Source organism: Podarcis vaucheri (assembly GCF_965113315.1).
Source record: "Podarcis vaucheri genome assembly, chromosome: 2".
NCBI classification, from domain to species: Eukaryota; Metazoa; Chordata; class Lepidosauria; order Squamata; family Lacertidae; genus Podarcis; species Podarcis vaucheri.
In genome coordinates this window covers 125548836-125837193 of record NC_138760.1, presented here as the reverse complement: position 1 = coordinate 125837193, position 288358 = coordinate 125548836, and the positions used below count along the sequence as shown (strand labels likewise).

Sequence of the window (288358 nt, the reverse complement as noted above, 5' to 3'; positions counted from 1 at the left end):
CTCTCTGTAAAATCTCGACATTCTAAACTTCATCAAGTTTATAATAGTTCTTAAGATAAATCTTAAATTTCTTCCAGTCTTCTTCCGCAGTCTCCTTTCCCTGGTCACGAATTCTGCTCGTCATTTCCGCCAATGTCATATAGTCAATCACTTTCATCTGCCATTCTTCCAAGGTGGGTAAATCTTGTGTCTTCCAATACTTTGCGATCAGTATTCTCGCTGCTGTTGTTGCATACATGAAAAAAGTTCTATCCTTTTTTGGCACCAATTGGCCGACAATGCCCAAGAGAAAGGCCTCTGGTTTCTTAAGGAAGGTATATTTAAATACCTTTTTCATTTCATTATATATCATCTCCCAGAAAACCTTAATCTTCGGGCATGTCCACCAAAGATGATAAAAAGTACCTTCAGTTTCCTTACATTTCCAACATTTGTTATCAGGCAAATGGTAAATTTTTGCTAGCTTAACTGGGGTCATGTACCACCTATAGACCATTTTCATCACATTTTCCTTTAAAGCACTACATGCCGTAAATTTAATACCAGTGTTCCACAACCTTTCCCAGTCAGCAGACAAAATATTATGACCAATGTCCTGTGCCCACTTAATCATAACTGATTTAACTGTTTCGTCTTGTGTATTCCATTTCAACAGCAAGTTATACATTCTTGACAAATTCTTAGTATTGGGTTCTAACAATTCTGTCTCAAGTTTTGATTTTTCCACCTGGAAGCCAATTTTCCTGTCTTGTTTAAAAACCTCCATTATTTGATAGTAGTGGAGCCAATCTTGTACTTTGGGTTTTAATTTTTCATAGCTCTTTAATTTCAGTTTCTCTCCATCCTGTTCTAAGATCTCACAATACTTTGGCCATCCGACCTCCATATTAAGTTTCTTGTGGGCCTTAGCCTCTAAGGGTGACAACCATCTAGGGGTTTTATTTTCCAACAGATCTTTATATCTCATCCAAACATTAAACAACGCTTTCCTTACAATATGATTTTTAAAGGCACTATGCACTTTGATTTTGTCATACCATAGATATGCATGCCAGCCAAATGCATTATTGAAACCTTCTAAATCCAAGATATCTGTATTCTCGAGGAGCATCCACTCTTTCAGCCAGCAGAATGCTGCTGCTTCATAGTACAATTTTAAGTCCGGCAGGGCAAATCCCCCTCTTTCTTTTGCATCTGTTAAAATTTTATATTTTATTCTGGGCTTTTTGCCCTGCCAGACAAATTTCGCAATGTCTTTCTGCCACCTCTTGAAACAGTCCATCTTGTCAATAATCTGCAAAGTTTGAAATAAAAATAACATTCTAGGCAATACATTCATCTTGATCACTGCAATTCGGCCTAACATTGACAATCTCAAATTTGACCATATTTCTAAATCTTTTTTAATTTCTGACCAACATTTTTCATAATTGTCCTTATACAGATTCAAGTTTTTAGATGTTAAATTAACCCCTAGATATTTCACCTTCTTAACCACCGTCAGACCTGTCTCTTCTTGAAATTTATTCTTTTCCATATCTGTTAGGTTTTTCCCTAAGACTTTAGTTTTTTGTTTATTCAATTTAAATCCAGCTACCTGTCCAAATTGTTGGATTATTTCCAACACTCTTTTTGTACTAGTGTTTGGCTCCTGCAAGGTCAAAACAAGGTCATCTGCGAACGCTCTTAACTTATAGTGTTTGGTTCCGGCCTTTACACCTTTAACCTGCTGGTCGTCTCTAATCATGTTCAGCAAAACCTCCAGGACCGAAATAAAAAGCAATGGGGAAATTGGGCACCCCTGTCGTGTTCCTTTTTCTATCTTAAGTTCCTCAGTTATTACATTATTTACAATCAACTTAGCTTTTTGTTCAGAGTATATTGCACCCATACCATTCTCAAAACCTTGTCCTACCCCCATCCCATGAAGATTCTTTTTCATAAAACTCCACGAAATATTGTCAAAGGCTTTCTCCGCATCCACAAATATCAAAACTGCTTTAGTATTTATGTTCACCTCTAACTTTTCCAAAATGTCTATTATATTCCTAACATTGTCTGAGAGGTGTCTTTTTGGGAGAAAGCCTGCTTGGTCTCTATGAATCTTCTCCATCAATACTCTTTTAAATCTTTTTGCTAAAATGTCTGCAAAAATTTTGTAATCCACATTCAATAACGAAATTGGGCGGTAGTTCTTCAGTTGAGTCTTTTCAGTCTCTGTCTTTGGTATGAGTGAAATATATGCTTCTTTCCATGATTCGGGTGCCTTTTTTCCCTCTAAGATCTCGTTACAAACTTCCTTTAACGGTTGTATCAGCCATTCCTTTAAAGATTTGTAATATCTGGAAGTCAGTCCGTCTGGCCCTGGAGATTTGCCCAATTGCATGTCCTGAATGGCACCCTCTATCTCTTGTTCTGTTATTCTCTGGTTTAGATCCACCTTGCTATGATGAGAGATTTTTTGTAATCCATATTTATTAAGGAATTTATCTATGTCCTCTTCATTTTGTAATCCTTGGGAATAAAGTTTTTTAAAATAACTCACAAAACAATTTCTTATCTCGTTGGGTTTAGATATATTTTTTCCATCCACTTCTAGACTTGTGACTGTATTTAATTTCTGTCTTTTCTTAAGTTGCCATGCCAGAAGTTTACCACATTTGTCTGCCGACTCAAATGTCTTTTGTTTCATTTGCTTTATTTTCCATTCTATCTCTTGGTTCATCAATTCCATATATTGTGTTTGATACAACTTAATCTCCCTCAAAATCTCCTGGGACTTTGGTTTTGATCTTAGTTTTTTCTCTCCTTCTTTTATCTTTTCCAAAAATTTTTCCTTTTTCTCATTCTGTTTTCTCTTCTTTATTGAATTTTGTTGAATCAAAAATCCTCGCATCACAGCTTTACTTGCGTCCCAGATCACTCTTTTTTCCACATCACCCTTTAGGTTGATTTCGAAATAGTCCTTTAGAGTTTTTTGGGCCTTCATGTGGATCTCTCTATCTCGGAATAGGGTGTCATTCATTCTCCATCTAAACTGACCAGTTGTTGTAAATTTCATTTCCATCTTCACGGCGTTATGGTCGGAACAGGTTTTTGGGCAGATTTCTACCTTCTTAATCTTCGGAGCCATTCCACTAGTAACCCATATTTGGTCGATTCTGGTCCAGGTCATCTTTGCATGGGAGAAAAAGGTTCCCTCTCTTTCAAGAGGGTTCCTTGTTCTCCAAATGTCTATTAAGTCCATATTTTCAGTCATTTCGAAGAAAGTCTTCGGGAGTCTCCCTTCTTTAGTAAGTGTCAGTCTTTGTGTCTTGTCCATGTTTGTAGAGACTACACCATTCATATCTCCCATGATTATCATATTATATTCCAAATAATCCGTCAAAGTTACATGGAGTTTTTTGAAGAATTCTGCTTTACCTTCATTTGGTGCGTAGATCCCAATTATCAAAAATTTTTCTCCTTGTACCTGAATCTCCACCGCTAGATATCTTCCTTGTTCATCTTTGAACATCATTTTTGGAGCCCACTTCTCTTTTACATAAATCACAACTCCTCTTTTTTTCACTTTGTCCGACGAAATAAATTCTTGTCCCAATTTTTTATTCATAAGCAGTCTCCTGTGTGCTCTAGTTATATGGGTTTCCTGTAAGCAAATCAAGTCCAGTTGTTCTCTGTACAAAATATGGAATACTTGTCGTCTCTTCAAAGGACTGTTCATCCCATTACAATTCCAGCTAAGGAATTGCAGGGCCATCTTGTTATTTTTCTGGTATTCCTCCAACAGCTCCCAATTGTTGTTCCTCCTCCGTTGGTGGTGGAAGATTCTGTCCAAACGAAAGGTTCAGGATGTCTATTACACTCTTTTGCTCAGCAATTGGATCTACAGTTCCTTTCTGTAAATCTTCTTGATTTCTTTGTAGGAACCTGTCTTTATCCTGTATCGTCTTTATTTTCACCTTCTTCCCCCTATAGTCAAAAGACAGTCCCTGTGGAAATTCCCACCTGAAGAGAATGGTGTTCTTCTTCAACAGGTAAACCAAATCCTTATAAGAAGCTCTCAAGTCCAAAATATGTTTAGGAATGTCTTTAAAGATCTGTATCGGTGAGTTCCCAATTTGTAAGGCCTTTTCAAAGTGCAGTCTTAGAATTTTATCTCTTTCCTCCTTCGATCTCAAGGTAATCAGACAGTCTCTCGGCACCTTTCTGTTCTGTCTTCTGCCCAGTCTAAATGCTGTTGTAATTTTAAATTCGTCCTCCTGTAGATCTTCCCAGGAATCAGCAAACTCTTTCGTTAAAAAGTCCGTAAGATTGTCTCCTTCGTCCTCTGGAATTGATCGTAGTTTCAAATTCCTTTCTTTTCTTTGTAGTTCCCACAATGCCAGAGTTGCGTCGTGGTCATAAACCTTCCTGGCAATCGGTTCTAATTTTTCCTGGGTCTCTCCAGCAATAGTTCTGGCTTCCTCCGCAATTTGACGTGTGGCAGAATTTTCTTGCGTAAGCCTGTTTATAGATTCTGTATTCAGGTCAAGTCTTGTTGTTAAATCTATCAATTTCTGTGAGTTCTCTGTCAATTTCTTGGTGTTTTCAGCCGTCTGCTTTGTTAGATTCTCCAGAGACTGATTTATCTTAAAAAGGGCTTGCGACACTGCATCCATGGAGACTGCTGTGCCTTTTTCTTGTCCTGTTGTCACTGTAGAGGTTATGCCTGAGATCGAGCCTCTTTTCTTGTGTTGCTGTAGCTGTTGTTGATATTGCCTTGTCTTGGCTCTCGTGCTTATCTCGTCTGCTGGCCCACTCATATCCCAAGGTCGTTTCCCACGAGAGCCTTCTCCTAAAGGAAAATTCCACTGTCCCAAAGCGTAGCAACTTTTAATTTACCCTCTAGAGGGAGCAAATCAAAATGTCCGCAAACAAAGGCAAAGAGTATTTGAAAAGCAAATTTATCGGGAGGCTTCTATATATATATTGCAACACTTTCCCAATAGATAGAGTCCCAGCCTTCCCTGATATATTGTGTCCACAGAGTCCCAAAACTTTGTAACAAATAAGCAATGAGACTTCCACTTTGTTACTTTCACAGGAATCTAAAGTCAGTTCAGTGTTCCTTTGTTTTAATAGCAGTTTGTGCCAGGTTGAAGGCTGCAGAGAGTTCCCTTTCCTTTAAGTTGGTCATGCAGCTTATAAAATCACTTATTCTTCCCCTCTGCCCTGCAAGCTAGAGGGGATAGTCAAAGTCCAAATGTCGGATTCAAGCAGTTAAAGACAATATCCCATATGGATGCAGCTCAGTAACTTTCGTTGCTTTAATTGTCATGCAGTCGGGGGAAGGCAGACTTCCTTAATTTTCGCCTTTCCCGTTTTCAGCCTAATTTCAAGTAGTTTTGACACGAATAGAGGTTCAATCTTACTCACGGGTCTTTTTTGTCCAGATTATTCAGGAAGGGAATCGGCACTCTCCACTAATGGCAACGCGGCTTCACCCTGCGGGCTGGGTAGCGATTCTCAGCACCGCGCTCCCCGTTGTCGTTCCGGAGCCTTTAAAAAGGCTCTTTCTGCGGTAAAGGGGGGCGCTTCAGGTGCCCACCGAATCTCCTTGTTCACAGGCTCCGTTCCTGTGATTTTAGGGGTCCCCCGCTTGCCGTAGCGGGTCAGACCCAAACTCGCAGAGCCGTCCTCTCTCCGGAGCTCGGAGAGGGAGCAGCCATTAGCGCAGGCGCCGAACCGGAAGTCCCTGCCCTTGGGTATTTCCTCACCCTTCTGTTAATCAGAGACCAGAATTCCCTGGATCTATGTGATTTTGAAGCAGTAATCAAGGCCTGCCAGCGATTATGTTGCCACTCACGTTTGGCAATTTTCTGCGTGCGTTTGTAAACTTGCTTGGCTTGTGCATAACTAGCTGGCAGAGTAGATACATCGGAGGTCTTATATACATTATATATAGCACGAAGGCGCTGTCTTGCTTGTTTGCACTGAGAGTTATACCAGGGGGCACCGTAAGTATACTCGTTTCGATTTAATATTTTGGGTGGTAACCTGAAGAAGGACGTAAGATCAGTCGTATGATGGTGGAAGCGTTTCAACACTATGCTATGCTCGTCTGAGGCAGAGCCTATGTAGGGATGGGGCCCGAGGATTTCTTTTTGAAAGAATTCCTGATACCTTTGAGCCTGGGCTTCCCGCTATAAAGCGGTACCTATTTATCTACTTGCACTTTGACGTGCTTTCGAACTGCTAGGTGGGCAGGAGCTGGGACCGAAAGAAGGGAGCTCACCCCACCGAGGGGATTCAAACCGCCGACCATGCGATCGGCAAGCCCTAGGCACTGAAGTTTTACCCACAGCGCCACCCGCGTCCATATATATATATCTGTATCTGTGCCCTCTGTTAACTGTTCTTGAATCAAAAGATTTCACTACTGAATTCCACTTTTTTATTCTATTTGTTTTAGCAGCCCTAATCAATTTTCATATTAAATATATATGCCAAAGAGTATGAATTTTAAGAGAAAGGCATTCAACTTTCCAAGTTAAAATAGCACAATTAAAAATAAAATTTAAATATTTAGACACTTCTTAAAGGTTTGAAAAGTAACGATCAGAATGTCTTTTTCATGTCAGGCAGGAATGTCTTTTTCATCATTGCTGTACTGGACAACAGTTGTCAAAAATCAGTAATTAAAAACCAGCTTTTGTAGTCAGATGCTCCTTTGTGTTCAGATCAGGCCTGAGTACAATTATGTAGCACTTGGGAAAGAAAATGCAGCCCAGAAGCCCAGCACTGGAAGCCAAGATAGAGAAGACCTGCACGGCTACCATGTATTTCCCCTTTGTGCTCAGATAGGAGGGCACAAAGGAGACCCAAACACTGCAGAAGACCAGCATGCTGAAGGTGATCAGCTTGGCTTCATTAAAGGCCCCAGGCAGCTTCCTGGCCAGGAAAGCCACAGTGAAGCAGATGGAGGCCAGGAAGCCCATGTAGCCAAGGGCAGCGTAAAACATGGCAATAGACCCTTCATTGCACTGTAGAATGATATCTCCAGCCTGGGAGCTCATGTCAGACTCTGGGAAGGGAGGAGAGATTCCCAGCCAGATGGTGCAGATGGCAACTTGGACACTGGAACAGGAAATGACAATGGAGTTGGCCAGACTCTTCCCCAGCCATCTCCTCATTGTGTTTCCTGGCTTTGTGGCCAGGAAGGCCAGCACCACAGTGATGGTTTTTGCCAACACAGAAGAGATGGCAACTGAGAAGATGATGCTGAAGGCCATTTGTCGGAGAAGACAGGTGGCTTTCCTTGGCCTGCCAATGTAGAGGAAGGAGGACAGAAAGGAAAGCAGGAGGGAAACGAGGAGGATATAGGAGAGGTTCCGATTGTTGGCTTTGACTATGGGAGTTTCTCGGAATATAATGAATATTCCAAGCACAACACACGTTGTTAAGGATAAGATTAGGGCAAAGGAAGCTAGGAAGATCCCCAAAGGTTCTTCATAAGCTAGAAAAGTGATGATCTTGTAGAAACATTGATCTCTGGCCTTGTTTGGATGCTGATCTTCTGGACACCTGGTGCAACGCTCTGCATCTGGAAAGAACACAAGGAATATCAACTTTACTGTACTGCTTTTCATTAACAAAAAGTAATACCAAAGTGGTCTCCAATGAAAGAAATCATAACTATATTCAATAAAAATCATTACATATAACCAGGGAGAGCATTTATTGGTATTAATAATATTACGGGACAATGAAAACCTGAGGCAACTGGTATATCGTCAATTGGTGGTAAAAACAATGGGGTGGTAAAAATCAATAGGAGTATAGCATCTAGATCAAGGGAAGTAATAGTGCCACTGTATTCTGCTCTGGTCAGACCTCACCTGGAGTACTGTGTCCAGTTCTGGGCACCACAATTCAAGAAGGACACTGACAAACTGGAACGTGTCCAGAGGAGGGCAACCAAAATGGTCAAAGGTCTGGAAACGATGCCTTATGAGGAACGGCTAAGGGAGCTGGGCATGTTTAGCCTGGAGAAGAGAAGGTTAAGGGGTGATATGATATGATAGCCATGTTCAAATATATAAAAGGATGTCACATAGAGGAGGGAGAAAGGTTGTTTCCTGCTGCTCCAGAGAAGCGGACACGGAGCAATGGATCCAAACTACAAGATTCCACCTAAACATTAGGAAGAACTTCCTGACAGTAAGAGCTGTTCGACAGTGGAATTTGCTGCCAAGGAGTGTGGTGGAGTCTCCTACTTTGGAGGTCTTTAAGCAGAGGCTTGACAACCATATGTCAGGAGTGCTCTGATGGTGTTTCCTGCTTGGCAGGGGGTTGGACTCGATGGCCCTTGTGGTCTCTTCCAACTCTATGATTCTATTATTCTATTAGAGGATTCCACATACTAAGGGAACCACAATGCAGGAGGACCTCACTAATATTTCTGACAGGAATAAAATAATGATAAACCATGGCGACCCATTTCCTCAAAGGATGTCAATGTTAGGATTAGTGTCCTAAAATATTTGTGTCTGATAATCACCCCAGAGTTCATGGTGCCTCTTGTGCCAAGTTTGACTAACAGTAAAAGTGCTGTCAAATTCCCACATCTCAGGATTTTCTCCCACTCTGTGTAGGCTTCTAATTATCATTCAATGTGTCAATACAGCATATATGAACACCCAATGGGGAAAATGCCCAGTTGTAATGTAGCAGTGCATCAGTTCAAAAACCCCCCTTTAATAGACTCTGGACACAAGAAAGGTCCTTTGTCCTCTTCCCCAAGGGCAGCTCTTTCTGCTGGTGTCACCCACCTTCCTGAGTGGCCATTGTTCCTTCCGCACAGGGAACGCAGTCATAGCAGCAGAGAAGCATTCCTTCCTGAACGACCTTGAAGAATCCAGGCTGGCAACTTTCCACACACCTGGAAGTTGGCAGGGGCTATGCATAAAGGGGCATCAAAGAGAATGTGTTAAGGCTGATGTGTTAAGGATGGTAGCAATGTATTACTTACTTACTTACTTACTTACTTACTTACTTACTTACTTACTTAATTAATTATCTTTGGCCACATTTATATACTGCTTGATTGCAGGAAAACCTCTCATGAGAATGTTTCCCTGTTTGATCAAAACCCAAGATTCTTCCACTTCCCTTCCCCTGTTGCTCAGCTCTGTTTCAGCTTCCCCTCATAAAATGTCATGATCACTGTATTAATCAGAGGTAGCTGAACTGCTTTCTTTTTTTTAAATAAAATTTTTATTGGGTTTTCACAGTTTATATAAACATACACAACACATAACACAGACACACAAACACAAAGACAAACATGCATAGTTTCAAATCCTTAATTTCTTTACCACTTTCCCTGACTTCCCCACACCTCCCCTTCTTGCATCCTAATTCCAATAGTTAACTCAGCAAGTTCTTGTCTCCAACCTTTACCTTATTAATATTTTACTTAATTCTTCTTAATTAACCAAATTTAACTTATAAACCTCAATTAAACCACGATGCTCATCATTTACATCCTTTTCTAAGGTCGACCCACATTCCCTTCCACAAATTTCACAATTTTTAAACTAATTAAAGAAAAAAAACATAATAACATAAAACAACATATAATTATACACCCTTTGGATTCCAAAACTCTCACCCCCCCTTTCCCGGTTTCGATCCCCAGAGAATATTCATCAGTCTATCAATTCTCAGCCTGGATTCCTCATGTCTTCATGTCTCAGTCCCTCTCTGCCGGTTTTGTTGGTAGTCCTTTATGTTGGACATCGAGTCTCGGAGAAGCTCTGTCCCAGTGGGGTCTATGTTTCTTCCAACCAGACCTCCATATTCAAAATCGGAGCCCAAATCATGTTTCTTATTCCTTTTAAGTCCAAATGTCCCAAATGTCCCAAGAGCTCCAACTTTCGTCTTAATCAAATTTGTAATCCATAGGTCTTCCGATCTCCCCATAGGAAGATCTCTCCAATCTCCATCCTCAAATTCAAACCAAATTCTCATCATCCAGGTCTTGTTTTCTTTGTAATCCATTCTTACAGGCTTCTGGTTGTCCTTTTTCACCTGCGGCGTTTCAGCTCCTCCTTCCCACTCCTCCGAATCAACACATATCTCCTCCTGTTCAGCTGCAGAATTTTCTTGAGTCACGTCCTTGGTACAGTCCACAAATTTATTTACTTTAGAGTTCAAGGTCGTTACGTCTGTAGCCAAAGCTTTACTCTGATCCTGTAACTTTCCCAAGAGAAAGAACATTATATCCAGCTCAGCCTGTATTTTTCCATCTGCAGCCATTGTAATGTCTCAGAACCCCCTCTAGAGGGATTCTAGTTACTTAGTATTCTTTCTCCAACAGTCAGGTTACTTTATTTTTGTATCTTCTTTGTTTCAACGACTTAAAATCAAATAAATCAAAACTAGCCAGCAGAAATAGCAAAAAACCAATTTTTCAGACTTTGACAGCTCGTTTGACAGCTGTCAAACTCTTTATATATCCTCAACAGGCTCTCTCGCGGATCGCTCCCGGATCCCGGGGGGTTGCATGTCAGCTCCTAAAAATCAATTCTTATCCTCCAGCACAAAACTTCTAATGCCAAATCATGGAATTAGTAACTTTTGTCTCACACAAAGAGAAGTGGTCTCTCGACCTTAGTTATCCAATTCTTGCTTTGAATTGTCTGCAAGACGGGGGGGGGGACTTCCTTTTAACGCTTCCCCCGATCGTACCGAATTTTTAAGTCCGGTTTCCGTACTACTCACGGGTTGTTACTTTTTGCAGTCCAAATGTTCAAGAAAGAAGTCAGTGCTCTCTGGCCATGGCTTGCGGCTTCACTCCGTAGAAGAAGCGGTCTACTCACAGCACCATGCCACTCTCTGTCTCCCGCTCCGAAGCCTTTAAAAAGGCTTCTTCGCGGGTCGGGGGCGCGCAAATGGTGCCCACCGAGTCACCAAGTCCACAGGCTTCCGCACCTGTGGTTTCTGAGGGTCCCGCGTCGCCGCCGCGGCAGGACCTATCTTCCACGGAGCAGATTCCCTCCGGAGCTCGGAGGGAATCCGCCATTAGCCTTTCGCACTAACCCGGAAGTCTGAACTGTTTTCACTTGAGGGCCATAGCGACCCAAGTGGAACCTTCTGTTGGTTTGGCTAAAGTTTCAAAGTGGGCATGATTGAGAACCACAGCTTTCAAACCTACTGCCACCCAGTAGGTTGTCCCATCAGCTATTTTCCACTACATTATATTTCATAATACGATTGAGTTAAAAAAACCCCCATATTTATACAAACATATTTGATCAGGAGGGAGGCATCACAAATCCTTTTAGCATCACAGCATTATTGCAGAAGACATACAGGAGCACCGTAAAACCATTTTAGGAAATAATGCTTTTTTAAAAAAAGGGGTGGTAGGTGCAACATAGAATTTGGGGGAAGGAGGTCCTGATATTAGCTGCCCCTGGTAGAAAAAATAATTAACTGGTAAAGTGGTTCCTCTCCCTACAACCTGTGTTTGAACTGGAGCTGGGACAGTGTTTTCCAAAAATATTTTTTCTTTCACTAAAAGGGTTAGAAAAGGATCTAAGTGCAAAAGTTGAGGGATGGTTAAATTTCCTTGAAAGCGTTCAGATTTGGAGGCCATCTCTTCTAGCAAACAAATCTTTCAATGTTTTTCTGGAAGTTGTTCCATAGAACATGGATTTACAGGAGCATTTCAGGAAATATTGCCAGCACTGAGGCTGCTATAAGCCACATTCTCCTACATATTTTAGATTTCTTATGATTTAAATATGGCAGGGGATGGGGAAAACCAGTGGCTACGTCTTCTAGTTACCAAAATAAGCAACCACCTTGAAATTGCACTCGCATAGTAGCTGATTCACACATATACAGAATTTCACAGGGACCCACAGGGATCTTCAAGAAATGCAGACAGCATTTGAAGGCAGTACAACACAAAACATGGCAACATGATTGGAACTTATCAGATGGGAAATCTAATAAAATAAGTTATTTCCCCCACCTGGTTATGCCATTTGGGGGACACAGTGGCATTCTGGTCGATGTTGCACTTTAGGTCCAGGGATCTCTGTCTCTTGATGCTCCCAATCCTCTCTCTAAGGATGGACTGATTGGGAAACACCACCCAGTTCACAATGTCCAAGTCAGCTGTCAGGTCCCCCTTCTCATCCAAATACACTCCGTCCATTGAAGAATTATAAAATTGGGCGTCTCTCAGGAAAGGGTGGAGCTAGAATGGCAGAGAAAAGAGCCACATATAGAACAGGGGAAACAACACTGACTATTCAACTCTGAACATTTCATGCTTGGATGTGTTCTCATTTGGGATTGGCAACAGAGTGTCAGGGATTGGTTGGGCAGTCTGAGGAATTGTGGGAAGCTCCAGGCAGCGAACCCTCAAGGGAATCCCTATGGGAAGGCTCAGAGCCAGGGCATTGGTGATGGGATACTGAAGAAGATTTTGATGAGGGGCTGGAATGTGAAGGGTCAACAGGGTTTAGTGAGCAGGGGGAGTTGGTGACGGGAGCAGTTCAAACACTGAGACTGAAGCAGAAGAGAGGGGTCTGGAGGCTGATGGAGAATCCAAGGAACTTTTGGGAATGATAGGGACAGAGGTATCTAAATTGTACAGAAACTGATTTATGTCTGCAACTACAGCAGTTACTCTCCTAAAAAAGAAATGAAGCAGAAGTCCCTGCAAAGGAAGAATGGATACAAAATATAATGGAATATGCAGAAATGGCGAAAGTTACCAGACGAATAAGAAATCATGATAACAAACTTTTTATAAAAGAACTTTGAAATGGTTTATTGAATATTTTCAGATTAATTGCAAACATCTAAAAACATTGACAGGATTATTGTAATAACCTGCAGATTCATAAGAATATATATTTAAAGTAGATAATTAAATGAGCAAATTTAATGAATTTGGATATGCAGATGATATAAAAAAGTAAATTAAAGGAACCGGAGAAAGAGGGGGGAGGAAGTCCAACTTTGCAATATTAAAATGATTGTAAAACTAATGAAATGTATAAATTAGAAAAGTATAAATAAAACTATAAAAAAGAAGAAAAGACCATTTGGGAAGTGTTGCTGAGTCATATGCTGTTTTCTTGAATAAATAGTTAAGAACTGCCTGCCTCTGTGTTCTGAGCTGCATGTGACTCCAATCTGGCACCAAAAGATGTATAATGAAGGTGCCAGACAAACCTCCCTGGAGACAGCATTCTCCAAACTGGGAGCTACTGCAGAAAATGCACATTCTTGTGTTGCCACCCTCCAGACTCCTCATGAAGGAGGCACATGAAGAAAGTCCTCAGACGATGACTGCAGTTATTATTTGCTATGTCTAATTTTTTTTCAAGATACAGTATATAAAAAATTACTTTAATGTATATTAATGGGATCAGAAAACAAATACGCCACAAATATGACGAATGTCCCCATATATATATTGTAATGAGAATGGAACAAGAGGGAGATAGACTGAAATTGCAGAGTTTTGAGAAATTAAAAAACAAAGTGTGAGACTGGCTTCATTATTATCAGATAATGGAGGCATACAATTTGGACAAGAAAATTGGCTTCCAGGTGGAAAAATCAAAATTAGAAACAGAACTGCTAGAAGCCAAAACTAAGACTTTGTCAAGGATGTATAACTTGCTGTTGAAATGGAATACACAGGATGAAACGGTGAAATCTGCTATGATTAAATGGGCACAAGATGTTGGACATAACATAATGATGGCTGACTGGGAACAGTTATGGACCACAGGTATGAAGTTCACGGCATGTAATGCCTTAAGAGAGAATATTATGAAAATGATATACAGGTGGTGCATGACACCAGTCAAGCTTGCAAAAATCTATCATTTGCCCGATAATAAATGTTGGAAATGTAAAGAAACTGAAGGTACATTCTTTCACCTTTGGTGGACGTGCCCAAGGATTAAGGCTTTCTGGGAGATGATTTATAATGAAATGAAAAGGGTATTTAAATATACCTTTCTGAAGAAACCAGAGGCCTTTCTCCTGGGCATGGTCGGCCAAATGGTGCCAAAGAAGGACAGAACTTTTTTTTATGTATGCCACAACAGCAGCAAGAATACTTATTGCAAAGTATTGGAAGACACAAGATCTACCCACTCTGGGAGAGTGGCAGATGAAGGTGATGGACTACATGGAATTGGCGGAAATGACTGGCAGAATCCGAGACCAGGGAGAAGAGTCGGTGGAAGAAGATTGGAAGAAATTTAAAGACTATTTACAGAAATTAATGAATGTTAGAATGATGTCAGAATGAAGTTAAGTGGTTTAAGCAGCAATGTTATAAAGGTGTATGTAAAAATGGATTGTTAACAGGTGAGAATCCAAAGTTATAATATATTATGTTAAAGGACTAAGATAAAAACAAAGAGGGAAAGAAATTGCTGAATTAACTAACTGAATTGGAATACAAAAAAGGGAGGTGTGAGGAGGTCAGGGAAACAAGGAAATGAATGTAAGGTATGGAAAGACTGATGTATTTTTTAAAGTGTTTTTTATCTTTTTTGTATTTTGTATTTTTTCTTTTATTTTTACTTTTTTCTTTCTTTTTCTTCTTTTTCTAATTCATGTAATTCTTTTGAAACCTATATATATATATATATATATATATATATATATATATATATATGCAGGTTTTGGTGTCTTTGGGTGTCTTCCCGTGTAAGAGTCGGGGTGTCTGTGCGACGTTTCGACGAGGTCTCACTCGTCATCTTCAGGCTGGTGCTTTCGGCTTCTTGTTACAATATATATATATATTGTAATGAGAAGACTATTTACTCAGGCACTTAATACAGGCTACAGCAACACACTTCAAGGCAAAGAGGAGGTTCAGCCAGTGATGGGAACTGTTACCAGAGAAACTACCATCTGAGAGGAGGTAAATGGATCCAATTCAGGGCACTTCACAAAGGGGTTTTCAAAACTTCACCTCCCCAATACATTCCCAGACAATCTTCAAGGCAACCATTCAGGAATTGTACAACTGATTGTTGTGTTTGGCAGTGATGTCTGTGATGGGAAAGGAAATACCTGCCATGGCTGTAGCCTTTGAACTTCCAGACTGTCCTTCAACCTCCACTTAGATCTGGAGGAATACACAGCATTTAAGGAACGGGCCACAGCTTGGACAGTGTTGTAAATCCTGTAGCTGTTTAGAGATAAGAGTCTTTCCAGATGGTCTTGGGGCAGCATCTCCAGTTCCTCTCTTTCTCTGCATCTTGTCCAGCTTTTCACTGACAATGTATGCTCTGTATAGGAACAAGTAAAAGCTTCCTCCCAAAACTTCTGAAGTGCAAAGTAAAAGGCATCAATATTATCATATTTTGCCCATTTATTTGTCCCAATAGAGAATGAAAGAATACTGTGGAAATGACTGTGGGTTAATTCTACACTCAAATCCCACATAGATGTTGTGATCAAGACTTCCCCTGCAGTGGATTTGCCCTGCAATTCAAATATTAATTCTGCAAGTTTTATTCCCATCAAGAAATAAGTAGTTTCTACATAATAAAAAAATACATGGACTTGTCCCCACCTTTCAAATTGAGGAATTTTGAGTCTCAAACTTAATCCCTTCAATTGTGGAATGCTTAGTGAGATGGCAACACAAATGCCACTCTCTAATAGCACAGGTGTCAATGTCTTCATGAACTTCTCTCCATTTTCAGTGTCTGGAGCAATGAGACCAATGAACGTCCATCTGAAGTGATGGAGCAACTTGACAATCGCTGGGTAAACGGCCTCTTCTTTGGGGACCGTCCGATAGAAAAAGGGGAACTGCCTCTTGTCATTCAGAACATGGGAGCCAAAAGCATAGCTGACCTGGCAAGAAAAGAAGAACTGTTGGCTTGCAATGTTTGGGATCAAAGCTGAAATAATTCTTGCCCCCAATAACATATATCTGTTTTGTAAAGACACACTTTTTGCCCAAATTTTCCTTGGCACATAAGACTCGATCCCATTTTTATGTTTATGTATTCCCTCAGTTCCTGTTTTCATCTTTTTAAATATGCTTTTATCCTTCTAATTTAATCGTATTATACAATACATATGTTTCAACAATTTTGTTACTGTTTTATATTGTGGACTGCTAAAAGGTTTTTTTATTTATTGAGTGAGTTATAAATGTTTTCAATTAATAAACAAAATATCACGGTTTCTCTCAGGGGAAACTTAGCTGCTTTATCCCATTTTTATTGGCATGGCCACTAATACAAGTGAAGTTCCCTTCCTTCCCATTTTATATGCACACACACACACACACACACACACACAAACAAACACACACACACACCAACATTTGACACAAATGGAAGGGAGGAAAGACAGGTTGTATCAAGAAGAGCACAGCAATTCATCTGACCATTCCTTATCTCCTTTCTTCAATCCCTTGACTTCCTATGTCTTCCTCATTCTGAGTTGTTACTACCCAACACTTTCATGCCTGAGAACCTCAGGCAGATGATCCCACCATCTCCATTCCTACCTGTGGCATTTTATAGATGCTCAACATGCTTGAAATCTGGATGGAGTTCTCAGAGTCAGAGTCAGCCCCTTCCAGTACAACAATCAAGTTATTCTGTTTTCCACAGTTGTAGTTTGGAACATTCGCCTGTCTAGAAGAGACCAGGTCTACCAAAGCTTCATATGTTATCCTTCCATGAAAAAAGGTCTCATGGATATTGTAGCCCAGAGTGATGTTGGGCAAGAGCCTGGGATCCTGGTTGATCTCTTGAATGGCAAAGAAGAAAGACAGGGGCAGCCAGTACCTTGTTCTTCCTTTCCTGCAAAAATGCACATATCAGATCCTATCCTCCAGCATTCAGTGAATATACCACTTCCAACTCTTGCTTTTTTTGGACAAGCTTCTAAGGATAATATAAAGTCCTGGATCCAATTTCTAGAATTTAATCATGCCAACACTAATCCAGATTCAGAAGTTTTCACCAATCCCCACTTTATGATGCTTGATTGGTGGGAAAGCCTTGTTCAATCACTACCCATTATCCCTTGGAAAACAAAACTAAAGTAGAGGGATTTTTTCATGATGGAATTAGACATGCAGAGTTGCAGATAGGTAGCCGTGTTGGTCTGCCATAGTCAAAATAAAATAAATCCTTCCAGTAGCACCTTAAAGACCAACTAAGTTAGTTCTTGGTATGAGCTTTCGTGTGCATCTGTGTATCTGAAGAAGTGTGCATGCACACGAAAGCTCATACCAAGAACTAACTTAGTTGGTCTTTAAGGTGCTACTGGAAGGATTTTTTTTATTTAGACATGCAGAGACTTTCTAAGAACCATAGGAGATAAAAGGGTTTTAGGAAAAGAGGGTACCTTCTCTCATATGTGGTGGTCTGGTTGGGTGGTAAAAGCTTACTGTGAAATAATATAGAATGAGTTAAAGAAAATGTTTTAAAAAACCTTTGTTAAAAAACCAGAAGCTTTTCCGTTTGGTATAATAGGTGAAGAGATACTGTAAGTAAGAAGATAAAAGACTCTTTATGTCTGCAAGGACGGCAGCAAGAATGCTTCTAGCCCATAGATGGAAGGGGAGAGACGTGCTGACCAGAGAAGAATGCCATACTAAATTGATGGAGTACGCAGAAATGGCGAGACTGATGGGAAAGATCAGAAAGCAGGAAGATCAAGTATTTCTTAAAAGAATGGAATAAATTTTCAATAAAATTCAAAGACCACTGCAAGCAGTTAAAATCATTGGCAGGGATACAATGACACTGGTAATGTGAAACGAACTTTGGTAACTATGGATACATAACAGATAGATAATGGTAAAAGAGGCAGAAAGAGATAAAAGAATACATTTACTTTGACTATGGAACCCATGGGAGGAGGGACGAAGGTTTGAAAGAACCTTTTATTTTAATGTTTTGAAATGTTGTAAGTTAAAATGTATAAAATTATGTAAAACCAATAAAAATTCATTTTAAAAAGGAAAGGATTTTTAAAAGACTTATTAAATGACATGGAACATCTATTGCTCTCTCTTCCTCCCCTTGTGCTCTTGATGTTCTCTGGGGGGTCCTCTGAGTGTGTGGTTCTCTTCACGTGATTTGAAATCAGTGATAGCAACTGTTTATGCTGTAAATCCTAGGGTTCATCACAGCTTTAGACACAACTAATGCCACACTAGAATTTCTAGGTTGATAAAACAAAAACATTAAGTTTTAAAAATCAAAAATGAAAAGAAAAGTCACTTGTGTCTGTGTCTGAGTGATGTCCTATCACAGCAGCCTTGTCTTCTTAGCATTCATATTGTTGCTTAAGATGCACCCAAGTTTTCTTCAGTGAAAATTCCTGGAATTTTGCTACATTTTTTTGAACAAATTGTTTATTTCTATATATATATATATATATATATATATATATATATATATATATATATATATGAGAGGTTTAGTAGAAGTTTGACAGCATTAGCCCTCTGACTGATCCTGCTCCACCATTCATTTTTGGAGGTAGGGACCCAGGTCGTTCAACATCCCCTTTGAAATCCAAGAGCTCTCTGACCCTTTCCTCAAACTGTTTCCAGAACTACAATTTGCAGTTTCCTGACAGAAATTCTGTTGGTGGAGGAGCAGGAAATTCAGCTCCTTCCCCTTTGACAGGAGCCCATCTATGGACAGATCTCTGCTTAGCAAAAGTAGCAGAGGTGGGCAAGTCTGCCAGAGAAATGAAGGTGACCTTTCCGTAGTTTCCCCATTTCCATGGTTTCCTAGTTTTACTTTGCAGTGTCATAAGATTGGAGGGTTCCTTTGGAACATATCTTTTGAAACCTTCCCTACCTGTGGTTTGTTGCTGGATGCAAATAATCAGTACAAATGCGCAATAGAAAGTAAATAGAAAAATAATCAGACTGAATGCTCAGTATAGAGGAAATCTGGAAGATATTTACAATGGTTTCCTTCAGATATTTCAGGCTACCATGTTCCTGAAGTTTGTAGTAGATTTGGTCGCAATTTAGGGTTATGGACAGTGAAGAGCAGCAATGCAGAAGGTGCCCTGGCCTTTTCCACTTAGAATCATAGAATCATAGAGTTGGAAGAGACCACAAGGGCCATCGAGTCCAACCCCCTGCCAAGCAGGAAACACCATCAGAGCACTCCTGACATATGCTTGTCAAGCCTCTGCTTAAAGACCTCCAAAGTAGGAGACTCCACCACACTCCTTGGCAGCAAATTCCACTGTCGAACAGCTCTTACTGTCAGGAAGTTCTTCCTAATGTTTAGGTGGAATCTTCTTTCTTGTAGTTTGGATCCATTGCTCCGTGTCCGCTTCTCTGGAGCAGCAGAAAAGAACCTTTCTCCCTCCTCTATATGACATCCTTTTATATATTTGAACATGGCTATCATATCACCCCTTAACCTCCTCTTCTCCAGGCTAAACATGCCCAGCTCCCTTAGCCGTTCCTCATAAGGCATTGTTTCCAGGCCTTTGACCATTTTGGTTGCCCTCCTCTGGACACGTTCCAGTTTGTCAGTGTCCTTCTTGAATTGTGGTGCCCAGAACTGGACTTGCGAAGCCAAGAATGAAGCCCTTTAGCCACAGGCCTCTGAGTAGGAGAGAGCCTGGGGATTGGGACTCATGCATTTGGTAGCAAAAGGAACATCTCTAACCCCATTCCATAAAATGACTTACAGTTTAAAGCTGGTAGAAGGAGACTCCTTGAAAGCGTGCGGAATAAATATAGCCATTGTGGCAGAGATGACCCCACCAATGAGGTGGTCGCCTGGTCTGGAATAACTGAATGGGTCTAGCTCATCTCTCTCCAGAGTCAAGGGGCATTTCACCTTCACTCCACATTCCACATAAGGCAGAAGCAGCAGCAACAGCGGCAGCAGCAGTAGCAATCCCATTCTGGAACAGCTCCCTTCCTTGTGACTGCTCATCTCAGAGAATTACTTGATGAAGCCAAACTCTTTTGCTTTCCTAATGTGGATGGAGCTTCAGATTTGAAGGGAATAGAAGTCAACCTCACACCTTCATCGTCCAATTCACCTGACCTAAATTCCTACCCAAACTCTCATTGGAACAAAAAGGCATTTATACCCCCAGTCTTTTCCAAATGCAAGATGTTGCCTCATATTCTCATGTTTACTTCAGTGTACTCAACTGCGATTTGTGGAGAAGTCTCTGGAGCTCAGTTGAGAAGATAGAAGAAAATCACTATGATTTTGATAATTACAAAGGAAAGAAGCAGCAGCTCTACAACATCCTAAACAATTTATGAATATTCATGTGCAGGGGTAGTAGTTGGTGGGGAAAACATGTTTGTGAAAACTCTCAGATCTAGCTCACAATTCTGAGATGCCAGACCCTCCTAACTTGAACTGCTAGTCACTTTGGGGCAGGCCAGGCCTAACTGCCTTACACTTGACATGTTCTTGGAAGGAGGGCTGCCCACTCACAGGGAAGCTGGGGAAAAAAATTCATTGCATTTCAGTATGTCTTCTGAGCAGACAAGACAATGCTCCCATAACTTCACTTCCTTATTCTCACTCAGCTGAGCAGCTCTCCTCCGTGTAAATACTACCTGAGAAGCAGCTCATCAAAGGCAAGGAGGAGGAGGAGGAGGAGAGAGGGGTGTGGCTGGTTAAAGGAACCCCCTTCAGGAGTGCTGAATTAATTTTGTATTCCAAACATGACTGAAAGTGAAGCATGATATGGGGAATGTCACACTCCAAGTCTGTGCTCTGGAAAGGAAATGTGGAAACCAACACAAAGAACTTTTTTTTACAAGTAAAAAATTATCACATTACCAAATACATAACCATATAAAGAGATTTCTCTGAATCTTGAGACTCCCCCCCAACCCCTACATGGGTCCTATGGTCAACATTTACAGCTGCATATTATTCCATAATCTACCTTTTCTATCCTTCCATATTATCCATAGTGGTTGTTACAAGTCTGATTAAAATCCTGCTCCAACGCAAAAAAACCTTTTATTATTAACAAGGGAATGTATATCACTTCTCCAGTGCAAGATTTGCATGTTTATTGCATTTCTATACTAGTTCTCTGTCAAGGCAACCATCATTAAAACACTAAAAGAAATTCTTGACATAAGAGGCTTATCCATACTTATATTTGCCCCACACTTTCTAGGCACACGTCTGTCCTTTGAAGCAGGAGGAGGTCTGCATTGAATGACTGCTGAAATATCTAGTCACCTGAGATTTATGGTTGACTGGATTCACCTTGAATTGTGTATTGTGACCTGTCTACCCCACCATCAGATAACTCTAACACCCCCACAAAAAGGTTTTGAGTCTCAAACTTCCATATGGGTCCTGAAAGGGTGCGGAGAAAAAATCCTTTCCCTCCGAATCATGGATGATGGAATTGGATCATGGAAAGGTTACAATACATCCCAAAACACAACAACAACAACAATTTATACCACGCCCTGGCTGGGTTTCCCTAGCCACTCTGGGCAGCTCCCAACAGAATATTATTATTATTAATAAAAGAGCAATAAAACATCAAACATTTAAAACTTCCCGATACAGGGCTGCTTTCAGATGTCTTCTAAAAGTCATATAGCTGTTTATTTCCTTGACATCTGATGGGAGGGCTTTCCACAGGGTGGACACCACGACTGAGAAGGCCCTTGGAGCTGGACACCAGTGTCCAGGCTGAACAATGAGGGTGGAGATGTACCTTCAAGTATACTGGGCTGAGGCCATTTATTCATCATAGGGACCCCTCAGGTTACTACGGTCCCATCGACGACAGACATGAAACCTGTTGCTTAGGACCAAGGCAATAGACTGCGCTCATAGAGAAGTTACATGACACCCCAAAAATATTTCGTTTCACTGGGCCTTTATATCGAAAATGCATTTCAGGGCCCACATGTAAGGTTAGGAGGAAGCCCAAACCCATTACTTCAGATCAGTTATGATGAGTCACTTAAATGCATCACAACCCACCAAAACCAACCTTTACGTTAAACGAGATCTTGAATCAAAATGTGGGCACAGGGAGTGCATGAAAGATCAGTGAAAATCAAAACCCATTCTTTGTGTTCAGGATTAATGCAATGGTCACACAGAATGGTCACTACCAGCACAAGGTGATTGTGCCTCTATATGGAAAGGGAAGTAGAAGGGGCCACACAGAAGGCCAGGGAAACTCTGAACTTTATGATCAAGAACAATGAGAGGATGACATAGATGTATCGCACAACCTACCCCAAACACAATCTTCGCATTCATTGGACTGTTAAACAAAATAGGATTTCAGGGGTCACATGCGATGTTGGGGAAAATGTTAATCCGTTACTTAGGATTGCAGGGTTATCATAGAATAATAGAATTATAGAATTGGAAGGGACCCCAAGGAGCATCTAGTCCAACCCCCTGCAATGAAGGAATTTTAGCTAAAGCATCCATGAAAGGTGGCCACCCAACCTCTGCTTATAAACACCCAAGGAAGGAGAGGCCACAACCTCCTGAGGGAGAATGTTCCAGTTGCTTAGAGTGGCCACAATCTGACCCCCCAAATGTTTGTTGTGAGACTCTGACATAGTCAATTTGGGGAATCCTATAGATAAACATGATCCAAAGTGTGGGCAGGGCTTCCAGTGAAAATGAAGACAGGAACCAGTCACTCTCATTTGTGGTGTAGGGTGTGTATTCTATTCTTCTTACCAGCTGAAACTGTTTGGGCCAATTTGCAAGAAAGGTCTTAGAGGAAAAGTCATGACTTCTGTGCCACAGAACCTGGGCTTGTAGTAGAGAAAACCTAGATAAAACTTAGATAAAGGCTCGAGGGGAATCAGAAGGAGAATAAAGAAAATTTCTTGAAACAATAGACTTTGTTATTACATCAACAGAGAAGAGACATATGTAGATGTTCTAACAAATTTGACTCACCCAGAAACAACTGAAGAGGTATATTAAAAACTCAATGGCTGGCCCTCAGGTGCTGTTACAATCTCATGATTAACCCAAGCCCTGAGAATTGGACAAGAAAAGTGGTCCATAGCACAGGGTATATTTTATGCAAGAAACTTTTCAAGCACAGTGTAATAAATTACCTCACTTTAGCCTTTATTGTAATGTTTGGCTGATTTGTCTTTGTCTAAATCCCTGGTGATTTGGCAAGAATAAGAATAATTATAAGGGGGAGATGCATCACCTGAGTCTCTGTGTGGCTCAAGGGACAGGTGCAGACCTGGAGGAAAACATGAGAACAAGAATGCACAGAAATGGCTCCTTGGTTTTTACATGGGTCAGCTTGGGGTGTGTGTGTCAAAGGTCAGCTTGACCTTTAAATGACATACTATTTTAATGTTCCATAAATGGCAGCATAGTGTGAACCTTGTTTTCCATATCAGAATCATAGTGCTTTATTCTCCCCAGAACTCAAGTGGTATTTTTAATAATTGTCCAAACCTCTGAATAAATGGCAGCACAGTGTCATTCATTGCACTGTGCTGGGGCCCTGGGGAGAGAAATCTGGTGCACAGAAGATCCTGCGTCAGAGAAATGCTGACTCAAGATTAAGCCAGTAGTTCACTTCAAACTAAATAACTTTAACAACAGCAAGAAAATATATGCCTTCCAAAATATCATTAAAAAGCACTGGCAACTAATGCCCCAGTTGTAACACCAACATCCACTTCCTGAACATTCACCCTCCCTTCTCTACAAGTTCAGTTACTCAATGAATCTGGTTCTGCTAACCATAGAATAGATGTAAATCAGATACACTCTCTATTACACTTGCTGCCTTTATATCAGGCACTTACACTGAGCACAGAGGGGTAAAATGTATGCTGGAATTTGTGTTTAGATCACTGAGGAAGAGCCATCTTAGCTGCAGCCTGTTCTATGTGTGCTGGCCGGGGGGGGGGTTAGTTTACAGTGCGGCGAGGTCTGAGTCCGGTCCTGGGTCGAGGGTCTGGAGGCTGTCCGTCAAGGGCAAAGCGGGGTCCAAGGCAAGGAGCTGGGCATGGTCAGGAACTCCGGAAGAGCAGGTCAGGGGGCTGGCAGGAACAGGTTTCCAGCGATGTTGCTCCCGCAACCTGGGACTGGGCTGACTGGCCTTTATCTCCTCTGGGGCCTAGGGCGGTCCCGGCCCACAGGTGACGCGCCTCTCCTGGCCTTAAGGCGAGCACTCCTCCTGGGAGAAACCAGTTCCCTCCGCCTCTCTGCCCTGAGCGTCTGCAGCTCAGGAGAGGCTGGAGGGTTACTAGACCCAGAGGCAGCCTCATCTTCCCGTGACAGGGCTGGGAGAGGAGCACCTGTAGGCAATGGGTCCTCAGTCACCTCCGGAGCCAGAGTGGATTCATCTGGTGTCTGCTCCTGAGGTGGCTCCTGAAGGGCACAGGTGCGGGCCCTTCAGATTCAAGCCCCTGCCCTGCCTCAGCCGGCCCTGGAGGCAGGGACTCCTGTGCAGGCTGGGATTCCCCCGGTTCAGCCTCTGAATCAGATCCCCAGGCCATCACACTTTGGTAGAAATAATGCCAGAATCCCCCTAATTATGCAATCTTTTTGTAAACTGCTTTGAGCAGTATATAAATTTTGTGGAATAATCACTGTAGTTCCAAAGTCGTGAATTTAACCAGAAAACAAACATCATTGTTCTGTTTGGAGACAAGATGTGGCACACAAACACCATTTAGATGGCAATGGCCATCAACTTGGGTGGCGTCCCTCAAATATTTTTATACACACAGTCGAGGCTTGCACACTAGGGAGGTCACAGTAATAATGCAGTAAAAACAATGCAGGAGGCAGCAGGTATGTGTTATAACTGTTGGGAATCAAGCCTTTATCGGGAGAAGCTGGCAACTCTCCCAGGCACCCGGCTTGATCTCCGGTGACCTTCCTGGCTGCATCCCCCAGCAAACACAGGCTAGGTCTCTATAGGCGACCCTTCCCAGCGTGTGAAGAGCACACCCACTCTTTCCTGCTCCCCCGGCAGGGATAAGAGATAGTCAGAAACGTCTATTTACATGGTTTTATTTCTGACTCTTCAGCATTACAGAAAACATGTCTGCTCCCTTCAAACATCGGCAAACAAGTGAGTAAGACTTCCTGTACAATCACAAGAGGAAGGTCTCATATTACACTCTGAGCAAATTCCGGTGAACTGCCCTGTGAACTGACTGGAACGCTGTTTCCCACAGTCAGCTCCATCACATGATATCAACAAGCTAGATGTCTGCAGCTGCGATGAGCTCATATGCTGACATCAACATCATCCTGATCTTTTCCATGTTCACTTTGAACTCGAGCCTCTGGAGGCAACTCAGTGTTATTTCAATGTCTCTCTTCCACTTGTTTCTCACCAGTGTTCATACAAGAATGTCGTCTAAATAAGGATGGACCCATATTCCTTGGGTGTTCACTTTGTGAACACTTTCAGTGCTGAAATGCGGCCAAAAAGCAACACTCGGTACTGCAGGTGGAGGTATCCATAGCAGAACCTGAGGTCCTGCTATGTCTAATCAGTGGAGAGGAGCCATTCAAGCATAAGGGCTGTTGTTCAGTAGCCTTTGGAGAGACCTTTTGTTCATTTCTTGAGTGGGTCACTCATTGCACGCGACTCCATAACTGTACATTATTTAGATGATTATTTATTTATAGGATCACAGAATTGCTAGTGCCAACAGTTAACCGATACCTTCTCTGCCCTAACAAATTATTTGGGTGCCCCATTGACCCTGGAAAAGTCTGAAGGGCCAGCCACTAAACTAACCTTTTTAGGAATAGAATTCTATACAGTTGCCCAGTGCTCCAGGTTGCCAGTAGACAAGCTTTCTGATTTATGTACACTTCATCAGCTCAATGAGCTCATTGGTCATTATGTTTTTGCACTTACGGTCATCTCCCTGGATAGGGCATTTGTTCAATGCCTTTGGGATGCCGTGAAGGGTATAAGAAGCCATATCTATCATGTCCAGGTTAGAAGCTGGTATGCGAGCTGACATGGAAATGTGAATGGCCTTCCTATCTGAATTCATATCTGGAGGCAGGACTTGTTATTGGAACCACAGCTCTAGGTCATGTCTGATGTCTACTGGCCATTGGGGGGGGCAGATGACTCAAAAGTCGTATTTTCAATACAACCTTTTGGTTCCTGGCACCCAGGAATCTTCACTTGGTCGCAAGTGGCCAGTAGCTAAGTGCAAAATGTGCCTGGAGGCTGGCTAATTTTGAACATCGTAACACAAAACAAAGTTTGGACCACGGGACATCCAGAAAGTATGAAGCGATAAGAGCATGAATCACTCCCATGACCCTGAGCCCCCTCTTTCACTTCATGGAGCACACTTGGCTCCTTGGTATACTCCAGAGCTTAGGGTGAGGAAACCAAACTGAGAGACAGCTCAAATGTGAAAGCACGGAGACTCCAGTCAAATTCAACTGAACATGGGTGGAAGGAGGAGGCACCTGTGTAACTGGTTTTGGAAACCACATGTAGGGAAAGTTATGCTGTGCTCATCTCCTGCTTGTGGGCTTCCCTTTGGGGCCACTCGTTGGCCATTGTGATTACAGGATGCTGGACTTGAAGGGTTTTTGGCCTGACCAGCTCTAGGGCTCTTAAGCAGGAAACAAAGATCAGTTGAACTCATCTTTCTCCCTCCTTGATCCATGTCAGTCTATTCAGTAAACATGTTTTTCTCTTGCTCTGCATCTGCTCTTATAAAGTTTCAGAGGAATCCTCTCTTCCCTTTAGACTTCTCCGAACCACTGTGATCGCTTCTGATTATTTACAGAGTCCAAGGGATCCTCACACCCTCTGTCCTCAATTATTGCATTTGGGAACCATCAGGTAAACATCACAATTAAGGGCAGCTGGTGGTTTATTTATTCCACTGTGTCTGTTCCACTTATCCCATGTGCCACAGAGTCCTTGGGGCCAATATATAGGGCAGGTGAAGAGGGGAGCTAAGTTTGTGCGAAGCTTAATCAGAACATAGGAAGCTGCCTTTTTGATCTGTACTATTTGCTGACTGGTAGCAGCTTTCCAGGAAGGGGACATCCTCAGCCATACCTGAAGAGGTGAGTCAGGATTGCACTTCACACCTCCTGGGGCTTAAAACAGATGCTTGTCCATTGAATCTTTGGCCTTTCCCCTCAATCCCCCTTTGACCCTGAGGCCAGAGCCAGACACTTCCCTTTATTTGTAAATTAGCTGCAGCTTCAGATTTCCTAGAATGTGGAGCTTCTTCTGAACCGTGGCAAGTGTGGAAAGGAACAGTCACAAGCAAAGGGTAGCTGAGAGACCCAGAATGATAACACTGTTTCTGCTGATGTCTCTCGTAACCTACGGGATGCAGCAGAGTGAAAAGTGCCTACCGATTGTGATCAGCGATGCACTTTCTGCTGTGAATTTTTACCAGCCAGCAGACCACCTTATTGGTGGAATCATATCTCCAAGATTCTTTGAAAATCAACATTATTTCACCTTTTCCAGCAACCCCTTCAACAGAATTGAGCAGTAAGTAATGATGTATTGATGGGGTGTATTTTTGCTTCCTAGCTACTCTCCAGTTTGCTTGATGTACCTGAGTTAACCCTGTTTTCTGGTAGCCCTGATAAATCACTGGCCCCTCTATTTTGTTGAGGAAACACCTCATTCAGTGGGATTCAATACAATTGGGAAATCTGGCTAGCAATATGTTACACCAATGCAACAAACACCCTCTTTGCTTATAAACCTATAATATGTAACTAGCTGAAGCTGTCGTGGGTCTTTCCTGGGAGTCAAAACAAGAATGTCTGTTGCTTTACTTTACTTAATTTAAATATTTTCTTATGTTTTTTTGCTTGGTGAAAAACAGTGTTTCAAAGCATTTTATAATGCAATTTAAGTAACTGGTTGTAGTTTTGATGTGTGCTGCTCTCCAAAGAATAACTTGTTCTCTGAAGTGTATGAAATGCTGTTAGATGTGTTTGAGCTGCAGGTCTTCTGTGGTAAGCAACATTGGAACTACACAATTATTTCACCCATGCACAACAAAATCAATGGAGCTGCAAATTGGAAACGTCTACTGTGCTTAGTCACATGCAAAGCAGCCTGTGGGCTCAATTTGGCTCCAGAACCATTTTCTCTGGTGCCCAGCACAGCCCAACATAGCTAATACTTCTTGGCTGCTCTGTGGGGCTGCTCTCCCCATAACCCCACTAGAAATATGCAAACCATTATTTGGGAACGTGTTTTGTGAGGCATTGCCTGGGAGGTTGTTTGATACAGTGACAGTTGCTAACCATTGGACCGGGGGGGTGTTGGGGGGGGGGCAAGGTCACCAGACAAGGGGCAGATTTGTGTTCTGGTTTTGCCTCCTTTCTCCTCCTGGAGAGCTGGTGTGGTGTAGTGGTTAAGAGCAGTGGACTCGTAATCTGGTGAACCGAGTTTGATTCCCTGCTCCTCTACATGCAGCTGCTGGGTGATCTTGGGCTAGTCACACTTCTTTGAAGTCTCTCAGCCCCACTCACCTCACAGAGTGTTTGTTGTGGGGGAGGAAGGGAAAGGAGAATGTTAGCCGCTTTGAGACTCCTTAGGGTAGTGATAAAGCGGAATATGAAATTCTTCTTCTCCTTGCAAAGATACTGCATATAAAGATACTGGTACACCTCTGCCTTACTTTCCCCTGTCATCTGGCCTCCTTTCCTGTTTGCTTTGATTAATACAGAAAAAAGAATGTGACTTTCATTTTCACGGAATTGAGAGTAACTGTGTGACACACTATTTTTGCAGCTGGGTGGATGGGAGGAGCGCACATGTTCTTTCATTCGCCCTTGCTGTTCAGGATATCAATGACAATCCCAGGCTCTTACCAAATATCACCCTCGGCTACAGCATATATGATACCTGTTTTCAGGGAGGAATGACTTCTGATGCCCTGATAGACCTGTTTGCTGGTGGGGAAATCAGTATTCCAAACTACAGGTGTGGAAGACAGAAAAAGCTGTTGGCTGTTCTTGAAGGGGGTGAATCCGACATCTCCACACACATTGCAAGCATGTTGGGCATCTACAAGATCCCACAGGTAAGAACTGGGTTCAGGTCCAACACACCAGGCAACATGTGCCACCTAGTCAGACAGCAGGGAAAACTTAGGATGTTGTAATTACAGATAGGTAGCCGTGTTGGTCTGCCATAGTCAAAAGTAAAAAAATTCCTTCCAGTAGCACCTTAAAGACCAACTAAGTTAGTTCTTGGTATGAGCTTTCGTGTGCATGCACACTATCTGAAGAAGTGTGCATGCACACGAAAGCTCATACCAAGAACTAACTTAGTTGGTCTTTAAGGTGCTACTGGAAGGATTTTTTTTATTTTTAGGATGTTGTAACTGATTTTACACCAGTGTTCTGCCCAGACACTGAGGTCCAGTGCTGAGGGCCTTCTGGTGGTTCCCGCACTGCAAGAAGTGAAGTTACAGGCAACCAGGCAGAGAGCCTTCTCAATAGTGGCATGCCCTTCCATCAGATGTCAAAGAAATTAACAACTATCTGACTTTTAGAAGACATCTGAAAGCAGCCCTGTTTAGGGAAACTTTTAATATTTGATATATTATTGTATTGGAAGCTGCCCAGAGCGGCTGGGGAAACCCAGCCAGATGGGCGGGGTATGTATGTATGTATGTATGTATGTATGTATGTATGTATAAATAAATAAATAAATAAATATTATGGCTTTACATTGTACACAGCTTTGAAAAATTGTCTTTCATGAAGTGGAGAGCTGTATTTAGAGACGTAAGTTAAGAATTATAAAAAATGATTAAATTTAAAAGATAATATTATTAAATTTATTTTTAAAAACTCTGTGAGGTTTGCTCCAATTCAATTTGCCCTCCTCTTTCACATAGAAGTATCCACTCTTAGTCCTGAAATACAAACCACCAGTCTCTTTTTCTTTCCTCACCAGCTCAGTTATGGCTTTGTTCTTAATGATAAAGCCCAGTTCCCTTTTGTCTACTGGATGACTCCAAAGCAAGACACTCAGTACCAGGGGGTGGTCCAACTCCTCCTGCATTTCCGGTGGACGTGGGTCGGCCTCTTTGCTCCAGACAATGACAACGGAGAAAGGTCCCTGAGTACCTTGACGTCTCTGATGATCAAAAAGGAAATTTGTATTGCCTTCACAGAAAGAGTTGTACATAAGACTTGGCTCTGGATACCCCATGAACTACCTGCCATGTGGAGAGAAGTCAATGTATTTGTTTACTCTACAGACTCTCAATATGGACTATTTATCATCATAGAAGTGGAATCTTTACTTCAAAGGCTACAAAGTGAGGGGAAAGTCTGGATAATCACAGGTCTTCAGAACAAATTCTCATTATGTGATACTGACTGCTTCCCATTTGTGCATGGCTCTTTGTCCTTTGTAATGAAGACCAAAAAAAGGACGAACAAGGACTATTATGGGCCAGTGACCTCACTTAGTCTAAACTGCTCAGAAGAACTATTTGATTGTTCATATTCAATGCAGGACTTGTCTGTGAGGGGTTTGACAAAATGCAGGGAGCAGGAGAGTCTGAAGTTGCTGCCCCAAGAAGACATTGAGAGAATCCAGTCGCAAGACAGCTACGTCAATTACTTGAGTATCCAAACTGTGGCTCAGGCCTTAAATGCAGCATATTCATCCAGATCAAAGCGGATTTCAATTGTGGGAGGAGAAGGAGGCAAGTTGGAACTTCAAAGGCTAGGGGCATGGCAGGTACCGTATTTTTCTGTGTATAAGACTCCCCCATGTATTAGACGTCCCTATTTTTGGGGACTCTGATTTAAGCAAGTGGGGGAAAGATATCTGTGTATAAGGCGAATCCCGATTTTGAACATTATTTTAGAGTAGAAAAACATAGTCTTATACATTAAAAGTATGGTATGTCCATTCTCTCTTGCAAACTGTAGTCCATTGTCTCTGCTCTGGAATTACCATGGTAGGATCACAGGAATCTGCCTTGCACTGAGCCAGACCATTGGTCTAGTTAGCTTAGTATTGTCTACCTTGACAGAACAGCAGTGGTTCTCCACAGTTTTTGGAAGGGAAACTTTCCAAGCTCTGCCCAGAGATCCAACTGGGGATTGAATCTAGGACCTTCTGGGTGCAAGGAAAATGTTCCACCAACTGGGCCTCTTCCCCCATCATTCTGCATTCAGAGTCAAACATTGCAGCAATGACTTGTGTTGATTTATTTCTACAAATTCTTAAACCACCTTTCTTCATCTCATCACATCACATCAACATGATCCCAGGGTGGCTTCCATAAGAATGCAATGAACATAAATAGGAAAGAATGATAAAATAATCCAATCACATTGTTTTCACCTGCTGGCAGAAATCCATCCAGGGTCCCCATTGTGGTTTTATGTTCTCTTAATGCTGGAGTTTCCTGTTATTCTAGCTTCATCCTTTCTTGAAAGAAGTCTGCTTCTATACTAATAGTTCAGCTGATGGACAGTACTTGGATGAGGATGGGGCAGTGGCCGCCGACTTTAATATCGTGAATTGGGTACAGTTTCCTAACAACTCTCTTGGTAGAGTGAAGATTGGGAGAATAGAGAGAAAGGCATCCTCAAATATGAGGTTCACCATTAATCCAGAAGCAATTGTATGGCCCAATCTATTTAAGAAGGTAGGAGAAATTATATTTGTTATTTGATTCCCTATTACATCTGCTATGCTCTAACAACATTTTGAATAGTACATATAAGGCTTGGACTGCAATCTTATGGTCACTTCGCTGGAGCTAAGTCCTGCTGAGATTAACGGGACCTGCTTTTGAGTAAACATGGATAAAATTTCATCCAAAGGCAAAATGCTACTGACACTTTCTCCTTGGTGCTCAATCTCTCACTGAGAGCCAGTGTGGTGTAGTGGTTAAGAGTGGTAGTCATGTAATCTGGGAAACCGGGTTCGTGTCTCCGCTCCTCCACATGCAGCTGCTGGGTGACCTTGGGCCAGTCACACTTCTCTGAAGTTTCTCAGCCCCACTCACCTCACAGAGTGTTTGTTGTGGGGGAGGAAGGGAAAGGAGAATGTTAGCCGCTTTGAGACTCCTGAAGGGGAGTGAAAGGCGGGATATCAAATCCAAACAACAACTCCTCCTCCTCCTCCTCCTCCTCCTCCTCCTCCTCCTCTTCTTCTTCTTCTTCTTCTTCATGTCTAGATTCTGCCTCGTTCAAGATGCACAGAAAGTTGTCTCCCTGGATATGCCAAAAAGGTTCAAGAAGGGAAGCCGCCGTGCTGCTATGATTGTGCTCCCTGGTCAGAAGGGACCATCACTACTCAGGAAGGTAGGGGAGGATATCAGAGGAAAGGACCTTTGATAGGAGGGCTAATTTCTGAGCTACTCCAAACATGATGCTGCTAATGACACCTCATGAATGAAATACCCTCTCTTTTTCCCAACAAAACCATGTTCTTTCCTGATTTCTCCCATATGCCCACTTTTCCTCAGAATTAAAACAACGTAAGAACACTGTAGGTGTGTGACTGATATTAAGTTACTGAAGTGTGTTTTACTCTGCAGATGCTGATGAATGCACCAATTGTCAGGAAGATCAGCATCCAAGTGAGGACCGAGATCGATGTGTCCCCAAAGTGATCACCTTCCTGTCCTATGAGGAATATTTGGGGAGCCTTCTAGCTTCCCTTTCTCTCTTCTTATCCTTAACCACAGGCTTTGTGTCAGGAATCTTCATTAAATACAAAGAAACTCCCATAGTCAAAGCCAACAACAGGGACCTCTCCTACATCCTCCTCATCTCTCTCCTGCTTTCCTTTTTGTCCTCCTTCCTCTTCCTTGGAAGGCCAAGGAAATCCACCTGCCTTCTTCGACAAACAGCTTTCAGCATCATCTTCTCAGTTGCCATCTCTTCTGTGTTGGCAAAAACCATCACTGTGGTGCTGGCCTTCCTGGCCACAAAACCAGGAAACAGGGTGAAGAGATGGCTGGGGAAGAGTCTGACCAACTCCATTGTAATTGCCTGTTCCATTGTCCAAGTTGCCATCTGCACCATCTGGCTGGGAATCTCTCCTCCCTTCCCAGAGTCTGACATGAGCTCCCAGCCCAGAGAGATCATCCTACAGTGCAATGAAGGGTCTATTGCCATGTTTTATGCTGCCCTAGGATACATGGGCTTCCTGGCCTCCATCTGCTTCACGGTGGCTTTCCTGGCCAGGAAGCTGCCTGGGGCCTTCAATGAAGCCAAGCTGATCACCTTCAGCATGCTGGTCTTTTGCAGTGTTTGGGTCTCCTTTGTGCCCTCCTACCTGAGCACAAAGGGGAAATACATGGTAGCCGTGCAGGTCTTCTCTATCTTGGCTTCCAGTGCTGGGCTTCTGGGCTGCATCTTCTTTCCCAAGTGCTACATAATTGTAGTGAGGCCAGATCTGAACATGAGAGAGCATCTGACAAGAAAAAACTAAACATAACCTTTGACACTTAACTCTAAGGATATCATAGAATAAAGGAAATAGTTAAAAAGTCTGATGGGAATCTACACATTTATGAAGAGTTTGTAGAAGAGAAATGTTTTCCGCTAATGAGTCTTGGTGAGATGCAAAACTGCAACAAGAGAAGTTAGTACATGGAAGGACATTATTGGAAATTTTGGTTTTGTACAGGACAGGACAGTGACATTGATTTTAGGTAGTCAGGGAGGAGATGGGTGGTTTTTTGAGAAGTTAAGTTGTCAGACTCAGACATGAAGAAAGGGGAACTTTACCTCATGTAAGCAGGGCTTTTTTCATCTGGAACTCACAGGAACTCAGTTCTCGCACCTCTCAGGTGGGCACCATTGCTATTCTAAGAAACAGGGTGAGTTCCAGCACCTCTCTTTCTAGAAAAATAGCACTGCATGTAGACATGTCCTAGTATTTATGCTCACCAAAGGGGATGTGAACAATTTGACATCAGAAACAATGATTGGCAAAAGCAAAGGGAAAGTATAGGAGCTGGTGTTTTCATGCCAAGAGGTTGTCTCCTCCTCCGAAATAGCTACATCTGGACAGAACCAGCCTCTCTGAAAATGTATTTGATGTTTTGCATGTGTCAGTTTATATTATCTCTGTTGCTCTTACCTTCAGATTTCTTGTCTATATCAGGGATTCAGATTCCTGAAATAAAATCTCCTTCTATCACCTATTTCTGGTGTCTTCCTGTATGCTCCTAATAGCTGGCAAACCCCTCACCAGTCTACAGCCAGTTTAGAATCTTTATGATCAGTGGAAGAAACTGTTTGCATCCAGAAATCTCAGTTTGATTATGTGCCAACACAAACAACACTTCTTTTTTGCTAGTATGTATGTATGCATGCAGACACCGACACAGTCAAAGCATCAAATTCCCCCTTTGAACTGAATGCTTTTTTCCAATTTCCCTTAGTGGCAGTGGTTTTAAGTTATTCCATTAAATAAAAAATTGTATAGACCAGGCATGTCCAACTTCAAGTAGGCTGTGATCTACTATCAATTATCAAAAACTGGCAGTGATCTACCACACTGTCCCCTTGTCATTCAAACTTAAAAATATTATATTTGCCTGAGCTTATGACAAAAATAATAACAAATGATAGTCACTTCCATAAAACATGAAAAGTTCATCATAAATCAATATATTTTTAAAAATACATAATCAGAACATGATGCACCAATTGTTGTTTACAAAAGCTCATGCCATAATAAATGTGTTAAGTCTTTAAAGAACTCCAGGACTCTTGCTGTTTTTCAAATAAGTCAGGGGCACATGTCAACCACAGCAGTTTCCCCCATAGTTTGAAACAGAAATTGGGTAAACTGAGCTGCAGTTGACAGCCTTCAAGCACCACCTTAAGAACTGGATGAAACCTGTAGAAGCCCTTTCCCCTGGATCCAACCTACCCCTTCCATTTGAGTAAACCTAAACCAGCCCTTTCTCTCTCTGAGGAGCTAGTCTTTCTCTGCCTCTCTCTGTCTCTCACGGCATGCTGGGAATTGTAGTCCCACCTGGCCTCTCCTTCTGCATATGCCTTTGCCCTCTTCACCGCTCCTGCCTCCTGCCTTGCGCCAGCTCGCTTCTCCTTCTCCTTCTGTCATTGTTGCAGAGACTAAACTTTTACCACGCATAATTATCAAAATCATAGTGATTTATTCTCCAGAAAGCTCAAGAGATATTTCTGGACATGACCTAAGCATCAGAATCAACAAGAGCAAGATATTATTCATTGTACTCTGCCTGAAAAACAATTTGGTGCAGATAATATTTCCTGTGTTGGAGTCAGACGGAGCTGAGATTCAGAGCAGGTGAAGGATGGGACAGGAGCAGGAGATGGCTGCATGGCATTTAATTCTGCCTTAGCTGAACTCCACCCAGACTGGGAGAGCCATTGCAGCTTGGGTCTTGCAAGAGCTTTTGACTTCTGCTGTGCTGGCTCTGGAGGTGGGAGGAGCTACTGACAAGAGATGTAGAAGACAGAGGCAGAATGAGATCCCTGCTGCTTCTGTTGTTGCTTCTGCTGCTAATGATGCCCCATGGCGTCTATGGGAACCTGAAGGCCAAATGCCCCTTGAATCTCATCAGGGATCAGAATAAAGCACGCAGTTACTACCGGCCTGGAAACTTCCTTATTAGTGGGATCATACCTTCAAAATACATTATTGAGCAACTTCCATATGTTTCCAACCTCTGCTTACAAAACATCCAAGGAAGGAGAGTCCACAACCTCCTGAGGGAAATGGTTCGAGTTGCTTAGAGTGAAACAGTTGCTTAGAGTGGCCACAATCTGACCCCCCAAATGTTTGTTGTGAGACCCTAAAATATTCAGGTTGGGGAATCCTATAGATAAACATGATCCAAAGTGTGGGCAGGCTTCCAGTGAAAATGAACACAGGAACCAATCACTTCTCATTTGTGGTGCAAGGTGTATATTCTGTACTTCTTACCAGCTGAAACTGTAAGAAAGGTCTTCCAACTGACCAGGAAGCTGCCTGGGGCCTCCAGTGAAGGCAAGCCTATCACCTTCAGCATGCTGGTCTTCTGCAATGTTTGGGTCCTTTAGTCACATCCCTTGGAATATTCCCTTTCCAGTTCTCTTCCCAAGATGACCCCTACTCTCACCAGTCATCAAATGTGCATCTCTCTTGACCCACTTGCAGGGTACCCCAAATAGTGTGATGTTGTTTCTACCCTTCACAATGCAGGTTCCCCCCACCTGTTATCTATGGATTAAATGTCTCTGTGTGTTTATTTTAACAGTTTTGCCCTGCCCCTTATGTGCCAGAGGGCAGCTGGAGCTGAACTTGGGTGGATTCCCTTCCACTGTGACAAGTTCTGCCATATCTAAGAAGTCAGGAGACAGAGCTTCATCTACGGAGAATCTGAGCCAGCCCAGATGAAGGGGGAAGAATCCCTCCACTCATCATGGTAATGGAAAAGCAGTAGCAGGAAATTGAGCCAGAGTCAATTAGGAGCTCATGCTGGAGATAGTCTGCATTTTTTTTTTTGCAGAACATTTTTTATTAGTAATTATACATGTTATACATAAATACAAATAAACAAAATTCAATACTTAAGTTGCACAAAATCTAATCAATCCGTAAGTCAAGAATACATTCATTTTAGGCTCTGCCGAGCCTTGGATTTCCTTCTACAACTTTGGTAAGTATCAAATAAACTTTATACTCACGTATTTTATTTCTTTCACATACTAGCCATTTACTGTTAGAGTTGTTTCCAATCCCGCTAGTGTCATTTAAGATTTAATTCCAATATATGTCCAATACTTAACCCAATTGTCATGTAGTTTCTGTTCATCTTGGTCTCTTATTCTCACAGTTAATCTAGCGAGCTCGGCATAATTTGTTAATTTAATCTGCCAGTCGTATATATTGGGAATGACATCCATTTTCCAATTTTGCGCTAACATGATTCTTGCAGCTGTTGTGGCATATAGAAATAGTACCCTATCTTCCCTTTTAATTTCTTTACCTGTCATTCCTAGCAGAAAAGCTTCGGGTTTTTTGGGGAACGTATACTTGAAATTTTTTTAAAGCTCATTATAAATTAATTCCCAAAAGCCTTTCACTTTGCCGCATGACCACCACATATGGTAGAAGTCACCATCTGCTTCTCCACATTTCCAGCATCTTTTATTTTTTAACCTGTACATCTTAGCCAATTTCACTGGTGTAAGGTACCACCTATATATCATCTTCCATATATTTTCTTTTAGCGCCATACAAGTTGTAAATTTCATGTTAGTATTCCATAATTCTAACCATCTCTCTAAATCAATATTATAGCCGAAGTCTATTGCCCACTTAATCATGACCTCCTTCACCTCTTCGTCTTTTGTATACCACTCTAATAATATATCATATGTTCTGGACAATACTTTGTTCTTTCCTTCAACAACTTCCACATTAAATTTAGATTTTTTATCTTCAAATCCTGTTTTCTTTTTATCTTCTTTTAACAAGTCATTTACTTGGTGGTATTGCAGCCACCCGGTAAATGAATTTTTAATCTCTTCATATGGTCTAAGCTTTATACCTTGACCCGTTTTTCTTGTAAGTTCTTCATAAGTAGCATTCTTCCCCTCCATATTCACTTTTTTAACCGTTAACACCTCTACTGGAGAAATCCACCAGGGTGTCTTCCTTTCCAATATGTTTTTATTTCTTTCCCATACTTGAAGTAATGGACCTCTAAAGATATGGTTCCGAAAGCCTCTATGTAGTTTCACCTTTTCGTACCATAGGTACGCATGCCATCCGTACCTATTGTCAAAGCCTTCAAGGTCTAACAGATCTCTATTTTCTAGCGTTATCCAGTCTTTCAACCACGTTAAACATGCCGCCTCATAGTATATACATAAATCCGGAAGGGTGAAACCCCCTCTTTCTTTTCTGTCTACCAATATTTTCATTTTAATTCGCGGTCTTTTTTTCTGCCAGATGAATCTCCCTAAGGCTTTTTGCCATTCTTTACATTGCTTTAGACCTTTAATTACCGGGATGGTTTGAAATAGAAATATCATTCTGGGCAGTACGTTCATTTTAATAACCGCAATCCTCCCCAAAAAAGATAATCTCATTCTTTCCCAAATTTCTAAATCTTTCTTGATATTCTTCCAGGTAACCTCATAATTATCTTTGTATAGATTGATATTCTTGGCCATCATCCAAACTCCCAGGTATTTCACCTTTTTTGCCGTCATAATTCCAGTCTTTTGTTCTAGTTCTACAATATCTTCCTTAGACAAATTTTTGGTCAGTATTTTAGTCTTATTCTTATTGACTTTGAATCCTGCTACCGCTCCGAACTCTTCAATTTTTTGTAAGGCTTCTTTTACACTATGTATTGGGTTTTCTAATGTTAACACAATATCATCCGCAAAGGCTTTAATTTTGTGTTCCTTAATTCCTACCCTAACTCCTTTAACCTCTGCCGTTTCCCTCAGTTTCTTAGTAAGTACTTCCAATACTAGAATAAAAAGTAAGGGAGACAAGGGACACCCTTGTCTGGTCCCTTTCAAAATATCAAAAAATTCTGATGTGGAATTATTTATTATAAGTTTTGCCTTTTGCTCATAATAAATGGCCTCTATGCCCTTTCTGAATCTTTCTCCCATCCCCATCTTCTTCAGGTTTTCCATCATAAAGTGCCATGAGACATTATCAAATGCCTTTTCCGCATCTATGAATACCAAGGCTGCCTGTTTATCTATTCTAGTTTCCAGATATTCAATAATGTCTATCATATTTCTGATGTTATCTTTTAGTTGTCTTCCTGGTAGGAAGCCCGTTTGGTCTTTATGGATCCTATTTTTTAATACCCTTTTTAATCTTTCTGCCATTATATCCGCAAACAGTTTGTAGTCGTTATTTAATAACGAAATCGGCCTATAGTTCTTCACCTCTAAGGCATCCACATCTTTTTTAGGTATTAAAGTAATATATGCTTCCTTCCAGGTGTTTGGTATCCTTCCATCTTTTAAGATATTATTCATCACTTCACATAAAATTGGGCATAATTGTTCGCCTAATATTTTATAATATTTAGCTGGTAACCCATCCGGCCCCGGCGCATTCCCTATTTTCATCTTTTTTATTGCCTTCTTTATCTCATCTTCTGTAATCATCTGGTCTAATAGCTCTTTCTCTTCTTTGGTAATCTGTTGTAGGTGATGTTCATCCAAATATCTGTCTATTTCATGTTTTGTTTCATTTCCTCTTTTATATAATTCCTTATAGTAATTCTGAAATATCCTTTTTATTTCTTTTGGCTCTTCCACTAACTTTTCTCCCTCCCTTATCTTACAGATCGTGTTTTGTTTTTTCCTTTCTCTTATTTGCCACGCCAAAAGTTTTCCTACCTTATTAGCTGATTCAAAGCTCTTTTGTTTCAGCATTTTTATTTTCCACTCAATTTCCTGATTAACCATTGTAGAGAATTGGGCTTGTAATATTTTTATGTTTTGCTTTATTGTCTCCTCGTCTGGTTTAATAATTAATTGCCTTTCATTCTCCATAAGCTGCATTAGAATTTCTTCTTTCTTTTTCTCTTTTTCTTTTCTTAAATGGCTGTTTTTCGGAATCAGAAAGCCCCTCATAACGGCTTTCCCAGCATCCCAGACAGTTCTGTAGCTGTTTCTTTATGTAAATTCCACTTTAAAAATTCTTCGATTGTTTCTTTTGCCTTACTTACTATCTTTTGGTTATTAAACATTCCTTCATTCATTCTCCATCTGACTGCTCTGTTGTCCTTACCCTTTATTTCCATAAATACTGGATTATGGTCAGACAAAGTTTGTGGGAGTATTTCAGATTTAACTAAGTTTGGTGTTAACTCTTTCGAGATCTAAATGCTATCTATTCTCCCCCAACTTTGATTTGGGTTTGATAAAAAAGTATATTGTTTTATAGTAGGGTTTTTAAGTCTCCAAGCATCAATTAATCCCATATTATCCACCAGATCAAAGAACGATTGAGGTAACTTGCCCTCTTTTATCTCTTGCTTTTTTGTTGACAGAGATAGTCTGCATTTTTTTTAAAGGAGCTGACAGTGGCCTTGAGAGTAGAGAGGCTGTACTTCACATGTTACCTCTGCTCAAAGAAGTTTTAGAATATATGGCAAAGCCTGCAAAATAGATGCAAAGCAAATGGGATGAGTGGGAGTACAACAAGCAGTTATCTCAAGTCACTATCAAAGGGCTTTTGGCTCTCTGGTAAAAATAATCTTCCTTTCTTCTGCCTCAAAGCTTGCTGACATAGTTCCCAACAGAAATGAAGGGGGGAAACCTAGCACTTTTTCTTGTGGGATGTAATCCATTGGAGCAGTCAAATACAACATTCCTTGTTTCCCTAGAGTGGGCGCAGGCAGGAAGATGTTATTCCAGTCAGTATAACCTCCTGTTCCACTGGTCTGGAGCATCCTCCCCCTGCATGTGACCTGGGAGATGGGCGTGGCCCTGACTGACTCCACGAGCCAAATCATGCAGCCATTTTGTCTGTCTCCTGCTGCCATGCTGCTCTCCTGCAGCCATTTTGTTCTCTTAATGTATTTTTGCTATATCTTACTCCTCCGTTGGAGGAGGATGAGGAAGCTGATGCAGTCCTGCAACCACAGGTCAGACGCTCATCCAGAACCTACAGCCATTTTGTCTCTCTCTCGCTGCCATGCTGCTCTCCTGCAGCCATTTTTTTACATTAATGTATTTTTGCTGTCTGCTGGCTGTTAGCCAGCATCACATGAGCTCAATCTCCATATGAGATGAACTCACATTTGTTAACTACTAGCTAAAGCCTGCCTTTCAGCGATCAAACTGAACTGAATGTGAGTAATCTTTAAGGAAAGACTCATGTCCCTAGACAGCATCTTAAAAAGCAGAGACATCACCTTGCCAACAAAGGGCCGTATAGTTAAAGCCATGGTTTTCCCAGTAGTGATGTATGGAAGTGAGAGCTGGACCATAAAGAAGGCTGATCACCAAAGAATTGATGCTTTTGAATTATGGTGCTGGAGGAGACTCTTGAGAGTCCCATGGACTGCAAGAAGATCAAACCTATCCATTCTGAAGGAAATCAGCCCTGAGTGCTCACTGGAAGGACAGATCCTGAAGCTGAGGCTCCAATACTTTGGCCACCTCATGAGAAGAGACGACTCCCTGGAAAAGACCCTGATGTTGGGAAAGATGGAGGGCACAAGGAGAAGGGGACGACAGAGGACGAGATGGTTGAACAGTGTTCTTGAAGCTACCAGCATGAGTTTGACCAAACTGCGGGAGGCAGTGGAAGACAGGAGTGCCTGGCGTGCTCTGGTCCAGGGGGTCACAAAGAGTCGGACACTACTAAACAACAACATATCCCTTTATTCTTTTAAGTGGGATAAAAGGGGACACCAGGAATAATCCATTGGGGCAAGCGAGATTGGATTACTTAACTAAACAGATTCAAATGAATCTGGAAACTAGCTTCCTGCTATACTGAGGGGAATCTGCCCTCCTACAACACTCACTAGCATGAGTGAAGGAAGGATGATACTTATTCAATATATCCTTTCCTAATATCCATAACATTCTCGCATTTCTCACTAGCTCAAAAGGAACTAAGTCTTGAGGCACCTTGAAGAGCAACAGATTTATTAGGGCACAGTTTTCTCAGTATTTTAAACATAACGTTTGTGAAGACAAATACAGATATTAATTCTATCTACAATGAAGAGCAATCCATACCTCAAAGTTTAACAAGTTTTAAATGGCTCTTTGCAATAAGGAATAAATTATTCCTACCATGTTTATTCACCACTCCTAAGAATCCTCCCATTGTGGTCTATATATCTATATATCTGTAAATAATGTTTCCATGCCCTTTGTTAACTGTTCCTGAATCAAAAGATTTCACTCTGAAATCCACTTTTTTACTCTATTTGTTTTAGCAGTCCTAATCAATTTTCCTATTAAAGCAATATTTTAAAATGCATGAGCTGCCAAAGAGTATGAATTTTAAGATGAAGAACCTGAATTTTAAGAGAAAGACATTCAGCTTTCCAAGTAAAAATAGCACAATTAAAAATAAAATTTATACATTTAGACACTTCTTTTTTTTTTATAAAATTTTTATTAGTTTTACAGAAGTTTTTATAACAAACAAACATAAAAGAAAGACAAACAAACAAACAAATATAATTTCAAAATGTCCTTTCATAGACTTCTTTCCTCGGACTTCCCCATACCTCCCCTTTCTGCATCCTCATGTCCAAATTTTTATAGCAACTTATAAATGTTTTTTCCCATCCTGATTCATCATAGTCCTTTCTTAATCTGATCTTATATTACTGCAACCCTTTCTCTCTGTAAAATCTCGACATTCTAAACTTCATCAAGTTTATAATAGTTCTTAAGATAAATCTTAAATTTCTTCCAATCTTCTTCCGCAGTCTCCTTTCCCTGGTCACGAATTCTGCTTGTCATTTCCGCCAATGTCATATAGTCAATCACTTTCATCTGCCATTCTTCCAAGGTGGGTAAATCTTGTGTCTTCCAATACTTTGCGATCAGTATTCTTGCTGCTGTTGTTGCATACATGAAAAAGGTTCTATCCTTTTTTGGCACCAATTGGCCGACAATGCCCAAGAGAAAGGCCTCTGGTTTCTTAAGAAAGGTATATTTAAATACCTTTTTCATTTCATTATATATCATCTCCCAGAAGGCCTTAATCTTCGGGCATGTCCACCAAAGATGATAAAAAGTACCTTCAGTTTCCTTACATTTCCAACATTTGTTATCAGGCAAATGGTAAATTTTTGCTAGCTTAACTGGGGTCATGTACCACCTATAAACCATTTTCATCACATTTTCCTTTAAAGCACTACATGCCGTAAATTTAATACCAGTGTTCCACAACCTTTCCCAGTCAGCAGACATAATATTATGACCAATGTCCTGTGCCCACTTAATCATAACTGATTTAACTGTTTCGTCTTGTGTATTCCATTTCAACAGCAAGTTATACATTCTTGACAAATTCTTAGTATTGGGTTCTAACAATTCTGTCTCAAGTTTTGATTTTTCCATCTGGAAGCCAATTTTCCTGTCTTGTTTGAAAACCTCCATTATTTGATAATAGTGGAGCCAATCTTGTACTTTGGGTTTTAGTTTTTCATGGCTCTTTAATTTCAGTTTCTCTCCATCCTGTTCTAAGATCTCGCTATACTTTGGCCATCCGACCTCCATATTAACTTTCTTGTGGGCCTTAGCCTCTAAGGGTGACAACCATCTAGGGGTTTTGTTTTCCAACAGATCTTTATATCTCATCCAAACATTAAGCAATGCTTTCCTTACAATATGGTTTTTAAAGGCACTATGCACTTTGATTTTGTCATACCATAAATATGCATGCCAGCCAAATGCATTATTGAAACCTTCTAAGTCCAAGATATCTGTATTCTCGAGGAGCATCCACTCTTTCAGCCAGCAGAATGCTGCTGCTTCATAGTACAATTTTAAGTCCGGCAGGGCAAATCCCCCTCTTTCTTTTGCATCTGTTAATATTTTATATTTTATTCTGGGCTTTTTGCCCTGCCAGACAAATTTCGCAATGTCTTTCTGCCACCTCTTGAAACAGTCCATCTTGTCAATAATCTGCAAAGTTTGAAATAAAAATAACATTCTAGGCAATACATTCATCTTAATCACTGCAATTCGGCCTAACATTGACAATCTCAAATTTGACCATATTTCTAGATCTTTTTTAATTTCTGACCAACATTTTTCATAATTGTCCTTATACAGATTCAAGTTTTTAGATGTTAAATTAACCCCTAGATATTTCACCTTCTTGACCACCGTCAGACCTGTCTCTTCTTGAAACTTATTCTTTTCCATATCTGTTAGGTTTTTCCCTAAGACTTTAGTTTTTTGTTTATTCAATTTAAATCCGGCTACCTGCCCAAATTGTTGGATTATTTCCAACACTCTTTTTGTACTAGTGTTTGGCTCCTGCAAGGTCAATACAAGGTCATCTGCGAACGCTCTTAACTTATAGTGTTTGGTTCCGACCTTTACACCTTTAACTTGCTGGTCATCTCTAATCATGTTCAGCAACACCTCCAGGACCGAAATAAAAAGCAATGGGGAAATTGGGCACCCCTGTCGTGTTCCTTTTTCTATCTTAAGTTCCTCAGTTATTACATTGTTTACAATCAACTTAGCTTTTTGTTCGGAATATATTGCACCCATACCATTCTCAAATCCTTGTCCTACCCCCATCCCATGAAGATTCTTTTTCATAAAACTCCACGAAATATTGTCAAAGGCTTTCTCCGCACATTTAGACACTTCTTAAAGGTTTGAAACGTAACCATGAGAAATGGAGCCATAAACATGCCTTTAAATCTAAACCAACATTTGCAAGGCAAGTATGTCTTTTTCATCATTGCTGTGCTGGATAACAGTTGTCGAAAATGAGTCATTTAAGAACCAGCTTTTGTTGTCAGATGCTCCTTTGTGTTCAGATCAGGCCTGAGTACAATTATGTAGCACTTGGGAAAGAAGATGCAGCCCAGAAGCCCAGCACTGGAAGCCAAGATAGAGAAGATCTGCACAGCCACCATGTATTTCCCCTTTGTGCTCAGATAGGAGGGCACAAAGGAGATCCAAACACTGCAGAAGACCAGCATGCTGAAGGTGATCAGCTTGCCTTCATTGAAGGCCCCAGGCAACCTCCTAGCTAGGAAAGCCACTGTGAAGCAGATGGAGGCCAGGAAGCCCATGTAGCCGAGGGCAGCATAAAACATGGCAACAGACCCTTCATTGCATTGCAGGATGATCTCTCCAGCCTGGGAATACATGTCAGACTCTGGGAAGGGTGGAGAGATTCCCAGCCAGATGGTGCAGATGACAACTTGGACACAGGAACAGAAAATGACAATGGAGTTGGCCAGACTCTTCCCCAGCCATCTCCTCATTGTGTTTCCTGGTTTTGTGGCCAGGAAGGCCAGCACCACAGTGATGGTTTTTGCCAACACAGAAGAGATGGCAACTGAGAAGATGATGCTGAAGGCCATTTGTTGGAGAAGACAGGTCACTTTCCTTGGGTGGCCAATAAAAAGGAAGGAGGACAAAAAGGAAAGTAGGAGGGAGGTGAGGAGGATATAAGAGAGGTCCCTGTTATTGGCTTTGACTATGGGAGTTTCTCGGAATATAATGAATATTCCTAGCACAACACACGTGGTTAAGGATAAGAACAGCGCAAAGGAAGCTAGGAAGATCCCCAAAGGTTCTTTATAAGCCAGGAAGGTGATGATCTTGTAGAAACATTGATCTCTGGCCTTGTTTGGATGCTGATCTTCTGGACACCTGGTGCAACGCTCTGCATCTGGAAAGAACACAAGGAATGTCAACTTTATTGCCTTATGTACTGTTTTTCATTAACAAAAAGTAATACCAAAGTGGTCTCCACTAAAAGAAAACCTAACTATATTCAATAAAAATAATTACATATAACCAGGGAGAGCATTTATTGGTATTAATAATATTACGGGAGAGGAAAACCTGAGGCAATTGGAATGACTTCAATTGGTGGTAAAACACTGGGGAGAGTATTCCACATACTAAGGGAATCACAAGGCCCTCAATAATATTTCTGACAGGAATAAAAGAATTCTAAGCCATGGTAACCCTTTTCCAGAAAGGATGTCAATGTTAGGATAAGGGTCCCGAGGCCAAAAGCTTCTAAGATGACACTCAAAAGGGACCTTGTTTGACTCAACTGTATGAAACATTTGTGCCTGACAATCATCTGGGAGTTCATGGTGCCTCTTGCGCCAAGTTTGACTAACAGCCAAAGTGCTGTTATATTCCCATATCTCAGGATTTTCTCTCACTCTGTGTAGGCTTCCACTTATCATTGGATGTGTCAATACAGCATGTATGAACACCCAATGGGGAAAATGCCCAGTTGTGTTGTAGCAGTGCAGCAGTTCTAGAACTCCCCTTTAATAAACCTCGAACACCAAAAAGATCCTTTGTCCTCTTCCCCAAGGGCAGGTCTTTCTGCTGGTGTCACCCACCTTCCTGAGCGGCCATTGTTCCTTCCGCACAAGGAACACAGTCATAGCAGCAGAGCAGCATTCCTTCCTGAACTACCTTGAAGAATCCAGGCTGGCAACTTTCCACACACCTGGAAGTAGGCAGGGGCTGAGCATAAAGGGGCATCAAAGAGAATGTGTTAAGGCTGATGTATTAAGTATGATAGCAATGTATTACTTACTTACTTACTTACTTACTTACTTAATTATCTTTGGCCACATTTATATACTGCTTGATTGCAGCAAAAACTCTAATGACTCCCTATTTGATCAAACCCCAAGATTCTTCCACTTCCCTTCCCCTGTTGCTCAGCTCTGTTTCAGTTTCGCCTCTTGTGCATGATAAAGTTTCATGGTCACTGTATTAATCAGAGGAAGCTGAACTGTTTTCACTTGAGGGCCATAGTGACCCAAGTGGAACCTTCTGTTGGTTTGGCCAAAGTTTCAAAGTGGGCATGATTGAGAACCACAGCTTTCATACCTACTGCCACCCAGTAGGTTGTCCCATCAGCTATTTTCCACTACATTATATTTCATAATAAGATTTAGTTAAAAAAACCATATTTGCACAAACATATTTGATCAGGAGGGAGGCATCACAAAGCCTTTTAGCATCACAGTATTATTGCAGAAGACATACAGGAGCACTGTAAAACCATTTCCTGAAAATAATGCTTGTTTTTGTTTTGTTTTTTAAAGGGGTGGTAGGTGCCACATAGAATATGAGGGAAGGAGGTCCAGATAGTAGCTGCCCCTGGTAGGAAAAATAATTAACTGGTAAAGTGGTTCCTCTCCCTACAACCTGTGTTTGAACCGGAGCTGGGACAGTATTTTCTAAAAATATTTTTTCATTCATTAAAAGGGTTAGAAAAGGATCTAGGTGCAAAAGTTGAGGGATGGTTAAATTTCCTTGGAAGGATTCAGATTAGGAGGCCATCTCTTCTAGCAAACAAATCTTTTTTCAAACATTTTTCTGGAAGTTGTTCCATAGAACATGGATTTACAGGAGCATTTCAGGAAATATTGCCAGCACTGAGGCTGCTATAAGCCACATTCTCCTACAGATTTTAGATTTCTTATGATTTAAATATGGCAGGGGATGGGGAAAACCAGTGGCCACCTCTTCTAGTTACCAAAATAAGCAACCACCTTGAAATTGCACTCCCGTAGCAGCTGCCTAGCATGCTCTGGTCCATGGGGTCACGAAGAGCTTTATGTTTTTACTACTGCTGTGTTGATATTTGTGTACAGGCACGGTCCTCACAATAAATGGATTTGTTGTTGTTGTTGACTAAACAACAACAGCAGGTGATTCATGCATATACAGAATTTCACAGGGACCCACAAGGATCTTCAAGAAATGCAGAAGGCATTTGAAGGCAGTGCAACACAAAACATGGTGACATGATTTGAACTTATCGGATGGGAAATCTAATAAAATAAATTATTTTTCCCACCTGGTTGTGCCATTTGGGGGACACAGTGGCATTCTGGTCGATGTTGCACTTTAGGTCTAGGGATCTCTGTCTCTTGATGCTCCCAATCCTCTCTCTAAGGATGGAATGATTGGGAAACACCACCCAGTTCACAATGTCCAAGTCAGCTGCCAGTTCCCCGTTCTCATCCAAATACACTCCATCCATTGAAGAATTGTAAAACTGGGCGTCTCCCAGGAAAGAGTGGAGCTAGAATGGCAGAGAAAAGGGCCGCATATGGAACAGGGGAAACAACACTGACTATTCTACTCTGAGCATTTCATGCTTGGATCTGTTCTCATTTGGGATTGGCTACAGAGTGTCAGGGACTGGTTGGGCAGTCTGAGGAATTGTGGGAAGCACTAGCCAGGGAACCCCCAAGGGATGAAGGCTCAGAGCCAGGGGATTGGTGGTGGGACACTGAGGAGAGGCCAGAGGAAGAAGATCGTGATGAGGGACTGGATGCTGAAGGGGTAACAGGGTTTAGTGAACAGGGAGAGTTGGTGACGGGGAGCAGTTCAGACTGTGAGGCTGAAGTAGAGGAGAGGGGTCAAGAGGCTGCTGGAGAATCCAAGGACCTTTTGGGAATGATAGAGACAGAAGTATCTAAATTGTACAGAAACTGATTTATGTCTGCAACTACAGCAGGTACTCTCCTAAAAAAGGAATGAAGCAGAAGTCCCTGCAAAGGAAGAATGGATACAAAATCTAATGGAATATACAGAAATGGCAAAAGTTACTAGAAGAATAAGAAATCATGATAACAAACTTTCATAAAATAATTTTGAAATAGTTTATTGAATATTTTCAGATAAATTGCAAACATCTAAAAACATTGGCAGGATTATGGTAATAACCTGCAGTTTGGATATGCAGATGATATAAAAAAATAAATTTAAGGATCCTCAGAAAGAGGGGTGAGGAAGTCAAACTTTGAAATGCTAAAATCATTGTAAAACTAATGAAATCTATACATTTTAAAAGTATAAATAAAAACTTTAGAAAGACCGATTGGGAAGTGTTTCTGTGTTGCATGCCGTTTCCTTGAATGAATGAACAACTGACTGCCTCTGTGTTCTGAGCTGCATGTGACTCCAGTCTGGCACCAAAGATGTACAATGAAGGTGCCAGACAAACCTCCCTGGAGACAGCATTCTCCAAACGGGGAGCCACTGCAGAAAAGGCACATTCTCTCTCTCTTTTTAAAAATCATTTTTATTAATTTTCCAGTAAAAACAGCCAATTAACATATCCATCAAATCATAATCATAATCCAATTATGCTTCAATTAAAAACAATAAACTAATATAAAAAACAACCCAATTACAGTCCAAATTATTAATTCCCCCCCCCAGGCTTCCCATAGTCTGGACCTCTGAAGTATATCTCCAATATCTTCATTCCTGCCTTCTTCTTGTTTTTTTTTTTAAAAAATAATATTTATTAAAATTTCAGAAACAAAAAAAATTACATAGTTAAAAGTAAAAAAAACAAGGAAAAATATAGGAAGAAAAAGAGAAAAAACATACAAAATACAAAGTATAGAATTTTTAAAGAAAAAACACTTAAAAACAAATTAATCCTTCCGTATCTTACATTTCATTTCCTTGCTTTCCTGACCTCCTCTCACCTCCCTTTTTTGTATTCCAGTTCAATTGGTTAATTCAGCAATTCCTTTTCCTCTTTGTTTTTGTCTTAGTCCTTTAACTTAATATATTATAGCTTTAGATTCTCACCTATTAACCATCCATTTTTACATACACCTTTATGACATTGCTGCTAAAACCACTTAACTTCATTCTGACATAATTCTAACATTCATTAATTTTACAATATTTCTGTAAGTAGTCTTTAAATTTCTTCCAATCTTCTTCCACCGACTCTTCTCCCTGGTCTCGGATTCTTCCAGTCATTTCCGCCAATTCCATGTAGTCCATCACCTTCATCTGCCACTCTTCCAGAGTGGGTAGATCTTGTGTCTTCCAATACTTTGCAATAAGTATTCTTGCTGCTGTTGTAGCATACATAAAGAAAGTTCTGTCCTTCTTTGGCACCATTTGGCCGACCATGCCCAGGAGAAAGGCCTCTGGTTTCTTCAGAAAGGTATATTTAAATACCCTTTTCATTTCATTATAAATCATCTCCCAGAAAGCCTTAATCCTTGGGCACGTCCACCAAAGGTGAAAGAATGTACCTTCAGTTTCTTTACATTTCCAACATTTATTGTCGGGCAAATGATAGATTTTTGCAAGCTTGACCCGTGTCATGTACCACCTGTATATCATTTTCATAATATTATCTCTTAAGGCATTACATGCTGTGAACTTCATACCTGTGGTCCATAACTGTTCCCAGTCAGCCATCATTATGTTATGTCCAACATCTTGTGCCCATTTAATCATAGCAGATTTCACCGTTTCATCCTGTGTATTCCATTTCAACAGCAAGTTATACATCCTTGACAAAGTCTTAGTTTTGGGTTCTAACAGTTCTGTTTCTAATTTTGATTTTTCCACCTGGAAGCCAATTTTCTTGTCCAAATTGTATGCCTCCATTATCTGATAATAATGGAGCCAGTCTCGCACTTTGTTTTTTAATTTCTCAAAATTCTGCAATTTTAGTCTATCTCCCTCTTGTTCCAAAATTTCCCAATATTTCGGCCATTTGACCTCCATATTGAGCTTCTTGTTGTTCTCATATTTTCCACATTCCGATCTTAACGCTTTAAAGTTCTCCATCCCTGGCTATGTGATTCTCAGTCATGTCAGAAATCATATATCCATCCATCGAGTACAGCTTTGTTTGTGTATGTCTATATTTTCAACTGTCTATTTGCCAGCGCAGCTTTTCCAATCTGGGCTGTTGTCCAAGTCTATCATTTGAAGTTTAATGACGCAGCAACTCCCAAGTTGTTAAATCATTCCAATCTGGGCTGTTGTCCAAGTCTGTCGTTTGAAATTTAATGACGCAGTAACTTCCACGTTGTTAATTGTTAAATTGTTGAGCATACTGTTTGCAATGTTGCAATGTAAATGAACCGTATTCCACAGATATAAGTCATTTGAAGATCAATCAGCCTTCCCGGAGACCACACAATCCCTCCCCTCTGGGCCCTAGAAGGGGTGTTGCTAGACATTTGGATCTGCATCCAAATATGTCTTTAGAATCTTCACAGAAAGTGTCTGAATAATATGTTGCTCTATTCATATTCTCCCAACCAAATCCATTTCCTGTGGCGTCACCCACCTTCCTGTGTAGATATGGTCCCTTCCGCACACGGAACACAAGCGTAGCAGCAAACCGGCTTGTCTTCTTGCAGTCCATGGGACTTCTCATGAGGTGGCCAAAGTATTGGAGCCTCAGCTTCACGATTTGTCCTTCCAGTGAGCACTCAGGGCTGATTTCCTTAAGAATGGATAGGTTTTCTTGTAGTCCATGGGACTTCTCATGAGGTGGCCAAAGTATTGGAGCCTCAGCTTCACGATCTGTCCTTCCAGTGAGCACTCAGGGCTCCTCCAGCAGTGCAATTAAATACTTAATTATAAATGGAAGTCCATCTGTAATTTAAAAAAAAAAAGGTTTTCTGATGAGGCTTGGCATAGAAAACTAATTGTAGATATTGAGAAGAGAAAAAGGACATACCAATCACCTCCATAATCCAAATGCCATGATGAGAATCTCTTTGAAGTCCAAGCTTAAACACCAGGGACCGTACAGTTCTGCAGGTTTTTCTCAATCTTCTTCGGTCCAGACTATCTCTGTTTATTGTCCAAATTTGATTATTTTATCAAACAGATATTTCCGGCTTATGAGAATGACTTTGGAGAGTGCCAACCGTGTCTTGCTCTGGACCTAGCATCCTTGCACCTGGATGCAAGCTAGCAATCTTGGATGGTCTGCAGGTCTACGAGACAATCCTCCCCCACCCTCGGCTAATTACCCCCGTATTAACTCTGAATTACCGGCACGGCTGGAGTCCGATCGTGTGAGAGTCAGCCATTTCTCACTGCCGGAAACAGGAAGCCCCAGAAATGACACATAGTCGCTGTGCCACCCTCCAGACTTCTCATGAAGGAGGCACATGAAGAAGGGCCTCAGATTATGACTGCAGCTATTATCTGCTCTGTTCAAGATACTGTATATAAAATGTAAAATTTAGTTGAATGTATATTAATCTTTGGATAAAGGATAGAGCTTAGGGGAGCTCAGTAGGTGCCAAAGTATCACCCTAAACAGGAGGGAAGAAGGCTTTGGGAGAGAGAGCCAGTGCAATGCCATCTTCCCTGCCCAAGGGAATTCTTATGGAGGAGTGGGGGTCGAATGGGCCACTGCAAGGCAGAGAAGAGATTAGGCCAGTGGTAGGAACTGTTCCCAGAGGGACTATCATCTGAGAGGAGATAAAAAGGATCCAATTCAGGGCACTTCACAAAGAGGTTTGCAAAATCTCACCTCCCCACTAGATTCCTCAAGTTCTCCAAGACTACCATTCTGGAATTGTACAATTGATTGTCACGTTTGGCAGAGATGCCAGTGATGGGAAAGAAAATACCTGCCATGGCTGTAGCCTTTGAACTTCCAGACTGTCCTTCAACCTCCACTTTGATCTGGACAAGTACGCAGCATTTAAGGAACGGGCCACAGCTTGGACAGTGTTGTAAATCCTGTAGCTGTTTAGAGATAAGAGTCTTTCCAAATGGTCTTGGGGCAGCATCTCCAGTTCCTCTCTTTCTCTGCATCTTGTCCAGCTTTTCACTGACAATGTATTCTGTAAATAGGAACAATTAAAGGCTGTCTCCCAAAACTGCTTGCTTGCAAAGAAAAAGGCATCAAAATTATCATATTTTGTCCATTTATTTGCCCTAATAGAGAATGAAAGAATACTGTGGAAGTGCTGGAAATCAAAACCATGGTTGATGAAGCTGACAAAGTCTATACTCAAATCCCACATAGATGTTGTGATCAAGACTTTCCCTGCTGTGGGTTTGACCAGCTGGTCAAACATTATTTTTCCAAGTCGTATTCCCAGCAAGAAATAAGTAGTTTCTACATAATAAAGGAATACATGGACTTGTCTCCACTTTTCTAATGGAGGAACATTGACTGTCACATGGATTGTATTAATTTGTGGAATGCTTAGTGAGACAGCAACACAAATGCCACTCTCTACCAACATAGGTGTCAATTTCTTCATGAACCTCTCTCCGTTTTCAGTGTCTGGAGCAATGAGACCAATGAACATCCATCTAAAGTGATGGAGCAGCTTGACAATCGCTGGGTAAACGGCCTCTTCTTTGGGCACCGTCCGATAGAAAAAGGGGAACTGCCTCTTGTCATTCAGAACATGGGAGCCAAAGGCGTAGTTGACCTGGCAAGAAAAGATCGACTGTTGGCTTGCAATGTTTGGGATCAAAGCCGAAATAATTCTTACCCCCAATAACATATATCTGTTTTGTAAATACACACTTTTTTTGCCCAAACTTTCCTTGGCACATAAAACTCGATCCCATTTTTATGTTTATGTATTCCCTCAGTTCCTGTTTTCATCTTTTTAAATATGTTTTATGCTTCTAATTTAATCGTATCATACAATACATATGTTTCAACAATTTTGTTACTGTTTTATATTGTGCACTGCTAAAAGGTTTTTTATTTATTGAGTGGGTTATAAATGTTTTCATTTAATAAACAAAATATCACGGTTTCTCTCAGGGGAAACTTAGCTGCTTTATCCCATTTTTATTGGCATGGCCACTAATACCAGTGAAGATCCCTTCCTTCCCATTTTATATGCACAGCCACACACACACACACACACACACACACACACACACACACACACACACCAACATTTGACACAAATGGAAGGGAGGAAAGACAGGTTGTATCAACAAGATCACAGCAATTCATCTGACCATTCCTTATCTCCTTTCTTCAATCCCTTGACCTCCTATGTCTTCCTCATTCTGAGTTGTTACTACCCAACACTTTCATGCCTGAGAACCTCAGGCAGATGATCCCACCATCTCTATTCCTACCTGTGGCATTTTATAGATGCCCAACATGCTTGAAATCTGGATGGAGTTCTCAGAGTCAGAGTCAGCCCCTTCAAGAACAGCAATCAAGTTATTCTGTTCTCTGCAGTTGTAGTTTGGAACATTCGCCTGTCTAGAAGAGACCAGGTCAACCAAAACTTCATACGTCATCCTTCCATGAAAAAAGTTCTCATAGATATTGTAGCCCAGAGTGATGTTGGACAAGAGCCTGGGATTCTGGTTAATCTCTTGAATGGCAAAGAAGAAGGACAGGGGCAGCCAGTACCTTGCTCCTGCTTTCCTGCAAGAATGCACAAATCACGTCATATCCTCCAGCATTCAATGAATATATCACTTCCAACTCTTGCTTTTCTTGGACAAGCTTCTAAGTCTGGTTAAGTCTGGTTGTAGTATTATTGTGGGTCAGGAGTTGTTTAAGATTGGGTGGCTGTCTGTAGGCAATGAAAAGTCTTCCTCCCAGAGCTTGAGAAAGAGAACTGTCATTGTCCAGGAGAGGTTGTAGATCTCTGATGATGCGTTGTACTGTTTTAACTTGGGAGCTGTATGTGATGACTAGAGGTGTTCTGTTATTTTCTTTTTTGGGTCTGTCTTGCAGCAAGTTCTCTCAGTGTCTTAACACGGACACTGGCACCAGAGCCTGCAATAAACCCAGATGCCAACTTTGCTGCCACATACACCCGGACAACACCATTACTGGCCCCAACAACATCACACATACCATCTCGGGACTATTTAATTGCTCATCGTCTAACATTGTGTATGCCATCAAATGCCAACAGTGTCCTTCAGCTCTCTATATTGGACAAACAGGCCAAACCTTACGCCAAAGAATAAATGGACATAAATCTGACATCAAGAATCACAAAACAGAGAAACCAGTAGGAGAACACTTCAATCTCCCAGGACATTCTATACAAGATCTCAAAGTAGCTGTTTTACTACAAAGGAATTTCAGAAATAGACTGGAAAGAGAAGCTGCTGAATTGCAACTCATTACCAAACTTAAAACCATGGAGAGACCTGGTCTGAACAAAGACATTGGATTCTTATCTCATTATACATGACTAAGCCATTTTTCACCTTCTCACCCCTTGCCTTTTCCTGTAAGACCTATTGCAGTCGTTAAGAGTCGTCAACAGGCTCATCTCAGCTATCTGCCAATCTCCCATTCCCACCACCCTTCTGAGTAATACCCCTCCCCACCGTCTCACTATATAGAAGGATCTGGCAACTTCTGTTTCAGTGTATCTGAAGAAGTGTGCATGCACACGAAAGCTCATACCAAGAACTAACTTAGTTGGTCTTTAAGGTGCTACTGGAAGGAATTTTTTTATTTTAGTTAAAATCATTGGCAGGGATAAAATGACACTGGTAATGTTTTGAAATGTTGTAAGTTAAAATGTATAAAATTATGTAAAACCAATAAAAATCATTTTAAAAAGGAGAGAAAATATTTTTAAAAGGCTTATTAAATGACATAGAACATCTATTGCTCTCTCTTCCTCCCCTTGTGCTCTTGATGTTCTCTGTGGGGTCCTCTGAGTGTGTGGTTCTCTTCACTTGATTTGAAATCAGTGGTAACAACCGTTTGTGCTGTAAATCCTAGGGTTCATCACAGCTTTAGACACAACTAATGCCACCCTAGAATTTCCAGGTTAATAAAACAAAATCATTAAGTTTTAAAAAGCAAAAATGTGCCAAGTCTGTGTCTGAGCGATGTCCTTTCACAGCAGCCTTGTCCTTCTTTGCATTCATATTGTTGCTTAAGATGCACCCAAGTTTTCTTCACTGAAAGGAAGTTCCTGGAATTTTGCTACATTTTTTTTAAACAATTGTTTATTTCTATATATATATAAACAGGCTGAACTTTAGTAGAGGTTTGACGGCATTAGCCCTCTGGCTGATCTTGCTCCACCATTCATTTTTGGAGGTAGGGACCCCAGGTCCTTCAACATCCCCCTTGAAATCCAAGAGCTTTCTGACCCTTTCCTCAAACTGTTTCTAGAACTACGACTTCAGTTTCCTGACAAAATTCTGGTGGTGGAAGAGGAGGAAACTCAGCTCCTTCCCCTTCCACAGGAGCCCATCCATGGACAGAGCTCTGCTTAGCAAAAGCAGCAGAGGTGGGCAAGTCTGCCAGAGAAATGAAGGTGACCTTTCCGTAGTTTCCCCATTTCCATGGTTTCCTAGTTTTACTTTGCAGTGTCATAAGATTGGAGGGTTCCTTTGGAACATATCTTTTGAAACCTTCTCTACCTGTGGTTTGTTGTTGGATGCAAATAATCAGTACAAATGCGCAATAGAAAGTAAATAGAAAAATAATCAGACAGTGCTCAGTATAGAGGAAAACTAGAAGATATTTACAACGGTTTCCTTCAGATATTTCAGGCTACCATGTTGCTGAAGTTTGTAGTAGATTTGATTGCAATTTAGGGGGCTGGACAACGAAGAGCAGCAACGCAGAAGGTGCCCTGGTCATTTCCACTTACGAAGCCAGGAATGAAGCCCTTTCGCCACAGGCCTCTGAGTAGGAGAGAGCCTGGGAATTGGGACTCATGCATTTGGTAGCTAAAGGAATATCTCTAACCCCATTCCATAAAATGACTTACCGTCTAAAGCTGGTAGAGGGAGACTCCTTGAAAGTGTGTGGAATAAATATAGCCATTGTGGCAGAGATGACCCCACCAATGAGGTGGTCTCCTGGTCTGGAATAACTGAATGGGTCTAGCTCATCTCTCTCCAGAGTCAAGGGGCATTTCACCTTCACTCCACATTCCACAGAAGGCAGCAGCAGCAGCAGCAGCAGTAGCAATCCCATTCTGGAATAGCTCTCTTCCTTGTGACTGCTTATCTCAGAGAAGTACTTGATGAAACCAAACTTGCTTTCCTAATTTGGATGGAGCTTCAGATTTGAAGGGGATAGAAGTCAACCTCACACCTTCATTGTCCAATTCACTTGACCTAAATTCCTACCCAAACTCTCATTGGAACAAAAGGCATTTATACCCCAGTCTTTTCCAAATGCAAGATGTTGCCTCATATTGCTCTTGATTCTCATGTTTACTTCAGTGCACTCAACTGCGATTCGTGGAGAAGTCTCTGGAGCTCAGTTGAGAAGATAGAAGAAAATCACTATGATTTTGATAATTACAAAGGAAAGAAGCAGCAGCTCTACAACATCCTAAACAATTTATGAATATTCATGTGCAGGGGTAGTAGTTGGTGGGGAAAACATGTTTGTGAAAACTCTCAGATCTAGCTCCGAATTCTGAGATGCCAGACCCTCCTCACTTGAACTCAAGGGCACCAACTGCAGGGGATCCTGGGAGCCCAGGCAACCACATTTATTTTTTCTGTGGGTGTCCGGCCACGACCTCCTACTGCTGCGGTTGCACGACGGCCACTGCCAGGTTCTACCAGCTTACCACTGGCACTCCATTGCCCCATTAGAAACTGGGCTGCTTGATGTCATGATGTTGTGGCGTTGCACCCACAGTACAGGGCCCAAGTCGCCGCCACTGCTTGAACCGCTTGCCCAGACCAGGCCCACCCCGACTGCCCAACTCCCTTACACTTGAAATTTTCCTGCTGGGAGTGTTTCCTTCTCAGTATATCTTTTGAGCAGACGAGTATGCTTCTATGACTTCAGTCCCTTATTCTCTCTAACCAGAGCAGCTTTTCTCTGTGTAAACTCCACTCAGAAAGCAGCTCCTCAAGGCTTGGGCCAGAAGAAAAGGGGGAGGAAGAGCAAGAAGGGTAGCTGGTTGTCACGGTCCAGGTTACGGGCAGTCAGAGTCCTGGCTTGGTACATCAGGACGGGGTTGAGGTCAGGAAGCAGGAATCAGCAGTCCAGGGGTCAGGAAGCCAAGGGTCCATGAATCAGGAAACCAGGAGTCAGGAAGCCAAAGCACAGATCGGTGGGTAGCGTGTTGCTGTGGCAAAGAGCCAGAGGGAACTGCTGGTCTTATATACCCCTCCCGGCCCTTGCCACCAGGTGCTACAAGTCTTCTGTCAAGCCTCACCTGTGTTGCCGCGCCTTGCCCTTCCACGTCAAACTCAGGAAGGTCCCAATCCCGCGAGGCCCTACAAGTCACAGAGCCTGGCTCCTGCATGCACTCATGACACTGGCGAAAGCAAACAAGGTGGGAAAAGATTGCTGAATTAATTTTGAATTCCAAACATGGCTGAAAGTGAAGCATGTTGTGGGGAAGGTCACATTCCAAGTCTGCACACTGGAAAGTTTGGAAGTCAATGCATGCAACTTTTTGAAAAACAAGCTTTGGATATGTCCAACGGCTTACCCAAACTTACCTCTTGCCCCATGCTATCTGGGTACACATGTGTGCACTAAAGCTCAAGGTGCTTTTTGTTGTTGTTTATTGTTAAATATGCCTTTGCATTCAGATCAGACCTCAGCACAAGAATGTTGCACTTGGGAAAGAAGATGCAGCCCAGAAGCCCAGCACTGGAAGCCAAGATAGAGAAGATCTGCACAGCCACCGTGTATTTCCCCTTTGTGCTCAGGTAGGAGGGCACAAAGGAGACCCAAACGCTGCAGAAGACCAGCATGCCGAAGGTGATCAGCTTGGCTTCATTGAAGGCCCCAGGCAGCTTCCTTGCTAGGAAAGCCACCGTGAAGCAGATGGAGGCCAAGAAGCCCATGTAGCCGAGGACACCATAAAACATGGCAACAGACCCTTCATTGCATTGTAGGATAATCTCTCTAGGCTGGGAGCTCATGTCAGACTCTGTGAAGGGTGGAGAGATTCCCAGCCAGATAATGCAGGTGGCAACTTGGACAATGGAACAGGAAATGACAGTGGAGTCGGCCAGACTCTTCCCCAGCCATCTCTTCATTGTGTTTCCTGGCTTTGTGGCTACGAAGGCCAGCACCACAGTGATGGTTTTTGCCAACACAGTAGAGATGGCAACTGAGAAGATCTTACATCTATTCTATGGTAAGCAGAACCAGATCCATTGAGTAACTGAGCTTGTAGGGAAGGGAGGGTGAATGTTCGGATATGGTTGTTGGTGTTAGAACTGGTGTATTAGTTGCAAATGCTTTTTAATGATATTTTGGAGGGCATGTATTTTCTTGTTGTTGTTAAAGTTATTTAGTTTGATGTAAACAACTGGCTAAATCTTCACTCAACATTTTTCTGATGCAGGATCTTCTGTGCACCAGATTTCTCTCCCCAGGGCCCCAGCACAGTGCAATGAATGACTCTGTGCTGCTATTTATTCATAGGTTTGGACATTTATAAAAAATACCGCTTGAGTTTGGGGAGAATACATCACTACGATTCTGATAATTAAGGAAAACAAGGTTCACACTACTTTGGTGGCATTCGTGGAGCATTAAAAGAGTATGTTGCCATTTAAAGGTCAAGCTGACCCATGTAAAGACCAGGGAGCCATTTCTGTGAATAATAATAATAATAATAATAATAATAATAATAATAATAATAATTTATTATTTGTACCCCGCCCATCTGGCTGGGTTTCCCCAGCCACTCTGGGCGGCTTCCACAGAAACCAAAAACACTAAAATATCATACATTAAAAGCTTCCCTGAATAGGGCCGCCTTAAGATGTCTTCTGAATGTCAGGTAGTTGTCCATCACCTTGACATCCAATGGGAGGGCATTCCACAGGGCGGGCGCCACCACTGAAAAGGCCCTCTGCCTGGTTCCCTGTAGCTTCGCTTCTCGTAATGAGGGAACCGCCAGAAGGCCCTCGGCGCTGGACCTCAGTGTCCGGGCAGAACGATGGGGGTGGAGACGCTCCTTCAGGTATACTGGGCCGAAGCCGTTTAGGGCTTTAAAGGTCAACACCAGCACTTTGAATTGTGCTTGGAAACGTACTGAGCCAATGTAGGTCTTTCAAGACCGGTGTTATGTGGTCTCTGCGGCCGCCCCCAGTCACCAGTCTAGCTGCCGCATTCTGGATTAGCTGTAGTTTCCGAGTCACCTTCAAAGGTAGCCCCACGTAGAGCGCATTGCAGTAGTCCAAGCGGGAGATAACTAGAGCATGCACCACTCTGGCCAGACAGTCCGCGGGCAGGTAGGGTCTCAGCCTGCGTACCAGGTGGAGTTGGTAGACAGCTGCCCTGGATACAGAATTGACCTGCGCCTCCATGGACAGCTGTGAGTCCAAAATGACTCCCAGGCTACGCACCTGGTCCTTCAGGGGCACAGTTACCCTATTCAGGACCAGGGAGTCCTCCACACCATTCTTGTTCTCATGTTTTCCTCCAGGTCTGCACCTGTCCCTTGAGCCACACAGAGACTCAGGTGATGCATCTCCCCCTTATAATTATTTTTATTCTTGCCAAATCACCAGGGATTTAGACAAATCAACCAAACATCAGAATCAAGGCTAAAGTGAGGTAATTTATTACACTGTGCCTGAAAAATTTCTTGCAGACGAGCCACTTTTCTTGTCCAATTCTCAGGGCTCTGATTAATCATGAGATTGTAAGAGCATCTGAGGGCCAGCCATTGAGTTTTTAATATACTTCTTCAGGTGTTTCTGGGTGAGCCAACTTTTGTTAGTGTGTCAACAGATCTCTCTTCGCTGTTGATGCAATAACAAAGTCTATTGTTTCAAGGACTTTTCTTTATTCTCCTTCTGATTCCCCTGGAGCCTTTACCTGAGTTTTCTCTCCTACAAGCCCAACTTCCAGGCCCTGTGGCACAGTAGTCGTGGCTTTTGCCATAAGACCTTTCTTCCAAATTGGCCCCAACAGTTTCAGCTGGTAAGAAGTACAGAATATACACCCTAAACCACAAATGAGAAGTGATTGGTTCCTCTCTTCATTTTCACTGGAAGCCCTGACCATACTATCAGCCATTGAGTTTTTAATATACCTCTTCAGTTGTTTCTGGGTGAGTATAATTTGTTAGAACATCTACATATCTCTCTTCTCTTTTGATGCAATAACAAAGTCTATTGTTTCAAGAAATTTTCTTTATTCTCCTTCTGGTTCCCCTCGAGCCTTTATCCAAGTTTTCTCTCCTACAAGCCCAGCTTCAAGGGCCTGTGGCACAGAAGTCATGACTTTTGCCATAAGACCTTTCTTCCAAATTGGCCCAAACATTTTCAGCTGGTAAGAAGTACAGAATACACACCCTACACCACAAATGAGAGTGACTGGTTCCTGTCTTCATTTTCACTGGAAGCCCTGCCCACACTTTGGATCATGTTTATCTACAGGATTCCCCAAACTGAATATTTTAGGGTCTCACAACAAACATTTGGGGGAGCAGATTGTGGCCACTCTAAGCAACTGTTTCACTCAAAGCAACTAGAACCACCTCCCTCAGGAGGTTGTGGACCCTCCTTACTTGGATGTTTTGTAAGCAGAGGTTGGATGGCCATCTGTTGTGGATGATTTAGCTGAGATTCCTTCATTGCAGAGGTTGGATTCTATAATTCTATTACTGTATGATCCCCCTGCAAACCTAAGCAATGGATTAGAGTTTCCCCTAACATCAAATGTGACCCCATAACTCCTATTTTTGTTCAACTGCGCAATGAATGTGAAGATTGTATTTGGGGTAGGTTGTGTGATACCTCTCATTGTTCTTGATCATAAAGTTCAGAGTTTCCCTGGCCTTCTGTGTGGCCCCTTCTACTTCCCTTTCCATGTAGGGGCCCAATCACCCTGTTTTTAGTGCTGGTTGTGACCATTCTGTGTGACCATTGCATTAATCCTGAACACAAAGAATGGGTTTTGATTTTCACTGATCTTTCATGCACTCCCTGCACCCTCATTTTGATTCAAGATCTCGTTTAACATAAAGGTTGATTTTGGTGGGTTGTGATGCATTTAAGTGACTCATCATAACTGATCTGAAGTAATGGGTTTGGGCTTCCTCCTAACCTTACATGTGGGCCTTGAAATGCATTTTTGATATAAAGGCCCAGTGAAACTAAATATTTTTGGGGTGTCATGTAACTTCTCTATGAGCGCAGTCTATTGCCTTGGTCCTAAGCAACAGGTTTCATGTCTGTCGTCGATGGGACTGTAGTAACCTGAGTCAGCCCTGAGTGTTCACTGGAAGGACAGATCCTGATGCTGAGGCGCCAATACTTTGGCCACCTCATGAGAAGAGAAGATTCCCTGGAAAAGACCCTGATGTTGGGGAAAATGGAGGGCACAAGGAGTAGGGGACGACAGAGGACGAGATGGTGGGACAGTGTTCTTGAAGCTACCAGCATGAGTTTGACCAAACTGTGGGAGGCAGTGAAAGACAGGAGTGCCTGGCGTGTTCTGGTCCATGGGGTCACTAAGAGTCGGACACGACTAAACAGCTAAATGACGATGAACCTGAGGGGTCCCTATGATGAATAAACGGCCTCAGCCCAGTATACCTGAAGGTACAGCTCCACCCTCATTGTTCAGCCTGGCCACTGACATCCAGCTCTAAGGGCCTTCTCAGTAGTGGCATCCACCCTGTGGAAAGCTGTCCCATCAGATGTCAAGAAAATAAACAGTCATATGACTTTTAGAAGACATCTGAAGGCAGCCCTGTATCGGGAAGTTTTTAATGTTTGGTGTTTTATTGCTCTTTTATTATTAATAATAATATTCTGTTGGGAGCTGCCCAGAGTGGCTAGGGAAACCCAGCCAGGGCGTGGTATAAATTGTTGTTGTTGTTGTGTTTTGGGATGTATTGTAACCTCTTCATGATCCAATTCCATCATCCATGATTCTGAGGGAAAGGATTTTTTCTCCACACCCTTTCAGGACCCATATGGAAGTTTGAGACTCAAAACCTTTTTGTGGGGGTGTTACAGTTATCTGATGGTGGGGTAGACAGGTCACAATACACAATTCAAGGTGAATCCACTCAACCATAAATCTCAGAAGGTGACTAGATATTTCAGCAGTCATTCAATGCAGGCCTCCTCCTGCTTCAAAGGACAGACGTGTGCCTAGAAAGTGTGGGGCCAATATAAGTATGGATAAGCCTTTGGAAATGTCCTCTTCTGTCAAGAATTTCATTTAGTGGTTTAATGATGGTTGCCTTGACAGAGAAGTAGTATAGAAAGGCAGTAAACATACAAATCTTGTGCTGGAGAAGAGATATACCTTCCCTTCTTAATAATAATAGTTTTTTGTGTTGGAGCAGGATTTTAATCAGACTTGTAATAACCACTATGGATAATATGGAAGGATAGAAAATGTAGATTATGGAATAATATGCAGTTGTAAATGTTGACCATAGGACCCATGGAGGGGATGGGGGGAAGTCTCGACATTCAAAGAAATCTCTTTATATGGTTATGTATTTGGTAATGTGATAATTTTTTACTTGTAAAAAAAAGTTTTTTGTGTTGGTTTCCATATTCCCTTTCCAGAGCACAGACTTGGAGTGTGACATTCCCCATGTCATGCTTCACTTTCAGCCATGTTTGGAATTCAAAATTAATTCAGCACTCCTGGAGGGGGTTCCTTTAACCAGCCATACCCCTCTCTCCTCCTCCTCCTCCTCCTTGCCTTTGATGACCTGTTTCTCAGGTAGCATTTACACGGAGGAGAGCTGCTCAGCTGAGTGAGAATAAGGAAGTGAAGTTATGGGAGCATTGTATTGTCTGTTTCCCAGCTTCCCTGTGGGAGGGCAGCCCTCCTTCCAATAAAATGTTGAGTGTGAGGTAGTTAGGCCTGCCCTGCCCCAAAGTGACTAGCAGTTCAAGTGAGGAGGGTCTGGCATCTCAGAGTTGGGAGCTAGATCTGTGAGTTTTCACAAACATCCCCCCCCCTACTACACCTGCACATGAATATCCATAAATTCTTGAGGGTGTTATAGAGTTGCTGTTTGTTTTCTTTGTAATTATTACAATCACAGTGGTTTTCATACATCTTCTACTTTGATACTTGGGTCATAACCACTGAAGGTTCAACATGCGTTACTGTGGTCTTTTGTTTAAAAAAATGGTTAAACAGTTTATTGGCACAACATTTTACAGTGCAAAAGAGCAGAATTATGTGCTTTTGAGAGTTTACAAGCATGGAAGCAGTATCCTAAGAGGATTTATTACAATCAGGTAGTATCGGAATTTCTGTTAGGATATTTCTGTTCCACCTTAAACAGGGAACAGGCTGTTGTTTGAGTCACAGTCTGCACACTTCTGGCTCACAGGAAGTTTCTGTTTGTTTATAGCTTTTGTTCTCTCTGTGTGCCTGGTCATCGAAGCAGGCAGTCATGTTTTTTTCTTTGTTCTGACCAACGCTGAATAAAGTTGTAAATAATGCTCTCCTGGGTGCACCTTTCGTTGTGCGAACTCTGCTAATAGAGCGTGCACCAGACCTTGGAATGTGGAAAGCTATTTCTGAGGCTTGTGTCGCTAATTGACTGATACTGCGTTTCTACGGGAGATTGCTGGATCGTCCAGAGACAGCGTGGGGGCATGATGGCCTTTGTATCCCTGGCAGTATCCCAACAATTTCATCATAGCATTCAGTTTGTTAAAGCAATCAAGTAAATTCACCATTCACCTTCTCTGTTTTCCATGCTGTGTTACCTGGAAGGTTGATATTTGTGGTGCTGCAACACCGAACATCCTGTTTCACATCACCAGACAACATGATATGCTAGTCGACAGAAATATCCTGAAGATCTCAACATTCACGATGGCAGATATTGGGGGGAGGGAGTCCTCCTCTAAGAACTTAGGCTCTGATCCAAGTACCGACATACATCTTCTTCTACTTTGATACTTGGGCCATACCCACTGAAGGTTCAACATGGGTTTCGGTGGTTGTTCATTAAAAAAAATGGTTAGCCACCTCCTATTCAGCTGTGGTCTTTATTGGTGCAACATTTTACAGGGCAGAAGAGTAGAAGTATGTGCTTTCGAGAGTTTACAACCATGTAAGCAGTATCATAAGAGGATTTATTACAATCAGGTAGCACAGAAATCTTGTTAAAGCATTCAGTTTGTTAAAGCATTAAAGTAAATTCACCATTCACCTTCTCCGTTTTCCATGCTGTTGTACTTGGAAGGTTGATATTTGTGGTGCTACAACAGAGAACGCCCTATTCTTTCCCAAGTGCTACATAATTGTAGTCAGGCCTGAGCTGAACACAAAGGAGCATCTGACAACAAAGGCTGATTCTTAAATTACTCTTGTTGTCCAGCAGAGCAATGATGAAAAAGACATACTTGCCTTGCAAATGTAGCTTCTTAAATTTAAATCTTTCTTCCTGTCACATAAATCATGAATGTTGAAAATTAATTCATAATAGCTCTGCAATGGCTATACGTCCTTTGGGCATAACATTTTACATTGCTTCATCACAGGCTGATCCTGCTATATTATTAACCAACCATATTAGTCTTTATGCTTCCTCATATTTACCAGAGGTTCACAACGAATACTTTTACACAATCTTATTTTCTGACACATAATGTTTAATGGAGGCATGGCTGCAAATCCATATTTGGGTTTCAAAGAACCAGTCACACTTATTTGTGTGGTAGTTAGACTGTTGGTAGTCAGACTTTCACCCCTTCTTCTAAAAGGCCTTTCTTTTTATGTGCTGCTTAAGAGAAGAAGAGTTTGGATTTGATATCCTGCTTTATCACTACCCAAAGGAGTCTCAAAGCGGCCAACATTCTCCTTTCCCTTCCTCCCCCACAACAAACACTCTGTGAGGTGAGTGGGGCTGAGAGACTTCAGAGAAGTGTGACTGGCCCAAGGTCACTCAGCAGCTGCATGTGGAGGAGCGGAGACGCGAACCCAGTTCCCCAGATTACGAGACTACCGCTCTTAACTACTACACCACACTGCAGCAAGCCTATTAAAACTGATGTGCTTTGCTCTTCTCACTCTCAAAAGGGTTATTTGAAGAGAGAACCATTTTCTCTGCATTCATAGTTCCGATTTCCCCCTCACACACCGCATTGTGCTTTGAAACAGATTTTTCAGATTATCTCGTTATGCTACTCTGTTTGTGCCTTTTGCTGAGTATTTGCCTACTATCAGATATTCTTTTCTCTGCCCTGAAACACCTTGGAGCCCATCAGAATTGTTAAGAAAATTGTTAGTATTACTTTTATTGTTGATTAGATTTCTATGTTGCCCCCCCTCAAAAGGACCCCCATTTCCTTCCTTGTCATGTTGCAGCTTGGAATGTAACTGATTGTTCTGTGAATAATATTCCATGCATAAATTTCTCACAAGAAAATTCAGTTTATTTTTCTGCATCTGAGATGATCCTTATCCCGAGAAACTTTACAGTGCTGCTTGATTTAATGATATTTTCTTCTCATGTTCTAATTAAAATCCAGCCATTATAACTAAATTTTAAATAAAAAAAGTAAAAAATTGTCCAGTAGCACCTTAGAGACCAAATGAGTTTGTTCTTGGTATAAGCTTATGTGTGCATGCATGCTTCTTCAGATACACTGAAACAGAAGTCTGTTAACATAACGTTTGTGAAGGAAAATACAGATATTAATTCTATCTAAAATGAAGAGCAAACCATATCTCAAAGTTTAACATGTTTTAAATGGCATTTTGCAATAGGGAATAAATTATTCCTGCCATGTTTATTCCCCACTCCAATAGCCCTCCCATTGTGCTATATATATATCTGTAAATAATGTATCCGTGCCTCTGTTAACTGTTCTTGAATCAAAAGATTTCACTACTGAATTCCACTTTTTCAGTCTATTTGTTTTAGCAGTCCTAATCAATTTTCATATTAAATAAATGTGCCAAAGAGTATGAATTTTAAGAGGAAGACACTCAACTTTCCAAGTTAAAATAGCACAATTAAAAATAAAATGTAAACATTTAGACACTTCTTAAAGGTTTGAAAAGTAACAATCAGAAAAGGAGCCATGCCTTTAAATCTAAGAAGCTACATTTGAAAGGCAAGTATGTCTTTTTCATCATTGCTGTGCAGGACAACAGTTGTCAAAAATCAGTAATCTAAGAACCAGCTTTTGTTGTCAGATGCTCCTTTGTGTTCAGCTCAGGCCTGAGTACAATTATGTAGCACTTGGGAAAGAAGATGCAGCCCAGAAGCCCAACACTGGAAGCCAAGATAGAGAAGATCTGCACAGCCACCATGTATTTCCCCTTCGTGCTCAGATAGGAGGGCACAAAGGAGACCCAAACGCTGCAGAAGACTAGCATGCTGAAGGTGATCAGCTTGGCTTCATTGAAGGCCCCAGGCAACCTCCTAGCTAGGAAAGCCACTGTGAAGCAGATGGAGGCCAGGAAACCCATGTAGCCGAGGGCAGCATAAAACATGGCAACAGACCCTTCATTGCATTGCAGGATGATCTCTCCAGCCTGGGAGCTCATGTCAGACTCTGGGAATGGTGGAGAGATTCCCAGCCAGATAGTGCAGATGGCAACTTGGATGCTGGAACAGGAAATGACAATAGAGTTGGCCAGACTCTTCCCCAGCCATCTCCTCATCGTGTTTCCTGGCTTTGTGGCCAGGAAGGCTAGCACCACAGTGATGGTTTTTGCCAACACAGAAGAGATGGCAACTGAGAAGATGATGCTGAAGGCCATTTGTCGGAGAAGGCAGGTGGCTTTCCTTGGCTGGCCAATAAAAAGGAAGGAGGACAAAAAGCAAAGCAAGAGGGAAACAAGGAGGATATAAGAGAGGTCTCTGTTATTGGCTTTGACTATGGGAGTTTCATTATACTTAATGAAGATTCCTAACACAAAGCCTGCAGTTAGAGATAAAACGATGGTCAAGGAAGCCAGGAGAACCCCCAAATATTCTTCATAAGCCAGGAAGGTGGTAGTCTTGGGGAGACATTGATCTCTGGCCTTGTTTGGATGTTGATCTTCTGGACACCTGGTGCAATGTTCAGCATCTGGAAAGAACAAGCATAATATCAACCATATATCCTCTGTACTGCATTTGCAGACAGTGATACCAAAGCAGTTCCCACTAGAAGAACATATAAATATATCCAATAAAAATAATTGTATATGACTCAGGACATTAGGAATCAATATTAATAATGTCAATGATAATGGACTACTTGAGGCAACTTGTATGCCATCCATTGGTGGGGATGCCACAATAGGGGGAGCATGGCCTAAGGGTCATCTAATCCACCCCCTTGCAATGCAGGAATCTTAACTAAAGCATCCAGGGCAGAGGCCATCCAACATCTGCTTAATAACCTCCAAGGGAGGAGAGTCCATCATTTTCAGAGGGAGTTTTTCCTGATGTTTAGTCAGTATCTCCTTTCTTGTAACTTGAAGACATTGGCTCAGGTGCTACCCACTGGAACAGGAGAAAACAATGTGACAGCCCTTTAAATATTTGAAGATGGCTATAACAGGCTTCCTGTTTCTTGGGCGCCAGGGGATGGTTGTCTCTCCCAACACCACAGAGGAAGACAGATGGAGATAATCAGAGAATGATGGCTGAATTGCATTTTCTGCATTCCTCTTCAGTTGGAAGAGGAACCTGGCTCTCACCCGCAGTTTGCCTGGCAGTCTGGCACTCGCTTTCCCATGGAATGCAAGGACAGGCAAAGGCACTGGGTTTATGGAGCAACCTGGTTGCTGTGACCCCCCGATCCTGTCCCTGGAAGCACAGGTTATCCTGCTAATTGGCTTTTTTAATTGGAGGAAACTACAGGCATGTGCTAGAGATGATGAGATAAGAAACTGCAAAAATAAACTCAGCTACCAAGATTTAAAAGGTTTGGATTGAGAGGTGGTTTCATTCAGTCAAAGAGATGATGGGGGGAGGGGGACAAGACTTCTGCTGATGCAGCCTAGAAAAAATGAGCTGTTTTTGCTTATGCATCACACTGTTGACTCCTGTTAAGCTAGTGATCTACTAAAACCCCTAGATGCTTTTCCCGTGTACTAATGGCAAGCCAGGTGTTCCCCATCTTATAGCTGGTTATTCATGCCAAAGTCCAGAACTTTATATTCCCTCCATTGAAATTCATTTAGGTAATGTGGGCCCACTTCTCCAATCTGTAGTGGAGTTATCATCCGTTCTAAATTTTCCCCTGTATATTGGAATGAAGCGATTTCCTCTTCCCCAAGGGCAGCCCTTTCTGCTGGCGTCACCCACCTTCCTGAGTGGAGATGGTTCCTTCTGCACAGGGAACGCAATCATAGCAGCAGAGTGGCATTCCTTCCTGAACACGTTTGACCAGTCCAGGGCTGCAACTTTCCACACACTTGGAGGGAGGCAAGGTCTAAGCAGCAAGCAGCAAAGAAATTGTGTTAGGCCTATTTATTTTTCCCTATGGAAATGAGACAGAGGCTTGGGAAGGCCCAGGATTCTCACATGGACCTTGCAACTAAGCATAAGGCTGAAAAGACCATAGCAATTGCATAGTTGTTTGAGGTCCAGGTGGCCCAAGTGGAACTGAATGTGCATTTCTAGATTTGGCCGGTTGGCTAGCCTAGGATGTTCCTGGTTAGGATTAGGCTGCCTTCAGTTATCCATGCTCTGCTAACCTTCTGGTTCTACTATTGTGGGGCTACTCATGAAGAAAATCTGGAAGCTGCAGCTGGTGTGAAGTGAAGCAGCCAGGCTGTACAGTGTCAGGGCAGCCAAGTGGGATAGATGAAGAAATGTGGGAAATGGCTCACTATCGCAGTCTTTCATGCACACCAGGATGGAACGCAAACAGGATGCCCAGTTTTAGTTATTTTCTCACTAAGATGGGCAAGGTGAGAAATATGCAGGACTTCTTCATTTCAAAGCCCTTTCCCTTCTCTATGAAGAAGACTACTATTGAAACCCCCAAATTTCCCAGTAGGCAGTTGGCTCTGTTAGTAGTCAGTTGGCACTACAATCTCCAACAGAACTTATCCAGAATTCTCAAGGACCAACATACACACGCTTAAGGACAGTTATACTCTTCCAGTTCCATTGCTCCTTGCTCTTTAGTGTGGGTTTCGGTGAGGAAATTGGCAAGCTCACTTTCCTACAGGCTTTTTCAAAATCACTTGGTATTTCTGTTGCCATTTAGATCAAGGTGTTTATCTTTTCTGTGAGTTGCTGCCTGCTTAAAGTGTAATTTTGCTGCCTGAATCATTCAGAAATATCCACATATGTGGACAGAAGTGAATTCCTCTCACTTCTGTTCCATATAATAAACCCAACTTTGTTTATTCATTTGCTGCAAGAACTTCTTGTGGGCTTTAGGATAAAGGTGGACACGTATTCATAACAAGCCCATGTCAGGACTCCAGTGAAATACCCTAATACTCTCCTTAGTGTGTCCTAGACTGTCAAAATGTTGAATGTTGATGCTGACAGGCTAAACCTCTCTTTAGTGCGAGTATGAATGCATGTGAGTGCATGTGGGTTAATGACAATTTAAATATGGTAATGGCTGGGGAAAACCTTGGCCACCTCATCTAATTACTACAATAAGCAACCCCCTGGAAATTGCACTCCAGAACAGTTGACTCCTACATATGCGCAGCTTGACAGAGATTCCATGCTAGGTTGTTAAAATGTTCAAAGCTGATGTTGACAGGCATTTGACAGCAGCCCCACACGAAGCAGGAGGCCATGATTAGAGATTAGATAAAATGCAATAGACGGTATCGCCCACCTTGTTGAGCCTTTTGGGCAACACATCTGCATCAATGGTGCACTTTAGGTCTGAGGATCCCTGTCTCTTGATGCTCCCAAATCTCACTCTAAGGTTGGTCCAATTGGGAAACAGCACCCAGTTCACGATGTCCCAGTTGGCTCCCACTTCCCCGTTCTCATCCAAATACACTCCGTCCATGGAAGAATTGTAAAACTGGGCATTTCCCAGGAAAGGGTGGAGCTAGAATGGCAGAGAAAAGGGCAGTGTTCGGAATATGGAAAACAACAATGGCTATCCAACTCTGACCTTTCAATCCCTGGCTCTCCTCTGACTTTGATCTGGGTGCAGACTCAAGTAGCTTTGAGTGTGGGCTACACTGAAATTTATAGGGACGCAGGTGGCACTGTGGTCTAAACCACTGAGCCTCTTAGGCTTACCAGTTGGAAGGTTGGGCGTGTGACGGCCTGGGAATCCGATTCAGAGGCTGAACCAGAGGAATCCCAGCCTGCACAGGAGTCCCTGCCTCCAGGCCGGCTGAACTGGGGCAGGGCCTTGATTCTGAAGCGCCTGCACCTGTGCCGGATCCTCAGGAGCAGGCACCAGGTGAATCCACTCTGGCTCCGGAGGTGGTTGAGGACTCAGTGCCTACAGGTGAGTCTCCCCCTGGGTCCAGTAACCCTTCAGCCTCTCCTGAACTGCAGAGGCTCAGGGCAGAGAGGCGAAGGGAACTGGTTTCTCCCAGGAGGAGTGCTCGCCTTAAGGCCAGGAGAGGCGGGTCTCCTGGGGGCCAGGACCGCCCCCTGGCCTCAGAGAAGATAAAGGCCAGTCAGCCCGGTCCCAGGTTGCGGGAGCAACGTCATTGAGTACCTGCTCTTGCCCGGACCCAGACCTGACCTTCCAGTGATCCTGTCCCCGCCCGGCTTCCTGCTTCGGACCTCACCTCGCCTCGCTCCTTGTGAACTGTTTCCAGACCAGTGACCCAGGACCGGACTTTGACTACGCCAATGGTAACCTCCCCCCGGGACCAGCACAGGGCGGTTCAAATCCCCGCTGCTCTGTCCCAGCTCCTGCCAACCTAGCAGTTAGAAAGCACGCTGGTGCATGTAGATAAATAGGTACCACTGCGGTGGGAAAATAAACAGTGTTTCCGTGTGCTCTGGTTTCCATCACGGTGTCCCATTGCACCAGAAGTGGTTTAGTCCTGCTGGCCACATGACCTGGAAAGCTGTCTGTGGACAAACACCTGCTCCCTCAGCCCGAAAGCGAAAGGAGCACCACAACCATATAGTCGCCTTTGACTAGACTTAACTGTCCAGAGGTCTTTTACCTTCAGCTTTTTACATGGAAATTTATGCAGGTTAAATTTGTTTAGGGAAGCAGTTCGAAAGCACGTCAAAGTGCAAGTAGATAAATAGGTACTGCTCCGGCGGGAAGGTAAACGGTGTTTCCATGCGCTACTCTGGTTTGCCAGAAGCAGCTTAGTCATGTGGGCCACATGAAGCGGAAAAACTGTCTGCGGATAAATGCCGGCTCCCTTGGCCAGTAAAGCGAGATGAGCGCCGCAACCCCAGAGTCATTCACAACTGGACTTAACTGTCAGGGGTCCTTTACCTTTACCTAGAGACTAGGAGCTTGGAGGATGAGGAAATGGGGGGAACAAGCAGGTGCCCCAGCACAGAGCACAGACAGGAATCAGACATGGCAGCTTCACCACAGAGTCCATCAGCCCACCCCCCGTCCCAAAACAAGGTGTCTGATGCACATTACAGAGCAGGGAGCCAGGCAGAAACAGAAAGTGTCCCTAAGGGCTCCCCATAGACAGAGGGAGGGGCATGACACAGAGGGAATGTGGGGAAGTGGGAGGTGTAAGACAGTCTGAGCAACTGTTTGCTAAAGTGGAGCATCTCTCAGAAGTCTCTGCTTGTTTTCTGCTCTGCTTCCTTAATAAAACGACTGGTGTTGCCTGCAGCTCCCCTGACAACCATCCAAGGCACCCAAGGGAGCCACAGCTCACTGGTTGAAAACCGTTGCCATATGGGGAGAGGGAGCCTGCAACACCATCTCTCTTGCCAAATGGAATTCTTACATGGGGGGTTAGGAGTCGTGCTCCAAATGGGACACTGCAGCCAAAGGGGAGGGATTGGAGTCCATTACCAGAGGGGCAGTGCCCTCTGAGGGACTTTTGTGTATGGGGGGGGGGGCACAAAGAGGATCCAGTTCAGGGCACTTCAAAAAGCAGTTTGATAAATTTCACCCACTACATTCCCCAAGTTCTCAGACCTTCCCCAATATGATAATTCTGGACTGTCATATTTGGCAGAGATGTCAGTGATGGGAAGGGAAATACCTGCCATGGCTGTAGCCTTAGAACTTCCAGACTGTCCTTCAACCTCCACTTTGATCTGGAGGAATATGCAGCATGTAAGGAATGGGCCACAGCATGGACTGTGTTGTAAATCCTGTGACTGTCTGAAGAGAGGATTCTTTCCAGATCGTCTTGAGGAAGCATCTCCAGATCTTCTCTCTCTCTGCATCTTGTCTGGCCTTTCACTGACAATGCATGCTTTACATAGGAACAATGAAAGCTATCCTCCCAAAACTTCTTGATAAAGAAATAGCGACTAAAGTCATTATGTTGTGCCCAATTATTTTTCCCCACAAAAAAAGAAAAAATACCTGGGATGTGTTGGTAATCTAAACCACTGAATATTAAGTTCAAGGAGATGTCCCACATTGCTGTTGTGATCAAGACTTTTCCTGCAGTGGGTTTTTTAAAAGCATGGATCAACTTTTTCACAATTGTCAGCCCTGCTGTTAAATAAATATTTTCTACATAGTAAAGAAATACATTGACTTGTCCCCACTCCATGAATTGAGAACTACTGTATGTCAATGTGTTAATGCCTAGTTTTAGGATGAAGCCTTCTGAGAAGGCAACACAAATGCCGCTCTTTGTAAGCAGAGGCGTCAAGGTCTTCACGAATCTCTCTCCGTTGTTGGTGTCTTGAGTCAGAAGACCAATGAATGTCCAGTTGAAGTGAAGGAGCAGCTTGACAATTCCGGGGTACAGGGCATCTTCTTGGGGGACCATCCTGTAGAAAAAGGGAAACTCCCCCTTGTCATTCAGATCTCGGGAAACAAAAGCATAATTGACCTGGCAAGAAGAGGAAGATTGTTAGATTGTTTTTATTTTGGATCAAAGCTGAAATATTTGGATTAAACGAATAACAAATAATTTTATTGTGAAGATAAATATTTTCCCTGGGCTTTCCTTGACACATAACATTGGACTCTGTTTCTGTCTCTAGAAATATTTTAAAGTAGTTTTTCAAATTTGTTAATATACTACTGTTTTCCTCATTTTCTTTTGCATATCTTGCATCATTGATGTGTTATTGCTTTTGCTGTACACCACAACAAGATTTTTAAACTCTAAGGTGGGTTGTAAATGTTTTGAATTAATAAACAAAACACCAGTGTTTTGCTCACAAAAAAATGTTTCCACTTACTCGAATTTCTACCAGCATAGCTACCAGCACAATGGGCATGAAATGCATAGAATCACTATTTGACACACACGGAAGGAAAGTAAAGGTGGCATGAGAACAGGCTAGACCCCTCTCCATTCTTACCTGTGGGATTTTATAGATGCCCAACATGGTGGAAATCAGGATGGAGTTTTGAGAGTCAGAGTCAGCCCCTTCAAGAACAGCGAGCGGCTGATGCTGTTCCCCACAGCTGAAGTTTGGGACATTCACCTGCCCAGAAGAGAGCAGGTCAGCCAAAGCTTCATACGTCACCCTTCCATGAAAAAAATTATCATGGATGCTGTAACCTAGTGTGATGTTGGGCAAGAGCCTGGGATTCTGGTTGATCTGCCGAATGGCAAACAAAAAGGACAGTAACAGCCAGTAACTTGTTCCTGCTTTCCTGCAAAATGTACATAGCACACAATCATTATCCAGCATTCTACCAATATATCACATTCAGTTCTGACTTTTTGACAAGTTTTTAAAGTTAATAGTGTTTCACGCAAGATCCCAGGGGTTCCAAACACTTCAGTTTTATGACGTGTGGGTGGCTGGATAATCTTTTCAACCAACAGTTTTTATCTTTTGGAAAACAGAACAGATGCAGATGGTCATTCTAGTGATGAAATTAGTCATGCCCAGCCCTGCAATGAACAATGGCTGATAGAAAGATTTAATGGAAGCCAAATCCCAAAACTCAACAGCTGATCCTCATTTAAAGAACAAGAGCAGATATAATATTTTAAAGGTTCATTAAATGACAGGACACATTTACTGTTGTCTCCCTGCCCCCCCTTCTTTCATGAATTAGAGTGACTTCATTTGAATCACAGTGTCTGGTGCTCTTGATGTGATCTGGGGGGTCTTCTGAGTGTGTGGTTCTCTTCCCTTGATTTGAAATCAGTGATAACCGCTTATGTGGTAAATCCTAGGGTTCATCACAGCTTTAGACATAACTAACCCCACCCTAGAATTTCCAGGATAATAATAGAACAAAAATAGTTTTTAAAAATCAAAAAAGTTTTTAAAAGCAAAAGAGAAAAGTCACTTGTGCATTCATATTGTTGTTTAAGATGCACCCAGGTTTTCTTCACTGAAAGGAAGTTCCTGGAAGTTTGCAACATTTTTTTGGACAAATTGTATATTTCTATATACAGTTTTTATATACAGGCTGAACTTTAGTAGAGGTTTGACGGCATTAGCCCTCTGACTGATCCTGCTCCACCATTCATTTTTGGAGGTAGGGACCCCAGGTCCTTCAACATCCCCTTTGAAATCCAAGAGCTTTCTGACCCTTTCCTCAAACTGTTTCTAGAACTACGACTTCAGCTTCCTCACAAAATTCTGGTGGTGGTGGAGGAGGAAACTCAGCTCCTTCCCCTTCCACAGGAGCCCATCCATGGACAGAGCTCTGCTTAGCAAAAGCAGCAGAGGTGGGCAAGTCTGCCAGAGAAATGAAGGTGACCTTTCTGTAGTCTCCACATTTTCATGGTTTCCTATTTTTACTTTGCAGTGTCATAAGATTGGAGGGTTCCTTTGGAACATCTCTTTGATGTAAGCCTTAGGAACCCCCACCAGGATTGACCACACGTCACTTCTGGCAGGCAGGCCGGAAGTATTTAGATTGCCCCATGCCCAAGCCAAATCTCTTTCATCTGCATTCAATAAAGTTGTGACATGTTTTGACCCCAAACCAGTCTTGCTGGTCTCTTATTTATATGGGCTGGGGCATGGGGATCCCGATGCCTGGTCCTGCAATGCAAAAGGTGCCCCGGCCCTTTCCACTTGCCAAACCAAGAATGAACCCCTTTAGCCTGGGAATTGGGACTCGTGAATTTGGTAGCTAAAGGAACATCTCTAACCCCATTCCATGAAATGACTTACTGTCTAAAGCTGGTAGAGGGAGACTCCTTGAAAGTGTGTGGAAAAAAGGTAGCTATCGTGGCAGAGATGAGCCCACTCATGAGGCGGTCTCCTGGTCTGGAATAACTGAATGGGTCTAGCTCATCTCTCTCCAGAGTCAAGGGGCATTTCATCTTCACTCCACATTCCACATAAGGCAGAAGCAGCAGCAGCAACAACAACAGCAGTAGAAATCCCATTCTGGAACAGCTCCCTTCCTTGTGACTGCTCATCTCAGAGAATTATTTGATGAAGCCAAACTCTTTTTGCTTTCCTAATGTGGATGGAGTCCAACTACAATTTCAGTTTTGAAGGGGATGGAAGTCAACCTCACACCTTCATCATCCAACTCACCTAACCTGAACTCCTACCCAAATTCTCATTGGAACAAAAGGCATTTATATCCCAGTCTTTTCCAAATGCAAGATGTTGCCTCATATTGCTCTTGATTCTCATGTTTACTTCAGTGCACTCAACTGCGATCTGTGAAGTCTCTGGAGCTCAGTTGAGAAGATGAAAGAAAATCACTATGTTTTTGATCATTACAAAGGAAAGAAGCAGCAGCTCTACAACACCCTAAACAGTTAAATAATATTCAGGTGCAGGGGTAGTAGTTGGGAGAAAAACATGTTTGTGAAAACTCCCAGGTCTAGCTCCCATTTCTGTGACGCCAAACCCTCCTCACTTGAATTTAGGGACACCAACTTTAGGGGACCCAGGGAGCCCAGAAAACCACATCCCCCCCAGTGGATGCTCAACCTCCATCCCTTACAACTGTCGCCACGCGCCGTCCACTGCTGTCCACCGCCACTTAACTTCTGGCACTCTGATGCCCCTTAATTCATTCCGGAGGTCCGCTCTTAACCTGAAACTGTTCTTAACCTGAAACACCACTTTAGCTAATGGGGCTTCCCGCTGCCACTGCGCGATTTCTGTTCTCATCCTGAAGCAAAGTTCTTAACCCGAGGTACTATTTCGTGGTTAGTGGAGTCTGTAACCTGAAGCGTCTGTAACCCGAGGTACCACTGTACACACATGAATCTGATTCATGTTAACATGAAACTATTTTACTCTCAGATTCATTCCGGTTTACAGAACTGTACCTGAAGGCAGGCTAAGGTTACATAACAAGCAAATAAACTATACCAGAGGGAAGTTGGTCCTGAGGTGACTTCAACTGAGCAAAATAAAAAAATTCTGTCCAGTAGCACCTTAAAGACCAACTAAGTTAGTTCTTGGTATGAGCTTTCGTGTGCATGCACACTTCTTCAGATACACTTTCGTGCATGCACACGAAAGCTCATATCAAGAACTAACTTAGTTGGTCTTTAAGGTGCTACTGGAAGGAATTTTTTTATTTTGACTATGGCAGACCAACACGGCTACCTATCTGTAACATTTCCAGAAAATAATGCTTGTTTTTTAAATAAAGGGTGCTTCTAGGCCAAATAGAATTTGTGAGAGGGGGTTCCAGATATTAGCCAACCCTGATAGAAATAAATACTTAACTGGTGAAGTGGTTCATCTCCCTGCAATGTGTGTTTGAACTGGAGCTGGGACAGTGTTTCCCAAAAATAATTTTCATTCACTAAAAGGGTTGGGAGAGGAGCTAACTGGAAATGTTGAGGGATGGTTAAATTTCATTGAAGGGTTCAAGTTAGGAGGCCATCTCTTCTTGCAAATCTTTCAACACTTTTCTGGAAGTTGCTTCATTGAACATGGATTTAAAGGAGCATTTCAGGAAATATTGCCAGCACTGAGGCTGCTAAAAGCCACATTCTCCTACAGATTTTAGATTTCTTATGATTTAAATATGACAGGGAATGGGGGAAACCCTTGGCTACCTATTTAAGTTACTAAAATAAGCAACCACCTTGAAATTACACTCCCATAGCAGCTTATTCATGCATATCACAGTTTCACAGAGACCTACTGTTAGATCTACAAGAAATGCATGGTGACATGATTTGAGTTTATGGGATTGTAAATCCAATAAAATGAAATTATTTTCCCCACCTGGTTGAGCCATTTGGGGCACACAGTGGCATTCTGGTCAATAGCGCACTTCAGGTCCAGGGATTTGTGTCCCTTGATGCTCCCAATCCTCTCTCTAAGGATGGACTGATTGGGAAACACCACCCAGTTCACAATGTCCAAATCAGGTGCCAGTTCCCCATTCTCATCCAAATACATTGAAGAATTGTAAAATTGGGCACCTCCCAAGAAAGAGTGGAGCTAGAATGGCAGAGAAAAGAGCCACATATAGAACAAGGGAAACATTCAACTCTGCACATTTCATGCTTTGATCTGCTCTCATTTGGGATTGGCTACAGAATGTCAGGGATTGGTTGGGCAGTCTGAGGAATTATGGGAGGCACCGGCCAGGGAACTCCCAAGGGAAATACCAGGGAAGGAAAGCTCAGAGCCAGGGGATTGGTGTGGGAGAGGTCAGAGGAAGAAGATTGTGATGAGGGGCTGGATGCTGAAGGGGCAACAGGGTTTAGTGAGCAGGGAGAGTCAGTGACGGGGTGCAGTTCAGACTCTGAGGCTGAAGCAGAGGAGAGGGGTCAAGACGCTGCTGGAGAATCCATAGACTCTCCCTCTCCTGCTGAGACAAGCTCTCCTTGTCCCTGGTCTCAAAAAACATGCAGGATATTGTGAAGGGCAGAACAGAGACGAGAGGTGCACAAATGCAGTTTGAGATGTGTTGGTATTAAAGGGTTAAGAAGCTCTAATCAGGACACTCTAATCACTGAGCAGCTGGAGGTCGTTAGGCTTCCAGGAATGTGAGTTTGTATAAATAGTCAACTCACTCGTGTGTTTGCCCCTTTCCCCCTTCCTTTTCCTTTTGGGGCGTGTTTGCTGAAATGTGTGATTCTTCACCGGGGTTTTTTTGTTTTGTGTAAATAAACCTTTTATTTGAGTTCCAAACCGCTTGCTCCAAGATTCCTTTATTGAAAAGATGCTGACTCTCCAGCCCTTCTTGAGCCGCTGTGCGAAAAGCTCTGCTGTAATGGGACATTGTCGCATCGGAAGCGCACTCGACATATGATAAGCATTAAACTAATTAAAGTTTAATGGGACAAGATGCTTGGGAAACATTCAAGAGCGTTGGGGCCTTCGAATGGGTTGCAGGGCCGCTCAGTCCTGGCAACTGCTCTATAGGGGCAAGACCTTTTGGAATTATAAGGATAGAACAACCCAAATTGTAGAGAACAACCCAAATTGCGACTACAGTAGCAAGAATGCAACTTGCCTAAAAATGGAAAGAAGCAGAAATCCCAGCAAAGGAAGAATGGACACAAAAACTCATGGAATATGCAGAAATGGCGAAACCTACCAGAAGAATAAGAAATCAAGATAACAAACCTTTTTATAAAAGAATGGAAAAGGTTTATTGAATATTTACAGATATATTGCAAACAGATAAAAACATTGGTAGGGTTATTGTAATAATCTGCAGTTTCATAAGAATATATATTTAAAGTAGACAATTAAATGAGGAAATTAAATGAATTTGGATATGCAGAAGATATTGAAAAGCAAAGTTCAGGAACCGCAGAAAGAGGGGGAAGGAAGTCAAACTTTGAAATGTTAAAATGATTGTAAATAAAAGTATAAATAAAAGCTTAAAAAAGAACGATTGGGAAGTGTTGCTGAGTTAATGCCGGTTTTCTTGAATAAATAGTTAACAACTGCCTGCCTCTGTTTTCTGAGCTGCATGTGACTCCAGTCTGGCACTGAAAGATGTATAATGAAGGTGCCAGACAAACCTCCCTGGAGACAGCATTCTCCAAATGGGGAGCCACTGCAGAAAAGGCGCAGTCTCGTGTTGCCACCCTCCAGACTCCTCATGATGGCGGCACACGAAGAAAGGCCTCAGATGATGATTGCAGCTATTATTTGCTCCATATTATAATATTCAAGATTCTATATAAAATTGGAAAATTTAGTTCATTGCATATTAATGGAAACAAAATATAAATACACCAGAAATATGACCAATGTACACATATATTAAACTCTATTGTAATGAGAACATGAGTGGCTCAGGCATTTAATACAGGCTCCATCAACACGCACAATCTTTGGACAAAGGAGAGAGCTCAGTGGAGCTCAGTAGGTGCCAAAGTATCTCCCTAAACAGGAGAGAAGAAGGCTTTGGGAGAGAGATCCTGTTCTTCTCTGCCCAAGGGAATTCTTACGGAGGGGCTGGGGGTCAAATGGGCCACTGCAAGGCAAAGAAGAGGTTCGGTCAGTTGTGGGAAGTGTTACCAGAGAGACTATCATCTGAGAGGAGATAAATGGATCAAATTCAAGGCACTTCACAAAGGGGTTTGCAAAATCTCACCTGCCCACTACATTCCCCAAGTTCTCAGATAATCTCCAAGGCAACCATTCAGTAATTGTACAATTGATTGTCATGTTTGGCAGTGATGTCTGTGATGGGAAAGGAAATACCTGCCATGGCTGTAGCCTTTGAACTTCCAGACTGTCCTTCAACCTCCACTTAGATCTGGAGGAATATGCAGCATTTAAGGAACGGGCCACAGCTTTGACTGTGTTGTAAATCCTGTAGCTGTTTAGAGATAAGAGTCTTTCCAGATGGTCTTGGGGCAGCATCTCCAGTTCCTCTCTTTCTCTGCATCTTGTCCAGCTTTTCACTGACAATGGATGCTCTGTATAGGAACAAGTGAAAGCTTTCTCCCAAAACTGCTTAATTGAAAAGAAAAAGGCATCAAAATCACCATATTTTGCCCATTTTTTTGTCCCAATAGAGAAAGAAAGCATACTCCGGAACTGCTGGAAATTAAAACCTATCTTGATTAAGTTAATGAAGTCTACACTGAAATCCCACATAGATGTTGTGATCAAAACTTTCCCTGCAGTGGGTTTGACCATCATGTTAAACATCATATCTGCAATTTGCATTCCCACCAAGAAATAAGTCGTTTCTACATAATAAAGAAATACATGGACTTGTCCCCACTTTTCTAATGCAGGAACATTGAACGTCAAATGGAATCTATTCAAGTCTGGAATTCTTTGTGAGATGGCAACACAAATGCCACTCTCTATGAGCACAGGTGTCAGTGTCTTCATGAACCTGTCTCCATTGTCGGTGTCTGGAGCAATGAGACCAATGAACGTCCATCTGAAGTGATGGAGCAGCTTGACAATCGCTGGGTAAACGGCCTCTTCTTTGGGGACCATCCGATAGAAAAAAGGGAACTGCCTCTTGTCATTCAGAACATGGGAACCAAAGGCATAGTTGACTTGGCAAGAAAAGATCAACTGTTGGCTTGCATTGTTTGGGATCAAAGCTGAAATCATTTTTACCCCAAATAACAGATATTTTCTTTGTAAAGACACGTTGCTTTTTTTGCCCAGACTTTCCTTGGCACATAAGATTGCATCCCATCTTCAGTCCTTCAGTTCCTGTTTTCATCTTTTAAAATAAGCTTTTATCCTTCTAATTTACTGGTACAGTGGTGCCTCGCAAGACGAAATTAATTCGTCCCGCGAGTTTTTTCGTCTAGGGAATTTTTCGTCTTGCGAAGCACGGTGTCAGAAAAGTTTTGGAAAAGCTTCAAAAATCGCCAAAAACCTCAAAAAAGGCTACCACACCACGTTCTATGAGTTGCTCCTCGAAGTCAAGTCGCAACTGTATTAACGGTGTTAAGAAAAAGGAAACAAACTTGCAAAAAAAGCAAGATGTTTTCGTCTTGCGAAGCAAGCCCATCGGGAAATTCGTCTTGCGAAGCAGCTCAAAAACTGCAAAACCCTTTCGTCTAGTGAGTTTTTCGTCTTGCGAGGCATTCGTCTTGCAGGGCACCACTGTATTATACTGTACATCTGTTTCAACAATTTTGTTATTGTTTTATGTTGTGTACTACTAAAAGGTTTTTTTAACTGAGTGGGTTATAAATGTTTTCAGTTAATAAACAAAATATCACAGTTTCTCTCAGGGGAAACTTAGCTGCTTTATCCCATTTTTAGTGGCATGGCCACTAGTACGAGTGAAGTTCCCTTCCTTCCCGTTTTATATGCACAGGCATACAAACACACAAACACAGGAATCAGCATTTGAAACAACAGGAAAGGAGGAAGGACAGGTAATATCAACAAGAGCACAGCAATTCTTCTGACCATTCCTTTTTTTTAATGCATTTTTATTGAAGTTATACACAAAAAACAGACATATATGAAAATACAGAGAAAAAATTACAAAAAAAAGAAAAAAGAAAAAGAAAAACCACACATCCGAAAAAAGAAAAACACACAATCTGAACTTCCCTCCGTCCTTTTGATAAGTATCAAATATCTCCTTCCATTACGTATTTGATTTTCAATCTATAGTCTTAAATTCACTCGCTGGTCGTATTGTTCTAACCCCGTCAATTCACTTTAAGCATTTATTCCAATATATTTCCAAAATTTACTCCAATTTTTCAGAAATTTCTGTTCATCCTGGTCTCTTATTTTACCTGTTAGTTTGTCAAGCTCAGCATAGTTTACCATTCTAATCTGCCAGTCCTTTATGTTGGGGATGGTTTCCACTTTCCAATATTGTGCCAACATAATTCTCGCTGCTGTGGTGGCGTAGAGGAATATCGTCCTATCTTCCTTTTTAATTTCTTTATCCATCATTCCCAACAGGAAGGCTTCAGGCCTCTTGGGAAAGGTATACTTAAATATTTTTTTAAGTTCATTATAAATTAATTCCCAAAAGCCTTTCACCTTTTTACATGTCCACCATAAATGATATAGGTCACCCTCCACCTCGCCACATTTCCAGCATCTCTTATCCTTTAATCTATACATTTTGGCCAATTTCACAGGGGTGTGGTACCATCCATATAGCATCTTCCAGATATTTTCTCTCAATGCCATACATGCTGTGAACTTTATGTTACAATTCCAAACTTCTATCCACCTTTCAAAATCAATATTATAACCAAAGTCAATTGCCCATTTAATCATTGCCTCCTTCACCTCCTCATCTTTTGTGTACCACTCTAGTAATATATCATAAATTCTGGACAGGGTTTTATTATTGCCTTCTATTACTTCTATATTAAATTTTGATTTTTTATCATCAAAACCCGCCTTCCTCTTATCCTCTTTTAACAAATCATTCACCTGGTGGTATTGCAGCCAACCAGTGAATAAATTTTTTATTTCTTCATAAGGTCTGAGTTTGGGCCCTTGGTCAGTTTTTCTTAACATTTCTTCATAGGTGGCATTTATCTCCTCCATATTTATTTTCTTAATCGTTAAGGCCTCTATTGGTGAAATCCACCATGGGGTTTTTCTTTCAAGGAGGTTTTTGTTCCTTTCCCATGCTTGATATAATGGTCCCCTAAAAATATGGTCTAAGAAACTCTTGTGAACTTTCACTTTCCCATACCAAAGGTACGAATGCCATCCGTACCAATTATTAAAGCCTTCCAGGTCCAGTAGCTCTCTATTCTCCAGTTTTATCCAATCTTTTACCCAATATATACAAGCCGCTTCATAGTATAAGCTTAGGTCCAGGAGAGAAAAACCCCCTCTTTCTTTTTTGTCTATCAAAATTTTCATTTTTATCCGTGGCCTTTTCCCCTGCCAAATATACTTTGCCAAGGCTCTCTGCCACTCTTTACATTGTTTTAGGCCTTTAAGTATGGGGATGGTTTGGAATAAAAATAACATTCTAGGCAGAATGTTCATTTTAACAACAGCTATCCTCCCCAAAAAGGAGAGTTTCATCCTCCCCCAAATTTCCATGTCTTTCTTTATACTCCTCCAGGTGGCATTGTAATTATCCTTGTATAAATTTATGTTCTTAGCTGTAACCCAGATCCCAAGATATTTCACTTTCTTAGCTACCGCAATTTTGGTCTTTCTTTCTAGATCTATCACTTCTTCCTTTGTTAAATTTTTAACTAACATTTTGTTTTTGTTTTTATTTACCTTAAGTCCTGCCACGGCTCCAAATTCATCAATTTTTTGTAAAGCTTCTTTTACGCTGTTTTTTGGGTCTTCTAAGGTTAGTACAATGTAATCTGCGAAGGCCTTGATTTTGTATTCCCTCTTTCCTACCCTGACTCCTGTGACTTCTGTTGCCCCCCTCAGTCTCTCGTTTAATATTTCTAATACTATTATAAACAATAAAGGGGACAGGGGGCAGCCTTGTCTAGTTCCTTTATATATACTAAAATATTCTGTTGTGGTGTTGTTTATTACCAATTTTGCCTTCTGTTCCTTATATATAGCTTCTATGCCTTTTCTAAATTTCTCTCCCATTCCCATCATTTCCAAACTTTTCTTCAAGAAATCCCACGAGATGTTATCAAACGCTTTCTCAGCATCTATGAATACCAAGGCCGCTTGTCTATCTATGCTCATATCCAAATATTCAATAATGTCTATCAAGTTCCTTACATTGTCCCTTAGTTGTCTCCCTGGGAGGAAGCCCGTTTGATCTTTATGTATTCTGTTGTTCAACCGGGCTTCCTCCCAGGGAGACAACTAAGGGACAATGTAAGGAACTTGATAGACATTATTGAATATTTGGATATGAGCATAGATAGACAAGAGCACAGCAATTCATCTGACCATTCCTTATCACCTTTCTTCAATCCCTTGATGTCCCCATTCTGAGTTGACACTACCCAAAATTTTCATGCCTGAGAACCGCAGCCAGATAATCCCTCCATCTCTATTCCTACCTGTGGCATTTTATAGATGCCCAACATGCTTGAAATCTGGATGGAGTTCTCAGAGTCAGAGTCAGCCCCTTCCAGAACAGCAATCAAGTTATTCTGTCCTCCACAGTTGTAGTTTGGAACATTTGCCTGTCTAGAAGAGACCAGGTCTACCAAAGCTTCATATGTTATCCTTCCACGAAAAAAGGTCTCATGGATATTGTAGCCCAGAGTGATGTTGGGCAAGAGCCTGGGATCCTGGCTGATCTCTTGAATGGCAAAGAAGAAAGACAGGGGCAGCCAGTACCTTGTATCACTTCCAACTCTTATCTTCTAAGGATAATATAAAGTCCTGGATTCAATTTCTAGACTTTAATCAATCTAACACTGATCCTCATTCAGCCAATCCCCAAATAATAATGCATGAGTGTTGGGAAAGCCTTGTTGGGCATGTTTAGTCTGGAGAAGAGGAGGTTAAGGGGTGATATGATAGCCATGTTCAAATATATAAAAGGATGTCACATAGAGGAGGGAGAAAGGTTGTTTTCTGCTGCTCCAGAGAAGCGGACACGGAGCAATGGATTCAAACTACAAGAAAGAAGATTCCACCTAAACATTAGGAAGAACTTCCTGACAGTAAGAGCTGTTCGACAGTGGAATTTGCTGCCAAGGAGTGTGGTGGAGTCTCCTACTTTGGAGGTCATTAAGCAGAGGCTTGACAACCATATGTCAGGAGTGCTCTGATGGTGTTTCCTGCTTGGCAGGGGGTTGGACTCGATGGCCCTTGTGGTCTCTTCCAACTCTATGATTCTATGATTCTATGATTCTATGAATCGATACCCCTTATCCCTTGGAAAACAAAACTAAAGCAGAAGTAATTTTTCATGATGGAATTAGACGTGCACAGACTTCCAAAGAATAATAGGAGAGAAAAGGTTTTCAGACGCTCATTAAATGACATGGGAAATCTATTGCTCTCTCTTTCTCTCTCACTCTCTCCCCGCTGCCACTCCCTGTCCCTGCAAAGCCTGTTATTTTTTTAAATTTTGATCTACAATGAGTTTAAAAAGGTATTTAAGTATACCTTTCCCAAGAAACCAGAGGCCTTCCTCTTGGGCATTGTCGGCCAGAAAGTGTTAAAGAAGGATAGAACATTTTTTATGTATGCAACTACAGCAGCAAGAATACTCATTGCAAAATATTGGAAGACAAAAGATTTACCCACACTGGAAGACTGGCAGACGCAATTGATGGACTACATGGAACTGGCTGAAATGACTGGCAGAATCTGAGATTTGGGAGAAGAAACAATGGAGGAGGACTGGATAAAATTTAAGGACTATTTACAAAAATATTATAAGTTGTATGAATGTTAAGAATTTGCACGATTTGGAAATTCTAGCTTCAGCAATTAGATTTGGTGAAACAGGAATCTAAGTTATAAGTAAGAAAAGGTTGAAATTTAAAGTAATATTATGTTTAATTTTAAGGTATAAGTAAATTGATAAAAAATATTTTAAATTCAGAAATGCAATATTTGAAAGGTACAAAGTAAGACATGAAACAAGGTAATAATTTGCTGATATTTTTATTGGTAAAGAACGCAGGGTGAGGGAGACGTGGGGAAGTCCGGTTGGTTATGTAAAAAAAGTTTTAGAAAGTTGGATTTTTTCTTTTTTTCTTCCTTTTTTCTTTTCTTTTCTCATTCTTCTCCTTTCTTTTCTTTCGCTTTTTTCTTGTACTTCTTGTGTTTTGCATATATTTCTGATTTTGTATCTGAAAAATGTAATAAAAATATTTTAAAAAAATAAAAATAAATTTTTTATTGATTTGTTTTAAAAAAGAAATGAAAGCATTAAAAATGAAGTGAAATGATTTTAAAGTCCTTGTCTTCCTTATCTTCCTCTAGAGGCCAGAACTTGGAAAATTCTTTTGTCAAATAGTCAATTAAGTCCCCTTGTTAAAGTTCTGGAATTGCCCTCAGTCTGAGGTTGTTTTCCCTATTTCGTAATTCAATCATAGACAGGTAGGCCTGCTGTTCACCAATCTGCTTATGCAGTGGCTTTACTTCTTCCTTTAATGCTTCAGCTTTTTGATTAGCTTCCACAGCTAATTTACGATTTTCTGTGGTGGCTTCAATGAGGTTCCCAATTGCTTGTGCGTTTTGAGCAACTTGTTCAGTCAATTTATTGACACTGGCTGTGGTTTGATCAATTTTGGCCGAATGCTCGTCTGCCTTTTTATCCAAACTTTCCAATTTTTCCAAGATTTTGTCTAATACTGAGGCAGATCCTCCTGCAGCCATACCTTCTAGCAAAGTCTGCTCAGTTTCTTCCTCTTGTGCCCCCAAAATAGCAGGGACGGATGATCTACGCGGCTGTGGAGTCAAAGTTGTTTGCGTTAATTGTTTAGCTTTAGCTTTAGCCGATCTTATTTTCCCAAAGCCACTCATTCCACTCCTGTCTACGTGCGAAGGTGAAACCGTGTATGGTCCCATGGGAATCTACAAGTCCAGAGAGTAAACAACAAGACAGGAGAGAATAGAAACAAAAAGCAAGTCCCAGACAGCTGTAAATCCAAAGTCCTCTAGGGGGAGTTTAAAAGTATCTCGAGGAAAAGAATAAATTTGTTACTCCTAATAATGCCCAAACAGCCGTAAAAAAGACCTTCAGCTCTCTTGTAATAAGCAGAGTAAATCCTTAATATGAAACAATGTCTCTGAAGAGTGCGAGAAACAGTATTTCAATGTATCTAGTCCAATGACGCTCAAATGTAGCAGTTCCGATAGCCAAGCAAAGTCCGCAATTTGACAGTTCTATTTAATCTGACAGCCCGAGTATTTGGGCTTCTTAATGCATTTGTAAATCCACAGGGAAGAGGTAAAGCCAAGTCCAAAGCCAAAAAGAAAAAAGAATTTACATCCCTTAGTCTCTTTAAAGCAGCTCAAATGATGCACGCGTTAAAAACTTTTAATGCCACTTCAAAGGCTTCCAGCAGATAAAAGTATTTTGCTTTGAATCCTTAAGCAGAGCCGGGAGACGGACTTCCTGGTTGCGTCTCCCGCTTTGGCCGAATTTTATATCAATTTAGTCCCCAATTCCTCCAGTCCCTCTTACTCACGGGTTGGTAGTTTTCAAATCGGATGTTCCAGGAAAAAAGGTCAGCGCTCATTGGCAGCAGCTATGCGGCTTCACTCCACAGAAAGAGCGATCGACTCACAGCACCGCGCCAGCCCTTCCACGTTCCGGAGCCCCTTACGGGGTTCCTTCTTCGTTTCGGGGGGCGCTTCTGGTGCCCGCCGAGTCCCACGGCCACAGGCTCACTCTGCCTGTGGTTTTCCAGTGTGGGTCTCCGCTTCGCCGTAGCGGACGACCCGTTTCTGCGGAGCTTCCCTTTCACAGTGCGGAGGAGACCGCCATTGCCTTTTTGCGCCACCTCCGGAAGTCTGAAGAAGTAAAATTTTAAACCCTAAACCCATCAAATGTCAACTATCTGATGTTTAGATGACATCTGGAGGCAGCCGTATTTAGGGAAGTTTTAATGACTGTTTTAAATCTTTGTTGGAAGCCGCCCAGAGTGGCTGGGGAAACTCAGCCAGATGGGTGGCGTATGAATAAATGAATGAATGAATGAATAAATGAGCATCACAGCCTGGAAGGACCAAATACTCAGATACACTACAGCTCCAAAAGGATGATAAGTAAAAATCAATATTGCTTGGAGCAACAGTAACCCCATCCCCATAAATGGACTTACATGATAAAGCTGGTAGAGGGAGACACATTGAAGTGCTGGGGATTAAGTTCAGCACCTGTCACAGAGATGACTCCACTAATGAGGTGGTCTCCTGGCCTGTAATAATTGAATGGCTCTATCCAGTCTCTCTCCAAGGTCAAGGGGCATTTTGCCTTCCCTCCACAGTCTGCATAAGGCAGGAAGAGCAGGAGAAGCAGTACCATTCTGTGCCTGCTAGGAACACCTTCCTTTCCTGTCACTGCTCCCCTGAACTAGAAAATAATTAAATAATGTTGATGGGATGCCCCAAAGTGACTAGCAGTTCAAGTGTGGAGGGTCTGGCATCTCAGAGTTGGTATCTAGAAGATACTAGACTTGGTATCTAGAAGAGATAGAGGTCAGCCTTACAGCCTTGTATTGCAACTCGCCTCTCCTAAATCTGAACCCAAATTCTCAGTGGTACACAAGGTATTTATGCACCAGTCTCTGGAGAAATATATTAATAACCTCATGTTGTTGTCAATTCTGATATCTCCTTGAGTGGACTCCAAGGTGATCTTTGGACAGATCTCTGGAGCTTTGTTGAGAAGATGAAAGAAAAACCCCTCTATGATTTTGATAATTATAAAGGGAACAAGCATGGCCTCAGAAATGCCCTGAACTCTTTATGTGGCTCCAAGAACAGGTGCAGGCTGGAGAAAAACATGTTTGCAAAATCTCCGCCTGTCCTACGCTTGTCCAATTCCACCCTTGCTTTTTCATATTTGCTTGGAATCCTTAGCTTGTGCTATTAGACAACATTGGGATATCTATGGAGTAATTTGGTTGAATAAAAATTTATTTAATATGCAGATGATAGTCTTTCTAAACCTCATTTTTCAATTCCCATGTTTGTGCAGATGATAGATGTCTTTGTTAAAATATCACAATACTATATTAACTGGTGCAAATTAATGCCTATAGGTGAAAAATTACTTACCCAGTCATTTAAGGACTATCAGTTCCACATTTGTTACAAATCTATTAAATATTTAAGTATGGTAATACTAAGAGATATAACTCACTTTGTAACATGTAGTATGCGGGAGAGCGAGAGCGAGCGAGATTTTTTCAGACATTATTAGTTGGGTGCCATCAAGCCTTTGGGCAAGAACATAAATTATAGATCATAAACAGTTGATAAAGTCACATTCCCATATATCATTTTAGGTTATCTGATATTTAAAGGTTCTTGGGGACCTTTCCAGTTGTTATGGTAAATTATACGTCTTACCAGCTGAAACTGTTTGGGCCAATTTGGAAGAAAGGTCTTAGGGGAAAAGCCATGACTATTGTGCCACAGAACCTGGAAGTTGGGATTATAGGAGAGAAAATTCAGGTAAAGGCTCCAGGGGAATCAGAAGGAGAATAAAGAAAAGTCCTTGAAACAATAGACTTTGTTATTGCATCAACAGCGAAGAGAGATCTGCTGACACACTAACAAAAGTTGGCTCACCCAGAAACACCTGAAGAGGTATATTAAAAACTCAAGGGCCAGCCCTCAGGTGCTTTTAGAATCTCATGATTAATCAGAGCCCTGAGAATTGGACAAGAAAAGTGGTTCATGGCACAAGGTATATTTTCTGCAAGAAACATTTCAGGCACAGTATAATAAATTACCTCATTTTAGCCTTGATTCTGATGTTTGGTTGATTTGTCTAAATCCCTGGTGATTTGGCAAGAATAAGAATAATTGTAAGTGGGAGATGCATCACCCAAGTCTCTGTGTGGCTGAAGGCACAGGTGCAGACCTGGAGGAAAACATGAGAACAAGAACACACAGAAATGGCTCCCTGGTCTTTACATGGGTCACCTTGTCCTTTAAATGGCAACATATTCTTTGAATGTTCCATAAATGCCACCTTCAGCATTATGGTCTTCTGCAGTGTTTGGGTCCTTTAGTCACATCCCTTGGAATATTCCCTTTCCACTTCTCTTCCCAAGGTGACCCCTACTCTCACCAGTCATCAAATGTGCCTCTCTCTTGACCCACTTGCAGGAGGGTACCCCAAATAGTGTGATGTTGTTTCTACCCTTCACAATGCAGGTTCCCCCCACCTGTTATCTATGGATTGAATGTCTCTCTGTGTTTATTTTAACAGTTTTGCTCTGCCCCTTATGTGCCAGAGGGCAGCTGGAGCTGATCTTTGGTGGATTCCCTTCCACTGTGACAAGTTCTGCCATATCTAAGAAGTCAGGAGACAGAGCTTCATCTACAGAGAATCTGAGCCAGCCTGGATGAAGGGGAAAGAATCCCTCCACTCATCATGGTAATGGAGAAACAGTAGCAGGAAATTGAGCCAGAGTCAGTTAGGAGCTCATGCTGGAGATAGTCTGCATTTTTTTAAAAAGGAGCTGACAGTGGCCTTGAGAGTAGAGAGGCTGTACTTCCCATATTACCTCTGCTCAAAGAAGTTTTAGAATATATGGCAAAGCCTGCAAAATAGATGCAAAGCAAATGGGATGAGTGGATGTACCATAAGCAGTTATCTCAAGTCACTATCAAAGGGCTTTTCGCTCTCTGGTAGAAATAATCTTCCTTTTTTCTGCCTCAAAGCTTGCTGAGATCGTTCCAAACAGAAATGAAGGGGGGAAACCTAGCACTTTTTCTTGTGGGATGTAATCCATTGGAGCAGTCAAATACAACATTCCTTGTTTCCCTAGAATGGGCACAGGCAAGGAGATGTTACTGTTACGGAAAAGGAGCAATGTGGCAGCGAGCTGCAGCTGGCTGGAAAGCAAAACAGGATGTTGATGTTTGGGACAGTACCATGGGAAGAAAGGGACAGTCTATTCACTGTGCTGAGCACCGGATGTTAGCTCAGAGTGTCATTTGACCTGTACTGGAAGTACAGGGGTGGAGTTTGTCTCTCTGCTGTTGGTGTTTGGAGAGTGCAGACGCGTTTCTCTGTACTGCTGCAAAGACAGAAATAAAGACATGTAAATAGATTTCTGTCTGTCTCTTTCCCCTCCCTGGGGGAGGCAGGGAGGAGGGAAGAGTGGTGTGTTCTTCTCATGCTTGAGGAGGATCGCCAATAGTGACCTAACCTGTATCCTGCTGGGAGACGCAGACGGGGAGGTCAACAAGGAGCTCAAGCCGGGTGCCTGGAGAGTGGCCAGTTTCTCCTGATAAGGCTTGAGAATCCAACAGTTACTCCAGTCAGTATAACTTCCTGTTCCACTGGTGACCTGCATGTGACCTGGGAGATGGGCATGGCCCTGTCTGACTCCATGAGCTGAATCATGCAGCCATTTTGTCTCTCTCTCGCTGCCATGCTGCTCTCCTGCAGCCATTTTGTTCTCTTAATGTAATTTTGCTGTCTGCTGGCTCTCAGCCAGCATCACATAAACTCAATCTCCATATGAGATAAACTCACAGTTTGTTATGTAACTACTAGCTAAAGCCTGCCTTTCAGGGATCAAACTGAACTGAATGTGAGTAATCTTGTTACTTTTAAGGAAAGACTCATATGTCTTTATTCTTTTAAGAGGGATAAAAGCGGACACCAGGAATAATCCATCAGGGCAAGCCAGATTGGATTACTTAATTGAAGAGATTAAAACGAATCTGGAAACTAGCTTCCTGCTATCTTGAGGGGAATCTGTCCTCCTACAACACTCACTAGCATGAGTGAAGGAAGGATAATACTTAATCAATATATCCTTTCCTAATATCCATAACATTCTCGCGTTTCTCACTAGCTCAAAAGGAACTAAGTCTTGAGGCACCTTGAAGAGCAACAGATTTATTTTTATTTTTTAAAAAATTTTTTATTGGTTTTTCACCTTTTTTATAAACACATAAACACACAAAAAGACAAAAGACAAAAACATATATAATTTCAGAAGCTCTTATTTTCCTAACCCTGTTCCCTGACTTCCCCCACCCCCTCTCTTGCATCCTAATTCCCAAAATTATGTCAGCAAGTTGGTATTTCTCATCTTGACCATCTTAATATTACGCCTTTTATAAAAAAAAAAGATAGATTTTTTCTAAGTTGGACCCAAGTTCCCTTCCATCGATTTCCCATTTTATCTTAGATAAAGATCATATTTAACTAAACCCCATTGTCTTGAGTGTTTTTAAAAAACCATTCTTCCCTCCCTCCCATCCCCGGTTTTCGTCCCTTCCAAGTGCATGTCCAAAATAACAGTTCTTAGCCTGGGTTCCTCACGTCCGAGGCTTTCAAGTCTCTTTCAGTCCCTCTCCGCCGGTCTTGTTGATAATCCTCTTTGTCGGTCGTCGAATCTCGAAAGAGTTCTATCACCATCAACCCATAGTCTCTTCCCATAAGGGTATTTGGAAACAGCTGCTGGAAAACTTCCACAAAACCTGCATCTTCAAAATCAAAGTCAGAGTCACAGTGAAGGCCCCAATTATATTTCTTTATTTTCAGTTCCTGTATTCCATAAATTCCCAGGACCTCCACTTTCATCTTTTGCATCTTTCGCAGATTGGTGGTAAATTTACTCCAAAAGTTTCCTTGCCTGTTTCCCACAGATATCAATTTCTGGTCGGTACTTTCCAACTTTACTTTCTCTTTTTCTTGTTTAGACTCTTCCACTTCTTTAGATGTCATTTCCGATGCAGCTGTGGATACTTTCTCATTCAGGTCCTCATTACATTCAACAGAGCTGCTTGTTCCAGAAGTCAAGGTCATAAGTTGTTTATTCATAGCCAGACTCTGTTCTTGTAAGATTCCCACCAAATAAAACGTCCTTTTGATTTCCACTAGTAACTTTCCATCCACAGCCATTGTAATTTCACAGAATTCCCCCTAGAGGGAATCTGGTTACTTGGTATTCTTTCCCCCCCCCCAACAATCCTCTAACTTGTTGTTATTACTTTGTTTCCAACAATTTTAGTTCAATTGTAACTTTTTGGTCCAGAGGGATCTTAAATAAGAATTCTTCCACTCTAAACTGTCCGTTTGGCAGCTTTGACAGCTGTCAAACACTGCACCTCCTGCACAAGCTCCAAAACAGGACGCTCCCGAGCCCGGGAGGGGGGGTTGTTTACAGCAGAAAGAAAGCTTCCAAAACTCCACTCTCCAGCTCAAAATTTCTTTTTACCAAATCTTGGAAGTTAATGTCTTTTTAACTCACCCCTCAAAGGGTAGGCTCTCCAGCTTAGTTCTTATATCGTTGCTTTGGATCGTCTGCAAAGGAGGGGGTGCGGACTTCCTTTTAGCACACCCCCGGTCGTCTCCAATTCACGGGATAATGTTCTTAAAACCAAATTCCGTCTTACTCATGGGTTGTTCTTTTCAGTCCAAATTTCAAGGAAGGAAGTCAGCGCTCTCCAGTCATGGCTCGCGGCTTTGCTCAACCGAGGTAGCGATCGACTCTCAGTGCCACGCCACCCCCCGTATCCTCTCCGCAGCCTTTAAAAAGGCTCTTCGTGAATCGGGGGGGCGCTTAAGGCACCCGCCGAGTCTTCAGTCCGCAGGCTTCCGCGCCTGCGGTTTTTAAGGGTCCCCGCGTCGCCGGCGCGGCAAAGACCCGTCCTCAGTTGAGCCGATTCCCTCCGGAGCTCGGAGGGAATCCGCCATTTCCAGATCGCGCCAACCCGGAAGTCCAGTCGAAGAGCAACAGATTTATTAGGGCACAATTTTCTCAGTATTTTAAACATAAAGTTTGTGAAGGAAAATATAGATATTAATTCTATCTACAATGGAGAGCAATCCATACCTCAAAGTTTTAAATGGCTCTTTGCAATAAGGAATAAATTATACCTACCAGGTTTATTCAACACTCCTAAGAATCCTCCCATTGTGGTCTATATATCTATATATCTGTAAATAATGTTTCCATGCCCTCTGTTAACTGTTCCTGAAACAAAACATTTCACTACTTAATTCCACTTTTTTACTCTATTTGTTTTCGCAGTCCTAATCAATTTTCCTATTAAAGCAATATTTTGAAATGCAGGAAGTGCCAAAGAACCTGAATTTTAAGAGACATTCAGCTTTCCAAGTTAAAATAGCCCAATTAAAAATTAAATTTAAACATTTAGACACTTCTTAAAGGTTTGAAACGTAACCATCAGAAATGGAGCCATAAACACGCCTTTAAATCTAAAGCTACATTTGCAAGTCAAGTATGTCTTTTTCATCATTGCTGTGCTGGAAAACAGTTGTCAAAAATGAGTAAATTAAGAACCAGCTTTTGTTGTCAGATGCTCCTTTGTGTTCAGATCAGGCCTGAGTACAATTATGTGGCACTTGGGAAAGAAGATGCAGCCCAGAAGCCCAGCACTGGAGGCCAAGATAGAGAAGATCTGCACGGCCACCATGTATTTCCCCTTGGTGCTCAGGTAGGTGGGAACAAAGGACACCCAAACACTGCAGAAGACCAGCATGCTGAAGGTGATCAGCTTGGCTTCATTGAAGGCCCCAGGCAGCTTCCTGGCCAGGAAAGCCACCGTGAAGCAGATGGCAGCCAGGGAGCCCATGTAGCTAAGGGCAGCATAAAACATGGCAATAGACCCTTCATTGCATTGCAGGATGATCTCTCCGGGCTGGGAATGCATGTCAGACTCTGGGAAGGGTGGAGAGATTCCCAGCCAGATGATGCAGATGGCAACTTGAACAATGGAACAGGAAATGACAATGGAGTTGGTCAGACTCTTTCCCAGCCATCTCTTCACCCTGTTCCCTGGTTTTGTGGCCAGGAAGGCCAGCACCACAGTGATGGTTTTTGCCAACACAGAAGAGATGGCAACTGAGAAGATGATGCTGAAGGCCACTTGTTGGAGAAGGCAGGTGGCTTTCCTTGGCCTTCCAATGAAGAGGAAGGAGGACAAAAAGGAAAGCAGGAGGGAGATGAGGAGGATATAGGAGAGGTTCCGGTTGTTGGCTTTGACTATGGGAGTTTCTCGGAATATAATGAATATTCCCAGCACAACACATGTGGTTAAGGATAAGAATAGGGCAAAGGAAGCTAGGAAGATCCCCAAAGGTTCTTTATAAGCCAGGAAGGTGATGATTTTGTAGAAACATTGATCTTTGGCCTTGTTTGGATGCTGATCTTCTGGACACCTGGTGCAATGCTCTGCATCTGGAAAGAACACAAGGAATATCAACTTTATGGCTTTCTGTACTGCTTTTCATTAACAAAAAGTAATACCAAAGTGGTCTCCACTAAAAGAAAACATAACTATATTAAATAAAAATCATTGCATATAACCAGGGAGACTCTTCAATTGGTGGTGAAAACACTGGGGAGAGGATTCCACATACTAAGGGAATCACAATGCAGGAGGCCCTCAATAATATTTCTGATAGGAATAAAAGAATGTCAATGGTAGTATAAGGGTCCTGAGGCCAAAAGCTTCTAATATGAAGATCGTGGACAGAGTGGATTGTTTTGGAAAGTGGCAGAAGGATATTTCTAAATTTGTCTGGCAGGGCAAAAAGCCCCGAATAAAGTTTAAAATATTAACTGATGCAAAGGAGAGAGGGGGGTTTGCCCTGCCGGACTTAAGGTTATATTATGAAGCTGCGGCCTTCTGCTGGATGAAAGATTGGATTTTATTGGAAAATACTGATGTCCTAGATCTGGAAGGCTTTAACAATTCGCTAGGTTGGCATGCGTATTTGTGGTATGACAAGGGGAAAACACATGGAATGTTTAAAAACCATATTGTCAGAAAAGCAATATTTATGGTCTGGAAAAAATACAAAGACTTATTGGAAAGTAAAACTCCGAGGTGGATTTCACCAATAGAGGCCAAAGCTCGGAAAACATCCAATATGGAGGCATATTGGCCGAAATATTGGGAAATAATAGAAAACATTGGAGGTAATTGGAGGTTGCAGAGCTTTGAAAAATTAAAGGATAAGGTGCAAAATTGGTTACATTATGCCCAAATTAATGAGGTTTTTAAGCAAGACAAAAAAATAGGATTCCAGGTGGAAAAATCGAAACTTGAGACAGAGTTGTTAGAACCAAAGACCAAGGTAATTTCGAGAATGTACAACTTGCTGCTTAAATGGAACACTCAGGATGAAATAGTTAAAACAGCCATGATAAAATGGGCTCAAGACATTGGTTACAATATCATGTCAGAAGACTGGGAAAAGTTATGGACCACCGGTATGAAGTTTACGGCATGTAATGCCTTGAAAGAAAACATTATGAAAATGGTATACAGGTGGTACATGACCCCAGTCAAACTCGCTAAGATATACCATTTGTCTGATAATAAATGTTGGAAATGTAAGGAGGCTGAAGGGACATTCTTTCACCTCTGGTGGACGTGCCCAAGACTGAAGGCCTTTTGGGAAATGATCTATAATGAGTTAAAGAAGGTGTTTAAGTACACCTTTCCCAAGAAACCAGAGGCCTTCCTTCTGGGCATTGTCGGCCAGAAGGTGTTAAAAAAGGATAGAACTTTCTTTATGTATGCTACAACTGCAGCAAGAATTCTTATCGCCAAGTATTGGAAGACCCAAGATTTGCCCACACTGGAGGAGTGGCAGACGCAACTGATGAACTACATGGAACTGGCTGAGATGACTGCAAGAATCCGGGACCTGGGAGAAGAGGCAATGGAGGAGGATTGGAAAAAATTCAAAGACTATTTGCAAAAGTATTATAAGTTGTATGAAACATAAGATGTCGTATGATTTAGAACGTTAGCCCCAGCAATGAAGTTTAATTATTTAGGAAATTGTTAACATTCGGGAAAGAACCAAAGTTTAAATGGGTTAAATGATATCAGGTTATATTTTTAGAGTAAACGGAGAACAAGAGATTTAAACTTAAATTGCAATTGAAAATATAAAGAAAAACACGAAATAAGGGTATAATTTGCTGATGACTTTATTATCAAGAATGCACTATGCGGGAGACGTGGGGAAGTCCAATGGAAATTTGAAATAAGTTATTGAAATGGATGTTATTTTCTGTTCTTTTTTCTTTTCTTTTCTTTTATTCTGTTTTTTCTTATTTGTAATTTGGAAAAATGTAATAAAAATTATTATAAAAAAAAAACAAAAGCTTCTAATATGATACTCAAAAGGGACCTTGTTGGACTCAACTGTATGAAACATTTGTGCCTGATAACCATCCCAGAATTCATGGTGCCTCTTGTGCCAAGTTTGACTAACAGTCAAAATACTGTCAAATTCCCACATCTCAGGATTTTCTCCCAGTTTGTGTAGGCTTCCACTTGTCATTGGATGTGTCAATATAGCATGTATGAACACCCAATGGGGGAAATGCCCAGTTGTGTTGTAGCAGTGCATCAGTTCTAGAACTCCCCTTTAATAAACCCCGGACACCCGAAAGACCCTTTGTCCTCTTCCCCAAGGGCAGGTCTTTCTGCTGGTGTCACCCACCTTCCTGAGTGGCCATTGTTCCTTCCGCACAGGGAACGCAGTCATAGCAACAGAGCAGCATTCCTTCCTGAACTACCTTGAAGAATCCAGGCTGGCAACTTTCCACACACCTGGAAGTAGGCAGGGGCTAAGCATAAAGGGGCATCAAGGAAAATGTGTTAAGGCTGATGTGTTAAGGATGATAGCAATGTATTACCTAGTTAATTATCTTTGGCCAAATTTATATACTTCTTGATTGCAGCAAAACCTCTCATGAGAATGTTTCCCTGTTTGATCAAAACCCAAGATTATTCCACTTCCCTTCCCCTCTTGCTCAGCTGTTTTTCAGTTTGGTTTGTTAAAGCAGAGACTTGTACTTGATATAATGTCATGATCACTGTATTAATCAGAGGAAGCTAAACTTTATTCATCTGAGGTCCATAGTGACCCAAGTGGAATCTTCTGCTGGTTTGGCCAAAGTATCAATGTGGGCTTGATTGAGAACCACAGCTCTCAAGTCTGCCATCCAGTAGGTTTTCCCATCACCTCTTTTCCAGTACTTTCTATTTCATTGTAAGTTTCAGTTTTAAAAAAAACGTATTTGCACAAACATATTTGACCAGGAGGAAGGGGTTACAAAACCTTTTAGCATCACAGCATTACAGCCGCAGACATACAGGAGCGCAGTAAAACCATATTCAGAAAATAATGCTTGTTTTTTTAAAAGGGGTGCTAGGTGCCACATGTTGGGTGAGGAACTAACTGCAAAATTGAGGGGTTGTTAAATTTCCTTGAAGGGTTCAAGTTAGGAGTCCATCTCTTTTTGCAAACAAATTTATTGCACACTTTTCTGGAAGTTGTTCCATAGAACATGGATTTACACGAGCATTTCAGGAAATATTGCCAGCACTGAGGCTGCTAAAAGCCACACTCTCTTACAGATTCTAAATTTTAAATGGTTTAAATATGAGAGGAGAAGGGGGAAACCAGTGGCTGCATCCTCTAGTTACTAAAACACCCACCTTGAAATTACACTCCCATAGTAGCTGATTCATGCATATACAGAGTTTCACAGGGACCCACAGTTAGATTTTCAAGGAATACAAGAAGCATTTGAATGCAGTGTGACACAAAACATGATTTGAACTTATCGGATGGGAAATCTAATAAAACATATTATTTTCCCCACCTTGTTGAGCCATTTGGGACACACAGTGGCATTCTGGTCGATGGTGCACTTTAGGTCTAGGGATTTCTGCCTATTGATGATCCCAATGATCTCTCTAAGAAGGGACCGATTTGGAAACACCATCCAGTTCACAATGTCCAAGTCAGCTGCCAGTTCCCCGTTCTCATCCAAATACACTCCGTCCATTGAAGAATTGTAAAACTGGGCATCTCCCAGGAAAGAGTGGAGCTAGAATGGCAGAGAAAAGGGCCACATATAGAACAGGGGAAACAACACTGACTATTCAACTCTGCGCATTTCATGCTTGGATCTGCTCTCATTTGGGATTGGCTACAGAGTGTCAGGGACTGGTTGGGCAGTTTGGTGGGAAGCACCAGCCAGGGAACCCCCAGGGGAGGAAGGCTCAGAGCCAGGGGATTGGTGGTGGGACACTGAGGTGAGCTCAGAGGAAGAAGATTGCGATGAGGGGCTGGATGCTGAAGGGGCAACAGGGTTTAGTGAGCAGGGAGAGTCAGTGACTGGGAGCACAGGAGAGGGGTCAAGAGGCTGCTGGAGAATCCAAGGACTCTTTCTCTCCTGCTGAGACAGGCTCCCCTCCTTCCTGGTCACCAAGAACATGCAGGAGAATGAAGAGGTTGGAACAGAGTCAGAGGTGCCTTAGAAAGGGCAGAAGGCAGGTCCCTTCAGTTCTGGCAACTGCCCTATAGGGGGAGGTGTTGCTGAGTTGTATGCCGTTTTCTTGAATAAACTTCCTGCCTCTGCATATTAATGGAATCAGAATATAAATAAGCCAGAAATATGACAAATGTACACATGTATTAAACTCTATCGTAATGAGAACATGAGTTGCTCAGGCACTTAATACAGGCTCCAGCAACACACACAATCTTTGGACAAAGGATAGAGCGCAGTGGAGCTCAGTAGGTGTCAAAGTATCACCCTAAACAGGAGGGAAGAAGGCTTTGGGAGAGAGAGCCTGTGCAATGCCATCTTCCCTGCCCAAGGGAATACTTATGGAGGGGCTGGGGGTCAATGGGCCACTGCAAGGCAAAGAAGAGATTAGGCCAGTGGTAGGAACTGATACCAGAGAGACTATCGTCTGAGAGGAGATAAAAAGGATCCAATTCAGGGCACTTCACAAAGGGGTTTTCAAAACTTCTCCTCCCCAATACATCCCCCAAGTTCTCAGACAATCTCCAAGGCAACCATACAGAAACTGATTGTCATGTTTGGCAGAGATGTCATTGATAAGAAAGGCAATACCTGCCATGGCTGTAGCCTTTGAAATTCCAGATTGTCCTTCAACCTCCATTTAGATCTGGAGGAATATGCAACATTTAAGGAACGGGCCACAGCTTTGACTGTGTTGTAAATCCTGTAGCTGTTTAGAGATAAGAGTCTTTCCAGATGGTCTTGGGGCAGCATCTTCAGTTCCTCTCTTTCTCTGCATCTTGTCCATCTTTTCACTGACAATGGATGTTCTAAATAGGAACAATTAAAAGCTTCCAGCCAAAACTGCCGAAGTGCAAAGAAAAAAGCTTCCATATCATCATATTTTGCCCATTTATTCAGCCCAATAGAGAATGAAAGAATACTGTGGAAATGTTTGAAATCTAAACCACTGTTGATTAACTCAATTAAGTCCACACTCAAATCCCACATAGATGTTGTGATCAAGACTTTCCCTACAGTGGGTTTGACCAACTTGTCAAATATCATTTCAGTGACTTTTATTCCCATCCAGAAATAAATAGATTCTACATAATAAAGAAATACATGGACTTGTCCCAACTTTTCTGATGGAGGAACTTTGACTGTCAAATTTAATTTATTCAGTTGTGGAATGCTTAGTGAGATGGCAACACAAATTCCACTCTCTAATAGCAGGGGATGCAATGTCTTCATGAACATCTCTCCGTTTTCAGTGTCTGGAGCAATGAGACCAATGAACGTCCATCTGAAGTGATGGAGCAGCTTGACAATCGCTGGGTATATGGTGTCTTCTTTGGGGACCGTCCGATAGAAAAAGGGGAACAGCCTCTTGTTATTCAGAACATGGGAGCCAAAAGCATAGCTGACCTGGCAAGAAAAGATCGACTGTTGGCTTGCAATGTTTGGGATCAAAGCTGAAATAATTCTTACCCCCAATAACATATATCTGTTTTGTAAAGACACACTTTTTTTTGCCCAAACTTTCCTTGGCACATAAAACTCGATCCCATTTTTATGTATTCCCTCAGTTCCTGTTTTCATCTTTTAAAATATGCTTTTATCCTTCTAATTTACTGGCATTATACTGTACATATGTTTCAACAATTTTGTTACTGTTTTATGTTGTGCAATGCTAAAATGTTTTTTATTTATCGAATGCGTTATAACTGTTTTCAAATGAAAAACAAAATATCACAGTTTCACTCGGGGAAATCTTTTCGACTTTATCCCATTTTTAGTGGCATGGCCACTAGTAAGAGGGAAGTTCCCTTCCTTCCCATTTTATATGCACAGGCATACAAATACACACAGGAATCAGCATTTGACACAAACGAAAGGGACGAAGTACAGGTAGTATCAAAAAGAGAACAGCAATTCATCTGACCATTCCTTATCTCCTTTCTTCAATGCCTTGACCACCAATGTCTTCCTCATTCTGAGTTGATACTACCCAAGACTTTCATGCCTGAGAAGCACAGCCAGATAATCCCTCCATCTCCATTCCTACCTGTGGCATTTTATAGATGCTCAGCATGCTTGAAATCTGGATGGAGTTCTCAGAGTCAGAGTCAGCCCCTTCCAGAACTGCAATCAAGTTATTCTGTCCTCCACAGTTGTAGTTTGGAACATTTGCCTGTCTAGAAGAAACCAGGTCTACCAAAGCTTCATACGTCACCCTTCCATGAAAAAAGTTCTCATAGATATTGTAGCCCAGAGTGATGTTGGGCAAGAGCCTGGGATCCTGGTTGATCTCTTGAATGGCAAAGAAGAAAGACAGGGGCAGCCAGTACCTTGTTGCTGCTATCCTGAAAAAATGTACATATCACAGCCTATCCTCCAGCATTCAGTGACTATATCACTTCCAACTCTTGCTTCTTCTTTTTTTTGACAAGCTTCTAAGGATGATCTAAAGTCCTGGATTCAATTTCTAGAATTTAATCCTCCTAACACTGATCCAAATTCAGAAATTTGACAGCCAATCCCCACTTGATGATGCCTGACTGGTGGGAAAGCCTTGTTCAATCAATACCCATTATCCCTTGGAAAACAAAACTAAAATAGATTGAATTTTTCATGATGGAATTGGACGTGCACAGACTTTAAAATAACAATAAGAGACAAAAGGTTTTTAAAGGCTCATAAAATGAAATGGAACATCTATTGCTCTCTCTCTCCCTCCCCAGTCTTTTATTTTTATAATTATTTTTATTGATTTGTTTTTAAAAAGAAGTGCAGACAGTAAAAAAGAAATAAAATAAAGAATTAAAAATTTATAGCCTAAAACATCACAGCCTGGAAGGTCTAATGTACAAAGATACACCACAGCTCCAAAAGGATGATGAATAAAGATAAATATTGAATGAAGCAGCCATAACCAAATGGACTTACATGATAAAGCTGGTAGAGGGAGACTCATTGAAGTGCCGTGGATTAAATACAGCATCTGTGGCAGAGAAGATTGCACTAATGATGTGGTCTTCTGGCCTGTAATAATTGAATGGCTCTAGCCAATCTCTCTCCAAAGTCAAGGGGCATTTTGCCTTCGCTCCACAGTCTGCATGAGGCAGGAAGAGCAGGAGAAGCAGTACCATTCTTTGCCTGCTTGGAACACCTTCCTTTCCTGTGACTGCTCCTCTGAACTAGAAAATAATTAGATAATGTTGATGGAATGCAACCAAGACTTCACACCTAGAAGGGTTAGAAATCAGCCTTGCACTCTTGTATTGCAACTCGCCTGTCCTAAATCTGAACCCAAACTGTCAGTGGTACAGAAGGCCTTTATGCACCAAATCCTCTCTGCTCTGATGATATATTTTAATTACCTTACGTTGTTGACAATTCAGATATCTCCCTGAGTGGACTCAAAGGTGATCTTTGGACAAATCTCTGGAGCTTCGTTGAGAAGAAGATGAAAGGAAAACCCCTCTATGATTTTGATGATTTTGATAATTATAAAGGGAACAAGCATGGTCTCTGAAATGTCCTGAACTCTTTACGTGGCTTCATGCGCAGGTGCAGGCTGAAGAAAAACATGTTTGCATAAACTCTGTCTGTCCTACACTTGGATTCTGGGAGGAAATAAAGAAGTTGTAGCACCCCAACTTAGAGGAACTAGACAAGCATGCCCAAATTCACCCTTGCTTTTTCATATTTGCTTCTGCTATTAGACAACATAGAGAGATCCATGGAGTAGTCCTCAATTCAGTTAAATATAAATTGATTTCATATGCAGATGATATTCTTTTGATGATTTCTAAACCTCATTTTACTATTTCCATGTTTGTGCAGATGATAGATGTCTTCACAATACTCTATTAACTGGTACAAATTGGGTTTGTTGCCTACAGGTGAAAATTTACTTACCCAATCATTTAAGGACTATCAGTTCCACATTTGTTCCAAATCTATTAAATATTTAAGTATGGTAATACCAAGAGATTTACCTCTCACTTTGTAACACGTAACATATATATATATATAAAGAGAGAGAGAGAGAGAGAGATTTTTTCACATGTTATTAGCTGGGAGTCATTAAGCCTTACACTTTGGGCAAGAACATAAATTATACATCACAAACAGTTGATAAAGTCACATTCCCATATATCTTTTTAGGTTATCTGATATTTAAAGGACCTTAAGGACCTTTCCAGTTGTTGTGGTATTTTATATAATTTTGTAGCTACTGAGCTCAATTCAGCATGTCGGTACTTGGATCAGAGGCCAAGTTCTTAGAGGAGGACTCCCTCCCCCCAATCTCTGCCATGGTGAATGGTGAGATGTGCTGGATAGTTCAGTCAATTAGCATAGCACGTTGCAGCACCACAGATATGGAAATTCATTTATCAATCTTCCATGTAACACACCATGGAAAATAGAGAAGGTGAATGGTTAATTTACTTGTTTGCTTTAACAAACTGAAAGCTATGACGAAATTTCTGTACTACCTGATTGTAATAAATCCTCTTATGATTCTGCTTCCATGGTTGTAAACTCTCGAAAGCACATACTTCTACTCTTCTGCCCTGTAAAATGTTGCACCAATAAAGACCACAGCTGAATAGGAGGTGGCTAACCATTTTTTTTTTTAGCGAACGACCACAGAAACCCATGTTGAACCTTCAGTGGGTATGGTCCAAGTATCAAAGTAGAAGAAGATGTATGGAAACCACTGTGATTTTAATAATTACAAAGGAAACAAACAGCAACTGTACAACATCCTCAAGAATTTATGGATATTCATGTGCAGGGGTCGTAGTTGGGAGAAAAACATGTTTGTGAAAACTCCCAGATCTAGCTCCCAACTCTGAGATGCCAGACCCTCCTCACTTGAACTGCTAGTCACTTTGGGGCAGGGCAGGCCTAACTGCCTCACACTTGACATTTTCTTGGAGGGAGGGCTGCCCTCTCACAGGGAAGCAGGAACCAAAATTCATTGCAATTCAGTAGGTCTTCTGAGCAGACAAGACAATGCTCCCATAACTTCACTTCCTTATTCTCACTCAGCTGAGCAGCTCTCCTCCCTGAGAAGCAGCTCATCAAAGGCTTGGAGGAGGAGGAGGAGGAGGAGGAGGAGAGAGAGGGGTGTGGCTGGTTAAAGGAACCCCTTTCAGGAGTGCTGAATTAATTTTGAATTCAAAGCATGTCTGAAAGTGAAGCATGGCATGGGGAATGTCACACTCCAAGTCTGCGCTCTGGAAAGAGAATGTGGAAACCAACACAAACAACTTTTTCTAAAAAATAATTATTTGATTTTACAAGGAAGCAATATCTTTTCTCCAGCACAATATTTGCCTGCATTTCTATACTACTTCTCTGTCAAGGCAACCATTATTAAAATACTAAAATAAATTATTGACAGAAGAAATAAAAAGGCATTTCCAATGGCTATAATCTATACAGTGGTACCTCAGGTTACATACACTTCAAGTTACATACGCTTCAGGTTACAGACTCCGCTAACCCATAAATAGTACCTCGGGTTAAGAACTTTGCTTCAGGATGAGAACAGAAATCACGCAGCGGCAGCGTGGGAGCAGCAGTGGGAGGTTAAGAACGGACCTCCAGAACAAATTAAGTCCTTAACCTGAGGTAACACTGTACTTATATTTGCCCCCAACAGCTGAAAGAGTATCTTAAAAACTCAATGGATGGACTTTGGGTGCTCTTACAATCTCATGATTAATCTGAGCCCTGAAGATTGGACAAGAAAAGTGGTCCATGGTACAGGGTATATTTTCTGCAAGAAACTTTTCAGGCACAGTGTAATAAATTACCTCATTTAGCCTTGATTCTGATGTTTGGCTGATTTGTCTCAATCCCTGGTGATTTGGCAAGAATAAGAATAATTGTAAGGAGGATATGCATCACCTGAGTCTCTGTGTGGCTCAAGGGACAGGTGCAGACCTAGAGGAAAACACGAGAACAAGAACGCACAGAAATGGCTCCCTGGTTTTTACATGGGTTGGCTTGGGGGGGGATCAAAGGTTAGCTTGACCTTTAAATGGCAACATACTCTTTTAATGTTCCGTTAATACCAGCAAAGTAGTGTGAACTTTGTTTTCCACATAATTATCAGAATCATAATGATTTATTCTCCCCAGAACTCAAGCGATATTTTTCGTAATTGTCCATACATCTGAATAAATAGCAGCACAGTGTCATTCATTGCACTGTGCTGGGGCCCTGGGGAGAGAAATCTGGTGCACAGAAGATCCTGTGTCAGAGAAATATTGAGTCAAGATTTATTTTTTTTTAAATAATTTTTTTTATTTGCTTTTTTTCCAGGGTAAGATACATCATCAATAATACAACAAAAGCAGTTTTACAGAAAGAAAAAAGAGTTATAGAAAAAAGAGCTACAAAAAGAAAAAGAAAGAAAAATTCACTTTTTCAAATCAATTTTCACAATCAACTGGACTTCCCCACGTCCTCCATCCCCCGCTTTCTTCACAATAAAAATAAACAGCAAATTAATACCTTATTTTGTATGTTTTTGTGTTTTCATTTAGTTATAAATTCCGCAATTTATACTTTTCAAGACCATAACTTAATTTCCGTCATTCACCAATCTCAATACTGAAGCGTGTTTTTCCCGAAGTCTTAGCAAATTCTTAACATTCATATAACTTGAAATGTTTTTGTAAATAGTCCTTAAATTTTTTCCAGTCCTCTTCCACTGCCTCTTCTCCCAGATCTCGGATTCTGCCTGTCATTTCAGCTAATTCCATGTAGTCGATCAGCTGCGAGTGCCATTCTTCCAGCGTGGGTAGCTCCTGTGTCTTCCAATATTTAGCTATAAGAATTCTTGCTGCTGTAGTTGCATATAAAAAGAAAGTTCTATCTTTCTTTAACACTCTCTGGCCCACAATGCCCAGGAGGAAGGCCTCTGGTTTCTTACAGAAGGTGTACCTAAACACCTTTTTCAATTCATTATAAATCATTTCCCAAAAGGCCTTCACCCTCGGGCATGTCCACCAGAGGTGAAAAAAAGTTCCTTCAGCCTCCTTACATTTCCAACATTTGTTATCAGACAAATGATATATCTTTGCAAGTTTAACTGGGGTCATGTACCACCTGTATACCATTTTCATAATGTTTTCTTTTAAGGCAGTGCATGCCGTAAATTTCATACCGGTGGTCCATAACCTTTCCCAGTCTTCAAACATAATGTTGTACCCAATGTCCTGTGCCCATTTTATCATGGCTGATTTAACTGTCTCATCTTGTGTGTTCCATTTAAGCAACAAGTTATACATTCTTGAAAGCACTTTCGTCTTGGGTTCAAGTAATTCTGTCTCTAATTTGGATTTTTCCACCTGGAAACCATTTTTTTTGTCGTTTTTGAAAATCTCTAAAATTTGGGCATAATGAAACCAATCTCGCACCTTTCCTTTCAATTTTTCAAAACTCTGCAATCTCCAAGTATCACCATCTCTCTCTATTATCTCACAATATTTTACCCAGCCACTCTCCATGTTACGTAGTTTTATAGCCTTAGCCTCCGTCGGTGATAACCACCTCGGAGTCTTGCTTTCAAATAAGTCCTTGTATTTAGTCCAGACAATAAATAGAGCTTTCCTGACAATATGGTTTTTAAACAGTCTATGAAACCTTATCTTGTCGTACCAAAGATATGCATGCCACCCAAAAGCATTGTTGAACCCTTCCAGGTCTAGGACATCAGTGTTTTCTAGCAAAAACCAATCTTTCAACCAGCAGAGGGATGCAGCTTCATAATACAATCTTAAGTCCGGCAGGGCAAACCCCCCTCTTTCCTTTGCATCTGTTAGTATCTTAAATTTTATTCGGGGCTTTTTGCCCTGCCAGACAAACTTCGTGATGTCCCTCTGCCACTTTCCAAAACATTCCACTCTGTCCACGATCTGAAGGGTTTGAAACAAAAATAACATTCTTGGCAATACATTCATCTTAACTGCTGCAATTCTTCCTGACAAGGAAAGTTTCAATCTTGACCAAGTTTCTAGGTCCTTTTTAATCTCCGACCAGCATTTTTCATAATTGTCCTTAAATAAATTCAAGTTTCTCCCAGTCAGATTAACCCCTAGGTATTTCACCTTTGTAACCACATTTAATTCTGTTTCCTTCTGGAACCCATCTATTTCTGAAGATGTCAAGTTTTTTGCCAAAACCTTAGTTTTTTGTTTGTTCAACTTGAATCCCGCCACCCGACCAAACTCAGAAATTAGCTCTAAAACTCTTTTTGTACTAGTTTCTGGCTCCTGTAATGTCAAAACCAAATCGTCTGCAAAGGCCTTAAGTTTATATTGTTTTACTCCGACCTGTATTCCTTCCACCAGCTGGTCCCTCCTAATCAAATTCAGCAACACCTCCAGGACCGAAATAAATAACAAGGGTGATAGGGGGCACCCCTGTCGTGTCCCTTTTTCAATTTTAAACTCCTCTGACACCACACTATTTACTATCAATTTGGCCTTTTGCTCTGAATAGATTGCTTCGATACCATTTTGAAACGCCCTTCCCACTCCCATCCCTTCCAAATTTTTCTTCATAAAATTCCAAGATATATTGTCAAAGGCCTTCTCCGCATCTATAAAGATCAGAACTGCTTTCGTATTCATATTTGTCTGTAATAACTCCAAAACGTCAATAATGTTCCTAGTGTTATCAGACAAATGCCTGCCTGGGAGAAAGCCTGCTTGGTCCTTGTGAATTACTTCATTCAAAACTTTTTTCAGTCTATTTGCTAAAATATCAGCGAAAATTTTATAATCCACATTTAGGAGTGAGATGGGACGATAATTCTTAAGTTGAGTCTTTTCAGATTCCAATTTTGGTATCAGGGTAATAAATGCTTCTTTCCACGATTCTGGTGCCCCCTTCCCTTCCATAATCTGATTACATACCTCCATTAGTGGCTGTGTCAAATGTTCCTTCAATGTCTTGTAATATTTGGAGGTAAGTCCATCTGGGCCTGGAGATTTGCCTATTTGCATGTTCTGAATGGCTCTTTCAATTTCCTGTTGCGTTATTTTATAATTCAGGACTGTTTGTTTGTCTTGTGTTAATTTTTGCAGGCCATGATTTTTTAAAAAATTATTTATTTCAATCTCTGCTTGTGGTCCTTGGGTATACAATTTTTTAAAATATCTCTGGAAACACTTTCTAATTTCTTCTGGTTTCTGAATACATTCTCCTTCAACCTCCAGGTTGGTAACAAAGTTCAATTTTTGTCTCTTTTTCGGCTGCCATGCCAGCAGCTTCCCACATTTATTTGCCGATTCAAATGATCTTTGTTTCATTTGTTTAATTTTCCATTCAATTTCTTGATTTATCAATTTCGTGTATTGTGTTTGGTAAAGTTTTATTTCTCTTAAAACTTCTTTTGACTTTGGATTTAATCTCAGCTTTTTTTCTCCGTCTCTTATTTTGTCCAAAATCTTGTCCTTTTTACCATTCCAGAGTTTCTTCTTAATAGTGTTCTGTTGTATCAGGAACCCTCTCATAACCGCTTTGCTCGCGTCCCAGATTGTTTTCTTTTCCACTGAAGTGTTCAAATTTATTTCAAAGTAGTCTTTCAACGTTTTTTGTTTTTTGTTTTTTTTTTATAATAATTTTTTATTACATTTTTTCCAAATTACAAAGAGAACAAAAGGAAAGACAGAACAGAAGAAAAAAAGAGAAAAAAGAACAGAAAATCATACCCATTTCGACAACTCACTTCAAATCTCCATTGGACTTCCCCACATCTCCCACATAATGCATTCTTGATAATAAAGTTATCAGCAAATTATACCCTTATTTCGTATGTTTCTTTATATTTTCAATTGCAATTTAAGTTTAAATCTCTTATTCTCCAATTACTCTAAAGATATAACATAATATCCTTTTTACCCGTTTAAACTTTGATTCTTTCATAAGTGTTATCAATTTCATAAATAATTAAATTTCATTGCTGGGGCTAACGGTCCAAGATTGAAGGCCTTTTGGGAAATGATCTATAACGAGTTAAAAAAGGTGTTTAAGTACACCTTTCCCAAGAAACCCGAGGCCTTCCTTCTGGGCATTGTCGGCCAGAAGGTGTTAAAAAAGGATAGAACTTTTTTTATGTATGCTACAACTGCAGCAAGAATTCTTATCGCCAAGCATTGGAAGACCCAAGATTTGCCCACACTGGAGGAGTGGCAGACGCAATTGATGAACTACATGGAACTGGCCGAGATGACTGCAAGAATCCGAGACCTGGGAGAAGAGGCAATGGAGGAGGACTGGAAAAAATTTAAAGACTATTTGCAAAAGTATTATAAGTTGTATGAAACATAAGACGCCGTATGATTTGGAACGTTAGTCTTTCAACGTTTTTTGGGCCTTCTTTACAATCTCCTGATCTCTAAACAAATAGTCATTCATTCTCCATCTGAAGGTTCCAGCTGGTGTGAGTCTCAAGTCCATTTTCAAAGCGTTGTGATCGGAGCAAGTTTTGGTGCAGATCTCTATTTTTTTTGTCTTTGGTGCCAGTCCTCTAGATATCCAGATTTGGTCGATTCTTGTCCATGATAGGTGGGCCTCAGAAAAGAATGTTCCCTCCTTACCTAGAGGGTTCTTTGTCCTCCAAATGTCGATCAGATCCATATTGTCTGTAAGTTCAAAAAAGGTCTTTGGAAGTCTGCCATCTTTGTTCAAATTTTGGTTTTGTGACTTATCCATGTAAGTGGAGACAACCCCATTCATATCACCCATCAAGATGATGTTAGTATAATCAATATAGTCCAACATTATCTCGTGCAGCTTCTTATAGAATTCCGATTTACCATCATTTGGTGCATAGATTCCTACTATCAAAAGTTTTTCTCCTTGTGATTGGATTTCAATTGCCAAAATTCTTCCTTGTTCATCTTTAAAGACCAGCTTTGGTGCTAGGCTCTCCTTTGCGTAGATCACAACTCCTCTTTTTTTAACCTTGTCTGATGAAATAAAATCTTGACCTAGTCTCTTGTTGATTAACACTCTCCTATGAAGCCTAGTCACATGTGTTTCTTGAAGGCATATAACGTCTAATTGTTCTTTTCTCAATATATGAAAAATCTTTTTCCTTTTTTCGGGGGAATTTGCACCATGAATGTTCCAACTAAGGAGCTGCAGAGACATCTCGGGCCAATTTATTAACCTATGGGGGTGTCTCCTTTATCGTCTTTGTCTGGAGGTGGAACCGGATTCGAGCCAGGCAATGGGGGTGGCCAGGCTCCTGCAACTCCTTTCCGAAGATCTTCCCCGTAGTCGTTTAGGAACTTTTCTTGCTCCTCTGCTGTTCTAATTCTTACCTTCTTCCCTTTCAAGGTGAAGGATAATCCCTGAGGAAATTCCCACCTGTATGGGATTGTGTTAGTTCTCAGCAAGCTTGCCAGATCTTTGTATGTAGTTCTTAAGTCCAATAGCTGTTTTGGTATGTCTCTGAAGATTTCTGCCGTCTTTCCCTGAATCACCAATGAATTTTTAAAATGCAGGCCGAGTATGTTATCTTTTTCTTGCTTAGATCTCAAAATGATCAAGCAATCTCTTGGTCTGTCCTTCTTGGCCACTCCTCCTAATCTAAAAGCCGTGATGATTTTAAAGTCCTTCTCTTCTGCCAAACCCCAGAACTTGGATATTTCTGTTGTCAAAAAACCAATCAAGTCCTCCTTTTCTGATTCTGGGATATTTCGAAGCCTGAGGTTGCTTTCCCTGTTTTTCAGCTCCGCCAGGGACAGATACGCTTGCTGTTCAGTAACCTGTCTGCTCAGTGGTCTTACTTCCCCTCTTAGTTCCTCTATCTTCTTTTTATTTTCGTCTGCTTTTGTATTTACTTCCTCAACTAACTTTCGGTTTTCTATTGAGGTCTTTTCAATGTTACCTATTGCCTGTGTATTTTTGGTGACTTGGTCTGTCAGTTTATTAATTGAAGCTGTCACCTGGTCAAGTTTGGCAGCTTGTTCCTCAAATCTAGCTGCTTGTTCATCAGCTTTCTTGTTCAATGCTGCCAGCTGGTCCAATATTTCCTTAGAGACAGAGTCTAACCCTCCAGCAGCCATCTCCCCAAGGGGTGGCTGTATGGATTGACCTTCTTGCAGACCTGTCACAATTGGAACAGATGATCTACGTGGCTGCACAGGCAAAGTTGATTGTAAAAGTTCAGTTTGTTTTGCTTTCTTTCCAGCCCTTGTTTTTGCTGCGCCACTCATTCCACAGCTGTCCCTGTGTCAAGGTCAAATTGTAAATCCCATGGGAAAGACAATCCAAGAAAAAATAAACATCCGGACATACAAATCCCAAGTCAAACAGCAGTTCTCAGAGACTATTAATTCCACAATCCAGCAGGGGGAGCTTCCCCAAAAAATTAAGAAAAGGGATAGAAAGTTTCCACCATTAAGCTCCCACCAAAGAAGGATTAAATAAAAGTCCAAAACAGGGGGGGACCCCTCCACGTTCAGTTCTACTGCAGAGAATAAAGGTTCTTTACAAAGGTGCAACAGTTCCTTTTTATCACTCACAAAGTAGCCCAATATATCTTTATATTTTTGTATACAGTTACCGCAGTCCGATGTTACTTGTATCCAGGCAGACCGAGAGCCGGGTTTCGTAACTTTGTAATCCACAGGAAAATAGAAAGAGGAATCACAGTCCTTATTCACTTATAAAGTCATTATTTCTTTCCTTTAATTTTTAAACAAACAAAGCCGAATTTGCGAAGAAAATTCCAACTTCTTTTTAACTCCTTTCAGCGCTTCCGCTTTAAAGAGTCTTTGCTCGATACTTTAAACAGAGCCGGAAGACTGACTTCCTTTTTAGCGTCTCCCGCTTTCAGCCGAAATTCACCAAATTTAGGTTCAGATAGAGCCTCAGATTTCTTACTCACGAGTAAGTTGTTTCAGATCTGTTGTTCATAGAAGAAAGGTCAGCGCTGATCAGCAGCAGCCGCGCGGCTTCACTTCCGCGGAAAGAGCGATGGATTCACAGCACCGCTACCCCCTCCACGTTCCGAAACTCCTTACGGGGTCTCTTCTGCGTTTCCGAGGTCGCTTCTGGTGCCCGCCGAACCCCACGGCCACGGGCTCACTCTACCCGTGGTTTCTCTGAATGGGTCGTTGCCGTGCCGCAGCGAACGACCCTTTTCCGCGGAGCCCCTCTTCAGCAGCTGAAGAGGACCGCCATTGCTGAGCGCGCCGCCTCCGGAAGTCCCAATATTGAGTCAAGATTTAGAGCAGCTGAAGTAGTTAGTAGTTTACTTCAAACTAAAAAACTTTAACCCCCGAAAAATACACGCACTCCAAAATAACAGCAAAAAACACTTGCAACTAACACCCCAGTTGTAACACCAACACCCACGTCCTGAACATTCACCCTCCCTTCCCAACAAGCTCAGTTACTCAATGGATCTGGTTCTGCTAACCATAGAATAGATGTAAGATCTTTTCAGTTGCTGTCTCTTCTGTATTGGCAAAAACTATGACTGTGGTGCTGGCCTTCGTGGCCATAAAGCCAGGAAACACAATCAAGAGATGACTGGGGAAGAGTCTGGCCAACTTCATTGTCATTTCCTGTTCTCTTGTCCAAGTTGTCATCTGCACCATCTGGCTGGGAATCTCTCCCCCATTCCCAGAGTCTGACATGACCTCCCAGGCTGGAGAGATCACCTTGCAATACAATGTAGGGTCTATTGCCATGTTTTATGGTTCCCTCAGCTACATGGGCTTCCTGGCCTCCATCTGCTTCACAGTGGCTTTCCTGGCCAGGAAGCTGCCTGGGGCCTTCAGTGAGGCCAAGCTGATCACCTTCAGCATGCTGGTCTTCTGCAGTGTTTGGGTCTCCTTTGTGCCCTCCATGAGCACAAAGGGGAAATACATGGTGGCCGTGCAGATCTTCTCTATCTTGGCCTCCAGTGCTGGGCTTCTGGGCTGCATCTTCATTTCCAAGTGCTACATAATTGTAGTCTGGCCTGATCTGAATACATGGGAGGATCTTATGACCAAATCAAAGGATGGTATATGATCTTGTGCTATGCAACTAATTTGATGATTAACATCTAGTGTCTGACAACAAAAGCTGATTCTTAAATTACTCATTTTCGACTACTGTCATCCAGCACAGACATACTTGCAAATGTAGCTTCTTAGATTTAAATCTTTCTTCCTGTCAAATAAATCATGAATGTTGAAATTGAAGCCATAATAGCTTTGCAATGGCCATAGGTCCTTTGGGCATAAGCTTGTACATCGCTTCATCACAGGCTTATCCCGCGATATTATTGACCAACCATACTAGTCTTTATGCTGCTCATATTTACCTGGGGTTCACAAATAACCAGTCACACTTATTTGGCTATTCAAACTGTTGGTAGTCAGACTTTTTCTTCTTCTTCTTAAATGCCTTTCTTTTGTCCTGCATAAATTATTTGATCTACAGCAAGGTTGTTATTTGAAAAGAGAACCATTTTCTTTGCATTTGTAGCTTAAATTTCCCCCCTGACACACCACATTGTTATCCTTTTCTGTTTGTGCCTTTTGTTGTGTATTTGCCTACTATCAGATACTTTTTTCTCTGCCCTGAAACACCTTGGAGCACATCAGAATTGTTAGGAAATTATTAGGATTACTTTCATTGTTGATAATATTTCTGTGTTGCCCCTCCTCAAAAGGATCCCTGTCTCCTTCCTTGTCATGTTGCAGCTTGGAATGTAACTGATTGTTCTGTGATGAATATTTCATACATTAATTTCTAGGATAAAATTTAGTTTATTTTCCTACATTTGAGGTTATCCCAAGACAGCTTACTGTGTTGCTTGATTAATGGTATTTTCTTGTCTTGTCCTAATTAAAATCCAGCCATTATAACTCAATTTTACATATAACCCATTAATCTTTCTGGATCATTCCTGGATCAGCAGTACATTTATAGAAGCTTTTCAAGAGCAAATAAGGGATGAGCTGAAGGTACTCTGCACATGCTCATGAGCACTCTCAGTTGGTATTGCTTTCTGTGCCTATGGCACAGTGCTGACTCAAATGGAACTAGTCAGTCAGAAGTCTCAAACCCAGCCATTTTTCAGGGTTTCATAGGGTATTAACATCCCAACTCTGCTATGTGAACTAATTGGCTTTGCTGAATACATCATGGAACCTGAGTTAAAATCATGCACTCGGCTACCTAGTTCTAGCTTTTCCACTTTCTTATGAGGTGGCCAAAGTATTGGAGTCTCAGCTTCAGGATCTGTCCTTCCAGTGAGCACTCAGGGCTGATTTCCTTAAGAATGGATACATTTGATCTTCTTGCAGTCCATGGGACTCTCAAGAGTCTCCTCCAGCACCATAATTCAGAAGCATCAATTCTTCGGCGATCAGCCTTCTTTATGGTCCAGCTCTCACTTCCATTCATCAGTACTGGGAAAACCATAGCTTTAACTATATGGACCTTTGTTGGCAAGGTGATGTTTCTGCTTTTTAAGATGCTGTCTAGGTTTGTCATTGCTTTTCTCCCAAGAAGCAGGTGTCTTTTTAATTTCGTGGCTGCTGTCACCATCTGCAGTGATCATGGAGCCCAAGAAAGTAAAATATCTCACTGTCTCCATTTCTTCCCCTTCTATTTGCCAGGAGGTGATGGGCCCAGTGGCCATGATCTTCGTTTTTTTGATGTTGAAGGCTCTGTTTCCCACACACTGATAGTTACCAGGGTGGTAGTTGGTAGCGAGCCCATTATACAAGAACCATAAATTTGGATCCTTGATCATCCATCCAGAACAGATGGATCCCTGTCCGGTGAAATTGACTGTATATTGGAGAAAGTATGGATACAGATCTGAAGATGTGGTGTTTCCTTGATGGGTGGTATTGAAGGAACCCCACAACCAAAATCTATTGGTGCAATGTGTATAATTTCCCAGCCAACCTTTACGTTGGTGGCGTTGTAAATGGTGCCAATCTATCCATTTGGAGTTCCATGCCCCAGAGGCATAGCAGCAGAAACATAAGCCTTGGGTGGTTCTGGAGAACTGGAAAAACCGGTAGGAGGTGTCATTAATTTCAGAAGGAGGTGTAGCAAAAAAGCCACTTTGGTTATATAGTAAGTAGGCCTGCCAACACAATATCGGGGTCCTTGATTAGTCCTGGAATGAGGGACATGTCAGCTACCTTTCTAGGAAGCCCCCCCCCATGTCTTTGGAGGTTTAAACTCCTCTTGATATTGATGGGAGATTGTCTCTTCAGAACTTCTTAGGCTTGCCTATACATCTCTCATTGACCCTAGCAGATATTCTGACCAAGTTTTATCACCAAATACTTATCCATGCTGGCAGATGCGCTAGCAATGGACTCTTTCCAATTTGCCACGCTCCACTTGGAGTCCAAATGAGCATCTCTTTTGATCCCCTTGCAGGAGGGTGTCCAGGATAGTGTGACCTTGTCCCCACCCTCCACAATCTAGGTCTTCCCACCACCTGTTATCTATAGATTAAATGTGTCTGTGTGTGTTTATTTTAGCAGTTCTCCCCTGCCTCTTATGTGCCAGAGGGACAACTGGAGTTGATCTAGGGCGAATTTCCTTCAACTATGACAAGTTCTGCCATGTCTAAAGACATCAGGAGACAGAGCTTCAGCTACAGAGAATCTGAGACATCCCAGATGAAGCGGGGAGAATCCTTCCACTCATCATGGTAGTGGAAAAAGAGCAGCAGCAGCAGAAACTCCAGCCAGAGTCAAATAGTAACACATGCTGGATATGGTTTGCATTCCCACCCCCAAAGGAGCTGACAGTGGCTTTGAGACTAGAGAGGCTGCACTTCTCATATTGTTACCTCTGCTCAAATAAGTTTTAGAATATATAGCAAAGCCTGCAAAATACAGTGGTGCCTAGCAAGATGAAAAGAATCCGTTCTGTGATTCTCTTCGTCTAGCGGTTTTTTCGTCTTGCGAAGCAAGCCCATTGACAGATTAGCGGATTAGCGCTATTAGCGGCTTTTAGCGGCTTTTAGCGGCTTTTAGCGGCTTTTAGCGGCTTATCTGCTGATCGGATCAGCTGATAAGCGGCTTAGCGGCTTAGAAAAAGGGGGGGAGGAAAAAAAACCAGTAGGAACTCGCAATACATTGTTGTCTTGCGAAGCAAGCCCATAGGAAATTCATTTTCCGAAGCACCTCCAAAACGGAAAACTCTTTCATCTAGCGAGTTTTCCGTCTTGCGAGGCATTTGTCTTGCGGGGCACCATTGTAGATGCAAAGCAAATGGGATGAGTGGATGTACCATGAGCAGTTATCTCAAGTCACTATCAAAGGGCATTGGGCTCTCTGGAAGAAATGATCTTCCTTTCTCCATTACTTCCTTCATCTAACTATCATTGCCGTGATATTTCCCAACAGAAATGAAGAAGAAGGGGGAAAATCAGCACTCTTTCTCACCAGCTCAAAAGCAACTAAGTCCTGAGACACCGTGAAGAGCGACAGATTTATCAGGGCACAATTATCTCAGTATTTTTAACATAATGTTTGTGAAGGAAAATACAGATATTAATTGTATGTACAATGAAGAAATATACATATCTCGAAGTTCAGCATGCTTTAAATAATGTAAATAATCTGTAAATAATGTTTCTGTGCCCTCTGTTAACTGTTCCTGAAACAAAATATTTCACTACTGAATGACACTTGTCTCCTCTATTTGTTTTAGCAGTCCCAATCAATTTTCCTATTAAATCAATATATTGAAATGCAGGAAGTGCCAAAGAGCCTGAATTTTAAGAGAAAGACATTCAGCTTTCCAAGTTAAAATAGCACAATTGAAAATAAAATCTAAACATTTAGACAATTCTTAAAGGTTTGAAAAGTAACCATCAGAAAAGGAGCCGTAAACATGCTTTTAAATCTAAGAAGCTACATTTGCAAGGCAAGTATGCCTGTTCAACATTACTGTACTGGACAACAGTTGTCGAAAATGAGTCATTTAAGAACCAACTTTTGTTGTCAGATGCTCCTTTGTGTTCAGATCAGGCCTGAGTACAATTATGTAGCACTTGGGAAAGAAGATGCAGCCCAGAAGCCCAGCACTGGAAGCCAAGATGGAGAAGATCTGCACGGACACCATGTACTTCCCCTTTGTGCTCAGATAGGAGGGCACAAAGGAGACCCAAACACTGCAGAAGACCAGCATGCTGAAGGTGATCAGCTTGGCTTCATTGAAGGCTCCAGGCAGCTTCCTGGCCAGGAAAGCCACTGTGAAGCAGATGGAGGCCAGGAAGCCCATGTAGCCAAGGGCAGCGTAAAACATGGCAATAGACCCTTCATTGCATTGCAGGATGATCTCTCTGGGCTGGGAATGCATGTCAGACTCTGGGAAGGGTGGAGAGATTCCCAGCCAGAAGATGCAGATGGCAACTTGGACAATGGAACAGGAAATGACAATGGAGTTGGCCAGACTCTTTCCCAGCCATCTCTTCACCCTGTTTCCTGGTTTCGTGGCCAGGAAGGCCAGCACCACAGTGATGGTTTTGGCCAACACAGAGGAGACGGCAACTGAGAAGATGATGCTGAAGGCCATTTGTCGGAGAAGGCAGGTGGCTTTCCTTGGTCTTCCAATGAAGAGGAAGGAGGACAGAAAGGAAAGCAGGAGGGAGATGAGGAGGATATAGGAGAGCTTCCGGTTGTTGGCTTTGACTATGGGAGTTTCCTGGAATATAATGAATATTCCTAGCACAAGACATGTGGTTAGGGATAAGAATAGAGCAAAAGAAGCTTGGAAGATCCCCAAAGGTTCTTCATAAGCCAGAAAAGTGATGATCTTGTACAAACATTGATCTCTGGCCTTGTTTGGATGCTGATCTTCTGGACACCTGGTGCAACGCTCTGCATCTGGAAAGAACACAAGGAATAACAACTTTACTGCTTTTCCTTAACAAAAAGTATTTCCAAAGTGTTCCCCACTAAAAGGAAATATAAAAACCATTGTGTACAACCATGGAGAGCAATTATGGGTATTAATAATATTACGGGATAGGAAAATGACACTCAAAAGGGACCTTGTTGGACTCAACTATATGAAACATTTGTGCCTGACAATCATCTGGGAGTTCATGGTGTCTCTTGTGCCATGTTTGACTAACAGTCAAAAGAATGTCAAATTCCTGTATCTCAGGATTTTCTCCCTCTCTGTGTAGGCTTCTAATTGTCATTCAATGTAACAATACAGCATGTATGAACACCCAGTGGGGAAAATGCCCAGTTGTGTTGTAGCAGTACATCAGTTCTAGAACTCCCCTTTAATAAACCCCGGACACCCGAAAGGTCCTTTGTCCTCTTCCCCAAGGGCAGGTCTTTCTGCTGGTGTCACCCACCTTCCTGAGTGGCCATCGTTCCTTCCGCACAGGGAACACAGTCATAGCAGCAGAGCAGCATTCCTTTCTGAACAACCTTGAAGAATCCAGGCTGGCAACTTTCCACACACCTGGAAGTAGGCAGGGGCTAAGCATAAAGGGGCATCAAGGACAACGTGTTAAGGCTGATGTGTCAAGGATGATAACAATGTTTTGTTTAATTATCTTGAGCCATATTTATACACTACCTTATTGCAAAAAAAAAACCTCTCATGAGAATGTTTCCCTGTTTGATCCAAACCCTAGTTCCTTCTGCTTCTCTTTCCTTGTTGCTCAGCCCTGTTTCAGTTTCCCCTCTTGTACATGACAAAGTGTCATGATCACTGTATTAATCAGAGGTAGCTACACTTTATTCATTTGAGATCCATAGTTAGATTTCCTAGAAGGGTTCAAGTTAGGAGTCCATCTCTTTTTGCAAACAAATTTATTGCACACTTTTCTGGAAGTTGTTCCATAGAACATGGATTTACAGGAGCATTTCAGGAAATATTGCCAACACTGATGCTGCTAAAAGCCACACTCTCTTACAGATTTTAAGCTTTTAGTGGTTAAAATATGACAGGGGAAGGGGGAAACCAGTGGCCACATCATCTAGTTATTAAAACACCCACCTTGAAATTACACTCCCATAGCAGCTGATTCATGCATATACAGAGTTTCACAGGGACCCACTGTTAGATTTTCAAGGAATGCCGGAGGCATTTGAAGGCAGTGCAACACAAAACATGATGGCATGATTTGAACTTATCGGATGGGAAATCTAATAAAATGAAACAAATTATTTCCCCCACCTTGTTGAGCCATTTGAGACACACAGTGGCATTCTGGTCGATGGAGCACTTTAGGTCTAGGGATTTCTGCCTATTGATGATCCCAATGATCTCTCTAAGAAGGGACCGATTTGGAAACACCATCCAGTTCACAATGTCCAAGTCAGCTGCCAGTTCCCCGTTCTCATCCAAATACACTCCGTCCATTGAAGAATTGTAAAACTGGGCATCTCCCAGGAAAGAGTGGAGCTAGAATGGCAGAGAAAAGGGGCACATATAGAACAGGGGAAACAACACTGACTATTCAACTCTGCGCATTTCATGCTTGGATCTGCTCTCATTTGGGATTGGCTACAGAGTGTCAGGGACTGGTTGGGCAGTTTGGTGGGAAGCACCAGCCAGGGAACCCCCAGGGGAGGAAGGCTCAGAGCCAGGGGATTGGTGGTGGGACACTGAGGAGAGCTCAGAGGAAGAAGATTGCGATGAGGGGTTGGATGCTGAAGGGGCAACAGGGTTTAGTGAGCAGGGAGAGTCAGTGACTGGGAGCACAGGAGAGGGGTCAAGAGGCTGCTGGAGAATCCAAGGACTCTTTCTCTCCTGCTGAGACAGGCTCCCCTCCTCCCTGGTCTCCAAGAAAATGCAGGAGAATGAAGAGGGTGGAACAGAGGCCACAGGTGCCTTGGAAAGGGCAGAAGGCAGGTCCCTTCAGTTCTGGCAACTGACCTATAGGGGCCAGACTGATTGGGAGGTGCTGCTGAGTTGTCTGCCATTTTCTTGAATAAACTTCCTGCCTCTGCATATTAATGGAATCAGAATATAAATAAGCCAGAAATATGACAAATGTACGCATGTATTAAACTCTATCGTAATGGGAACATGAGTTGCTCAGGCACTTAATACAGGCTCCAGCAACATACATAATCTTTGGACAAAGGATAGAGCTTAGTGGAGCTCAGTTGGTGCTGAAATATCACAATAAACAGGAGGGAAGAAGGCTATGGGAGAGAGAGCGTGTGCAATGCCATCTTCTCTGCCCCAGAGAATTCTTATGTAGCAGGTGGGGGGTCAAATGGGCCACTGCAAGGCAGAGAAGAGGTTAAGCCAGTAGTAGGAACTGTTACCAGAGAGACTATCATCTGAGAGGAGATGAAAAGGATACGATTCAGGGCACTTCACAAAGGGGTTTGCAAAATCTCACCTCCCCACTAGATTCCTCAAGTTCTCCAAGACTACCATTCTGGAATTGTACAATTGATTGTCACGTTTGGCAGAGATGTCAGTGATGGGAAAGGAAATACCTGCCATGGCTGTAGCCTTTGAACTTCCAGACTGTCCTTCAACCTCCACTTAGATCTGGAGGAATATGCAGCATTTAAGGAACGCGCCACAGCTTGGAAAGTGTTGTAAATCCTGTAGCTGTTTAGAGATAAGAGTCTTTCCAGATATTCTTGGGGCAGCATCTCCAGTTCCTCTCTTTCTCTGCATCTTGTCCAGCTTTTCACTGACAATGTATTCTGTAAATGGGAACAATAAAAAGCTGTCTCCCAAAACTGCTTGCTTGCAAGGAAAACGGCATCAAAATCGTCATATTTTGTCCATTTACTTGCTCCAATAGAGAAAGAAAGAATACTGTGGAAATGCTGGAAATCATAACCATGGTTGATGACGCTGACAAAGTCTATACTCAAATCCCACATAGATGTTGTGATGAAGACTCTCCCTGCTGTGGGTTTGACCAGCTGGTCAAATATCATTTTTCCAAATCGTATTCCCAGCGAGAAATAAGTAGTTTCTACATAATAAAAAAATACATGGACTTGTCCCCACTTTTCAAATGGAGGAACACTGAACCTCAGACTGTATGTATTAAGTTGTGGGATGCTTAGTGAGATGGCAACGCAAATGCCACTCTCTAATAGCACAGGTGTCAATGTCTTCATGAACCTCTTTCCATTGTCGGTGTCTGGAGCAATGAGACCAATGAACGTCCATCTGAAGTGATGGAGCAGCTTGACAATCGCTGGGTATATGGCGTCTTCTTTGGGGACCGTCCGATAGAAAAAGGGGAACTGCCTCTTGTCATTCAGAACATGGGAGCCAAAGGCGTAGTTGACCTGGCAAGAAAAGACCGACTGTTGGCTTGCATTGTTTGGGATCAAAGACAAAATAATTCATACCCCAAACAACATATATTTGCTTTGTAAAAACACGTGTGTTGTTGGTTTTTTGCCCAGACTTTTCTTGACATCATAGAATCATAGAATAGAATCATAGAATCATAGAGTTGGCAGAGACCACAAGGGCCATCGAGTCCAACCCCCTGCCAAGCAGGAAACACCATCAGAGCACTCCTGACATATGGTTGTCAAGCCTCTGCTTAAAGACCTCCAAAGAAGGAGACTCCACCACACTCCTTGGCAGCAAATTCCACTGTCGAACAGCTCTTACTGTCAGGAAGTTCTTCCTAATGTTTAGGTGGAATCTTCTTTCTTGTAGTTTGAATCCATTGCTCTGTGTCCGCTTCTCTGGAGCAGCAGAAAACAGCCTTTCTCCCTCCTCTATGTGACATCCTTTTATATATTTGAACATGGCTATCATATCATATCACCCCTTAACCTCCTCTTCTCCAGGCTAAACATGCCAAGCTCCCTTAGCCGTTCCTCATAAGGCATCGTTTCCAGGCCTTTGACCATTTTGGTTGCCCTCCTCTGGACACGTTCCAGTTTGTCAGTGTCCTTCTTGAAGTGTGGTGCCCAGAACTGGACACAGTACTCCAGGTGAGGTCTGACCAGAGCAGAATACAGTGGCACTATTACTTCCCTTGATCTAGATGCTATACTCCTATTGATGCAGCCCAGAATTGCATTGGCTTTTTTAGCTGCCGTGTCACACTGTTGGCTCATGCCAAGTTTGTGGTCAACCAAGACTCCTAGATCCTTTTCACATGTACTGCTCTCAAGCCAGGTGTCATCCATCTTGTATTTGTGCCTCTCATTTTTTTTGCCCATATAAGACTGGACCCCATTTTTATGAATTCCCGCAGTTCCTGTATTCATCTTTTAAAATATGCTTTTATATTTCTAATTTACTGGTATTATACTGTACATTTGTTTCAACAATTTTGTTACTATTTTATGTTATGCAATGCTAAAATGTTTTTTATTTATTGAATGCGTTATAACTGTTTTCAATTGAAAAACAAAATATCAGTTTCACTCAGGGAAATCTTTTCTACTTTATTCCATTTTTAGTGGCATGGCCACTAGTATGAGGGAAGTTCCCTTCCTTCTCATTTTATATGCACAGGCATACACACACACACAGAGAGAGAGAGAGAGAGAGAGAGAGAGAGAGAGAGAGAGAGAAATCAGCATTTGACACAAATGGAAGGGAGGAAGGACAGGTAATATCCAAAAGAGCACAGCAATTCATCTGACCATTCCTTATCTCCTTTCGTCAATGCCTTGACCTCCAATGTCTTCCTCATTCTGAGTTGATACTACCCAACACTTTCATGGCTGAGAAGCACAGCCAGATAATCCCTCCATCTCCATTCCTACCTGTGGCATTTTATAGATGCTCAACATGCTTGAAATCTGGATGGAGTTCTCAGAGTCAGAGTCAGCCCCTTCAAGAACAGCAAGCAAGTTATTCTGTCCTCCGCAGTTGTAGTTTGGAACATTCTCCTGTCTCGAAGAGACCAGGTCTACCAAAGCTTCATACGTTATCCTTCCATGAAAAAAGTTCTCATAGATATTGTAGCCCAGAGTGATGTTGGGCAAGAGCCTGGGATCCTGGTTGATCTCTTGAATGGCAAAGAAGAAAGACAGGGGCAGCCAGTACCTTGTTCCTGCTTTCCTGAAAAAATGTACATATCATATCCTATCCTCCAGCATTCAGTGAGTATATCACTTCCAACTCTTTCTTTTTTTGGACAAGCTTCTAAGGATAATCTAAAGTCCTGGATTCAATTTCTAGAATTTAATCCTCCTAACACTGATCCAAGTTCAGATTTTGACAGCCAATCCCCACTTGATGATGCTTGACTGGTGGGAAAGCCTTGTTCAATCAAGACCCATTATCCCTTGGAAAACAAAACTAAAATAGAGTGAATTTTTCATGATGGAATTAGACGGGCACAGACTTTCAAATAAGAATAAGAGACAAAAGGTTTTTAAAGGCTCATAAAATGACACAGAACATCTATTGCTCTCTCTCTCCTCGGTCCCCCCAACCCTTTAATTTTTAAAATTATTTTTATTGATTTGTTTTTAAAAAGAAGTGCAAACAGTAAAAAAGAAAGAAAATAAAGATTTAAAAATTTATAGCCTAAAGCATCACAGCCTGGAAGGTCTAAAGTACTCAGATGCACCACAGTTCCAGAAGGATGATGGATAAAGTTAAATATTGAATGAAGCAGCAATAACCAAATCACCATAAATGGACTTACCTACTAAAGCTGGTAGAGGGACGCTCATTGAAGTGCCACGGATTTAATACAGCAGCTGTGGCAGAGAAGACTCCACTAATGAGGTGGTTTCCTGGCCTGTAATAATTGAATGGCTCAATCCAGTCTCTCTCCAAGGTCAAGGGGCATTTTGCCTTCACTCCACAGACTGCATGAGGCAGGAAGAGCAGGAGAAGCAGTAGCATTCTTTGCCTGCTTGGAACACCTTCCTTGTCTGTGACTGCTCCCCTGAACTAGAAGATAATTAGATAATGTTGATGGAATGCAACCAAGACTTCACACCTAGAAGGGTTAGAAATCAGCCTTGCACCCTTGTATTGCAACTCGCCTGTCCTAAATCTGAACCCAAACTGTCAGTGGTACAGAAGGCCTTTATGTACCAATTCCTCTCTGCTCTAATGATATATCTTAATTACCTTATGTTGTTGACAATTCAGATATCTCCCTGAGTGGACTCAAAGGTGATCTTTGGACAAATCTCTGGAGCTTTGTTGAGAAGAAGATGAAAGAAAAACCCCTCTATGATTTTGATGATTTTGATAATTATAAAGGGATCAAGCATGGCCTCTGAAATGTCCTGAACTCTTTATGTGGCTTCATGCGCAGGTGCAGGCTGAAGAAAAACATGTTTGCATAAACTCTGTATGTCCTACACTTGGATTCTGGGAGGAAACAAAGAAGTTGGAGCACCCCAACTTAGAGGAACTAGACAAGCATATCCAAATTCACCCTTGCTTTTTCATATTTGCTTCTGCTATTAGACAACATAGGGAGATCTATGGAGTAGTCCACAATTCAGTTAAATATAAATTGATTTCATATGCAGATGATATTCTTCTGATGATTTCTAAACCTCATTTTACTATTTCCATGTTTGTGCAGATGATAGATGTCTTCACAATACTCTATTAACTGGTACAAATTGGGTTTGTTGCCAAAGCCCAGAATAAAATTTAAAATACTTACAGATGCAAAAGAAAGAGGGGGATTTGCCCTGCCGGACTTAAAATTGTACTATGAAGCAGCAGCGTTTTGCTGGTTGAAAGAGTGGATGCTCCTCGAGAATACAGATATCTTGGACTTAGAAGGTTTTAACAATGCATTTGGCTGGCATGCATATTTATGGTATGACAAAATCAAAGTGCATAGTGCCTTTAAAAATCACATTGTTAGAAAAGCGTTGTTTAATGTTTGGATGAGATACAAAGATTTGCTGGAAAATAAAACCCCTAGATGGTTGTCACCTTTAGAGGCTAAGGCATATAAGAAAGTTAATATGGAGGTCGGATGGCCAAAGTATTGTGAGATTTTGGAACAGGATGGAGACAAATTGAAATTAAAGAGTCATGAAAAACTGAAACCAAAAGTACAAGACTGGCTCCATTATTATCAAATAATGGAGGTTTATAAACAAGACAGGAAAATAGGCTTCCAGGTGGAAAAATCAAAATTAGAGACTGAATTGTTAGAACCCAATACTAAGAATCTGTCAAGAATGTATAACTTGCTGTTGAAATGGAATACACAAGATGAAACGGTTAAGTCAGCCATGATTAAGTGGGCACAGGATATTGGCCATAACATTATGTTTGTGGAACACCGGGATTAAATTTACGGCATGTAATGCCTTAAGAGAAAATATTATGAAAATGATCTATAGGTGGTACATGACCCCAGTCAAGCTTGCAAAAATTTATCACATGCCTGATAATAAATGTTGGAAATGTAAAGAAACTGAAGGTACTTTCTACCACCTTTGGTGGACATGCCCGAAGATTAAGGCTTTCTGGGAAATGATATATAATGAAATGAAAAAAGTGCTTAAATGTACTTTCCCTAAGAAACCAGAGGCCTTTCTCTTGGGCATTGTCGGCCAAATGGTGGCAAAGAGGGATAGAACTTTCTTTATGTACGCAACAACAGCAGCAAGAATACTTATCGCAAAGTATTGGAAGACACAAGATCTACCCACCTTGGAAGAATGGCAGATGAAAGTGATGGACTATATGACTTTGGCTGAGATGACTGGCAGAATCCGTGATCAGGGGAAGGAGACGGCGGAGGAAGAATGGAAGAAATTTAAAATCTACTTAAAGGACTATTACAAACTTGACGAATGCTAAAATGTTAAGGTTTTTAGAAAGAAAGGGTTACAGTGATATAAGATTGGAGAAAAGAAAAGATTAAGATGACAGAGGTTTGAAAGAAATATATATAACTTGCTAAAAAACTTTGGACATGTGGATGCAGAAAGGGGAGGTATGGGGGAGTCTGAAGAAAGAGGTTTTTGGAAAAATATTATGAAATACTATATGTGTTTGTATGTCTTTTTATGTGTTTGTTTGTTATAAAAACTTTGTAAAACCAATAAAAAAAATTAAAAAAACAAAAAACAAATTGGGTTTGTTGCCTATAGGTGAAAATTTACTTACCCATTCATTTAAGGACTATCATTTCCATATTTGTTCCAAATCTATTAAATATTTAAGTATGGTAATATGAAGAGATTTAACTCTCACTTTGTAACAAGGAACATATATATATATATATATATATATATATATAGAGAGAGAGAGAGAGAGAGAGAGAGAGAGAGAGAGAGATTTTTTCAGACGTTATTAGCTGGGAGTCATTAAGCCTTACACTTTGGGCAAGAACATAAATTATACATCATAAACAGTTGATAAAGTCACATTCCCATATATCTTTTTAGGTTATCTGATATTAAATGACCACAGAAACCCATGTTGAATGTTCAGTGGGTATGGCCCAAGTATCAAAGTAGAAGAAGATGTATGGAAACCACTGTGGTTTTGATAATTGCAAAGGAAACAAACAGCAACTCTACAACATCCTCAAGAATTTATTGATATTCATGTGCAGGCGTAGTAGGGGGGGGGATGTTTGTGAAAACTCCCAGTTTTCTAGCTCCCAACTCTGAGATGCCAAATCCTCCTCACTTGAACTACTGGTCACTTTGGGGCAGGGCAGGCCTAACTGCCTCACACTTGATATTTTCTTGGAGGGAGGGCTACCCTTTCACAGGGAAGCTGGAACCAAAATTCATTGCAATTCAGTAGGTCTTCTGAGTAGACAAGACAATGCTCCCATAACTTCACTTCCTTATTCTCACTCAGCTGAGCAGCTCTCCTCCATGTAAATGCTACCTGAGAAGCAGCTCATCAAAGGCTTGGAGGAGGAGGAGGAGAGAGGGGTGCGGCTGGTTAAGGGGAGGGTGTGTGGGAGTGCTGAATTAATTTTGAACTCAAAGCATGTCTGAAAATGAAGCATGGCATGGGGAATGTCACACTCCAAGTCTGCGCACTGGAAAGGGAATGTGGAAAACAACACAAACAACTTTTTTTAAAAAAAAATATTATTTGATTTTACAAGTAGAAAGTTATCACATTACATAACCATATAAAGAGATTTCTCTGAATCTTGGGATTTCCCCTCATCCCCTCCATGGGTCCTATTCCCAACATTTACAACTGCATATTATTCCATAATAACATTTTGTATCCTTCCATATTATCCATAGTGTTTGTCACATTACAAGTGTGATTAAAATCCTGCTCCTACTGATAGTTAATAATGTGGTGACAGAAGAGTTCAGGATTGAGACAGGAACACGACAAGGTTGCCCTATTTCCCCATTGTTATTTATTTCGGTCCTGGAGGTGCTCTTGAACATGATTAGAGGGGACCGGCTGGTTGAAGGAATACAGGTCGGAGCCAAACAGTATAAACTCAAAGCTTTCGCAGATGACTTGGTTTTGACATTACAGGAGCCAGAATCTAGTACGAAAAGGGTGTTAGAACTGATTCAAGAGTTTGGTCGGGTGGCGGGATTTAAATTAAACAAGCAGAAAACTAAGGTTTTGGAAAAAAAATTGACAACTTTGGAAACAGAAAGGTTTCAGAAAGAGACAGACTTAAATGTGGTTAAAAAAGTGAAATACCTAGGGGTGAATATGACAGCTAAAAATTTGAATTTATTTAAGGATAACTATGAAAAGTGCTGGTCAGAAATCAAAAAGGACCTAGAAAGTTGGTCTAGATTGAAGCTTTCCTTGTTGGGTCGAATTGCTGCTATAAAGATGAATGTATTGCCAAAAATGCTGTTTTTGTTTCAGACCTTACAGATTGTGGACAAGGTGGAGTGTTTCAGGAAGTGGCAGAGAGACATTTCTAAATTTGTCTGGCAGGGCAAAAAGCCCAGAATAAAATTTAAAATATTAACTGATGCTAAGGAAAGAGGAGGGTTTGCCCTGCCAGACTTAAAGTTATATTATCAATCAGCAGCTTTCTGCTGGTTGAAAGACTGGCTACTTCTTGAGAACACTGATATTTTGGATTTGGAAGGGTTCAACAATGTATTTGGTTGGCATGCATATTTGTGGTATGACAAGGTAAAAGCTCACAGAGCTTTCAAGAACCATATTGTCAGGAAGGCAGTGTTTAATGTCTGGATAAAATATAAAGATCTATTAGAAAATAAGACCCCAAGGTGGCTGTCACCAATGGAAGCTAAGGCTCAAAAAAGACTCAATATGGAGGCCAAATGGCCGAAATATTGGGAAATATTAGAAAAGGATGGAGACACTTGGAGATTGCAGAGTTTTGAGAAATTAAAAGACAAAGTGCGAGATTGGTTACACTATGCTCAGTTCAGGGAGGCTTTCAATTTGGATAAAAAAACAGGCTTCCAGGTGGAAAAATCGAAATTAGAAACAGAACTGTTAGAACCTAAAACTAAGGTACTTACAAAAATGTATAACTTGCTGTTAAAATGGAATACACAGGATGAAACTGTTAAATCAGCTATGATAAAATGGGCGCAAGACATTGGCTACAACATTATGTTTGCTGACTGGGAACGATTGTGGACCACCGGTGTTAAATTTACGGCATGTAAAGCCCTGAAAGAAAATATTATGAAAATGATTTACAGGTGGTACATGACCCCAGTCAAGCTTGCAAAAATATATCACTGGCCAGACAATAAGTGTTGGAAATGTAAAGAAACTGAAGGAACATTCTTTCACCTTTGGTGGACGTGCCCAAGGATTAAGGCCTTCTGGGAAATGATCTATAATGAACTAAAAAAGGTATTTAAATATACCTTCCTTAAGAAACCAGAGGCTTTCCTTTTGGGCATTGTCGGCCAAATGGTGTTAAAGGGGGACAGAACTTTCTTTATGTATGCGACAACTGCAGCAAGAAAACTCATTGCAAAGTACTGGAAGACACAAGATTTGCCCACACTGGAAGAATGGCAGATGCAATTGATAGAATATATGGAACTGGCAGAAATGACTGGCAGAATCCGGGACCTGGGAGAAGAGATTGTGGAAGAGGACTGGAAGAAATTCAAGGACTATCTTCAAAAGCACTGTAAATTGTATAAATGTTAAGATGATGCAGGATAGAAAATAATCTGGCGCTAGCAATTCAGTGGAAAGGGGTATGAAAATAAGCGAACTATAAGAATAAGGTTGTGACCCTGATTAATATTATGTCAAATTTAATTATTTAAATATTTGATAAAAAAGCTTAAAATTGGAGACATAATAGTTGAAAACTACAAAATAAGATATTAAAGAAGGTGAAGCACTGCTGAATATAACACTATGACCAGGAACGCAGGAAAGGGAGATGTGAGGAATTCCGAAAGAAAGGTTATGGAAATTTGGTTTATTGAAATCTAATTAAGTTATATGTTATTTGTTTTGTGTTTATTTTTTTATTTTTATTTTTGTTTTTATGTTGGTGATGGTGTTTTTTGTGTTTGATGATGTATTGTTTAAAACCTTTAATAAATATCTTTAAAATAAATAAAATAAATAAAATAAAATCCTGCTCCTACACAAACAAAGAATCAATATCTCTTCTCCAGCACAATATTTGCCTGTTTACTGCATTTCTATACTACTACTCTGTCAAGGCAAACATTATTAAAATACTAAAATAAATTATTGACAGAAGAAATAAAAGGGCATTTCCAGTGGCTATAATCTATACAGTGGTACCTTGGGTTACATTCGCTTCAGGTTACTGTCTCCTCTAGCCCAGAAATAGTACCTCAGGTTAAGAACTTTGCTTCACGATGAGAACAGAAATCGTCCTCCGGCAGCGTGGCAGCAGCAGGAGGCCCCATTAGCTAAAGTGGTGCTTCAGGTTAAGAACAGTTTCAGGTTAAGAACTGACCTCCGGAACAAATGAAGTACTTAACTCAAGGTACCACTCAACTTATATTTGCCCCACACTTTCTAGGCACACGTCTGTCCTTTGAAGCAGGATGAGGCCTGCATTGAATGGCTGCAGAAATATCTAGTCACCTTCTGAGATTTATGGTTGAGTGGATTGCACTGAATTGTGTATTGTGACCTGTCTACCCCACCATCAGATACCTCCCAACACTCCCCAAAATGGTTTTGAGTCTCAAACTTCCATATGGGTCCTGAAAGGGTACAGAGAAAAAATCCTTTCCCTCAGAATCACGGATGATGGAATTGGATCATGGAGAGGTTACAACACACCCTAAAGCACTATATTCATCATAGGGGCCCCTCAGGTTTCCAGGGCCCCATAGATGACTTGACAGAAATGAAACCTGTTGTTTAGGACCAAGGCAATAGGCTGGGCTCATAGTTGCATGACACTCCAAAAATATTTAGTTTCACTGGGCCTTTATATTAAAAATGCATTTCAGGGCCCACATGTAAGGTTAGGAGGAAGCCCAAACCCATTACTTCAGACTAGTTATGATGAGTCACTTAAATGCAGCACAACCCACCAAAACTAACCTTTTTGTTAAATCTGCTCTTGAACCAAAAGGAGGGTGCAGGGCCTACATGAAAGATCAGTGAAAATCAAAACCCATTCTTTATGTTCAGAATTGTTGCAATGGTCACACAGAATGGTCACAACCAGCACTAAAAACAGGGTGATTGGGCCCCTACATGGAAAGGGAAGTAAAAGGGGCCACACAGAAGGCCAGGGAAACTCTGAAGTTTATGATTAAGAACAATGAGAGGGTGACATAGAGGTATCGCACAACCTACCCCAAACATAATCTTCACATTCATTGGACTGTTGAACAGAAATAGGAGTTATGGGGTCACATTTAATGTTGGGGGGAACTCTAACCCATTACTTAGGATTGCAGGGTTATCATAGAATCATAGAATTATAGAACTGGAAGGGACCCCAAGGGGCATCTAGTCCAACCCCCTGCAATGCAGGAATCTTAGCTAAAGCATCTATGAAAGATGGCCACCCAGACTCTGCTTATAAACACCCAAGGAAGGAGAGTCCACAACCTCCTGAGGGAGACTGTTCCAGTTGCTTAGAGTGGCCACAATCTGACAAACACACACACACACACACACACACACACACACACACACACACACACACACACACCATGTTTGTAGTGAGACCCTAAAATATTCAATTTGGGGGATTCTATAGCTAAACATGATCCAGAGTTTGGGCAGGGCTTCCAGTGAAAATGAAGACAGGAACCAGTCACTTCTCATTTGTGGTGTAGGGTGTGTATTCCATACTTCTTACCAGCTGAAACTGTTTGGGGCAATTTGGAATGAATACCTTATGGGAAAAGCCATGACTACTGTGCCACAGGGCGTGAAAGTTGGGCTTGTAGGAGAAAAAACTTAGATAAAGGCTCAAGGGGAATCAGAAGGAGAATAAAGAAAAGTCCTTGAAACAATAGACTTTGTTATTGCATCAACAGAGAAGAGAGATCTGTTGATGCAGTAACAAAAGTTGGCTCACCCAGAAACAGCTGAAAGGGTATCTTAAAAAATCAATGGATGGACTTTTTGGTGCTCTTACAATCTCATGATTAATCCGAGGCCTGAAGATTGGTGAAGAAAAGTGGTCCATGGCACAGGGTATATTTTCTGCAAGAAACATTTCAGGCACAGTGTAATAAATTACCTTACTTTAACCTTGATTCTGATGTTTGGCTGATTTGTCTCAATCCCTGGTGATTTGGCAAGAATAAGAATAATTATAAGGGGGAGATACATCACCTGAGTCTCTGTGTGGCTCAAGGCACAGGTGCAGACCTGGAGGAAAACATGAGAACAAGAATGCACAGAAATGGCTCCCTGGTCTTTACATGGGTTGGCCTGGGGGGGGGTCAAAGGTCAGCTTGACCTTTAAATGACAACATACTCTTTTAATGTTCCATAAATGCCAGCAAAGTAGTGTGAACGTTGTTTTCCACATAATTATCAGAATCATAGTGATTTATTCTTCCCAGAACTCAAGCGATATTTTTCGTAATTGTCCAGATGTCTGAATAAATAGCAGCACAGTGTCATTCATTGCACTGTGCTGGGGCCCTGGGGAGAGAAATCTGGTGCACAGAAGATCCTGTGTCAGAGAAATATTGAGTCAAGATTTAGAGCAGCTGAAGTAGTTAGTAGTTTACTTCAAACTAAAAAACTTTAACCCCTGAAAAATACATGCCCTCCAAAATATCAGCAAAAAACACTTGCAACTAATGCCCCAGTTGTAACACCAACACCCACGTCCTGAACATTCACCCTCCATTCCCTACAAGCTCAGTTACTCAATGGATCTGGTTCTGCTAACCATAGAATAGATGAGAGATCTTTTCAGTTGCTGTCTCTTCTGTATAGGCAAAACCTATCACTGTGGTGCTGGCCTTCATGGCCACAAAGCCAGGAAACACAATGAAGAGATGTCTGGGGAAGAGTCTGGCCAACTTCATTATCATTTCCTGTTCTCTTGTCCAAGTTGTCATCTGCATCATTTGGCTGGGAATCTCTTCACCAATCCCAGAGTCTGACATGACCTCTCAGGCTGGAGAGATCAACCTGCAATACAATGTAGGGTCTATTGCCATGTTTTTATGGCTCCCTCAGCTAGCAGCAGTTATCTGATGTAAATCCTCTATTTCAGATTGTAGCTGCCTGAGTATATAGGTTGTGGCGTTGATAGTTTTCTCCAGCCTACACATTAAGGCAAAAGGGGCTTCATGATTTTGTTCAGAAACAACTCCTGAAATATATTTAGTGTTAGCACAATAACAAAACCTCCAGCAACAGCACCTATAGAACGGGTCAGACAGATTTCATCACTGCACTCTTCCCCCTGGACTTCTCTCTGTTTCCTGCTTCTAGAGGCAAGAGGAGGATAAGCCTTTACAGTCACAGGGAAAGTGAAGGCTCTGTTTCCCACACACTAATAGCTACCAGGGTGGTAGTTAGTGTTACGATATAGAAGCAATGCGGCAGCGAGCTGGCAGCTGGAAAGCAAAACATAATGGGAATGTTGGGACTGTTTCCGTGGGAAACAGAGGGACAGTCTATTCACAGTGCGAAGCACCGGAATGATCTCAGAGTGTAATATGAGCTGTACAGGAAGTACAGGGTGGAGTTTGTCTCTCTGCTGTTGGAGTTTGAAGAGAGCAGACGTGTTTTCTGTAACGCTGCAAAAGACAGAAATAAAGACATGTAAATACGTTTCTGTCTATCTCTTTCCCCTCCCGGGGGGGGGGGGCAGGAAAGAGTGGTGTGTTCTTCTCACGTAGAGGAGGATCGCCGATCGTGACCTTGCCTGGATCTTGCCAGGAATGCAGACAGGGAGGTCAACCGGGAGATCAAGCCGGGTGCCTGGAGAGTGGCCAGTTTCTCCTGATAATGGCTTGAATCCTGACAGTTAGTAGCGAGCCCATTATACAAGAACCATAAATTTGGATCCTTGATCATCCATCCAGAACAGATGGATCCCTGTCTGGTGAAATTGACTGTATATTGGAGAAAGTATGGATACAGATCTGAAGATGTGGCGTTTCCTTGATAGGTGCTATTGAAGGAACCCCACAATCAAAATCTTTCGGTGCAATGTGTATAATTTCCCAGCCAACCTTTACGTTGGTGGCGTTGTCATGGTGCCAGTCTATCCATTTGGAGTTCCATGCCCCAGAGGCATAGCAGCAGAAACATGAGCCTTGGGTGGTTTTGAAGAACTGGAAAAACCGGTAGGAGGTGTCATTCATTTCAGAAGGAGGTCTAGCAAAAAGGCCATTTTGGTTATATAGTAAGTAGGCCTGCCAACACAATATCGGGGTCCTTGATTAGTCCTGGAATGAGGGACATGTCAGCTACCTTTCTAGGAAGCCCCCCCCCAATGTCTTTGGAGGTTTAAACTCCTCTTGATATTGATGGGAGATTGTCTCTTCAGAACTTCTTAGGCTTGCCTATACATCTCTCATTGACCCTAGCAGATATTCTGACCAAGTTTTATCACCAAATAATTATCCATGCTGGCAGATGAGCTAGCAATGGACTCTTTCCAGTTTGCCACGCTCCACTGGGAGTCCAAATGAGCATCTCTTTTGATCCCCTTGCAGGAGGGTGTCCAGGATAGTGTGACCTTGTCCCCACCCTCCACAATCTAGGTCTTCCCACCACCTGTTATCTATAGATTAAATGTGTCTGTGTGTTTATTTTAGCAGTTCTCCCCTGCCTCTTATGTGCCAGAGGGACAACTGGAGTTGATCTAGGGCGAATTTCCTTCAACTATGACAAGTTCTGCCATGTCTAAAGACGTCAGGAGACAGAGCTTCAGCTACAGAGAATCTGAGACATCCCAGATGAAGCGGGGAGAATCCTTCCACTCATCATGGTAGTGGAAAAAGAGCAGCAGCAGCAGAAACTCCAGCCAGAGTTAAATAGGAACACGTCTGGATATGGTTTGCATTCCTATCCCCAAAGGATCTGACAGTGGCTTTGAGACTAGAGAGGCTGCACTTCCCATATTGTTACCTCTGCTCAAAGAAGTTTTAGAATATATAGCAAAGCCTGCAAAATAGATGCAAAGCAAATGGGATGAGTGAGTGTACCATGAGCAGTTATCTCAAGTCACTATCAAAGGGCATTGGGCTTTCTGGAAGAAATGATCTTCCTTTCTCCATTACTTCCTTCATCTAACTATCATTGCCGTGATATTTCCCAACAGAAATGAAGAAGAAGGGGGGAAATCAGCACTCTTTCTTGCCAGCTCAAAAGCAACTAAGTCCTGAGACACCGTGAAGAGCAACAGATTTATCAGGGCACAATTATCTCAGTATTTTTAACATAATGTTTGTGAAGGAAAATACAGATATTAATTGTATGTACAATGAAGAACAATTCATATCTCAAAGTTCAGCATGCTTTACATAATTTAAATAATCTGTAAATAATGTTTCTGTGCCCTCTGTTAACTGTTCCTGAAACAAAATATTTCACTACTGAATGACACTTGTCTCCTCTATTTGTTTTAGCAGTCCCAATCAATTTTCCTATTAAATCAATATATTGAAATGCAGGAAGTGCCAAAGAGCCTGAATTTTAAGAGAAAGACATTCAGCTTTCCAAGTTAAAATAGGACAATTAAAAATAAAATGTAAACATTTAGACAATTCTTAAAGGTTTGAAAAGTAACCATCAGAAAAGGAGCCGTAAACATGCTTTTAAATCTAAGAAGCTACATTTGCAAGGTAAGTATGCCTTTTCAACATTACTGTACTGGACAGCAGTTGTCGAAAATGAGTCATTTAAGAACCAACTTTTGTTGTCAGATGCTCCTTTGTGTTCAGATCAGGCCTGAGTACAATTATGTAGCACTTGGGAAAGAAGATGCAGCCCAGAAGCCCAGCACTGGAAGCCAAGATAGAGAAGATCTGCACAGCCACCATGTATTTCCCTTTTGTGCTCAGATAGGAGGGCACAAAGGAGACCCAAACACTGCAGAAGACCAGCATGCTGAAGGTGATCAGCTTGGCTTCATTAAAGGCCCCAGGCAGCTTCCTGGCCAGAAAAGCCACTGTGAAGCAGATGGAGGCCAGGAAGCCCATGTAGCCGAGGGCAGCATAAAACATGGCAATAGACCCTTCATTGCATTGCAGGATGATCTTCCTAGGCTGGGAGTGCATGTCAGACTCTGGGAAGGGTGGAGAGATTCCCAGCCAGAAGATGCAGATGGCAACTTGGACAATGGAACAGGAAATGACAATGGAGTTGGCCAGACTCTTCCCCAGCCATCTCTTCACCCTGTTTCCTGGTTTCGTGGCCAGGAAGGCCAGCACCACAGTGATGGTTTTTGCCAACATAGAGGAGACAGCAACTGAAAAGATGATGCTGAAGGCCATTTGTCGGAGAAGGCAGGTGGCTTTCCTTGGTCTTCCAATGAAGAGCAAGGAGGACAGAAAGGAAAGCAGGAGGGAGATGAGGAGGATATAGGAGAGGTTCCGGTTGTTGGCTTTGACTATGGGAGTTTCCTGGAATATAATGAATATTCCTAGCACAAGACATGTGGTTAGGGATAAGATTAGAGCAAAAGAAGCTTGGAAGATCCCCAAAGGTTCTTCGTAAGCCAGAAAAGTGATGATCTTGTACAAACATTGATCTCTGTCCTTGTTTGGATGCTGATCTTCTGGACACCTGGTGCAACGCTCTGCATCTGGAAAGAACACAAGGAATAACAACTTTACTGCTTTTCCTTAACAAAAAGTAATTCCAAAGTGTTCCCCACTAAAAGGAAATATAAAAACCATTGTGTACAACCATGGAGAGCAATTACTGGTATTAATAATATTACGGGATAGGAAAATGACACTCAAAAGGGACCTTGTTGGACTCAACTATATGAAACATTTGTGCCTGACAATCATCTGGGAGTTCATGGTGTCTCTTGTGCCAAGTTTGACTAACAGTCAAAAGAATGTCAAATTCCCGTATCTCAGGATTTTCTCCCTCTCTGTGTAGGCTTCTAATTGTCATTCAATGTGTCAATACAGCATGTATGAACACCCAATAGGGGAAATGCCCAGTTGTGTTGTAGCAGTGCATCAGTTCTAGAACTCCCCTTTAATAAACCCCGGGCACCAGAAAGATCCTTTGTCCTCTTCCACAAGGGCAGCTCTTTCTGCTGCTGTCACCCACCTTCCTGAGTGGCCATTGTTCCTTCCGCACAGGGAACGCAGTCATAGCAGCAGAGCAGCATTCCTTCCTGAACTACCTTGAAGAATCCAGGCTGGCAACTTTCCACACACCTGGAAGTAGGCAGGGGCTAAGGATAAAGGGGCATCAAGGAAAACGTGTTAAGGCTGCTTTGTTAAGGATGATAGCAATGTATTACTTAACTGGTTATCTTTGACCACATTTATATACTGCTTGATTGCAGCAAAACCTCTCATGAGAATGTTTCCCTGTTTGATCAAAACCCAAGATTCTTCCACTTCCCTTCCCCTGTTGCTCAGCCCTGTTTCAGTTTCCCCTCTTGTACACTATAAAGTGGCATGATCACTGTATTAATCAGAGGTAGCTACACTTTATTAATTTGAGATCCATAGTTAAATTTCCTAGAAGGGTTCAAGTTAGGAGTCCATCTCTTTTAGCAAACAAATCTATTACACACTTTTCTGAAAGTTGTTCCATAGAACATGGATTTACAGGAGCAGTTCAGGAAATATTGCCAGCACTGAGGCTGCTAAAAGCCACACTCTCTCTTACATATTTTAAGTTTTTAGTGGTTTAAATATGAGAGGGGAAGGGGGAAACCAGTGGCCACATAATCTAGTTACTAAAAGACCCACCTTGAAATTACACTCCCAAAGCAGCTGATTCATGCATATACAGAGTTTCACAGGGACCCACTGTTAATAATAATAATAATAATAATAATAATAATAATAATAATAATAATAATAATTTATTATTTGTACCCCACCCATCTGGTTGGGTTTCCCCAGCTTCTATGGGCGGCTTCCACAGAAACCAAAAATACACTAAAATCATACATTAAAAAATTCCCTGAACAGGGCCTTAAGATGTCTTCTGAATGTCAGGTAGTTGTTTATCGCTTTGACATCTGATGGGAGGGTGTTCCACAGGGCGGGCGCCACTACTGAGAAGGCCCTCTGCCTGGCTCCCTGTAGCTTTGCTTCTCGCAATGAGGGAACCGCCAGAAGGCCCTCGCGCTGGATCTCAGCATCCGGGCAGAACGATGGGGGTGGAGATGCTCCTTCAGGTATACTGGGCCGAGGCCGTTTAGGGCTTTAAAGATCAACACCATCACTTTGAATTGTGCTCAGAAACGTACTGGGAGCCAATGTAGGTCTTTCAAGACCAGTGTTATGTGGTCTTGGCGGCCGCCCCCAGCCACCAGTCTAGCTGCCGCATTCTGGATTAGTTGTAGTTTCCGGGTCACCTTCAAAGGTAGCCCCACGTAGAGTGCATTGCAGTAGTCCAAGCGGGAGATAACCAAAGCATGCACCACTCTGGCGAGACAGTCCGTGGGCAGGTAGGGTCTCAGCCTGCGTACCAGGTGGAGTTGGTAGACAGCTGCCCTGGATACAGAATTGACCTGCGCCTCCATGGATAGCTGTGAGTCCAAAATGACTCCCAGGCTGCGCACCTGGTCCTTCAGGGGCACAGTTACCCCATTCAGGACCAGGGAGTCCTCCACACCAGCCCGCCCCTGTCCCCCAAAAACAGTACTTCTGTCTTGTCAGGATTCAACCTCAATCCATTAGCTGCTATCCATCCTCCAACCGCCTCCAGGCACTCACACAGGACCTTCACCGCCTTCACTGGTTCTGATCTGAAAGAGAGTTAGAGCTGGGTATCATCTGCATATTGATGAACACCCAGCCCAAACCCCCTGATGATCTCTCCCAGTGGCTTCATATAGATGTTAAAAAGCATGGGGGAGAGGACGGAACCCTGAGGCACCCCACAAGTGAGGGTCCAGGGGTCTGAACACACACCCCCCCCACCACTTTCTAAACACGGCCCAGGAGGAAGGAGCGAAACCACTGTATAACAGTGCCCCCAGCTCCCAGCCCCTCTAGACGGTCCAGAAGGATGTTATGGCTGATTGTATCAACGGCCGCTGAGAGATCCAGCAGAACTAGGAAACAGCTCTCACCTTTGTCCTTAGGTCGCCGGAGATCATCAACCAGCGCGACCAAGGTAGTTTCTGTTAGATTTTCAAGGAATGCAGGAGGCATTTGAAAGGCAGTGCAACACAAAACATGATGGCATGATTTGAACTTATCGGATGGGAAATTAATAAAATGAAACAAATTATTTTCCCCACCTTGATGAGCCATTTGGGGCACACAGTGGCATTCTGGTCGATGGAGCACTTTAGGTCTAGGGATTTCTGCCTATCGATGCTCCCAATGATCTCTCTAAGAAGGGACCGATTTGGAAACACCATCCAGTTCACAATGTCCAAGTCAGCTGCCAGTTCCCCGTTCTCATCCAAATACACTCCGTCCATTGAAGAATTGTAAAACTGGGCATCTCCCAGGAAAGAGTGGAGCTAGAATGGCAGAGAAAAGGGCTGCACATAGAATAGGGGAAACAACACTGACTATTCAACTCTGCGCATTTCATGCTTGGATCTGCTCTCATTTGGGATTGGCTACAGAGTGTCAGGGACTGGTTGGGCAGTTTGGTGGGAAGCACCAGCCAGGGAACCCCCAGGGGAGGAAGGCTCAGAGCCAGGGGATTGGTGGTGGGACACTGAGGAGAGCTCAGAGGAAGAAGATTGCAATGAGGGGCTGGATGCTGAAGAGGCAACAGGATATAATGAGCAGGGAGAGTCGGTGATGGGGAGCAGTTCAGACTCTGAGGCTGAAGCAGAGAAGGGTGAAGAGGCTGCTGGAGAAGCCAAGGACATTTTGGGAATGATAAGGACAGAAGTATCTAAATTGTACAAAAAATTATTTGTGTATGCAACTACAGCAGCTACTCTCCTAAAAAAGGAAAGAAGCAGAAGTCCCTGCAAATGAAAAATGGATACAAAATCTAATGCAATATGCAGAAATGGTAAAACTTACCGGAAGAATAAGAAACCATCATAACAAACTTTTTATAAAAGTATTTTGAAATGGTTTATTGAATATTTACAGATAAATTTCAAACATCTAAAAACATTGGCAGGATTATTGTAACATCCTGCAATTTCATAAGAATATATATTTAAAGTAGATAATTAAAAGAGGAAATTAAATGGATTTGGATATGCCGAAGATATTAAAAAGTAAATTTAAGGAACCATAGAAGGAGGGGGAAGGAAGTCAGTTTTTGAAAAATAAAAATGACTGTAAAACTTATGAAATGTATAAATTAGAAAAGTATAAATAAAACTATAAAAAAGAAGAAAAGACCATTCAGGAAATGTTGCTGAGTTGTATGCTGTTTTCTGGAATAACTAATCAAATGTATACATTTTAAAAGTACAAATAAAAACATTTAAAAAGATAAAAGACCGAATGGAAAGTGTTGCTGAGTCATATGCCGTTTTCTTGAATAAATAGTTTGGAACTGCCTGCCTCTTAGTTCTGAGCTGCATGTGACTCCAGTCTGGCAACAAAAGATGTACAATGAAGGTGCCAGACAAACCTTCCTGGAGACAGCATTCTCCAAATGGGGAGCCACTGCAGAAAAGGCGCAGTCTCGTGTTGCCACCCTCCAGACTCCTCATGATGGCGGCACACAAAGAAAGGCCTCAGATGATGATTGCAGCTATTATCTCCTCTGAATAAAAATATTCAAGATAAAAAATATTCAAGATACTCTATATGAAATGGAAAATTTAGTTCAAAGCATATTAATGGGATCGGAATAGAAATACGTCAGAAATATGACAAGTGTCCATATACAGTGGACGCTCGGGTTGCGAACGTGATCTGTGTGGGATGCATGTTCACAACCTGCAACGTTTGCAACCTGCAGCGGCGCGTCAGCGCACACACGGGTTGTGATTCAGCGCTTCTGCGCATTCGCAACACCCGAAACCCAGAAGTAACTCGGGTCTGTAACCTGAAAAAACGCAACCTGAAGCGTCTGTAACCCGGAGTATGACTGTGTATCAGACTCTATTGTAATGAGAAGATGAGTCACTCAGACACTTAATACAGGCTCCATCAACACGCACAATCTTTGGACAAAGGATAGAGCTTCTCACCTTCCCACCGCATTCCCCAAGTTCTCAAGCAATCTCCAAGGAATTGTACAATTGATTGCCATGTTTGGCTGAGATGTCCAAGATGGGAAATGAAATACCTGCCATGGTTGTAGCCTTTGAACTTCCAGACTGTCCTTCAACCTCCACTTGGATCTAGAGGAATACGCAGCATTTAAGGAACGGGCCACAGCTTGGACAGTGTTGTAAATCCTGTAGCTGTTTAGAGATAAGAGTCTTTCCAGATATTCTTGGGGCAGCATCTCCAGTTGCTCTCTTTCTCTGCATCTTGTCCAGCTTTTCACTGACAATGTATTCTGTGAATAGGAACAATTAAAAGCTTCCTCCCAAAACTGCTTGATTGCAAAGAAAAAGGCATAAAAATCATCATATTTTGTCCATTTATTTGCCCCAATAGAGAAAGAAAGAATACTGTGAAAGTGCTGGAAATCTAAAAGACTGTCGATGAAATCTACACTCAAATCCCACATAGATGTTGTGATCAAGACTTTCCCTGCAGTGGGTTTGACCAGCTGGTCAAATATTATTTTTCCAAGTCGTATTCCCAGCAAGAAATAAGTAGTTTCTACATAATAAAAAAATACATGGACTTGTCCCCACTTTTCTAATGGAGGAACATTGACTGTCACATGGTTTGTATAAACTTGTGGGATGCTTAGTGAGATGGCAACGCAAATGCCACTCTCTAATAGCACAGGTGTCAATTTCTTCATGAACTTCTCTCCATTGTCGGTGTCTGGAGCAATGAGACCAATGAATGTCCATCCGAAGTGATGGAGCAGCTTGACAATCACTGGGTAAACGGCATCTTCTTTGGGGACCGTCCGATAGAAAAAGGGGAACTGCCTCTTGTCATTCAGAACATGGGAGCCAAAAGCATAGCTGACCTGGCAAGAAAAGAAGGACTGTTGGCTTGCAGTGTTTGGGATCAAAGACGAAATAGTTCTTAGCCCCAATAACATATATTTTCTTTATAAAGACACGTTGCTTTTTTTGCCCAGACTTTCCTTGGCACATAAGATTGCATCCCATCTTTATCTTTATGAAGTCCTTCAGTTCCTGTTTTCCTCTTTTAAAATAAGCTTTTATCCTTCTATTTTACTGGTATTCTACTGTACATTTCAACAATTTTCTTACTGCTTTATGTGGTGAACTACTAAAAGGTTTTTAAATTATTGAGTGGGTTATGAAGGTTTTCAATTAATAAACAAAATTTCACAGTTTCACTCAGGGGAAACTTTTCTGCTTTATTCAATTTTTAGTGGTATGGTGACTAGTATGAGGGAAGTTCCCTTCCTTCTCATTTTATATGCACAGGCATACAAACACACACACACGCACGCACACACACACACACACACACACACACAAATCCACATTTGACACAAATGGAAGGGAGGAAGGACAGGTAATATCCAAAAGAGCACAGCAATTCATCTGACCATTCCTTATCTCCTTTCTTCAATTCCTTGACATCCTATGTCTTCCTCATTCTGAGTTGATACTAGCCAACACTTTCATGCCTGAGAAGCACAGCCAGATGATCCCACCATCTCCATTTCTACCTGTGGCATTTTATAGATGCTCAACATGCTTGAAATCTGGATGGAGTTTTGAGAGTCAGAGTCAGCCCCTTCAAGAACAGCGATCAAGTTATTCTGTCCTCCACAGTTGTAGTTTGGAACATTCGCCTGTCTAGAAGAGACCAGGTCTACCAAAGCTTCATATGTCACCCTTCCTTGAAAAAAGTTCTCATAGATATTGTAGCCCAGAGTGATGTTGGGCAAGAGCCTGGGATTCTGGTTGATATGCTGAATGGCAAAGAAGAAGGACAGGGGCAGCCAGTACTTTGTTCCTGTTTTCCTGAAAAAATGTACATATCACAGCCTATCCTCCAGCATTCAGTGAATATATCACTTCCAACTCTTGCTTTTTTGGACAAGCTTCTAAGGATAATATAAAGTCCTGGATTCTATTTCTAGAATTTAATCATACTAACACTGATCCAAGTTCAGATGTTTGACAGCCAATCCTCACTTAATGATGCCTGATTGTTGGGAAAGCCTTGTTCAGTCAATACTCATTATTCTATGGAAAACAAAACTAAAATAGAGTGAATTTTTCATGATGGAATTAGATGCGCACAGACTTTCTAAGAATAATAGGAGATAAAAGGTTTTTAGAGGCTCATTAAATAACACGGAACATCTATTTCCCCCCTCTCTCACACTCTCCTCCCTTCCCCTCGGGTCCCTTTCAAGCCTGTTATTTTTATAAGTAACTTTATTGATTTATTTTAAAAAAGAATGCAAACATTAAAAAAGAAGGAAAATAAAGAATTAAAAATATAGACCCCAAAGCACCACAACCTGGCAGGACCAAAGTACACAGATCAGTGGCATAGCGTGGGGGGTGCCAGGGGTGCCGGCCGCACCGGGCGCAACATTGGGGGGGGGCGCGTTTGGCTCGCCCTTCGCATGACAAAAGTCCATAGGGAAATATCCGGGACAGCGGGGAAGCGCAGTGCATCTTCCCCACTGTCCTCGGACCTCCTCCGAAGCCTGGCGGTGGGCAGAGAGACCTTCTCCCCGCGCCAGCCTTCGGATGGCTGTCCTGAAGACTTGTGTTGGGAGCAGTGGCGTAGCGTGGGGGGTGCGGGAGGCCTGCCGCACCTGGCGCAACATCTGGGGGGGGGGGCGGAAGAGACTCGAGTGCTAAAATCCACGGGTTAAGGGGCGCAAATTACTTGCCTTGCCCCGGGTGCTGAGAACCCACGCTACGCCACTGACACAGATACACTACAGCTCCAAAAGGATGATAAAAATCAATATTACACGGAGCAGCAGTAACCCCATTCCCCTAATTTGACTTACCTACTAAAGCTGGTAGAGGGACGCTCATTGAAGTGCCACGGATTTAATACAGCAGCTGTGGCAGAGAAGACTCCACTAATGAGGTGGTCTCCTGGCCTGTAATAATTGAATGGCTCAATCCAGTCTCTCTCCAAGGTCAAGGGGCATTTTGCCTTCACTCCACAGTCTGCATGAGGCAGGAAGAGCAGGAGAAGCAGTACCATTCTGTGCCTGCTTGGAACACCTTCCTTTCCTGTGACTGCTCCCCTGAACTAGAAAATATTTAGATAATGTTGATGGAATGCAACCAAGACTTCACACCTCGAAGGGATAGAAATCAGCCTTGCACCCTTGTATTGCAACTCGCCTGTCCTAAATCTGAACCCAAATTGTCAGTGATACAGAAGGCCTTTATGCACCAATTCCTCTCTGCTCTGATGATATATTTTAATTACCTTACGTTGTTGACAATTCAGATATCTCCCTGAGTGGACTCAAAGGTGATCTTTGGACAAATCTCTGGAGCTTTGTTGAGAAAAAGATGAAAGAAAAACCCCTCTATGATTTTGATGATTTTGATAATTATAAAGGGAACAAGCATGGCGTCTGAAATGTCTTGAACTCTGTACATGGCTTCATGCGCAGGTGCAGGCTGGAGAAAAACATGCTTTGCAAAAACTCTGTTTATCCTACACTTGGATTCTGGGAGGAAACAAAGAAGTTGGAGCACCCCAACTTAGAGGAACTAGACAAGCATGTCCAATTTCACCCTTGCTTTTTTCATATTTGCTTCTGCTATTAGACAGCATCGGGAGATCTATGGAGTAGGCCATAATTCAGTTAAATATAAATTGCTTTCATATGCAGATGATATTCTTCTGATGATTTCTAAACCTCATTTTACTATTTCCCTGTTTGTGCAGATGATAGATGTCTTCACAAAACTCTATAAACTGGTACAAATTGGGATTGGTGCCTATAGGTGAAAAATTACTTACCCATTCATTTAAGGACTATCAGTTCCACATTTGTTCCAAATCTATAAAATATTTAAGTATGGTAATACCATGAGTTTTAACTCTCACTTTGTAAAATGTAACAAACACCCACCCACCCACCCATGTATATATATATATATATATATGCTTTCGTAGATTTTCACGGGTACAGGAATGCAGGTTTTGGTGTCTTCGGGTGTCTTCCCGTGTAAGAGTTGGGGTGTCTGGGCGACGTTTCGACGAGGTCTCACTCGTCATCTTCAGGCTGGTGCTTTCGGCTTCTTGTTACTGGAACAGAGCTCTGTTCCAGTAACAAGAAGCCGAAAGCACCAGCCTGAAGATGACGAGTGAGACCTCGTCGAAACGTCGCCCAGACACCCCAACTCTTACACGGGAAGACACCCGAAGACACCAAAACCTGCATATATATATATATATATATAGAGAGAGAGAGAGAGAGAGAGAGAGAGATTTTCAGACGTTATTAGCTGGGAGTCATTAAGTCTTACACTTTGGGCAAGAACATACATTATACATAATAAACAGTTGATAAAGTCACATTCCCATATATCTTTTTAGATTATCTGATAGTTAAAGGTTCTTAAGGACCTTTCCAGTTGTTGTGGTATTTTATATAATTTTGTAGCTATTGAGCCCAATTCATCATACTTGGATCAGAGCCCAGTTCTTAGAGGACTCCCTCCCTCCAATCTCTGCCATGGTGAATGGTGAGATCTGCAGGATAGTTCAGTCGATTAGCATAGCATGTTGCAGCACCACAGATAGGGAAATTCATTTATCAATCTTCCATGTAACACACCATGGAAAATAGAGAAGGTGAATGGTTAATTTACTTGATTGCTTTAACAAACTGATAGCTATGACAAAATTTCTGTACTACCTGATTGTAATAAATCCTCTTATGATTCTGCTTCCATGGTTGTAAACTCTCGAAAGCACATACTTCTACTCTTCTGCCCTGTAAAATGTTGCACCAATAAAGACCACAGCTGAATAGGAGGTGGCTAACCATTTTTTTTTTAGCGAACGACCACAGAAACCCATGTTGAACCTTCAGTGGGTATGGCCTAAGTATCAAAGTAGAAGAAGATGTATGGAAAGCACTGTGATTTTAATAATTACAAAGGAAACAAACAGCAACTGTACAACATCCTCAAGAATTTATGGATATTCATGTGCAGGGGTCGTAGTTGGGAGAAAAAACATGTTTGTGAAAACTCCCAGATCTAGCTCCCAACTCTGAGATGCCAGACCCTCCTCACTTGAACTGCTAGTCACTTTGGGGCAGGGCAGGCCTAACTGCCTCACACTTGACATTTTCTTGGAGGGAGGGCTGCCCTCTCACAGGGAAGCAGGAACCAAAATTCATTGCAATTCAGTAGGTCTTCTGAGCAGACAAGACAATGCTCCCATAACTTCACTTCCTTATTCTCACTCAGCTGAGCAGCTCTCCTCCCTGAGAAGCAGCTCATCAAAGGCTTGGAGGAGGAGGAGGAGGAGAGAGAGGGATGTGGCTGGTTAAAGGAACCCCTTTCAGGAGTGCTGAATTAATTTTGAATTCAAAGCATGTCTGAAAGTGAAGCATGGCATGGGGAATGTCACACTCCAAGTCTGCGCTCTGGAAAGGGAATGTGGAAACCAACACAAACAACTTTTTTAAAAAAATAATTATTTGATTTTACAAGTAAAAAATTATCACATTACATAACCATATAAAGAGATTTCTCTGAATCTTGAGATTTTTCCCCATCCCCTCCATGGGTCCTATTGCCAACATTTACAACTGCATATTATTCCATAATAACATTTTGTATCCTTCCATATTATCCATAGTGTTTGTTGCAAGTGTGATTAAAATCCTGCTCCTACACAAACAACAAGGAAGGAACATCTCTTCTCTAGCACAATATTTGTCTGTTTACTACATTTCTATACTACTTCTATACTACTGTCATTATTAAAATACTAAAACAAATTATTGACAGAATAAGTAAAAGGGTATTTCCAATGGCTTATCCATACAGTGGTACCTCGGATTACAGGCGCTTCAGGTTACATACTGTCAGGGGTTCAGGAGCAGAGACGCAGGAAAGGGAGGAAACAGAGAGCGAGGGGGAGGAAGATGAAGGAAGGATGAGTGATGATGACGACCCGAGATCCCCGAGCCTTTCCAGTGAGTCAGAGGATTCCCAGAAAGGAGCCCCAGTGGTCAGAGCAAGGGGGGAAAGAAGGGGGACACCCCAGGAAGAAGGGGCCAGAGAGGAATCAGAGAGCAGCAGCTGGAAATCGGGACCAATGTGCCCAGCTGGGAGCAGCGGGGAGAAAGGGGACCAGGCATCAGGTTCCGGAGGCTTTCAGCAGGAGGGAGGCCATGAGTCAGGAGCAGTCACGCCCACATCAGGGAGCGAGGAAACGGTTAAGAGGAAGGTAGAGGGTTGGGCGCGCGCGCCAAGTTCAAATGCAGCGGAAGCTGGCGCAGTAAGCAGCCCGGAGAGTGAGCCAGGTCCCAAAGCCCGCCGCAAGGAGGCAGAAGGCTCCGGGGGGTCTTCAGCCTCGGAAGAGTCAAGGAGGGAGGAGACCCAGGGGGGCAGAGGGACCCAGAGACGTAAAGAGAGACGTAGGAGGTGGAGCAAGGCTAGGGTATTAAGCTGGTGTGCAAGAGGCGGAGACTCAGACGGGTCTTCGTCAGTCTAGCGTAGAAGACGTAGAGCTGCACGCTGCAGTTCGGAAATGAAACCTGTAACTCAATAAAGACTCTTATAAAGTGAACGCTGGCTAGCGTGGTCCTATGTGAGCTGGGATCTGGTAGCAGCTCTGACAGTAAGACCCGTCTCTTCAAAGCTTCGGACACCTGAAACCTCGCAGCGGGAGCAGACGCCGCTGGGGGGGAAGATTGGTGTCTGTAAGCAAGCTCACAAGAGTTAGCAAGATGACGGAAGAACAGAGAATTTCAGCGCTGCAAGAGGCAGTGACCCAGTTGAGCGCAGAGGTATTGGCTTCCAAGAAATGGGAGGAGGAAGCTGCAGCCGCCTACAGAGACCTCCACGCCAGGTTTGAAGCGCTTGTTAAGCACGGGCAACCGGGACCCAGACCGGAGGGCGTGGGGTTAGCACGGAGAGCAGGCGGTCTTGTGCCTCACTTCGATGGGAATTTACAACAGTACCCCAATTTTCGAGCAGACGTAATGTGCGCACTGCAACTGCTGGCAAAAGACTTTAGAGATGAGGAAGAGAAGGTGGGGTTCATACTGTCCCATTTGCATGGGGATGCTAAAGCGTGGCTGCGCAATTTGTGGAGGGATAAAGATCCGGCGCTTCAGAGTGCAGATGCCTTTATCAAGGCGATGGATGCGTGTTTTTTATCTACCATAGACGTGGATATTGCTCGAAGAGAGATACATGGACTGAAACAGGGGAGGGCGAGTGTACGGCAGTATCACGCCCGCTTTTTTGCACTGGTCAGTGCCTTGGAATGGGACAGAGATTCACCTCCAGTTCGAGATCTGTTCTGGGAAGGTCTGAGCAGTGCAGTTAAAGACGAAATTGCGAGGGGGGAGAGGCCCCGGAGCACGCAGGAGGTGGTCCAACGGGCGCTGACTGTGGGGGTGAGGCTGGAGGAACGCCCATGGTGCAGAGACGAAGGACGTGGAGGGCGCGAAGCAGCGAGAAGTTTCTCCTTCGTTCCCAGGGAAGCAGCGCGTGCGCAATCCACACCTCCACCAGGAGGGGGGGTGGAACCTATGGAGGTGGGAGGTGCCAGGGCTCAGTCAGCTACCAGAGCCCCTGCACCGGGAGCAGTCAAAACTAAGCCTCCTAGAGGGAACCGGAAGTGCTACATCTGTGAAAGCCCTCAACACATGGCGAAAGAGTGTCCCCAGAGGAACTCCAAGCACACTGCAGCCTCAGCAACAGTGACTGCAGCTACGCAACACAGAGAACCACATCAGGGAAACGAAGATGTCTGGCTGGAGACAGAGGCACTGGGGCCCAGCCAGACGAATCAGTGAAGCAGTCCCCAGAAATCTTGCAGCCCACAGACCCCCTCCCACCCAAACCAGTAGTGCAGCTCACCGCATCACTCCAGCTACCCAATGGCGTCACAGTAGACGTGCCACTTTCTGTAGACTCTGGAAGTAATGCTGACTTTATAGCGCAGGATTTTGTGGAGCAGCACGCTATACAGCTACTGCCTGCCACTCTGCCCCTGCAAGTCGTCACAGTGGATGGAAGAGAGTTGCTGGGGGGGCAGGTGGTGAAGCAGACACCGCCAATGGTGATGCGACTTGGTAACCACAGGGAAGTCATCAGTTTTAATGTCACCCAGCTGTCGGACACTCCCATTGTTTTGGGCATGAGTTGGCTGGACAGGCACAGTCCGACGCTGGCTTGGTACCAGCGACAGCTGATCTTCGGTTCTTCTTATTGCGCAGAACACTGCATCATGCCCACACGGGAGGGAGAAGAGGAAGAATCGCAGCTGCAGTTGGGAACGCTGCACACGGTTCCCCACAAATATGCAGACTTTTTGGAGGTCTTCTGCGAGAAGGAGGCGGACAAGCTACCCCCTCACCGACCATATGACTGCAAGATTGACCTCCTACCGGGGGCGACGCTGCCAAAGGGGAAACTGTATTCCATGTCTGAGGACGAACTGCAGGAGCTTAAGCAGTTCATCGATCACAATTTGGAGCGTGGCTTCATCCGAGAATCCAAAGCAGTGGGGGGCAGTCCTGTTTTCTTCGTGAAGAAGAAAGACACGCCCCAAAAAAGACTGGTAGTTGATTTTCGCCTCTTGAACAAGATGACCAAGCCCTCTGACTTCCCCATGCCCAGGATCGACGACCTCCTAGCGACGGTGCGCAAGGGACGCGTGTTCACCAAGTTGGACCTGCGAGGGGCGTACAACCTCATCCGCATGCGGGAGGGAGATGAGTGGAAGACAGCCATGTTCACGCCTCTGGGCACCTACGAGTACAGAGTTATGCCGTTCGGATTACAAAATGGTTCCCACTGTTTTCAAGCCTTCATGCATCACGTGTTGGCGGGGCTCCTCTACAAGAAGTGCGTCTGCTTCCTGGATGACATCCTGATTTTCTCTGAATCGCAGCAAGAGCACGACCAAGACGTTCGGGAGGTGCTGAGTAGGCTGAAGCAGCATAGACTGTACACCAAGCTGGAGAAGTGCCAGTTCGACACTACGGAGGTGGATTTCCTGGGATACAAGTTGTCGGACAAGGGGCTAGCCATGGACAGCGCCAAGGTTCGCGCGGTCTTGGATTGGAAGAGCCCGCGCAACCGGAAGGAAGTCCAGCGATTTGTCGGCTTTGCCAACTTCTATCGTAAATTTCTCAAGGGGTTCGCAACCCAGACGGCGGCCATTACGGACACGCTCAGCTCCAAGAAAAAGAAGTTCGTCTGGACGGAGCAGGCGGAGCAGTCCTTTCAAGCGCTCAAGCGTCTCTTCGCGTTGGAAGAGCAACTGCTACATATAGACCCCAGCAGACCGATGCGGGTGGAGACGGACGCGTCCGACAGAGCCGTGGGAGCTGTCCTGCTGCAGCGGGACCCGCAGGGGGTCTGGAGGCCGGGAGCGTTCTACTCCAGGAAGCTCAGCAAGTCGGAGCAGAACTACACCATCTGGGACAGGGAGTTGCTGGCCATTCATGCAGCGTTCAAGGCGTGGAGGCATTTCCTGATCGGCGCCAAACACACCGTGCAAGTCTGCACGGACCACAAGAATCTGGAGCACTGGCGCACGGCGAAGTTCCTGAACCAGAGGCAGATACGTTGGTCTGAGTTCTTTGCGGACTTCGACTTCCGAATAGAGTACGTCCCAGGCGACACCAACGTCATGGCGGATGCACTATCCCGAAAGCCGCAATACCTCGAAGAGACGACGCCAGCGGCGGCCATGCACATCTTCGCGCCAACAGCGTGGGCGTGCGCATCAGCTGCAGTAGACCTGGATGCAGTGCGGCGTGCGTTGCAGGACGACTCATTCGCGCAAGCGAAGATGGCAGAGGTGCAAAGGGGCACGGCGAAGAGCAACGAGTTCCAGGTACGAGACGGCTTGCTCATACGTAAAGGGGCCATCTACGTGCCGGGAGACGACCTTCGCGCCAAGGTACTGCAACAGTTGCACGACGCACCCACGGCCGGACACTTTGGCACTGAAAAGACGGTGGAATTAGTCGCAAGAGACTTCTGGTGGCCCAGACTGAGAGGGGAAGTCGCGGACTACGTCGCGAGGTGCGACACCTGCCAGAGGGCCAAGCCGGTGCACAAACCGCCGGCGGGACTGCTGGAACCGCTGCAAACACCGTTTGAACCATGGGAGAGGGTGGCCCTGGACTTTGTCACGGATCTACCCAGCTCGAGAGGCAAGACAGCTGTACTAGTGGTGGTGGACTTGTTCACCAAGATGGCACATTTCATTCCGTGTGCGAAGGTGGCCACGGCGGAACAGACCGCCAAACTGTTCATAGATCACGTGTTCAAAGTGCATGGTCTGCCACGGTCTATACTGTCCGACCGCGGGCGCCAGTTCATCTCAAATTTCTGGCAGAGGCTGATGGGTTTCCTGAACGTCAAGATCAACCTGGCCTCAGCGAGACACCCGCAGACCAACGGGCAAGCGGAGAGGGTCAATGCCATCATGCAGCAATACCTGAGATGCTACGCCAATCAACAGCCTGCGACGTGGGTGGATTACCTGCCGCTCGCCGAGTTCGCCTACAACAACACGAAGCACGTGTCCACAGGAGTGACGCCGTTCTTCGCCAACAACGGGAGACATCCCAGAACCTTCCCGGGACTGGAAAGAGTAGGGGAAGGGGAACCGCAGACGGCGGACGCTTTTGCGTCGGAGCTGCAGGAGGTCCACGATCAACTCCGACGGCAGCTGGAGCTAGCTAAGCACGCATACAAGGTGCAAGCTGACAAGCACAGGCGGGTTGGCGAAGAGGTACGAGTGGGAGACTGGGTCTGGTTGGCAGCCCACGCAGTGCCGACCAGATCGTTAGCCAAGAAGAAGTTGGGGCACAAGCAACTCGGTCCCTACCAAGTCGAAGCACAGATCAACCCGGTAGCTTTCAGGCTGGCGCTGCCGGAGGGTTCCAGAATGCATCCGGTGTTCCACAGGTCGGTGCTCACTCCCTACAGGGCACCTCACAGATTCCAGGAGCCAGGAACGGCACCGGGTCCATTCCGGGAGAGGACAGAGACGGGGGGTTTGACACCGCAGGACCCCATCAACGAAGTCACGGAGATTTTGGACTCCAGATGGGGAGAAGAAGGAGTAGAATATCTCCTAGCCAGAGAGGGCCCCCCCGTACAGTGCTAATAGCTGGGTGCCAGACTACGCTTTGGAGGAACCCCTGCTCAAGGACGAGTTTCATGCCCTTTTCCCACACAGACCCATGCCAGCAGGCTTTTTCGACGACTGGCTGTTCACGCCCACACTTTCCTCCAGCACGTTCCATGGATTTGACTCGGACGGGGAACCCGCACAGAGCACACGTTCCCCGGAAGGGCCACCCACGGGATCGGCATCGGACACCGCGGATTGGTGGGTCGATCAACCGGAGGAGCAGTGGCGCACGAAGTGGCTGAGGATGCCAGAGCGAGCCGCGGACCCAAGGGAGACCGCCGCAGAGACTGACAGGGACGTGTTCGGGGAGGAGCTTGGGTTCGAGCACGGCGGCACAGAAATGGAAGCGGAGCTGATCAGCGTCGACGAACACGAAGAGAGAGAACCGGAGGTCTTCAGTTGGCGGCCAACCACGGGGAGCGAACTGTATCCGGCATTCACTCCCATGACGATGGAGCACCCAGCACCCACACCGGAAAGCGGGGAGGGGGGAAGGGGGGGCTTCGAGGGGGGATGGATGTCAGGGGTTCAGGAGCAGAGACGCAGGAAAGGGAGGAAACAGAGAGCGAGGGGGAGGAAGATGAAGGAAGGATGAGTGATGATGACGACCCGAGATCCCCGAGCCTTTCCAGTGAGTCAGAGGATTCCCAGAAAGGAGCCCCAGTGGTCAGAGCAAGGGGGGAAAGAAGGGGGACACCCCAGGAAGAAGGGGCCAGAGAGGAATCAGAGAGCAGCAGCTGGAAATCGGGACCAACGTGCCCAGCTGGGAGCAGCGGGGAGAAAGGGGACCAGGCATCAGGTTCCGGAGGCTTTCAGCAGGAGGGAGGGCATGAGTCAGGAGCAGTCACGCCCACATCAGGGAGCGAGGAAACGGTTAAGAGGAAGGTAGAGGGTTGGGCGGGCGCGCCAAGTTCAAATGCAGCGGAAGCTGGCGCAGTAAGCAGCCCGGAGAGTGAGCCAGGTCCCAAAGCCCGCCGCAAGGAGGCAGAAGGCTCCGGGGGGTCTTCAGGCTCGGAAGAGTCAAGGAGGGAGGAGACCCAGGGGGGGCAGAGGGACCCAGAGACATAAAGAGAGACGTAGGAGGTGGAGCAAGGCTAGGGTATTAAGCTGGTGTGCAAGAGGCGGAGACTCAGACGGGTCTTCGTCGGTCTAGCGTAGAAGACGTAGAGCTGCACGCTGCAGTTCGGAAATGAAACCTGTAACTCAATAAAGACTCTTATAAAGTGAACGCTGGCTAGCGTGGTCCTATGTGAGCTGGGATCTGGTAGCAGCTCTGACACATACGCTTCAGGTTACAGACTCCGCTAACCCAGAAATAGTACCTCGGGTTAAGAACTTTGCTTCAGGATGAGAACAGAAATCGTACTCCGGCAGCGTGGCAGCAGCAGAAGGCCCCATTAGCTAAAGTGGTGCTTCAGGTTAAGAACAGTTTCAGGTTAAGAACGGACCTCCGGAACAAATGAAGTACTTAACCTGAGGTGCCACTGTACTTATATTTGCCCCACAATTTCTAGACACACTTCTGTCCTTTGAAGCAGGATGAGGCCTGCATTGAATGGCTGCAGAAATATCTAGTCACCTTCTGAGATTTATGGTTGAGTGGATTGCACTGAATTGTGTATTGTGACCTGTCTACCCCACCATCAGATACCTCCCAACACTCCCCAAAATGGTTTTGAGTCTCAAACCTCCATATGGGTCCTGAAAGGGTGCAGAGAAAAAATCCTTTCCCTCAAAATCATGGATGATGGAATTGGATCATGAAGAGGTTACAACACATCCCAAAGCACTATATTCATCAAAGGCACCCCTCAGGTTTCCAGGGCCCCATAGATGACTTGACAGAAATGAAACCTCTTGTTTAGGACCAAGGCAAATGTCTGGGCTCATAGAAAAGTTACATGACTCTCCAAAAATATTTAGTTTCACTGGGCCTTTAAATTGAAAAGGGAATTCAGGGCCCACATGTAAGGTTAGGAGGAAGCCCAAACCCATTACTTCAGATCAGTTATGGTGAGTCACTTAAATGCAGCACAACCCACCAAAACTAACCTTTATGTTAAACGAAATCTTGAATCAAAATGAGGGCACAGGGCCTACATGAAAGATCAGTGAAAATCAAAACCCATTCTTTGTGTTCAGGATTAATGCAATGGTCACACAGAATGGTCACAACCAGCACTAAAAACAGGGTGATTGGGCCCCTACATGGACAGGGAAGTAAAAGGGGCCACACAGAAGGCCAGGGAAACTCTGAAGTTTATGATTAAGAACAATGAGAGGTATCGCACAACCTACCCCAAATACAATCTTCACATTCATTGGACTGTTGAACAGAAATAGGAGTTATGGGGTCACATTTAATGTTGGGGGGAACTCTAATCCATTACTTAGGATTGCAGGGTTATCATAGAATCATAGAATTATAGAACTGGAAGGGACCCCAAGGGGCATCTAGTCCAACCCCCTGCAATGAAGGAATCTTAGCTAAAGCATCCATGAAAGGTGGCCACCCAACCTCTGCTTAGAAACACCCAAGGAAGGAGAGTCCACAACCTCCTGAAGGAGACTGTTCCAGTTGCTTAGAGTGGCCACAATCTGACACACACACACACACACACACACACACACACACACACAAACACCATGTTTGTAGTGAGACCCTAAAATATTCAATTTGGGGGATCCTATAGCTAAACATGGATCACTGCCTTGCTGTGGCGAAGGGGCTTGAATAACTCACAGAAGCTATGAGCTATGCCGTGCAGGGCTACCCAAGATGGACAGGTCATAGTGGAGAGTTTTGACCAAATGTAATCCACCTAGAGCAGGAACCGGCAAGCCACTCCAGTATCCCTGCCAAGAAAACTCCATGGACAAAGGCAACAGGCATATAAAAGTTATGACGCTGGAAGATGAGCCCCTCAGGTCGGAAGGCGCCCAACATGCTACTGAGGAAGAGCGGAGGACAAGTACAAGTAGATTCAGAGCTGATGAAGCGGTTGGGCCAAAGCTGAAAGGACGCTCAGTTGCGGATATGCCTGGAAGCGAAAGGAAAGTCCAATGCTGTAAAGAAAAAAATTGCATAGGAACCTGGAACCTGGAACCTTGGTAAGTTGGATGTGGTCAAAAATGAGATGGCAAGAATAAATATTGACATTCTGGGTATCAGTGAACTAAAATGGACGGGAATGGGCGAATTCAGTTCGGATGACCATCATATCTACTACTTTGGGCAAGAATCCCGTAAAGAAATGGAGTGACCCTCATAGTCAACAAAAGAGTGGCTAAAGCTGTACTGGGATGCAATCTCAAAAATGATAGAATGATCTTGATATGAATCCAAGGCAGACCTTTTAACATCACAGTAATCCAAGTTTATGCACCAACCACTGGTGCTGAAGAAACTGAAATTGATCAGTTCTATGAAGACTTACAACACCTTATAGAAATGACACCAAAGAAGGATGTTCTTCTCATTTTAGGGGATTGGAATGTTAAAGTAGGGAGTCAAGAGATAAAAGGAACAACTGGCAAGTTTGGCCTTGGAGTTCAAAGCGAAGCAGGGCAAAGGCTAATTAGAGTTCTGCCAAGAAAACAAGCTGGTCATCACAAACACTCTTTTCCAACAACACAAGAGACGACTCTACACATGGACATCACCAGATGGGCAGCATCAAAATCAGATTGATTATATTCTCTGTAGCCAAAGATGGAGAAACTCTATACAGTCAGCAAAAACAAGACCTGGAGCTGACTGTGGCTCAGATCATCAGCTTCTTATAGCAAAATTCAAGCTTAAACTGAAGAAACTAGGAAAAAACACTGGGCCGGTAAAATACAATCTAAGTCAAATCCCTTATGAATACACAGTGGAAGTGAGGAACAGGTTTAAGGATTTAGATTTGGTGGACAGAGTGCCTGAAGAACTATGGGTGGAGGCCCTTAACATTATACAGGAGGCAGCAACTAAAATCATCCCAATGAAAAGGAAATGCAAGAAAGCAAAGTGGCTGTCCAACGAGGCCTTAGAAATAGCGGGGGAGAGAAGGCAAGCAAAATGCGAGGGAGATAGTCAAAGATACAGGAAATTGAATGCAGATTTCCAAAAAATAGTAAGGAGAGACAGTGGCGTAGCGTGGGGGGTGCAGGGGGGGCCGGCCGCACCGGACGCAACATCTGGGGGTTAGGGTTAGGGGGCGCAAATCCACGGGTTAGGGGGCGCAAATTACTTGCCTTGCCCCGGGTGCTGACAACCCACGCTACGCCACTGAGGAGAGATAAGAAGGCCTTCTTAAATGAGCAACACAAAGAAATAGAGGAAAACAACAGAATGGGAAAAACCAGAGATCTGTTCAAGAAAATTGGAGATATGAAAGGAACATTTCGTACAAAGATTACCATAATAAAAGACAAAAGTGGAAAGGACCTAACAGAAGCAGAAGACATCAAGAAGAAGTGGCAAGAATACACAGAGGAATTATACCAGAAAGATATGGATGGCTCGTACACCCCAGGTAGTGTGGTTGCTGACCTCGAGCCAGACATCCTGGAGAGTGAAGTCAAATGGGCCTTAGAAAGCACTGCTAATAACAAGGCCAGTGGAAGTGATGATATTCCAGCTGAACTATTTAAAATTTTAAACGATGATGCTGTCAAGGTGCTACACTCAATATGCCAGCAAATTTGGAAAACTCAGCAGTGGCCAGAGGACTGGAGAAGATCAGTCTACATCCCAATCCCAAAGAAGGGAAGTGCCAAAGAATGCTCCAACTATCGCACAATTGCACTCATTTCACATACTAAAATTCTACAAGGCATGCTTAAGCAGTATGTGGATTGAGAATGCCCAGAAGTGCAAGCTGGATTTCGAAGGGGCAGAGGAACCAGAGACCAAATTGCAAACATGCGCTGGATTATGGAGAAAGCTAGAGAGTTCCAGAAAGACATCTACTTTTGCTTCATTGACTATGCAAAAGCCTTTGACTGTGTCGACCACAGCAAACTATGGCAAGTTCTTAAAGAAAAGGGAGTGCCTGATCACCTCATCTGTCTCCTGAGAAATCTCTATGTGGGACAAGAAGCTACAGTTAGAACTGGATATGGAACAACTGATTGGTTCATAATTGGGAAAGGAGTACGGCAAGGCTGTATATTGTCTCCCTGGTTATTTAACTTATATGCAGAATTCATCATGCAAAAGGCTGGGCTGGATGAATCCCTAGCCGGAATTAAGATTGCCGGAGGAAATATCAACAACCTCAGATATGCAGAAGACACAACCTTGATGGCAGAAAGTGAGGAGGAATTAAAGAACCTTTGAATGAGGGTGAAAGAGGAGAGCGCAACATATGGTCTGAAGCTCAACATCAAAAAAACGAAGATCATCACCACTGGTCCCATCACCTTCTGGCAAATAGAAGGGGAAGAAATGGAGACAGTGAGATATTTTCTTTCTTGGGCTCCATGATCACTGCAGATGGTGACAGCAGTCACGAAATTAAAAGACACTTGCTCCTTGGGAGAAAGGCGATGGCAAACCTAGACATCATCTTAATGGCTGGGTTTGAGACTTTTGACTGACTAGTTCCATTTGAGTCAGGACTGTGCCATAGGCACAGAAAGCAATACCAACTGAGAGTTCTGAAGAGCATGTGCAGAGTACCTTCAGCTCATCCCTTATTTGCTCTTGTAAAGCTTCTATAAATGTACTGCTGATCCAGGAATGATCCAGAAAGATTAATGGGTTATATGTAAAATTGAGTTATAATGGCTGGATTTTAATTTGACAAGACAAGAAAATATCAGTAAATCAAGCAACACAGTAAGCTGTCTTGGGATAACCTCAAATGTAGGAAAATAAACTAAATTTTATCCTAGAAATTCATGTATGAAATATTCATCACAGAACAATCAGTTACATTCCAAGCTGCAACATGACAAGGAAGGAGACGGGGATCCTTTTGAGGAGGGGCAACACAGAAATATTATCAACAATGAAAGTAATCCTAATAATTTCCTAACAATTCTGATGTGCTCCAAGGTGTTTCAGGGCAGAGAAAAGAATATCTGATAGTGGGCAAATACACAACAAAAGGCACAAACAGAAAAGGATAACAATGTGGTGTGTCAGGGGGAAATTTTAAGCTACAAATGCAGAGAAAATGGTTCTCTTTTCAAATAACAACCTTGCTGTAGATCAAATAATTTATGCAGGACAAAAGAAAGGCATTTAAGAAGAGGAAGAAAAAGTCTATGAAACATAAGCCTTGGGTGGTTCTGGAGAACTGAAAAAACTGGTAGGAGGGTTCATTCATTTCAGAAGGAGGTCTAGCAAAAAGGCCACTTTGGTTATATAGTAAGTAGGCCTGCCAACACAATATCGGGGTCCTTGATTAGTCCTGGAATGAGGGACATGTCAGCTACCTTTCTAGGAAGCCCCCCCCCAATGTCTTTGGAGGTTTAAACTCCTCTTGATATTGATGGGAGATTGTCTCTTCAGAACTTCTTAGGCTTGCCTATACATCTCTCCTTGACCCTAGCAGATATTCTGACCAAGTTTTATCACCAAATACTTATCCATGCTGGCAGATGAGCTAGCTATGGACTCTTTCCAGTTTGCCACGCTCCACTGGGAGTCCAAATGAGCATCTCTTTTGATCCCCTTGCAGGAGGGTGTCCAGAATAGTGTGACCTTGTCCCCACCCTCCACAATCTAGGTCTCCCCACCATTTGTTTATCTATAGATTAAATGTGTCTCTGTGTGTTTATTTTAGCAGTTCTCCCCTGCCTCTTATGTGCCAGAGGGACAACTGGAGTTGATCTAGGGCGAATTTCCTTCAACTATGACAAGTTCTGCCATGTCTAAAGACATCAGGAGACAGAGCTTCAGCTACAGAGAATCTGAGGCATCCCAGATGAAGCGGGGAGAATCCTTCCACTCATCATGGTAGTGGAAAAAGAGCAGCAGCAGCAGAAACTCCAGCCAGAGTCAAATAGTAACACATGCTGGATATGGTTTGCATTCCCATCCCCAAAGGATCTGACAGTGGCTTTGAGACTAGAGAGGCTGCACTTCTCATATTGTTACCTCTGCTCAAATAAGTTTTAGAATATATAGCAAAGCCTGCAAAATACAGTGGTGCCTCGCAAGACGAAAAGAATCCGTTCTGTGATTCTCTTCGTCTAGCGGTTTTTTCGTCTTGCGAAGCAAGCCCATTGACAGATTAGCGGATTAGCGCTATTAGCGCTATTAGCGGCTTTTAGCGGCTTTTAGCGGCTTATCTGCTGATCGGATCAGCTGATAAGCGGCTTAGCGGCTTAGAAAAATGGGGGGAGGAAAAAAAACTAGTAGGAACTCGCAAGACATTGTCGTCTTGCGAAGCAAGCCCATAGGAAATTCGTTTTCCGAAGCACCTCCAAAACGGAAAACTCTTTCATCTAGCGAGTTTTCTGTCTTGCGAGGCATTCGTCTTGCGGGGCACCATTGTAGATGCAAAGCAAATGGGATGAGTGGATGTACCATGAGCAGTTATCTCAAGTCACTATCAAAGGGCATTGGGCTTTCTGGAAGAAATGATCTTCCTTTCTCCATTAGTTCCTTCATCTAACTATCATTGCCGTGATATTTCCCAACAGAAATGAAGAAGAAGGGGGAAAATCAGCACTCTTTCTCACCAGCTCAAAAGCAACTAAGTCCCGAGACACCGTGAAGAGCAACAGATTTATCAGGGCACAATTATCTTAGTATTTTTAACATAATGTTTGTGAAGGAAAATACAGATATTAATTGTATCTACAATGAAGAACAATTCATATCTCAAAGTTCAGCATGCTTTACATAATTTAAATAATCTGTAAATAATGTTTCTGTGCCCTCTATTAACTGTTCCTGAAACAAAATATTTCACTACTGAATGACACTTGTCTCCTCTATTTGTTTTAGCAGTCCCAATCAATTTTCCTATTAAATCAATATATTGAATTGCAGGAAGTGCCAAAGAGCCTGAATTTTAAGAGAAAGACATTCAGCTTTCCAAGTTAAAATAGGACAATTAAAAAAAAATGTAAACATTTAGACAATTCTTAAAGGTTTGAAAAGTAACCATCAGAAAAGGAGCCGTAAACATGCTTTTAAATCTAAGAAGCTACATTTGCAAGGCAAGTATGCCTTTTCAACATTACTGTACTGGACAGCAGTTGTCGAAAATGAGTCATTTAAGAACCAACTTTTGTTGTCAGATGCTCCTTTGTGTTCAGATCAGGTCTGAGTACAATTATGTAGCACTTGGGAAAGAAGATGCAGCCCAGAAGCCCAGCACTGGAAGCCAAGATAGAGAAGATCTGCACAGCCACCATGTATTTCCCTTTTGTGCTCAGATAGGAGGGCACAAAGGAGACCCAAACACTGCAGAAGACCAGCATGCTGAAGGTGATCAGCTTGGCTTCATTAAAGGCCCCAGGCAGCTTCCTGGCCAGAAAAGCCACTGTGAAGCAGATGGAGGCCAGGAAGCCCATGTAAGCCAGGGCAGCATAAAACATGGCAACAGACCCTTCATTGCACTGCAGGATGATCTTCCTAGGCTGGGAGTGCATGTCAGACTCTGGGAAGGGTGGAGAGATTCCCAGCCAGGTGGTGCAGATGGCAACTTGGACAATGGAACAGGAAATGACAATGGAGTTGGCCAGACTCTTTCCCAGCCATCTCTTCACCCTGGTTCCTGGTTTTGTGGCCAGGAAGGCCAGCACCACAGTGATGGTTTTTGCCAACACAGAGGAGACGGCAACTGAAAAGATGATGCTGAAGGCCATTTGTCGGAGAAGACAGGTGGCTTTCCTTGGCCTTCCAATGAAGAGGAAGGAGGAAAGAAAGGAAAGCATGAGGGAGATGAGAAGGATATAGGAGAGCTTCCGGTTGTTGGCTTTGACTATGGGAGTTTCCTGGAATATAATGAATATTCCTAGCACAACACACGTGGTTAGGGATAAGAATAGAGCAAAAGAAGCTTGGAAGATCCCCAAAGGTTCTTCATAAGCCAGAAAAGTGATGATCTTGTACAAACATTGATCTCTGGCCTTGTTTGGATGCTGATCTTCTGGACACCTGGTGCAACGCTCTGCATCTGGAAAGAACACAAGGAATAACAACTTTACTGCTTTTCCTTAACAAAAAGTAATTCCAAAGTGTTCCCCACTAAAAGAAAATATAAAAACCATTGTGTACAACCATGGAGAGCAATTACTGGTATTAATAATATTACGGGATAGGAAAATGACACTCAAAAGGGACCTTGTTGGACTCAACTATATGAAACATTTGTGCCTGACAATCATCTGGGAGTTCATGGTGTCTCTTGTGCCAAGTTTGACTAACAGTCAAAAGAATGTCAAATTCCCGTATCTCAGGATTTTCTCCTTCTCTGTGTAGGCTTCTAATTGTCATTCAATGTGTCAATACAGCATGTGTGAACACCCAATAGGGAAAATGCCGAGTTGTGTTGTAGCAGTGCATCAGTTCTAGAACTCCCCTTTAATAAACCCCGGACACCCGAAAGGTCCTTTGTCCTCTTCCCCAAGGGCAGGTCTTTCTTCTGGTGTCACCCACCTTCCTGAGTGGCCATTGTTCCTTCCGCACAGGGAACGCAGTCATAGCAGCAGAGCAGCATTCCTTCCTGAACTACCTTGAAGAATCCAGGCTGGCAACTTTCCACACACCTGGAAGTAGGCAGGGGCTAAGCATAAAGGGGCATCAAGGACAACGTGTTAAGGCTGATGTGTCAAGGATGATAACAATGTTTTGTTTAATTATCTTGAGCCATATTCATACACTACTTGATTGCAAAAAAACCTCTCATGAGAATGTTTCCCTGTTTGATCCAAACCCTAGTTCCTTCTGCTTCTCTTTCCTTGTTGCTCAACTCAGTTTCAGTTTCCCCTCTTGTACATGACAAAGTGTCATGATCACTGTATTAATCAGAGGTAGCTACACTTTATTCATTTGAGATCCATAGTTAAATTTCCTAGAAGGGTTCAAGTTAGGAGTCCATCTCTTTTTGCAAACAAATCTATTGCACACTTTTCTGGAAGTTGTTCCATAGAACATGGATTTACAGGAGCATTTCAGGAAATATTGCCAGCACTGAGGCTGCTAAAAGCCACACTCTCTTACAGATTTTAAGTTTTTAGTGGTTAAAATATGACAGGGGAAGGGGGAAACCAGTGGCCACATCATCTAGTTATTAAAACACCCACCTTGAAATTACACTCCCATAGCAGCTGATTCATGCATATACAGAGTTTCACAGGGACCCACTGTTAGATTTTCAAGGAATGCCGGAGGCATTTGAAAGGCAGTGCAACACAAAACATGATGGCACGATTTGAACTTATCGGATGGGAAATCTAATAAAATGAAACAAATTATTTTCCCCACCTTGTTGAGCCATTTGAGACACACAGTGGCATTCTGGTCGATGGTGCACTTTAGGTCTAGGGATTTCTGCCTATTGATGCTCCCAATGATCTCTCTAAGAAGGGACCGATTTGGAAACACCATCCAGTTCACAATGTCCAATTCAGCTGCCAGTTCCCCGTTCTCATCCAAATACACTCCGTCCATTGAAGAATTGTAAAACTGGGCGTCTCCCAGGAAAGAGTGGAGCTAGAATGGCAGAGAAAAGGGCTGCATATAGAATAGGGGAAACAACACTGACTATTCAACTCTGCGCATTTCATGCTTGGATCTGCTCTCATTTGGGATTGGCTACAGAGTGTCAGGGACTGGTTGGGCAGTTTGGTGGGAAGCACCAGCCAGGGAACCCCCAGGGGAGGAAGGCTCAGAGCCAGGGCATTGGTGGTGGGACACTGAGGTGAGCTCAGAGGAAGAAGATTGCGATGAGGGGCTGGATGCTGAAGGGGCAACAGGGTTTAGTGAGTAGGGGGAGTCAGTGACTGGGAGCACAGGAGAGGGGTCAAGAGGCTGCTGGAGAATCCAAGGACTCTTTCTCTCCTGCTGAGACAGGCTCCCCTCCTCCCTGGTCACCAAGAACATGCAGGAGAATGAAGAGGTTGGAACAGAGACCAGAGGTGCCTTAGAAAAGGCAGAAGGCAGGTCCCTTCAGTTCTGGCAACTGCCCTATAGGGGTAGGTGTTGCTGAGTTGTATGCCGTTTTCTTGAATAAACTTCCTGCCTCTGCATATTAATGGAATCAGAATATAAATAAGCCAGAAATACGACAAATGTACACATGTATTAAACTCTATCGTAATGAGAACATGAGTTGCTCAGGCACTTAATACAGGCTCCAGCAACACACACAATCTTTGGACAAAGGATAGAGCTCAGTGGAGCTCAGTTGGTGCCGAAATATCACAATAAACAGGAGGGAAGAAGGCTATGGGAGAGAGAGCCTGTGCAATGCCATCTTCCTTGCCCAAGGGAATTCTCATGTAGGAGGTGGGGGGTCAAATGGGCCACTGCAAGGCAAAGAAGAGGTTCGGTCAGTTGTGGGAAGTGTTACCAGAGAGACTATCATCTGAGAGGAGATGAAAGGGATACAATTCAGGGCACTTCACAAAGGGGTTTGCAAAATCTCACCTCCCCACTAGATTCCTCAAGTTCTCCAAGACTACCATTCTGGAATTGTACAATTGATTGTCACGTTTGGCAGAGATGTCAGTGATGGGAAAGGAAATACCTGCCATGGCTGTAGCCTTTGAACTTCCAGACTGTCCTTCAACCTCCACTTAGATCTGGAGGAATATGCAGCATTTAAGGAACGGGACACAGCTTGGACAGTGTTGTAAATCCTGTAGCTGTTTAGAGATAAGAGTCTTTCCAGATATTCTTGGGGCAGCATCTCCAGTTCCTCTCTTTCTCTGCATCTTGTCCAGCTTTTCACTGACAATGTATTCTGTAAATGGGAACAATTAAAAGCTGTCTCCCAAAACTGCTTGCTTGCAAAGAAAAAGGCATCAAAATCGTCATATTTTGTCCATTTATTTGCCCCAATAGAGAAAGAAAGAATACTGTGAAAATGCTGGAAATCAAAACCATGGTTGATGACGCTGACGAAGTCTATACTCAAATCCCACATAGATGTTGTGATGAAGACTCTCCCTGCTGTGGGTTTGACCAGCTGGTCAAATATTATTTTTCCAAGTCGTATTCCCAGCGAGAAATAAGTAGTTTCTACATAATAAAAAAATACATGGACTTGTCCCCACTTTTCAAATGGAGGAACACTGAACCTCACACTGTATGCATTAAGTTGTGGGATGCTTAGTGAGATGGCAACGCAAATGCCACTCTCTAATAGCACAGGTGTCAATGTCTTCATGAACCTCTCTCCGTTTTCAGTGTCTGGAGCAATGAGACCAATGAACGTCCATCTGAAGTGATGGAGCAGCTTGACAATCGCTGGGTATATGGCGTCTTCTTTGGGGACCGTCCGATAGTAAAAGGGGAACTGCCTCTTGTCATTCAGAGCATGGGAGCCAAAGGCGTAGTTGACCTGGCAAGAAAAGATCGACTGTTGGCTTGCATTGTTTGGGATCAAAGCCGAAATAATTCATACCCCAAACAACATATATTTGCTTTGTAAAAACACATGTGTTGTTGGTTTTTTGCCCAGACTTTTCTTGACATATAAGACTGGACCCCATTTTTATCTTTATGAATTCCCTCAGTTCCTGTTTTCATCTTTTAAAATATGCTTTTATATTTCTAATTTACTGGTATTATACTGTACATTTGTTTCAAGAATTTTGTTACTATTTTATGTTATGCAATGCTAAAATGTTTTTTATTTATTGAATGCGTTATAACTGTTTTCAATTGAAAAAGCAAAATATCAGTTTCACTCAGGGAAATCTTTTCTACTTTATTCCATTTTTAGTGGCATGGCCACTAGTATGAGGGAAGTTCCCTTCCTCCTCATTTTATATGCACAGGCATACACACACAGAGAGAGAGAGAGAGAGAGAGAGAGAGAGAGAGAGAGAGAGAGAGAGAGAAATCAGTATTTGACACAAATGGAAGGGAGGAAGGACAGGTAATATCCAAAAGAGCACAGCAATTCATCTGACCATTCCTTATCTCCTTTCGTCAATGCCTTGACCTCCAATGTCTTCCTCATTGTGAGTTGATACTACCCAACACTTTCATTCCTGAGAAGCACAGCCAGATAATCCCTCCGTCTCCATTCCTACCTGTGGCATTTTATAGATGCTCAACATGCTGGAAATCTGGATGGAGTTCTCAGAGTCAGAGTCAGCCCCTTCCAGAACTGCAATCAAGTTATTCTGTCCTCCACAGTTGTAGTTTGGAACATTTGCCTGTTTAGAAGAGACCAGGTCTACCAAAGCTTCATACGTTATCCTTCCATGAAAAAAGTTCTCATAGATATTGTAGCCCAGAGTGATGTTGGGCAAGAGCCTGGGATCCTGGTTGATCTCTTGAATGGCAAAGAAGAAAGACAGGGGCAGCCAGTACCTTGTTCCTTCTTTCCTGAAAAAATGTACATATCAGATCCTCCAGCATTCAGTGAATATATCACTTCCAACTCTTTCTTTTTTTGGACAAGCTTCTAAGGAAAATCCAAAGTCCTGGATTCAATTTCTAGAATTTAATCCTCCTAACACTGATCCAAGTTCATATTTTAACAGCCAGTCCCCACTTGATGATGCCTGACTGGTGGGAAAGCCTTGTTCAATCAAGACCCATTATCCCTTGGAAAACAAAACTAAAATAGAGTGAATTTTTCATGATGGAATTAGACGGGCACAGACTTTCAAATAACAATAAGAGACAAAAGGTTTTGAAAGGCTCATAAAATGACACGGAACATCTATTGCTCTCTCTCTCCCCGGTTTCCCCCAACCCTTTAATTTTTAAAATTATTTTTATTGATTTGTTTTTAAAAAGAAGTGCAAACAGTAAAAAAAAAAAGAAAATAAAGATTTAAAAATTTATAGCCTAAAGCATCACAGCCTGGAAGGTCTAAAGTACTCAGATACACCACAGTTCCAGAAGGATGATGGATAAAGATAAATATTGAATGAAGCAGCAATAACCAAATCATCATAAATGGACTTACATGATAAAGTTGGTAGAGGGAGACTCATTGAAGTGCTGTGGATTAAATATCGCACCTGTGGCAGAGAAGACTCCACTAATGAGGTGGTTTCCTGGCCTGTAATAATTGAATGGCTCAATCCAGTCTCTCTCCAAGGTCAAGGGGCATTTTGCCTTCACTCCACAGTCTGCATGAGGCAGGAAGATCAGGAGAAGCAGTACCATTCTTTGCCTGCTTGGAACACCTTCCTTGTCTGTGACTGCTCCCCTGAACTAGAAGATAATTAGATAATGTTGATGGAATGCAACCAAGACTTCACACCTCGAAGGGATAGAAATCAGCCTTGCACCCTTGTATTGCAACTCGCCTGTCCTAAATCTGAACCCAAACTGTCAGTGGTACAGAAGGCCTTTATGCACCAATTCCTCTCTGCTCTAATGATATATCTTAATTACCTTATGTTGTTGACAATTCAGATATCTCCCTGAGTGGACTCAAAGGTGATCTTTCGACAAATCTCTGGAGCTTTGTTGAGAAGAAGATGAAAGGAAAACCCCTCTATGATTTTGATGATTTTGATAATTATAAAGGGATCAAGCATGGCCTCTGAAATGTCCTGAACTCTTTACGTGGCTTCATGCGCAGGTGCAGGCTGAAGAAAAACATGTTTGCATAAACTCTGTATGTCCTACACTTGGATTCTGGGAGGAAACAAAGAAGTTGGAGCACCCCAACTTAGAGGAACTAGACAAGCATATCCAAATTCACCCTTGCTTTTTCATATTTGCTTCTGCTATTAGACAACATAGGGAGATCTATGGAGTAGTCCACAATTCAGTTAAATATAAATTGATTTCATATGCAGATGATATTCTTCTGATGATTTCTAAACCTCATTTTACTATTTCCATGTTTGTGCAGATGATAGATGTCTTCACAATACTCTATTAACTGGTACAAATTGGGTTTGTTGCCTATAGGTGAAAATTTACTTACCCATTCATTTAAGGACTATCAGTTCCTTATTTGTTCCAAATCTATTAAATATTTAAGTTTGGTAATACGAAGAGATTTAACTCTCACTTTGTAACACGTAACATATATATATATATATATATATATATATATAGAGAGAGAGAGAGAGAGAGAGAGAGAGAGAGAGATTTTTTCAGACGTTATTAGATGGGAGTCATTAAGCCTTACACTTTGGGCAAGAACATAAATTATACATCATAAACAGTTGATAAAGTCACATTCCCATATATCTTTTTAGGTTATTTGATATTAAACGACCACAGAAACCCATGTTGAATGTTCAGTGGGTATGGCCCAAGTATCAAAGTAGAAGAAGATGTATGGAAACCACTGTGGTTTTGATAATTACAAAGGAAACAAACAGCAACTCTACAACATCCTCAAGAATTTATGGATATTCATGTGCAGGTGTAGTAGGCGGGGGGGGGGGTGTTTGTGAAAACTCCCAGTTTTCTAGCTCCCAACTCTGAGATGCCAGACCCTCCTCACTTGAACTGCTGGTCACTTTGGGGCAGGGCAGGCCTAACTGCCTCACACTTGACATTTTCTTGGAGGGAGGGCTGCCCTTTCACAGGGAAGCTGGAACCAAAATTCATTGCAATTCAGTAGGTCTTCTGAGCAGACAAGACAATGCTCCCATAACTTCACTTCCTTATTCTCACTCAGCTGAGCAGCTCTCCTCCATGTAAATGCTACCTGAGAAGCAGCTCATCAAAGGCTTGGAGGAGGAGGAGGAGAGAGGGGTGCGGCTGGTTAAGGGGAGGGAAGGGTGTGTGAGAGTGCTGAATTCAAAGCATGTCTGAAAATGAAGCATGGCATGGGGAATGTCACACTCCAAGTCTGCGCACTGGAAAGGGAATGTGGAAACCAACACAAACAACTTTTTTAAAAAAATAATTATTTGATTTTACAAGTAAAATGTATCACATTACATAACCATGTTGTCAGGGGTACAGGGACAGAGGCACAGGGAAGGCAGGAAATGGAGAGCGATGGAGAGGAATCCCAGGACAGCGAGGAAGAGGATAGCAATGATGCAAGGGATTCCATGAGTCTCTCCAGCGAATCAGAGGATTCCCAGAAGGGGGCGCCTGTGGTCAGGGCAAGGGGAGCCCCAGGGGGAAAGTGTCAGGGGCCAGCAGGGGACCCCAAAGCGGCAGCTGGGAATCAGGGCCAGCTTCCCCACCAGAGTGCAGCAAGGGGGGGGGGAGGTTCCAGTGTGTCAGGGGAAACAGCTCCGGCGACAGAGAAAGAGGAGGGATCAGAGCAAGCCATTCTCCCGGAAGGGGAGGAGGGCAGTGAGGGGAGTAGCATAACTGTCAAAAGGAAGGTTAGAGGTTGGGCGCGCGCGCCAAGTTCAAAAGAGGAGGCGCGCGGAAGAACAGGGAGCCCGGAGGAGGAGGGGCCAGGTCCCAAAGCCCGCAGGAGGGGGGAAGAGCAGTCTGGAGATTCCGCTTCAGGAGAATCCAGGAGGGGCGGAACCCCGGCGGGCAGAAAGACCCTGCGGAAAAGGAAAGAGAGAAAAAGGTGGAGCAGCGTTAGCTTATTAAACTGGTGTAGGGGAGGGACCGATTCAGAGGGGACTTCTACCGTCTAAGGTTAACAGACGTGGGGGCTGCGCGCCTCGGTTGTGGAACTTACTATGAACTGCAATAAACGTCCTCGTATATAAGGACTTGGCGTTGGTTTTTCGTGAGCTGAGACCTGAGGCAGCCCTGACACATATGAAAAGATTTCTCTGAATCTTGAGATTTCCCCCCATCCCCTCCATGGGTCCTATTCCCAACATTTACAACTGCATATTATTCCATAATAACATTTTGTATCCTTCCATATTATCCATAGTGTTTGTTACATTACAAGTGTGATTAAAATCCTGCTCCTACACAAACAAGGAAGCAATATCTCTTCTCCAGCACAATATTTGCCTGTTTACTGCATTTCTATACTACTACTCTGTCAAGGCAAACATTATTAAAATACTAAAATAAATTATTGACAGAAGAAGTAAAAGGGCATTTCCAATGGCTATAATCTATACAGTGGTACCTTGGGTTACATACGCTTCAGGTTACTGTCTCCGCTAGCCCAGAAATAGTACCTCAGGTTAAGAACTTTGCTCCACGATGAGAACAGAAATCGTGCAGCGGCAGCGGGAGGCCCCATTAGCTAAAGTGGTGCTTCAGGTTAAGAACAGTTTCAGGTTAGGACCAGACCTCCAGAATGAATTGAGTACTTAACTCGAGGTACCACTCTACTTATATTTGCCCCACACTTTCTAGGCACACGTCTGTCCTTTGAAGCAGGATGAGGCCTGCATTGAATGGCTGCAGAAATATCTAGTCACCTTCTGAGATTTATGGTTGAGTGGATTGTACTGAATTGTGTATTGTGACCTGTCTACCCCACCATCAGATACCTCCCAACACCCCCCAAAATGGTTTTGAGTCTCAAACTTCCATATGGGTCCTGAAAGGGTACCGAGAAAAAAATCCTTTTCCTCAAAATCATGGATGATGGAATTGGATCATGGAGAGGTTACAACACACCCTAAAGCACTATATTCATCATAGCGGCCCCTCAGGTTTCCAGGGCCCCATAGATGACTTGACAGAAATGAAACCTGTTGTTTAGGACCAAGGCAATAGGCTGGGCTCATAGTTGCATGACACTCCAAAAATATTTAGTTTCACTGGGCCTTTATATCAAAAATGCATTTCAGGGCCCACATGTATGGTTAGGAGGAAGCCCAAACCCATTACTTCAGACTAGTTATGATGAGTCACTTAAATGCAGCACAACCCACCAAAACCAACCTTTATGTTAAACGAGATCTTGAATCAAAATGAGGGTGCAGGGAGTGCATGAAAGATCAGTGAAAATCAAAACCCATTCTTTATGTTCAGGATTAATGCAATGGTCACACAGAATGGTCACAACCAGCACTAAAAACAAGGTGATTGGGCCCCTACATGGAAAGGGAAGTAGAAGGGGCCACACAGAAGGGCAGGGAAACTCTGAACTTTATGATCAAGAACAATGAGAGGGTGACATAGAGGAATCGCACAACCTACCCCAAACATAATCTTCACATTCATTGGACTGTTGAACAAAAATAGGGGTCACATTTAATGTTGGGGGGAACTCTAATCCATTACTTAGGATTGCAGGGTTATCATAGAATTATAGAACTGGAAGGGACCCCAAGGGGCATCTAGTCCAACCCCCTGCAATGAAGGAATCTTAGCTAAAGCATCCATGACAGATAGCCACCCATCCTCTGCTTAAAAACACCCAAGGAAGGAGAGTCCACAACCTGCTGAGGGAGACCGTTCTAGTTGCTTAGAGTGAAATAGTTGCTTAGAGTGGCCACAATCTGACCTCCCCCCCCAAAATGTTTGTTGTGTGACTCTGACATATTCAATTTGGGGAATCCTATAGATAAACATGATCCAGAGTTTGGGCAGGGCTTCCAGTGAAAATGAAGACAGGAACCAGTCACTTCTCATTTGTGATGTAGGGTGTGTATTCCGTACTTCTTACCAGCTGAAAGTGTTTAGGGCAATTTGGAAGAAAGATCTTATGGGAAAAGCCATGACTATTGTGCCGCAGGGCCTGAAAGTTGGGCTTGAAGGAGAGAAAACTTAGATAAAGGCTCCAGGGGAATCAGAAGGAGAATAAAGAAAAGTCCTTGAAACAATAGACTTTGTTATTGCATCAAGAGAGAAGAGAGATCTGTTGATGCACTAACAAAAGTTGGCTCACCCACAAACAGCTGAAAAGGTATACTTAAAAATTCAATGGATGGACTTTTTGGTGCTCTTACAATCTCATGATTAATCTGAGCCCTGAGAATTGGACAAGAAATGTGATTCATGGCACAGGGTATATTTTCTGCAAGAAACGTTTCAGGCACAGTGTAATAAATTACCTCATTTAGCCTTGATTCTGATGTTTGGCTGATTTGTCTCAATCCCTGGTGATTTGGCAAGAATAAGAATAATTATAAGGGGGAGATGCATCACCTGAGTCTCTGTGTGGCTCAAGGGACAGGTGCAGACCTGGAGGAAAACATGAGAACAAGAACGCACAGAAATGGCTCCCTGGTCTTTACCTGGGCCAGCTGGGGGGGTCAAAGGTCAGCTTGACCTTTAAATGACAACATACACTTTTAATATTCCATGAATACCACCAAAGTAGTGTGAACTTTGTTTTCCACATAATTATCAGAATCATAGTGATTTATTCTCCCCAGAACTCAAGCGATATTTTTCGTAATTGTCCATACATCTGAATAAATAGCAGCACAGTGTCATTCATTGCACTGTGCTGGGGCCCTGGGGAGAGAAATCTGGTGCACCGAAGATCCTGTGTCAGAGAAATACTGAGTCAAGATTTAGAGCAGCTGAAGTAGTTAGTAGTTTACTTCAAACTAAAAAACTTTAACCCCCGAAAAATACATGCACTCCAAAATAACAGCAAAAAACACTTGCAACTAACACCCCAGTTGTAACACCAACACCCACGTCCTGAACATTCACCCTCCCTTCCCTACAAGCTCAGTTACTCAATGGATCTGGTTCTGCTAACCATAGAATAGATGAGAGATCTTTTCAGTTGCTGTCTCTTCTGTATTGGCAAAAACTATCACTGTGGTGCTGGCCTTCGTGGCCACAAAGCCAGGAAACACAATGAAGAGATGGCTGGGGAAGAGTCTGGCCAACTTCATTGTCATTTTCTGTCCAAGTTGCCATCTGCATCATCTGGATGGGAATCTGTCCACAATTCCCAGAGTCTGACATGACCTCCCAGGCTGGAGAGATCACCTTGCAATACAATGTAGGGTCTATTGCCATGTTTTATGGCTCCCTCGGCTACATGGGCTTCCTGGCCTCCATCTGCTTCACAGTGGCTTTCCTGGCCAGGAAGCTGCCTGGGGCCTTCAGTGAGGCCAAGCTGATCACCTTCAGCATGCTGGTCTTCTGCAGTGTTTGGCTCTCCTTTGTGCCCTCCTATCTGAGCACAAAAGGGAAATACATGGTGGCCGTGCAGATCTTCTCTATCTTGGCCTCCAGTGCTGGGCTTCTGGGCTGCATCTTCTTTCCCAAGTGCTACATAATTGTAGTCTGGCCTGATCTGAATACAAAGGAGGATCTTATGACCAAATCAAAGGATGGTGTATGATCTTGTTCTATGCAACTAATTTGATGATTAACATCTAGTGTCTGACAACAAAAGCTGATTCTTAAATTACTCATTTTCGACTACTGTCATCTGGCACAGACATACTTGCAAATGTAGCTTCTTAGATTTAAATCTTTCTTCCTGTCAAATAAATCATGAATGTTGAAATTGAAGTCATAATAGCTTTGCAATGGCCATAGGTCCTTTGGGCATAAGCTTGTACATCGCTTCATCACAGGCTTATCCCACTATATTATTGACCAACCATACTAGTCTTTATGCTGCTCATATTTACCTGGGGTTCACAAATAACCAGTCACACTTATTTGCCTATTCAAACTGTTGGTAGTCAGACTTTTTCTTCTTCTTCTTAAATGCCTTTCTTTTGTCCTGCATAAATTATTTGATCTACAGCAAGGTTTTTATTTGAAAAGAGAACCATTTTCTCTGCATTTGTAGCTTAAATTTTCCCCCTGACACACCGCATTCTTATCCTTTTCTGTTTGTGCCTTTTGTTGTGTATTTGCCCACTATCAGATATTCTTTTCTCTGCCCTGAAACACCTTGGAGCACATCAGAATTGTTAGGAAATTATTAGGATTACTTTCATTGTTGATAATATTTCTGTGTTGCCCCTCCTCAAAAGGATCCCCGTCTCCTTCCTTGTCATGTTGCAGCTTGGAATGTAACTGATTGTTCTGTGATGAATATTTCATACATGAATTTCTAGGATAAAATTTAGTTTATTTTCCTACATTTGAGGTTATCCCAAGACAGCTTACTGTGTTGCTTGATTTACTGGTATTTTCTTGTCTTGTCCTAATTAAAATCCAGTCATTATAACTCAATTTTACATAACACCCATTAATCTTTCTGGATCATTCCTGGATCAGCAGTACATTTATAGAAGCTTTACAAGAGCAAATAAGGGATGAGCTGAAGGTACTCTGCACATGCTCTTGGGCACTCTCAGTTGGTATTGCTTTCTGTGCCTATGGCACAGTGCTGACTCAAATGGAACTAGTCAGTCAGAAGTCTCAAACCCAGCCATTTTTCAGGTTTTCATAGGGTATTAACATCCCAACTCTGCTATGTGAACTAATTGGCTTTGCTGAATACATCATGGAACCTGAGTTGTAATCATGCACTCGGCTACCTAGTTCTAGCTTTTCCACTTTCTTATGAGGTGGCCAAAGTATTGGAGTCTCAGCTTCAGGATCTGTACTTCCAGTGAGCACTCAGGGCTGATTTCCTTAAGAATGGATACATTTGATCTTCTTGCAGTCCATGGGACTCTCAAGTCTCCTCCAGCACCATAATTCAGAAGCATCAATTCTTTGGCGATCAGCCTTCTTTATGGTCCAGCTCTCACTTCCATACATCACTACTGGGAAAACCATAGCTTTAACTATACGGACCTTTGTTGGCAAGGTGATGTTTCTGCTTTTTAAGATGCTGTCTAGGTTTGTCATTGCTTTTCTCCCAAGGAGCAGGTGTCTTTTTAATTTTGTGACTGCTGTCACCATCGGCAGTGATCATGGAGCCCAAGAAAGTAAAATATCTCACTGTCTCCATTTCTTCCCCTTCTATTTGCCAGGAGGTGATGGGCCCAGTGGCGATGATCTTCGTTTTTTTGATGTTGAAGGCTCTGTTTCCCACACACTGATAGTTACCAGGGTGGTAGTTGGTAGCGAGCCCATTATACAAGAACCATAAATTTGGATCCTTGATCATCCATCCAGAACAGATGGATCCCTGTCTGGTGATGTTGACTGTATATTGGAGAAAGTATGGATACAGATCTGAAGATGTGGTGTTTCCTTGATGGGTGGTATTGAAGGAACCCCACAACCAAAATCTACTGGTGCAATGTGTATAATTTCCCAGCCAACCTTTACGTTGGTGGCGTTGTACATGGTGCCAATCTATCCATTTAGAGTTCCATGCCCCAGAGGCATAGCAGCAGAAACATAAGCCTTGGGTGGTTTTGAAGAACTGGAAAAACCGGTAGGAGGTGTCATTAATTTCAGAAGGAGGTGTAGCAAAAAGGCCACTTTGGTTATATAGTAAGTAGGCCTGCCAACACAATATCGGGGTCCTTGATTAGTCCTGGAATGAGGGACATGTCAGCTACCTTTCTAGGAAGCCCCCCCCCAATGTCTTTGGAGGTTTAAACTCCTCTTGATATTGATGGGAGATTGTCTCTTCAGAACTTCTTAGGCTTGCCTATACATCTCTCATTGACCCTAGCAGATATTCTGACCAAGTTTTATCACCAAATACTTATCCATGCTGGCAGATGAGCTAGCAGTGGACTCTTTCCAGTTTGCCACGCTCCACTGGGAGTCCAAATGAGCATCTCTTTTGATCCCCTTGCAGGAGGGTGTCCAGGATAGTGTGACCTTGTCCCCACCCTCCACAATCTAGGTCTCCCCACCATTTGTTTATCTATAGATTAAATGTGTCTGTGTGTGTTTATTTTAGCAGTTCTCCCCTGCCTCTTATGTGCCAGAGGGACAACTGGAGTTGATCTAGGGCGAATTTCCTTCAACTATGACAAGTTCTGCCATGTCTAAAGACATCAGGAGACAGAGCTTCAGCTACAGAGAATCTGAGGCATCCCAGATGAAGCGGGGAGAATCCTTCCACTCATCATGGTAGTGGAAAAAGAGCAGCAGCAGCAGAAACTCCAGCCAGAGTCAAATAGTAACACATGCTGGATATGGTTTGCATTCCCACCCCCAAAGGAGCTGACAGTGGCTTTGAGACTAGAGAGGCTGCACATCTCATATTGTTACCTCTGCTCAAATAAGTTTTAGAATATATAGCAAAGCCTGCAAAATACAGTGGTGCTTTGCAAGATGAAAAGAATCCGTTCTGTGATTCTCTTCTTCTAGCGGTTTTTTTTGTCTTGCAAAGCAAGCCCATTGACAGATTAGCGGATTAGCGCTATTAGCGGCTTTTAGCGGCTTTTAGCGGCTTATCTGCTGATCGGATCAGCTGATAAGCGGCTTAGCGGCTTAGAAAAAGGGGGGAGGAAAAAAAACCAGTAGGAACTCGCAATACATTGTTGTCTTGCGAAGCAAGCCCATAGGAAATTCGTTTTCCGAAGCACCTCCAAAACGGAAAACTCTTTCATCTAGCGAGTTTTCCGTCTTGCGAGGCATTCGTCTTGCGGGGCACCATTGTAGATGCAAAGCAAATGGGATGAGTGGATGTACCATGAGCAGTTATCTTAAGTCACTATCAAAGGGCATTGGGCTCTCTGGAAGAAATGATCTTCCTTTCTCCATTACTTCCTTCATCTAACTATCATTGCCGTGATATTTCCCAACAGAAATGAAGAAGAAGGGGGAAAATCAGCACTCTTTCTCACCAGCTCAAAAACAACTAAGTCCTGAGACACTGTGAAGAGCGACAGATTTATCAGGGCACAATTATCTCAGTATTTTTAACATATTGTTTGTGAAGGAAAATACAGATATTAATTGTATGTACAATGAAGAAATATACATATCTCGAAGTTCAGCATGCTTTAAATAATGTAAATAATCTGTAAATAATGTTTCTGTGCCCTCTGTTAACTGTTCCTGAAACAAAATATTTCACTACTGAATGACACTTGTCTCCTCTATTTGTTTTAGCAGTCCCAATCAATTTTCCTATTAAATCAATATATTGAAATGCAGGAAGTGCCAAAGAGCCTGAATTTTAAGAGAAAGACATTCAGCTTTCCAAGTTAAAATAGCACAATTAAAAATAAAATGTAAACATTTAGACAATTCTTAAAGGTTTGAAAAGTAACCATCAGAAAAGGAGCCGTAAACATGCTTTTAAATCTAAGAAGCTACATTTGCAAGGCAAGTATGCCTTTTCAACATTACTGTACTGGACAGCAGTTGTCGAAAATGAGTCATTTAAGAACCAACTTTTGTTGTCAGATGCTCCTTTGTGTTCAGATCAGGTCTGAGTACAATTATGTAGCACTTGGGAAAGAATATGCAGCCCAGAAGCCCAGCACTGGAAGCCAAGATAGAGAAGATCTGCACAGCCACCATGTACTTCCCTTTTGTGCTCAGATAGGAGGGCACAAAGGAGACCCAAACACTGCAGAAGACCAGCATGCTGAAGGTGATCAGCTTGGCTTCATTGAAGGCCCCAGGCAGCTTCCTGGCCAGGAAAGCCACTGTGAAGCAGATGGAGGCCAGGAAGCCCATGTAACCCAAGGCAGCATAAAACATGGCAACAGACCCTTCATTGCATTGCAGGATGATCTCTCTGGGCTGGGAGTGCATGTCAGACTCTGGGAAGGGTGGAGAGATTCCCAGCCAGAAGATGCAGATGGCAACTTGGACAATGGAACAGGAAATGACAATGGAGTTGGCCAGACTCTTCCCCAGCCATCTCTTCACCCTGTTTCCTGGTTTCGTGGCCAGGAAGGCCAGCACCACAGTGATGGTTTTTGCCAACAAAGAGGAGACAGCAACTGAAAAGATGATGCTGAAGGCCATTTGTCGGAGAAGGCAGGTGGCTTTCCTTGGCCTTCCAATGAAGAGCAAGGAGGACAGAAAGGAAAGCAGGAGGGAGATGAGGAGGATATAGGAGAGGTTCCGGTTGTTGGCTTTGACTATGGGAGTTTCCTGGAATATAATGAATATTCCTAGCACAACACATGTGGTTAGGGATAAGAATAGAGCAAAAGAAGCTTGGAAGATCCCCAAAGGTTCTTCGTAAGCCAGAAAAGTGATGATCTTGTAGAAACATTGATCTCTGGCCTTGTTTGGATGCTGATCTTCTGGACACCTGGTGCAACGCTCTGCATCTGGAAAGAACACAAGGAATAACAACTTTACTGCTTTTCCTTAACAAAAAGTAATTCCAAAGTGTTCCCCACTAAAAGGAAATATAAAAACCATTGTGTACAACCATGGAGAGCAATTACTGGTATTAATAATATTACGGGATAGGAAAATGACACTCAAAAGGGACCTTGTTGGACTCAACTATATGAAACATTTGTGCCTGACAATCATCTGGGAGTTCATGGTGTCTCTTGTGCCAAGTTTGACTAACAGTCAAAAGAATGTCAAATTCCCGTATCTCAGGATTTTCTCCCTCTCTGTGTAGGCTTCTAATTGTCATTCAATGTGTCAATACAGCATGTGTGAACACCCAATAGGGGAAATGCCCAGTTGTGTTGTAGCAGTGCATCAGTTCTAGAACTCCCCTTTAATAAACCCTGGACACCAGAAAGATCCTTTGTCCTCTTCCACAAGGGCAGCTCTTTCTGCTGGTGTCACCCACCTTCCTGAGTGGCCATCGTTCCTTCCGCACAGGGAACGCAGTCATAGCAGCAGAGCAGCATTCCTTCCTGAACTACCTTGAAGAATCCAGGCTGGCAACTTTCCACACACCTGGAAGTAGGCAGGGGCTAAGCATAAAGGGGCATCAAGGACAACGTGTTAAGGCTGATGTGTTAAGGATGATAACAATGTTTTGATTAATTGTTTTGAGCCATATTTATACACTGCTTCATTGCAGCAAAACCTCTCATGAGAATGTTTCCCTGTTTGATCCAAACCCTAGTTCCTTCTGCTTCTCTTTCCTTGTTGCTCAGCCCTGTTTCAGTTTCCCCTCTTGTACATGATAAAGTGTCATGATCACTGTATTAATCAGAGGGAGCTACACTTTATTAATTTGAGATCCATAGTTAAATTTCCTAGAAGGGTTCAAGTTAGGAGTCCATCTCTTTTAGCAAACAAATCTATTACACACTTTTCTGAAAGTTGTTCCATAGAACATGGATTTACAGGAGCAGTTCAGGAAATATTGCCAGCACTGAGGCTGCTAAAAGCCACACTCTCTCTTACAGATTTTAAGTTTTTAGTGGTTTAAATATGAGAGGGGAAGGGGGAAACCAGTGGCCACATAATCTAGTTACTAAAAGACCCACCTTGAAATTACACTCCCAAAGCAGCTGATTCATGCATATACAGAGTTTCACAGGGACCCACTGTTAATAATAATAATAATAATAATAATAATAATAATAATAATAATAATAATAATAATAATAATTTATTATTTGTACCCCACCCATCTGGCTGGGTTTCCCCAGCTTCTATGGACGGCTTCCACAGAAACCAAAAATACACTAAAATCATACATTAAAAACTTCCCTGAACAGGGCTGCCTTAAGATGTCTTCTGAATGTCAGGTAGTTGTTTATCACTTTGACATCTGATGGGAGGGTGTTCCACAGGGCGGGCGCCACTACCGAGAAGGCCCTCTGCCTGGCTCCCTGTAGCTTTGCTTCTCGCAATGAGGGAACCGCCAGAAGGCCCTCGCGCTGGATCTCAGCATCCGGGCAGTGTCAGCATCGCCCTAGAGCCAGTGCACCAACTGGACTCTTGCACCTCAACCCCGACTGGGCTAGGCGAGCTAGGTAGCACCGCCAGAGACCTCCTTCTCACAGGAACAGGTCACAGTGCTGTGGACTCACAGCTTAGAGCTGGGAGCACCGGATTCACTGTCTCAATAATACAGTCGTTGCGCAGCAGAGTTTTGCAGAGTATAAACCACTCGGAGAGCAGCTCTGTAAAATATCTTCCTTTTATTCTGTAACTACAACTATGATACAAAACTATATACAGAGCTGAATATTCTAAGCATAAATCAATGCTACACTGAGAGTCTGCAGCTGCTCTTAGCAGCAATCTTATCTCTAGGATCTCTAACACTCTCACTCTCTCTGATACACTGACTGACTGACTCTCTCTCTCACACACAGTGATATTGCTGGGCAGAATAAGTAGATAGGCAGGACACGCCTCCTCCTCTGTGGAGAGTCAGCAGAGACCATCAGGAGATGATCAGGAGATTCTTGGGTATGGGAGGGGTGAAATCTCCTCATCCTCCCCCATTTCATCTGACCATTTCAAGAATCTTTAACATAACTGCAATTTACACATACACTCCAAAAGTTGTTCTCTGCTTACAACCTTGGTTAACACATTTGCAGGTATCTCTTTCCCGGCATATAAAACACTTTTACAATACCATTGAATAAGCAGCTTCTGGAAAAATCTTCACACACATTTCTTCCTCTCAGATACAAATTGACATTTCTAATTAGGCAGATTTGAACAAACCAATTTTTTTCCAGAACTCAAATACACGCTTTCCTTCAAATATCCGGTAAGGAAATAAATAAAGCGTTTTGTGCTACTACTCTCAGCACACTTCATGCTTGGTTTAAAAACTCCACCAGAGTTGCTCGTGACCGCAGTCTTTGCAAACTCTTCAGAAAACCTTTTCGGTGGTACACCCTTGGTTGTTCTCTCGGACCTGCGCAGAACTCTTTGATCCTCTTGTTCTGGTGCTTCCTCCTCTTTGGGAGAATGGGGAGCTAAAGTATATGAAGCTGCTAAGTCTGAGTCAGCGTCAGACTCACCTGAGGCTTTTGGGCTCTGATAATCTGTGCCATCATCTGGAACTACATTGGCATCAGGATTATCACCACCAACAACACTTGACTCCCTCTTAACTTTCTTTGCCCCTTTTGCACCATCATCACAAATGGGATGATACTGAAAAACACCAATCCTGTCCCATTGTGGATTGTCACCAATACTCCTGGTCAGCCTTATGGTTTTTGTGTCTGTGATCAGAACACGATAAGACCCTTTCTCATATCCTAGGAAAACACCATGTTCTCCACGCTTGCTCAGTTTGTCACCCTGCGAGGTGTGCACCCAAACCTCCGAACCAAAAATTTTAAAATGCTTTACACATGGCTTTCTTCCGTGAAGCATCTCATATGGGGTGCAATTTACACTAGACTGGTACCTCCTGTTATACACGTGACAGAAAAACGAAAGAGCTTCGGCCCAATAAGGATTGGGTAGCCCCGAATCATGTAACAGCGTTCTGATTCCTTGCTGCAGGGTCTGGTTCACTCTCTCACATAAACCATTCTGCCAGGGTGATCTGGGCGTGGCCGTCCTATGCTCAATGCCCTGTTCAGAAAGAAAACTCTCAAACTCTTCTGAACAAAACTCTCCACCCTTATCTGTGAAAAGACAACGTACATTCTCATTATGTACATTTCTGAGCCATTTACAAAACTGGCGAAACTTGGTAAAGGCTTCAGACTTTTTCTGCAGCATATAGACCCAAACATATTTCGAATAGGAGTCTATCAGAACCATGAAAAACCTTGAATTGCCTCTAGAGAGCGCTAGAGGCCCCACTAAGTCTGCATGAATGACTTCATATGGTTTCTTGGCCTCTCTCCCAGACTCTGTACCTTTGGGAGCTTGCCTTGCCTTACTCTCAGCACAAGAAACACATTTCATGTGGTAGGGACATTCTTTCAACTTCATACCCTGAACCATATCAGGCATTTTTGCCACAGCCTGGAAATTAAGATGACCATAAACGCGATGGTAATAATGAATACATTGGTCATGCAACTTCTCATTCTTATCTACAGACAAATTGCAACACTCTTTCTCAGTTGCTTCTGCAGTGCCTGTACCTGAAACAAAAGGCAATTGATACAATCCATTTACACATTTTGCATACAAAATGAGCTTGCCATCTCTAAGAATTTCACAGCGAGATTTAGCAAACACCACCTTAAACCCTTGACGATCAAGCTGGGAAACACTCAACAAATTGTCCTGAATATCAGGTGCATACAGGCTCTTTAAGAACACAGTTCCCTGAGCCACACTCGTGAGAACTGTCCCATCTGCTTGATGAATTTCTTTCTCTTGCTTCTCAAGCTGAACAAAGAGATTCTTATCTTTGGCCATGTGGTCTGAACAGCCAGAGTCGACCACGAAGAAACTCCGCCCACGTTGACTGGAACAGTGAGAGATCAAGGCCTTTGAAGTAGCAGGTGCTTGGGGATTTCTTCCTCCTCCCCCTCTGCCTCTGAAGTTTCCCTTCTTCTTTGAAGACTTCTTGCACTGGAAACTCAAATGGCCTTGTGCTCCACACGAAAAGCACCGCTTCAATTCCAAAGCTTTAACAGCAGCAGTTTCACTTTCACTTTCCCCTGCTGAAGACTCAGGCACATTTTCAAGCATATTTTTAACAGCACAGTTTTCCCGGCTTTCTCTAACAGCCTGTCTGCGATCCCACTCATTCAGAAGCACGCTAGACACATAATCTTCTGTTAGCCGGTCAGAAGGCATTGTGGAAATCTGGGCAGCCACTCCACCATAAGACTCATCTAGGCTATTGATCATCAGCATTGCAAACACAGCCTCTGAAATAGCCAGGTCTCGCTGAACAAGGTCCTGTCTGAGACGCTTTAATTGAGATAGATGGCTAGGCAAATCACCACCTTTCTCCAACTGCAGCCTGCACAGCTTCTTAAAGAAAATCACACTGGAACCAGCATTTTGTCTCAGATGCATATCTCTCAACTTATGCCAAAAAGCTTGTGCAGTCTCTTGACCCTCTATGTTCACCAGCAAGTGGTCTGAAACACTCTAAACAATTGTCCCTCGGGCTTTCATATCTGCAGCATGCCACTCAGGCCAATCATCTGCATCCTCATCGGGAGGGTCATCTTCTATCGTGTGAAATAGCTTCTCCCTCTGTAAAAGTGCTTTCATCTTTACTTGCCAAACTGCATAGGTTTCAGGCGTGAGGAGAGGAAAGGACAGAGCCATCTGGCCAGAATGTGCACAGGCCATGTCTGCTATTACTTAGAGCAAGACACTTCCCTCGTGCAAAGCCTTGACTCCTTCAGCCACTCTCTCTCCCACTCAGAGCGCAATTAACAGGCAAACAGGGATGCTATCTTCTTCCTTTGGCAGTCAGCAACATACCTCCATAAATCAAGCAGCAGCAACAGCAACAGCGGCAGCTTGAACACTCTGCTCCAAAACAGCTCTGCTTCTGGGCACCGCAAATCAGTCCAGCATGCAGCGTCCGTTCCACCGTCCGGCAAACAGCAACAGAAACCTCTGGCGACTGGGACGACTGGGACGCCTGGGATGACTGGAACAACGTCAGGTCAGACGACTGGAACAACGACTGGGCCCATAACCGATGTCAGCATCGCCCTAGAGCCAGTGCACCAACTGGACTCTTGCACCTCAACCCCGACTGGGCTAGGCGAGCTGGGTAGCACCGCCAGAGACCTCCTTTCTCACAGGAACAGGTCACAGTGCTGTGGACTCACAGCTTAGAGCTGGGAGCACCGGATTCACTGTCTCAATAATACAGTCGTTGCGCAGCAGAGTTTTGCAGAGTCTTGCAGAGTATAAACCACTCGGAGAGCAGCTCTGTAAAATATCTTCCTTTTATTCTGTAACTACAACTATGATACAAAACTATATACAGAGCTGAATATTCTAAGCATAAATCAATGCTACACTGAGAGTCTGCAGCTGCTCTTAGCAGCAATCTTATCTCTAGGATCTCTAACACTCTCACTCTCTCCGATACACTGACTGACTGACTCTCTCTCACACACACAGTGATATTGCTGGGCAGAATAAGTAGATAGGCAGGGCACACCTCCTCCTCTGTGGAGAGTCAGCAGAGACCACCAGGAGATGATCAGGAGATTCTTGGGTATGGGAGGGTGAAATCTCCTCAGGCAGAACGATGGGGGTGGAGATGCTCCTTCAGGTATACTGGGCCGAGGCCGTTTAGGGCTTTAAAGATCAACACCATCACTTTGAATTGTGCTCGGAAACGTACTGGGAGCCAATGTAGGTCTTTCAAAACCAGTGTTATGTGGTCTTGGCGGCCGCCCCCAGCCACCAGTCTAGCTGCCGCATTCTGGATTAGTTGTAGTTTCCAGGTCACCTTCAAAGGTAGCCCCACGTAGAGCGCATTGCAGTAGTCCAAGCGGGAGATAACCAGAGCATGCACCACTCTGGCGAGACAGTCCGTGGGCAGGTAGGGTCTCAGCCTGTGTACCAGGTGGAGTTGGTAGACAGCTGCCCTGGATACAGAATTGACCTGCGCCTCCATGGATAGCTGTGAGTCCAAAATGACTCCCAGGCTGCGCACCTGGTCCTTCAGGGGCACAGTTACCCCATTCAGGACCAGGGAGTCCTCCACACCAGCCCGCCCCTGTCCCCCAAAAACAGTACTTCTGTCTTGTCAGGATTCAACCTCAATCCATTAGCTGCCATCCATCCTCCAACCACCTCCAGGCACTCACACAGGACCTTCACCGCCTTCACTGGTTCTGATCTGAAAGAGAGTTAGAGCTGGGTATCATCTGCATATTGATGAACACCCAGCCCAAACCCCCTGATGATCTCTCCCAGTGGCTTCATATAGATGTTAAAAAGCATGGGGGAGAGGACGGAACCCCGAGGCACCCCACAAGTGAGGGTCCAGGGGTCTGAACACACATCCCCACCACCACTTTCTAAACACGGCCCAGGAGGAAGGAGCGAAACCACTGTATAACAGTGCCCCCAGCTCCCAGCCTCTCTAGACGGTCCAGAAGGATGTTATGGTCGATTGTATCAACGGCCGCTGAGAGATCCAGCAGAACTAGGAAACAGCTCTCACCTTTGTCCCTAGCTCGCCGGAGATCATCAACCAGCGCTACCAAGGCAGTTTCTGTTAGATTTTCAAGGAATGCAGGAGGCATTTGAAAAGCAGTGCAACACAAAACATGGTGGCATGATTTGAACTTATCGGATGGGAAATTAATAAAATGAAACAAATTATTTTCCCCACCTTGATGAGCCATTTGGGGCACACAGTGGCATTCTGGTCGATGGAGCACTTTAGGTCTGGGGATTTCTGCCTATCGATGCTCCCAATGATCTCTCTAAGAAGGGACCGATTTGGAAACACCATCCAGTTCACAATGTCCAAGTCAGCTGCCAGTTCCCTGTTCTCATCCAAATACACTCCGTCCATTGAAGAATTGTAAAACTGGGCATCTCCCAGGAAAGAGTGGAGCTAGAATGGCAGAGAAAAGGGCCACATATAGAACAGGGGAAACAACACTGACTATTCAACTCTGCGCATTTCATGCTTGGATCTGCTCTCATTTGGGATTGGCTACAGAGTGTCAGGGACTGGTTGGGCAGTTTGGTGGGAAGCACCAGCCAGGGAACCCCCAGGGGAGGAAGGCTCAGAGCCAGGGGATTGGTGATGGGAGACTGAGGAGAGCTCAGAGGAAGAAGACTGCAATGAGGGGCTGGATGCTGAAGGGGCAACAGGGTTTAGTGAGCAGGGAGAGTCGGTGATGGGAAGCAGTTCAGATTCTGAGGCTGAAGCAGAGGAGAAGGGTGAAGAGGCTGCTGGAGAAGCCAAGGACATTTTGGGAATGATAAGGACAGAAGTATCTAAATTGTACAAAAAATTAAATTAAAATTAAAAAGGAATAAAGCAGAAGTCCCTGCAAATGAAAAATGGATACAAAATCTAATGCAATATGCAGAAATGGTAAAACTTACCAGAAGAATAAGAAACCATCATAACAATTTTTTTATAAACGAATTTTGAAATGGTTTATTGAATATTTACAGATAAATTCCAAACATCTAAAAACATTGGCAGGATTATTGTAAAAGGTAAAGGTACCACTGCCCGTGCGGGCCAGTCGTGTCCGACTCTGGGGTTGCGCGCCCATCTCGCTTAAGAGCCGGGGGCCAGCGCTGTCCAGAGACACTTCCGAGTCACATGGCCAGCGTGACGAAGCTGCTCTGGCGAGCCTGCACCAGCGCAGCACACGGAAACGCTGTTTACCTTCCCGCTATAAAGCGGTACCTATTCATCTACTTGCACTTTGACGTGCTTTCGAACTGCTAGGTGGGAAGGAGCTGGGACCGAACGATGGGAGCTCACCCCGCTGCGGGGATTCGAACCACCGACCATACAATCGGCAATTCCTAGGCACTGAGATTTTACCCACAGCGCCACCCGCGTCCCATGGATTATTGTAACATCCTGCAATTTCATAAGAATATATATTTAAATTAGATAATTTAAAGAGCAAATGAAATGAATTTGGATATGCAGAAGATATTAAAAAGTAAATTTAAGGAACCATAGAAAGAGGGGGAAGGAAGTCAGTCTTTGAAATATTAAAATGATTGCAAAACTAATGAAATGTATAAATTAGAAAAGTATAAATAAAACTATAAAGAAGAAGAAAAGACCATTTGGGAAATGTTGCTGAGTTGTATGCTGATTTCTGGACTAACTAATAAAATGTATATATTTTAAAAGTATAAACAAAAACTTTAAAAAAGATAAAAGACCGAATGGGAAGTTTTGCTGAGTCATATGCCATTTTCTTGAATAAATGGTTAAGAAGTGCCTGCCTCTGTGTTCTGAGCTGCATGTGACTCCAGTCTGGCACCAAAAGATGTACAATGAAGGTGCCAGACAAACCTTCCTGGAGACAGCATTCTGCAACCGGGGAGCCACTGCAGAAAAGGCGCATTCTTGTGTTGCCACCCTCCAGACTTCTCATGAAGGAAGGACACGAAGAAAGGCCTCAGATGATGACTGCAGCTATTATCTGCTCTGTATAAAAATATTCAAGATAAAAAATATTCAAGATACTCTATATGAAATGGAAAATTTAGTTCAAAGCATATTAATGGGGTCGGAATATAAATACGCCAGAAATATGACAAATGTCCGTATACATTGGATGCTCGGGTTGCGAACGTGATCTGTGCGGGATGCATGTTCGCAACCTGCAGCATTCGCAACTTGCAGCGGTGCGTCAGTGCACACGGGGGTTGCGATTCAGCGCTTCTGCACATGCACAACACCCGAAACCCAGAAGTAACCTGTTCCGGAACCCCCGGGTTTCAGCGGGTCTGTAACCTGAAAAACGCAACCTGAAACGTCCGTAACCCGAAGTATGACTGTGTATCAGACTCTATTGTAATGAGAAGATGAGTCACTCAGACACTTAATACAGGCTCCATCAACACGCACAATCTTTGGACAAAGCATAGAGCTCAGTGGAGCTCAGTAGGTGCCAACAGGAGGGAAGAAGGCTTTGGGAGAGAGAGCCTGTGCAATGCCATCTTCCCTGCCCAAGGGAATTCTTATGGAGGGGGTGGGGGTCAAATGGGCCACTGCAAGGCAGAGAAGAGATTAGGCCAGTGGTAGGAACTGTTCCCAGAGAGAGTATCGTCTTAGAGGAGATAAAAAGGGTCCAATTCAGGGCACTTCACAAAGCGGTTTTCACAATCTCACCTGCCCACCACATTCCCCAAGTTCTCAGACAATATCCAAGACAACCATTCAGGAATTGTACAATTGATTGTCATGTTTGGCAGAGATGACAGTGATGGGAAAGAAAATACCTGCCATGGCTGTAACCTTTGAACTTCCAGACTGTCCTTCAACCTCCACTTAGATCTGGAGGAATATGCAGCATTTAAGGAACGTGCCACAGCTTGGACAGTGTTGTAAATCCTGTAGCTGTTTAGAGATAAGAGTCTTTCCAGATGGTCTTGGGGCAGCATCTCCAGTTCCTCTCTTTCTCTGCATCTTGTCCATCGTTTCACTGACAATGTGTGCTCTAAATAGGAACAAGTAAAAGCTTCCAGCCAAAACTGCTTAATTGCAAAGTAAAAGGCATGAAAATCGCCATATTCGGCCCATTTATTTGCCCCAATAGGGAAAGAAAGAATACTGTGAAAGTTCTGGAAATGTAAACCATTGTTGATTAACCCAATTAAGTCCACACTCAAATCCCACATAGGTGTGAAGATCAAGACTTTCCCCACAGTGGGTTTGACGAGCTGGTCAAATATCATTTCTGCAAGTTTAATTCCTAGAAAGAAATAAGTAGATTCTACGTAATATAAGAATACATGGACTTGTTGCCACTTTTCTGATGGAGCAAGTTTGAAACTCATACGGTATGGATTAAGTGGTGGAATACTTTGTGAGACAGCAACACAAATGCCACTCTCTTCAAGCATAGGTTGCAATGTCTTCTTGAACATCTCTCCGTTTTCAGTGTCTGGAGCAATGAGACCAATGAATGTCCATCTGAAGTGATGGAGCAGCTTGACAATCGCTGGGTATATGGCGTCTTCTTTGGGGACCGTCCGATAGAAAAAAGGGAACTGCCTCTTGTCATTCAGAGCATGGGAACCAAAAGCATAGTTGACCTGGCAAGAAAAGATTGACCGTTGGCTTGCATTGTTTGGGATCAAAGCTGAAATCATTCTTACCCCAAATAACATATATTTTCTTTATAAAGACACGTTGCTTTTTTTGCTCAAAATTTCCTTGGCACATAAGATTGCATCCCATCTTTATCTTTATGAAGTCCTTCAGTTCCTGTTTTCATCTTTTAAAATAAGCTTTTATCCTTCTATTTTACTGGCATTCTACTGTACATTTCAACAATTTTCTTACTGCTTTATGTGGTGCACTACTAAAAGGTTTTTAAATTATTGAGTGGGTTATGAAAGTTTTCAATTAATAAACAAAATTTCACAGTTTCACTCAGGGGAAACTTTTCTGCTTTATTCAATTTTTAGTGGTATGGTGACTAGTATGAGGGAAGTTCCCTTCCTTCTCATTTTATATGCACGGGCATACAAACACACACACACACACACACACACACACACACACATCCACATTTGACACAAATGGAAGGGAGGAAGGACAGGTAATATCCAAAAGAGCACAGCAATTCATCTGACCATTCCTTATCTCCTTTCTTCAATCCCTTGACCTCCTATGTCTTCCTCATTCTGAGTTGACACTACCCAACACTTTCATGCCTGAGAAGCACAGCCAGATAATCCCTCCATCTCCATTCCTACCTGTGGCATTTTATAGATGCTCAACATGCTTGAAATCTGGATGGAGTTCTCAGAGTCAGAGTCAGCCCCTTCAAGAACAGCGATCAAGTTATTTTGTCCTCCGCAGTTGTAGTTTGGAACATTCGCCTGCCTAGAAGAGACCAGGTCTACCAAAGCTTCATACGTTACCCTTCCTTGAAAAAAGTTCTCATAGATATTGTAGCCCAGAGTGATGTTGGGCAAGAGCCTGGGATTCTGGTTGATCTCTTGAATGGCCAAGAAGAAGGACAGGGGCAACCAGTACTTTGTTCCTGCTTTCCTGAAAAAAATGTACATATCACAGCCTATCCTCCAGCATTCAGTGACTATATCACTTCCAACTCTTGCTTTTTTTTGACAAGCTTCTAAGGATAATCTAAAGTCCTGCATTCAATTTCTAGAATTTAATCATACTAACACTGATCCAAGTTCAGATGTTTGACAGCCAATCCTCACTTAATGATGCCTGATTGTTGGGAAAGCCTTGTTCAGTCAATACTCATTATTCTATGGAAAACAAAACTAAAATAGAGTGAATTTTTCATGATGGAATTAGACGGGCACAGACTTTCAAAGAATAATAGGAGAGAAAAGGTTTTTAGAGGCTTATTAAGTAACACAGAACATCTATTTTCCCCCTCTCTCACACTCTCCTCCCTTCCCCTCGGGTCCCTTCCAAGCCTGTTATTTTACAAGTAATTTTATTGATTTGTTTTAAAAAAGAATGCAAACATTAAAAAAGAAAATAAATAATTAAAAATATAGACCCCCATAGCACCACAACCTGGCAGGACCAAAGTACACAGAAACACTACAGCTCCAAAAGGATGATAAGTAAAAATCGATATTACACGGAGCAGCAGTAACCCCATTGCCCTAAATTGACTTACTTCCGAAAGCTGGTAGAGGGAGGCTCATTGAAGTGCCACGGATTTAATACAGCAGCTGTGGCAGAGAAGACTCCACTAATGAGGTGGTCTCCTGGCCTGTAATAATTGAATGGCTCAATCCAGTCTCTCTCCAAAGTCAAGGGGCATTTTGCCTTCGCTCCACAGTCTGCATGAGGCAGGAAGAGCAGGAGAAGCAGTACCATTCTGTGCCTGCTTGGAACACCTTCCTTTCCTGTGACTGCTCCTCTGACCTAGAAAATAATTAGATAATGTTGATGGGATGCAACCAAGACTTCACACCTAGAAGGAATAGAGGTCAGCCTTGCACCCTTGTATAGCAATTTGCCTGTCCTAAATCTGAACCCAAATTGTCAGTGGTACAGAAGGCCTTTATGCACCAATCCTTTTTACGGTCTTAATGACCGTATGTTGTTGTCAATTCAGATATCTCGTTAAGTGGACTCAAAGGTGATCTTTGGAGAAATCTCTGGAGCTTTGTTGAGAAGAAGATGAAAGAAAAACCCCTCTATGATTTTGATAATTATAAAGGGAAGAAGCATGGACTCTGAAATGCCCTCAGTTCTTTACATGGCTTCATGCGCAGGTGCAGGCTGGTGAAAAACATGTTTGCAAAAACTCCCACATGTGCCTTCAAACTCTGAGAGGCATAAGAGAATGGGCAGCTGAAAACGTCTAACTTTGGTGAAAGAAGCTCATTCCACACCCTCCAACATTCCTCTGATGTAAATTGGGGTGCACATATTTTGGTGCTGTGCTCTCGCGGGAGCCTGCTGACTTGCGCGAGATTGTGGCACCACTGCAAGCTTGAGCAAGGTCATGCCTGGGATATGGAAGGCTGAAGGTTTAGAAGGATCGTGCTTCTGTATCACAAGGGCTGACAGGGAAGTGCCGGGCCATTGCAGGTCAAGAAGAGGCTGGGGAGACAGCGAGGTCATCCTGGCTTGACTCCTTCAGCTCAAGAAGTTGCAGGAAACTTAGCTCCAGCCCCGCCTTTAGCTTCTCACTCTGGAGCCCTTCCCAACAGATGGAGACTGCAACATGGGGGTGAGCTCCTCCCCTGGGTCTGTCTGTCAACATGTAGGACTCTTCTAGATCAGGGTGTGAGAGGAGGAGAGCCAGCAGGACTGAGACTGTTCTGCTGTGGGATGGCAGGTGTACTCCCTGATTTCTCACTGTCTGCTCACATTGAGACACTCAGCCTCCGGCCTTGTCCTGGAAGGGCCTCCTCCTTCTGACAGCCACCTTGATTCCAGCACCTCCCAGCTCAACCCTTCCCCCTTGTCCCACCACTAGGACCCAGGGGTTCAGTCCTCATCTTCCCTGTCTTCCTTGAGGGGCTCTTGGATGGGAGGCTCCCCTGCTCCTCCTCATCCAGCCAGGCCGTGATACTTGAATATGGACCATGTTGAGACACAGGTCAACTGAGGTCTCCCACCCCCAGCCACTGCAGGAAGCTCTACCGTCCGCAGGCCCCACCCTTGGCTTCTGGAAGGAGACAAAGGTCTTGAGGGCTGCATGCAGCTCTTGGGACTGTGCATTGGAGCACCCCAACTTAGAGGAACTAGACAAGCATGTCTGATTTCACCCTTGCTTTTTCATATTTGCTTCTGCTATTAGACAACATAGGGAGATCTATGGAGTAGTCCACAATTCAGTTGAATATAAATTGAATTCATACGCAGATGATATTCTTTTGATTGTTTCTAAACCTCATTTTACAGTTCCCATGTTTATGCTGCTAGATGTTTTTGGTTAAATATCACAATACGCTGTTAACTGGGGTGTCCATGAAAATGTGCTCCAATCTTATCCCAATGTTTTAATTCCCAAGTCCCATCTGCAGGAAACCAGGGGCAATGCTCATCGATGGCCAGAATAAGCTGTAGCAAATCACCCTCAGGAACTTCCAATTTGTTGGAGGAGAGGAGAAATTTTAAGTCTTTTAAAAATTTCTGTTGGGGAATAGACAAAGAGCTGCCCATTTTTCAAAAATCAAGATAAAAGAGATCGAACTCACCGGAGATCCGAAGATGATTAGCGCTTGCAACCCTTGCCGGGTGTGGTGAGTCGATGATATCCGTTGCATGGATCGAAAAACCTCAGACGTATTCTTTTAGTCAGTCTCACACGGGGCACCACTTGACGGAAGCCAGCCGTCACAAATGGCGCTGTATAGCATTTGAAAAAAGACACAGAGAGCCAGCAATATTTTCAGGATGGTATGAGCAGCTCCTTCGACCACTCTCCTCTGATTTTATTCCCCTTTGTTCTCTTCTGTCGCATGGCCGTTTTTCAAGGTCTCACGTTACCTCATCCGGTCATGGCTTTTACCCACCCATCGCCATATAAGGTAATTACTGCCCAGAGGAAACACAACTCCATATAAGGTTATGCACTTAATACACTGCAAGGCATGGACATGCAGGTCACTGAGGTCAGCGAGGCACCAGGTGGCGCTACAAGCCTTTCCCATGACTTCATGGCTCCCACAGCAAACTACAAAATTTACTTAAGGAATAAATTTTACACAATTCATTTAAGGAGTATCATTTCCACATTTGTTCGAAATCTATTAATATGAGAGAGCGATAGCGATAGCGCTTTCTTCAGTAAAGCCTTCCTCTTTGGGCAAGAACATTAATAATACATCGTAAACAGTTGATAAAGTCACAGTCCGGTATATCTTTTTAAGTTAGCCGATATTTAAAGCTTCTTGAGGACATTTTTATGGCAACGGAGAGGCCAAAGTTGCCATGAGTGCCAAGAAAAACAATCATGGAGCCCGGCACGCTTCCTTGCGCAGCTCTGCTGCCTGTCCGTGCATATGCAAAAGTCCTTCCGGCCTCTGCCTCTTGCCGTTAGCAAAGTAAACACAGCGGTGAAGCAATGCAGCATGTGGGTAATAAATTCAGACACAAAGGCGTTCCTTATCTTCTTAGCCTTTAATCATAAAGTTTAACAGCATAACTTCAAACCTGGTGAAAGCTCACCCATCTTGCGCCCTCTCTCCGCAAAAGCGAAACCAGACTAAACTCTCAGAGTCAAACCACTCCCATAAGAGTTTCTAACCACGCCTCAGGGAAGAGACGTCACCAGAACTCCTTAACCCTGTGAGATCTGAAACCAATAACACCCCCTCTCGTCTCGAATCCTGAGGGAAACTGTGAACCCCTATTTACAGACCTCTTTGAGTTCAACTCACCTCCCATTGCCTTTTGCCTCCCACTGGCATCTATACCAGGCAATTGTTGAATCCCTTCCACACTCCCAGAATCACACTGTGCGAAACCAACCCACGCACTGGTGACCTGAAACCTCTCAGGTGGAATCCCCTTTGTGGTCCGAGTTGACCGCCGGAGCACAACCTCGGGCGCTCCTCCTGACCCACTGGGGTCAGCAAGTGTGTCTCCAGCAAGCTCAGAAGACTCCCCCTCTGACTTGCTGCGTCTTCGGGCCTCCTGCACTTGGCTAACAGGAGATGAAGGCTCGCTCTTGGGTTCTCTCTTAACCTGTGGAGAAACTCACCCCTGTGCTTGACCATCATCAGCAACCTGGTCTTCAGCAACAGGCTCCGCCTCTGGCTCTCCTTCCTCCCTTTCCTCCTCCCTTTCCTCCCCCTCAGAATCAGACAAGCATTCTGAGAGAAAATCAGAACCAACCTTAGGCCGTGACCAACCTCCCTGCTCAAAGAACTCAGCATGCTTGCTGACCAGCAGCTTGGTCTGATCACCCTCTGGGTATGCAAACTTCCACCCATTTGTTGCAGGATCATACCCACAGAAGATCATGTCCTGGCACCTAGGACCACCCTCCTTCCGTTGCGCTGTTGGTATCGGCACTGAAGCCCTCGAACCAAACGAACGGAAGAAATGCACCTGTGGCTTTTGCTTGTGCAACAGAAAATACGGTGTGTCACCTACATCGTGATTGTAGGACCTGTTAAAAACAAAGCTGGCAAATTTCCAAGCCTCACTCCAAAAGCTCTGAGGCAGCCCAGAGTCACACAGTAAAACCCTGACAGCTTCAGCCAGTGCTTCACTCCTGTGCTCTGCCACGCCTCTCTCTTGAGGAGACTTTGCACCCGTCACCTGGTGACGAATTCCCTTTTCCTTGAAGAATTCCTTCAGAGCAGACCCAGTGAACTGTGACCCACAGTCGCTTCTGAACTCTTGCACCTTGGTGGAGAACCTTAGTTCCACCTCCGCAACCCAATCCTGGATCAGTTGCATTGCCTCCCTCTGTGACCTGAGAGAGAAACACCATAAATTCTGAGAAAAATCATCTGCCATCGTTAGCAAAAACCTGGCCCCACCCAGACTCTCACACTTCATGGGTCCTGTAAGGTCTGTGTGAACCAACTCAAAAGGTTTTGTGGTTACCCTCTTTACCCCAGGAAACCTGCACCTTTAAACCTTGCTGCATGCCCTGCACACTAGGGATCCCTCACATGGCGTGATTTTACAACCTTTGGTGCAGCCTGGCAGCCTCTTAACATCTTCCAGACAAGCATGAGACATTCTCCTGTGCCATATATGAACACATGAATCATGGCTGGGAACACTAGCACACTGCGCCTGTGCTTTTCCTGCATTCCCCCCACCCTCCAGAGGAGTTTCCAGAACAAAGAGATTGTTCTTGCATTCCACGTTGACAAGTTGTCTCCCCCCTCTGAAAATGGAACAGGTATCATTTTCAAAACAAATTTTGTACCCCTGCTTCGCCAGAGCAGGTATCGATAACAGGCAACACTTCATCCCTGGTACAATGAAACACTCCAGCTCCGCCTGCAAAACAGAAACATATACATTTGCAGCTTTAGAAACTTTCCGTTTTGTGCCGTCAGCTAATGTCACCACAGTTCCAGTTAAAACAGCCCTGCAATCCCGCAGCTCCCCAGTAGATGGCGTCCCAATGAGGTGATGACTGGCTCCCGAATCCAACACCCACTTCACATCTGTGTCCCTGTTGGCATTGTTTTGTAGCGTTGCCATGCCAACAAACGTCCCGCTGCCTCTGCTGTCCTTGGCAGCGTCCGAAACCACAACATCCTGCGTTGCTCTGAAGACTGGACTTATCTCAGAGCTCCCAGACAACTCTGCAGCCGTTATCTCCCTCTGCAGCAGATGGCTGACCTTGAAGCATCTAGCTCTGTCTTGTTTCCCAGGCTTCGACTTTCGACGCAAACAACTCTTGGCAGCCTTTGGAAAAAGAGGCTTTTCTGTGCTTTTACTCCTCACCGCCCCCCCACTGCTCACAGGGCTCCCAGGACGCTTTCCTGCACCCCCAGTGATGGGTAAAGGGCCCCCAGCAGCTTGCCTCTCTCCAAGCTCCTCACGCAGACACGTTGCATCACCCATGCAGCTTTTAAACTCTGCAAAACTGGCAGCAACAGCAGCAGTGGTGATAGTCCCTTCGCCCCCCTCAGGGGTCCCACAGCCTTTCCCAGCTGTGCACTGGCTTCCACGAAGGTGGTTAGTCCCCTCTTGCCTTCCCTGTTCTGATGCAGCCATTTCCCGGCCCTTGCTGCCGCCCACAGCTTCACACACTTCCTGTAGAGCTAGCCACGCGGCCCCCGGCCTCCTTGCATCCAGAACTATGGGCCTTAAATCAGCACTTACATTATCAGCCAGAAACGTAAGCACACGCTCCTCAGCTTCACGTTGGCTTGTAACAGCTGCCCCAGCTGACCCGGACATCGGCTTGATCAATTCCCAGAGCTTGGCTCCAACTAGGGACAACTCTGCTAAATAACTCCACTCCAACCATGTTTGAGTGGTTAACTTTTCACATGGCAGCTTAAGCTCAAAGCCATGTTCCTGGGACTGAGCCATCTCCTCCTCCCCCGGGGTAAGCTTACTCACGAGGGCAACAGCTTCCTCCGGTCTCCGGCAGATCGGCTCAGGCAGACCGCTTCTCCCCAGCGAGCTCCTTCCAGCTTCAAAGCCACAGCTCCAGAGCTCCAGCTGGCCCCAGCAACCTTCCTGCTGGCTCCCCCACATGTGGGACGTTCCAATGCTTCAAAGCGTTGGCAAGCACCCATAACCTATGGCAACGGAGAGGCCAAAGTTGCCATGAGTGCCAAGAAAAACAATCATGGAGCCCGGCACGCTTCCTTGCGCAGCTCTGCTGCCTGTCCGTGCATATGCAAAAGTCCTTCCGGCCTCTGCCTCTTGCCGTTAGCAAAGTAAACACAGCGGTGAAGCAATGCAGCATGTGGGTAATAAATTCAGACACAAAGGCGTTCCTTATCTTCTTAGCCTTTAATCATAAAGTTTAACAGCATAACTTCAAACCTGGTGAAAGCTCACCCATCTTGCGCCCTCTCTCCGCAAAAGCGAAACCAGACTGAAACTCTCAGAGTCAAACCACTCCCATAAGAGTTTCTAACCACGCCTCAGGGAAGAGACGTCACCAGAACTCCTTAACCCTGTGAGTTCTGAAACCAATAACAATTTTTACCCTGTTATGATTTTTTATATTATTTTGTAGCCCTTAGCAACTACTGTCCCTGGGTGCTGTTTAATGGGCAAATAGGGAGCCCAGTGAACTTTTCTTTCCAATTTTTTTTAAAAGCCAAAGAATAATGATGTAAACTTGAATCCCTAATTGAAGGACAATTATTCAGTGTATGAGCTGCTGTAACCCCATGCTCTGAACTAACCCCTCCCCCTATGTCTTCGGAGGTTTAATCTTCATCTTGATAATGATGGACGAGTGTCTTTCCAGAACTTCTGAGGCCTGCCTATTAATCTCTCATTGACCCTAGGAGAGAAATTCTTGGCAGTCAGATATTCTGACCACCTTTTATCACCAAATAATTATCCATGCTGGCAGATGAGCAAGCAATGGACTCTTTCCAGTTTGCCATGGTCCACTGGGAGTCCAAATGAGCAACTTTTTAATAATAATAATAATAATAATAATAATAATAATAATAATAATAATAATATCTTTATTGTCATTGCCCCCTTCGGGGACAACGAAATTACTTGACTGCTCCATAAAAACACTAATTAAAACAATACAGTTTAATACAGCAAGGGAGATTAAATGACTTTCAAAGTCCGGGCTTCCCATTCAGGGCCAAGTTCGCTCTGGAGAAGAAGCTGTTCTTAAGACGGCTCGTTCTTGTCTTCATCGTCCTGTATCTCCGTCCCGACGGCAGGAGCTCGAAGAGACAGTGACCAGGATGCGATGGATCTTTTACTATGTCCAGTGCCTTCCTATGGCACCTTGTGGCATAAATCTGCTCTAAGGTGGAGAGTGGGCAGCCAACAATGCTCTCTGCTGCTTTAACAACCCTGCACAACCCCATCCTGTCCTGGGTAGTACAGCTTCCGTACCACACACATAAGCCATAAGTGAGCACGCTCTCAATGGCACAGTGATAGAAGGCAAGCAGCAGTTTCTGCGGAAGATGGTTTTTCCTTAGTATTTTCAAAAAGTACAGTCTCAAAGTTTTGATCCCTTGCAGGAGGGTGCCCTGGCTAGTGTGACCTTGTCCCCACCCTCCACAATCTAGGTCTTCCCACCACCTGTTATCTATGGATTAAATGTGTCTCTGTGTGTTTATTTTAGCAGTTCTGCCCTGCCTCTTATGTGCCAGAGGGACAACTGGAGTTGATCTTGGACGGATTGATTTCCATTATGACAAGTTCTGCCATGTCTAAAGACGTCAGGAGACAGAGCTTCAGCTACAGAGAATCAGAGATAGCCCAGATGAAAGAGGGAGAATCTCTCCACTCATCATGGTAGTGGAAAAACAGCAGCAGCAACCGCAACTCCATTCAGAGTTAAATAGGAGCTCATGGTAGAGATACTCAAGCAATTTTTATTTCAAGGAGCTGACCTTGGCTTTGAGACTAGAGAGACTGCATGTTGGCACCTCTGCTCAAAGATGTTTTGGAAGCAGTCCTAGTCCATTTTCTTTTAAATTAGTATTTTAATAACTGCCAAAGAGTATGATTTTTAAGAAGACAACACTCAAATGATGTCATGTTTTCCAAGTTAAAACAGCACAATTAAAAGTAAAGCTTAGTCATTTAGACATATTTTAAATCCATCCGACAAGGAGTCATACACATTGTTTTCTGCAAGTTGAACCTAGGTGTGCACTAGCTGCATAGAAAGTAGTATTCTTTCGCTGAAATATGGTGGATTCGCCATTTGCCAGATTCAGAATCTGATAGAACACTAGCTCTAAATCATCAAACCATTTCCATAGAACAAGATCAAATACCATCTTTTGATTTTGCCATTAGATCCTCTTTTGTATTCAAATCAGGCCTGAGTACAATTATGTAGCACTTGGGAAAGAAGATGCAGCCCAGAAGCCCAGCACTGGAAGCCAAAATAGAGAAGATCTGCACAGCCACCATGTATTTCCCCTTTGTGCTCAGATAGGAGGGCACAAAGGAGACCCAAACATTGCAGAAGACCAGCATGCTGAAGGTGATCAGCTTGGCTTCATTGAAGGCCCCAGGCAGCTTCCTAGCTAAGAAAGCCACTGTGAAGCAGATGGAGACCAGGAAGCCCATGTAGCCAAGGACACCATAAAACATGGCAATAGACCCTTCATTGCATTGCAGGATGATCTCTCTGGGCTGGGAGCTCATGTCAGACTCTGGGAAGGGTGGAGAGATTCCCAGCCAGATGGTGCAGATGACAACTTGGACAATGGAACAGGAAATGACAATGGAGTTGGCCAGACTCTTCCCCAGCCATCTCTTCACTCTGTTTCCTGGTTTTGTGGCCAGGAAGGCCAGCACCACAGTGATGGTTTTGGCCAACACGGAAGAGACGGCAACTGAGAAGATGATGCTGAAGGCCATTTGTCGGAGAAGACAGGTCACTTTCCTTGGCCTTCCAATGAAGAGGAAGGAGGACAAAAAGGAAAGCAAGAGGGAAACAAGGAGGATATAAGAGAGGTCCCTGTTATTGGCTTTGACTATGGGAGTTTCATTATACTTAATGCATATTCCTAGCACAAAGGCTGCACTTAGGGTTAAAACGATGGTCAAGGAAGCCAGGAGAACCCCCAAATATTCTTCATAAGCCAGGAAGTTGAAGCTCTTGCGGAGACACTGATCTCTGGCCTCATTTGGATGTTGATCTTCTGGACACTTGGTGCAATGTTCAGCATCTGGAAAGAACAAGACCAACTTTATATCCTTCTGTATTGCTTTTAATGTGCAGACTGTGCCCCAAGGCAAAAGCCAGCTCCAGATTGCTGGAATGCAAAACAGGATGTTGTGTTTTGCAGATGTACTGTTGGAGAAAAGGTGGAGCCTATTCTCTGTACTGAGCACCGGATGTTAGCTCAGAGTGTCATGTGACCTGTGCTGGAAGTACAGGGGCGGAGTGAGAGTCTCTTCTGATGGAGTCTGAAGGGAACAGACGTATTTCTTTGTGCTGATGAGTGACAGGAATAAACATGTAAAAAGGACTCCTGTCTGTCTCATTTCTCCTTCCTGGGAGAATGCAGGGAGGGAGAGAAGAAGAGAGTAGCAGAGGGTGTGCTCCCCACGTCTGATTGATGTGGAGAATCGCCGGAGTTATGACCTTGCCTGCCGGGAGACGCAGCAGAGAGGTCATCAAGTGTCCAGCTTAATTGCCTCGGGGGAGGCCAGTTACCTCTGACTGTAAGCTGAGATACTAACATATGGCAGCCTTCGGATGGTTGCGATTCATCGGACATCTGCATGAGAGGCTGGTGGAATGTCCTCCTCTGCTTCAAGGGAGAAAGCAAGCGTCTGAGAGAAGCCAGAGGCTCAACAGACGGCTGGTGGAAAGAGGAAAGTGTTTCCAAGCAACGGAGTTCCAGGTATGCTGCATTTTCGGGCTAAAAGTGTGAACGCAGGTTGATTAATTCCCTGGTTCACGGGAGCTGCGTATTGAAAAAATACAGCTCCGGGAGGAAAGGCCTGCAGCTCAGAAGCTGAAGCCTGCATTCCACAAATTTTTGTGGTTTTGGAGATAAGAATTCCTGAATGCACAGTTGCTAAGCAACGCCCGTCAGAGACGTGGAAATTTACTGGCTACGCAGATGGATTGTGAGGCTGGGAAAGCGAAACTAAGCCATGGATTGTTTTGGCTAGAAGTTTACCGTGCTCTTGGAAGGGACTTTCCAAAGCAGCCAGCGTTTTGCTGCTAAGATGCAAAAGGTAAACAACTTGCAGTTTGCCTGCTAGAGAAGAAAAAAACAACTGTTGGATTTTACAGTTTGTTTGAGGTTGTGAGCCAGAGGCTTGGCTTCAAGATGGATGCCAAGAAAGGGGGAGCCCTGCCCTGTTCATCTCCCCTGACCAGAGACAGTTATTCATCAGGGTCTGGATGGATAACTACCCCAGAAGGGGTGAGCCAAGATGATGCTGGCCAAGTTCCTAAGAGCTCATCGAAAGCTGAGGAGAGCTTTGACCCCAGAGGGGAGAGTGCAGGAACTGTGGCTGTTGGAACTGTTGGTGTTCCTGAACAAGGTGCAATGGGTGTTGCTGACAGGGGGAGGGAAGAACAGAGTTCAAATCTCCCCACTGATGGTGCTACTGGAAAGCATGGAGTAGCATTGAGTGCTGTCCGATGCCACAATTGTGGACAGACTGGGCATCTACAGCGAAACTGTAAGAAGCCACGACAGTCAAGAGGAGCAAAGAGCAGCTCTACGAAGCCTGAGGCGTCAGACAAAAGCCGTACCAAGTACCAGGTGAAACCTGCAAAGGCTATGATGGCGAAAGGAACCACGCCAGATGTTGGGAACGCGTTCATCATCGACACGGGATGCACGAAGCATTTATGCCCAAACAGAGGACTGTTTTCGACGTTAAAGAAGCAAAGCTTCACTGTGAAACAGGCCAACGGTCAGGAGTTGGAAGCGACCAGAATTGGGACTGTGTATCTTGAGAGTTTGAACTTGACTATAAGTGATGTTTACCTGGTTCCAGAACTGAAATTTAATCTGCTGAGTGTGTCGCAGATTGCAAAGAAAGGACTGAAACTGTCCTATGATGCTAAAAGCTGCAAGATCTACAAAGATGGAGAACTGTTTCTTACTGCCAAAGAGAAAGATGGACTGTATTTGTTGACTTTTGATCAAAGTGATTACATGAAATGTAATTCTTCTGATTCTAACGTAATCTCTCTTGCAGGTGTGACCAAGAGCGCCCGGAAGGTGCCGAAGGTCGACAGAGCATTTCAGCGGGTGTATGCTGATGTGATTGGTCCTCTAGAACCATCTAGGGGCAATGCACGATATTACCTTTTGTGTGTGGATTGTTTCACTAATTATTCTTGGGTTTATATGATGGAGAAACCACAAGAAACTTTAGAAAAGTTTCAGGAGTTTTGTGACAAGGTTAAGAATATGCATGATGCTAACATTGATTGTCTTTTCACAGATGAGAAGCAAGTTTTTCTGTTACAGAAGTTTCAGAAGTTCCTGGATGGAAAAGGGATAGACCACAAAGTTGCTGTTTCGACCGAAGCGTGGAACAGGGGGGTCTGTGTGAGGGTGAACAAAGAATTGCAAAAGGGGATGCATGCGCAATTGCTGAGTTCACGTTTGTCACATGAATATTGGGCCGAATCGCTAGCGTCCTATCTTCATGTGTGGTTGAGAAAAGTCTCAACAGAGTTGGGATGTTCTCCTTTTGAGAAGCTGTTTAATAGAAAACCTTCTGTTGCCTATTTCAAGGTTTTCGGGTCTCATGTGAGAACAGAAGCTCCAGGTGGAGTAAAGAATGCCAGAGGCATTTTTGTGGGTTATGAAAAAGGTCTCTACAGAGTAATTTTGTCTGAATCTGGTCAGGTGATTCTCACAAAGTTCCTAGAGAGTGCTCCGAAGCAAGAGCGGGTTGTAGAACACACATTTCCCACAGGTGACGATTCAGATGATGATGATTTTTCTGATGTCACAGATTACAGTGGTACTGATGATGATGACACTGATAGCTCAGAGAGTTCAGTCGTAACAGTCATTGAGAGGAAATTTCAAACAATGGATAGACCTTCACAGGTGAAGGAAGAACCACTGATTGCTACTGGTTCTCAACAGAGTCCAGAGGTTGAACCAGTGAGCAGAGAGGATCAGAACCTCATACGCAGGTCTGAGAGAGCTACAAAGGGTGTACCACCAAAGAGGTACTCAAAAGAGTTTGCTAACTTAGCTGTTGCATGTGTTGCTATTGTTAACAACTCAAAGCAGGTTAAAGCAGTGTCTAAGTCAGAGACAAAGACACAACAGAGAGTAGCTAGCCAAGGTAATGCAGAAGCACTCATTCCTTGGAAGCCAGACAACCAGAGAGGTACACTGGTGAAACCAGTGGTGGGGAGTTCCAAGGGTGGAACTGAAACAACAGGGGACTGTTATGTGTATAACAACTGTTTGTTTTCTTCTCTGGATCATGTTTTGCCAATTGATGCTTTTGGGGGAATATGTTGGGAAAAAGCCCCAAGGCAAAAGCCAGCTCCAGATTGCTGGAATGCAAAACAGGATGTTGTGTTTTGCAGATGTACTGTTGGAGAAAAGGTGGAGCCTATTCTCTGTACTGAGCACCGGATGTTAGCTCAGAGTGTCATGTGACCTGTGCTGGAAGTACAGGGGCGGAGTGAGAGTCTCTTCTGATGGAGTCTGAAGGGAACAGACGTATTTCTTTGTGCTGATGAGTGACAGGAATAAACATGTAAAAAGGACTCCTGTCTGTCTCATTTCTCCTTCCTGGGAGAATGCAGGGAGGGAGAGAAGAAGAGAGTAGCGGAGGGTGTGCTCCCCACGTCTGATTGATGTGGAGAATCGCCGGAGTTATGACCTTGCCTGCCGGGAGACGCAGCAGAGAGGTCATCAAGTGTCCAGCTTAATTGCCTCGGGGGAGGCCAGTTACCTCTGACTGTAAGCTGAGATACTAACAGTTCCCACTAGAAGACACATAACTATATCCAGTAAAAAATAAGTGCATATGACCCAGGAAATCAGGAATCAGTATCAATAAAATCAAGGATGATGGACTGCTTGAGGCAACAGGTATGCCATCCATTGGAGGTGAAAACAATGGGTAGCATGACCTAAGGCTCATCTAGTCCACCCCCTTGAATCTCAATGAAAGCTTCCATGACAGGTGGCTGTCCAACCACTGCTTAACAACCTCCAAGGAAGGAGAGTATATCCCTTTCTGAGGGAGACTTGCCATCAAGCCTTACTATCAAAACGTTCCTCCTGATGTTTAGTCGGAATCTCCTTTCTTGTAATGTTAAGACAGTTTTCCAGGTCCTACTCATTGGGGCAGGAGAAAACAATGTGACGGCCCTTTAGGTATTTGAAGATGGCTAAAGTATGTCCTTTCAGTTCCCTCTTATCCAGGCCAAACATACCCAACTCCTTCAACTATTGCTCCTAAGGCTTAGTTTCCAGATCCTTTATCGTCTTGGTCAGCCTCCTCTGCACACGTTCCAGCTTGTCCATATCTTCTTATATTTTGACCCACAGAACTGGACACAATATTCCAGGTGGGGTCTGACCAAGGCAGAATGAAGCAGTGCTATGGTTTTCCTTGATCTGGACACTAGACCTCTGTTGATGCAGCTTAGAACAGCATGAGCTGTTTTTGCTTATGCATCACACTATTGACTCCTGTTAAACTTGTGGTCTACTAATTCCCTAGATCCTTTTCATGGGTACTAATGGCAAGCCAGGCGTTCCCCATCTTACATTTGTACAGCTGGTTATTCATGCCAAAGCGCAGATCCTTAAATCCCCCCCCTTATTGAAATTTATTTGGTTAATGTGGGCCCACTTCTCCGATCTGTATTGGAGTTATCATCAGTTCAAAATTTCCCTCTGTATATCGGAAAGAGGTGATTTCCTCTTCCTTTCTGCTGGCATTACCCACCTTCCTGAGTGGAGATGGTCCCTTCTGCACAGGGAACGCAATCATAGCAGCAGAGTGGCATTCCTTCCTGAACACGTTTGACTAATCCAGGGCTGCAACTTTCCACACACTTGGAAGAAGGGAAGGTCTAAGCAGGAAAGAAATTGTGTTAGGCCTATTTATTCTTCCCTATGGAAATGAGACATCGGTTTGGGAAGGCCCAGGATTCTCACGTGAACCTTGCAACTAAGGCTTAGTGGCATTGTGTGTGTATTCCCACCTTGGGCAGGTTCACTAGCCATGGATCTTCCTGGTTGGGGTTAGGCTGGCCTCAGTTCTACATGCTACGCTAACCTTCTGGCTCTCCTATTGTGGGGCTACACATGAAGAAACCTGCAAGCTGCAAATAGTGTGAAGTGAAACAGCCAGGCTGCTCAGTGTGGGAGCAGCCAAGTGGGCTAGAGGTAGAAGTGTGGAAAACAGAACAAGAGATTACTAGAACCACACTGGCTGTGTGTTTGCTACTGAGCCCAATTCAGCATGTTGCTACTTGGATCAGAGCCCAAGTTCTTAGAGGAGGACACCCTCCCCCCAATCTATGCCATGGTGAATGTTGAGATCTGCAAGATAGTTCACTCAATTAGCACTGCATGTTGCAGATGGAAATTCATTTACAGTGGTACCTCGCAAGACGAATGCCTCGCAAGACAAAAAACTCGCTAGACGAAAGGTTTTTCCGTTTTCGAGTTGCCTCGCAAGACGAATTTCCCTATGGGCTTGCTTCGCAAGACGAAAACGTCTCGCGACTTTGTTTCCTTTTTCTTAAAACCGTTAAAACAAAGGGTGCTTAGCTTGAACAGCTGCAGTTGCGACTTGACTTCGAGGAGCAACTGTTAGCACGTGGTTTTGTAGCCTTTTCTCAGACTTTGCTCACTTTTGAAGCTTTTCCAAAACTTTTCCAGAACTTCTCCTGCATCCATTTGGTAAGTTAAACTTTTAAAACTTTTTTTTGGGGGGGTTGGATTTTGGGTTGGGGTGTTTGGGATTCAAGGACTTGGTGTTGTGGGGGGGTGCGATAATCTGGGAGCTTGTGGGGCTTTTTGGGGAATTTTTATGATTTTCTGTGACCATTGGGCCAGGTGGTTTTTTTTCAAAAAAATTTTCCTGAGTTTGAATTTCTGAGTGCTGGCTGGCTGGGGGAACAGTTGGAGAGGTTTCTGCAGGAATCTGGGACAATTGAGCCATGTTGTTATTTTTTGAATTTTTTTTCTGGGTGGGGGAACAGTTGGGGAGGGGTTTGCAGCAGTTGGGGAGGGGCTGGGGGAGCAGTTGGGGAGGGGTTTGCAATTTCTGTGTGGTGGGTGGGTGTCTGTGGGAACAGTTGAGGTTTTTGAAGGCATTGGTGATTTTTGAAGCTTTTCCAAAACTTATTTTGCAGCCATTTGAGGTTTCTGAAGACTTCGGTGATTGATTGTTGAAGCTTTTCCAGAACTTCTCTTGCATCCATTTGGTAAGTTAAACTTTTAAAACTTTTTTGGGGGGTTTTGGATTTTGGATTTTGGGTTGGGGTTTTTGGGATTCAAGGACTTGGTTCTGGGTTTTAATTTCTGTGTGGTGGGTGGCTGGGTGCTTTTGAACATCACTGATTTCTTTTTCTTTTTCTGAGTTTACGAAGGTAAGAGCTGTGCTGCCATGGGACCCAAGAAGACTGCTGCTGCGGTGGCCGGTGAGAGGAAGAAGGAGAAGGTGACGCTGGAAATGAAGAAGGAGATCATCCGGACGCACGACGGCGGAATGCGTGTGACGGACATCGCCAGGGAGTACGGGAGGAATCCATCAACCATCGGGACCATCCTGAAGATGAGGGAGAAGATCCTGGCGACTGATGCAGCCAAGGGAGTCACCAGGATCGTGAAGAACTGCCCAGCTGTTCTGGAGGAGGTCGAGAAGTTGCTGCTCATCTGGATAGAAGAGAAGCAGCGTGCAAGGGACACAGTGACTGAGGCCGTCATTTGTGAGAAGGCCAAGGCCTTGCACGCAGACCTCGTCCGGCAACAGCCAGGAACCTCAGGCGAGCCAGAAGTCTTCAAGGCAAGCAGAGGTTGGTTTGAACGGTTCAAGACAAGATCTGGCATCCACAGCGTGGTCAGGCATGGAGAGGTCACGGAGGAGGACGTCTGCGAGCTGGTGGAGGAGCACGACGACGAGCTGACCACCGTGGAGCTGGTCGAACTGCAGGCAGAGGCTGCGCAGGAGCAGGCCTCACAGGAAGAGGAGGAAGCAACTGAGGAACGGCTGTCCTCCGAAAAACTGAGGGACATTTGCCTGAAGTGGAAGGAGGTGCAGACTTTTGCAGAGCACCACCACCCTGAGAAGCACGTGGCACATGACGTTGGGAACATTTTTGATACGAGGGTCATGTCGCCTTTCAGGGAGGTGCTGAAAAGGCGGATGAAGCAGCAGACTATGGACAGGTTCTTGAGCAAGAAGCAAAGAGTGGAAGAGGAGCCTTCTTCGAGTGGTCCCCCAGAGTCTTAGAAAATGTACTGTACACTTTGTTGATTTTTAAATGTTTTTCTGTCATGTTTATAAAGTTAATTTATTTTCCCTTCAATTTTTGAACTGCTCTTTACAGTATGTGTGACTTTAAAGAGCGCTTAATAAACTCTTTTTGTACCAAATTTGGCTTTGTTTGGACTTTTTTTGACCATAGGAACGCATTAATTGATTTTCAATGCATTCCTATGGGAAACCGTGCTTCGCAAGACGAAAAATTCGCTAGACGACAAAACTTGCGGAACGAATTAATTTCGTCTTGCGGAGCACCACTGTATCAATCTTCCATGTAACACACCATGGAAAATGGAGAAGGCGATTGGTGAATTTACTTGATTGTTTTAACAAACTCAAAGCTATGACGAAATTTCTGTACTACCTGATTGTAATAAATCATCTTATGAAATTGCTTCCATGGTTGTAAACTCTTGAAAGCACATACTTCTACTCTTCTGCCCTGTAAAATGTTGCACCAATAAAGACCACTGTTTAATCGGAGGTGGCTAACCATATTTTTTAAAGAAGGACTACAGAAACCTTCAATGGGTGATGCACAAGCATCACAAGCATCAAAGCAGACATGGAGACAACTGTAGTTCTCAAGGCTGCCATCCAATGGGCTTTTCCACCAGCTATTCTCCAGTGCTTTCGATCATTTTTATAACTGATTTTAAAATAGAGTTTTTAAAAGAATAAATATATTTGATAGGTGGGCAGTCATTTGGGGGGATGTATCACAGTATCACAGCAGAGACATATGGGAGCAGGTAGTAAAAACATATTTAAAAATAATTTAATTAAATTTTGCCATAGATAGTCTATTCAAACTCCTGAATGGTTGTGGGGGGGGGCATCAAGGTGATGGTGGGACAATGGTCGGGTTCAGTTAATGGCTCAACATCACAGTCTTTCACACACACTAGGGTGGGAAGGAAATAGGATGGCCTGCTTTAGCCATTTCCTCACTCAGAAGGGCAAGGAGAGAAATGGGCAAGACTTGTTCATTTCAAAGCCCTTTCCCTTTCCTAAGAGGAAGATCACAATTTAAAACCCCTGATTTTCCAGTAGGCATTTGGCTTTGCTAGTAGTCAGTTGGCTCTGCGATGTCAATAGAACTCATCCACAGTTCTCAAGAACCAACATACAGATGCTTAAGGACAGTTATACTCTTTCTTCCCTTTGCATTTCTGCCTTTTTATTAAGAGTGGGTTTCTGTGGGGAAATGACCAAGCTCACTTTTCTACAAGTTGTTTGCATGCGGGTGTGAACTTCTGTTGGACATTAGGATAAGGTAAACACATATTCATAACAGGCACATGTCAGAACTCCAGCAAAAGATCCTAAACCTCCCTTTAGTGTGTGTATGAATACAGATGAGTGCTAACTCACATGTAGACTCATGACATAGTAGCACACCTCTGGGTTTTGAGTTGATTTCTTTTACAGTTTAAATATGGCAGGGGTTGCGGTAAACCTTGACCACCTCTTCTAATTGCTAAAATAAACAACCCCCTGGAAATTGCACTCCAAAACAGTTGAATCCTACATATACAGTTTGCTAGATTGTAAAAAAATCTTGAATGTTGATGTTGACAGGCAAGTGAAAGTAGCCTCACCCTAAGCAGGAAACCATAATTAGAGCTGCAACAGGATGGGAAATGCAATAAAATGAAAGGGATGATTTTGCCCACCTGGTTAAACCATTTGGGCCATGCAGAGGCATCTTGGGCTAACGTGAACTTTAGGTCTGGGGACCCCTGTTGCTTGATGGTGCCAAAATACACTCTAAGGACACTCTTGTTGGGGAATCTCACCCAGTTCATAACATCCAAGACAGCTCCCCCTTCTCCATTCTCATCCAAATACACTCCATCCATGGAAGAATTGTGAAACCGGGCATTTCCCAGGAAAGGGTGGAGCTGGAATGGCAGAGAAAAGGGCAGTGTTTAGAATATGGGAAACAACCATGACTACCCAACTCTGACCTTTTCCAGCTTGAATTTCCTTTGATTTGAAGCTGGGTGCAGACTCAAGTTGCTGAGAGGCCTCCCAAATGTGGGCTACATGTAAGTTCGCTGTCAGGATCTGATTCATTACTCGGCATAATTAGGCAGCCAGTTGACTCTTCCAGTGTTAAAGAAATTTATTATGTACAACAAGTCACGTTCAGAGCCGTTAACAGCCACCGGTTCCTATCAAGACATTGCAGCGCCTGGGCTGGGACTCCTCCTCCACTAGGATCGCTCAGGGGAGCAATGTCTCTGACATTGGCCCAGCCTGTCAACCCATACACTTATTTGGGGGGCATGCCTCATTCAATTTAATAAAAGAAAGTTTGGGGCTGACTTTTAAAGCCCTAAATGGCCTTGATCCAGTATATCTGCAGGAGTGTATCCACCTCCATCGTTCAGACCAGACACTGAGGTCCAGCTCCGAGGGCCTTCTGGCAGTTCCCTCCCTGCGAGAAGTGAGGTTACAGGGAACCAGGCAGAGGGCCTCCTCAGTAGTGGCGCCCACCCTGTGGAACGCCCTCTCATCAGATGTCAAAGAAATAAACAACTATTTTAGAAGACATCTGAAGGCAACCCTGTTTAGGGAAGTTTTTAATGTTGGATGTTTTATCATGTTTTTAACATTCTGTTAAACATCCCCCAGAGTGGCTGGGGAAACCCCGCCAGAATATATCCACCTCTCTCCTAAGAAGTAAATGAGACACTCAAACAATACAGGTTCCAGTCCCTTGGAAAAAGGCTGGAGTTTTGTGGAGCTCAGTTGGTTCTGACATCTGGGCATGTTTAGCCTGGAGAAGAGGAGGTTAAGGGGTGATATGATAGCCATGTTCAAATATATAAAAGGATGTCACATAGAGGAGGGAGAAAGGTCGTTTTCTGCTGCTCCAGAGAAGCGGACACGGAGCAATGGATCCAAACTACAAGAAAGAAGATTCCACCTAAACATTAGGAAGAACTTCCTGACAGTAAGAGCTGTTCGACAGTGGAATTTGCTGCCAAGGAGTGCGGTGGAGTCTCCTACTTTGGAGGTCTTTAAGCAGAGGCTTGACAACCATATGTCAGGAGTGCTCTGATGGTGTTTCCTGCTTGGCAGGGGGTTGGACTCGATGGCCCTTGTGGTCTCTTCCAACTCTATGATTCTATGATTCTATGATAGCACCCCAGTCAGGAGGGAAGAAGCCTTAGGGAAAGAGATCTTGTGCAAAACCATTTCACTTGCCCAAGGGAATTCTTACGTAGGGAGGGTGTTTACTCAGCTGAATAGGAGGGAGTTAAGCCAGTGTGGGGTGCATTACCAGAGAAGCTGTGTCGTCTGAGGCCCGGGTATGAGGGCCTAAAAAGGAACCCATTTAGTTCACGGCACAAAGCGGTCTGCAAAATTTCATCTCCCCACTACATTCCACAATTTCTTAGACAATCTCCAAGACAGTTATTCTGGAATAGTACGATTGAAGGTCATGTAAGAGATGTCAGTGATGGGGAAGGAAATACCTGCCATGGTTGTAGCCTTTGAACTTCCAGACCATTTGTCACCTTCCGCTTAGATCTAGAGGAATATGCAGCGTTTAAGGCATGCGCCACAGCTTGGACCGTGTTGTAAATCCTGCGACTGTCCAGAGAGAGGGTTCTTTCCAAATCATCTTGGGGCAGCATCTCCAGATCTTCTCTCTCTCTGCATCTTGTCTGGCCTTTCACTGACAATGCATGTTCTAAATAGGAACAATTAAAGCTATCCTCCCAAAACTTCTTGATAGCAGAGTAATACTGTGGAAAACCATCATATTTTGCCAATTCACTTTTCCCAACAAAGAAAGAAAAAAGAACATGGATATGTTGTAAATCTAAAGCACTATACATGAATTCTAAGGAGATGTCCCACATCACTGTTGTGATCAAGATTTTCCTTGCAGTGGGTTTTATAAACATATCCATTAAATATTCCATAATTGTTATTCCAATTTCGAAATAAATGGTTTCTACATAGTAGATAAATACATTGACTTGTCTCCACTCAATGAATTGAAAAGGACTGAATGTCACTAATTCATTGAATAGTTGTCGGGGGAAGCTTTTTGAGATGGCAACACAAATGCCACTCTCTAGGAGCACAGGCGGCAAAGTCCTCATGAACCTCTCTCCGTTTTCGGTGTGTGGAGCAATGAGGCCAATGAATGTCCACTTGAAGTGGTGGAGCAGCTTGACAATCGCTGGGTACAGGGCATCTTCTTTGGGGACCGTCCGATAAAAAAAGGGGAACTGCCTCTTGTCATTCAGAAGACTTGAGCCAAAAGCATAGCTGAGCTGGCAAAAAATGGAAGACTGTTGGCTTGTTTTGTATCAAAGCTGTAATATTTCTTTCAGTGCATAACAAATAATTATACAATAAATATGTCCCACCCCCAAGGCTTTCCTTGGCACCTAACATTGGGCTCAATTTTAATCTCCACACTTGTAAATAACTTAAACCAGTTTTTATTTGTTTATAATTTAGATTGTATACGTGGGTTGTAAATGTTTTAAATTAATAAACACACCAACACTGTTTCACTCGGGCTAAACTTTTCTACTTTCCTCTTTTTTTATTGACATGGCCACTGGCAATATGGACATTCTTTTCCATTCCTCATTTACACACACACACACACACACAGAGAGAGAGAGAGAGAGAGAGAGAGAGAGAGAGAGAGAGAGAGAGAGATTAGAATCACCATTTGACACATTTCCTGACCATTTCTGATCCACTTTATTCAGTGTGTTGATGTCCAAAGTCTTTTTCATTTTGATGAGGATAACATTCTGCCACCCTCTTGAGTTCTCCAGAATTAAGCCCAGCCAGAAAATGACACACCCCTCACCATTCCTACCTGTGGGATTTTATAGAGGCCCAACATAGTAGAAATCTGGATGGAGTTTTGAGAGTTAGAGTCAGTCCCTTCAAGAACAGCGAGCAGCTTCTGTTCCCCGCAGTTGAAGTTTGGAACAGTCACCTGCCCAGCAGAGAGCAGGTCTGCCAAAGCTTCATACATCACCCTTCCATGATAAAAGTTATCATGGATGCTGTAACCTAGTGAGATGTTGGGCAGGAGTCTGGGATTCTGGTTGATATGCTGAATGGCCAACAGAAAGGACAGAAATAGCCAGTACCTTGATTTACATTTCCTGCAAAAATATACACAGTACATTATCATTCTCCAGCATTCCATCAATATTTTAGATTCAATACTGCTTTTCTTAGCAGGTTTTTAAAGCTAATAGTGTTGCATGCAAGATTCCAGGGGTTCCAAACACTTAACCATAGTTCAGTTTACTTGGAATGAGGCAAATCGGACACTGTGGTGTCTTTATGATACATAATTTATTTACACATACAGTAAATAAATTATACATCATAAAGGGACACCGGTGATGCTGTGGGTTAAACCACAGAGCCTAGGACTTGCCCATCAGAAGGTCGGGTGCTCGAATCCCCGCAACGGGGTGAGCTTCTGTTGCTTGGTCCCTGCTCCTGCCCACCTAGCAGTTCGAAAGCACGTCAAAGTGGAAGTAGATAAATAGGTACCACTCTGGCGGGAAGGTAAACAGCGTTTCCGTGCGCTGCTCTGGTTCGCCAGAAGCGGCTTAGTCATGCTGGCCACATGACCTGGAAGCTGCACGCCGGCACCCTCGGCCAATAAAGCGAGATGAGCACCGCAACCCCAGAGTTGGCCACGACTGGACCTAATGGTCAGGGGTCCCCTTTACCTTTACAGTGCAACCCAAGCCTACAATGCAGGAGCTCACAGCATTAACACCCCAGAAAGTCTTCTTTCTCCCATAGCTACATACAAGCTTGCAAGCAAGCAGAAATCCAGCATTACCAAGAAGCTGGCCTGGCTACTTCAGCAATGGGTTCCCCCAAACTCACAACAATATAAACTTCTGAATTCAGTATCTAGAACTTTTAATTATGCTTATCTTGATCCAGAGCAAAAACTGGAAGCTCAACAACCAATCCTCATTTCATGATTTGCAGGTGGCTGAATAGTGTTGTTTTCCTTTCGAAAACAAAAGCGATGCAGATGATAATTCGAGTGATGGAATTAGTCATGCACAGCCCTTCAAAGAATAATGACAGATAGAAAGATTTAAGGGAAGCTAAAGCCTAAAACTCAACAGCTGAACCTCAATTAAAGAACAATAGCAGATAAAATTCTTTAAAGGTTCATTAAATGGTAGGACACATTTACTGTTTGACAGCATTAGCCCCTGACTGTGGTTGCTCCGCAATTCATTTGTGGAGGGAGGGTGCCCTGGACTTTTCCACTTGCAAAACCAAGAACAGACCCCTTTAGCCACAAGCTTGTAAGAAGGAGAGAACCTGGAATTGGGACTCATGAATTTTGTAGCTAAAGGAGCATCTGTAACCCTAGAAATTTACTTACTGGCTGAAGTTGGTAGAGGGAGACTTCTTGAAAGTGTGTGGAATAAATATAGCCATTGTGGCAGAGATGACCTCACCAATGAGGTGGTCTCCTGGTCTGGAATAACAGGATGGGTCTATCTCATCTCTCTCCAGAGTCAAGGGGCATTTCACCTTCACTCCACATTCCACATAAGGCAGAAGCAGCAGCAGCAACAACAACAACAGCAGTAGCAGTCCCATTCTGGAACAGCTCCCTTCCTTGTGACTGCTCCTCTCAACTAGAGAATTATTAGAGGAAGCCAAATGCTTTTTGCGACATTCAGTGGCTTTCCTAATGTTGATGGAGCCCAGCCACGGCTTCACTTTTAAAGGGGATGGAAGTCAACCTCACACCGTCATTGTCCAACTTACCTGTCCCAAATTCCAGCCCAAAGTCTCATTGAAACAAAAGGCATTTATACACCTGTCTTTCCCACCTCACATGCAAGATTCTCTCTCAATTCTCATGTTTACTTCAGAGCACTCAAATGTGATGTTTGGGCAAGTCTCTGGAGCTCTCTTGAGCAGAAGATGTGTGGAAACCACTGTGATTTTGATAATTACAAAGGAAATATCCTCAAGAATTTATGGATGTCCATGTGTGTGGGTAGTAGTAGGGGATGGGGAATATTTGTGAAAACTCCCAGATCTAGCTTCCAACTCTGAGCTGCCACACCCTCCTCACTTGAACTGCTAGTCACTTTGGGGCAGCCCAGGCCTAACTGCCTTACAATTGACATTTTCTTGGACGGAGGGCTGGCCTTTCACAGGGAAGCTGGGGAAAAATTTCAATTCAAAATAAAAAAATTTATTCCAGTAGCACCTTAGAGACCAATTAGTTTGTTATTGGTATGAGCTTTCATGTGCACGCACACTTCTTCAGATATGCACACAGATATGCAAGCTCATACCAATAGCAAACTTAGTTGGTCTCTAAGGTGCTACTGGAAGGATTTTTTTTACAGTGGTACCTCGGGTGAAGAACTTAATTTGTTCTGGAGGTCCGTTCTTAACCTGAAACTGTTCTTAACCTGAAGCACCACTTTAGCTAATAGGGCCTCATGCTGCTGCCATGCCACCGCCGCACGATTTCTGTTCTCATCTTGAAGCAAAGTTCTTAACCTGAAGTACTACTTCCAGGTTACCGGAGTCTGTAACCTGAAGCGTTTGTAACCTGAAGTATCTGTAATCTGAGGTACCACTGTATTTTGTTTCGACTATGGCAGACCAACATGGCTACCTACCTGTAATTTCAATTCAGTATGCCTTCTGAGAAGACAAGACAATGCTCCCATAACTTCACTTCCTTATTCTCACTCAGCTGAGCAGCTCTCCTCCGTGTAAATGCCTCTCAAGAAGCAGCTCCTCACAGGCTTGGAGGAGGAGGAGGAGAGAGGGGTGCAGCTGGTTAAAGGAAGGGTGTGTGTGAGTGCTGAATTAATTTTGAATTCAAAGCATGTCTGAAAATGAAGCATGGCATGGGGAATGTCCCACTCCGAGCCTGCACTCTGCAAAGGGAATGTGGAAACCAACAGAAACAACCTTTATTATCAACAAGGGAAGGAATATCTCTTCTCCAACTCAAGATTTGCATGTTTCCTGCCTTTCTATACTACTTCTCTGTCAAGGCAACCATTTTTAAAATACAGAAAGAAATGATTGATAGAAGAACCAAAGGACATTTCCAGGGCTTATCCATACTTATATTTGCCCCACACTTTCTAGGCACACGTCTGTCCTTTGAAGCAGGAGGAGGCCTGCATTGAATGGCTGCAGAAATATCTATTCACCTTCTGAGATTTATGGTTGAGTGGATTCACCTTGAATTGTGTATTGCAACCTGTCTACCCCACCATTATGGGGTAGACCACCAATTCTAACACCCCCACAAAAAAGGTTTTGAGTCTGAAACTTCCATATGGGTCCTAAAAAGGTACAGAGAAAAAAATCCTTTTCCTCAGAATTATGGATGATGGAATTGGATCACTGTCAGAGCTGCTTCCAGATCCCAGCTCACATAGGATCACGCTAGCCAGTGTTCACTTTATAAAAGTCTTTATTGAGTTACAAATTCCATTTCCGAACTGCAGCGTGCAGCTCTACGTCTTCTACCCTAGACCGACGAAGCTCCGTCTGATTCTCCGCCCCCTGTACACCAACTTAATACCCTAGCCTTGCTCCACCTCTTGCGTCTTTCCTTTCTCCTCTGGGTCCCTCTGCCCCCCGAGGTCCCCTCCTTCCTAGACTCTTCCGACGCTGACGACCCCCCGGACCCTTCTGCCTCCTTGCGGCGGGCTTTGGGACCTGGCTCCCTTTCCGGGCTACTTACTGTGCCGCCTTACTGTGTATTTGAACTTGGCGCGCGCGCCCAACCTTCCACCTTCCGCTTAACCGTTTCTTCGCTCCCCGATGGAGGTGTGGCCACTCCTGACTCATGCCCTCCCTCCTGCTGAGAGCCTCCGGCACCCGATACCTGGCCCCCTTCCTCCCCGCTACGCTCAGCCGGGGACGCTGGCCCCGATTTCCAACTGCTGCTCTCTGAGTCCCCTCTGGTCCCTTCCTCCTGGGGTGTCCCCCTGGGTCCCCCCTAGCTCTGACCACTGGCGCCCCTTTCTGTGAATCTTCCGATTCACTGGAAAGACTCGGAGATCTCGGGTCGTCATCATCACTCATCCTTCCTTCGGATTCCTCCCCCTCGCTCTCTGTTTCCTCCCTTTCCTGCGTCTCTGCTCCCGAACCCCTGACATTCACGAAGAGGTTACAACACACCCTAAAGCACTATATTCATCAAAGGTGCCCCTCAGGATTCCAGGGCCCCATAGATGACTTGGCAGACATGAAACCTCTTGTTTAGGACCAAGGCAATAGGCTGGGCTCATAGAAAAGTTACATGACACTCCAAAAATATTTAGTTTCACTGCGCCTTTAAATCAAAAGGGCAATTCAGGGTCGACATGTAAGGTTAGGAGGAAGCCCAAACCCATTACTTCAGATCAGTTAAGATGAGTCACTTAAATGCACCACAACCCACCAAAACCAATCTTTATGTTAAACAGGCTCTTGAAACAAAATGAGGGCGCAGGGCCTGCATGAAAGATCAGTGAAAATCAAAACCCATTCTTTGTGTTCAGGATTGATGCAACGGTCACACAGAATGGTCACAACCAGCACTAAAAACAGGGTGATTGGGCCCCTACATGGAAAGGGAAGTAGAAGGGGCCACACAGAAGGCCAGGGAAACTCTGAAGTTTATACTCAAGAACAATGAGACAGTGACAGAGGCATCACATAACGTACCCCAAATACAATCTTCACATTCATTGGGCAGTTGAACAAAAATAGGAGTTATGGGGTCTCATTTAATGTTGGTGGGAACACCAATCCATTACTTAGGACTGCAGGTGAATCATAGAATCATAGAACTGGAAGGGACCCCAAGGGGCATCCAGTCCAACACCCTGCAATGCAGGAATTTTAGCTAAAGCATCCATGAAAGGTGGCCACCCAACCTCTGCTTATAAACACCCAAGGAGGAGAGTCCACAACCTCCTGAGGGAGATCGTTCCAGTTGCTTAGAGTGGCCACAATCTGACACACACACACACACACACACACACACACACACCATGTTTGTAGTGAGACTCTAAAATATTCAATTTGGGGGATCCTATAGCTAAACATGATCCAGAGTTTGGGCAGGGCTTCCAGTGAAAATGAAGACAGGAACCAGTCACTTCTCATTTGTGATGTAGGGTGTGTATTCTGTACTTCTTACCAGCTGAAACTGTTTAGGGCAATTTGGAAGAAAGATCTTATGGGAAAAGCCATGACTACTGTGCCACAGGGCCTGAAAGTTGGGCTTGTAGGAGAGAAAACTTAGATAAAGGCTCCAGGGGAATCAGAAGGAGAATAAAGAAAAGTCCTTGAAACAATAGACTTTGTTATTGCATCAACAGAGAAGAGAGATCTGTTGATGCACTAACAAAAGTTGGCTCACCCAGAAACAGCTGAAAAGGTATACTTAAAAAATCAATGGATGGACTTTTTGGTGCTCTTACAATCTCATGATTAATCCAAGCCCTGAGGATTGGACAAGAAAAGTGGTCCATGGCACAGGGTATATTTTCTGCAAGAAACGTTTCAGGCACAGTGTAATAAATTACCTCACTTTAGCCTTGATTCTGATGTTTGGCTGATTTGTCTCAATCCCTGGTGATTTGGCAAGAGTAAGAATAATTATAAGGGAGAGATACATCACCTGAGTCTCTGTGTGGCTCAAGGGACAGGTGCAGACCTGGAGGAAAACACGAGAACAAGAATGCACAGAAATGGCTCCCTGGTCTTTACATGGGTTGGCTGGGGGGGTCAAAGGTCAGCTTGACCTTTAAATGACAACATACACTTTTAATGTTCCATGAATGCCACCAAAGTAGGGTGAACCTTGTTTTCCTTAATTATCAGAATCGTAGTGATTTATTCTTCCCAGAACTCAAGCGATATTTTTCGTAATTGTCAGACGTCCGAATAAATAGCAGCACTGCGTCATTCATTGCACTGTGCTGGGGCCCTGGGGAGAGAAATCTGGTGCACAGAAGATCCTGTGTCAGAGAAATATTGAGTCAAGGTTTAGAGCAGCTGAAATATTGAGTGAAGATTTAGAGCAGCTGCATCACCTGAGTCTCTGTGTGGCTCAAGGCACAGGTGCAGACCTGCACAGAAATGGCTCCCTGGTCTTTACCTGGGCCAGCTTGTGGGGGGGTCAAAGGTCAGCTTGACATTTAAATGGCAACATACTCTTTGAATGTTCCACAAATGCCACCAAAGTACTGTGAACCTTATGATTATCAGAATCATAGTGATTTATTCTCCCCAGAACTCAAGCGATATTTTTCGTATTGTCCAGACGTCTGAATAAATAGCAGCACAGTGTCATTCATTGCACTGTGCTGGGGCCCTGGGGAGAGAAATCTGGTGCACAGAAGATCCTGTGTCAGAGAAATACAAGAAAGAAGATTCCACCTAAACATTAGGAAGAACTTCCTGACAGTAAGAGCTGTTTGACAGTAGAATTTGCTGCCAAGGAGTGTGGTGGAGTCTCCTTCTTTGGAGGTCTTTAAGCAGAGGCTTGACAACCATATGTCAGGAGTGCTCTGATGGTGTTTCCTGCTTGGCAGGGGGTTGGACTCGATGGCCCTTGTGGTCTCTTCCAACTCTATGATTCTATGATTCTATGAATATTGAGTCAAGATTTAGCCAGTAGTTCACTTCAAGCTAAATAACTTTAACAAAAAAGAATACTTGCCCTCCAAAATATCAGCAAAAAAGCACTTGCAACTAACACCCATAGCTGTCAACATTTCCTTTTTTTAAGGGAAATTTCCTTATTCCGAATAGGATTCCTCGCAAGAAAAGGGAAAATTTGACAGCTATGCTAACACCCCAGTTCTAACACCAACATCCACGTCCTGAACATTCATTCACCCCCCCTTCCTTATAACCTCAGTTACTCAATGGATCTGGTTTTGCTAACCATAGAATAGATGTAATTCAAATACATTCTGAATTACACTTGCTGCCTTTATGTCAGGCACTTACACTGAGCACAGAGGGGTTAAATGTGTGCTGAAATTTGTGTTTAAATCACCAAGGAAGACCCATCTTAGCTGCAGCCTTTGCATATGGAAAAAGGATTTTGTTCCAGTGGAAATAATTCTGGAATCCCCCTAGTTATATTATCTTTTTGTAAACGGCTTTGAGCAGTATATAAATTATATGAAATCATCTCTGTAGTTCCAAAGTTGTGAATTAACCAGAAAGCAAGCATCATTGTTCTGTTTGGAGACAAAATTATGATTTAAACTTACTGATAACCAGATTGTTCCTGGCCAGGGGTGTGAATTTGAATAAAATATTGGTAGGGGGAAGTAAGGCTCGCGCCACATAATCAATCACAACATGTGACACATGCACTATATTTAGATGGTAATGCCCATCAACTTGGGGGGGGGGGGGTCCCCTCAAATATTTTTATACACACTGCCAAGGCTTGTACCCCAGGGATGTCACTAAAAAAAGGCCGCAAAAACAACGCGGGAGGCAGCAGCTACATGTTATAAGATCATCCTGTTTGTCATAAGGTACAAGAGCTATGGGTGCCTCCATTGGTGGGAGAGATCATTGTATCTAGCTGGTCAGCTACTGCCTGCCTTAAGCAGGGCACCCCGGGGTCAGCAAAGTTAAGTGCTGACCCACCATGGTCCACCTGCTTCAATGGATGCGTGGAACTCAGAGTATCACTCAACAAGTGGACTGAACTTCTGAACTTCTCACAGTCCTTTTTTATTTCAATCGTTACAGAGAGAAGCTATAGAACCCAGCCTCTTGGATAATGGCGTTGTCCCGGGTGAATCTCCACCCCCATCTCTCCCATGTTCTCATTTGTCATGCTCATTGTCTCCTATAGGGGTGCTGTTACATGCCCTCTATCTTTGAGCCCTTTGCTCTCCTACTTTTAAGGCTCTCTGGGTTCTGGGAGATGGAGGATCTGGAATGTTTTCTAATGACAATGTGTCATCTGGGTGTTGCTCCAGATGTGCCATGATTCCCCAGCTTTTCTCCTCATCTACCTCTGAGCTGCTACCCCCCTCAAACCCCTGTTTTAAATCTGTACGGCCTTCCTTTTCCTCCTCCTTGGAAGGGTCAGGAAGGGTTGGCTGTCTCCACGATTCCTCTTCTGTGTAGTCCCTGATAGTAGTAGTGGTAGTAGTAGAAGAAGAAGAGGAGGAGGAGGAGTTTGGATTTGATATCTTGCCTTTCACTTCCTTTAAGGAGTCTCAAAGCAGCTAACAATCTCCTTTCCCTTCCTCCCCCACAACAAACACTGTGTGAGGTGAGTGGGGCTGAGAGACTTCAGAGAAGTGTGACTGGCCCAAGGTCACCCAGCAGCTGCATGTGGAGGAGCGGAGACGTGAACCCGGTTCCCCAGATTATGAGACTACCGCTCTTAACCACTACACCACACTAGTAGGTGTGCCACCAGGGCAACTAGGACTTTGCTGAACACTCTCAGTGCAGAAATGAGGCCAAAAGGCAACACTTGGTATTGCAGGTGGAGGTGTCCATAGCAGAACCTGAGGTCCTGCTATGTCCAGTCAGTGGAGAGGAGCCATTCAAGCATAAGGGCTGTTGTTCAGTAGCCTTTGGGGAAAGCTTTCGTTCATTTCTTGAGTGGGTCACTCATTGCAGGCCACTCCATAACTACATTATTAAGATGATTATTTATTTCTTGGATCACTGGGGACTTGTTACTGCCAACAGTCAATCGACACCTTCTCTGCCCTAACAAACTATTTGGTTGCCCCATTGACCTTGGCCAGTAGCTAAGTGCAAAATGTGCCTGGAGCCTGGCTAATTTTGAACACTGTAACACAGAACAAAGCTAAGACCATGGGACATTCAGAAAGTATGAAGCAATTCAGCTACATAAGAGCATGAATCACTCCCATGACCCTGAGCCCCCTCTTTCGCTTTGTGGAACGCACTGGGCTCCTTGGTATACTCCAGAGCTTAGGGCGAGGAAACTAAACTGGGAGACAGCTCAAATGTGAGTGGAGGGAAACGCCAGTAAATGCAACTGAGCGTGGGTGGAAGGAGATGGCACCTGTGTGATGGGTTTTGGAAATCACATGTAGGGAAAGTTCTGCTGCACTCATCTTCAGCTTGTGGGCTTCCCTTTGGGGCAACTCATTGGCCATTGTGATTACAGGATGCTGGACGTGATGAGCCTTTGGCCTGATCAGCTCCAAGCCTCTTAAGAGGGCAATAAAGATCAGTCAAACTTGTTTCTCTCTCTCTTAGAACCACGTCAGTCTATTCAGTAAACATGTTTTTCTCTTGCTCTGCACCTGCTCTTCTGAGGTTCCAGAGGAATCCTCTCTTCTCTTTACACTTCTCTGAGCCACCATGATTTCTTCTGATCCTCTAAGGGATCCACACACCCTCCGCTCTCAAATATTGCATTTGGGAACAATGAAGTAACATCACAATTAAGGGCAGTTGGTGGTTTACTTATTCCACTGCGTCTGTTCCACTTATCCCATGTGCCACAGAGTCCTTGGGGCCAATATATAGGGCAGGTGAAGAGGGGAGCTAAGTTTGTGCGAAGCTTAATCAGAACATAGGAAGCTGCCTTTTTGATCTGTACTATTTGCTGACTGGTAGTAGCTTTCCAGGAAGGGGACATCCTCAGCCATACCTGAAGAGGTGAGTCAGGATTGCACTTCTCACCTTCTGGGTGCAAAACAGATGCTTGTCCATTGAATTTTTGGCGCTTCCCCTCAACCCCCCCTTTGACATACAAATACACTTCCCTGTATTTGTAAAGTCGCTGCAGCTTCTGATTTGCAAGAATGTGGAGCTTCTTCTGAACAGCAGTTAGTGGGAGGAGGAACAGGCACAAGCAAAGTGTAGCCAAGAGACCCAGAATGTTAACATTATTTCTGGTGATGTCTCTCGCAAACTATGGGCTGCAGCAGAGGATAAAGTGCCCACCAACTGAGATCACCGATATACTTTCTGCTGTGAATTTTTACCAGCCAGCAGACCACCTCATTAGTGGAATCATATCTCCAAGATTCTTTGAAAAGCCACATTACTTCACCTTTTCCAGAAACCCCTTCATCAGAATTCATAGGTAAGTAATGATGTATTATATGCCTGTTGTTTGTGTCCATGGAGTTTTCTTGGCAGGGATACTGGAGTAGCTTGCTGGTTCCTGCTCCAGGTGGATCACGTTTGGTCAAAGCTCTCCACTATGATCTGTCCATCTTGGGTGGCCCTGCATGGCATAGCTCATAGCTTCTCTGAGTTATTCAAGCCCCTTTGCCACGGCAAGGCAGTGATCCATGAAGGGTGTTCTTGAAGCTACCAGCATGAGTTTGACCAAACTGTGGGAGACAGTGGAAGACAGGAGTGCCTGGCGTACTCTGGTCCATGGGGTCACAAAGAGCCGGACACGACTAAACAACCAAACAACAATGATGATGTAAATTATTTCCGCTTCCTTCCCACTCTCCAATTCTCTTGAAGTACCTGGGTCACCCCTGTTTTCTGGTAGCCCTGATAAATCATTGGTTCCTCTTTTTTTGTTGAGGAAGCATCTCATTCAGTGGGATGCAATACAACTGGGAGATCTGGGTAGGAAGATAATGTTACACAAAAGCACCTTTTGCTTATAAACCTATAATATGTAAATAGCTGAAGCTGTCATGGGTCCTTCCTACGGGTGGAAACAAGCATGGTTGTTAATATACTTTACTGTATTTTTTTTTTTTAAAAAAATAATATTTATTAAAGTTTCATAAACAATCAAAAGCTTCAAAATTTAAACATAGAATACAAAAACCAAAAAAGCTACAAAAATGAGAAAATACAAAACAAAACACATAGAGGTACACAATAAAGAACAGTTAACAGAATAGAAAAAAAGAAAAGAAGAAAAAACACCAAAAATCAAAACAGAAAAAAGATTAGTATTTTCATATCTTATACTTCATTCACTAGTTTCTTGACCTCCTCACACCTCCCTTTTTGTATTCCAGCTCAGATATTTAGATCAGCAAATCCTTACCCTCTATCACTTATCCTTACTCAGCATCTTAACCTAATAATAAATATATATTTTCCACCATTATCAATCCATATTTACATATTCTTATTAATCTTTTAACCAACACCGCTTGTTTTCAATCCAACATCCCTTTAACATTCATTAATTTTACAGTATTTCTGTAGATAGTCTTTAAATTCTTCTTCCACTGCCTCTTCTCCCTGGTCTCGGATTCTGCCAGTCATTTCTGCCAATTCCATGTACTCTATCACCTTCATCTACCATTCTTCCAGGGTAGGTAGATCTTGTGTCTTCCAATACTTTGCGATGAGTATTCTTGCTGCTGTTGTTGCATACATAAAAAAAATCCTGTCCTTCTTTGGCACCAATTGGCCGACTATGCCCAAGAGGAAGGCCTCTGGTTTCTTCCGGAAGGTATATTTAAATACCTTTTTCATTTCATTATAGATCATCTCCCAGAAAGCCTTAATCTTTGGGCACGTCCACCAAAGGTGAAAGAATGTACCTTCGGTCTCTTTACATTTCCAACATTTATTTTCAGGCACATGATAGATTTTTGCAAGCTTGACTGGGGTCATGTACCACCTATAGATCATTTTCATAATATTCTCTCTTAGGGCATTGCATGCCGTAAATTTTATACCTGTGGTCCACAACTGTTCCCAGTCAGCAAACATAATGTTATGTCCAACATCTTGTGCCCATTTAATCATAGCAGATTTAACCGTCTCATCCTGAGTGTTCCATTTTAACAGCAAGTTATACATTCTTGAAAGTATCTTTGTTTTAGGATCTAACAGTTCTGTTTCCAACTTTGATTTTTCCACCTGGAAGCCAATTTTTTTAATCTAAATTAAAGGTCTCTCTTATTTGGTAATAGTGAAGCCAGTCTCGCACTTTATCTTTTAGTTTCTCAAAACTCTGCAATTTCAATTTGTTTTATTTAAATATTTTTGTATGTCTGTTCACTTGGTGAAAAGCAGTGCTTCAAAGTATTTTATAATGCAATTTAAGTAATTGGTAGTAGTTTTGATGTGTGCTGCTCTCCAAAGAATAACTTGTTCTCTGAAATGTAGGAAATGCTGTGCAATGTGTTTGAGCTGCAGGTCTTCTGTAGTAAGTGATGTTGGAACTGCACAATTATTTCACCCACGCACAACAAAATGTATGCAGCTGCAAATTGTAAATGACTACTGTGCTTCGTCATGTGCAAAGCAGCCTGTGGGCTCAGTTTGGCTCCAGGACCATTTTCTCTGGCTCCCAGCACAGCCCAACATAGCTAAGACTTATTGGCTGCTCTGTGGGGCTGCTCTTCCCATGTCCCCATTAGAAATATGCAGATCATTATTTGGGAACCCGTTGTGAGACATTGCCTGGGAGGTCGTTTGATACAGTGATGGCTGCTAACCACTGGACCTGGAGGGCATCTGAGATCAACAGAAAAGGCGCTGATTTGTGTTCCGGTTTCCCCTCCTCTCTCCCCCTTACTTTGATTATTACAAAAAGAATGTGACTTTCATTTTCACGGAATTGATGGTAACTGTGTGACACACCATTTTTGCAGCTGGGTGGATGGGAGGAGCGCACATGTTCTTTCATTCTCCCTTGCTATTCAGGAAATAAATAATAACCCCAGGCTCTTACCAAACATCACACTTGGCTATAGCATTTATGATACCAGTTTTCAGGGAGGAATGACTTCCGATGCCCTGATAGACCTGTTTGCTGGTGGGGAAATCAATATTCCAAACTACAGGTGTGGAAGACAGAAAAAGCTGTTGGCTGTTCTTGAAGCGGGTGAATCCGACATCTCCACACACATTGCAAGCATGTTGGGCATCTACAAGATCCCACAGGTAAGAACTGGGTGCAGGTCCTCCTCAGATGCCAACCCTGCTATAACATACATTGTTGCCAGGTTCTGCATAGCAGTGTTCCATATTCGATGGATGGTGACCTGTGCCATAAACTAGATTTAATGAACACCCATATTGGCCTCATTGAGGGGCAGTATTTCAATATGAGTAGGAAAATGAGAGTACCCCTAGACATTTTTTTTAAAAAAAGCACTGGCCATTTCTGTTTATATACTAACCTTTTATGCTCTTCCATTTTTTAAAATACTCCCAACCCTTCTTTTAGATTCTTATAGTCTTCTGTTTTAATAATTTTAGCTTTCCAAAATGTTTTACAGGTTTTAAATGATTGTTCCCCACCCTACTTATGCTGGTCTATGACTGTAATAAAGATTGGATTGGGTTTAGGTCCAACACACCTGGCAACGTATGCCACAGTAGGGAAAACTTGGGATGATGTAACAGATTTTACATTGTAAAGGTAAAGGGACCCCTGACCATTAGGTCCAGTCGTGGCCGACTCTGGGGTTGCGGCGCTCATCTCGCTTTATTGGTCGAGGGAGCTGGCGTACAGCTTCCGAGTCCTGTGGCCAGCATGACTAAGCCGCTTCTGGCGAACCAGAGCAGCACAGGGAAACGCCGTTTACCTTCCCGCCGGAGTGGTACCTATTTATCTACTTGCACTTTGATGTGCTTTCAAACTGCTAGGTGGGCAGGAGCAGGGACTGAGTAATGGGAGCTCACCCCGTCATGGGGATTCAAACTGCCGACCTTCTGATTGGCAAGTCCTAGGCTCTGTGGTTTAACCCACAGTGCCACCCGCGTCCCACTTTACATTGTACGATGCTTTAAATCATTGTCTTTCATGAAGTGAGGAACCATATTTAGAGATTATTGCAATTAAGAGTTATAAAAATTGATTATTATTTTTTAAAAATTACTATATTAAAAACACAGACACCATGTAAGGTTTGCTCCAATTAAATTTGCCCTCCTCTTTCACATAGAAGTATCCACTCTTAGTCCTGAAAATCAAATCACCAGTCTCTTTCTTTCCTCACCAGCTCAGTTATGGCTTTGTTCTTAATGATAAAGCCCAGTTCCCTTTTGTCTACTGGATGACTCCAAAGCAAGAAACTCAGTACCAGGGGGTGGTCCAACTCCTCCTGCATTTCCGGTGGACGTGGGTCGGCCTCTTTGCTCCAGACAATGACAACGGAGAAAGGTCCCTGAGTACCTTGACGCCTCTGATGATCAAAAAGGAAATTTGTATTGCCTTTACCGAAAGAGTAGAACATAAGACTTGGCTCTGGATACCCCATGAACTACCTGCCATATGGAGAGAAGTCAATGTATTTGTTTACACTGCAGATTCTCAGTATGGACTTTTTATCATCATAGAGGTGGAATCCTTACTTCAAAGGGGACAGTGTGGAGGAGGGAAAGTCTGGATAACCACAGGTCTTCAGAACAAACTTGGATCATGCAGTACCGACTGCTTCCGATATGCCCATGGCTCTTTGTCCTTTGTAATGAAGACCAAAAAAAAGACGAACAAGGACTATTATGGGCCAGTGACCTCGCTTAGTTTAAGCTGCTCAGAAAAAATATTTGATTGTTCATATTCAATGCCGGACTTGTCTGTGAGGGGTTTGACAAAATGCAGGGAGCAGGAGAGTCTGAGGTTGCTGCCCCAAGAAGACATTGAGAGAATCCAGTCGCAAGACAGCTACGTCAATTACTTGAGTATCCAAACTGTGGTTCGGGCCTTGAACGCAGCATATTCATCCAGATCCAAGTGGATTTCAATTAGGGGAGGAAAAGGCAGGTTGGAACTTCAAAGGCTATGGTCATGGCAGGTATGTTCATTCAATATTACAAAATGCAGTTCATTGTCCCAGCTCTGGAATCACTATGCTAGGACCACAGGAAGCGGCCTTTAACAGCCATACCATTGTTCTACCTAGCTGAGTATTGTCTACCTTGACACACCAGCAGTTGTTCTGCACAGTTTTTGGAAGGGAAACTTTTCCAGCTCTGCCTGGAGATGAAATAGGAGATTGAATTTGGGACCTTCTGAGAGCAAAGCAGATGCTCTTCATATAGCAAATTTATAAGCCACCTTTCATCACATCAATGTATCCCTGGGTGGTTTCCATAAGAATGCAATGAAGAAAAAATAGGAATGAAATTAAAATTAATCCAATCACATTGTTTTCACCTGCTGGCAGAAATCCATCCAGAGTCCCAGTTGTGGTTTTATGTTCTCTCAATGCTGGAGTTTCCTCTGTCATTCCAGCTTCATCCTTTCTTGAAAGAAGTCCGCTTCTATACTAATACTTCAGCTGATGGACAGTACTTGGATGAGGATGGGGCAGTGGCTGCTGACTTCGATATTGTGAATCTGGTGCTGTTTCCCAACAGTTCTCTTGCTAGAGTGAAGATTGGGAGAATAAATAGACAGGGGTCCTCAAATATGAAGTTCACTATTAATCCGGAAGCAATTGTATGGCCCAATCTATTTAAGAAGGTAGGGGAAATTATATCTGTCATTTTATTAACTATGGCATCTGCCATGCTCTAACAACATTTTGAATAATACATATGATGCTTGGACTGCAATCTTGTGCTCACTTCTCTGCAGCTAAGCCCCAATGAGAATAATGGGACCTGCTCTTGAGTAAACAGGTATAAACTTTAATCCAAAAGCACAATTGCTACTGACACTTTCTCCTTGGCGTTCAATCTCTTTACGTCTAGATAGTTCCTTGTTCAAGATGCACAGAAAGCTGTCTCCCAGGATTTGCCAAAAAGGTTCAGGAAGGGAAGCCGCCATGCTGCTATGATTGTGCTCCCTGCTCAGAAGGAACCATCTCCACTCAGGAAGGTAGGGGTAAGGACCTTGGATAGGAGGATGGGGCTAATTTCTGAGTCACTCCAAACATGTTGTTAGTAATGGCATCTCATGAATGAAATACCATCTTCAGGGAGGGCTCCCCTGTTCCCACCCCCAGCACCAGGAAATTTTATTTGCCCATGTGGTCAAGCATGTAGAATTGAAACAGCATAAGACCATTGTAGGTGTGTGACTGATATTAAGTTACTGAAGTGTCTTTTCCTCTATGCAGATGCTGATGAATGCACCAGTTGTCCAGAAGATCAGCATCCAAGTGAGGACCGAGATCAATGTATCCCCAAAGCGATCACCTTCCTGTCCTATGAGGAATATTTGGGGAGCCTCCTAGCTTTCCTTTCTCTCTTCTTATCCTTAACCACAGGCTTTGTGTTAGGAATCTTCATTAAATACAAAGAAACTCCCATAGTCAAAGCCAACAACAGGGACCTTTCCTACATCCTCCTCATCTCTCTTCTGCTTTCCTTTTTGTCCTCCTTCCTCTTCATTGGAAGGCCAAGAAAAGCCACCTGCCTTCTCCGTCAAACAGCATTCAGCAATATCTTCTCAGTTGCTGTCTCTTCTGTGCTAGCAAAAACCATCACTGTGGTGCTGGCCTTCCTGGCCACTAAGCCAGGGAACAGGGTAAGGAGATGGCTGGGGAAGAGTCTGGCCAACTCCATTGTCATTTCCTGTTCCAGTGTCCAAGTTCTCATCTGCACCATCTGGCTGGGGGCCTCTCCTCCATTTCCAGACTCTGACATGCATTCCCAGCTTGGAGAGATCATCCTGCAATGCAATGAAGGGTCTGTGCTCATGTTTTATGGCTCCCTCAGCTACATGGGCTTCCTGGCTGCCATCTGCTTCATGGTGGCTTTCCTGGCCAGGAAGCTGCCTGGAAATTTCAATGAAGCCAAGCTGATCACCTTCAGCATGCTAGTATTCTGCAGTGTTTGGCTCTCCTTTGTGCCCACCTACCTGAGCACAAAGGGGAAATACATGGTAGCCGTGCAGAACTTCTCTATTTTGGCCTCTAGTGCTGGGCTTCTAGGCTGCATCTTCATTCCCAAGTGCTACATTATTATACTGAGGCCAGATCTGAACATGAGAGAGCATCTGACAAGAAAAAACTGAGCATGATATTTGATTCTCAGCTCTAAGGGTATCGTAGAATTGTAGCATTTGAAGTTCACACCGGAATCTCGACTGGGACCACATCTTGTTGTTGGGATTAAGGATTGTTGTTGTTAAGGATGTAATAGAATCAAGAAAATAGTTAAAAAGTCTCATGGGAATCTACACATTTATGAATAGTTTGGAGAAGAGAAATATTTTCTGCTAATGAGTCTTGATGAGGGGCAAAAGCACTACAAGAAAATTTAGTACATGGAAGAACATTACTTGAAGTTTTGGTTTGGGTCATTGAGTTTTGGTAGTCAGGAAGGAGATGGGTGGTCTTTGGAGAAGTAAAGTTGTCAGACTCAGACAGGACGAAATGGGAACAGTTGGATACATGTGATGACCTCAATAAGGCAGGGCTTTTTTTTAGCTGGAACTCACAGGAACTGAGTTCTGGCACCTCTCAGGTGGGCACCATTGGCATTATAAGAGAAAGAAGGGTGAGTTCCAGCATTAATCTTTCTAGAAAAATAGCACTGCATGTAGACATGCCCTGGTATTTATGCTAACCAAAGGGAACGTGAACAATTTGACATCAGAAACAATGCTTGGCAAAAGCAAATGGAAAGTACAGAAGCTGGTGTTTTTATGCCAAGAGGTTGTCTCCTCCTCCGAAATAGCTACATCTGACAGAATCGGCCTCTCTGGAAATGTATTTGCTGTTTTGCATGTGTCAGTTTATATTGCTCTCTGTTGCTCTTACCTTCAGATTTCTTGTCTGTATTAGGGATTCAGATTCCCGAAATAAAATCTCCTTTTATCACCTATTTCTGGTGTCTTCCTGTATGGTCCTAATTCACCAGTCTAGAACCAGTTTAGAATCTTTGTGATCAGTGGAAGAAACTGTCTGCAGTCAGACATCTCAGTTTGATTATGTGCCAATACAAATAACACCCTTTTTTTGCTAGGATGTATGTATGTGAGTATGTGGGTGCGGGTGGTGCTGTGGGTTAAACCACAGAGCCTAGGACTTTTCAATCAGAAGGTTGGCGGTTCAAATCCCCACAACGAGGTGAGCTTCCGTTGCTCGGTCCCAGCTCCTGCCAACCTAGCAGTTCGAAAGCACGTCAGAGTGCAAGTAGATAAATAGGTACCGCTCCGGCGGGAAGGTAAACGGCGTTTCCAGAAGTGGCTTAGTCATGCTGGCCACATGACCCAGAAGCTGTACGCCGGCTCCCTCGGCCAGTAAAGCGAGATGAGCACCACAACCCCAGAGTCAGCCACGACTGGACCTAATGGTCAGGGGTCCCTTTACCTGTATGTATGTATGTATGTATGTAGACACAGACACAGTCAAAGGATCATATTCCCCCTTTGAACTAAATGTTTTAAAAAAAATATTCCTCAGTGGTTTTAAGTTCTTCCATTAAATAAAATAAATTGTATAGACCATTAAAAAAACACCTCTAAGTTGTTTACATGAAATAAACAATTTGTTTACAAGTTCTGCCCTGCCTGTGACCTTCCCAGAAGTGTCTGATACACCAATGGGAGGTAAAGGTAAAGGTAAAGGGACCCCCGACCATTAGGTCCAGTCGTGGCCGACTCTGGGGTTGCGGTGCTCATCTCGCTTTATTGGCTGAGGGAGCCGGTGTACAGCTTCCGGGTCACGTGGCCAGCATGACTAAGCCACTTCTGGCAAACCAGAGCAGCGCACAAAAACACTGCTTACCTTCCCGCCTGGAGTGGTACCTATTTATCTACTTGCACTTTGACGTGCTTTCGAACTGCTAGGTGGGCAGGAGCTGTGACCGAGCAACGGGAGCTCACTCCATCATGGGGAGTCGAACCGCCGACCTTCTGATCGGCACGTCCTATGCTCTGTGGTTTAACCCACAGCGCCACCCGCTGGATGCTTAAATAGATGGTCTAATCCACTTGCAGGGCTCTCCTTAGGTTCTTGTGGGCAAAGTTCAGGCCCAACTCCCCACCCTTTGACTCCTGTCAAACTTTGAAAATGCACACAGCAAACATGTATGAGCCATGCAAAGATTGCAGGAAGTTGCAGAGACTAATCTTCTACCACGTATAATTATCAAAATCATAGTGATTTATTCTCCAGAAAGCTCAAGAGATATTTTTGGAGATGACCTAAGCATGAGAATCAACAAGAGCAAGATGTTATTCATTGTACTCTGCCTGAAAAACAGTTTGGTGCAGATAATATTTCCTGTGTTGGAGTCAGACAGAGCTGAGATTCAGAGCAGGTGAAGGATGGGACGGGAGCAGGAGATGGCTGCATGACATTTAATTCTGCCTTAGCTGAACCCCACCCAGACTGGGAGAGCCACTGCAGCTTGGGTCTTGCAAGAGCTTTTGACTTCTGCTGTGCTGGCTCTGGAGGTGAGAGGAGCTACTGACAAGAGATGTAGAAGGCAGAGGCAGAATGAGATCCCTGCTGCTTCTGTTGCTGCTTCTGCTGCTAATGATGCCCCATGGAGTCTATGGGAACCTGAAGGCCAAATGCCCCTTGAATCTCATCAGGGATCAGAATAAAGCACGCAGTTACTACCGGCCTGGAAACTTCTTTATTAGTGGGATCATACCTTCAAAATATATTCTTGAGCAACTTCCATATGTTTTTTCCCAGACCCCCTCCACCAAGATTGAGAGGTAAGTAATTAAATGCAGGTGGTTGTCATGTTTGTCCACCTCCACCCCAATAGCTCCTCAGGGCAATAGCCCCAGTTACAGGGGTTTGGAGCCTGTAGCAACACACTAGAATGGAAATGAACCTAACCAGATATCCTAACGTGGCATTAAATTATTTCACGTGTAGGAAGGGTGTGAGGATGTAGTGAGATCCAGGTGGTTTCCAAGATGCTGTGATTTTATTTTATTTTTATTTGCACAATTTATATACAGCTTAATTAAAATCATCTCTAAGGTATGCAGCAGTAAACCAACAGCAGTTCATGTTGAAACTTCTCTTAGGTATATTAAAGTTTTCCTCCTCCATTCCAATCCACTTCCCTTTTGTGCCGTGTCTTCTTCAATTACAAGCCTGAGGCTAGAGACTGTCTTAAAAAAGAAATGCTAAATTGCTCTGGGTGATTTAGATAAAATAAAACAGGTCAGAGGACTTCCTGATTAGTGGGTTCAGGTCTCCAAAATATTCAACTCTCTCTCTTTCTCTCTTTCTCTCTCACACACCTTCAACCCACCAGGATTTTTTCTTAAGTGATCATGACGCCAGTGGTCAGTCTGGGAGAAAGACTCTCCCACCTTGAACCCTGTATTGCCTTTTGAAAAATAGTTGAACAATTTACACAGACCTTCCTTTGAAGCAACCCTTCGGAAGCTGCCATGACCACTGAAGGAAATGCAGCCTTTCCTGCAATTTCCCAGCATTTCACAAACTTTTCAGATGAAATTGTTTTTACTAATACTTATTTGAAGATGACCTGGCCACATGACCCGGAAGCTGTACGCCGGCTCCCTCAGCCAGTAAAGCGAGATGAGCGCCGCAACCCCAGAGTCGGCCACGACTGGACCTGATGGTCAGGGGTCCCTTTTCCTTTTTATTTGAAGATGAAGTGCTTCTATACTCCTGAAATGGAGCATAAACCTCCCAATATTTATATACATGTAATAATTTGTGGATCAAATAATGTTTTTGTTCATTTGTTAACAAATTGTGAATAGCAGTTTAATTTTTTTTAATTGGTATATTTTTTTGCAGTGTCTCACCTATGTTCTACTGGCACATATTGTCCTACTTGTTCACCATCCAGGAGATAAACCAAGATCTCAGGCTCTTACCTAACATCACCCTGGGCTACAATATTTTTGAGAACCACTTTGATGCAAGGTTGACTTCTGACGCCATGCTAGACCTTCTTGCAGGTGGGGGAAGCAATGTCCCAAACTATAACTGCAGGAAATGGAATAAGCTGCTGGCTGTTCTTGAACAAGCCAATTCTGTCATCTCAAAGGAGATTTCAGCTATGTCAAGAATCTACAAAATCCCACAGGTAGGAACGGTGGCTCCATGGAGGGACAGAGGAGAATTTCAACCCCAGTGCAGTTGGGAAGGGGCAATAAAACATGAGAAAATCCTGAGCTGTAACGGCTCCTTTTTCAAAATTTAGCTTTAACCAACCTGTCACCCTCCCCTCGGATGTTTCAGACTGCAACTTCCATCAGCCACAGCTAGCATAAATCTTGTTAGATATTTATCATTTCAGGTTAATAAAAATCTGTTCCTGAGAGCAAAGCACACCACTTTTTCTTTTCTCAATAGGTCAGTTATGCCTTCATTGCCCAGGTTCTTGAAGATAAAATCCAGTTCCCTTTTGTCTACCGGATGGTCCCCAAAGAAGAAGCTCAGCGCCAGGGCATTCTCAAGTTGCTCCTGCAATTTGGATGGACATGGATTGGCCTCCTTGCTCCAGACAATGACGGCGCAGAAAGATTTGTGAGTGCCTTGACACCTCTGCTGATCAGCAGTGGAATTTGCATTGCCTTGTCAAAAAGATTTCCAGAAAAGGATGTATTTAAAATGTTCAGCCCAAATGAGCCTTTTGCCATCTGGAGACAAGCCAGAGTATTTGTTTGCTACATAACAACTCAAACGGGACTTGGTATAATCTTTTCAGTACAAGAAGCACTTGAGAAACAAATTGGGCCAAAAGTCTGGATCACAACGGCTTTTCAAGACATCAACTTTATCTTTTCTTTACATCCTTTTTTCTTCAAGTACATCCATGGTTCTTTGTCCTTTGTAATGAAGACTAAAATAAAGAGCACGAAACATATCTACTATGAACCAAGGTCCCATTTCCTTAACCAGTTTTGGGAGGAAGCTTTCCATTGTTCCTATTCAAAGCATGTGTTGTCTATGAAAGGCCGGACAAGATGCAGAGAGGAGGAGAAACTGGAGCCTTTGCCCAGAGAAGAGCTGGAAAGAGTCCTGTCTCAAGACAGCTACGGCACTTACTTCAATGTCCAAGCTGTGGCATATGCCTTAAATGCTGCATATTCATCTAGATCAAGGTGGATTATGATGGCAGGTGGAAAAAAGGAAGAGGAATTTCTGAGGCTGCAATCATGGCAGGTATTATCTTTCCTTGCAATCCATCGACCCAGCTGTAGAATCCAATTTAGTAGCAAAAAATGTTGCAGTGAATGTAATTGTTCATTCCTTCCAGAACTAACTGTTTACTGGAACTTCAGCAGATGAACAATGTACAGTGGTACCTTGGTACTTGAACGGCTTGGCTCCTGAACAAATCGGCTCCCAAACTCCGCAAACCCAGAAGTGAGTGTTCCGGTTTGCGAATGTTTTTCGGAAGCCGAACGTCCAACACAGCTACCGCTTGAGTGCAGGAAGCTCCTGCAGCCAATCGGAAGCCACGCCTTGGTTTTCGAACGGTTTTGGGAGTCGAATGGACTCCCAGAATGGATTAAGTTTAAGAACCAAGGTACCAATGGAAACAGTTAAGCTTTTACAACCTGACAGTAACACTGTCTGTACTTAATTGCCTCTGTGAGTTATTGCCTTCATTGTCTGGGTCAGAGCTCCTGAACCGCTTTGATGTTGAGTGTTGCTCTGCTGTTTTACTGGCACCAAGGAAGTGTGCTGGGCACCACAGAGTGCACTCAAGAAGCTTGGCAAAGTGGCATGTCCCAAACACACGCTGGTGCTCACTATGGATAGCCACGTCAAGGGCTTAACTGGATTGGCCCCCAGAATTGTAGAATAATCTTCACTAGAGATAGTGTGGATCCCTTCCAACTCCAAGATTCTATTATTTTAAGGGCATTCCTGGGCACTGATTTTTAGGACTACCTTGGTTAAACACTTTGGATACCTATAGTCCTCGTGGGTTAAAAAAAATATTTTATTGCCTTTGTATTGCTCTTATTCTGCTCAGCAGCTAGCTGTTTTATATGAAAGGTGGTCTATAAATGTTTTAATCGATAACATATCAAGAGGGCTTATGGTCTACACAAGATGTTCACTGTCCACAATTCATAAGAGCTCAATGGGAATAAGACTGAGATCTCCAACATGGTTCCATGCTTCCTTAATGCTGCTGGTTTCTCCTGTCATTCCAGCTTCACCCTTTCTTGAAAGAAGTCCAATGCTTAAATACTTCTCTGGGCACACTGTGTTTGGATAAGAATGGGGAGCTGCCAACTGACATTCATATTGAGAACTGGGTGTTGTTTCCTAATCAGTCTCGTGTTAGAGTGAAGATTGGGAGTCTAGAGAGAGAGGTGTCGACTGGCATAAAGTTTAGCATTAACCCAGAAACCATTGAGTGGCCCAAGCCATTTAAGAAGGTAGGGGATATAACAAAGGGGGGGGGGCTAGGAAAGCGTGCTTAACACTTGTCCTTGTGAGAATGACCGCCCCCCACATCAAATGGGGGGCGCCTTTTGCGTGGCCATGAGCAGCCCTCCGGGTCCCAGTGCTGCTCACAGTAGTACGGGCTGGCTTCGCCCTCCCCAGGCTGCATACCTGGAGGTCTCCACCTACCTCAGTCAATCGCCCAATCCTGCCTGGGGAGGCGTTGCCAGGGGATCGGCCAGGTAGGGGGAGGGACCGCCCTGCCCACACAATGGAAGGTGAAACTTACCTGCGAAGTGAGAATGCTGCAAAACAGCAAGATCCTGAAACTAGAAACAATGTGTTTCCCAGACACTTTCCCCCAGCTACTGCTACAGTTTTCTTATTGCTGTTATTATGTTTTGGGGTGTGTGTGTGTGTGTGTGCATCCTTTCTTTGCTGTTTCCAAGTGCTCCCCATAAAATAGTGGGTGGAATCAGCTGGACTAGGGATGCTGTTGCGTCCTTACCAGATTCTCTGAGTGAATTCCATTGTCAAAAATGCTACTAACACTCTTTCCTTAATGTACCTTCTTTTCTTAATGGTTAGACTGTGCCTCGCTCCAGGTGCACCAAAAGCTGCCACCCTGGGTATGCCAAGGTGGTTCAAGAAGGAAAGGTGGTTTGCTGTTATGCTTGCGCTCCCTGTGCAGAAGGGACGATCTCCGCTCAGAGAGGTAGGTGACTCAAAGGGAGAGGAGATTCCTTGGGAGAATAAGGACAGTGAGTTCATTTAGTTATTTTATAATGTGCTCTCAGTTATCAAAGAACAAGAACAATGCCTGTCAGGGGCTGGACTTAGGAGGAATGGTGGGGACCACCCCCCCTTCCCCAGAACCTTCCAGAGAAGAGGAGAGAGTATAGATTTAGAACAGTGGCTTGCGGAAGGCCATAGTTCAGAAGCTGCAGAGAGGCGAGGCTGGGACATATTGGAAGAGGAACAGCAGGAAGAAGCAGCACCAGGGGAGAGACAGCTGACAGACTCAGTGTCTTTGGAAAGCATTAATGACTCCCCCCCCCGGACCAGACATGCATTAAAGGTAGTAGAACAGAAAGCTCTGAGGCAGAAAGCTCAGATTAACCAACACAAGGGTGACGTAGAATAGGAGAGACGGAAGGGGTGGGACTTTACTTGGAACAACACCGTTATCCTAGATAGAAGGCATTCCTTCATCTCTCTCTCTGTGCGTAGTGAATAAATTACTTGGTAAGAAATGTTTTTTGGTTTATCTGCTTCTTGGCTGCCACCATGGGAGGGATGGAATTCCCTGAAGCCTGACAACGCCCAAAAGAAACAATTTTTTTATTTAAAAAAAATGTTTAGAAAACCCTGACAAAATAGTGAAGAATAACAAATTTTAAAGACAATGAAAGCACAATATGAAATAAAGAATGCATAATAGGAAAATGATTACAATATGAATAATTTTGAGGGAAATAATATGAGCATTTCATGGAAGAAATTTGAAAGTATTTGGATTAGCTACTGTATTAAAGGTATAATAAGAAATCATATGTAAAAAGTGAAGCATGAGAAGGCAATTTTTAACACTCTTCCACCAGTCCAGCTTACATAAAATTTATCCAAGATGAAGGAGAAATACAGTATACACCTCACAGGTTTGCTGTGAGGATGAAAAGGGAAGGAGAGAACCACGCATGCCATCTGCAGCTCCTTGGCAGAAAGGCGGGAGGGAAATGGAGGAAATAAATAATCAAATAAAAAACAAACTGTTAAAGGTCAAGTTGAAGAGAAGCATCTTCAGCATCAGCCAAAACTGTACAACGCAAGACGAAGATGCCAGAAATGCTTCTGTGGGGAGGTTGTTGCCCCTCAGCTTTAACCTACAAGATTGTCTTGGCAATAAAAAGTGGGGGGAAACCCATGTGTGCCACCTCCATCTCCTTGCAGGAAAGACAGGATGCAAGTGTAAACATCAAATAAGCAAATGAAAAATTGTTTGCCTCTCTTTCCCTACTCCACATTCTTATTCATTCAGTTCAATTGTATTGTTTTTATTATTGCTTGTTAGCCGCCCTGAGCCCAGCCTTTGCTGGGGAGGGCAGGGTATAAATAAATTATTATTATTATTATTATTATTATTATTATTATTATTATTATTATTATTATTATTATTATTATTTCCTGACCTCTCTCATATTGGTATCTTTCTCCAAAACGCAATAGAACAAAAGTGGCTGATGGAATTAAGTAGTGCTGAAGCCACTCTTTTTCTCCTCCTCAGATGCAGAACATTGCACCAAATGTCCAGAAGACCAATATCCAAACAAGGACCGAGATCACTGCATTGCCAAGATTATTACTTTCCTATCATATAAAGAACATTTGGGGATCCTCCTGACTTCCTTGGCTCTCTTTCTGTCCTTAACCACAGGCTTTGTGTTAGGAATCTTCATTAAATACAAGGAAACTCCCATAGTCAAAGCCAACAACAGGGACCTCTCCTACATCCTCCTTGTCTCCCTCCTGCTGTCCTTTTTGTCCTCCTTCCTCTTCATTGGCTGTCCCACAAAAGTCACCTGCCTCCTTCAACAAGCAGCCTTCAGCACCATCTTCTCAGTTGCTGTCTCTTCTGTGTTGGCTAAAACCATTATGGTGGTACTGGCCTTCTTGGCCACAAAGCCAGGAAACAGGGTGAGGAGATGGCTTGGGAAGAGTCTGGCCAATTCCATTGTCATTTCTTGTTCCAGTGTCCAAATGGTCATTTGCATCATCTGGCTAGGGATCTCTCCCCCATTTCCAGACTCTGACAAGCACTCCCAGGCTGGAGAGATCATCCTGCAGTGCAATGAAGGGTCTGTGTTCATGTTTTATGGTTCCCTTAGCTACATGGGCTTCTTGTCTACCATCTGCTTCATGGTGGCTTTCCTGGCAAGGAAGCTGCCTGGAGCCTTCAATGAAGCCAAGCTGATCACCTTCAGCATGCTGGTCTTCTGCAGTGTTTGGGTGTCCTTTGTGCCCACCTATCTAAGCACAAAGGGAAAATACATGGTAGCCGTGCAGATCTTCTCTATCTTGGCCTCTAGTTCTGGGCTTCTGGGCTGCATCTTCATGCCCAAGTGCTACATTATTGTGCTGAGGCCTGTTCTGAATACAAAAGAGCACCTGACAACAAAAACTAATAATGGTATCTGATTCTTAAATTAATCAATGTTGACAATGGCCTGCCCTGTAGAAATTAAACACACATAACTGTTTCTGGATTAAAGCTTCATAAACTCTGACTCTCTCTCTTCATTCTGCATAAATTTTGAATAATGGAAAGGAATGTCTCGACTTAATGTTTTATATTATTTCTTTATCAGAGCCTGATTCCCACTAGAGACCTTCCAGCCACTTTGGTCTTTATACTGCTCAGGTTCACCTGGCTCACCCTAGTTTTGCACAGTCTTGTTTTCTAAATAATATTGTGCATTGTTGGCATGTTTACGTCATCATTATAGCATCTTCCAGTTATGCTATTGGCAAAACCTATTTGGTGTTTCGCAACTTTCTGACTAGTTGCAGGACCTTAGCCAGACCTAGCAGAGTACACGCAGAATCCATGGAAGCAATTGGCAACTTGGCAACTTGGCTGCAGACAGGATAGACAAAGCAGGAACTAGGAACTTGTAGTTAGGTGTTATATACAGTGGAGTATTTACAGGAACAGAACACGTATCTTATGCTAGCTCTCTCTGACACGACTCACAACTCCCACACTGACATACACTGAACCACTGAACTCACGGACTCTGAACTACCAGTTAGTAGGCCATTGGTTATCACTCCCTTGAGAGAGCTTGACCAATCAGGGAGCAGTCTCCATGTCTCTGTTATCACCAGGCAGACTTACTCCTTCAGATTGCCTTCTGACTGTCTGCCAAACCTTAATTGACTCTGTGTGAGTAGCTGCACGTACACAGTTTCCCAACATATACCATGATTCCCACTCCAAAGCTTGCAAGCCAAGGCTCTTACTTGTAAGAACGAAATAGATCTTTATCCTGGCAGATGGTGGTACAGGCTCAGCAGCAAAACCAATGCTCAGGTGCCACGGTTTAGGAACTCAAGAGCAGAGTGAGAAGTTCAGAACTGTATAGAAGCAATGAAGATGTCCCCATAAGTTTCTATGCTTTCACCTTCAAGCTTTTCAAGATAAGGCATTGGACACTCACTCAGTTGGAAATGGGAGATCACTCCTTCTCTAACTCTGGCTTCTAGCCTTGAGGCCCCCAAAATCAAAAATAAAACTAGATGGGCAAATAAAAATAAACTGAACAGCTTTTGATAATAAGCCCTAAATTGCATGCTCCTAACGCTTTCACCAGTCTAAACTAGTGGAAAGCTTAGTAAACGCAGGTGGTGGTGTGGGTTAAACCACAAAGCCTAGGACTTGCCGATCAGAAGGTCAGCGGTTCGAATCCCCGTTGCTCAGTCCCTGCTCCTACCAACCAACCTAGTAGTTCGAAAGCACGTCAAAGTGCAAGTAGAGAAATAGGTACTGCTCTGGCGGGAAGGTAAACGGCTTTTCCGTGTGCTGCTCTGGTTTGCCAGAAGCGGCTTAGTCATGCTGGCCACATGACCCGGAAGCTGTACGCTGGCTCCCTCGGCCAGTAAAGCGAGATGAGCACCGCAACCCCAGAGTCGGTCACGACTGGACCTAATGGTCAGGGGTCCCTTTACCTTTACCTTTAATGCTTTCACCAGTCTAAAGTAGTGGAAAGCTTAGTAAATTCCCTGCACCACATTTTACCTAATGATTTTACCTAATGATTTACAGTGGTGCCTCAGGTTAAGTACTTAATTCGTTCATGAGGTCCGTTCTTAACCTGAAACTCTTCTTAACCTGAAGCACCACTTTAGCTAATGGGGCCTCCCGCTGCCGCTGCGCCGCCGGAGCACGATTTCTGTTCTCATCCTGAAGCAAAGTTCTTAAGCTGAGGTACTATTTCTGGGTTAGCGGAGTCTGTAACCTGAAGCGTATGTAACCTGAAGCGTATGTAACCCGAGGTACCACTGTATTGGTGTAGGAGAGATTTGCACTTCTAGCAGGACACGAGCACAACAGCACCCCATCCTGCAGAGCATAGCCATCATAACTCATAGTCATTGATAGCTTTAACACACACAAACCAAATTCCTTGAGAAAGTGTGACCGGCTCCATCGGGAACCTCCAGCCCTGCTTGTGAACTTCCCAGAGCCACCTGATTCACCACTGTGTGATATAGTGGGGTGGACTGGATGGGACTTTGGTTTCACCCAGTTGCATGGCTCTACCTAAGTTCTTGTGAGCAAAGTTCAAGCCAAACTCTCCTACTCATGTAGGCGATGCTTATCACAAACATGTTTTTCTCCTTCTCTGCCCCTGCCCCTTGAGCCATTCATTCCAGACTCCAATAAGCCTCAGAGACAAAACCTCTTCCACTTGTAATTATCAAAATCATAGTGATTTATTACTGTCAGAGCTCAAGAGGTATTTCTGGAGACGGCCTAAACATCAGAATCAAAAACAGCACGACGTTATTCATTGCACTGTGCCTGGAAAGCAAAGTTGGTGCAGAGAGTATTTTTATTGTGTCTGACACAGACTGAGTCAAGATTTACAGCAGGTGAAAAGCTGGCCAGAGGAGGGAGAGATATGCCTGTGTAAGGTTAGCAGCTCTGAAGCTACAGCTGAACACCTCCCAGATCAGTAAAGCCACTGCCGCTTCAGCCTTGGAAGAGATTTCCTGTTCTTCTGATCTCCTGACACTGGAGGTGAGAAGAGCCAACTGGGGCATGTAGAAGGCAGAGTCAGAATGATCTTACTGCTCCTTTCACTACTCTTGCTGCTAATCATTCCCCATGAAGTCTGGGGGAGCCTGGAGGCAAAATGCCCCTTGAATCTGATCAAGGATCAAAATGATGCAAACAACTACCACCGGTCTGGAGACTTCCTCATTAGTGGGATTATATCTCCAAACGTTTTTAAAGAGCAGCATCCTTATGTCTTTTCCCAAACCCCAGTGTTCAGGATTAACGAGTAAGTAATTATCTGCAGGTGTCTGTCTTGTTCCTCCACCCCCATTCCAGTGGTTCCTATTTACCCACACATTTCTGAACTACAGCGTCCATCATTCATGATCCTTGCTGGTTGGAGCTGATGGGATTGAGAGTCCAGCAAAAGGTTCTCAAGCACACTTGTCCTATTTGCAGCTTCCCTGGGTTCTTGCCTGTAAAATTATCTGTTCTTATTCATATGTGGCTGGGTAACCCCAGACACCCTGGGCAGCTTCCAACATATTAAAACACATTAGGACACCAAACATTAAAAATCTATACAGGCCTCATTGGTGGAGTCAGATGTCCAAAATATGAACAAGTTCTCCCTCTATCTTCCTCCCCCATCTCTCTCTCTCTCTCTCTCTCTCTCTCTCTCTCTCTCTCTCTCGTCACACACACACACACACACACACACTCCGTCAACCTGCTAGGCTTCATACATAAGTAAAGATTTATTGTTGCACTTGGAACTTCCCAATCTGTGCTCAAGCTGCTCCCAATTACCATGGAGATACTCTGTTTTCTTCTCCCCAGTCCAGTGGTCATCCTTCGCAATACACTTCCCCTACTTAGAATCATAGAAGTTTCGAGTTGGAAGGGACCATGCCGGTCATCTAGTCCAACCCCCTGCAATACAGGAATCTTTTGCCCAATGATGGGCTCTCACCCATGACCCTGGGATTAAGCGTCTCATGCTTTAGCAAGTGAGCTATCATGCTTAACCCAAACTTTGGAGAGAATTTTTTTTTTACTCAGTTTTGTCCTTTGAAGACAGTGTGCTTCTACACTCCTGCATTGCAGGAGCATGCATGGCCCCATTTTTTATTTTATTTTATTTGTATAATAGGCATGCACCCCATTATTTGTGGATGTTCAATTTTGTTGCATGGTGAATACCGGTTTGACACTTTTTTATTCTATTTATTTCTTGCAGGTTTAGTGTGAGGTACAGCTGGCACATCATGTCCTTCTTGTTGACCATCCAGGAGATTAACCAGGATCCCTGGCTCATACCCAACATCACCCTGGGCTACAACCTCTATGAGAACTATCATGATGCGAGGATGACTTCCGATGCCATGCTAGACCTGCTTGCAGGAGGGGAAGGCAACGTTCCAAACTACCAATGTGGGAAACAGAGTCACATGCTGTTTGTTCTTGAACATGAAAATTCTGCTATCTCAAAAGAGATTTCAGCCATGTCAGGCATCTACAAAATCCCACAGGTATGAAGGGTGGCAGCATAGAGGGACAGAGGAGAATGCCAGCTACATCAAATGCCTTTTTGTCTCCAAGGCAGTTAAGAAGGGACATTAAAAAATGAGAAAATCCTGAGCTATGGATCTGAGGCTCTTTTTCCAAAACTCAGGAACTCCCACCAGCCTCAACTAGCAGATATTTTGTTACATATTAATCAGTTCAGGTAAATAAATAATCTGTTTCTCATCCTGAAAGCAAAACAAAACACCAACCTCTTCCTTTCCTTGCTAGATCAGTTATGGCTTTATGACCCAGGTTCTTGAAGATAAAACCCAGTTCCCTTTCGTCTACCGGATGATCCCCAAAGAAGAAACTCTGTACCAGGGGATTATCAAGCTGCTCCTGCATTTTGGTTGGACGTGGATTGGCCTCCTTGCTCCAAGCAATGATGATGGAGAAAGATTTGTGAGTGCCTTGACACCTCTGATGATCAGCAGTGGGATTTGCATTGCCATATCAAAAAGAATACCAGAAAAAAACGCATACGAAATATTAGGATCAGATGAATATGTCAGCTGGAATCAAGTGTGTGTGTTTGTTTCCTTTGTAACCAATCAAGTGGGATGGGCTATCATCTTTTCGCTACAGAGTGAGAAACAGATTGGTCCCAAAGTCTGGATCACAACAGCTTTTCAGGACATCGACTTGAGTTTGTTTTATCCTCCTTATATATTCCAGCACTTCCATGGTTCCTTCTCCTTTGTAATGAAGACAAAATTAAGGAGCACCAGAAATATCTCCTCCACACCAGGCTCCCATTTCCTTCAGCAATTTTGGCGCGAAGCATTTCATTGTTCATATGTAAAACATGTGCTGTCTGTGAGGGGCTGGACAAGGTGTGCAGAGGAGGAGAAACTGCAGGATCTGCCCCAGGAGGAGCTGGAGATAACCTTGTCGCAAGACAACTACATCACTTACTTCAGCATCCAAGCCATGGCTCAAGCCTTGAATGCTGCCTATTCAGCAAGATCAAAGCAGCGGTTTAGGGTTGGTGGAGGTGACAACTTGGAATTTCAAAGGCTGCATCCATGGCAGGTATTTCCTTTCTTGGTGTGTGTGTGTGTGTGTGTGTTTGTTTGTTTGTTTGTTTGTTTGTTTGTTTGAAATGCTATCCATTGTAGCAACTATAGAATATTGCATTTTTGATAAGACATTTTTGACGCCTATGGCCTCTGAGGATTCCTAGAAGTCTTTTCTTTTCTTTTCTTTTCTTTTCTTTCCTTTCCTTTCCTTTCCTTTCCTTTCCTTTCCTTTCCTTTCCTTTCCTTTCCTTTCCTTTCCTTTCCTTTCCTTTCCTTTCCTTTCCTTTCCTTTCCTTTCCTTTCCTTTCCTTTCCTTTCCTTTCCTTTCCTTTCCTTTCCTTTCCTTTCCTTTCCTTTCCTTTCCTTTCCTTTCCTTTCCTTTCCTTTCCTTTTGCTCTTATTCTGCAAGGCACCTTGTTATTTTATAACATGAAAGGTGGGCTAGCTTTTTAATAATAAAATAGAATGCCTGAAATGTGCAACAGCCCCAGTTCATAAGAGCTTAAAGTAAACAAGACCAAGATATCCAACATGGTTTCCTGCTTTCTTAATGCTGGTGTTTCCCATGTCATTCCAGCTTCACCATTTTTTAAAAGAAATCCAGTGCTCAAATACTTCCATAGGAGGACTGTGTTTGGATGAGAATGGAGAGCTGCCCATTGACTTTTCTATTGAGAACTGGGTGATGTTTCCTAATAAGTCTCGTGTTAGAGTGAAGATTGGGAGCTTGGAAAAAGAGGCACCCACTGGTGTAAAGTTCTCTATTAACTCAGAGGCCATTGAGTGGCCCAAGCAGTTTAACAAGGTATGGGAAAAAGAAACTGTGCCAACAAAAATGCAATGGCAAGACAAACTGTTAGAGTATATTGAACTGGCTAGATTAACAGAGGCAATTAGAGATCACACTAGACAAGAGTTTCAAAAAGAATGGGAAAATCAGCGAATACTTCACTAAAGAATTACCAAAGGAGGGGGTCAGACTGTGCCTTGGCCAAAGGCCTGGTGGAACAGCTCTGTCTTTTTTTTTTTAATGATATTTATTGAATCAAAAGAATTTTTTTTAAAAAAATACACAAAGAAGACAAAGTTACAAAAAAGAAAAAAAGGAAGAAAGATAGAAGCACAAAAAGAAAAAGAAAAAATAAAACCATTTTTTCCAAATTCTTCAAATTTCATTACCTTCTTTCCCTGACCTCCTCCCCCTCCCCCTCCCATCTCTTGTTTCTTGATTAGTAATTGTCCCAGCAAATCCTTTCCATAGTTCATAATATTTTATCATTGTGTTATCTTACTCTATTCTCATTTTCTCTTATAAAAACAACCTTAAAGTTTAAAACTCAAATCTTTTTTTTTCCAATTTCTCAAAACCAACCCCTTTAACCAGATTCTTTAAATATTTCAGCCAGAGCCAATTAATTTCATTTCAGCATTTTCCCAACATTCATAAAACTTTTCTAATAATAGTAATGTCAGCGGCTGCCTCAGGTCTCAGCTCACAAAAGACCAACGCCAAGCTCTTCTTATATACAAGGATGTTTATTGCAGTTCATTATTGGTTCCACAACCGAGGCGCGCAGCCCCTAGTCTCTAACGTCAGAGATTTGAAGTCCCCTCTGAATCAGTCCCGCCTCTACACCAACTTAAGAGGCTTGTGCTAGACCACCTCTTCCTGTCTTTCCTTTTCCGCAAGGTCTTTCTGCCCCCCTGGGTTCCTTCCCTCCTGCTCTCTCCTGAAGCGGATCCCTCAGATGCCTGTTCCCCCCTCCTTCGTGCTTTGGGGCTGGGCTCCTCCTCCGGGCTTTCTCCATTTCCGCGCGCCTCCACATTTGAACTTGGCGCGCGCTCGCTACCCCTGACCTTCCTTTTGACACTTACACTACTCCCTGTACTACTCTCCGCCTCTTCCGGCAGGACGTTCTCCCCCGATCTCCTTCCCCTGTCTCTTTCCTGCTCCGCTCCGTGTGTCACACTGGGAACCCCCCTCTCTTCCCTTCGTTCCTGCTGGGAAGCCGGCCCCGATCTCCCACTCCCGCTCGGGGCTTCCCTGCTGCTTCCCTGCTCCTGGCAGGTCCCCCCTGTGACCCCCCTTGTCCTGACTAGGGGCGCCCCCTCCTGAGAATCCTCCGATTCACTTGAGAGACTCATGGAAGATCTCAAGTCATTGTCATCCTCTTCCTCACTGTCCTGGGATTCTTCCTCGTCGCTCTCCGTCTCCTCCCTCACCTGTGCCTCTGTCTCTGAACCCCTGACAAGTAATAATAATATAAAAAAGTTCAATTCAATCTTCTTCCAGCGTCCCCCCCCCCCCAGTTCCGGGGTTGTCAGCCTTTCCCCCCCATTAGTCTAGCACATTAACCTGGTGCCCTTATATCCGAGGCCTTCAAATCTCTTCCATGTCCCTTTCGCAGCTCTTCTTCATTTCTTCCTTCAGTCACAGGAACTCCAGCCTTGTAGTATTTTTGACCCTTTTCGACAAATCAGCCCCTTTCACATAATCCAGACTAAGCTCCATGTGATGTTTTGCGGCATGCTTCAAATTCACTCCAAACTTGAAAAACCAAACAGCTCCAAATTTCTGACGGCCCATTTCCAAACTCTGAAAGTCTAAACATCCCAGCATAGGGGGTTCAACCCAACCCCCCATTTCTAATCCAATCGAGACTTTATCTTTCCAGGTCTGCTTTTTCCCAAATTCATTTATCACATCCAAAGACTCATTTTCCTGCTGGGCCAAAAGTCCCTCCATCTCTGGCTCCCAAGATTCAACAAAACCCTCCTCTTTTCGTTGTTCTGTCTTGGCACACTCCTGTTTTAATTCCTGAATGGGCTCCTTATGATTTTCCACTGCCTGATCAAGAGCACTGGCAGCTTTTGTCATAAAATCCATCTTCTGACTTAATTGGTCCAATAGGGCACTTATGTTGCAGAGAGCACCCAACAGTGCTTCTGAAGGCATTGTCTTACAAGGTCACAGAACTCTTCCCACAATCAAAATCAGCAAACAGTTGCAGTTCCCAGGTTACAGTTTCATAGCTCCCCTCTAGGGAGAGAAGCTTCTGATTGTTCTTTACCTCGAGTACCCAAGGAACAAAGTATCTTCCTCAAAAGATTCTGTCCATTTTCTTTTTTTTTCTTTTTTGGAAAGCGAAAAGAAACAATGGAGTCACAATGTTTCCCTCCTTTTAACTATCTGTCAAAGTATTTATTTCTGGCCAATGAGCTTCAAACGTCAAATCTGACCCCCCGCTCCAGGGTCAGGACGGTGGAAAATTACTTTACTTTCACTTTGTTTCCGCAGGTTTCAACAAGTCAATAAAAAGACCCCCTTCTTCTCCTGCCTCCGAAGGGGGGTTCCACTGTTTTAGATGGTGAAAGACGATATTTTAAAAGAGGTTTTCAAGGCTCTAGTTTGCAATGTCTTTGCTTTGTTATAACACAAGGGAATGGAAAGGCGACTTCCTGTTTAGCTCTTTCCGTTTCAGTACCAAATTGGGGTAAATTTTAAAGTCCAGATTCCTTTAACTTCGCCAATACTTGTTTAAAATCCAGATATTTAACGTTCCAGTACTCACGGTTGGTTATTTCAGTACCAAATTGCCCCAGGAAAAAGGCAGCGCTCTCCGGTGACAGCTATGCGGCTTCGCTCCGCAGAAAAAGCAGTCGACTCACAGCACAGCGCCACTTCCCCCTCTTTACTTTGGAACCCATTTCTGGGTTCCTTGGTGGGTTGGGGGGCGCTAAAGGTGCCCGCCGAGTCCCACGGTCACAGGCTTCATCCGCCTGTGATTTCCAGAAGGGTCTCTGCTACGCCGCAGCGGTAAAGACCCATTTCATGCGGAGCTTGTCCCTCCTGTTCAGAGGGAGTCCGCCATCACCGGAGGCGCCACCCCGGAAGTCCTGGAACAGCTCTGTCTTGCAGGCCCTGCGGAAAGATGTCAAGTCCAGCAGGGTCCTAGTCTCTTGTGGCAGAGCGTTCCACCAGATTGGAGCCACAGCCAAAAAAGCCCTGGCTCTGGTTGAGGCCAGCCTAACCGCTCTGTGGCGTGGGACCTCCAAGATGTTTTTGTTTGAAGATCGTAAGTTCCTCTGTGGGACATACCAGGAGAGGCGGTCTTGTAGGTACAAGGGTCCTAGGCCGTATAGGGCTTTAAAGGTTAAAACCAGCACTGTAAACCTGATCCTGTACTCCACCAGGAGCCAGTGAAGCTGGTATAGCACTGGGTGAATGTGATCCCGCAGCGAGGACCCCGTAAGGAGTCTCGCCGCAGCATTCTGCACCCGCTGGTGTTTCTGGGTCAGTCTCAAGAGCAGCCCCATGTAGAGCGAGTTACAATAATCCAGTCTGGAGGTGACAAATGTGCATCCAAGATGTGCCCTTTTTGACCTCTATGCATGAATTCCATAGCCAGAAATACTCCTAGTGGTTTCCTTCTGATGCACCTTCTCTTTATGGTTAGACCGTGCCTCGCTCGAGATGTACGGAAAGATGTCGACCAGGATATGCCAAAAGGGTTCAGGAAGGAAAGCCAGTTTGCTGTTGTTTGTGTGTTCTGTGTGCGGAAGGGACAATCTCCACTCAGGAAGGTGAGTGACTCCAAGGGTTCATTGGGAGAATAAAAACAGAGCAGAGATTCACTCAGCGACACTTTCTGTGAAGATTCCAAAGACATTTTTGAATGTGGATCCTTTCTCATCTTTGCTATTTTTACTCACCTTCACCACTTCCAGGAAGTGAGTTGAATTATTATTATTAGTAGTAGTAGTAGTAGTAGTAGCAGTAGTAGTATTAGTATTATTATATCTGTATGACACCCATCCGACTGGCTTTCCCCAGTCACTCTGAGCAGCTCCTAACAGAATATTACAAACACAATAAAACACCAAACATTAAAAACTTCCCTGATGTCTTCAAAAGGCCAGATAGTTGTTTGCATCCTTGACATTTGTTGGGAGGGCATTCCACAGGGTGGGGGCCACTATCGAGAAAGCCCTCTGCCTGGTTCCCTGTAACCTCATTTCTCAGTAGAAGGAAGCAATCTCTGGGGTACAAAGTGGGGAGTAGGGAGAGCCTCAGCATACATTGCACATAGTCAGTTATTCAGGTATTTTGTACCATGCTTTCAATGAACCAAATCTGAGAACCAACAACAAAAAGATAGTTTTAAAAATCATTTTGAATAACTGAGAAATTGCCAAAAAAGTAAACACTTAATGCAGTGAAAGCACAATATAAAGTGAACCATATGTTATGTTAATATGATTACAATACAACAGCCAATAAAAAGGTTATCTTTACAATAGGGAAAAACCACACAATGAAGATGCCAGATGTATATATCTGGGGTGGCCAGAGGTCTCTCAGCTTTGTCCAGTATTGTATGGTTATTTCAGTGATTGAAAAGTAAGAAAAACTTTGTGCAACACCTCTGTCATCTTGGAGTAAGGGCAGAATGCAAGTGTAAGGTTTAAAGAAGCAAATGAGCCAATTCTGCCTATCTTTTGCTACTGCACATTCCAATTTTTTCACCTACACAACATCAGCATCCGTCTTCAAAATTACAAGAATGCAGAGGGTTCTGGATGTAAATGGTGTTGAAACCATTCTTTTTCTCCTCCTCAGATGCAGAACGTTGTACAAAATGCTCAGAAGATCAGCATCCGAATAAGGAACGAGATCAGTGTGTCCCCAAAATTATTACTTTCTTGTCTTATGAAGAACATTTGGGGATGATCATACTCTCCATTTCCCTATTCTTGTCCTTAACAACAGGAATCATGTTAGGAATCTTCATTAAATATAAAGAAACCCCCATAGCCAAAGCCAACAACAGGAACCTCTCCTATATGCTCCTTGTCTCCCTCCTGCTGTCCTTCTTGTCCTCCTTCCTCTTCATCGGCCGTCCCAGGAAGATCACTTGCCTTCTTCAACAAGCAACCTTCTTCATCATCTTCTCTGTTGCCATCTCCTCTGTGTTAGCAAAAACCATCATGGTGGTGCTGGCATTCCTGGCCACAAAACCAGGGAACAGGGTGAGGAGATGGCTGGGGAAGAGTCTGGCCAACTCCATTGTCATTTCCTGCTCCAGTGTCCAAATGGTCATTTGCACCATCTGGCTGGGCATCTCTCCCCCATTCCCAGACTCAGACAAGCATTCCCAGGCTGGAGAGATCATCCTGCAGTGCAATGAAGGGTCTGTGGCCATGTTTTATGCTGCCCTCGGTTACATGGGCTTCCTGGCTGCCATCTGCTTCACAGTGGCTTTTCTGGCCAGGAAGCTGCCTGGGGCCTTCAATGAAGCCAAGCTGATCACCTTCAGCATGCTGGTCTTCTGCAGCGTTTGGGTCTCCTTTGTGCCCACCTACCTGAGCACAAAGGGGAAATACATGGTAGCCGTGCAGATCTTCTCTATCTTGGCTTCTAGTGCTGGGCTTCTGGGCTGCATCTTCATTCCCAAATGCTACATTATTGTGCTGAGGCCTGATCTGAACACAAAGGAACACTTGGCCACAAAAACTAAAGTTGTTGCCTGATTCTTAACATATTTATAACCGTTTCCCACCACAGTAGTAATGAAACACACAGAGTTGCCTTGGGAATTAATGCATCTCTTTAGATAAAGTTTGCTCATTTTTCATTCATCTTGAATGATGAAAGGGAATCATTGAATCACATGCCTGGAGAGTGTCTGCACTTTCAACTTTTAGGGATAACCCTACCTGTAGAGTCTCCTGGAGTGCAGCCTCCCTCTTCAAACATAATTATCGTTCTCTACCATATCCAGTTTGTACTTTGACATGACCCACCTTCCTTTCTTCCTGAGTTCATAACCTAAGCCTAAATAATAACTTAGTGTAACTTGAAATTCTGCTTCTAGTATTAAAAACAGCAACTGAAAAACAGAATCTCACTTGAGTGTATTAATGCTGGAATGAACCTTCTTAAGGCCCTTGGAGCTGGACCTCAGTATCTGGTCTGGACGATGGGTGTGGAGAAGCTCCTTTAGATATACAGGGCCAATGTCATTTAGGGTTTTCAAGGTCAGCATCAACAAATGAATGTGACAGTTGTCTGTTTGGTGGGAGTGAGAGGGGCACCATGATAGCTGGAGCCAGAGACAATGATGGAGAAGAACCACCGCTTGTCAGTAAGAAGGCAGGGGAGTGGTGGTGGCATGAAGGCAGGTTGAGATTGGTGGGGTAGTCCCCACTCACCCCCATGGACCAGACCTCTTACTTATTTGAGCTGAGCTTCTGGAGAAGGGCAGGATCCACCCTTTTTGTTTCCCTCTCTTATATAGCACCAGCACTCATAGACATCCAATGAATCAGAAGGTTGGGAGATTGAGAGCAAACAAAATATTGAATCATGCAGTGCATAGTTACTCCCCCCAAATGCCAGTTGCTGGTGACCAATGCCTGGCAAGTCCCATTGCTTTCATGCCCTGCTTGTGATCTTCTCAGCAATGTCTGATTGGCCACTGTGTTGCAGGACTAGATGGGAGTTTGGACTAACCCAGCAGGGCTGTTCTTAGCAAAGTTCAAGCCAAACTCATGCCCAAAATGCAACTGACTCATGTTGCAGTTTGAAGCCACATCTGTGATTTGGTGTAAACATATTTCCCCCCAGCTCTGTCCCTGCCCCTTGAACCATGTAGAGATCCCAAGAACTTTCTTCCCCTTTTGATTATAAAAATGATAGTGAATTATTATTCCCAAAGCTAAAGAGAGATCTCTGGCAATTGCCCAGACATCAGAAGCCAAGGAAGCCTGAGGTTATACATATCACACTGTGCTGGAGGGCGTTGACTTCTTCTGATTACCTGGCTGTGGGGGAGAAAGGAGAGGTCAAAATGGAACTGTAGGAGGCCAAGCCAGAATGACCTCCTTGTTGCGGCTTCTGCTGCTACCTCTGCTTCTAATGCACCATCAAGTCTTGACGCGCAGTGTAAATTAATAATGCAGAGTTTTAAAGAATAAAAGCTTTACTAAGTTAAAATAAACTTCTTCATAAACTACATGGTTCCAAACAGTTTGACACTCAGATTACATACTAACTCTGCTCACAACCATAGCAGAGAGATTCTAATTTCTTACAGAGAGCACAAAAGAGAAACTGGCTACTTTGTCACATGACAGAGTGACCCAACAGTTAGCAGTTAGGACTGAATAACTTTAGGAGGCCCAAATGACTGTGCAGTCCCAGCACTTCCCAGCCTGCTTTGCTGACTCTGCTCTCATGTGCCTTTGTCACATGACAAGTCTGTGAGAAGCTGAAAGCAAAGGGCTCCTTAAATTTGATGAGGGAAGAAAATGAAGCGGCAGAGGGAAGAATACTCGCGGCCTGGAGACTTCCTCATTAGCAGAATCATATCTCCAAGAAGCTTTGCTGAGCAACTTCCATATAACTTTTCCCAGCCCCCAGTAACCAAGCTTAAAGTGTAAATAATTAAATACATCATGGATATCATGCTTCTCCACCACACCTTCAATGGTTCCCTTTACAGTGGTGCCCCGCAAGACGAATGCCTCGCAATACAAAAACTCGCTAGACAAAAGTTTTTTCCGTTCGCGATTTGCCTCGCAAGACGAATTTCCCCTATGGGCTTGCTTCGCAAGACGAAAACGTCTCGCAACTTTTTTTCTTTGACTAAAAACAAAGACATGTTTTGTTTATAAAGTTAATTTATTTTCCCTTAAATTTTTGAACTGCTCTTTACAGTATGTGTGACTTTAAAGAGCAGTTAATAAACTGTTGTTGTACCAAATTTGGCTTTGTTTGGACTTTTTTTGACCATAGGAACACATTAATTGATTTTCAATGCATTCCTATGGGATTTCGTGCTTCGCAAGACGAAAAATTCGCTAGATGACAAAAATTGCGGAACGAATTAATTTCGTCTTGCGGGGCACCACTGTAACTGGGAAATAGTTCTTATTTCAGGGATAGGGAGACAGTGGCCCTTCAGGCGCTGCTGGACTCCGGCTCCTATCATCCTGACCACTGTTTGTGGAGGCCGATTCTTCTTGGAGATCCCGGGCCACAGGGAGGTTAGACTGCCCTCAACCAGAGCCAGGGCTTTTTGGGCTGTGGCCCCAAACTGGTGGAACGCTCTGTCCCAAGAGACTAGGGCCCTGCGGGACTTGACACCAGGCCTTTGGCCAAGGCACAGTCTGACCTTCAGCAATCCTCACAGAACTCTAGCCCAATGGTTGCCATTAATTTCATTTGAATTGATTTTAAAATGAAATGATTTTAGAATGCTGTGCTATCTTTATTGTTGTTAGCCGCTCTGAGCCCGGCTTCGGCTGGGGAGGGCGGGATATAAATAAATTATTATTATTATTATTATTATTATTATTATTATTATTATTATCCATGTCTTTTAAAATTATAAGCTTGAGGACATAGGCAGTTTTAGGAATGATATTTGTAAGCTACAGTGGGAGTTTGGCCAAAGAGCAAGATCAGGACGCTATAAATAAACTGAGGCCTTTGTCCAGTTGTAGAATTGTAGAGTGGAATGTCCCCACCCCTCTGAATCTTGAGTGGAACCACAGGTTGCTGTTGGAATTAAAAAAATAATCTGGATCCCAGATAGTGTTTTCCTGAGGGCTGCAGTAAACTCCAGAAATATTATTATTATCCTTATGTACTCAATTTATATACCACCCTATACTGGGAGGTCTTAGGGCGGTTCACAGAACAAAATCAAAGTATAACTATGAAACCACAAAATTTATAATCAAAAAACAATGCCCCAATAATCCTCCCCCCTTGCACAGACAAGCAGTTTCCTCTCACTGCAATTCCAGCTAACCATGCCTAGGGTGAGAAAAAGGTCCGAAAGCATCCTTGTCAAAGTTCCCTTAGCTCACTTGTGATGCGGAGGAGATAGATAATTGACAGTAGACCTCTTAAAGCTTCTGATTCCCGATTCTTCACTAATAGCAATTGTGGAGTTGCCTATTGTTGCTTAAAATTATTCCTCTTCGATCTTGAGTTAGACTGCATATTTGTCATAGCTGAATTTCCTAAGCTGCTTAAGACATTGTCAACTGTTGGAATGAAATTACTTGGCTTTAGTAAAGATAAGATTAAAACAGTTTAAGGTAATGTAATGAAAGAATATTATGAAATATGGAAAGGATTTGCTGGGATAATTAATAACTAGGATACAAAGAAATGGAGGAGGAGGAGGAGGTCAAAGAAAGAAGGTAATGACAGTTGAGGATTTGAGAATAATGAATTTGTTTTTAAATGTTCTTAAATATTTTATGCGTATTTTTGTTTTTTTCTGTTTCTTTTTCTTATTTTTGTATTTGTATTTGTATTGTTGGAAGGGGTTTTTTTTCTTTTTCTACTTTGTTAACTATTTTTATTTTGTACTTTCTTCTTTTTTATTTTTATTTTGTAAAATTTTGAAAATTTCAATAAATATCTTATAAAAAAAAGACATTGTCAACTGAATTGCTATAGTACAAAATGAACTTAGCTAAATTAGAAGAAAATGGACATTATACTAGGTACATGAAGGACATAGATAAAAGGTCATATGGAAATCTGCAACTTTCATATGGAAATATTTCTGGCACATGAGTTTTGATGAGAATCAAAAGTACAAGACTAGGAGAAAACTTAGTACATGGAAGGACATGACTGAAACTTGATATCAGGTATTCTGAAACGAGCTAAGCCAGACACCTCAGTTTGATTAATTATTATTATTAATACTAAGTAAATTTCTATAGCGCCCATTGGCCATAGATGTCAGGGTGGTTCACAACATAAAAAGACAATGTAAAAAAGACAAAATACATAATAAAAAAGAACACAAACTAACCAATAATGCCTCCACCAGAAGACATTTAAAAGGGCCTTGGATGTCAATCAGCCAAAGGCCTGTTTAAAAAGGAACATTTCGCTTGGCAGCTAAAGGTGTACAATGAAGGTACCAGCCGTACCTCCCTGGAAAGCATTCCACAAATTGTGTCCTTGAGGAATCCCCTGGAATCTTTGTGAATCCTCTAAGCCCCTCACCCTTGTCCACTCGGTTATGAGGTAGTGAGGGCGATCACCTTTAATCCCTTGAAAATAACATGGAACTGAAGAAGGAGGTTGGAAAGAATGATGCTCTTTCCCACTTCCTATTACATCTTCGAACTATAAAATACCCAGTTGTTTTTAGGGGCCTAAAAAGGTTGGTAGACCCTGGTTAAGGAATGAAGACTGTAAAAGTGGGACTTAAAAGAGATGCATAAAATCATGGAGAAAGCGAAAATGAATAGGTTTTTCCTGAAAAATTATTACTCAAAGAGGCATCCATGGAACAATCCACTTGGAGAATCTAGATAGAAAATAGGAAGCAATTTTTTGGATAGTGTAGCTCAATGGAGAAATTCACTGACCCAGGAAATAGTGAAGAAGTATGCATGCACGGGACACGGGTGGCGCTGTGGGTTAAACCTCAGAGCCTAGGACTTTTATGATCAGAAGGCTGGCGGTTCAAATCCCAGCGACGGGGTGAGCTCCCGTTGCTGGGTCCCTGCTTCTGCCAACCTAGCAGTTCGAAAATACGTAAAAGTGCAAGTAGATAAATAGGTACCACTCAGGCGGGAAGGTAAACGGCGTTTCCGTGCTCTGCTCTGGTTCGCCAGAAGTGGCTTAGTCATGCTGGCCACATGACCCCGAAGAAGTATGCCGGCTCCCTCGGCCAGTAAAGCGAGATGAGCGCCGCGACCCCAGAGTCGGCCACGACTGGACCTAATGGTCAGGGGGCCCTTTACCTTTACCTATGCATGAACACAAAAGCTCATACCAATAACAAACTTAGTTGGTCTCTAAGGTGCTACTGGAAGGAATTTTTAAAATATTGTTTCAGCTGCTAACTGAGACACTTTTAAAAGACACATAACTTCCAGGATCAGAAGCTGCATATCTCTGAATGTCAGTTGCTGGGATCAACTCTACTGCCATCAGCTTGGATGGATCCCAGAAATGTCTGATTGGTCACTGGGGGCAACAGGATACTGGACTGGATTAAGCTTTGATTTGAACCAGCAGCAGGACTCTTCTAATGCTCTTGTCAGCAGCAAAGTTCATGCTAAACTCTCACTCACCACGTGACCCATGTCAAACTTTGGAGCAGCAACTTTGTTTCCTCCCAAACATGTTTATCTCCAACTCTGCTCCTGCCCCTCAGGCCACACAGAGACTTCAGGTTGTTGCAAAGATGAACTTCCTTCCCCTTATAATTATCAAGATCATAGTGATTTATTCTGCCTTGTTCCTGAGGGAAAAGTTGATGCACAGAAGATCACCTGTGTCAGAGACAGACTGAATGACAATGGAGAGTAAGAGGGGTGGGATAGATCTGTGTGAGGTTTAATGGCTCTGAGCACTACCCATATTGGATAAATAAGAGTTTTGGGGGGTTTTCTGATGTAGCTGGCTGTGGGGGAGAGAGGAACACTCACAAAAGAGGTGTAGCAGTCAGTCAGAATGAGATCCCATATGCTGATGCTGCTCATTTTGCTTGAATCCTGTGGAAACCTGAAGGCAAAATGCCCCTTGAATCCAATCCGGGAAGGAATCAAAGCACAGAATTATTTCCAGACTGGCGACTTCCTCATTGGTGGGATAATATCACCAAATTTGTTTGGTCTACAACTTCCATATAACTTCTCGGAGCCCCCATTAACCAGGTTTCAGGACGAGTAAGTAATTATATGCAGAAGGACGTCACATTTTTCTACTGCACCCCAATGGCTCCTATTTCACCCCAATAGGGAAATAGTCTACATTTTAGGGTGAGGACTCTGTGGTCTTTTAGATGTTGCGGGACTGCAGCTCCCATCACCCCTGATCACTGGCCATGCTGGCAGGGGCTGAAGGGAACTTGAGTTTTGCAGCAGCTAGTAGGTTGCATGTTCCCAGACGTGCTCTGTTTTTACCTTCTGTGCTGCTGTGTTGCTTGCTGAAGAACACAAGTGTATAAATGAACCTGATCAGGCATCAAAATGATTCACTGAATGATCACAGCTGCATTCATGAGATGAGTGGGACACTGGAGAAAATCCTACTTTGTGTTCCTGGTATGCAGGTGTATGGGAAATAGCACTTTCTGAACACTTGACCCAATGCAGCAGAGTTTTTAATGGACTGGTAAATAAAGCCAATTTTTTAAGCATGTGCTTGTTCTTTACAGAGCACATTAAGAAGTCAGCACAGTTATTGCAACCCCCTATAACACATATATCTCTATGGAGAGGGCTAATTAACCTGTGAGCCTATTATGTATGTACCTTAAGGTTACTTCCAATGACATACACTCCAAGTGTTGTGTTTGCTGTTCATGTTAAGTTTATGGTGTTACTGTTGAAAACCAAAAGAAAACATATTTAAACAGACAAAACAGAGGTCTTTTATGCTGATATTTGGGAAGGCATTTGATTCCATCCCTTCCCTGTCTGAAATAACCTCCAAGAAGATATCAGCAGAATTAGGGTCTGCGACTGCCATTGCAATGAGATTGAACAGTTCCCAGAGGGAGAAATATGAATGACAAGGAAACTATCCTTTTGGATGAAATGTTAGTTTAAGTGGACATTATTTCAACCTGGAACTACACAAGAAGCCTTGCTTGAAGCAGAATAAGACACTCAATTGCAAGCTTAGCCAGGTTTAGTGCTTCTGGGGAATTAATTTGGCTCCAGGGACTTTTTCCTGCTTAACTCCCCCAGCAGCAATCCACATTCCTAAGATTTCCCCCTCACTACTGCGCCAGACACCTGAATACACTTGCACAGGAGAGACGGAAGAAGATACATCCTTCTGATGGTTTCTCTCACAGAAAGACTGGTGGGAACTGACCTTTATCAAATAACAGCCCAATCCGAATCATGCCTATTGAAAATAAGCCATACTAATCAAATAGAGCTTCTAAACAGACTTAGCTCTTCATTGCAGTTGGCTCTTTATGCAACTCCTTTGAAGCAGCCAATACGAGCCTTAGCAGCCATGTCCCCATATTTCTCACACATTCGGAAAGGAGAATGTTTTCTTCATTTTCCTTCATTGAAGATGTGTGCTTCTCCTCTTGAGAAATTCTTATATTTTAATTCTTAGGTGGCAAATGGATTTTCATCTTGTAAGAAGGATATGTCTCTTCTCACCCTTCAAACAAACATAGAGACTAGAGTCCGCATATTGTGACAAGTGAAAATCCAGACAAAAACATTTATTGGCAAAGTTTTTGAGTTATTTTAAGGGAAATTCCAGCGATTTCTACCCGGACACTGTTTCCAACTGCTGTCTTACTGCTATGTCTGTATGGCAGCCCTAATGCAGACCATGATTTTGGGAATCAAATATTATTTATTTTCATTAAGTGGTGAATGGTTTGACATTTTTTATTTGATTTATTTCATACAGAGCACCATTTAGGTTCCACTGGCATATCTTGTCCTTCTTGTTCACCATCCAAGAGATCAACCAGAATCCCAGGCTCTTACCCAACATCACCCTGGGCTACAGCCTCTATGAGAACTATGACAATGCAAGGATCACTTCTGATGCCATGCTAGACCTGCTTGCAGGGGGGGAAAGCAATATTCCAAACTATCGCTGTGGAAAATGGAATAATATCTTGGCTGTTCTTGAAGGAGCCAATTCCATCATCTCCAAAGTGATTTCAACCACGTCAGGCCTGTACAAAATCCCACAGGTATGAAGGGTGGGGCATGGAGGGACACAAAAGAGGTTCAGCAGCAAAATAAATTCACTGTATCGTCAGCAGAGTCAAATGAAAGGCATCAAAGAGGGAGAAAATCCTGAGCTATGTTAAGCTAGATAACTCAGATGGTTGGAGTGTGGTGCTGCCAACGTCAAGGTTGCAGGCTTGATCCCCGTATGGGACAGCAGCATTGCAGGGGGGAAGACAACACGAACCTCAGGGTCGCTTCCAACTCTACGATTCCATGATTCTTCAATACAGAGACTTTGCTAGGTTTGCAACTGCCCAAAGTTTCAAAATCAGTCCTGGTCAGCAAAATATTTGTTAGGTTTTAAATATTTCAGGCTAATCATGTACTTTGCTCTGAAAATGAAACACTATACTTTTTCTTCCCCACTCCAGTTCAGTTACGGCTTTGTATCTGGGGTTGTTGATGAGAACACCAAAGTCCCTTTTGTCTACCGTACGGTCCCCAATGAAGAAGTTCAGTACACGGGGATTGTAAAGTTCCTCCAGCATTTCGGATGGACGTGGATCGGCCTCTTTGCTCCAGACAGTGAGAATGGAGAAAAGTTCTTGAGTGCCATGACATCTCTGATGGCCAGCAATGGAATTTGTGTTGACTTTTCAGTAAGAATATCAGAAAAGAATGAACCTGAGAGGTTCACACGAAGTGAATTAATTGCCCTACGGAGACAGACCAATGTATTCCTTTACTATGAAAGTAATTATTTGGGATTGGCTTTCATCATAGTAATACTACAAAAACTTGGGAACCATATTGGGCCAAAAGTATGGCTCACAACAGCTTTTCAAGACATTGACATGAATTTTTCTTTCGGTCCCAACTACTTGAAGTATATCCATGGTTCATTCTCCTTTGTAATGAAGACCAAAATAAGGAGCAAATGTGACGTCTGTAGACCAGAGTCCCATAATCCTAATCTTGTGCGGCAAAAAGTATTTAGCTGTTCATACTCAAAGCACGTCCTCGCTGTGAGAGGTTGGACAAGATGCCGAGATGTGGAGAATCTGGAGGTGCCGTCTGAAGAGGCGCTGCAGAGTGTTCTGTCTCAAGACAGCCACAGAACATACTTCAGTGTCCAAATCATGGCACATGCTTTAAATGTTGCCTGTTCATCCAGATCAAAGCAGATGTTGATGGCGAGTGGAGGAGACCAGTTGGCATGTCAAAGGCTACAGCCATGGCAGGTATTTCCTTTCTTTCTACCAACTCTACAATAATCATTCTCATTGATTTAGACACGAATGCAACAGTGAGGAAAAGGTTTTTGTTTTATTTATTTAGATTCTTTTTTTAGGCTCCTGCTGGAAGATAAATATACATTGTGTATTTCATAAAATATCAAGGTGGTCTACTGCAACAAAAAACATAAGAGCACATAATAAAACCATAAGAAGCCAAAACAAGGTAAAAGCAGACGTCCCTCCACCTGGTGGCTGTCTGTTTAGTCTTGCCAGTAGGAGAAGTTGGCCGTACTCCGTATGAGAAGATATTTGGTAAGAAACCTTACGTCAAGCACATGAGAATCTTTGGTTCTGACATGGGGGTACACACCCCACAGAGCAGCAAGCTTGGAAAGCGTGGGGCACATGGTTTGTTCATGGGGTACGAAAAAGGTGCATACAGGGTATGGATGACTGACTCTAAGACCATTAGGTTCACAAAGAGTGTTGAGTACAATCCTAAGGGTGGGGGGAATGTGGGAATTTTCCAGAGTTAACCAGAGGAAGATGAAGATGATGTGAAAAAAGCAGATAATGTTGAGGAAGAAGAGGAAGCTGAGGATGATGGTGATGATGATCAGAGTTCGGATTCCAGCTCAGTGGGCAGCGCTGCTGCTGGTGTCAGCAACAGTGATGACACAGCAGACTGTTGTTGTTGTTTAGTCGTTTAGTCGTGTCCGACTCTTCGTGACCCCATGGACCAGAGCACGCCAGGCACTTCCACTGCCTCCCGCAGTCTGGTTAGACTCATGTTTGTAGCTTCGAGAACACTGTCCAACCATCTCGTCCTCTGTCGTCCCCTTCTCCTTGTGCCCTCCATCTTTCCCAACATCAGGGTCTTTTCCAGGGAGTCTTCTCTTCTCATGAGGTGGCCAAAGTATTGGAGCCTCAGCTTCACAATCTGTCCTTCCAGTGAGCACTCAGGGCTGATTTCCTTCAGAATGGAGAGGTTTGATCTTCTTGCAGTCCATGGGACTCTCAAGAGTCTCCTCCAGCACCAGAATTCAAAAGCATCAATTCTTCGGCGATCAGCCTTCTTTATGGTCCAGCTCTCACTTCCATACATCACTACTGGGAAAACCATGGCTTTAACTATACAGACCTTTATTGGCAAGGTGATGTCTCTGCTTTTTAAGATGCTGTCTAGGTTTGCCATCACCTTTCTCCCAAGGAGCAGGTGTCTTTTAATTTCATGACTGCTGTCACCATCTGCAGTGATCATGGAGCCCAAGAAGGTAAAATCTCTCACTGCCTCCATTTCTTCCCCTTCTATTTGCCAGGAGGTGATGGGCCCAGTGGCCATGATCTTCGTTTTTTTGATGTTGAGCTTCAGACCGTATTTTGCACTCTCCTCTTTCACCCTCATTAAAAGGTTCTTTAATTCCTCCTCACTTTCTGCCATCAAGGTTGTGTCATCTGCATATCTTAGGTTGTTGATATTTCTTCCAGAAATCTTAATTCTGGCTTGGGATTCATCCAGCCCAGCCTTTCGCATGATGAATTCTGCATATAAGTTAAATAAGCAGGGAGACAATATACAGCCTTGCCGTACTCCTTTCCCAATTTTGAACCAATCAGTTGTTCCATATCCAGTTCTAACTGTAGCTTCTTGTCCCACATAGAGATTTCTCAGGAGACAGATGAGGTGATCAGGCACTCCCATTTCTTTAAGAACTTGCCATAGTTTGCTGTGGTCGACACAGTCAAAAGCTTTTGCATAGTCAATGAAGCAAAAGTAGATGTCTTTCTGGAACTCTCTAGCTTTCTCCATAATCCAGCGCATGTTTGCAATTTGGTCTCTGGTTCCTCTGCCCCTTCGAAATCCAGCTTGCACTTCTGGGAGTTCTCGGTCCACATACTGCTTAAGCCTGCCTTGTAGAATTTTAAGCATAAGCTTGCTAGCGTGTGAAATGAGTGCAATTGTGCGGTAGTTGGAGCAGTCTTTGGCACTGCCCTTCTTTGGGATTGGGATGTAGACTGATCTTCTCCAATCCTCTGGCCACTGCTGAGTTTTCCAAATTTGCTGGCATATTGAGTGTAGCACCTTAACAGCATCATCTTTTAAGATTTTAAACAGTTCAGCTGGAATATCATCAGTTCCACTGGCCTTGTTATTAGCAGTGCTTTCTAAGGCCCATTTGACTTCACTCTCCAGGATGTCTGGCTCAAGGTCAGCAACCACACTACCTGGGGTATACGAGAAATCCATTTCTTTCTGGTATAGTTCCTCTGTGTATTCTTGCCACCTCTTCTTTATGTCTTCTGCTTCTGTTAGGTCCTTTCCATTTTTGTCTTTTATTATGGAAATCTTTGTACGAAATGTTCCTTTCATATCTCCAATTTTCTTGAAGAGATCTCTGGTTTTTCCCATTCTATTATTTTCCTCTATTTCTTTGCATTGCTCATTTAAGAAGGCCTTCTTGTCTCTCCTTGCTGTTTTTTGGAAATCTGCATTCAATTTCCTGTATCTTTCACTATCTCCCTCGCATTTTGCTTGCCTTCTCTCCCCTGCTATTTGTAAGGCCTCGCCGGACAGCCACTTTGCTTTGACAACTCAGAGAATAACTTGAATAACTCAGAGAAGCTATGAGCTATGCCGTGCAGGGCCACCCAAGATGGACAGGTCATAGTGGAGAGTTTTGACCAAACGTGATCCACCTGGAGCAGGAACCGGCAAGCCACTCCAGTATCCCTGCCAAGAAAACTCCATGGACAAAGACAACAAACACAGCAGACTACAAGAGCGCAAAGGCCTCAGTCAGACCATCTGATGCGTCTGACAATGAACTGGAAGAACCACTGTTCACCATTGGCCACTTTTCTCCAAAGAAGGAGGAGATGAGTGAAGAAGACTTGCATCTAGTACGCAGATCTGAAAGGGCCACAAAAGGCAAATCTCCAAAGAGATTTGCTGATGAGTTTGCTAAGACAGCAACTGCTGTTCTTAGTAGCTCAGAGAAGGTGTGGGAACCTTCAAGCTTCAAAGAGGTTCAGGAGTTAACCTCTAAAGATGCTGAGCCTTGGCTTAATGCCATGAAGGCTGAAGTTGATTCCTTGAATAGGAACCAAACTTGGAAGCTGGTACCGGTAGTCCCAGGAATGAGACTGGTTGGCAGCAAATGGGTCTTCAAGGCCAAGACAGAACAGAATGGCAAGGTTGTCAGACACAAAGCCAGATTGGTTGCCAGAGGTTTTTCACAGGTACCAGGACAGGTGTGATGGCCTGGGAAACCGATTCAGAGGCTGAACCGGAGGAATCCCAGCCTGCACAGGAGTCCCCGCCTCCAGGGCCGGCTGAACTGGGGCAGGGCCTTGATTCTGATGGGCCTGCACCTGTGCCGGATCCTCAGGAGCAGGCACCAGGTGAATCCACTCTGGCTCCGGAGGTGGTTGAGGACTCAGTGCCTACAGGTGAGTCTCCCCCTGGGTCTAGTAACCCTTCGGCCTCTCCTGAACTACAGAGGCTCAGGGAAGAGAGGCGAAGGGAACTGGTTTCTCCCAGGAGTGCTCGCCTTAAGGCCAGGAGGGGCGGGTCTCCTGGGGGCTGGGACCGCCCCTGGCCTCAGAGAAGATAAAGGCCAGTCAGCCCGATCCCAGGATGCGGGAGCAATGTCATCGATGAGTTGTTTCGGCCAGCATCCAGTCCTGTTTCCCCCAGTGTTCCTGTCCCTGCCCGGCTTCCTGCTTCGGACCTCACCTCGCTCCTTGTGAACTGTTTCCAGCCCAGTGACCCAGGACCGGACTTTGACTACGCCAACGGTAACCTTCCCTCCGGGACCAGCACAACAGGATTACCACGAGACCTACTCACCCACCGTCAAGTATGAGAGCATTCGGCTAATGCTCAAGATTGCTGCAGAGGAGAAACTGCACATTTCCCATCACAACGTTAATACAGCTTTTTTGTAAGGGGATTTGGGGGAGGAGCTGTATGTGCTTCCACCTGACGGGATGCAGATACAGAAGGGAATGGTCTGTAAACTACGGAAGTCCTTATATGGTCTCAAGCAGAGTGCCAGGTGTTGGAACACAAAACTCACCGAGACATTGCTTTCTCTACGTTTTCACCAAGGCAAAGCTGATCCATGTGTGTTTGTCAAGGAGGAGGGGCAAAACAAACTGTATTGTTTATGTTTTGTTGATGATCTTCTGAAGTTTTGGAAGAATCAGGCTTTGTACCAAAGCACCCTAGCTCAGCTGAAGGAGCACTTTGACATGAAGGATCTTGGTGAGGTATCCAACTATCTTTCTCTGCAGGTGGAGAGGGACCAAGCAGGTAATTTTCTGGTACACCAAACACAGAAAATTGCTGATGTATTAACCAGGTTGAATTTGGTGATGCAAACCCACCAGACACAGGTGACAGGTTACCAGGTAGATAGTACTGCTGAAGCATTTTCTGACACTACACTGTACAGATGCATTCTAGGCAAGCTGCATTTTATTGCTAGATGTTCAAGACCTGACATAGCTGTAAGCACTAACCTGCTTAGTAGACATGCCAACAATCCTACGGTTCAGGATTGGAAAGCTCTGAAGCGCATAGCCCGCTATTTGAAAGGGACTTTGCACTACAGGCTGAGGTTCACCAGTCAGAAGAGTGGAGATCTTGAAATCTTTGCAGATGCAAGTTTTGAAAGTGACACCACGGATGGTACAAGCACTTCTGGAGTATGCTACATGTACAACCACTGTCTGTTTGACTGGCTGTGCAAGAAGCAGACAACAGTAAGCCTACGTTCCTGTGAAGCAGAACTCAATGCTCTGTCATTTTCACTCATGGATTGTGAATGGTTGATGCAACTGTTTCAGGACATCAGAGTTTCTGTGAAGTGTCCTATACAAGTATATCAAGACAATAGATCCTGTTTGGCTTTGCTGAACTCAGAGAGTTGCAAGCAAAGAACCAAGTACTTGCAGATTAAGCTACATCGTGCGAGAGAGTGTATTCAGAAAGGACTCATTCAGATGTCCTACATGGCAGGAAATGAAATTCCTGCTGATCTGTTGTCTAAGGTTGTTAACAGAGAACAACTTAAGGTTTATGTACAGAGGTTGCAATTGGGTTGAACCACAGGTACTACAAGTTACACGGAAAGGGGGAGGATGTTAGGATATTTCCGTTCCACCTTAAAAAGGGAGCAGGCTGTTGTTTGAGTCACAGCCTGTGTACGTCCGGCTCACAGGAAGTTTCTGTTTTTCTATATAGCTTTCGTTTTCTCTCTGTGCCTCGACACGCAGGCTGGCAGTCATGTTTTTCCTTTGTTCTGATACCGTCCACCTGGACTATTTAGTCTTGCCAGTAGGAGACGTTGTGGCAGAACAGGAGTTTTGAGTTCCAAGGAAGCAGGGATGAGGCATCTAAAATGCTTTCTAAGTTTGGGTGTTTAGTCCTCCGTAGATTCCAACAAGGCCAGGTATGCCAGGACTTTGGAGATCAAAGGAGAAGGGATGAGATGTCCAAAATGATTTTAAATGCTTTGAAATGCTGGTGCTTTCCCTGTCATTCCAGCTTCACACTTTCTTAAAAGAAACCCGGTTGTTGAACACTTCCATGGGCGGACTGTATTTGGGTGAGAATGGGGAGCTGCCAATCATGTTTGATATTGAGAATTGGGTGGTGCTTCCCAATGAGTCTTGTGTTAGAGTGAAAATTGGGAGTATAGAGAGAGAGGCATCCACTGACTTCAAGCTCACCATTAACCCAGAAGCTATTGTGTGGCCCAAGAGGTTTAACCAGGTAAGAGCCCCTTTATTCCACATGATACACATTAAGATCTAGTAATCTGTTGAATCTTTCCAAGAGGAATTCAAGTATAATCTTTTGGAAGTTTGGCTGATGCTTTCATTATAATTAATTAAGTAAATTATTAAATGTGTATCATGCTCGTCATGTGCAAATACACACACACATGTATGTATGTATGTAGGTTGGTATGTATGTATGTATGTATGTATGTATGTCTGCATGTATGTATGTTTGTATGTATGTATTTTTTTCATTTATTGTGGGAGCCTTTCTTCTGGAACCTGATTGAGCTGCACAATATGGTCCATGGTAAATCCAGCAACAGAAAAAATCCTGTGGTCCCCGCCTTCCCTGGATGCCCTAAGCACGTTCTTATTTTACTAAATGGCTAATCCAGCCCGGCCCTGCGAGATCTCATTATTATTATTAGACTGTGCCTCAGTCCAGTTGTTCAAAGACCTATGTATTGATACTCTTTTCAGTACATTTTCGAGCACAATTCAAAGTGTTGGCGCTGACCTTTAAAGCCCTAAACCGCCTCAGCCCAGTATATCTGAAGGAGCGTCTCCACCCCCATCGTTCAGCCCAGAAACTGGGGTCCAGCTCTGAGGGCCTTCTGGCGGTTCCCTCACTGCAAGAAGTGAGGTTACAGGGAACAAGGCAGAGGGCCTTCTTGGTAGTGGTGCCTGCCCAGTGGAACGCCCTCCCATCAGATGTTAAGGAAATAAACAACTACCTGACTTTTATAAGACATCTGAAGGTAGCCCTGTTTAGGGAAGCTCTTAATGATTGATATTTTAATGTATTTCTAATGTATATCTATTGTTGGAAGATGCCCAGAGTGGCTGGGGAAAGCCAGCCAGATGGGTGGGGTATAAATAAATTATTATTATTGTTATTTTTTAAAAAGCAAACACAGTAGGGAGGCTTCCGTTCTACATCAAGCATAGGAGCCAACTCCTAGGAACTGTGGGGGCTTTGGCCCCCACAGTAAATTATTAGAGGGGACTGGGGACCCATAAAGTTGATGGGCATCGATTATGTGTTATGCGGCTTACCTGGGTCCCCACAATATTTTATTCAAGTTGGCACCCCTGACATCAAGGGTGCTTTCTTGTGGGACTGGAGTCCTGCTGGGTTCTTTCCAGACTCTCTGAGTGAGTTCCATATGCACAAATATTGCTGACACTTCCCCTTTAATGTGCCATCTTTTCTTTATGGCTAGACTGTGCCTCACTCCAGGTGTACCAAAAGGTGTCGCCCGGGATATGCCAAGGTGGTTCAAGAAGGAAAGCCGGTTTGCTGCTATGCTTGTGTTCCATGTGCGGAAGGGACCATATCTACACAGGAAGGTGGGTGAAGCCACAGGAGATGGAATTGGTTGGGAAAATATCAATGGGGCAACCTATTAGCCAGAAACATTCTGTGAAGATTCTAAAGACATATTTGGATGCAGATCCTTTATTGATTTCTTCATTTTTAACTCCCTTCCATGAAGTAATTTGAAAGAAACGACTTGCAGGAAGCAATCTCTGGGATGCAAATTGGGTTCAGCCTGCCCTGCCCATAAGGCACAGCTTTGGCTATTTTATACCATGCCTTCTAGGATCAGAGAACCAGGACCACCCTCACAAAAGTGAATTAAAAATGTCTTCAAAATAAACGAGAAATAGTGAAAATAACAAATATTTATTTAAAAGAGAGAAAGCATGGTGCACAATAATCAAAAAAATTATGTGAACATTACATTAGATTGCATTATAGAACAATTAAATATTATGGGATTTCAGCAGGAAGTTATTGGATATCCCAGGCAAGGAGTTTGAGAACAGCTGTAGCAGCTTGGAAGAGAGGAGTTCAAGGATATTAAAAATAAATAAATCATAATTTGTGTGTCTTTGTTTCTCAGTTTGATCCTTTTACATGGTTTGTATGTTTTGTGGTATTTTATTCATTGTGACTTGCTATTTTTTATTGATTATAGATTAATAATTCTTTATTGTACATGATAAGTGTAAGCTGTTAATCATTTGCTGATATGAAATATTACTGTTTACTATTCCTTAGTATTAATATTGAATATTTTTGAATTTTGCTTTATTTGATATGTTGTTTATTTTAAAGTTATGCTTTTATTATGACTTTTTGTTTGTGTGTATTACGCTTGTGATCTTTGCTGTCTATTTTGTCTATTTCTTCAGCTTGTAACCCTCCTTCTGCATAGCAATATAGAAAGTCAGTATACAAATTAAAAGTGAAATGAAATATGGAAATGAAGTAGTCTTACTGCCCGAAAACTATCGCATAAGGAAATGCACCAAAAAGCTTCCCTTTCTTACAATACATTCTCATTTTCTGATATCTCCCATATGAGTGCATTTCTCGACATGTAACAGAATATGTCTGTAAGCAAAGCCAAAGCCATTCCTTTTCTCCTCCTCAGATGCAGAGCATTGCACCAAATGTCCAGAAGAACAATATCCAAACAAGGACCGAGATCACTGCATTCCGAGGATTATCTCCTTCCTATCATATAAACAATATTTGGGGATTCTCCTGACGTCTTTGGCTCTCTTCCTGTCCTTAACCACAGGCTTTGTTGTAGGGATATTCATTAAATACAAGGAAACTCCCATAGTCAAAGCCAACAACAGGGACCTCTCCTACATCCTCCTTGTCTCCCTCCTGCTGTCCTTCTTGTCCTCCTTCCTCTTCCTTGGCCGTCCCAGGAAAGTCACCTGCCTCCTTCGACAAATGGCCTTCAGCACCATCTTCTCAGTTGCTGTATCCTCTTTGCTGTCCAAAACCATCATGGTGGTGCTGGCCTTCCTGGCCACAAAGCCAGGGAACAGGGTGAAGAGATGGTTAGGGAAAAGTCTGGCCACCTCCATTGTCCTTTCCTGCTCCAGTATCCAAATGGTCATTTGCATCGTTTGGCTGGGCATCTCTCCACCCTTCCCAGAGTCTGACATGCATTCCCAGGCTGGAGAGATCACCCTGCAATGCAATGAAGGGTCTGTTGCCATGTTTTATGCTGCCCTGGGTTACATGGGCTTCCTGGCTGCCATCTGCTTCACGGTGGCTTTCCTGGCCAGGAAGCTGCCTGGGGCCTTCAATGAAGCCAAGCTGATCACCTTCAGTATGCTGGTCTTCTGCAGCGTTTGGATCACCTTTGTGCCCACCTACCTAAGCACAAAGGGGAAATACATGGTAGCTGTGCAGATCTTCTCTATCTTGGCTTCTAGTGCTGGGCTTCTGGGCTGCATCTTCATTCCCAAATGCTACATTCTTGTGCTGAGGCCTGATCTGAACACAAAGGAACACCTGGCCACAAAACCTAAAGTTGTTGTCTGATTCTTATCATATTTATAACTGTATTCCACGACACTAGTAGTGAAACACGCAGAGTTGCCTTGGGAATGAATTTATCTCCTTAGATAAAATTTGCTCTTCATTTTTCATTCCTCTTGAGTGATGAAAGGGAATCATTGAATCACATGCCTGGAGAGTTTCTGGGCATACAACTTTTAGGGATAGCCCTACCTGTAGAGTTACACGGAGTGCAGCCTCCCTCTTCATACATAATTATCTTTCTCTACCATATCCAGTTTGTTGTTTTTTTTAATAAAATTTTTATTGGTTTTTCACCTTTTATAAAGACAAAACACACACAAAAAAGACAAAAGACAAAAACATGTATAATTTCAGAAAATCCTACTTTCCTAACCCTGTTCCCTGACTTCCCCCCACCCCCCCTCGTGCATCCCAATTCCCAAAATTGTGTCAGCAAATTGGTATTTCTCCTCTTAGCCATCTTAATATTACCTCTTTTATAAAGAAATATAAATTTTTCCTAAGTTGGACTCAAATTCCCTTCCATCGATTTATCATTTTGTCTTAGTTAAAGGTCATATTAACTAAACCCAAAGGTCTTGAGTGTTTTTTAAATTCTATTCTTCCTTCCCTCCCATCCCCGGTTTTCGTCCCTTCCCAATAGATGTCCAGAATAGCAGTTCTTAGCCTGGGTTCCTCACGTCCGAGGCTTTCAAGTCTCTTTCAGTCCCTCTCCGCCGGTCTTGTTGGTAGTCCTTTATGTCGGTCGTCACATCTGAAAAGAGTTCTATTACCATCAAACCATATTCTCTTCCCACAAGGACATTTGAAAACAGCTGCTGGAAAATTTCCACAAAGCCTGCATCTTCAGAGTCAGAGTCAGAGTGGAGGCCCCAATCATATTTCTTTATTTTAAGTTCCTGTATTCCATAAACTCCCGGGACCTCCTCCTTCGTCTTTTGCATCTTTCGCAGATTTGTGGTAGATATAATCCAAAAGTCTTCTTGCTTGTATTCCACAGATGTCAGCTTCTGGTTGGTACTTTCCAACTTTACTTTCTCTTTTTCTTGTTTAGTCTCTTCCACTTCTTTAGATATCATTTCCGATTCAGCTGTGGATTCTTTCTCATTCAAGTCCTCAATACATTCAGCAGAGCTGCTTATTCCAGAAGTCAAGGTCATGAGTTGTTTGTTCATAGCCAGACTCTGCTCTTGTAAGATTCCCACCAAATGAAACATTCTTTCGATTTCCACTAGTAACTTTCCATCCACAGCCATTGTAGTTTCACAGAGTTCCCCCTAGAGGGAATCTGGTTACTTATTAGTCTTTTCTCCAACAATCCTCTAACTCATTGTTATTACTTTGTTTCCAACAATTTTAGTTCAATTATAACTCATCTTAGTCCAGAGGGATCTTAAATGACAATTTTTCCGCTCTAAACTGTCCGTTTGACAGCTTTGACAGCTGTCAAACTCCGCACTTCTTACACAAGCTCAAAAACAGGACGCTCCCGGGCCCGGGAGGGGGGGTTGTTTGCAACAAAAAGAAAGCTTCCAAGACTCCACTCTCCAGCTCAAAATTTCTTTTTGCCAAATCTTGGAAGTTAATGTCTTTTTTAACTCACCCCTCAAGGGGTAGGCTCTCCAGCTTAGCTCTTATATCGTTGCTTTAAATCGTCTGCAAGGGGGGGGGTGAGGACTTCCTTTTAGCACACACCCCGGTCGTCTCAAATTCACAGGATAATATTCTTAAAGTCCAATTCCGTCTTACTCACGGGTTATTCTTTTCAGTCCAAATTTCAAAGAAGGAAGTCAGCGCTCTCCAGTCATGGCTCGCGGCTTCGCTCCACCGAGGTAGCGATCGACTCTCAGTGCCACGCCACCCTCCGTATCCTCTCCGCAGCCTTTAAAAAGGCTCTTCGTGGATCAGGGGGGGCGCTTAAGGCACCCGCCGAGTCTTCAGTCCACAGGCTTCAGCGCCTGCGGTTTTTAAGGGTCCCCGCGTCACCGGCGCGGCAAGACCCGTCCTCGGTTGAGCCGATTCCCTCCGCAGCTCGGAGGGAATCCGCCATTTCCAGATCGCACCAACCCGGAAGTCTACCATATCCAGTTTGTACTTTGACATGACCCACCTTCCTTTCTTCCTGAATTCATAACCGAAGCCCAAATAATAACTTAGTTTAACTTGAAATTCTGCTTCTAATGAAGGAGGTGAGGACAGGTGACCCCACCTAGGACCAAAATCTACAGCTTCAGCTTTTCTCTGCTCCTCTGCTTTCTCACAAGATGCTGCTGCATAGGCAAAACGTTATTTTTATCAGCACGAGAGAGCTTCAAGAAGCTATTTAATAGATTCTATCAATGCCAAGAATAAGCAGGCCTGGTATCTGAGTCTTATCTCATCCAGTTGCAACACATCTTGGACACGCTGAAAACCAAGGCTCCTCAACCCCCTTGGCTTCTCATCCCCCTTTCCTGGGAAGGGCGCCAAGAGTCCCAAGACAGGAGCTTTCTGTTCATGCTCAGGGAAACTCATGAGGCAAGACTCCTGAGGAGGGGGGAAAGGGGGAGGGAACTGGAGTGGAATATATGCTTTGTGCAAATGGCTGTGAACTTGTGCTAAGCTTGTGAGTTATCACGCTTGCTCCTTCTACCAAGCCCGGATGGTAGTAATAAAGCTCTTTCTCTGGATCAACCCTTGAGTGTCTGCTTGACTCCCACTTTCCTATCTCAGGAGGAATGCTCTTCCCACCTGAGGGTAAAGCCTGAAAAGGCTACACTAGTATTAAAAACAGCAACTGAAAAATGGAATCTCAATGGAGTGTATTAATGCTTGAGGGAACCTCCAGAAGGCCCTTGGAGCTGGACCTCAGTATCTGGTCTGGACGATGCGTGTGGAGACACTCCTTTAGATATACAGGACCAATGTCATTTAGGGTTTTCAAGGTCAGCATCAACAAATCAATGTGACAGCTGTCTGTTTGGTGGGAGTGAGAGGGGCACCACGATAGCTGGAACATAGACAATGATGGAGAAGAACCACCATTTGTCAGTAAGAAGGCAGGGGAGTGGTGGTGGCATGAAGGCCGGTTGAGATTGGTGGGGTAGTCCCCACTCACCCCCATGGACCAGACCTCTCACTTATTTGCCCTGAGCTGCTGGAGAAGGGCAGGGTGCATCCTTGTGGTCTCCCTCTCTTGTATAGCACCAGCACTCATAGACATCCAATAAATCGGAAGGTTGGGAGATTGAGAGCAAACAAAACATTTATTTTGCAGTACATAGTTACTTCCCCCAATGCCAGTGGCTGGTGACCAGTGCCTGGCAAGGCCCATTGCTTTCATGCCCTGTTAGTGAGCTTCTTAGCAATGTCTGATAGGCCACTGTGTTGCAGGACTAGATGGGAGTTTGGACTAACCCAGCAGGGCTGTTCTTAGCAAAGGTCAAGCAAACTCATGCCCAAAATGCAAGTGACTCATGTTGCAGTTTGAAGCCACATCTGTGATTTGATGTAAATATATTTTCCCCCAGCTATGCCCCTGCCCCTTGAACCATGTAGAAATCCCTAGATCTTTCTTCCCCTTTTTATTATAAAAATGATAGTGGTTTATTCTTCCCAAAGCTCAAGAGAGAGCTCTGGCAATTGCCCAAACATCAGAAGCCAAGGAAGCACGTATCACACTGTGCTGTATGGTGTTGACTTCTTTTGATTCCCTGGCTGTGGGGGAGAAAGGAGAAGTCAAAATGGAGGTGTAGGAGGCCAAGCCAGAATGACCTCCCTGCTGCGGCTTCTGCTGCTGCCTCTGCTTCTAATGCCCCATCAAGTCTTGACGCGCAGCGTAAATTAATAATGCAGAGTTTTAAAGAATAAAAGCTTTACTAAGTTAAAATAAACTTCTTCATAAACAACATGGTTCCAAACACTTTGACTGAGATTACACACTGACTCTGCTCACAACCGAAGCAGACAGACTCTGATTTCTTACAGAGGGCACAGAAGAGAAACTGGCTACTTTGTCACATGTCAGAGTTACCCAACAGTTAGCAGTTAGCCCTGAATATCTTTAGGAGGCCCAAATGACTGTGCAGTCCCAGCACTTCCCAGCCTGCTTTGCTGCTTCTGCTCTCATGTGTCTTTGTCACATAACAAGTCTGTGGGAAGCTGAAAGCAAAGAAAATGAAGCGCAGAGTTACTCGCGTCCTGGAGACTTCCTCATTAGCGGAATCATATCTCCAAGAAGCCTTGCTGAGCAACTTCCATATAACTTTTCCCAGCCCCCAGGAACCAAGCTTATAGTGTAAATAATTAAATACATCATGGATATCATGCTTCTCCACCACCGCTTCAATGGTTCCCTTTCACAGGGAAATAGTCCTTATTTCAGGGATAGGGAGACAGTGGCCCTTCAGGCGCTGCTGGACTCCGGCTCCTATCATCCTGACCACTGTTTGTGGAGGCTGAGGGGAGTTTCCAATCTCTTTTCCTTTTGCTCCTTACGGTCTTCAAATAAAAACATCTTGGAAGTCCTGGGCCACAGGGAGGCTAGGCTGGCCTCAACCAGAGCCAGGAATTTTTCGGCTGTGGCCCCGATCTGGTGGAACACCCTGTCCCAAGAGACTAGGGCCCTGTGGGACTTGACATCTTTCTGCAGGGCCTGCAAGACAGAGCTGTTCCAGCAGGCCTTTGGCCAGGGCACAGTCTGACCCCCTCCTTTGGTAATCCTCACAGGACTCTAGCCCAATGGTTGCCATTAATTTGATTTGAATTGATTTTTAAATGAATTGATTTTAGAATGCTGTGCTACTTTTATTGTTGTTAGCCTCTCTGAGCCTGGCTTCGGCTAGGGAAGGTGGGATATAAACAAAAATTATTTATTATTATTATTATTATTATTATTATTATTATCATCCATGTCTTTTAAAATTATATGCTTGAGGACATGGACTGTTTTAGGAATGATATTTGTAAGCTACAGTGGGAAATTTGCCAAAGAGCAAAATAAAGATGCTATAAATAAACTGAGGCCTTTGTACAGTTGTAGAATTGTAGACTTGAATGTCCCCACCCCTCTGAATCTTGAGCGGAACCACAGGTTGTTGTTGGGATTAAAGAATAATCTGGATTCCAGATAGTATTTTCCTGAGGGCTGCAGTAAACTCCACAGATATTACTATTTTCATTATTTACTCAATTTATATACCACCCTATACCAGAGGTCTCAGGGCAGTTCACAGAAGAAAATCAAAGTATAACTATGAAACCACAAAATACTTATTCAAAAAACAGTGCCCCAATAGCCCCCCTGCCACACCGCATAGAGAAGCAGTTTCCTCTCACTGCAATTCCAGCTAACCATGTGTATGGTGAAAAAAAGGTCCAAAAGCATCGTTGTTAAAGTTCCCTTAGTTCACTTGTAATGCGGAAGAGATAGATAATTGACAGTAGACCTCTTAAAGTTTCTGATTCCCGATTCTTCACATTTAAAAGGGCATTGGATGCTGTCAATCAGGATGTCAAACATTCCTTTTAATTGACAGGTTAAAAAGGAATGTTTCGCTCGGCACCTAAAGGTGTACAATGAAGGTACCAGCCGAACCTCCCTGGATAACATTCCATAAATTGTGTCCTTGAGGAATCCATTGAAATCTTTGTGAATCCTCTAAGCCCCTCACCCTTGTCCACTCGGTTATGAGATAGTGAGGGCGATCACCATTGAAAATAACATGGAACTGAAGAAGAAAGTTGGAAAGAATGATGCTTTTTCCCACTTCCTCTTACAGCTTCGGACTATAAAATATCCAGTTGTTTTTAGGGGCTTAAAAAGGTTGGTAGACCCTGGTTAAGGAACGAAGACTGTAAAAGTGGAACGTAATAGAGATGCATAAAACCATGGAGAAAGCGAAAAAGGATAGTTTTTTTCCTGAAATTTTTTTACTCAAAGAGGCATCCACGGAAGAATCCACTTGGAGAATCTAGACTGAATATAGGAAGCAATTTTTTGGATAGTGTAGCTCAATGGAGAAATTCACTGACCCAGGAAATAGTGAAGAAGTACGCATGCACGGGACACGGGAGGCACTGTGGGTTAAACCACAGAGCCTAGGACTTGTATGATCAGAAGGTTGGTGGGTCGAATCCACGCGACGGGGTGAGCTCCCGTTGCTCGGTCCCTGCTTCTCCCAACCTAGCAATTCGAAAGTGCAAGTAGATAAATAGGTACCGCTCCGGCGGGAAGATAAATGGCATTTCCGTGCACTGCTCTCGTTCACCAGAAGCAGCTTAGTCATGCTGGCCACATGACCCGGAAGCTGTATGCCAGCTCCCTCGGCCAATAAAGCGAGATGAGCGCCGCAGCCCCCAGAGTCGGCCACGACTGAACCTAACGGTCAGGGGTCCCTTTACCTTTACGTATGCGTGCACACAAAAGCTCATACCAATAACAAACTTAGTTGGTCTCTAAGGTGCTACTGGAAGGATTTGTTTTTTATTTTGTTTCAGCTGCTAACTGAGACACTTTTAAAAGACACATGACTTCCAGGATCAGAAGCTGCATATCTCTGAATGTCAGTTGCTGGGATCAACTCTATTGCCATCAGCTTGGGTGGATCCCAGAAATGTCTGATTGGCCACTGGGTGCAACAAGATACTGCATTGGATTAAGCTTTGAACTGAACCAGCAGCAGGACTCTTGTAATGCTCTTGTCAGCAGCAAAGTTCAGGCCAAACTCTCACTCACCACGTGACCCATGTCAAACTTTGGAGTAGAAACTTTGTTTCCTCCCAAACATGTTTATCTCCAACTCTGCTCCTGCCCCTCAGGCCACACAGAAACTTCAGGTTGTTGCAGAGATGAACTTCCTCCCCCTTATAATTATCAACATCATAGTGATTTATTCTGCCTTGTTCCTGAGGGAAAAGTTGACGCACAGAAGATCACCTGTGTCAGACACAGACTGAATCACGATTGAGAATAAGAGGGGTGGCATACATCTGTGTGAGGTTTAATGGCTCTGAAGCTATAGCTGACCACCACCCATATTGGATAAATGAGAATTTTTTTGCTTGTTCTGATGTAGCTGGCTATGGGGGAGAGAGGAACACTCACAAGAGAGGTGTAGCAGTCAGTCAGAATGAGATCCCAGATGCTGATGCTGCTCATTTTGCTTGAATCCTGCAGAAACCTGAAGGCAAAATGCCCCTTGAATCCAATCCGGGAAGGAATCAAAGCACAGAATTATTTCCAGACTGGCGACTTCCTCATTGGCGGGATAATATCTCCAAATCTGATTGCCCTACAACTTCCATACAACTTTTCGCAGCCCCCATTAACCAGGTTTAGGGATGAGTAAGTAATTATATGCAGAAGGATGTCACATTTTTCTACTACACCCCAATGGCTCCTGTTTACTAGGGAAATAGTCTCCATTTTAGGGGTGAGGACTCTGTGGTCTTCCAGATGTTGCGGGACTGCAGCTTCCATCACCCCTGATCACTGGCCATGCTGGCAAGGGCTGAAGGGAACTTGAGTTTCGCAGCAGCTAGTGGGTTGCATGTTCCCAGACGTGCTCTATTTTTACCTTCTGTGCAACTGTGTTGCTTGCTGAAGAACACAAGTGTATAAATGAACCTGATCAGGCATCAAAATGATTCACTGAATGATCACAGCTGCATTCATGAGATGAGTGGGACACTGGAGAAAATCCTGCTTTGTGTTCCTGGTATGCAGGTGTATGGGAAATAGCACTTTCTGAACACTTGACCCAATGCGGCAGAGTTTTTAATGGACACGTAAATGAAGCCAAATTTTAAGCATGTGCTTGTTCTTTACAGATCATATTAAGAAGCCAGCACAGTTATTGCAACCCCCTATAACACATGTATCTCTATGGAGAGGGCTAATTAAACAGTGAGCCTATTATGTATGTACATTAAGGTTACTTCCAATAACATATACTCCAAGTGTTGTGTTTGCTGTTCATGTTAAGTTATAGTATTACTGTTGAAAACCAAAACAAAACGTATTTAAACAGACAAAACAGAGGTCTTTTATGCTGATATGCTGTCTGAAATAACTTCCCAGGAGATATCAGCAGAATTAGTGTCTGCGACTGCCATTGCAATGAGACTGAAGAGTTCCCACAGGGAGAAATATGAATTACAAGGAAACTATCCTTCTGGAAGAAATGTTAGTTTAAGTGGACATTATCTCAAACTGGAACTACACAAGAAGCCCCCCTTTGATGCAGAATAAGACACGCAATTGCAAGCTTATCCAAGTTCAGTGCTTCTGGGGAATAATTTGGCTCCAGGGACATTTTCTCTGCTTCACTCCCCCCCCCCCCAGGCAAAAATCCACATTCCTAAGATTTCCCCCTCACTGCTGTGCCAGACACCTGAATTCACTTGCACAGGAGAGACGGAAGAAGATACATCCTTCTGATGGTTTCTCTCACAGAAAGACTGGTGGGAACTGACCTTTATTAAATAACAGCCCAATCCGAAGCATGCCTATTGAAAAAAAACCATACTAATCAAATAGAGCTTCTAAACAGACTTAGCTCTTCATTGCAGTTGGCTCTTTATGCAACTCCTTTGAAGCAGCCAATACGAGCCTTAGCAGCCATGTCCCCATATTTCTCACACATTCGGAAAGGAGAATGTTTTCTGCATTTTCCTTCTTTGAAGATGTGTGCTTCTCCTCTTTAGAAATCCTTATATTTTAATTCTTAAGTGGCAAATGTATTTTCATCTTGTAAGAAGGATATGTCTCTTCTCACCCTTCAAACAGACATACAGACTAGAGTCCCCATGTTGCAACAAGTGAAAATCCAGACAAAAAGATTTATTGGCAAAGTTTTGAGTTATTTTAAAGGAAATTCCAGTGATTTCCACCCACACACTGTTTCCAACTGCTGTTTTACTGCTATGTCTGTATGGCAGCCCTAATGCAGACCATGATTTAGGGAATCAAATACTATTTATTTTCATTAGGTGGTGAATGGTTTGACACTTTTTATTTCCTTGATTTCTTACAGATTGCCATATAGGTTCTACTGGCATATCTCGTCCTTCTTGTTCACCATCCAAGAGATCAACCAGGATCCCAGGCTCTTACCCAACATCACCCTGGGCTACAGCCTCTATGAGAACTATTACAATGCAAGGATCACTTCCGACGCCACGCTAGACCTGCTTGCAGGTGGGGAAATCAATATTCCAAACTATCGCTGTGGAAAATGGAATAATATCTTGGCTGTTCTTGAAGGAGCCAATTCCATCATCTCCAAAGTGATTTCAACCACGTCAGGCATGTACAAAATCCCACAGGTATGAAGGGTGGGGCATGGAGGGACACAAAAGAGGTTCAGCAGCAAAATGAATTCACTTTATCGTCAGCAGGTTCAAAAAGAGGCATCAAAGAGGGAGAAAATGCTGAGCTATGTTAAGCTAGATAGCTCAGTTGGTTAGAGTGTGGTGCTGCCAACGTCAAGGTTCATAGAATCATAGAATCATAGAGTTGGAAGAGACCACAAGGGCCATCAAGTCCAACCCCCTGCCAAGCAGGAAACAAAGGTTGCAGGCTTGATCCCCGTATGGGACAGCTTCATTGCAGGGGGGAAGACAACATGAACCTCAGGGTCACTTCCAACTCTATGATTCTAAAGTTTATTCCCTGTTTAGGGAAGCTTTTAATGTTTAATACGTTATTGTATTTTAGTATTCTGTTGGAAGCCGCCCAGAGTGGCTGGGCAATCCTCGCCAGATGAGCGGGGTATAAATAATAAATTATTATTATTATTATTATTATTATTATTATTATTATTATTATTATTATTAACACGGAGACTTTGCTAGGGTAGCAGCCTCCCAAAGTTTCAAAATAAAACTAACAGCCCCAGTCAGCACAACATTTGTTAGGTATTAAGTATTTCAGGCTATTCCTGTACTTTCCTCTGAAAACAAAACACTGTAGTTTTCTTCCAGATCAGTTATGGCTTTGTATCTGGGGTTGTTGATGAGAACACCAAAGTCCCTTTTGTCTACCGTACGGTCCCCAATGAAGAAGTTCAGTACATGGCGATTGTAAAGTTCCTCCAGCATTTTGGATGGACGTGGATCGGCCTCTTTGCTCCAGACAGTGAGAATGGAGAAAGGTTCTTGAGTGCCATGACATCTCTGCTGGCCAGCAATGAAATTTGTGTTTCCTTCTCATTAACAATACCAGAAAAGAATGAACTTAGGATACTGACACAAAGTGAAGTAATTGCCCTACGGAGACAGACCGATGTATTCCTTTACTATGTCAACGTTCATACAGCACTGCGTGTCATCATGCAACTACAAGAAGAACAAGAGAAACGAATTGGGCCAAAAGTATGGCTCACAACAGCTTTTCAAGACCTTGACATAAATGTATTCCTTTACTATGTTAGCAGTAGTAGGTTAGTGCCTTTAATCATGGAACTACAACGAGAATACCAGAAACAAATTGGGCCAAAAGTATGGCTCACAACAGCTTTTCAAGACATTGACCTGAATTTGCTTTACTGTCCCAAGATCTTGAAGTATATCTATCAGGGGATGATTAGCTGCTTGTGCTTAAAATGGTGCCCCTTCAGAGTTTGTGCAGCCCCACAAACCTCTGTGTGTGACAGAGCTCCTCAGACATGTCTGCTCTAGTCACTGTTAGAGTCCGACAGTGGCTGTTTGCGGAAACGCCTCCAACAAAGAAGTTCCTTAACGGAAACACGTCTCCTGGACTCACGACGTGACAGCTTCCGACGAAGCATGGGTCTCCCTGCAACTGCTTCTGACACCTCCCCACTATTTTCACTGGACGTGTCTCTCACCCCTTTCTCCCCCCTGCTTCCTGCCTGCGCTGCTGCATCTCTCTCAGTATCCCTGAGATCCTCCTCCAGAGACCCCGCGCTCCCCCTGCTGGTCCCTGCTTTGGCTGTTGAGTCTCTCCCAGTCTCTGGGAGCCCTATCACCTCCTTTCCCTCTGATGTCAGTTCCCTGACATCCACCTCCCCTCCAGGGCCCCCTTCCCCCCCGCCCCCTCCCTCTCCTCTGGGCGGTGAGGAGCTGAAACCCCGAAACGACTCCTCTTCATCTTCCGACGTCTCGAACATCTCCCTCCATCGGTCTTTGTTCCGACTCGCTGAATCCTCCTCCACCTCGGAATCAGAGAACCCCTCCAACTCCTCTTCTTCGTCTGTGGTGGCGAAGTATTCCCTCCGGAACCTCGCCACTGGCTGGGGTTTTCGAGGGAATCTCTGATGAAAAGTTTCAATTAGAACCTCGTCATCTACATCCTCTGCCCTGACCCAGGTGTTTTCCGACTCCGGTTCCCCTTCCCACATTACCAAATACTCTACTTGCTCTCCTTTCCACCTGGAATCTAGGATCTCCGCTGCATGGTAGCTGTGTTCTTTTTCCTCCATCGCTGGTCCCCTATTGCCCCTCCCCTCTCTGTCCCCTATATACGGTGACAGCAACGATCTGTGGAACACTGGGTGCAACTTCATGTGGTTCGGTAACCGGAGTCTGAAAGCCACTGGGTTGACCTGTTGCGTGACTTCAAATGGGCCCAGTCTTTTGGGTCTTAACTTCTTACAACCTCCTTTAAATGGTAACCCTTGGGTGGACAGCCACACCTGGTCTCCCACCCTAATGCTTTCCCCTTCCCTTCTGGTTTTGTCTGCCTGCCTCTTATATTCCTCCTTCGCCCGGTTTAAATTAAGTTGGAGTTGGCGATGGATCGCTTCCATTTCTTCAACGAACTGTTCTGCTGCTGGAACGCTCCAGTTCTCCCCCTCCCCCCCTGGGAAGGCTCGGGGATGACACCCGTGATTGGCCAAAAAAGGGCTCATCCCCGTGGACACGTTCTCTGCATTGTTGTAAGCAAATTCTGCCAACGCCAGCTTCTCCACCCAATCATTCTCTCTGTCATTAACATAACACCTCAAATATTGCTGGAGGACACCATTAGCTCTTTCCGCCTGCCCGTTGGTTTCTGGATGACGGGCAGTAGAGAAATTAACCTCTACATGCAGTAAGCTCATGAGCTTCCTCCAGAACCTGGAAGTAAATTGTTTCCCTCGGTCCGAAACCACCCTCAAGGGGGCGCCATGCAACCTAAACACATTTTCCACAAACAATTTGGCGGTTTCTTCTGCTGTGACCGCATGTGAGCAGGCTATAAAGTGGGCCATCTTGGTTAACAGATCTACCACCACCATAATGGCTGTTTTCCCTTTGGACCTGGGCAGATCAGTCATAAAATCTATTGCCACTGCCTCCCACGGTCTTTCCGGCGTGGGTAGTGGTTCTAATAAACCTGCCGGTGCCCGCCTCTCCCCCTTGGCTCGTTGGCATCGGTCACACCCTCTCACATATTCACGCACATCTTCCCTGACCTTGGGCCACCAGAATTCCCTGGTAACCAGCCACATGGTTTTGTGTTGCCCAAAATGCCCTGCTGTGGGGTTATCGTGCAGTTGCTTGAGTACCTTTTCCCTCAATTCCCCTTCAGGTATGTATAACGCTCCCTTGTAGTACAACGCCCCATTTCTCTCCTCAAAACCCCCGGGTTTGTCTCCCTCCCTCCTAAGACTCCTGAGTTTGTCCTGGGCGTATTCATCCTGCCCCGTTCCCTCTACCAGTTCCCTTTGCCCCACCAATGCCGCCCCACACACCCAGCGGTCCTCGGGAATGACATGGGTCTCTTCGGGTACACCCTCTCCCTCCAAATATTCAGGTTTGCGTGAGAGAGCGTCCGCCCTAACGTTCTCCGGGCCTGGTACGTAACAAATCTCAAAGTTAAATTTGGAGAACTCCTGGGCCCATCTCAACTGCCGTTGGTTGAGCACTCGCGCAGTTCTCCAATACTCTAGATTCTTATGGTCCGTGCACACTTGCACCTTCTGTTGTGCACCAATTAGTAGGTGCCTCCATCTCCGGAAGGCCTCATAAATTGCAAGAAGTTCCCGGTCGTACACCGTGTAGTTCCTCTCAGACTTGTTCAGCTTCCGCGAAAAGAAGGCACACGGTCGCCACTCAGACCCCTCCTTCCCCGGCTGCAGAAGAAGCACCGCCCCTATGGCTCTGTCCGACGCGTCTGTTTCGACCCTCAGCTTTTTTTGTAAATCCACATGTAGAAGTTGTTCGTCAGAGGCGAAGGCCCTTTTCAGTTCCTCAAACGCTCGCTCCGCCTCCCCCGTCCAAACAAACTTCTTTTTGCTGCTGAGACAGTCCGTGATGGGCGCCGTCAGGTGGGCGAAGTTGCGGATGAACTTACGATAAAAGTTTCCAAACCCTAGGAACCTCTGCACATCCTTCTTGGTCTTGGGTGTTTTCCATTCCAGCACCGCTTGAACCTTGCCGGGGTCCATGGCCAACCCCTTATCTGACAAGCGGTACCCCAGGAATTCCACCTCCTTGGTATGAAACTGACACTTCTCCAGTTTCACCCACAGTCTGTTGGCTTGCAGCCTGCTCAACACTTCTCTGACGTCTCTCACATGTTGCTCCTCATTCTCCGAATACACCAACACGTCATCTAAGAAGGCCACGCAATTCTTGTAGAGCAAAGGCCCCAGTACGTGGTTCATGAAAGCTTGAAAACACGCGGAGCCTGTTTGTAATCCAAAAGGCATAACTAAGTATTCAAATGCCCCCAAAGGGGTGAACATGGTGGTCTTCCATTCATCCCCTTTCCTTATACGTATCAGGTTGTACGCCCCCCTTAGGTCCAGCTTTGTAAAAATCTTTCCCTTCCGCACCCTGGTCAAAATATCATCAATCCTGGGCATAGGAAAAGCCGCCGGCTCTGTCACTGCATTTAGGGCCCGAAAGTCACATACCAGCCTCGGCTTGTCCGTGTTTTTTTTGTCCACAAAAAACACTGGGCTACCCCCCGCTGCCTTGGACTCTCTGATGAAGCCCCTCTTCAGGTTCTTGTCAATGAACGCTCGCAACTCCTGCATCTCCCTGTCTGACATGGCATACAACTTGCCTACAGGAAGCTGTGCTCCAGGGAGTAAATTGATCTGGCAATCAAAGGGTCTATGCGGAGGTAGTTGGTCAGCTTCCTTCTCGCTGAACACGTCGCTGAGATCAGCATACTGTGGTGGCACCTTCCCCTTCTCCACTACTTCAGTCCCTGCCAGGGTGGCTTGGGCCCCTGCTGACCCCTTTTCCCCCCTGCAGTGTTCTAAGCAATGTGCGGAACCGAAGGAAACCACTCTTTGATGCCAGCCCACCAGCGGATCATGTAGGGCTAGCCAGCTCATTCCCAAAATAATGGGAGCACCTCCCAAGGTGGCCACATTAAACGCTATCAGTTCTGTGTGCCTTGCCACCCTCATTATCATTGGGATGGTCTGCAAGCTGACTCCTCCTCCCAACAGTTCCCTGCCATCGATCGTGGTCACCTGCAGGGGGTTGCTTAAAGGGATAGTCTGTATCTGGTGTTCAGCAGCAAACTCCTTGCTCATAAAATTGCAGGAGCTGCCTGAGTCCAACAGTGCCTTTATTTTTAGGGGGTGTCCATTTTGCAGCTCTAGCGACACTTCAATCACTAGAGCCGGTCGAGGAGCTTCTGGCACTGGCACTTGGGGAAGGGGCACTTTCACTGCTCTTTGGCCTGGCTGCAGTGCCCTGATGGCAACCAGGCGTTGGCTTTTACCTGCTCCGTTTCTCCCTGCTCTTCCCCCTCAACAGCCCCCACCATTCCTTGCCATTCCTTCCTCTGGGGGCAGACTCTGGCAAAGTGGCCTGGCTGTTGGCAGAGATAGCATTTCCGGGCTCCCTTTCCCTCCTTCTTCGCCCCCTCACTGGGCTTTGAAACTGCGCGCGCGCGGGCTGTTCCGATTTCCATCGGCTCTGCCGGCGGGAAAGCTGGCTCAGGAATGTCTGGAATGCGTAACTCCTTCCAACGTTCCCCTCTCCCTTCCCGCCTCTCCAAGGCTCTTGCCTCCTGGCGCGCTCCAATGGTCAGCGCAGATTTGGTCAGCTGATCCATAGACACCGCCCTGGGGCTCCTGGCCAGCTCGTCTTTCACAGCTGAAGAAAGACCTTCTTCAAATAGCATCTGAATGGGTGCTGCCGATAAATCCCACCCCAATCTGTGAATCAGCATGGTAAATTCAGTCCAGTACTCACGGACAGATCTGCTTCCCTGCTTGCAAGCCATTAACTGTCTGCGCACCAACCCTTCCTCAATGTCGCTGGAAAACATGATATCCATTGCACGAAAAAATTTCATAGTGTCCTTTAGGATATCGTTGTGCGTTGCCATCAGGGGTCGAACCCAGTCTCGCGCGCCCTTCTCAAGATGCCCAATTACAAAAGCAACTCGAGATTCCTCATCAGGGAACTCATCAAACTGGACATTCAGGGCATATTGCATTTCAGTCCTAAAGGCATGGTAATCCTTGGGGTCCCCCCCAAACTTCTGCACCAATCCTGGTACCTTTCTGGGGAACTGAGTGGTTCTCCCCTTCTTGTCTGCATCTTGAGCCCTCCTCTCCTCGAGCCTCGCCGTCTGCAGCGCCAGTTGGACCTCCAATGCTCGGCATCTTTCTTCCAAGCTTGGATCAGCTCCTCCCCCTGCTCCTCCGGCTCCGGCTGGGTCGCTCATGATGCTTTCTCCTGCACAGGCAGCGTACAGAGACTGTCGGACTGCTATCGGGGGATGATTAGCTGCTTGTGCTTAAAATGGTGCCCCTTCAGAGTTTGTGCAGCCCCACAAACCTCTGTGTGTGACAGAGCTCCTCAGACATGTCTGCTCTAGTCACTGTTAGAGTCCGACAGTGGCTGTTTGCGGAAACGCCTCCAACAAAGAAGTTCCTTAACGGAAACACGTCTCCTGGACTCACGACGTGACAGCTTCCGACGAAGCATGGGTCTCCCTGCAACTGCTTCTGACACCTCCCCACTATTTTCACTGGACGTGTCTCTCACCCCTTTCTCCCCCCTGCTTCCTGCCTGCGCTGCTGCATCTCTCTCAGTATCCCTGAGATCCTCCTCCAGAGACCCCGCGCTCCCCCTGCTGGTCCCTGCTTTGGCTGTTGAGTCTCTCCCAGTCTCTGGGAGCCCTATCACCTCCTTTCCCTCTGATGTCAGTTCCCTGACAATATCCATGGTTCATTTTCCTTTGTAATGAAGACCAAAATAAGGGGCAAACGTGACTGCTGTAAATCAGAGTCCTATCTTCTTAATCTTTTGCAGCAAAAAGCATTTAGTTGTTCATATTCAAAGCACGTCCTCGCTGTGAGAGGTTGGACAAGATGCAGAGATGTGGAGAATCCGGAGGTGCCGTCTGAAGAGGAGCTGCAGACTGTTCTGTCTCAAGACAGCCACAGAACATACTTCAGTGTCCAAATCATGGCGCATGCTTTAAATGTTGCCTGTTCATCCAGATCAAAGCAGATGTTGATGGCGGGTGGAGGAGACCAGTTGGCATGTCAAAGGCTCCAGCCATGGCAGGTATTTCCTTTCCCTTTCTAGAAATCAAAGTTCTTTCTACCAACACTACAATAATCATTCTCATTGATTTAGACATGAATGCAACAGTGAGGAAAAGGTTTTTGTTTTATTTATTTAGATTTAGATTCTTTTTTTAGGCTCCTGCTGGAAAATATATACACAATGTGTATTTCATAAAATATCAAGGTGGTCTACTGCAATAAAAAACATAAGACCTTATAATAAAACCAAAAGAAGCCAAAACATTTAAAAACAGACATCATTCCACTTTGAGGGTGTCTGTTTAGTCTTGCCAGTAGGAGAAGTTGTGGCACAACAGGTGTTTGAGTTCCAAGGAAGCAGGGATGAGGCATCTAAAATGCCTTCTAAGTTCTGGTGTTTAGTCCTCTGTAGATTCCAACGAGGCTAGGTATGCCAGGACTTAGGAGATCAAAGGGAGAAGGGATGAGATGTCCAAAATGCTTTGAAATGCTGGTGTTTTCCCTGTCATTCCAGCTTCACCCTCTCTTAAGAGAAACCCGGTTGTTGAACACTTCTATGGGCGGACTGTATTTGGGTGAGGATGGGGAGCTGCCAATCATGTTTGATATTGAGAATTGGGTGGTGCTTCCCAATGAGTCTTGTGTTAGAGTGAAAATTGGGAGTATAGAGAGAGAGGCACCCACTGACTTCAAGCTCACCATTAACCCAGAAGCTATTGTGTGGCCCAAGTGGTTCAACCAGGTAAGAGCCCCTTTATTCCACATGATACAGATGAAGATCTAGTAATCTGTTGAATATTTCCAAGAGGAATTCAAGTATAATCTTTTGGAAGTTTGGCTGATGCTTTCATTATAATTAACTAAGTAAATTATTAAATGTGTATAATACTTTTCATGTGCAGATACACACACACTTGTATGTATGTATTTGTGTTTATTTGTTTGTATGTATGTAATTTTTTCATTTATTGTGGGAGCCTTTTTTGAAGAAGCTGATTGAGCTGAACAATATGGTATTTTGCTTCATGGTAAATCCAGCCCGGCCCTGCGAGATCTTGTGAGAACATCACAGAGCTCACGCAAGAGCATCCTGGAGCCCAGTGAGCAAAACAGAGAGCTTGGGAGTAAGGCCTGATTGGCATGCCAGCTCCGGAAGGTCAGGATGGTTGTGCAGGAGCTGTTCTAAGGGGGTTATTCAAATACAGTGGAATTTTGGTTCTGGAACTTAATACATTCCAGAAGTCCGCTCAACTCCCCAAACTGTTTGAAAACCAAGGAACGGCTTCCGATTGGCTGCGGGAACTTCATGCACTCAATTGAAAGCCGCCGCAGACATTTGTCTTCCGAAAAATGTTTACAAACCAGAACCCTTGCTTCCGGGTTTGCAGCGTTTGGGAGCTGATATGTTTGGGAGCCAAGCCATTCAGGAACCAAGGTACCACTGCATATACATTTCTGCATATACTACTCCTTCCTCTGAATGTAACTCCTGCATAAGATGTGATCACACTCTATATTTAAATACTGCTCTTCATCAGAGTGTTTTATTGCTGCTGTTCTGGGATGCGGTTTTTCTTTTCCTTTCTTTTGTTTCTGCATCTTTTGCTGTGTGCCTAGATAACTTGTTGGGTTGTTTCCAAACTCTATGAATCAACTCCATAGACACAAATTCTCCTGGCACACAAATACTTCCCCTGAATGTACCTAATTTTTTATTAATATCATACTGTGCTTCATTCCAGTTGTTCAAAGACCTATGGACTAATACCTTTTTCAGTACGTTTCCAAGCACAATTCATAGTGTTGGTGCTGACCGTTAAAGCCCTAAACCGCCTCAGCCCAGTATATCTGAAGGATTGTCTCCACCCCCATCGTTCAGCCCGGATACTGAGCTCCACGTCCGAGGGCCTTCTGGTGGCAGTGGCGTAGCATGGGGGGGTGCCAGGGGTGCCGGCCGTACCGGGCGCAACATCTGGGGGGGCGCGCTCGCTGCCTCCGGAGTCGCCGAAGAGCCTCGGGCGCAGGCTGTAGCGGAGCCGCATGTCTCGCGGAACCAACGAGCTGTGCGCGCGTCCGGGCTGAAGGCGCCCGGCAGGCAGCGGCTCTCAGCGCTCGCCGCGGAGGACGCGCCAGTCAGCCCCTCCTCACAGCCCCGCCTCCGCCGGTGCTGCTGCAGCTGCTGGGCCGTTGCATTTTCCTCGCCTCTCTGCCCCCCTCCTCCTCCGGGCAAGCGGCGTCGTTTGGGCGGCAGCGCCAGCGGCAACTCGCAGGTTAGGGGTTAGGGGGGGCGCAAATTACTTGCCTTGCCCCGGGTTAGGGGGCGCAAATTACTTGCGTTGCCCTGGGTGCTGACAACTCACGCTACGCCGCTGTCTGGTGGTTCCCTCCCTGCAAGAAGTTAGGTTACAGGGAACAAGGCAGAGGGCCTTCTCAGTAGTGGTGCCTGCCCCGTGGAACGCCCTCCCATCAGATGTCAAGGAAATAAACAACTACCTGACTTTTAGAAGACATCTGAAGGCAGCCATGTTTAGGGAAGATCTTAATGATTTATGTTTTAATGTACTTCTAATCTTTTGTTGAAAGCCGCCCAGAGTGGCTGGGGAAACCCAGCCAGATGGGTGGGGTATAAATAAATAATTATTGTTACAAAAGTAAACACAGTAGGGGGGTTTCCGTTCTACATCAAGCATAGGAGCCAATTCCTAGGAACTTTGGGGGCTTTGGCCCCCACAATAAAATATTTGAGGGAGCTGGGACCCCATAAAGTTGATGGGCATCGATTATGTGTTGTGGGGCTTACCTGGGCCCCCACAATATTTTATTCAACTTGGCACCCCTGACATCAAGGGTGTTTTTATATATATATATATATTTTTTAAATTTCCATTTACCAAACCAATCATATCATATCATATTAATTATTCCAAATTATATCAACACATATCACAAAGTCCTAATATTAAACCAAATTTTAAATTTTTTTGTGGGGGGTTAGGGTTAGGCATTGCTGTGTTTCTTTGATGTAGTCCTTTGTTCATTCCGTCCCATCGCTCTGTCTTCTCCGTGGTAAATTTATTTAGCAGATAATACACTCCTGACCTCGCTCGAAACATGTGCATTTACTTCTCCATTTTTTTAAAAATTATCTTAAGCAACGCAGCTAGTTTCGCTCCTGAAAGTAGCGTCCAGGAGCTCCAGAACTCGCACAAGTGCTTTTCGCTCAGTGCCCCCACCCCTCCTTTTTTCAAACTCGGGGGTGATTTATGGACAACCACGGATGAGACAGCATCTTCCCACCCCCTGGGAAGATGAGGGAGACTGATATACTCCCCATAATCAGCCTCTAATTATCTCGTGCGAGCCGGATAGATGGTATTGTCGGCCATCTTCCAAGGCAAGACACAGCAGGGAGGCTTCGTTTCTACTTTAAGCATAGGAGCCAACTCCTAGGAGCTGTGGGGGATTTGGCCCCCACAATAAAATATTGGAGGGGGCTGGGGCCCCATAAAGTTGATGGGCATCGATTATGTGTTGTGCGGCTTACCTGGGCGCCCACAAATATTTTTTTCAAGTTGGCACCCCTGACATCAAGGGTGCTTACTTGTGGGACTGGAGACCCTACTGGGTTCTTTCCAGACTCTGTGAGTGACTTCCATATGCACAAATATTGCTGACACTTCCCCTTTAATGTGCCATCTTTTCTTTATGGCTAGACTGTGCCTCACGCCAGGTGTACCAAAAGGTGTCGCCCAGGATATGCCAAGGTGGTTCAAGAAGGAAAGCCGGTTTGCTGCTACGCTTGTGTTCCATGTGGGGAAGGGACCATATCTACACAGGAAGGTGGGTGACACCACAGGAGACGGAATTTGTTGGGAGAATATGAATAGGGCAACATATCAGTCGGAAACTTTCTGTGAAGATTCTAAAGACATATTTGGATGCATTTTTAATCCCCTTCCAGGAAGTAATTTGAAAGAAATGACTTGCAGGAAGCGATCTCTCGGATGCCAGTTGGGTTTAGCCTGCCCTGCCCATAAGGCACAGCTTTGGCTATTTTATACCAAGCCTTCTAGAATCAGAGAACCAGAACCATCCTCACAAAAGGAAATTAAAAATGTCTTCAAAATAAACGAGAAATAGTGAAAATCGCAAATATTTATTTAAAAGAGAGAAAGCATGATGCACAATAATAAAAATAAATTAGGTGAGCATTCCATTCCATTGCATTGTAGAACAATAAAAAATTATTGAATTTCAGCAGGAAGTTATTGGATATCCCAGGCAAGGAGTTTAAGAACAGCTGTAGCAGCTTGGAAGAGAGGAGATCAAGGATATTAAAAATAAATAAATCATAAGTTGTGTGTCCTTGTTTCTCAGTTTGATCCTTTTACATGGTTTGCATGTTTTGTGGTATTTCGTTCATTGTGGCTTGCTGTTGTTTATTGATTATTGATTGGTAATTCTTTATTGTACATGATAAGTGATAG

General features: G+C 43.5%; 9 protein-coding genes across 9 annotated transcripts in view; 7 read left to right on the top strand and 2 right to left on the bottom strand.

Annotated features, from left to right (window-relative positions):
• Nucleotides 1-27385: 27385 nt before the first annotated feature.
• On the top strand, nt 27386-33495 carry LOC309526209 (vomeronasal type-2 receptor 26-like; the record flags this gene model as incomplete). The annotated part of the gene is made up of 6 exons (XM_082212123.1): nt 27386-27552; nt 28813-29104; nt 29986-30780; nt 31469-31699; nt 32234-32360; nt 32597-33495. 6 exons carry the CDS (start codon nt 27386-27388, stop codon nt 33493-33495), a joined length of 2511 nt encoding a protein of 836 aa, XP_082068249.1.
• A 24506-nt stretch (nt 33496-58001) lies between these two features.
• On the top strand, nt 58002-227649 carry LOC309527547 (vomeronasal type-2 receptor 26-like; the record flags this gene model as incomplete). Its single annotated transcript, XM_082214372.1, has 7 exons — nt 58002-58022; nt 58160-58187; nt 223464-223603; nt 224668-225462; nt 225903-226133; nt 226364-226490; nt 226732-227649. The coding sequence occupies 7 exons, from the start codon at nt 58002-58004 to the stop codon at nt 227628-227630; spliced, it is 2241 nt and encodes a 746-aa protein (XP_082070498.1). The 3' UTR covers nt 227631-227649.
• LOC309527549 (vomeronasal type-2 receptor 26-like) lies at nt 66504-72957 on the bottom strand (the record flags this gene model as incomplete). The annotated part of the gene is made up of 4 exons (XM_082214374.1): nt 66504-67514; nt 68741-68867; nt 70242-70463; nt 72571-72957. 4 exons carry the CDS (start codon nt 72955-72957, stop codon nt 66610-66612), a joined length of 1641 nt encoding a protein of 546 aa, XP_082070500.1. The 3' UTR covers nt 66504-66609.
• LOC309527548 (vomeronasal type-2 receptor 26-like) lies at nt 197405-210704 on the bottom strand (the record flags this gene model as incomplete). Its single annotated transcript, XM_082214373.1, has 5 exons — nt 197405-198396; nt 203132-203258; nt 207358-207585; nt 209170-209979; nt 210543-210704. 5 exons carry the CDS (start codon nt 210702-210704, stop codon nt 197486-197488), a joined length of 2238 nt encoding a protein of 745 aa, XP_082070499.1. The 3' UTR covers nt 197405-197485.
• Nucleotides 204463-205759, top strand: LOC309525230 (putative CENPB DNA-binding domain-containing protein 1). The gene is made up of 3 exons (XM_082210756.1): nt 204463-204620; nt 204777-205270; nt 205442-205759. The coding sequence occupies exons 2-3, from the start codon at nt 204803-204805 to the stop codon at nt 205646-205648; spliced, it is 675 nt and encodes a 224-aa protein (XP_082066882.1). The 5' UTR covers nt 204463-204620; nt 204777-204802; the 3' UTR covers nt 205649-205759.
• On the top strand, nt 223577-237165 carry LOC309527546 (vomeronasal type-2 receptor 26-like; the record flags this gene model as incomplete). The annotated part of the gene is made up of 9 exons (XM_082214371.1): nt 223577-223603; nt 225903-226010; nt 226732-226773; nt 230266-230288; nt 231358-231649; nt 231919-232092; nt 233736-233963; nt 234559-234685; nt 236255-237165. The coding sequence occupies 9 exons, from the start codon at nt 223577-223579 to the stop codon at nt 237163-237165; spliced, it is 1932 nt and encodes a 643-aa protein (XP_082070497.1).
• Nucleotides 237166-241017: 3852 nt separating this feature from the next.
• On the top strand, nt 241018-248919 carry LOC309527545 (vomeronasal type-2 receptor 26-like; the record flags this gene model as incomplete). Its single annotated transcript, XM_082214370.1, has 5 exons — nt 241018-241281; nt 241547-241720; nt 241994-242350; nt 246795-246921; nt 247958-248919. 5 exons carry the CDS (start codon nt 241018-241020, stop codon nt 248866-248868), a joined length of 1833 nt encoding a protein of 610 aa, XP_082070496.1. The 3' UTR covers nt 248869-248919.
• Nucleotides 248920-254836: 5917 nt separating this feature from the next.
• On the top strand, nt 254837-267478 carry LOC309524657 (vomeronasal type-2 receptor 26-like; the record flags this gene model as incomplete). The annotated part of the gene is made up of 6 exons (XM_082209491.1): nt 254837-255051; nt 256769-257060; nt 257472-258281; nt 263830-264057; nt 265292-265418; nt 266510-267478. The coding sequence occupies 6 exons, from the start codon at nt 254837-254839 to the stop codon at nt 267418-267420; spliced, it is 2583 nt and encodes an 860-aa protein (XP_082065617.1). The 3' UTR covers nt 267421-267478.
• Nucleotides 267479-274465: 6987 nt separating this feature from the next.
• The window catches only part of LOC309524656 (vomeronasal type-2 receptor 26-like), a 15487-nt gene continuing 1594 nt past the window's right edge, over nt 274466-288358 (top strand). The window contains exons 1-6 of the mRNA XM_082209490.1: nt 274466-274744; nt 276435-276726; nt 277384-277827; nt 283528-283890; nt 284386-284613; nt 287585-287711. Coding sequence (XP_082065616.1) covers nt 274530-274744; nt 276435-276726; nt 277384-277827; nt 283528-283890; nt 284386-284613; nt 287585-287711 — 1669 coding nt within the window. The 5' untranslated portion in view covers nt 274466-274529. The remainder of the gene's footprint in view (nt 274745-276434; nt 276727-277383; nt 277828-283527; nt 283891-284385; nt 284614-287584; nt 287712-288358) is intronic.

Bases quoted from the DNA above. Each gene is read 5' to 3' on its own strand.
- LOC309525230 (XM_082210756.1), top strand. From the start codon at position 204,803: ATGGGACCCAAGAAGACTGCTGCTGCGGTGGCCGGTGAGAGGAAGAAG. The intron at 205,271-205,441 runs GTCACGGAGGAG...ATTTGCCTGAAG, and splicing joins GCGTGGTCAGGCATGGAGAG to TGGAAGGAGGTGCAGACTTT.